At 38.8% G+C, this 288,358-nt stretch overlaps 22 protein-coding genes, 4 long non-coding RNA genes, 1 other non-coding gene and 5 pseudogenes across 37 annotated transcripts; 15 read left to right on the forward strand and 17 right to left on the reverse strand.

Annotated features, from left to right (window-relative positions):
* Positions 1 to 7,039: 7,039 nt before the first annotated feature.
* On the forward strand, positions 7,040 to 8,149 carry LOC112172617 (probable carboxylesterase 12). The gene has a single exon (XM_024310017.2). It carries the CDS (start codon positions 7,111 to 7,113, stop codon positions 8,053 to 8,055), a length of 945 nt encoding a protein of 314 aa, XP_024165785.1. The 5' UTR covers positions 7,040 to 7,110; the 3' UTR covers positions 8,056 to 8,149.
* An 8,798-nt stretch (positions 8,150 to 16,947) lies between these two features.
* On the forward strand, positions 16,948 to 18,150 carry LOC112172172 (probable carboxylesterase 12). The gene has a single exon (XM_024309412.2). The coding sequence runs from the start codon at positions 17,044 to 17,046 to the stop codon at positions 17,995 to 17,997; it is 954 nt and encodes a 317-aa protein (XP_024165180.1). The 5' UTR covers positions 16,948 to 17,043; the 3' UTR covers positions 17,998 to 18,150.
* A 23,333-nt stretch (positions 18,151 to 41,483) lies between these two features.
* LOC112170511 (probable carboxylesterase 12) lies at positions 41,484 to 42,747 on the forward strand. Its single transcript, XM_024307832.2, has one exon. The coding sequence runs from the start codon at positions 41,555 to 41,557 to the stop codon at positions 42,497 to 42,499; it is 945 nt and encodes a 314-aa protein (XP_024163600.1). The 5' UTR covers positions 41,484 to 41,554; the 3' UTR covers positions 42,500 to 42,747.
* Positions 42,748 to 50,389: 7,642 nt separating this feature from the next.
* LOC112170850 lies at positions 50,390 to 58,051 on the reverse strand (annotated as a pseudogene).
* A 1,132-nt stretch (positions 58,052 to 59,183) lies between these two features.
* Positions 59,184 to 60,440, forward strand: LOC112173621 (probable carboxylesterase 12). Its single transcript, XM_024311308.2, has one exon. The coding sequence runs from the start codon at positions 59,241 to 59,243 to the stop codon at positions 60,243 to 60,245; it is 1,005 nt and encodes a 334-aa protein (XP_024167076.1). The 5' UTR covers positions 59,184 to 59,240; the 3' UTR covers positions 60,246 to 60,440.
* Positions 60,441 to 66,140: 5,700 nt separating this feature from the next.
* LOC112173834 (probable carboxylesterase 12) lies at positions 66,141 to 67,462 on the reverse strand. Its single transcript, XM_024311522.2, has one exon. It carries the CDS (start codon positions 67,428 to 67,430, stop codon positions 66,303 to 66,305), a length of 1,128 nt encoding a protein of 375 aa, XP_024167290.1. The 5' UTR covers positions 67,431 to 67,462; the 3' UTR covers positions 66,141 to 66,302.
* A 1,265-nt stretch (positions 67,463 to 68,727) lies between these two features.
* Positions 68,728 to 70,192, reverse strand: LOC112173705 (annotated as a pseudogene).
* Positions 70,193 to 72,892: 2,700 nt separating this feature from the next.
* Positions 72,893 to 74,182, reverse strand: LOC112172331 (2-hydroxyisoflavanone dehydratase). Its single transcript, XM_024309627.2, has one exon. It carries the CDS (start codon positions 74,080 to 74,082, stop codon positions 73,174 to 73,176), a length of 909 nt encoding a protein of 302 aa, XP_024165395.1. The 5' UTR covers positions 74,083 to 74,182; the 3' UTR covers positions 72,893 to 73,173.
* Positions 74,183 to 77,465: 3,283 nt separating this feature from the next.
* Positions 77,466 to 78,396, reverse strand: LOC112170365 (annotated as a pseudogene).
* A 1,248-nt stretch (positions 78,397 to 79,644) lies between these two features.
* LOC112172623 (probable carboxylesterase 1) lies at positions 79,645 to 81,049 on the reverse strand. Its single transcript, XM_024310023.2, has one exon. The coding sequence runs from the start codon at positions 80,904 to 80,906 to the stop codon at positions 79,866 to 79,868; it is 1,041 nt and encodes a 346-aa protein (XP_024165791.1). The 5' UTR covers positions 80,907 to 81,049; the 3' UTR covers positions 79,645 to 79,865.
* A 5,441-nt stretch (positions 81,050 to 86,490) lies between these two features.
* Positions 86,491 to 87,856, reverse strand: LOC112173551 (2-hydroxyisoflavanone dehydratase). Its single transcript, XM_024311189.2, has one exon. The coding sequence runs from the start codon at positions 87,620 to 87,622 to the stop codon at positions 86,714 to 86,716; it is 909 nt and encodes a 302-aa protein (XP_024166957.1). The 5' UTR covers positions 87,623 to 87,856; the 3' UTR covers positions 86,491 to 86,713.
* A 4,706-nt stretch (positions 87,857 to 92,562) lies between these two features.
* On the reverse strand, positions 92,563 to 93,781 carry LOC112174047 (annotated as a pseudogene).
* Positions 93,782 to 95,800: 2,019 nt separating this feature from the next.
* LOC112171638 lies at positions 95,801 to 98,408 on the forward strand. Of its 4 annotated transcripts, none has more exons than XR_005802316.1 (5): positions 95,801 to 96,677; positions 97,343 to 97,459; positions 97,621 to 97,744; positions 97,823 to 97,918; positions 98,067 to 98,408. It is a non-coding gene; the product is annotated as an uncharacterized LOC112171638 (long non-coding RNA). The 4 variants fall into 4 exon arrangements; XR_005802315.1 differs by having other exon boundaries at positions 95,801 to 95,944; positions 96,486 to 96,677; positions 97,823 to 98,408; XR_002925129.2 differs by having other exon boundaries at positions 97,823 to 98,408.
* Positions 98,409 to 99,104: 696 nt separating this feature from the next.
* Positions 99,105 to 100,339, reverse strand: LOC112171637 (2-hydroxyisoflavanone dehydratase). The gene has a single exon (XM_024308794.2). It carries the CDS (start codon positions 100,123 to 100,125, stop codon positions 99,217 to 99,219), a length of 909 nt encoding a protein of 302 aa, XP_024164562.1. The 5' UTR covers positions 100,126 to 100,339; the 3' UTR covers positions 99,105 to 99,216.
* A 791-nt stretch (positions 100,340 to 101,130) lies between these two features.
* Positions 101,131 to 102,519, forward strand: LOC121050134. Its single transcript, XR_005802058.1, has 3 exons — positions 101,131 to 102,073; positions 102,164 to 102,232; positions 102,310 to 102,519. It is a non-coding gene; the product is annotated as an uncharacterized LOC121050134 (long non-coding RNA).
* A 4,177-nt stretch (positions 102,520 to 106,696) lies between these two features.
* Positions 106,697 to 107,958, reverse strand: LOC112173980 (annotated as a pseudogene).
* A 943-nt stretch (positions 107,959 to 108,901) lies between these two features.
* On the reverse strand, positions 108,902 to 110,076 carry LOC112172791 (2-hydroxyisoflavanone dehydratase). The gene has a single exon (XM_024310275.2). It carries the CDS (start codon positions 110,051 to 110,053, stop codon positions 109,121 to 109,123), a length of 933 nt encoding a protein of 310 aa, XP_024166043.1. The 5' UTR covers positions 110,054 to 110,076; the 3' UTR covers positions 108,902 to 109,120.
* Positions 110,077 to 125,563: 15,487 nt separating this feature from the next.
* Positions 125,564 to 126,793, forward strand: LOC112170851 (protein FAR1-RELATED SEQUENCE 5-like). The gene has a single exon (XM_024308136.1). It carries the CDS (start codon positions 125,564 to 125,566, stop codon positions 126,791 to 126,793), a length of 1,230 nt encoding a protein of 409 aa, XP_024163904.1.
* Positions 126,794 to 138,074: 11,281 nt separating this feature from the next.
* Positions 138,075 to 139,235, reverse strand: LOC112170852 (putative nuclease HARBI1). Its single transcript, XM_024308137.2, has one exon. It carries the CDS (start codon positions 139,233 to 139,235, stop codon positions 138,075 to 138,077), a length of 1,161 nt encoding a protein of 386 aa, XP_024163905.1.
* Positions 139,236 to 140,337: 1,102 nt separating this feature from the next.
* Positions 140,338 to 144,107, forward strand: LOC112170853 (probable disease resistance protein At4g27220). Its single transcript, XM_024312436.2, has 3 exons — positions 140,338 to 140,441; positions 140,711 to 143,656; positions 143,900 to 144,107. Exon 2 carries the CDS (start codon positions 140,716 to 140,718, stop codon positions 143,647 to 143,649), a length of 2,934 nt encoding a protein of 977 aa, XP_024168204.2. The 5' UTR covers positions 140,338 to 140,441; positions 140,711 to 140,715; the 3' UTR covers positions 143,650 to 143,656; positions 143,900 to 144,107.
* A 1,483-nt stretch (positions 144,108 to 145,590) lies between these two features.
* LOC121049944 lies at positions 145,591 to 147,219 on the forward strand (the record flags this gene model as incomplete). The annotated part of the gene is made up of 2 exons (XM_040508433.1): positions 145,591 to 145,887; positions 146,955 to 147,219. Coding segments are annotated over 2 exons (468 nt in total), but the record flags the coding sequence as incomplete, so codon positions are not given.
* Positions 147,220 to 161,412: 14,193 nt separating this feature from the next.
* On the reverse strand, positions 161,413 to 163,697 carry LOC121049726. Its single transcript, XR_005801168.1, has 4 exons — positions 163,589 to 163,697; positions 163,374 to 163,470; positions 162,312 to 162,595; positions 161,413 to 161,800 (listed from the first exon to the last, which is right to left on the reverse strand). It is a non-coding gene; the product is annotated as an uncharacterized LOC121049726 (long non-coding RNA).
* Positions 163,698 to 164,217: 520 nt separating this feature from the next.
* On the reverse strand, positions 164,218 to 166,187 carry LOC121049804. The gene is made up of 3 exons (XR_005801374.1): positions 166,095 to 166,187; positions 164,518 to 164,551; positions 164,218 to 164,435 (listed from the first exon to the last, which is right to left on the reverse strand). It is a non-coding gene; the product is annotated as an uncharacterized LOC121049804 (long non-coding RNA).
* A 284-nt stretch (positions 166,188 to 166,471) lies between these two features.
* On the forward strand, positions 166,472 to 170,291 carry LOC112173182 (probable disease resistance protein At1g61190). Of its 2 annotated transcripts, none has more exons than XM_024310761.2 (3): positions 166,472 to 166,661; positions 166,972 to 167,051; positions 167,160 to 170,291. In XM_024310761.2, the coding sequence occupies exon 3, from the start codon at positions 167,165 to 167,167 to the stop codon at positions 170,150 to 170,152; it is 2,988 nt and encodes a 995-aa protein (XP_024166529.1). In that variant the 5' UTR covers positions 166,472 to 166,661; positions 166,972 to 167,051; positions 167,160 to 167,164; the 3' UTR covers positions 170,153 to 170,291. The 2 variants fall into 2 exon arrangements, with proteins under 2 accessions (XP_024166529.1, XP_024166530.1); XM_024310762.2 differs by having other exon boundaries at positions 166,972 to 167,016.
* On the reverse strand, positions 170,210 to 171,411 carry LOC112173183 (probable carboxylesterase 12). Its single transcript, XM_024310763.2, has one exon. The coding sequence runs from the start codon at positions 171,271 to 171,273 to the stop codon at positions 170,359 to 170,361; it is 915 nt and encodes a 304-aa protein (XP_024166531.1). The 5' UTR covers positions 171,274 to 171,411; the 3' UTR covers positions 170,210 to 170,358.
* Positions 171,412 to 180,565: 9,154 nt separating this feature from the next.
* Positions 180,566 to 184,769, forward strand: LOC112173184. Of its 4 annotated transcripts, XM_040509254.1 has the most exons (9): positions 180,582 to 180,729; positions 180,934 to 181,118; positions 181,466 to 181,580; positions 181,811 to 181,879; positions 182,001 to 182,053; positions 182,543 to 182,631; positions 182,735 to 182,876; positions 183,244 to 183,619; positions 184,394 to 184,769. In XM_040509254.1, the coding sequence occupies exons 5-8, from the start codon at positions 182,008 to 182,010 to the stop codon at positions 183,528 to 183,530; spliced, it is 564 nt and encodes a 187-aa protein (XP_040365188.1). In that variant the 5' UTR covers positions 180,582 to 180,729; positions 180,934 to 181,118; positions 181,466 to 181,580; positions 181,811 to 181,879; positions 182,001 to 182,007; the 3' UTR covers positions 183,531 to 183,619; positions 184,394 to 184,769. The 4 variants fall into 4 exon arrangements, 3 of the variants coding, with proteins under 3 accessions (XP_040365188.1, XP_040365189.1, XP_024166533.1); XM_040509255.1 differs by lacking the exon at positions 184,394 to 184,769 and adding an exon at positions 183,992 to 184,381 and having other exon boundaries at positions 181,811 to 182,053; XR_005802076.1 differs by lacking the exon at positions 182,543 to 182,631 and having other exon boundaries at positions 180,566 to 180,729; positions 181,811 to 182,053.
* Positions 184,770 to 194,897: 10,128 nt separating this feature from the next.
* LOC112173446 lies at positions 194,898 to 196,477 on the forward strand. The gene is made up of 3 exons (XM_024311071.2): positions 194,898 to 195,218; positions 195,358 to 195,486; positions 195,861 to 196,477. The coding sequence occupies exons 1-3, from the start codon at positions 195,072 to 195,074 to the stop codon at positions 196,356 to 196,358; spliced, it is 774 nt and encodes a 257-aa protein (XP_024166839.1). The 5' UTR covers positions 194,898 to 195,071; the 3' UTR covers positions 196,359 to 196,477.
* Positions 196,478 to 204,669: 8,192 nt separating this feature from the next.
* On the forward strand, positions 204,670 to 205,781 carry LOC112170854. Its single transcript, XM_024308139.1, has 2 exons — positions 204,670 to 204,822; positions 205,248 to 205,781. The coding sequence occupies exons 1-2, from the start codon at positions 204,670 to 204,672 to the stop codon at positions 205,779 to 205,781; spliced, it is 687 nt and encodes a 228-aa protein (XP_024163907.1).
* Positions 205,782 to 209,011: 3,230 nt separating this feature from the next.
* LOC112174982 lies at positions 209,012 to 209,118 on the reverse strand. The gene has a single exon (XR_002926283.1). It is a non-coding gene; the product is annotated as a small nucleolar RNA R71 (small nucleolar RNA).
* A 17,108-nt stretch (positions 209,119 to 226,226) lies between these two features.
* On the forward strand, positions 226,227 to 229,270 carry LOC112172696. 3 transcript variants are annotated; one of them, XM_024310151.2, is made up of 4 exons: positions 226,229 to 226,298; positions 226,419 to 226,580; positions 227,506 to 227,586; positions 227,764 to 229,270. In XM_024310151.2, the coding sequence occupies exons 2-4, from the start codon at positions 226,449 to 226,451 to the stop codon at positions 228,202 to 228,204; spliced, it is 654 nt and encodes a 217-aa protein (XP_024165919.1). In that variant the 5' UTR covers positions 226,229 to 226,298; positions 226,419 to 226,448; the 3' UTR covers positions 228,205 to 229,270. The 3 variants fall into 3 exon arrangements, with proteins under 3 accessions (XP_024165918.1, XP_024165919.1, XP_040365126.1); XM_040509192.1 differs by having other exon boundaries at positions 226,232 to 226,298; positions 226,431 to 226,580; XM_024310150.2 differs by having other exon boundaries at positions 226,227 to 226,580.
* A 32,989-nt stretch (positions 229,271 to 262,259) lies between these two features.
* Positions 262,260 to 267,033, reverse strand: LOC112169865 (kinesin-like protein KIN-4C). Its single transcript, XM_024306929.2, is given in 10 exon segments — positions 262,260 to 262,748; positions 263,034 to 263,241; positions 263,243 to 263,469; positions 263,631 to 263,781; positions 263,901 to 263,963; positions 265,599 to 265,681; positions 266,063 to 266,094; positions 266,202 to 266,292; positions 266,668 to 266,754; positions 266,926 to 267,033. Coding segments are annotated over 9 exon segments (990 nt in total). The 5' UTR covers positions 266,731 to 266,754; positions 266,926 to 267,033; the 3' UTR covers positions 262,260 to 262,676.
* A 6,276-nt stretch (positions 267,034 to 273,309) lies between these two features.
* On the forward strand, positions 273,310 to 275,409 carry LOC121049872. Of its 2 annotated transcripts, none has more exons than XM_040508167.1 (3): positions 273,310 to 273,601; positions 274,487 to 274,658; positions 275,038 to 275,409. In XM_040508167.1, the coding sequence occupies exons 1-3, from the start codon at positions 273,483 to 273,485 to the stop codon at positions 275,047 to 275,049; spliced, it is 303 nt and encodes a 100-aa protein (XP_040364101.1). In that variant the 5' UTR covers positions 273,310 to 273,482; the 3' UTR covers positions 275,050 to 275,409. The 2 variants fall into 2 exon arrangements, 1 of the variants encoding a protein (XP_040364101.1); XR_005801495.1 differs by lacking the exon at positions 273,310 to 273,601 and having other exon boundaries at positions 274,339 to 274,658; positions 275,038 to 275,102; positions 275,265 to 275,409.
* The last annotated feature ends 12,949 nt before the right edge of the window (positions 275,410 to 288,358 follow it).

The following is a 288,358-nucleotide window of genomic DNA, read 5'->3' on the forward strand; positions in this document are numbered from 1 at the left end:
GCTCAAATACATGTCTCTTTGTTAGTGAATCCAATTCAACCTGGATCACATCTTTCCATTTAGGCCAGTCTGCTCTTCATTGACATTCTTCAACAGAACAAGGTTCGATATCATCGTGTTCTATAATTCTTTGAGCAATAGAATATGCAAACACATCATCAAGGATAATAGAATCTCGATTCAACATCTCATGTACACTAGTGTAATTCATGGAGATCTCCCTATTCCCTAGAATTGGTTCTAATATTGGAGCGTCCCCCAATGATGTCTCTTAGACATAACCATAATCCGAAATATCTTCATGAGACGGGTTATTTATGTCGATGATTAATGGATCTTTCTGTGCCAAACTCGCTTTCTTTCTCGGGCGAGAATCCATCGAACCTTTGGACCTCTCACGTTTCCTTGCTGGGAGCCCGACCTGAGCCACATTGCCATCACTTTTAGTGGTGGAGGCGCCATGCCCAATACCCCTAGGGTGGCGCCATGTCCATGATTTTTGGGGACATCAATCCTTGCAGGCATGTTTGCAGCAGGTATATGTGATCTTGTCACTTTAACGATATCAGAAAACGCATCAGGCATAGAGTCTGCTACATTCTGAAGATCGAGAATTCTCCGCACTTCAATTTCGAACTATGCGGTTTGGGGATCAAGATGAGACAAAGTGGGGACAGACCACGACAATTCTTCTCGTTCCTGTTGAACATTATTGTTCCTATCTCCCCCTAACGAAGGGAAGACTGTCTCATCAAAGTGACAATCCGCAAATCTAGTGGTAAATAGATCGCCTGTCAAGGGTTCTAAGTAGCGGATAATGGTTGGAGAGTCATATCCAACATAAATGCATAATCGTCTTTGAGGACTCATTTTGGTGCGCTGTGGCGGCACAATTGGCACATAAACTATACACCCAAATATGTGTAAGTGTGAGACATCAGGCTCATATTCAGTAACCATCTGGGACGCAAAAAAGGGTTGAGTGGCAGTAGGCCTCAGACGAATGAGCACAGCTGCATGCAATATTGCATAGCCCCAAGCAGAAACAGGGAGATTGGTGCGCATAACCAATGCTCTAGCGACCATTTGAAGTCTTTTAATGACAGCTTCTGCGAGACCATTCTGGATGTGAACATGAGGAGCAGGGTGTTCAACCTCAGTCCTAATGGACATGCAATAGTCATCAAATGTTTTTGATGTAAACTCTCCAGCATTGTCAAGACGAATTGACTTAATGGAATGATCAGGGTAGTGAGCCCTTAATTGAATGATTTGTGCTAGGAGTTTAGCAAATGCAGCATTTCTTGTGGATAATAGCATGACATGTGACCATCGTGTCGATGCATCAACCAACACCATAAAATATCTAAATGGTCCGCAAGTTGGTTAAATAGGTCCACAAATATCACCTTAGATTCTTTGTAAGAATGGAATATTTTCTTTAGTGTCATTTGCATAGGATGGTCTCGATCCTAATTTTGCTAAAGAGCCGGCTTTACAAAACGAAAGATGGGCTTTAGAAGCAACTAGGGAAGTATCCGGTTGAGCCATGAAGTCACAATTGACTTTAGAAGTAGAAAAAGGAACCAAGGAGGTATTGGTGGCATCAATACTATTTTTGGGCAGCAGGGGGTAGGTGGCGCCAGCCCTACCTTGGATCGAATTTTGGTTCTGACTTCTTTTCGTTTTGAAAAATGGATGTCCGTGTGAAGTCTTTAATATACGGATCATCATATATATCACGACCTGAGTGTCCCAAATGGTCATGCCAAAGCCTATATGTGTTAGAATCCCATAAGTCATCTCTCATGACATGGTTGGATTCAATAATTCGAATAGTGGTTGCATACAACCCATTAGATCGACACATAAATTTCTCTAATACTTGTTTATGTCTGTAGTCATTAGAGGTGATGCAAAGGAACTCTTGTTCATTCTCACAATGTGTTTCCACATGAAAACCATTGGCTCTTATATCTTTAAAACTCAATAGGGTTCTTCAAGCCCGAGGAGCATATAGAGCTTTGGTGACATTAATACTTGTGCCATTTGGCAACATTAATTGAGCTGGTCCTCGACCATGAATCAATTGTGATGGTCTAGCCATCATAGTCACAGAAGATCGACTAGGCGTCATCCATAGAAATAGTTGCCTATGTCGCAATATAGTATGTGTGGTGCTAGTATCAACAAGGCATTCCAACTCTCCAGGAAACATACTGAAAAATAATAAAGTTCGAAATTAAAACATGTCCATGACATCGAATAATAATACGATACTTTATTAATAAAGATAGCCAATGATTACATCAAAGGTCCCAAAAAGTCTAATCCAAAATAAAATCAAACGAAGACACATTGTAGTCACTCTATCCATTAGGTAACTCCAATCAAATATGACCAGGAAAGTAGAGAGAGATGTTGGTGGAGCGAGGCTCTCTTAAGTAACATTAATCTCAATGACTTTCCTAGACATCATATTTAATTGGGTGCACCACATAAGAAAGAGTTTAATACAATTGTCATTTATTGACTAAGGCATATTGCCATTACAAAAATTCTTGGAAAATAAAAGGACTAACCTAATCAAAGTCTGCGGCATCCTTGTGCACTACATCGTCAGCTTTGAAGTCCTCTATGGTGAGATGGATGTCTCCACCATTTTCTTCTTCTTCTGCAAGGTACACTTCTTGCTCCCTCAAGTCCTTATATGCCCTGTATCTTGAAGCTAGTTGCTCGCTTGCCTTGCATTGCTTGAACCAATTCTCACTTGATCCACATCGATGACACATGTCATTGTGGTTGCCTCCCTTTAACTGAGGTGCACGTTGTGGGCGTTCCCTAGGAGGGTTGGTGCCACCACCACGACCCATGGCGCCACGACCACCTCTCCCACGTGTGGCATTGCCACCACTTGTATCTGCACCAAACCTGCGGTTTCATTCCTTGTTAGGGCGGTTATATGGACCCATATGTCCCTCATATCCCTTATTCTTAGGGTTCCGCTCCTTGCGCCCTCTTTTGGGTGCATTATAATTCGCCTCATGAACGCTTTTACTTTCAATGGACCTTGAATTATAATTTCTCACGAGTATGTTATCATGTTTCTCATCTACAGATATGAGATTGATAAGCTGATGAAACCTCGTGATCCATCCAGCATTGACTTCAGTGCGGTATTGCTTTGATACCACGATGGCTGAAACGGGGAAGATGGAGAGAGTTTTCTCAATTAGCTCTTGCTCTGTGACAGGTTGTCCACAAAACCTCAACATGGACTGTAGGCGAAGAGTTTCTGAATTATATTCAACAACAGACTTGCAATCAGCAAAGCGCAAATTGTTCCATTGAACCTTCAAGTCAGGGAGGAGGGAATCTTGGACATTGCCAAAGCGCTTTTCTAGTGCTACCCATAGTTCTCTTGCATCCTTGATCGACATATACTTCAATCTGAGTGCCTTATCCATATGGCGTCGCATCAAGATAACTGCTTGAGCATGCTTTGTAGGTGTTCCCATGAACACATGATCCGGGTTAGGTGCCTGGATTATGGGTACTATCTTTGAAGTGAGGTGGTTCTCAACATCGGTTACCCAACTGTGGTAATCCGAGCCTGTTAAGTCAAGCATGGGAAAGTCGAGTCTAGGTTCATTCGACATCCTGAAAATAAGAAGAGAATATATATTAGTTTCGGAGCTAAACTTCCACGAAAACTAACATAATAAGATTTCCGAGCTATGCTACCAAGAAAACAATTTCCAAGAAAATCTCTTTTGGATTAGACCAAACAATAATGTTTTAATATGGTCACAATTTGATGCTTACAGACTCTCTTAGTCCGAGCATTATGAACACTCTTATTTCATACGAACACTCTTAATTAGTTCGTTAAGCGTGAATCCCCACAATTTCGCTTTATTAAATAATCAAACCCATGTTCGTATATTGAAAATCCTGCAGAAAATAAAGGAATTTAAAAGACAAGAAAGCAAGAACTTTAGTCTTTAAAACTTACTTATTGAAATTCGGAGCAGATTCGCTTCTAAATAGCTCCCACTTTGAATGGTGTACAGATCTCAAAATGACTCCAATAGGGCTGAAATTTGGAGGTCAGATAGATGAGGCAGAGACGAACAACTTTGATGAATGAAGGATTTTGATCTGAGGTCCCAATCAAGACGTTTCGGGGCGTGCAAACAGGCTAATCTGCATAAGAACGAGCGTGCTGCTGTGCTGCAGAGGCAGCAGGCGTGCGACGATGCTGCAGGGGCAGTAGGAGGCACACGGGTGCTCAAGGGCTGCAGGAGCAGCACACGGTATGGCTAGCAAGGGCTAGGAGCTTGCGGCAGTTTTTGGTGAAAGAAATTTCGGGTGTTAGGGGTTTTTTTTCTGGCTAGGGCTTAGGTTAGAGTATCGTGCTAATAACGTGTTGTAGAGAATTGGATAATTGTATTGTATTCATCTCACCATGAAGTTTATATAGGGTTACATCATGTATACAAAAGGCAATACATAATAGCTATAATAATCAATTGCACATTACAAGTATGTCAATCACATACATTACGAGTCTGTCAATCGCATACATTACGAGTCTGTCAATCGCATATATTAAGTAATACCTATTGCATGAATAGTCATTATCATTTACAACAGAAAGCAAGCAAACCAACAAAGAAAAACAAAAAGTAAATTAGAACTTATCGAGTAGACAGTACTAGGCCTGAAGCCTATGCATCAAAATCATAGGTTGCAGCAAACCGCTAATTAATTTTTTGTTATTCAGAATAATTTTTATAGAAAGTACTATTTATGCAAGATAACAGGATAGTTTTTCGATCTTTTGTGATCCATGTTCCATAGGCTTGTGTTTGATTTTGTTCCGAACGTCATCCCTGGCCTTCAATGTTTCAATGCTACGTTTTATGCCTCCAAATCATCAACTTTCTTCATATATAAACATTTGCAGCTTTTCCTTAATATCCGTTAGTAAGAAATCTACATCTCCCATGTTAAATGAAGTGTAACTTTGGAAAAGAGTGAATCAACCTCGTTTACAACCTGTTCAATGCGAAACTTGATCGATGTCGATCGCCAACTCCTTAATGGCAATCACAGTCTTGCATTGAGTTGATCTCCGCTTTCCCATCTTCCAAATTGTTTTCATAAGCTTCAAACAAGGAGTTAATCGCCCCATGAGGGCACAGCAAATCTAGCAATTACTGTAATTAATCCCGCCCTTAAAAGCAGATCCCCTAGCATTAGAATTATTAGCAACAGCTTCCATACCTTTTGCAATAAGTGAGTAATCCACCACAAGTGAAGTAACTGGACCAGAAGCAGAATCAGCTGCAACACGTATGATGTCCAATAACACTTTTACACTTCGGCACCTGCAAGGCTATAAAAAGTAAGCTCAGTAAGTACCCGCAGCCACACTAACATACACACCGTCTTTGATACTCTCAAGAAAGAACACGTTCATGCGCCTTTTAAATACCTTGCTTGTTCCACTTTCCAAAGTCTTGAACATCTCGTTAAACTGCGTGACCAAACATTGGAGCTAGCTTTTCGAGCAAGCTTTCAGCTGAATGAACGTCAACATGTCTGAGGATATCTTGAAATTTTTCAGTTTCTGTAAAATATATCACATCTTGCAGTGCTCGGGGTCTCAAAGTATTAATTGTTGAACCACGTAGTCCATTTATGAATGACTATCACGAGCGGACTTTACGAACTTACCCAAAGCTGAGCAAAAATCTAGCAGCTGCTGGCTATCATTGACGTAATTGTTCACAACGAGTAGAAAACTTTGTTTCCGCTCGTGCAATATTTCCTCATTGCAGGCAAGATTACAGTACCGGACTGCCTATTCAAGAAAGATACCAATATTGTGAAGTTATCTGGGACAACCTATCCAAAAACTATCCCTATTTAGTGTGTTGTTTACCGCGTCATTCAGATTAATTTATTATATATGCAATTTAACGCCTCCATACTCCCATGAGGCTTAGGATAAGGTTTGAACTTCGATCATATCGCACGGGCACAATGGGTTGATTCAAAAAATATTGAAGCTCAAAACAAGCTTCCAAAGGCAACTAATCGCAATATGGGCTACGAAACTACATTCCAATGATCTTTTTGGTAAGACTCCATACGGAGACAATAATATTCACTTAGCAATTGTGGGGAAGAGTTTTTATTCGTTTATCTTTAATTACTTACCGGATTTTCTTATTTTTCTTTTGGTCAAATTCATTAGGCAGGATTTGACGACAATTCCAAATAAAATGAGAACAGTGATTTCGAGGAAGATATTCCCTCCTTCCAGAAAATATGACTATCCACATGACCACACACATTGGAATATAAATTCACAGCTAGCTGGGCTCCATTTTCATAAGCTGATGAATTAAGTGCCTACCATATTTCACTAAATTCCTCTACTTATTAGTTCAACTGCTTGCTCATCCCTCTTTATTCTTTCTTTCTTTCGAACTATTCCAAGATGCATGAGGAAGAATATAAGGTAGATTGCAAAAAATGGGGTTTGTTATCACAAGGTATTGACTATCCCCGTTATTCTCCGAATGAACAGTTCGAGAGCGTCATGCATGATGCAAGTGATCAAGTCTTCAAAGACTGTCTAAAAACTCAAAACATGTTTTCAACCATGAAATTGTCTGTGCAATTTAATTCCAGAGTCACAGAAAATCCACCAACAAAAACCAAAAACGTAGCTATATATTAAGAGAGAACAAGCCCTCCGTTCTCATCCTTACATATCAGTTGTGCTCTGTTTATCAGGAAGAATATAAGGTAGATTGCAAAAAATGGGGTTTGTTATCACAAGGTATTGACTATCCCGTTATTCTCCGAATGAACAGTTCGAGAGCGTCATGCATGATGCAAGTGATCAAGTCTTCAAAGACTTGTCTAAAAACTCAAAACATGTTTTCAACCATGAAATTGTCTGTGCAATTTAATTCCAGAGTCACAGAAAATCCACCAACAAAAACCAAAAACGTAGCTATATATTAAGAGAGAACAAGCCCTCCGTTCTCATCCTTACATATCAGTTGTGCTCTGTTTATCATCTCTTCAACCATGAGCGATGAACTAGCCCATGATTTCTTTCCCATCATCAAAGTATACAAAGACGGTCGAGTCGACCGACTCTGGGGCACATCCACACTCCCTGCATCCATCGATCCCCAAACCAGTGTTCAATCCAAAGACGTCGTAATCTCAACCGCACCACCCGTCTCTGTAAGGCTTTACATTCCCAAATCCACCACAACCGAGTTAACCCGGAAGCTCCCTCTTCTGGTTTACTTTCACGGCGGTGGCTTCTGCAATGGAAGTGCTTTCTCTCCCACTTATCACAACTACCTCAACTCTTTAGTCTCTGAAGCCAATGTTGTAGCTGTTTCTGTTGACTATAGGTTGGTGCCGGAGCACCCTCTTCCGGCTGCCTATGAAGATTCATGGGCCACTCTCAAATGGGTGGAGTCCCATTTCGCAGGAAACGGCCCGGAAGAGTGGCTGAACCGGCATGCAAATTTGAACCGGGTTTTCTTTTCAGGTGATAGCGCTGGGGCTAACATAGCTCACCACATGGGTTTGAGAGTTGGGACTGAGAAGTTGGTGGGTTTTAAGCTGAATGGGATTGTTCTGGTGCATCCATACTTTTGGGGTGAAGAACCAATAGGGGGAGAGCTAGCTTTGGCTGAGGATCATACAAAGATGTTGGCTGCTTTGTGGAGGTTTTGTTACCCTTTGACTAGTGGATCCGATGACCCGGTTCTCAATCCGGGTAAGGATCCGAAGTTGGGGGAGTTGGGTTGTGAGAAAGTGTTGGTCTGCGTTGCGGAGAAGGATTCGTTGAAAGATAGGGGGTGGTATTACAGTGAGGTGTTGAAGAAGAGTGGATGGAATGGAGTAGTGGAGGTTATGGAAGCAAAGGAGGAGCAGCATGTGTTCCATTTGGTCAATCCTAGTTGTGACAATGCTGTGACCATGCTCAAGAAGTTAGTTTCTTTCATAAATTAGTTATTGTTTTCGATTCTGATAAGCAGCTACGTTAAACACTAAACACTTTCTTAATCAAAGTTAAATACAGTCATTCTACAGCCAATATGGTCCAGAACTTCAGATGACATGTTGGAAGCACATGCTAAAATTTGCCAGGACACTGCTTATAAGATTGCGGAGAATGTGCTAAATATAATACTAACAATCTACCAAAACTCACTGAAGAGACAAAAAAAAAAAAAAAAAAATTCTGATTCTAAGTCTATAAAAAGAAAAGTTAACCATCCTCAACTAAAAGCACCATAAGTCAACTAGATCAAATCACAATATCTCAAGGTTACAACAACTCAACGATCAGATATTTGAAAACCTATCCTAGTATTAAGACATAACTAGCTCTTCTCAGTTAACACAACATACCTTGAATTCCTCATATGTCAGTTTGGGAATAACTTTTGGATCACCTCCACTGTCCACACCATAGGTATTGTCTGGAAAAAGAGCCTGTAGTAAAAGTAAATCAAACAATTACTAACAGAAGCTAGAGGTATTCAATAAAAAGTACTATACAAATCGAGCAACATGACAACAAGGTGGTGGCACACTTAATAAGTCTTTAAGAGACTCGAATGGCCCTTCAATATTCAAGTAATATGATCATTAACTATAATATAAAGATCATTCTGTATCTTAGCAGATCAGCAACATAGGTGAATATTGGATACTAAGAGCACACACCCTAACAAAATCCAGAACTCATGAACCCTAATTATAGTAACATTAGTGTAGCCAGCACATGGTAAACTGGGAAAGCTTATCGGTTACATAAATCCAATTAGATATAACATTCAGCAACAACTTCCATAACTGTTGGAATAGTAAGCACAATCAGCTACATCAGTCAAGAAGAACAAAGGAATAAGAGATTTGAGATTTTCTGATATGATATTTACCTTCTCCAAGAATGGAGTATTTATACAAGATACTCCAAGACCTATTAGGAAACTAATTACAACAGAAATAATTTTAATAATACACAATATTCACATTAATCCTAATTATATGGCATGACTCACGCCAACACTCCCCCTCAAGTTGGTGCATACAAATCACGGATGCCCAACTTGTCAAGTGAGTCATAGAAGGCTTTACTCGAGAGAGCCTTTGTAAGAATATCGGCCAACTGTTCTTCAGTAGGAACGAAGGGAAACATAGTGATCTGTCCATCCAGCTTCTCTTTAATGAAGTGTCGATCTACCTCCACATGCTTCGTGCGATCATGCTGAACAGGATTGTGAGCAATTTCAATTACAGCCTTATTATCACAATAAAGCGGCATAGCCTTTTTCTGTTTGAATCCCAAATCCCTCAACAAATTTCTCAACCACAACATCTCACAAAGTCCTCGGGCCATCCCTCTATACTCTGCTTCTGCACTAGAACGAGCCACCACCTTCTGTTTCTTGCTCTTCCAAGTTACCACCTACAAATGTGAAGTAGCCCGAAGTAGACCTACGATCTGTAATATTACCTGCCCAGTCCGCGTCTGTGTACCCGGAAACATCCAAGTGACTGTGTTTTGAAAAGAGTAATCCCTTCCCTGGAGCAGACTTTAAATACCGCAAAATACAAAATACAGCATCCATATGAGTCTTACTGGGATAATGCATAAACTGACTCACCACACTAACTGCATAGGCTAAATCTGGTCTAGTGTGGGATAAATAAATCAACCGGCCAACTAACCTCTGGTATCTTGCTTTATTCGTAGGTACTTGATCCAAGTACTCTGCTAAACGATGGTTTTGCTCAATAGGAGTATCAACAGGTTGAAAGTCAAGCATACCTGTTTCTGCCAGCAAGTCAAGAATATACTTCCTCTGACTCAACACAATATACAATCCTTCCCACGAGCAACTTCAATTCCCAAGAAATATTTCAAATTACCCAAATCTTTCATCTCAAATTCTAAAGACAACTGACCTTGTAACCTTTGAATCTCCTCAAAGTCATCACTTGTCACAACCATGTCATCAACATAAATAATCAAGGCAGTCACTTTACCACATCGATGTTTAAGGAACAAGGTGTGATGTGAATTGCTCTGTCGGTACCCAATTTTCTTCATGAACTTGGTGAACCTGCCAAACCAAGCTATGGGAGACTAGTCAAACCATAAAGAGATTTTTTCAATCTGCACACCACCTGCTCTCCAGTAGAAGTACCATATCCAGGAGGCAAATCCATATAAACCTCTTCATGCAGATCACCATGCAAGAATGCATTCTGAACATCAAACTGTTGTAAAGGCCAATCAAGATTAGCAGCTAACGAAAGAAGTACCCGAATTGTGTTAATTTTCGCCACTGGTGCAAATGTCTCATCATAATCCACTCCATACTTCTGAGTATAGCCTTTAGCCACTAGTCTTGCCTTGTACCTGTCCACCGATCCATCTGAATTGTGTTTCACAGTATACACCCACCGACAACCAACTGTCTTCTTCCCGGGTGGTAATGACACTAGCTCCCACGTACAATTCTTCTCAAGAGCATCCATTTCGACTGTTATTGCTTGCATCCACTTCTCATCCCTCATTGCATCCTGCACTTTACTAGGGAGAGACACAGAAGATAATTGATTCACAAAGGCTACATACGGTTTAGACAGCCTATGGGTCGACACATAATTAGCAACGAGGTATTTAGCTTTTGCACTTAGAGTAGGTTCATAGTACTTCGGGGGTTGACCACGGGTGGAACGACTAGGCAGAGTTTTGGTGGGAACAATATCGGACACAGAAGAAGGAACACTAGCTGACACAAAAGGACTAGGCAGAGTTTTGGTGGGAACAATATCTGACACAGAAGATGGAACACTAGCTGACACAGAGGGAGTATTAGATAAAGAAGGATTAGAACATACCTCGGGTGACGAATGAGTAGGTGAGACCACTGAAGGAGAGGGAGAGACAGAAGAACTGTTCAAAAAGGCATTGACGACATCAGGAATATTTTCATCAGAAACAGAATCGGGAACTTCCTCTCCGGCCAACTGGTCAGATTGATCCGGTAGACTGGTCAGTAGCTGATTACCCAGATTCTCTTCTCCATTCGGTGGGCTGCTATCCTCTTTGTCAAGTTCCGTTCCCAAACACTCCAGCCTTGAGAACTCAGATGCCAGTCTCCCATCTTGCCCACAAAAAATAACAAGACTTCTCCCCCTGACGAGGAGTCACAGGAGGCAAAAAATAACATGCATCTTCACTGAACGTAACATCCATGGTGACATAAAACTTCTGGGATTGAGGATGATAACATTTGTAACCTTTCTGATGAGAACCATACCCCACAAACACACACTTAAGGGCTCTAGCATCCAACTTTGACCTTTAATTCTTATATAGATGAACATAAGCAATACAACCAAAGACACGAGCAGGAAGAGTATTAGAAGATGGAATAGAAACATAGTTAGACTGAACCTCAAGTGGGACACGACCTTGAAGAGGGACAAACGGAAGACGATTGATTAGATGAGAAGCACACAATACGGCCTCTCCCCAAAGACACTTAGGCATGTTCGCACTAAGTAGAAGAGACCGAGCCATGTCCAGAAGATGACGATTTTTCCGTTCAGACACCCCATTTTGCTCAGGTGTTTGTGAGCATAAAGTTTGATGTATTATGCCATGGTGTTGGAAATATTCATGAAAAGAATGATTGACAAACTCACCCCCATTATCGGAACGAAAGACCTTAACTTGAGCATTATATTGAGTACGAACAAGCTTATGGAATGCTGTAAAAGCAGAGAAAACATAATCTTTGGACTTAAGTAAAACCACCCAAGATAATCGAGTAAAGTCATCAATGAATAACACAAAATATCGCATTCCAGAAAGGGTAGAATGTTTAGAAGGACCCCATACATCTGAATGAATTAACTCAAAAGGCATAGTACTAGAATGAAAACTCGAAGGATAACTAGACCTATGACTCTTAGCCAAAGCACAAGTTTCACAATGCAGGTTAGACTCACTAACTCCCAGAAACAATGAAGACATGGACTTCTTCATAACTCCAAAAGATGGATGACCCAAACGCCTATGCCACAACCATAGCTCACTCAATCTATCAGAATTCAATGTCAGGGCCAAAGGCTGTTCCGGTGCTTGTGTTGGCTCTACGTACATGCAATCCAAGTGAAACAGCCTCCCCCTCAGGTCTCCCTTACCCATGATCACCGTGGTGCACAGATTTTGAAAAATAACATACATTGGATAAAATGTTACAGAGCATTTATTTTGTGACCCCAACTGGGATACAGACAAAAGATGATGAGACAATGAGGGTACATAAAGCACATTAAGCAATACTGAAGAACAAATTCGGGCAATATAAGGAACCCAAATTCGGACCCATGACAATTGTAGACGCAGTTGGAGAGAGACCCGCTCTGATACCAAGTCAAGAAGAACAAAGGAATAAGAAATTTGAGATTTTCTGATATGATATTTACCTTCTCCAAGAATGGAGTATTTATACAAGATACTCCAAGACCTATTAGGAAACTAATTACAACAGAAATAATCTTAATAATACACAATATTCACATTAATCCTAATTACATGGCATGACTCATGCCAACAACATCACGTATGGTGTCCGGTAACACTTCGGCACCTGCAAGGCTATAAAAAGTTAAGCACAGTACGTAAGCATACCCGCAGCCACACTAACATTAGTAACATACAGTCTTTGATATTCTCTAAACACGTTCATGCTCCTTTTGAATACCTTCTTTTTCCACTTTCCAGAGTCTTAAATATCTCGTTAAACTGCGTGACCAAACACTGGAGCTTTTCGAGCAAGCTTTCAGCTGAATCACCGTCAACATCCTCAGAGACCTTGAGATTTTTCAGTTTCTGTAAGATCATCTTGCAGTGCTCGGGTCTCAAAGTATTGTTGAACCACGTAGTCCATATATGAATGACTATCACGAGCTGACTTTATGAACTTACCCAAAGCTGAGCAAAAATCTAGCAGCTGCTGGCTATCATTGACGTAATTGTTCACAACGAGTAGAAAACTTTGTTCCCGTGCTATATTTCCTCATATATTGCAGGCAAGATCGCAGTCGCGTCCTGCCTAATTAAGAAAGAAGCCAATATCGTGAATTCTCCCAGATAACCTTTCAAAAAACTATCCCTGTTCATTCAGATTAATATATTATATATTCAACGTACCTATTATGGCGGCATTTATGCCTACAAGATTTAACGCCTCCATACTCCCATGAGGCTTAGGATAAGGTTTCAATTTCAACCATATATTATGCACCGGCGGCATCAATGGGTTGACTCAAAAAATATTTAGGCTCAACACATGTTTCCAAAGGCAACTAATAGCAACATGGGCTACGAAACTACATTCCAATGATCTATATTTGGTAAACTCCGTACAGAGACAATAATATTAACGTAGGGGGGTGTATTGTATATGAAATTAGTGGAACTTTTAAAGAAATCTATGGAATTTCAAAGTCTGGGTGTATTCAATATAGACTTTTAACAGTCTATGAAAGTCTTGACGTATTCAATTAGGATTTTTAAAGACTTCATGAATTCCACCAAAATTTAGGGGTATTCAATTAGGACTTTTAAAAATGAATAAAAGTACAGATGTATTCAAAATAGGGAGATTCTATTCATACCTCCAAAATTGGTATTTGTACCTCTCTCTCTTTTTCCAAATTATAGTTGACTTTGTCAACTCATGTCAAATTACTAATAAGGACACAAAAGAGGGAAAAAAAAAACTTTTTTTCTTTTGTAATTTTTTTTAACCCCACCCCACTCCTCCCCTCCCATGATGTCAGTGAGGTCTAAAACTGTGACATCCACGACATTGGTTATCCTAAATAACCAACAGGTCACAGCTCACAGAAAAAAAAAAAAAAAAGTGTATGTTCTTACCTTTACAAACAGTATGTTTTGATGAGGCAATTTGCAAAATTCTAAGCTGTGCATTACCTATTATATTGCTGCTTGCGCTTTTTTTCCAACTCAAAACAATTAGTAAATATGTGTCTCTCTCCAAGCTAAGCAGCATTATGTTGGACAGGCTTTGGAACACCATGACCACTTTCAGTACGGGGCATCTGTACGTAAATCATAATTAAGTGATGAAAACTTTGTATTCAAAAACTTTGTTTAATTAAAAAATTTGAGAATTGGGAGTAATATCTAAACATCTCAAATGGCAGTACACCAACGTGCTTATATATTCAATTAATTTAATGAAAGATACTGTATTGATTACCAACTGGAGATTTTTATTTTTTTTATATAATTGTATGAAGTGTAAAATAGGATTGTGAAATCTTCAAAAATTGAATGAGGTTCGACTACTGATTTTGGAGGTATGAATAGATCGTAAAAGAAGAAGTTTTTATTGATTTTATTGGATGATGGGCATTGTGGGAAAATTAGGGAGGTATAGATAGCAAATTTGTTATCTATAAAAAATAAGTTGGAGGTCTGTTAAGTTGGGAGGTCCAAATGCCAACTTTGGAGGTATGAATAGAAGCTCCTTTCAAAATATCATTCATACTTATGGAATTAGAAAATCATGGACTTTGTAGTGTTAACTATACATACCAAACTCCAATAATTTTCCAACCTCCGGACCAAAGATTTCAAAAAGTCTATCAAAGTTTCCTCTTCAAAAAAAAAAAAACAGTCTATCAAAATTCTTCTCTCTACGCACGAAGAAGTTTGTCTTTCATCATCTCTCTTTCTTAATTTTTTGTCTTTTCTCTAATCTTTTATGATATCAACCTTTTTTGATACCCAACATGTCCATTGTAGTTGTTGAATACTTGAATGTGATTTTTGTTTTTGTTTTTTTCAATTGTGATAGTTCGAACCCTAATAGCAATAAAAATGATTTATGAAACCCTAAAACTCAAATATTGTGGTCTAACCCTAATACCTTGAACCATACTAAATTTTATCTTATTAATTAATTAATCTCATTAATTTGAATTTATATTATGGTTCAAAAAAAGGTTGAACAATTGAATTTCAATTGATTGATTATAGATCAAGACATTGACCAATATTGCTACAATATATGTTAATATATGTTAATCGGCGAAAACAAAATTGATGAGAATAATTAACCATAAACATCAAGTGATCTATATTGTATATTTATGTTGTTGGGAGATTAGGAATGAGAACAAACTAGTTAGACAGACTCACAATCATTTATTTGAGTCAATTTCTATTAGGAGATACTGGAGCATTGAAGAGACAACAAGTTATTATTTTGTTTTGTGTTTGGGCTGCATTTGTTTTTTTTTTTTTTTAATATTTTGTACATCATAGGAATTTGTAAAAGTCATTCATAATAAATTATATAGATTTTCATGAATCAATAAAAGTCTGTTGCTAAAATCAATGGTTTTAAGAAATCCATAACAGTCTTTCAACTTTTTAAAGAGTCTGTGGATTTTTCAAAAAGTTTGTCATTTTAAAAAAGTCTGCACAAATCCAAATACAATACACACCCCCCTCAGGGGCCGAACTACCTTCCGGTTTGAAGGGGTCCGGACCCCACCCCCCCCACCCCCCCCCCGAGCTTTCTGACAGCCATGTAAATATATATGCATGTTATTAACCAACTTAAGTGAACAACCTTCCTTCATGTGCTAGACCCCCCTCCCTTAATCCCAAACCCAGGTGATGATGAATTGATTGATATATATATATATATATATATATATATATATATAAGTGTAATAAAATAACCAATAATAATAAGAATACACTAATATAAATCAATAACAGATTAATTAAAAATAAGTTTGCCTTTTTTTCATTCTTTGAATTGATTCTATTTTTTGAATGGGCAGTTATGTATGATTTTATTTCAAATTTATTGTTGACTTATGCATTATATTAAAAATGATTCTTAATTTATTTTTGGAGTTTTTATTTTTTTTTAACTCTATGTCTGGAGACCCCCCCCCCCCCCAATGTTTAAATCCTGGTTCCGCCCCTGACCCCCCTAGCGATTGTGGGGAAAATTTTTTATTTGTTTAACATTAATTACTTATCAGATTTTTTTTTTCGACGAGGCAAAATAAAACTACAACACAAAACCCCTAATACAAGCACAACCCAAATTATCAAAATGGAAGGCTTGACTAGCTAACAAAGGTAAAGAGTGGCTCCATGATTGAACTCCAAGATAATGACCACATTTGGCTATAGCATCCGCAAGAAAGTTTGCTTCATGTTTGACATGCTTGAATGTGACTTTCCCCACTCTATCATTCAAAATTCTAATATCCTGTAAAAGAGATTGTAACTTCCAAGGGGTTTGACAAGCACCTGAAATATTGTTCAGTAAAATTTTAGAGTCTCCCTCCACTTCTAGATTAGTAAAACCATTTAACCAAGCTGCGATTAATTTTTTTTCTTTTGGTCAAATTCATTAGGCAGGATTTGACGACAATTCCTTATAGAATGAGCACAGTGATTTCAAGGAAGATATTCCCTCCTTCCAGAAAAGATGACGATCCACATATTTTCTTAAGCTGATGAATTAAGTGCCTCCCATATTTCACTAAATTCCACTACGTACTAGTTCAACTGCTTGCTAATCCCTCTTTGAATTTTCTTTCGAATTCTTTCCAACTATTCCAAGATACATGCATGAGGAAGAATATAAGGTAGATTACAAAAAATGGGTTTCGTAATCACAAGGTATTGACTATCCCCGTTATTCTCCCAATGAACAGTTCGAGACTTCGAGAGCGTTATGCATGATGTAACATAAAAGTCTTTAATGACTTTCAAGTTTATGCAATTTAATTCCAGCGTTGAAGAAAATGCACCAACAAAAATCCAAAAACATACCTATATTTTAAGAGATAACAAGCCCTCCTTTCCCATCCATACATATCAGTTGTGCTCTGTTTATCATCTCTTCAACCATGAGCGATGAACTAGCCCATGATTTCTCTCCCATGATCAAAGTATACAAAGATGGTCGAATCGACCGACCCTGGGGAACAACAACAGTCCCTGCATCCATCGATCCCCAAACCGGTGTTCAATCCAAAGACGTCGTCATCTCAACCGCACCACCCGTCTCTGTAAGGCTTTACATTCCCAAATCCACCACAACCGAGTCAGCCGAGTCAACCCGGAAGCTCCCTCTTCTGGTTTACTTTCACGGCGGTGGCTTCTGCATTGGAAGTGCTTTCTCTCGCATATATCACAACTACTGCAACTCTTTAGTCTCTGAAGCCAACGTTGTTGCTGTTTCTGTTGACTATAGGTTGGTGCCGGAGCACCCTCTTCCGGCTGCCTATGAAGATTCATGGGCCGCTCTCAAATGGGTGGAGTCCCATTTCGCCGGAACCGGCCCGGAAGAGTGGCTGAACCGGCATGCAGATTTGAACCGGGTTTTCTTTTCAGGTGATAGCGCTGGGGCAAACATAGCTCACCACATGGGTTTGAGAGTTGGGTCTGAGAAGTTGGTGGGTTTTAAGCTGAATGGGATTGTTCTGGGGCATCCATACTTTTGGGGTGAAGAACCAATAGGCGGAGAGGTAGCTTTGGGCGAGAATCATAGAGAGCATTTGGCTGCTTTGTGGAGGTTTGCTTACCCTTTGACTAGTGGATCTGATGACCCGCTTTTTAATCCGGGTAAGGATCCGAAGTTGGGGGAGTTGGGTTGTGAGAAAGTGTTGGTCTGTGTTGCGGAGAAGGACGCGTTGAAAGATAGGGGGTGGTATTACAGTGAGGTGTTGAAGAAGAGTGGATGGAATGGAGTAGTAGAGGTTTTGGAAACAAAGGAGGAGCAGCATGTGTTCCATTTGATCAATCCTAGTTGTGACAATGCTGTGACCATGCTCAAGAAGATCGTTTCTTTCATGAATTAGTTTTGTTTTCGATACTGATTAGATTCTTGGTCTCTTCAGACTTCATCCATTTTTGAGCTCCAATGGTCTACTTAATTTTCTCTCACGCCTTCAACATTAAGGAAAATAAAGAGAAGGAAACGAAATGCACAATTTCGTTAAACTTTAGACACATGTTATTGACTTGCCAACTAAAGATGCAGACCACTGGTTATTGTTTTTAGGTTCAAAATTGATTATAAAAATATGCCAAACAAGTGTCTGCATTATGCATTTCTTTTTCTTTTGGATTATCTTGTGATTGTAGTCGAGATCTGAGGAAAATGAAGGAATAAATATATATATATATATATATATATATATATATATATATGGAAAAAAAATGCGAACCATACCTGACGTTCGTTATATTAGTAACTTTGGTACCTCAACTTAAAAAAATGTCAGATTGGTACCTGAAGTTCACTCCCCGACCCAACACAAGTACCTGGAGCCCATTTCACCATTACACTGCTAGCCACGTGGCAATTTTGGTTGGGTATTTCTGTCCATTTATGTATTCGAACCACTCAGTCTGGTCATACCAATTTTGTGGGCATTTTGAACCCTTTTTCACTCCAAATTTGGATGGAACGACTAAACCATCATTTGATTGACCAAAATGCATACAATCTTAGTACCTGAATTTTAGTCTGCTCAATAATCTGATAGCCCAAAAATGGCAAAGAAATGAAACAACACATAAGCTAAAAATTTGTCCACAACAACACATAATTTCATTCAAGAAGGCATGTCCATTGCTACAAAAGAGATGAAGTTAGGCATATGTCCCAAAAAGCCATATTCAACAACTTAAAATGCCAATGTTAGAAGGCACATAAACAACAAAAATGGCATGTATCACATATCATTTCAGAACCAGTCTAAAATAACTCTAAAAAGCCAAGCATTAACAACATAACCCGGTTCCTGCAAAAAACATCATGTACTCATTCATCTGAACTTGGTGGGCTTGGAGGTGCATTTTGAGGCTTGCGTTTCCTATGAGCTAGGGCTTTGAACCTCCTAGCTCTGAACTGGGGCTGGGATCCTCCTGCTTGGGCAGATGATGTAGTTTGGGACTGCTGGGTAGCCACATAATCCATTTGGGGCCCCTGGTCACTCTGAGATTGGGGCTGCATAAGGTCCGGGGGCTGGGAAGGCATAGGGTCAGCTGGCTGGGAAGGCAGGCTCAGGTTGGGGAGGAATATGCATAGGCTGAGGCTGGACATCTGCATTCTCAGCAAGTTGGGCTAGCTTGTACATTCTCAACAGGTGCCTACAATAACAAATAGTTTAGCAATGCCCCAACATTCCACAGCAATCAACACTTCCAACCATCTAATTCAAATTTCCAGAACACAAAATTATCCCTAAAGCATACCTGATTTCTCTTGAGACATGTCCTCTTATTGTGGCCTTTTTGATGGCAGATCCCACATTTTACCTGAGAGTAGTAGACCTTTGGTAACTTGGTTGTTCCAGGAGGTGGAGCCACCTCACCTAGAACCAAAAAAAAAGTTGTTGATATTAGTAACAGTAACAACCAACTGAACAAAAACTGGACAAGTAAAACACCTCACTTGGTTCTTTGGTCCTACTCATTTTAGGCCTGCCAGGTTGTCTTCTATACAAAGGAGGTGAAATCGGCCTATGAATCTTTTCCCACTCCTGCACTCTAGCAATTGGATGCATAATTGGGTCATAAGCCTTCATGTATGTCTCCTTGGTATAGCATGCATCTACAAAGTCATCAGGGGACATTCCTTTTCAGTAAATGGCTGCTATTGCATGGCCACATGGTAGGCCAAATATATCATATCTTCCACAAGTGTAGGACTTGGTATCCAAGGCCACTGAGTGTTGTGCAACCACCATACTCTGACATCCAACCCTTCTTCCTTGTACCTCATATCTCCATGGACTTGATGCAACTGGCCTATAATCATGGCTAAAGTCTGCACTCAACATCTTTTCCACTCTTGGCCCTACCTTACATTACCAATTAGGGCCAGAATTCCAGCTATTTGCTAACTTCACCATGGTTCATGTTCTGATTTCTTCCAAACATGCTAGTATAGGCTTCTTCCTTGCTGAAAAAAATGCTTTTGTTAAAGCTCTCACTGTGGTTGTTGAGAAGGAAGTCACATTTGAACTTTGCTTAGAAATGAGACTTTGAAGAGTGAATTGCAGGTCTGTCCATGCACCATTGCCATGCATTAACTGAGCTTTTCTTCAAATCTTCCTTTGCTTCAATGAAAGTGTTCATTGTACAGCTCCTTGCCACGGCTAAAGCTTTTGTTTCAACTCCAGCCCTACAATCAATGAACAATTAAACATGCTAAGTTAGAAGTCTGACATAAGCTGCAGAAAACAATTCAGAAGAAAAATAGTTCAAATAATACAACCTGTGTGTCCATCTCTCTTAAAGTTGTTTTGAAGATGTTTGACACAGTGCCTGTGTGCAGTATCTGGGAACAACTCTTTGATGACCTGCACCAGTCCCTTCTGCTTGTCACTCATGAAAGTGTAATGTCCACTGTGATGTATTTCTAGATCAGCCTTCAAAAAATTCAGAAACCATGTCCAAGTTTCCCTGCTTTCTGCTTTGACTATTGCCCAAGCTATAGGGTAAATCCCATTATTTCCATCAATGCCAACAGCAGAGAGCAGCTGACCCTTGTGGACTGTCTTCAAGTGACAGCCATCTAATCCTATGAATGGCCTGCATCCTTCCCTCCATCCCCTCTTCAGAGCTTCTATACATATGTAAATCTTCTTGAATCTAGTAACCTCTCCATCCAACTTAGTCTGAATCCAAACTGAGGTACCAGGGTTCCTTTTCTTGAGCTCATGAGCATAGCTTTCAAGCAAATTGTACTGGTCTTCATAAGTGCCTTGTGCTAGTTTCTTGGCCTTCATCCTTGTCCTATATCACATCTGGTATCCAACCTCCATCCCCAAATCCTTGTTGATGGCATACTGCATGCCTTTTCTAGACCAGTTGAGATCAATCATGAAGAATGCTTGATACTCTTCTGTTATGAAAGGAGCATGCATCTGGTACACCTTTTTCACCACTGTATTGCACTTGTGCTCAAGCTTTAATGTCTTAATGTAGATTGTGGGATTATCAAGATCAGTAGTTGTTGAGGCATAAACTTTCCAAGGACAACCTGGTTAAGTTATATACCTTGCACATATCTTGTCAATAAACATGAAGCACATCAGTTAATGAAGATGAAAAGAATTACAGTGGGGAGATTAAATGAAGAAGAAAACAGACCACAGTTCATAAATGTAGTTATTACTCACCTTGTGTCTGGTGTTGGTTGGGAATCTGACTTCCTTTTTTGTCAGAATAGAATGCTTCCTAATAGCATTTGAAAGGACCTGCCCCGATTTCCACCCTGAAATCAGAGGTGGCCATGTGGGGCGCACTTTAGGAATAACTCTACTGAAAATTCAGCAGAATCACCCCTAAAATGTACTACCTAAAACCTGTAGAAATAAATTTACACTTCTAAACAATCACCCTTAAACTCCTGGAGCCACCCTGCTCCCACAAACAAACAACTCCACAAATTAGAGTATCCAAAAATCCAAATATCTCAGTTTTACAACCACCTCATAGTTTACAATATTAATACAACAGTCCCATGGTTATCAGAGCAGTCTGAAGACAAAAGAAAAACAATATACAAAGTAGGTTAGCAAGTAACCTACGAAGGATAGATGGCAGCGGTAGTGCTAAGTCTCAACTCCTAAAGTCAAACAGCTTCACTGTGAACTGGGCATTTGAAACCAAAGGTCCCGGGGGGAAAGTAGATAAAAAATATGTTAGCGTGAGTGGACAAAAATAAGTAATTGTAAAGAAAAAAAGATTTTATACTTTCCCACGTTTAACGTTTATTCCTTTAAAAAACTCGATGGATGCAACAATTAAGGAAAATTATCCGAATGATGTTCAGCTCAAGAAAACTGACTAGCCCCGCTAGTCACAAACAACCAAGTTAAAAGAAAGATACTCCGATACTCAAGAAAAATAAGACCAGCTCCGCTGGTTAAACAAGATTGAACAAGTCCCTCTAGTCAAGTAACGATAGAGTATGGGGAAGAAGTCATCACCATACAAGTAAGGAAGCCTCCCAGGCTCGGGTCGGAGCCTTCCAGGCTCTTGAGCATCCCATGCTCTTTGCTCAACTCACCCACATACACATAGTAAGCGGGGAGGAGTACTAATAGGCTAGCTAGCAATAAAATATAACGACCGAGGTATGGTGGGTTAAAAACCATACGAAAACTGAAAACCAATAATACATCCCCAAAATCTAGCAAATAAAAGCTCGAGTACGATTCCCAACCGTACATGGGGAATGGCATGATAAATCACATGTATCAACGACATATCCCACACGCCAAAAGGATATTCTCAAATCCATCAACAAATGAATATTTTCCTCGAAAATTCCATTTTCGAAAGCCTTTCAAAAATCTCAAAATTGATGAATAAAATATAATGTTTAATTCCAGAAATCACCTCGGAAAATAATTAGTCGAAAATCAACATAAATCATAAATTCAAGTTCGAGCATAAAAAACTCATATTCGAAAATCATGATGGAAGAATCAATTGATAAACCAAACTATAATCCGAAACCAAAATAATATGCTCGACAAATATTATGATAATTAAATAAAGCATTAGTTCAAGAAATAACAACATGCATTATTACTTAAAATAAAAGTCCACTCACAGTATACGCTAACGTGGTACCCAAGCGTAAGGATCCTCATCGAGCGATGGGTCGGTACCTTGTCTTGTACACAATTATATTCCGTAAACAATAATTTGACAATTAAATACGAATCTAAAATGAAACCCGAAAACCCCTCGTAAATCAATATATCCATTTCTTTCTGGATTCAACCCAAAGTTCACCACTAATATCAATCCGTCAATTAAAGTATTCCATAGCGGAAACAAGGGAAATCTGAAGGTTGGATTCCCATAAATCGACATCTGAAACCCCAAACTTCGGAAATTCACAATCGATAACAAACTTCTCCAAATTCCACCAAAAACACATTTACAGATTCTACAACTCACAAGTAATTTATCTAGCTAAAAACAGAAGCCAAAAATCCTGCCATACACTCCTCCACGCGCCACCCACAGTGGCCCACGCGCCGCCGTCCAACACCACCTCTAACCACCAAATTTTACTAGCAGCTTCCGGTCAACAATCCAAACATCTTTCTCAACTACAAAAAATTCAGAAAATTTCCCGTCGTGATTTTTCCTTCCACACTTCAATCTGGGTTATGAAACTTGGACGGATCCAAGTACACTCCAAGGCACTTCTAAAGAACCTGGTTCATCGCCGGAGGTGGCCGGAGTTGGAAGAAAACGGCGTTGACCTCCAAATGCTACAATGAACTTCCACGGCTTGTATCTTCTTTTTCCAGCCACAACGCGATGATCCACCACCACAGACTTGTTGAGGAGGAGGAGACGAGTCGAACAGTGCTGGTGGCACGATCCTAGGTGGCTGGACGGCGAAGTTGTGACGGTGAACAGTGGAACAGAAAGAGATAGGGAGTTACCGGGTTGGTAGGTTCTGACCTACCCACAGTAATTTTTCAAATATATACAAAATTATCATGAACAGTAACTTTTGTATTTCGCTTATAAATTTCGCATACGAACTCCAATTTTTACATACCATATATGCACACGCTCAGTTTAACATCTTCTACGACTTTCATGTAGGAAGTTTTTCTCAAAACTGATCCAAACAAAAAGTCAACTTTTAAGGCCACTAAAAGTATGGAAGCAAGGTAAAAGGTTAAAATAATTGTCGTTTACCGTCTGAATGATTAGTAAATAGGTAAGTTGAGATAAGGGACATAACAACATTCTTGAAAACGCTTGAATTGGCAAACTCCATTCCTTACTCAAAGCTAAGGTTCTTCATGCCTTCATTTCCCTTAAACTCTCCCCCAGTTGGAATACCTTTTCCTGCACTTCACAGGAAACCTCCCTCTATCCTCACCCTCCTCATCTGAAGAGCCATGTAAACTACCCAATTTATCACTTTCATTCCCATCCTCCTATGAAATGTTTCCCTCAAAGCCCATATCATCCCATTCATTTACCCTAGATGGATCACCATCAACATTCTCGGCAAACTGCTGGTCATCACCCTCACTATCCAGCTTAATGTTAGAATCTCTAATCCTATCAAAGTTGGGGTCATCAGAATCGGTAGAACTTGAATCCCAATCTTCCTCTTGCAGGGGTCTGCTCCCACCATTTGATGTCCCTTCTTCTTGCCCAGAACATTGTCCCCCAGACCGTGTTGCATATCTAGGCTGAACAACCTTACTAGGCCTGCCTTTCTTTTTTCTTTGGTGCTGGAATGTCTTCATGTTGCACCTTATGTTTCCCTTTGTTTAAAGTTCTTTTTTTCCTTGATTGGCTCTAGAGGTGGCAAACTGGTCGGCCCGACCCATTTTAAGCGGGCCTAGTCGTGCTTCATGCCTGGCTCGTGCTGGCCCATTTACTTAAACATTAAGCCCAGTCCGGCCCATGGCCCGAGCCCATATCGTGTCGAGCCAATAAATGCGCCGTGCTCTTGCCTACCTATTATAAAGCACGATTTTGTAAAAGTAAAAATAGATTGGAAAATTGGTCTACTCATTTCATTTCATAACCCCTTTATATAGGGAGAGAATTACAATGGAAAGAACAATTACAATGATGACATTAACTACTGATTGGTTCGTAATCCATGCTGATTGATGTTAATCGGTAATCGCTTGATTCTCTCTCCGTCAATCACTTTGACAAAGGCACACAATATGTTTTTCCTTTAACACTCCCCCTTGTGCCAAGTCAAAGACGAAATGGTGCATGAGTTGTTGCCTCACTAAAAACCTTGCCAAGTAACAATAAAAACCCTGTGGGACAAAAATACACATTGGTCGAAGGAAAAGAGCACAACGCACCTTTTACATTTGAGTATGACATGTGTGTGTTTGACTCCCCCTGATGTCTACACCTTCCCCTGATACTTACATTAATCTAGGGAGCTTGGAAAGTCTTCGCATTTCTATGCTTTTCACATGTTTCTCAAATGTGTCCTTAGGCAATGATTTGGTGAACAAATCTGCCACATTCTCCTCAGACCTTACTTGATTCATTTGAATCTTGAGGAGAGTCTGTTGTTGCTGATTGTAGGACAACTTTGGTGATATGTGTTTTGTGTTATCACCCTTAATATAACCTAGCTTCATCTGTTTGATGCAAGCTGCATTGTGTTCGTAAATGCAAGTAGGCTCTTCAGTGGTAGAACTCAAACCACTAGTCCCTCGAATATGTGCAATGATAGTTCTTAACCATACACACTCAAGAACCGTCTCATGTAGAACAATGATCTCTGAGTGGTTCGAGGAGGTAGCCACAAAGGTTTGCTTGGTTGATCTCCAAGATATCACCGTGTTCCCATTGGTAAATACATAACCAGTTTGGGAACGATATGTGGGTCAGATACGTATCTAGCATCAGCAAAACTGACCAAAACGTCATTTGGCGTTTTAGTGTAGTGAGTGGCGTTTTCGCCATCAACATTTCCTTTAGGGATTGCAGTTCCATCTGCGGTCCCTCTTGTCTCTCTGTAGGGAAAGAACAGTCTCAAGTCAATGGTTCATTTTAGGTATCGAAAATATTCTTGATACCATTCCAGTGACGCTGCGTTGGCGCTGAGCTAAATCTAGCTAACAAGTTCACTGAGAATGCAACGTCTGGTCGAGTAAATTGGACTAAGTACAATAATGCGCCTATTGCACTTAGATAGGGAATTTCAGCTCCCAACACTTGTTCGTCATCTTCCTTTGGACGAAATGGATCTTTCCTTGTATCCAAACTTCGACCGATCATGGGAGTGCTAACAGGATGTGCTTTGTCCATGTTATATCGCCTGACTTTTGGACATATGCAGACTGGTGGATTAATATTCCACAAACTAGGTGTTCTAGTTCAAGACCTAGATAGAATCGAGTTTTCCCAAGATCCTTCATCTCAAATTCGGATTTCAAGTAGCTCGCGGTTTCTCTTATTTCATCAAGAGTACCAGTTATGACATATACTACTACAATTTGCAAATCCGGAACTTGTTTTCTTTATGAATACGAAGGGGCATAATTCACCGTTCTTATATCCCTTCCCAAATCAAGTAGTCACTTAGACGGGTATACCACATCCGTCTGGATTGTTTCAATCCGTAAAGTGAGCGTTTCAACTTAATTGCAAACGCACTCTATGGTTTAGAGTCACTTGACTTGGGTAATGTAAGGCCATTAGGCACTTTTCATATATATCTCTGAATCTAGATCCCCATAGAGATATGCAGTAACCACATTCATGAGCTGCATTTCCAGTCCTTCGGAAATTACTAAGCTAACTAAGTAGCGGAACGTTATAACATCCATTACGGGGGAGTATGTCTCCTCGAAGTCAATTCTAGGGCGTTGTGAGAAACCTTGCGCACAAGGCGAGCCTTGTACCTCAAGACTTCATTCTTCTCATTACGCTTTCTGACAAAGACTCATTTATGTCCTACAGGCTTTACACTTGGTGGGGTTAGCACTACCTAACCAAATACCTGTCTCTTTGTCAGAGAATCTAATTCTACCTGGATTGATTCTTTTCATTTAGGCCAATCTGCTCTTTGTTGACATTTTTCAACAGAGCGTGGTTCGATATCATCGTGCTTTAGGATTCCTTGAGCAACAGTATATATCATCAATGTGTATGGAAGATCTTTCTATCAACTCATACACACACTCGTAATCCTTTGAGATTTCTTTGTTCTCTGGAATCATTTTTAACATCGGAGCGTCCTCCAGTATTGATTCATGGACATAACTATAATCAGAGACAATCTCATGAGAGGGATTCTATACATTGATGATTGGTTTGTGCCTTACCCACCCTTTTCTTCCTTGGATGAATGTCAATCGAACCAAGTGACCTCCCCCTCTTCCTTGGGGAGCCACTGCCTCAACCTCACCTCCACTAAGTGCGGTTGTAGTGCCCCTATCTGCGGCATCGTGCCCCTTGTTAGGGACTTCTAACCTTGCAGGCACATTTGCAGCTGGTATATGTGATCTCGTCACTTTTACGATATCAGTAAATGCATCAGGCATCGAATCTGCTACGTTCTGAAGATCGATTATTCTTTTCACTTCACTTTCACTTTGTGAAGTGCGGGGATCAAGATGAGACATAGTGGGGACAAACCACGACAATTCCTGTCGTTCCTTTGGAAAATCCTTTTTCCTATCTCCCCCTAACGACGGGAAGACTGTCTCATCAAAGTGACAATCCGCAAATCTAGCGGTAGAGAGATCGCCTGTCAAGGGTTCCAAATAGTGGATAATTGTTGGGGATTCGTATCCAACATAAATACTTAATCGTCTCTGAGGACCCATTTTGGTGCGCTGTGGGGGCGCAATAGGCACATATACTGCTCAACCAAATATGCGTAAGTGTGAAGTGTCAGGCTCATATCCAGTTACCAACTGGTACGCAGAAAATGGTTGGCTAGCTGTGGGTCTTAAACGAATAAGTAAAGCTGCGTGCAATATTGCATAACCCCATGCAGATATAGGCAGGTTGGTGCGCATAACCAATGCCCTAGCCACCATCTGTAGCCTTTTGATGGTGGCTTCTGTGAGACCATTTTGTGTATACACATGGGGTACAGGATGCTCTACATCGATTCAAATAGATATGCAATAATCATCAAATGCTTTTGATGTAAACTCTCTAGCATTATCAAGCCGTATAGACTTGATAGGGTGATCAGGGTGGTGAGCCCTTAAATGTATAATCTGTGCTAGGAGTATTGCAGCATTTCTTGTGAACAATAAAACGACATGTGACCAGATTGTCGAAGTATCCACCAGAACCATAAAGTACTTGAATGGTCCGCATTCTGGATGGGTAGGTCCACAGACATCTCTTTGTATCCTTTGTAAGAATGGAATGTTTTGTTTTGTATCTTTAGCATAGGAAGGTCTTGATCCTGTTTTTGCTAAAGAGCAGGCTTTGCAAAACGAGTGATGTGCCTTTGAAATAGTCAATGAGGCATAATGGGAGGGAGGTAGTGCATCTGGTACTTCAGAAGGTAATGACTGCATTTGTGCAATACCAGAACTGACACCTTGCAGTGTGGCGGATTTTTCTCCCATTTTTCACTCGAAAGAAGGGAAGTCCGTGTGAGTTCTTGAAAAATACGGATCATCATGTCACGACCTCGGTGCCATAGGCGGTCATGCAAAAGCCTGCATGAGTCAGTGTCCCACATTTCATTGTTGGTGACAGTATAGGATTCAATGATCCGAATCGTAGTGAGGTACAGTCCACTAAATTGACTCATAAGTTTCTCTAAGATGTGTTTCCTTCCACAGTCATTAGATGTAATATCAAGGTATTCAGTTCCATTCTCACGGTGTGTTTTTACTGGATAATCGTTGGCACAAATAGCTTTGAAACATTAACAAGGTTCGATTAGCTCTTGGTGCATATAGAGCGTCTGTGACTTGAAATGTTGTGCCATTAGGCAGCAAAAATTTGGCAGTTCCTCACCATTTTATTAGTTTTTGATAATCCAATCATCGTAGTCACAGAAGAATTATAGGCTATTAGTTCAATGAATAATTGCCTATTTCTTAATATTGTGTGGGTAATCCCACTATCATCTAAGCACTCAAGTTCTCCTCCATTCATTCCTACAAATAAATGTGAGGTATTTAGAAAATATAACTCATATTCTTTAGAGTATTTCTATTTGCGTAGAATGGTATTCTTTTCATTCTAATAATTTTTTTTCTCTAGATGTATTGCTTTACATCTTTATAGTGCTATGTCGAACCATGTAAATATGTGTAGTAAATAAATTTGAATAAATTCAGTGCTTCAGAATAAAATTCAAAATTTATTAATAAGCCAACGATAATCAATTCAAGGTCTTGTTTAGAAATCTTATTCATCAATCCATGATTGAAAATAAACTTTAAGACTAAACAATAGTCTAATTAAAAATGAGGCATTATGCCTTCACAACTGTCTTTGGAAAATAAAATGAATAAAGCAGATCAGTCAAGATTGAGGGCATCCATTGACTTAGCAAGTTCCTCTTTGCCATTGGAGTCTGCAACTGTAAGGTTGACGTCTAGGTCATGACCTCCTTCTTCCATATAGTGAGCCACTTGTTCTTTAGACTCTCTATACCTCTTGTAATTGGCTGCTACTCTGTTGTTTGCTTGGCAGTTCTTATACCAATGCCCAATGAATCCACACCTATAGCATGGTTCATTGTCAATTCTTTCCTTTGGCATCTTGTTTCCATGATCCCCATGTCCCTTTCCATGTGGTGTATTGTTGCCACGTGGGTAGGGATCAGCACGTCTAAACCCCCTTGCATTGGAGTTATTTCCACCTTTCATTTTTCCATAATTAGCCTCGGGAATTTTCTTTGTCCCAGTGGGCCTGGCATTGTTATTCAAGAGAATCTTATTTTGTCTCTCAGCCACTTGCAGTAGGCTTATCAACTTATTGAAGGTTGTGATTCTTTTGTTGTCATAATCCAACTGATACTGGTTCGCTAGTATAAAAGCTGAATTAGGAAAGGTGGTAAGAGTCTTGTAGATCATATCATCTTCTGTGATTTCCCTTCCATAGAAATTGAGACGTGCCTTTAAGCGCAACATGTCCTTGTTGAAGTCATTGACATTTTTATAGTCAACAAGCGGATTCCATTCCACTGAACAGCCAGTCCTGGGAGCAAAGTATCGTGAATGTTCCCCAAACGTCCTTTAAGGGCATCCCACAGTGCTTTGGGTGTCTTCAACTGAAGGTACTCCCAGCGTAGGCTAGGATCAATATGTCGCCTCAGAAAAATTAAGGCATCTGCTTTCACCTTATTAGATAGTTCATCATCTTTGGGATCAGTAATGGTGGCAGTGTAGTCTTTTGCCACAAAGGCAGTTTCCATATCGGAAACCCAACGATGGTGCTCAAGTCCTTCTGAGTCCAAGATGTCAAACTCAGGTCGAGTTGGATCAGCCATCTACATAAAACAAGAGAGAAGATATAAATTACGCAGTCATAAAGACATCCACGTAAATTATTTTCCAAATATATGAATTAGATTTCAAGACCAAGATTCGTAATGGTCACATTTTTTTTAAATGCTATGTGAAAATACTTTATCACAGTAAGTGTGTGTATAATGCGCATGAATTTTCATTATCATGACAAAATGAAATTTTATATGTCGTATTACAAAAATAACTATAACACATTTAATAATAAATAAGACATAGCATATATAAAAATAAACTACATGACATGCTCAAATTGCACAAATATACAACAAAATATATGCGACATATAATAATAGCAATAATATATCATCCGTAAAATAAAATATAAACAATAGCATAATTAAAGGCATGCTTAGGAATAACTATATAAGCGTAAATAAAATTCACAAAACATGCTCACAAGTGCATAAATAATATATAACAAGATATATATGGCAAGTTCAAAATAACTATAAACTATAGCATAATTAAATAGCATGCTTAAACATAATTATTTAAAACATAAATAACAAGGCATGCTGTAAGAGGATTAATATTATCGAACAAAACATGCTTAATAACAAAATATAATAAAAGCATAAACAATAAAGTATAAAGCATGCTTTGTTAAAATCATAAAATAAAATAAGAAAACATACTTGATTTCGAGAAAATAAAACGATCCTAGCACACGCGCGTGTTGATACAGGCGTGCGTAGCGATGTTTTTGGGGGTGAGAAAAACTTGGCTGCTTCCTTTTTTTTTTTCAACAGTGGGCCTTGTTTTTTTTTTTTTTTTTCTGGGCTGCAAGCCTTTTTTCTTTTTTTTCTTATCTAGGCCGCAGGGCCTCTCTTTTTTTTTTTTTTTTTTTTTTTTTCTGTTCTGGGCCGCAAGGCCTGTTTTTTTTTTTTTTTTTTGGGATTGTTGGCCCTGGTCCTTTTCTTTGGGCCAGGTCACTTTTTTTTTTTCCGTTGCGTTTCTTCCTTTCTCCTTCTTCCTCCGTTGACAGAAACCCAGTTCTTTTTTTTTTTTTTTTTTTTTTTTTTTTTTTTTTTTTCTGGTTTACAAATGGTGCAGGTGGTTAGCGTAGGGATCTGCGACCGGTTGATCGAGTGAGCGACAAAGCCGGTTGATTGAGTGAGCCGTCGAGGTCGCCGGATTTCGATTTTGAGCTGAGTCAACGTTGCGGTCGAGATCGGGTCTGATGCGCGTTGCTGGGATCAGTGGATTACTAGAGGAGAGGTCGGTGTGGGCTGTGATGGAGGTCGGTTTGGACGAGGTCGTGCCGATGATTGTTGGGTTGCTGGAAGTGCAGGTGATCGATGCTAAGAGAGGAGGCCGGAGCCGTGCGCTGCAGGTGGGAGCCCGGACTCAAGTCTGGAGACTGAGGCAGGGTGTGCAGCACTGGACAGAGGCTGGGGGCGGTCTGGGTTGAGATTGAGATCTGAAGGTGAAGACTGGTGTAGGGGAGAGGACCGGTGAAGGCTGGCGGCGGGGCTCTAGCCCGATCTGGACTAAATTTTTTTTTTTTCGTTTTCGAAGGAAAGAAAATAGAAAACTAAGTTTTTTTTTTCTAGGGTTTTTTTTTTCTTTGACTATTGGCTCTGAGCGTGCTGATAACGTGTAAAAGTAAAAATAGATTGGAAAATTGGTCTACTCATTTCATTTCATAACCCCTTTATATAGGGAGAGAATTACAATGGAAAGAACAATTACAATGATGACATTAACTACTGATTGGTTCGTAATCCATGCTGATTGATGTTAATCGGTAATCGCTTGATTCTCTCTCCGTCAATCACTTTGACGAAGGCACACAATATGTTTTTCCTTTAACAGATTTTAAAATCTTCATTTGAATAAATAAAAAATAATTTTATTTAATTATTTAGAAAATTCAAATAAATTAAGTTCTACAATGTTTTTCTCAATCTTAGCTTTTTAAGATTAGTTTTCTAATAATTTTTTATATTACACTACAAGAAAGAAAGAAAGAAAGAAAGAAAGAAATAACTCAAAATATATTGCTTTTAGTATATTATTGTGAGATTAATCTTTATTAATATAATGAAGATTTGGTATCATATTATTCTTTCCTTCATTCTATAGTTGTATTATTATGAGATTAGTCTTTATTAATGATAGGAGCATAAAATGCTACAAATATAATGTGAAACCTTTATACTTTTCTTAGCTATTTCCTTTAAAAAGTCAATTTTAACTTTGTTTTCTTATTAAGTAGTTCGTGGAGTGATTCAAGAAAAATAAGAGCTTAAAGAGAGAAACAAAGCCATGGATCATGAAGTAATGATGAAAGGACCAAAATTGATCAACCTTTTGGCCAGAAATTACAAGGGAAGTCCACGGAATTTGTTGTGCAAAACAGTTGCTGCAAAGCAGAAACTGCAGTTTCAGAATCAGCTTTCTGGGAACGGTTTTGAGGAGCAATTATTGCACTCTTCCAAATGCAACTTTGCAGAAAGGGCTAGCGATCCTTGAAGACATGATGTTATACTTCAACAAGAGCCAAAGAACTGGTCATAAGTGTCAACGAGGCAGTGGGAAATCTAAGTCGAAGTATGCTTCCCGATAAGGCAGAAATTGTCAGCTTTTCACGAAGCTTTTTGGGAGATCTTTTCTGGCGATTTTCTTGGATTTCTTCCAGAAGGTTGTTGATCAATATAGAAGATGTGATGTCATAGAACACGTGGGAGTCAAGAACCATCCAGAAACTTGTCAAGACGAAGTTATTCCTTGTCCAAGAAGGAAGCTTCAGAGACAGAAATTGAATCATAGTCAAAACAGGGCATTTTGGCCGAGATTCTTCTTTGGACTGATTTCCAGGGTATTTTTGGAAGGTTATTTCTGCTGCAAATATTAAGGAGAGTCCTAGAATAATTCTACAAGATTACAACAAGATTACCAAGGCTTGAAAATCATTTAATTGTGCACCAATTAAAGGAATCCTCAAGCAACTAGGGGAGGTTTTCAAAGCATTGTTGAAGAAGGAAACTAGGGCTGCACTTCTCCTATATATATTGAGCTTCTGCACACGTTGAAGAGGACCACGCCTTTTCACCTTCTCTTCTATCTCTCTTTCTCATTCATCCGCCACCATATTTTTCTTCTTTTTCTCTATTTGTTTTATTTTGGTTTTTAAAATAATGTGTAACTAACTATCTTTTTGTTAGGGGCAAGGTTTGAAGCCCCAATTATGTAGAACATATGTTTGTTTAAATCTAGTTTCTTGATCTTTGGTGTGAATTGGTTGTTTATTTCTGCTTGATTGAAAGCTTTTATGTGTTTATGTTCTTTGGGTCGACACTTAGGATATATGCATGCAATTGGAGCTAGGTTTAGAAAATATTTCACCTAATCGTCTTGTTTTCTAATCCACAAGTATGCAAGGCTTTGGACAAAGGTTGATGTTTTAGACAACTAGAAGAGCATGCTAGGTAGGCGTTCCACACTAGACTGCAACTCTATAATCAATCGTTTCCATGAGATCTTAATGCTTCAAATATGTTGACACTATATGCGTTGTTGATAGGATAGCGTTCTATACTTTGATTGCATGTTTGATAGGCTTAGCTATTGTGCGTTCACGTAGACTAAGTAATTAGGGAAACATTAATAAGGGACATGATCTGCTCCGACTTGTTTCTTGGTTGATTTCTGTTCACACCTTAGTAATTGAAACTAGGTTAACTTAACATTGTTCGAAAATAATTGGTGGTGGATTTCCGAGTCTTTAACGTCTTCTCCATACTGTTTTTCAAACTCTAAAATCGTTTTTGTTTTCTTATTTTCCTTTTATTTTCGTAGGAACATAAAAACCCCAAATCTGTTTCAACTTAGGATTGCAACACACCCTTCTATCCCCATCTTGTCCTGCCATCTTTTTCCCTCTTTGACGTTTTTCTTTTTCTTAGTTTTGTTATTTGTTTTGTGCTTTAGTTAGTTTAGTTTAGTTTTATTATGTGTGAATTATAAAGTTACCCTCAATCCCCGGCTTGAACGATCCCTGCTTACTCTATATTGCTAACGACTACATCTTGCAGGGTTAAGTTGAGTGTCTATTTTGGGCGTATCAATTAATAAACATATATTTAATATTTAGAAAAAATACTTTATGTCAAAACAAGGATATAATGTTTTATTTCACTATTTTGATAACATAAAAGAAATAGCATTGGTAGAATTGTCATGAAATTTTAAATAAAAAAGTCTAATATTCAAATCTCATCATTGTGGTTTTTTAATATTTTTAAAAACAAAATGAAATTTTGTGTTTGTAACGGGCCGACCCACAAAATGTCATGCTCGGGCCGGCCCAATGGGCTAATATTCCTAGGCCCAACCCGACCCGTTATTCTAACGTGCTCAGGTAGTGCCGGGCCACTAACGGGCTTGGGCCGTGCCGGGCCGCTTTTAAGCGTGCCGGGCCCTTGCCGTGCTTGTGCTTAGCGGCCTGTTTGCCACCTCTAATTGGCTCTTAAGGCCTGGCCCGTCCACATTCCTTGGCCCATCACCAACCCTTGGTCCAATACAACCCCCCAGCCCATAATGGTTACCTGGAACAACATTATCCTCTGTAGTTTCATCTACAAATGGCCCATCATCATCCCCATCATCATTAATGGACCCTTCTTCTACATCATCAATCCACCAGTTTATGAAAGAAGTGTGATCTAAATCCTCATCATAATTATTGTCAAGCTCATCTGCCATGAACACCCTCTTTAGACTTTCACAAAGTATATACAGCTCCAGAAGCTTGGTCTTAGGGGAGACATACTTGTACATGTCCACTGTCTCACTATCATTCATCACTGGCAGATACCTGTACCTTCCTCACTACCCGGAATTCGAAACCAAAACTATATTGGAGGTGCCTGATATCCCATATCATAGCCCAATATTCGAAACCAAAACTATACTGTGAAACCTCCCTCCATGATACATCTTCATGGTGAACAAAGATGGATCTGCATTACACATTTCATAGTGTTTCAGTTCATGAAATTGCAAAACTGTAAATGTATTCATCCCATTCACTCCCTAATTTGTCAGTCTCTAATTTAAGATTTCACCAACCTAGGTTTAACACTTTCCCCTTTGACTACTATAAACCCCCAAAGCAGCTGGGATTTTAAATTCCCCACCAACCCAGCCATAAACCCTAAACCTAATTCATTTAACCTCCTCAACCACCTGATTCCGACATAAAATAGACAGAGAAATAAACAATTTCATAAAAAGACAAAAAAAAAAAAGGGGGAAAAACCACCCAAACCCTAGACAAAGCCACAAACCCACCACCATATCGACAATGACTCAACCATATAAAGACACAAAAAGCCTTAAAAAATCAATTCCAAAGTAAAAGTGACAAACTTTTTTTGGGGCGGGGTGGGGGGGGGGGGGGCATTTCATTTTACCTGGATATACGAGTGGCTCCCCATACACACGAAACTATCTCCAAGTTCTGTCCATGGAATAGAATCAAATCTTCCTCAGTCTTCCTTTCCTCTATAGTTTTAGTGATTTCTAAAGCGAATCTCTGTCTTAGTAGTGGATGAGATGCAGAGAGGGAAAGTACACATATCATTTGGAGAGAGAGGTTCAAAGTGATCCATTTTGGGTGAAACGGAACAGATAAGTGTAGGTTGCTCGTATGAATAGAGAGAAATACCCTTCCCATTTTGAAATCGAGCTAACGGCATAACGGCGAAATGGGCTTCAGGTACTTATGTTGGGTCAGAGAGTGAACCTCAGGTACCAATCTGACATTTTTTTAAGTTGAGGTACCAAAGTTACTAATGAAACGAACGTCGAGTATGGTTCGCATTTTTTTCCCTATATATATAACTTTTTTCTGCTAAGGAGATTTTTAGATATTAATATCTAAAGATTTCCTTCATAGACCCACTTTTGGATCGCATATCCACATCTCGCCTGTTCAGTTTTAGGTCCTAATATATAGATTACTTATGCAAATTTTCAGCTAAATTGATGATCGTTAAGATATCGAACTAGATTAAATCAATGAACGAACTGAATCTATCCAACTTGAACTGTTCGTGTTCATAATTGTAAATCGCAGTGCCTTAAAGATCATCAATTTGGCTAAAAATTTACATACATGATCTACTTATATATACATAAAAACTGAACGGTTGAGATGTGGATATGCGATCCAAAAGTGTACCATCAAGGAAATCCTAAGGACCTCCTTAGCAGAGAAGGATATATCTGTGTGTGTATTCTGCTTCATAGGCAACATAGCGAGTTAAAGATTCTTATCTTACAAGGACCCTCAATTCATATGTATAAATCATACTCCATGTCATGAGGACCTAAATCAAAACACTTTCATTCACACGGTACTTTCTTTCTCTTATTTATTTTTGTCAAGTAGTTTGAGTGAAGAAATTATGCAACATAATACCTATAAGATTTAACACCTTCGACCGCGTTAGTAACTTCATGTGTGATGACGAAAGTACTCCTGTGAGGCTTAGGAGGCCTCAATATTTTTTGAGAAACCCATTGAGCCTGGCCAGTATGATAATGGTCGAATCTCAATCTTTCAAAGGCAACTAATCACAATATCGGATATGGAACTGCAGTGTATTCCAGCGATCTATTTTTTCTTTTTTTGAGTTAAAAATGTTATCTATTATGCATTTCAGCAAGCAGTACTATACTGACTTGCTCATAGAGCTGTCAGTGGAAGTCATTACATAGAGCACACAACCCTAGCACACCCCTCACACAAGTATACTACTTAGTATACCCATAGCACACTCACCTTTTTTTATTAAGTGCAAAAACAAGAAATACCTTCTGAATTGAGAAGCCACATGTAATACCTTCTGAATTGAGACTTTATCTTTTGGGCTGTTTTGACTGGAGAGAAAATCAAAGGCCGAGGCTTGAAGCGATTATTGAAGGAGTGAGAGAGATGGTTAGGCATTGAGCGAAAGTGTGGGCGCCAGATATCCCAACAGCGGATGTAGTGCAAGAGCAAGTTTGGTTGTTTGACCGCAAGTGCAATGAAAAAGGGTGACGTTGACGCTCAGCCAAGAAGCTTTGTGAAGAATAGTGGATGCCAACGCTCCGTTAAGAAACTCTGTCACGACGCAGAGGCCTTGACACTCCTTCAAGAGTATCCGCCAAGAAGGTTGAAGCTCCGCCACAATTGAAGCTCCGTCAAGAAGACTGAAGCTCCGCCGAAGTTCCACCACAATTGAAGCTTGGCGGTGCTTTATATGACGACACAGTAGATGTAGAGAGTTTTTCGTCAAGTTGTATTGACGGTCGTCAACCTGTATTTGACGGAAGAGATGAAGCTTGGCGGATGGCCGATGATGCTTGACGGAGCTTGTTTGGCAATGCAACTTGGCGGTGCGCAGCTTAGCGGTTGACGTTGTTGCTTAGTAGTTGGACACAATTAAAGAAGACAGCTTGGTGCTTTGACGGGAGGTCGTCATCTTGGCTAGTTGTTGGCGGATGGTTCTTGTTGGCAATGCGACAAGAAGCAAAGCTGCAGTCTTGTGTTGGGTGTTGGAGCTTGTTATGCTTGTTCCGCCGATGTAAACATATGGCTAGTATCGGAGGCTCTTGACGTTTGTCGCTTGATGATGATCGATGATTTGGCATTGGAGCTGTTGGCTTGACAGAAGGATGCAGTGAAGGAGGTAGGGTGCCCAAAGTAAACGGGCACCGAAAGTTTTTTTTCTTTTTTTTTTCTTTGGCGTTGTCCAGTCCTTAAGAATTGGCCTTGACCATCGTTTAAGTTGACGTAGACCATCCTTTTGACTTGAAACCTTGCAAGCACTGGGAACAAGTTTAGGTTGAAAATTCTTTTTTGTTACCGCCAAGGATGGGATATTTTGTGTGTGTTTTACCGCCATAGATGAGATATATTTTTTCTTATGTTACTGCCAAGTGTGATACTTTAGAGCTGATGATAATTTAAAAAATATTGAGTGATGATCAAAGAAAATTGGTGCCCTGTGAGCCACGAAATTGTAACTCAAAGAAGAAATAAGAAAGTTCTGTTAAGCTGACTTAACGCGTGGTAAGTGACGAAGCCATTGTATCGGCTTCCTATAGATGGCGCCAATGTTAACGTTAGAAATTGAAAGCTTTAGTTAACGTTAGAGATGAAAGATAGAGTAAATAAGACACGAGAAATATAGTGGTTCGTCTCTCGCCTTAGCTGGAGACTACGTCCACTTTAATCTTGCACTATATGAGTTTGGGCCTTGTGGCCCAAATGGATTACAGAGTGTGTAATGGGTTGGTTTCTAAGTGGGAGGAGTGGTCCCTTTTATAAGGAAGGGAGCCACTCTCCTTTACATTTTCTTCAATGTGGGACAAGAAGTTCTTCTTCTAGTCTTCAAAGCATGTTGTGAAGGCATATTGTCATGATTGGGAAGTTGGTTTCCCGGCAAGCTCTTGTGCACTTCCGACTACCATGGTGTAGCTTGGACATCGGGCTACGGGATGCATATCGCGGTTGGGTCCCACCATGACTTGTGGGCTCTCAAAGAGGGTGTTACATATGTTTGGTGACATAGAGAATAAGCCATGCTAGTGGAGGTATCTATAGTGGTAATTCATGATTGATGGGCTAGGAGAGGAGTGAATGATCATGTTCACTTAGGGGGTGAATCCAAGAATTGGTCTTGTGAAAATGTGAAGTAATTATGGACAGGCTGATTTGGCTTTCTTGATCTAATTTCATTCCTAAGCTCAAGTTATAAAAGATAAAGGGAAATGACTTGATAGAGGTGGGGAAATTAGGTATCCATTACATAGCTCAAATTAGGTATAGCGAAACTCAATCCCTAAATTCTTCGCTGAGTAATCAACGAGGGTGGAACTTCAAATGAGCCATTATTGCATTACGTGATGAGTAATTCAAGATTTCTAAAGAGACAGACGAGATAGAGGCCGTGACACTTCAGTGATTGCGATGATTAGCAAAACTGTACCCAAACAAATGCATCTTCTTTCTTTTGAGGAAGTGAAATTTTGTTTTGCTATATTTTTAGACCAGATAAAAATAAATCAAGACAATAAAATAATTAATTAGATAGTGATTTTATTTTTCAGATTGCCTTCAACGCATTCCTTCATTGTTGATGCTACTTTGGATGACATTGCTATCACTACTAGGTCTAGGAATCTTGTAGCGTCTATTGCTACTTAATTAGTTTTCTTCTTGTTAGAAAAATAATTATTTTATTTTAGTGGTAAGTTTAGTTTAGAGGAATTCACTGATGGTAAAAAACTTTATAAGGTTCTTGATTCTGTTAACTATTTCTGTACAGTATTTGCGAAAATTCTTGATGACTTTATTGTCCAGTCCTCCTTAAGGAACAATAATGGTTCCTAACTACACTAGTATAACTTAATGACCACGCTTTGGGAACAAATCGTACTCCTATAGTATATCCTATTCATATAGCTCATGCTAACATTTATTCCTGTTGTGTTTATTTATTACGTTCTTACTTGCCATGAATTTAAGGAACTCAGCATATGTATATCTATTATTTGAGTTGAATATCGCCTTCACTCGATTTTTGGAGGGTTCTTGGTCGGCATTGCCCTCATCCACGGGTATTTTAATTCTCTTATTCAAAGCTTATTTTTGTCAAGTTGTTTGAGTGAAGAGGCTATGTTGATTTACCAATAAGATTTAAAGCCTCTAGCCACGTTAGCAATTTTACATGTCATGTGGGGCTTAGGATAAGATTTGAGCTTCGACAATTATTGCACTAGTTAGCCCCAATAGGTTGACTCATATATATTGATTGGAAAATGATTTGCGGCCTCAATCAGACCTAAGATTTGTGGCCTCAATTTTAGATGTCATGCTTTGTCATCTGTACACATCATCTATTTGTCAAATCATGTCATGTAATTCTTGAGAAAAATACTATCTTATCATTCCAAAATCTAATGACTCTAAATTATTTTGGTTTTTTTTTTTTTTTGAATAAATTTTGGCTTCTTCTAAAAAGAAACAAAATTTGGCTTTCTTTCATTTTTTTCTTTTCATTACACTCATGTTAGATTTAAACAACAATTTTTTTTTCTTTAATCAAGAATAGAAAAAGCTTCATGTACATAGACTTGCATGTAATTCAGTCAATAGACTTGCATGTACATTCGATTAATAGATTTGCAGAACACATGTATATGAATTCAACCTTTATTGGGTTCCTACAAATTTTGAAAATATAATGTGAAAAATGCATATTCATATGATTGTATATATTCTTTTGTTCATTGTTTTCTCTTTATGTAAGTAGAGTTTAAATGTTAGATCTGAATTTATTATTTTTTGTTTGTTTTTCTCTTATATTTAGATTGTAGATGTTAATTAATGGCTGCTCATTAAAGTGAAATTTTTTCTTACCTCTTAATTTAGACATGAGTATTTCTCAAATTCGATTTATTAATGATATTTTTTCTTTGGATGAAATTAATCAATATTTGAAAAGAAAAGTTAACGTATATTTCTTGACATATAATACAATATAGGAAAGCATTTAATTAAATGAAGAAAAATATTGATCAAAGAATCCGTAGATATATCTCTTAAATTAATACATAATTAATAGCTGATATTTTTTTTATCACCTGATTAAATTCATTAATGTAATTGATTCACCCACTAACATCTAAAAGGAAATGTAAAAGGGTAAATTTGGTGTTGCAATAGTATGATGTGACAAGATATATTATGTGGAATTGAAAATAAAATTTGTATTTACTTACATGGCATGACACCTAGGATTTGAGGCCACAAATTTTAGGCCTCATTGAGACCCCATATCATTTGAGGCTCAACACGAACTTCCAAATGATCTATTTGGTAAATCTCCATACCGAGACAAGAATATAAACTCGGCAATTGTGGGAAGACTTGCATTCATTTGTTTAGTTTTCCTTTACTACTTTAGCAGAGACTTAAGAAATCAAATCTGCATAGATATTTCAAGTAGGGAATATCTTCCTTCCAGAAACTTGGAAGCTAGCTGTGCTCTACTTTCGAAAGCTGATGAGATAACTTCCTCTCTTTTTCTAATCTAATTCTTACGATTTTTTTTTTCTAGTCGAGAAATCTTGCAGGCCAGTGACTACAAGGAAAGGTTCGAGAGCGTCACGCCGTCATGCATGATGTAAAAGGTGAAGTCTTTATATAGTGACTTGCATAAAGACTCAAAATGTATTCAATTTCCAAGAAAATCCACCAAGAAAAACCAACAACGTACACCCAATATTTTAAGAGAGAACAAGCCCTCCTTTCTCCTCCTCACATATCGGTTGTGCTCTGTTTATCGTCTCTTCCATAAATCTAACCATGAGCGACGAACTAGCCCATGATTTCTCTCCCATCATCAAAGTATACAAAGACGGTCGAATCGACCGCCTCCTAGGCACATCCACAGTCCCTGCATGCATTGATCCCCAAACCGGTGTTCAATCCAAAGACGTCGTCATCTCAACCGCACCACCCATCTCTGCAAGGCTTTATATTCCCAAATCCACCGCAACCGAGTCAGCCCAGAAGCTCCCTCTTCTGGTTTACTTTCACGGCGGTGGCTTTTGCGTTGAAAGCGCTTTCTCTCCCACTTATCACAACTACCTCAACTCTTTAGTCTCCGAGGCCAAAGTTGCAGCTGTTTCTGTTGAATATAGGCTGGCGCCGGAGGATCCACTCCCGGCTGCCTATGAAGATTCGTGGGCCGCACTCAAATGGGTGGAGTCCCATCTCGCAGGAAACGGCCCGGAAGACTGGCTGAACCGGTATGCAGATTTGAACCGGGTTTTCTTTTCAGGTGATAGTGCTGGGGCTAACATAGCTCACCACATGGGTTTGAGAGTTGGATCTGAGAAGTTGGTGGGTTTTAAGCTGAATGGGATTGTTCTGGTGCATCCCTACTTTTGGGGTGAAGAACCAATAGGGGGAGAAGTAGCTTTGGCCGAGAGTCTTAGAAAGATGGTGCCTGCTTTGTGGCGGTTTGCTTACCCTTTGACTAGTGGATCCGATGACCCGTTTTTTAATCCGGGTAAGGATCCGAAGTTGGGGGAGTTGGGTTGTGAGAAAGTTTTGGTCTGTGTTGCGGAGAAGGATGCGTTGAAAGATAGGGGGTGGTATTACAGTGAGGTGTTGAAGAAGAGTGGATGGAATGGAGTTGTGGAGGTATCAGAAGCGAAGGAGGAGCAGCATGTGTTCCATTTGTCCAATGCTACTTGTGACAATGCTGTGACCATGCTCAAGAAGATCGTTTCTTTCATGAATTAGTTTTGGTTTCGATTCTGGTTAGCTTGTTGGTCTCTTCTTCATATGTTCTGGTATTCTATGCCTGCTTGTACTACCGTACTATGTTTCTTGGATAATAATGATCCTAGTACAAGAGAATTCTATGCTTAAATTGTGAAAATGTGAAAGTAGCTCTTGACCGGCCGATCTGGCTTTCTTTATGTAATTCCTTCCTAAGCTCAAGTTATAAAAGAAAAAGGGGAAATGACTCGATTAAGATGGGGAAATTAGGTATCCATTACAAATTTACAATAGCTCAAATTATTAGGTACCATGAAACTATGCCCTAAATTTCTTCACCAAGTAATTAACGAGGTGGCTAATTACCCTTCATATGAGCCATTATTGCATTATGTGATGAGTAATTCTAGAGAGAGACGAGACACAGGTCGTGAGTCTGTGACACCCATGACCAAAATTGCGTCTGCGATGGTTAGTTTTTTTTTTTTTTTTTTTGAATCAAACCTCGCAAATGCGTGGAAAAAGATTTAATAAAAATAAAGGGAAATACAAGTAAGAGGTGAGGACATATCATACACCTCCCAGATGTAAAATACTACGGATGAGGAATGACAAACAGCATCCTGCCTTCCAAAACAAAAGAAATCATCTAAAACGGAGACCCAACTTATCCCTTAAACAAAATTGATTAACGAAGCTTGGAGATGAATCAAACCAAGTAAAGCCCGTACCTGAAGCGCCAAAATTGGCCAATGCATCAGCCACCTGGTTTCCTTCATGAAAAATATGTGAACAACGAAATTGCATCATTGAAATGCGATGGACACAATTTTTCCATGCCACCTATAATTGCCAAGGTACCATTTGAGGAGAGCGGAGAAAATTCAGAATTAGGGAAGAGTCAACTTCAAGCCAAATATGCTTCCAATCACGAACCCATGCAAGCTCAAGTGCCTTGATCACTGCCATAACCTCCACAGCAATGGAATAGGAATGTCAAGGGTTGATGAAAAAGCACCGACAACCTCCCCATGGAAATCACAAAAAACTCCACCATAACCTGAACAATCCTCCCCTCGCTTCCAAGCACCATCTGCGTTAACTTTGAACCAACCAATAATGGGTGGATGCCAATTCACCTCGTAAACTTTCGGGGCATAACGCGGCCTACAAGTAGCACCAAACCTCTTCAAGACACAAAGCTCCTGTATGTTGTTAAACATATGTCCAGTAGCTATGCGACTAGAAGCATAAACATGGCCATTAATTAACCTGCAAGCCATAGCAACATCTGGAGTAATGCCATCATATCTCACCTTATTCCTTATTTGCCAAATAAACCAAAGAGAGACACAGAAACAAGCAACCCATAATTCTCTCAACTGGGGGCTGCGACCAACCATTAAACCCAATGGAAATAGCTCATGTAATGAATTAGGAATGAAACCCAACTCAAATTTGTCCAACATATAAGACCATTTAGAGTCTGCGATGGTTAGCTTTACTATACCGAATCAAGTGCATCTTCTTCCTTTTGGGGGAGTGTGATTTTTTTTTTGTTATGTTTTTAGAGGAGATAAAAATAAATGAAGAAAGTAAAATAATCAATTAGATAGTGATTTCAGAGATATAGTGGCTGCTACATTTGATTAAGGATTTACACATTGAACTTCAAGAAGTTCCTACCTTGCACTGTGACAACATTTCAGCACTTGTCTCGGTGTGCTTTACTGCAAAGCTTAAATGCCTTAGAAGTGATGGAGGAGGAGAGTATATGAGCGCTCAATTCAGGACTTATTTAGCAGATAATGGAATCATTCATCAGTTTTCTTTCCCTTATACCCTAGAACAAAATGGTGTTTCAGAAAGGAAAAATAGACATGTGAGGGAAACTGCAGTAACTCTACTTCAAGCTGCCTCTCTACCATCACAATGCAATTTCTACATATTTGATAAACAGAATGCCTACTGCTGTTCTCAATATGTCTTCTCCCTTTGAAAGGTTGTATCAAACTCAGCCTACACTTGAACTACTCAGGGTCTTTGGTTGTGCTTGCTACCCTCTACTTACTCCTTACAAATCAAATAAACTTCAACCAAAAACAATGAGATGCATTTTTATGGGATTTGCTGCTGGCTACAAGGGATATATATGTTATAGTCCTGCTAACAAAAGATATATCATCTCAAGACATGTGTTTTTTGAGGAGACCTGCTTTCCTTATAGAGCTATACATATATAGCAAGCCTACACAACCTATATCATCTGCCTCACCTGCCCCACAGGCTACTGCCACTAGCTCCTATCTTACTCAGTCCAATACTCATTGTTCCTTGTCAACACATCACATACATAACTCAGGTCAGTCCTCTTTTTATGTACCACACACGGCTTGAAATGCATCAGATAGCTCTAGTTTACCTGATGATATATAAGCAGTGGATCCAGCTCAAGTAATTATGAGGACAATCAGTTATGCAATTTTGTTGATCATGAACCAGTCATTCATACTATTAATTCTAGTTCTGAGCTCTATCTAGCTTTTAGTCCTCATGCTCACACTGAAATACATTTTGAAGAAAATGATGGTCAATTAAATGTTAACTCCCAAGCTGGCAATGGTTCCATATCAGTTGTATTAGCATGCTTTCCTTCTAGACCTCTTTGTCAGGTGTCTGATGCAAATAGTTTGCATCCTGTGACTGGTCTTACTACAACTGATAATTAACACCCTATGTTAACAAGGAGCAAGAGAGGAATTGTCAAAAAGAAGTGTTTTTTGTCCATTATGTCATCATCAAGTACTGATCTAGTTGATCTTGAACCATGCTCTTACAACGAAGCATTACAAGTTCCAGTGTGGAAACAAGCCATGCAGGAGGAATATGATGCCTTAATGAAGCAACAAACTTGGACTCTCGTTCCACTCCCTCCAGGTAAAAATCTGGTTTCATGTAAATGGTTGTTCAAATTAAAGAGAAATGTAGACGGTTCTATTGCTAGGCACAAGGCAAGGGCTTGTTGCCAAAGGCTTTAGCCAAGAATATGGCATCGATTATGAAGAGACTTTCTCCCCTGTAGTTAGGCACACCACTGTTCAACTTATTCTTGCCTATGTTGCACATTTTGGTTGGCAACTTTATCAGATGGATGTAAAGAATGCTTTTCTACATGGCATACTAAATGAAGAAGTGTACATGTCTCAACCTGGTGGTTTTGAACACCCATCTGCATCTTCCTTAGTGTGCAAGTTGTACAAATCTCTCTATAGCTTAAAACAGGTACCAAGGGCCTGGAATGAAAGATTTACCAATTATCTTCCATCCATTGGCTTCTCTTCCTCTCTTGCAGATCCCAGCCTATTTGTGAAAATCACTGGAACCTCAAAGGTATATCTTCTGCTTTATGTTGATGATATCATTATTACAGGTAATAGTGAGCTTCTCATTGCAGAAGTTAAGTATGCTCTTCAACTTGAGTTTGACATGACAGACCTTGGCAAATTACATTTCTTTCTTGGTCTCGAGGTCAAGTATTTGACAAATGGTGGAATATTTGTTTCTCAACATAAATATGCAACTGATTTGGTGCACAAGGCAGGTCTTGATAACTGCACACTCATCTCACATCTTGCCATTCTGATGTAAAGCTCCTCAAAGACAAAGGAAAACCACTTGATCATCATGATGCTACTCACTTCCGAAGTATAGTTAGTTGTCTACAATATCTCACCTTTACAAGGCCTGATATTGCTTATAGTGTTAATTCTGTTTGTCAATTCATGCATAATCCTACTGAGGATCATTTGATTGTTGCAAAAAGAATACTAAGATATGTTAAAGGTAGCACTGATCATGGTCTTCCTTTTAGGAGGGGTACAGATGCTCATGTTAACAAGATAATTCGATTGCAAGCATATTGTGATGCAGATTGGGCCGGAGATCCAAATGACAAGAAGTCGACAACCGGGTTTGTTATACTACTTGATTCTGCACCCATTTCTTGGTGCAGTAAGAAGCAAACTGCTGTATCCAGGTCCTTACCTGAGGCTGAATACCGTAGCATGGCTGATACAACATCAGAGATACAGTGGTTGCTACATTTGATTAAGGATTTACACATTGAGCTTCAAGAAGTTCCTACCTTGCACTGTGACAACATTTTAGCACTTGCCTTAGCTACAAACCTAGTCTATCATTCTAAACTCAAGTACATCGAGGTCGATGTACACTTCACACCATAATTCAAGTCAAAGCGGGAACTATCAAATTGCGTTTTGTTACTTCAAATAAAGGAGCAGCTTGCTGATCTTTGCACTAAAGGACTTTGCTTACCACAACATCAAGGCTTTTGTGCCAGCTTAATGCTTGTATCCAAGCATGAAGCTGAGCAGGGGTGTTAAGATGACATATAGTGCTGCTCAAGTCCAAGTCTCATTTTGTTATAATTAGTAAGCAATTAGTTAATTAGTGCTAATTAGTTAATTAGTTTGTTAATTAGCATGGTTAGTTACGTTGTGCTCTACAGCTGTATGCCACGTGGTGCTCTCTCCTAAGTGTAGCTAGTACTATATATATCTCATTGTAACCTGTAACAGCTTAGCTTGGCTCATTTTTCATGTGAATATATTTTCATTTCTTGCTTTTTCTCTTAGCTTCCATAGTCTTCTTTCATGGCATCAAAACCTAGGTTCGATCGGGATTGAGATTTCAAGCTCGGCGTTCTTGCTCTCTTCTTGCTTCTTCAACCTCATCACTGTAAGGAGTTGAATTATCATACAAATTGCTTTCAATTTTAGATAAAAGTTGTTGATACATATCAAAGATTTAGATCTTGCTCAAAGGTGTGGACTTATAGGTTGATTCATAGTCTCGAAGCTTCAGATCTGTAACTACAGTACTCGTTTACTATAAATCCAAGTTTTCTTGCTATTTGTGAAGATTTTGAAGAATCTTGTGAGACTTTTTGTGCAAAAGAATAGATTGAAGCACTAAATCTGAGGAGTATTAGATAATAGTTGTTCATGTGAAGATTATCTTGTTGATTCATAGCTAGAAGAGATTGAAAATTATGTGTTCGAACAAATTAGATTGAAACCCTAATTCTGAGAATTTTGGATACTAGCTGATTCCTTGAGGTTTATCCTGTTGATTTGTAGCTACTGTGAAGATATTAAGCTCATTTTTTGTATGAGCCTTTAGATTGACATTACTCGTCACTCGTGTGAAGCAATCTCAGTACTTGAATCATGGCTACTTCTAGCTTAGCTACTTCTAGCTTAGCTACATCTAGCTCATCATGCTCTGTTCACTCTCACTCACACACTACTATGTATTTGCCTAATATTCTACTTGATGAAACAAACTATCCTACTTGGCTATTCCGAATGGAATTCTTCTTGAGAGGCCAGGACCTATTTGGTTATGAGGATGGAACCTGTGCTTGTCCTCCACAGTTTGTCCTTGCCACTGATGGTGTGACTAGCACTGTCTCCCTTGACTACATTAACTAGAAGACTTAGGATCAAAGTATCATCAATATGATTGGACAAACTTCGAAACCTGTTGCAATGACATGTGCTGTGGGAAGCAAGTCTGCTAGGCAACTTTGGGATAACCTGAGAGAGAAGTTTGCTACATCTAATTAGCAGAATATTCTACAACTAAAGGGAAATGATGATATTGAATCATATCTGGACAAAATCAAGGTGGCTAGAGATGCCCTTGAAATTGTTGGTGTCTCTGTTGATGATGAAAATGTTATAGTAACTGTCCTTAGAGGATTACCTGCTGAATTTGCAGCCATCAAAACTGTAATTAGAGCTCAATATTGCAGTGCAACTTTGGCCACTCACTGCAATGGTTGCCAAGAACAGTTCATCTACCACGAGTGATAGCTCTTCTACCATAACTCAATCCTTTGCAATGCAACCTCAACTTCATCAGAATATGTCAGTTGTACCATCTACCTCCACCATGGTTCAGCATCAGCCTCTATCTCAGATGCAAACTGTGCTGCATGCTCCAATCTCACCTCCTGGTTTTAACACATCATTAACAATTTCTACTCAAACCACCTATTCATCCATACCTGCCATTCCATATGGTTTTTCACCAATCAATGCCTATACTGTTACTGCACCTCTATTCCCTATCACTAGATTCTATGCTGGAAGGGGCAATGCAAGATTCAATAATGGTCAAGGAGGAAGAATGAACAACTTTGGTGCCAAAAATGGAGGTTTTGGTTTAAACAACTCAAGTTTCAATAACTCAGGGTTCAACAATGGTGGCAACTTTAATGCTGGAGCTAGAGGATTTGGGTTTAACAACAACAATACTAATTAGGGATTTAACAATGGCGGAGGCAGAACCAATGGTAATCCAATTGCATGCCAACTTTGTGGAAAGAATGGACATGGTGCCAGGACCTGCAGAACACTCTCTAACTATCCAGGATTCAATAATGGTCAGAATTTCAACAATAATGGGGCTGTCAATTCTGTGGCAGGATGAATCATACTGCAGATATATGTTATTACATAATTGGTTTTCCAAATCAACAGTAGCATCAGAATGAAGATAAAGAGGTCACTGCCATGCTTGCTGCAACCACCAATACACCCCAATTCTGACTTGCTGATACTGGTGCTACTAACCACATGACAAGCAATGCTCAAATACTCCACAACACTATGCCCTATACTGCTTCTGATTCTGTGTAAATTGGTAATGGATCTCAACTCAAAATAACTCATTTTGGTAACACCATGCTAGGTTCATTAAAGTTGAATAATGTTTTGTTAATACCTGAGCTTGCTGCACACTTATTAGCCATATGTCAATTGTGTAAACAAAATAATTGCCTAATGTGGTTTGATGAGTTTATGTGTGTGATTCAGGACAAAGTGTTGGGCAAAGTACTTTACAAAGGGCTGAGTAAGCAAGGGTTGTACCTTATACCTTTTGATCTGCCACTTCAATTGTCTGCTTCTTCAACACCACTTATAAACAAGGTGAAGACATCTGCATCTTCTTCAAACTGCTTACCTGCCAACTATATATACTGCTTATGTTGGAAAGCTTGTGAAACACTCCTTGTGTCATCAGAGGTTTGGTCACCCTTACAATGAAGTTGTTAGACACATGCTAAATAAGTGTAATCTCTTTAGTACTATAGGTTCTGAATCCACAGTTTGTGAACCATGTCTTCTAGGCAAGTTTCAGAAACTACCATTCTCTAGTTCACAATCTAGATGCTCAGTTCCATTTGAACTTGTACACTATGATGTATGGGGGCCTTCTCCCTATGTGTCAATTGATGGATTCAAATATTTTGTTTTGTTCATAGATGATTGTACCAGATTTACATGGATGTTTCCTATGAAAAATAAAAATGAAGTGTTCTCTTACTTCAAATCTTTGTGTGCTCTTGTCTTAACACAATTTACTGCAAAGATTAAATGCCTTAGAATTGATAGAGGAGGGGAGTATATGAGCACTCAATTCAGGACTTATTTAGCAGACAATGGAATCATTCATCAGGTTTCTTGCCCTTATACCCCAGAACAAAATGGTGTTTCAGAAAGGAAAAATAGACATGTGAGGGAAACTGCAGTAACTCTACTTCAAGCTGCCTCTCTACCATCACAATTCTGGTATATTTTAAAATGCCTTGCCTTTCTGATGAAGTTGATGCTATTTTGGATATGTTTGGACTTTAGGCCCCCATTGTATCCCAAAAAAAAAAAATCTTATTTTAGTAGTGAGTTTTTTTAAGATTGTAAATGTATATAATTATTCTTCATTATTGCTACAAACACAGTGAAGTTAGTTATTTTCTTATCAATTATCAAAGAAAGGGAGATATATAGATCAATATCTTAACATACAAGTACAACTCCAAGGTTGCTATAATTTACTATCACTATTATAAACTTTTTTGAACATAAGAACACCTAAGATAACTAAGACAAGAGCAGACGATGCATCTTGTCGAGAAAGCCAAAATTCAGTCCTTGTCAAGGGCTTTGTGACCTCAAATAACAAACTCTTAAACTTCTCTTTTAAATCATCTTGCGATCTAGTGTTATCATTCACTATATCTGCCTTACTCCTCTTTAAATCAAGTGACATCTGAGCATTTATCCTGTTTCGACCATCATCCTCACTTGTTCTGTCTCTCAACTTGATGTTAGATCAAATATGGACTTAACACATATCATCATAAAGTAATTAATAATTAGCTAAATGTCAAACCTAGTTTAACATGGATACAATCTGTAAATCAATACTAGTAACTTAATGAAGCAGTGTATCAATTCATTAAGGATAGTAATCCATTGCTTAGTCTACAAGAAAGGCTACAAGATTGTGATACATTAGGAATCTAACAATGAAACCTAAACCGACAAGGAATGCTTTAATGGGAAGCTTCCTGAGGTTTAAGTATATATATATATATATAGACACACACACACACACAGATGAATTGGTCCCTGATTACTACCTCGTTTTGTATATTGTTATGTCCATTGAGAAGCAAGTTGGTAAGTAACAGAAGACCATATTCAGTAATCGTGTTTGCAGCTGCAGAGATGGAATCCATGCCTATGATTGCTGAAGGTAAGCTTTAGTTCTTTTGTGATTGTTGTCAAAGCTTGTATGCATATGTTGTGAGCATGTATATGGTTTTTACAATTGGTATCAGAGCATAGGCTCACAAATATCAAAAATCATTTTAGGGTTTTGCAAAACAAACACACAAAAAAAAAAGGAAGGATTTTTGCTTTACGGGTCAAGTAACTGATCAGGTAATTGATCAAGTAACTGGTCAGGTAACTGATCAGGTTGACCAAGTAAGTAACTGACCAGGTAACTGACCAAGTAACTGGTCAGGTACCTGATCAAGGTAAGTTACTTAAGTCGATTGCTGCATCTGGTTAATTATCAAATTCACGCTTCCGCTTTGATTTTTAGCAGTAAATTGGGGAAAAAGCAAAAACAGGTTTTTCTGTGAAAATTGTTTTTGATTCATAGCATAATTATTAAATTTTTTGATTGTGCTCAAGAACCCTAGTAGCATTCCCGGCGTGAGTTAGGCTAGAGTAGATGGTGACCGGATGAAATTTATAATTTCATGATGATTGTTCTGTGGCTTCTTGGAGTCGAAACAATTTTGATTGTGCTTGAATATGCATGATGAATTGATTGCTTGTATGGCATTGTATCTGTGATTGTGTAAAACTATATGAAGAACAAAAAATCTCCTAGAAATTGTTTACACATTGTTAAAGTTGACAGATACAAGAGCTTATTTTCTTATAAGGATGAATCTGGATAGAATATAAAGAAAAAGAGCTCATATGTTTTGTGGTTTTCTGTTGGCATAAGTGATTATGATGCACAAAGCATTCTTCATTGATGTTGGCAGAAAACACTGATCAAGTAACTAACCAAGTAACTGGTCAGGTAACTGATAGAGTAACAAAACTGAAATTGTGTTTTGTGTTTTAAAACTATGCTTCAGTTTTATCTTCCAAAGAAGTGGTCAAGTATGGTTTTAGAATACAAAACAGTAGTATGCATGCTTGATGAAAATAAATACGGATACTTAGCAATTTTTCTTCTGTCTAAAGATGTGGATAAATTTCTTTGGATAACTTGTTTTCATTGAACATGGTATATTGATAAAGAACTCCAGGATGTTATGCTTCTGCTCAAAAGTGTTGCTTAACATTGTTTTTGTTATGGACTGACATGAATGCAAGTATGGTTTGTTTAGGTTTTCTATATGTTTTTGTTTAGGTTGCTTAAAGCTTAATAAAACACAGAAAACTTAAAGTTATTTTCTTTACAAACTGAGAACTCACATGAATTTTGTTTTGCTCCTTAGGTAACTCTTACATGAACTTGAACAGTGTCTTGATGTTAACTGGAACCAACTATAGAGCTTGGCTAGACTCTGTGGAAAATTATATGGGAATGGATGAGAACATAGACTATTGCTTTACTGAGGATAAGCCTGAAGAGTTGAATGAAAAGAGCACCAAGAAAGATACTGACCTTGACAAGAAGTGGCATAGATCCAATAGAATGGCTAAGAACCTCATTCGTACATCTATGTCTAAGACTGTCAAGGGAAGTATAGAAGAGCCTGAGCCAGCATCAGAAAGTGAAAAAGCAGAACCAGCTAGGCTAACCAAGGAGTTTCATGATTTGAAGTACATGGGTTCAGGGGGAGTTAGAGAGCATATTATGAAGTTGATCAATATAAATGGCAGACTCAGGGAGCTCTTGATGGGGGTTCGGGATGAGCAGGTAGTGCATTATGCACTACATTCCTTATCTAATAGTTTTAGTCATCTTAGAACCAGTTACAATTCTCAAAAGGGAAACTGGACTCTAGATGAACTTATATCCATCTGTGTGGATGAGGAAGCTAGGATCAAGGAAGAAAAGGAACCTGCTACAGCCATAAACCTTATAGAGAAGCCTAAAAGGAAAAAGGCATAGAACAAGCTCAAGCCTACCAAAGCCATAACTAAGAGTTCAACAGCTGCAGTGGCCAAGGAAAACAGGCATTTAGGTTCAAGTGCTACTTTTGCAAAAGAGTAGGACACATGAAAAAGGACTGCACTGGCTATAAAAATTGGTTAGCCAAAAAGGGTAAGATTTTTTCTAATACAGTTTTTTCCTTAGAAATTAATCTTATAAATGTTGAACCACAGTCTTGGTGGATAGATTCAGGCTCACCTATTCATATTACTAATTCCTTGCAGGGTTTCATAAGGAGGAGAATCCCAAAAAGTGATGAAGTGAACTTGTGTGTGGGCAATGGCATGAGAGTGGCAGTCAAGACTATTGGAACCTTAAAGCTCGATTTAGGATTAGGAAAATTATTAGTTCTGGACAATGTTTTTTATGTACCTTCCATGAGAAGGAATTTGGTTTCAGTTTCTCTTTTAGTAAAATCTGGTTGTAGACGTGTTATGGATAGTAATGGAATTATTATTTCTAAAAATTCTGTTCAAATTGGTTCTGGTGTTATTATGAATGATTATTTACAGTTAAATTGTTCAATGACTCAACAAGAAATTTTACTTGTTGAAAATAACACTAACAGTACTAGCACTTTAACAGGTGTTAAAAGAACCAAACAAAATGAAAAGTCTGCATTTTTATGGCATAGAAGCCATGTTTCAAAAGAGAGACTGAAAATTTTGGTGAAAAACAACATCCTAAATAAACTTGATTTTTCTGATCTAACAGACTGTGTGGAATGCTTTAAGGGAAAAATAACTAATACTAGAAAGAAGACTGCATATAGAAGCCAAAATCTATTAGAACTCATACACACTGATATATGTGGACCATTTAGGCATCAAACTATCTGTGGGAATGTGTATTTTATCACATTCATTGATGACTTTTCTAGATACAGTTATATTTATCTACTTTCAAAAGAGGCACAAGCACTGAAAGCCTTTCAAATCTTTAAGTCTGAGGTAGAAAATCAACTAGAAAAGAAAACCAAAACAGTAAGATCATATAGAGGTGGTGAGTTCTATGGCAAGTACACTGAATCCGGCCAACAAAAGGGTCTATTTGCCTTGTTTTTGAAAGATAATGGAATTAAAGCTCAAACACAACACCCTATAATCCATAATAGAATGGTGTTGCAGAGAGAAAGAATAGGACTCTTTTGAACATGGTTAGATGCATGATGTGTACAACTGGTTTACCTAAATTTTTATGGGGTGAGGTTTTAAAAACTGCAAATTATATTTGCAACAGGACACCTAGCAAAGCTATAGAAAAGACTGCTTTTGAGCTTTGGTGTGGCAGGAAACCTAGTCTTCATCACTGCCATGTTTGGGGATGTCATGCAGAAGCTAGGAATTATATTCCAAGCTTGAATAAACTTGACCCAAAAACTGTTAGTTGCTATTTTATAGGTTATCCAGATAAATCTAAAGGCTATAAATTATATTCTGCTCGTCATTCATTTAGAATTTTTGAAACACATCAAGTAAAGTTTCTAAGTGAAAAAGTTCACAATACAAACCTTGAGGATTTAACCTTAGATTTTGAGGAAATTGTGTCAGATGAGAATATAAGTGTAGCATTGCCTTTACAACAAGATGTAACTGATCAAGTCACTGGTCGAGTAGCTAACCAAGTAACTGATCAAGTAGCTGTATCTGGTCAAGTAACTGATCAAGTAAGTGGTCAAGTAACTGACCAAGTAACTGATCAAGTACCTGTAATTGACCAAGTAACTGGTCAAGTACCTGTAACTGGTCATGTAACTGACCACGTAACTGATCAAGTACCTGTAGCTCAACCTAATCCTGAACATCCTTAGCCTAGAAGATCACAGAGAGCAAGAAAACCAACTTATGAGGGGGAAGAGAGTGACTACATTGTTTATCTGCAAGAAGCAGAAATTGAAATGGACTGTGCAGAGGACAATGATCCAACTACATTTAATCAGGCCATTGAAAGTAGTGAATCTCATCAATTGCTGCTAGCCATGAAAGCAGAAATTAATTCCATGAGTCAAAATGCAATTTGGGAATTAGTTGAACCTGACCCTAATCAGAAACCTATAGGTTGTAAATGGGTTTTCAAAACCAAAAGAGATGCAAATGGCAATGTAGAGAGACAAAAAGCAAGATTAGTTGTCAAGGGTTTCACACAGAAGGAGGGCATTGACTTTACTGAGACTTTTTCTCCAGTTTCTACAAAAGACTCGTTTAGGGCTTTGGTGGCTCATTTTGATATGGAGCTGCACCAGATGGATGTTAAAACAGCTTTCTTGAATGGTGAACTAGATGAAGTGATTTATATAAGGCAGCCAGAAGGGTTTGTACAGGTTGGAAGTGAAAACTTAGTGTGTAACTTAAGAAAATCAATTTATGGTCTTAAACAAGCTTCTAGACAGTGGTACAAGAAATTTGATTATGTGATTTCTACTTTTGGATTTACAAAAATTCTTGTTGATGAGTGTGTTTATTGAAGACAGTTGGGAACAATTTTATTTTTCTGGTACTCTATGTGGATGATATACTTTTGGCTAGTAGTAACATTAAATTGCTTAAAGATACCAAGAGTTTTCTGTCAAGGAATTTTGACATGAAAGAGTTAGGAGAAGCATCCTATGTACTAGGTATTGAGATTAAAAAAGATAGGGCACAAAGACTACTTGGTTTGTCTCAACAGAATTATGTTACCAAAATTCTAAAGAAATTTGGTATGGAGAAGTGTGCAGCTGGAGAAGTCCCCATGTCCAAAGGAGATAAGCTAACTAAGAAGCAAAGTCCCAAAAGTGATGTTGAGAAAGAAAATATGGAGTCAAAGCTTTATGCTAGACTTGTAGGAAGTCTCATGTATGCACAAGTCTGCATTAGGCCAGACTTGTCTTTTGCAGTAGGGATTTTGTCAAGATTCCAGTCTAATCTAGGCCATGAGCATTGGGTAGCTGGGAAGAAAGTGTTGAGATACTTGCAGAGAACTAAAAGCCACATGCTAGTTTATAGGCAAGTGGAGGATCTGAAACTCATTGGATTCTCAAACTCGGATTTTGCAGGGAATTATCCAGACTCCAAGAAGTCGACTTGTGGATATTAATTCATGCTTGCAGGAGGTGCTATTACTTGGAAAACCATGAAGCAAAGTCTTGTTTCAACTTCTACTATGCAAGCCGAATTTATTGCAGTATATGAAACTATGTGTGAAGGACTTTGGATTATGAATTTTCTCATGCAGACCAAAGTATTGAGTCACATTGTGGCTGACACACTTGTGATTTATTGTGACAATGAGGCTGCAGTTTTCTTTAGCAAGAACAGTAAAAGGTCAAATAATTCCAAGCATATTGATCTAAAGTATTACAGTGTTAGAGAAAGAGTAAAGCATGGTGAAATAGCTGTTTTGAGTATTGACACAAATTCACAGCTAGCAGATCCTTTCACCAAGGCATTGTTAGTGGTTGCATTCCAGAAGCATACAGCAAGCATTGGAATTTTAGCTAATTTAGATGCTTAGGTTCAGTAGAGAGTTAGTCCAGTTGGAGCATTTAAAATTCTAAGGCTTTTTGAGTTCTTGTGTTTTAGTTGTGATCTTTTATTTTTTGTTCATCACAACTTATTTGTAATGACAGTTTTTATTATCAATAAAATTTTGAGGTATTTCCAGTTATGATTTTGCTACAGCTTTATTGTTTTGTTTTGGAAATTATCATCTTGTTTTGAATATCATACTTGCTATCAGATGACTTAAATCATGTATAGCATGATGTTAAGGTTCAAGCAATTAATAATTTTAAGTCATCAGTGTTCAGTAAATTTGCTTGAGTTTCTGGTTTTAGAAACATAAAGTAGGACCTAATATATGTTTATTTGTTGATACACATTAACATATATTGTATCACTTCTGGTTTGACATATGTGGATTGCAGGAGCTTGTGTTTGTGGTTTTGAAACTCTGCATTTTTTGTTAAAATGTATACTGTTTCTTGCTCTGCATAAGTAACTGTGATTTGACTATGTTGGAATGGATTTTCGATTTGAGTTTGTCATCTGGCCGCACTTTAGTAAGTTAAGTAGGTTTTGATGTTCTCTAGTGTAAATCATCGAGTATGATATGTGTGAGTCCAATGGGGAGATTATTAGATCAAATATGGACTTAACACATATCATCATAAAGTAATTGATGATTAGCTAAATGTCAAACCTAGTTTAACATGGATACTAACTGTAAATCAATACTAGTAACTTAATGAAGCAGTGTATCAATTCATTAAGGATAGTAATCCATTACTTAGTCTACAAGAAAGACTACAAGATTGTGATACATTAGGAATCTAACAATGAAACCTAAACTGACAAGGAATGCTTTAATGGAAAGCTTCTTGACGTTTAAGTCTCATATATATACAGATGAATTGGTCCCTGATTACTACCACGTTTTGCATATTGTTCTGTTTATTGAGAAGCAAGTTGGTGAGTAACAGAAGACCATATTCAGTGATCGTGTTTGCAGCTACAGAGATGGACTCCATGCCTATGATTGCTGAAGGTAAACTTTAGTTCTTTTGTGATTGTTGTCAAAACTTGTATGCATATGTTGTGAGCATGTATATGGTTTTTACACTTGAGTCTCTGGAGCTGTGTTTCAGGATCGACCCATACAACAATAATGGGCTTTCTCCATGTGTCCATCTTGGCCTCGAACAACAGAGGGATATCAAGAACAATAACCTTAAACCCCTTCAACCATAGCTTCAAACTATCCCAAAAGATTCAAGATGAGGAGCCAGCAGTCGGTTCAAAAGTTAATGCTTTTCGGGATTAGAGAATACAATTTGTTCTAGTTTAGGCCTATCAACCTTTCCATCAGGTAGCAAAATGCCCTGTCCAAATGCTGACTTTTTCCATCCACCAGTTCCCTTCTTCAATACATCACAAGCCACCAGATCGGCGTCAAGAACATGAATTTCATGGGCCATGAAGAGATTTGAGACAGTACTTTTCCCAGACGAAATCCACCCGTCAGTCCCCCTATCCTCATTCTTCTTAGGTTGTTTGTTTAAAAGAAACCAGTAAACAGCAAAAGGGCACCAATAGTTGTTCCGTCTGAGTAGTTCAACTATTTCAGTGGTGAGTTTAGTTCAGAGGAATTAGCTGGTGGTAGAAAACTTTACAGAGTTCTTGATTCTGGTGAATAATTCTGTTAGAGTATCTGCGGAAATTCTTGATGATTTTATTGTCCTCCTTGAGTAGTTGTTTATCGTGATACAAAGATGTACATGAACAATAATGATTCCTAACTACACCAGGGTTTTAGGAACAATAGGAATCCTAGTCATATAGCTCATGTTAACAACACGTACATATTATTTCTGTTGTAATTTATTGATTACGTTCTTGCTTGACATGAATATAGGCTCCAAGCATAATGAATCTGACTGCTCTCTTGTCATTAAAGTTGAAATATGTGTGCATTACTGATCATTAACTTCTTACATGATCTCTACTGGGACTGACTAAAGATCAGTACAATTAATTTTACTCCGATCAGGTGCTTTTGATCTGTTCATGAGGAATGGTTTTAGACTTTTAGCCTCTGTCTATTTCAGGTCTGCTGATCTGTGCCTCTCTATCTCTGTGTTTCTTTTCATGATAGAGCTACTACGTTCAAGAGAACTTTTTTTTTGTTGTTGCCAATTTATATGTATACGTCCACTGAATTCTGACTTTTTCATTTCGATAGGATCCAGAGAAAAGAAGAACAATTTCTGCTATTATTAGGTCTCCTTTGAATTATATTTAGACAAGGAAGTGTGTAGTGTGTACAGAAGCAAGAGAAGAATAATTCTATCATCGTATTCAGACATGATGTATATATTTTGGGTTTAGTGATCATCCTGTGACTAGAGTTCTTTATCTTTATGACAATAGCACATCTATTATTCTCTCTTAGATTTTGGCTAGGTTTTAGTCAACCTCTGGCTAATTAGCATTATCAACTTCTTAATAATCAGTATGGGAAGACTAACTCATTTGACTCGGTAAATGAAAGCAATGTATTTCCTTGTTAACTGATTGCCATAATTTTCTCTTACTCATTTACTTATTTGAATACCAAGGATCGAAATTATTCTAATGCCTAACTAGCTAGATTGTTTACACATATAAAGGGTCTATTTGAATCCAACAAATTAAACACATACATCTACTCAAAAACATTGCATAAGAAAATGCAGGCCTCGCTACATTGTCGTACTGAGATTATCATTCTCTTCTCTTCCACGAATCCAAACATGAGCGATGAGTTAGCCCATGACTTCTCTCCTCTCTTTAAAATCTACAAAGATGGTCGAATTGAGCGACTCATGGGCACAGATACAGTTCCTCCATCAGTTCATCCCCAAACTGGTGTCGAATCCAAACACGTCATGATTTCAAACGAAACAGGATTATATGCTAGGCTTTACATCCCCAAATCCACCACAACCTCTTCCACCAAACTCCCTCTTCTTGTTTACTTCCACGGCGGCGGCTTCTGTGTTGAAACTGCCTCTTCTCCTACGTACCACAACTACCTCAACTCCTTAGTAGCGGAAGCTAATGTTGTTGCTGTGTCTGTTGACTTTAGGAGAGTCCCAGAATACCCTCTGCCTGTTGCCTACAATGATTCCTGGGATGCTCTCAAATGGGTTGCTTCTCATTCTGATGGAAGTGGCTCTGAGGAGTGGCTAAATAACCATGCAGATTTGCAGAAACTGTTCTTCTCTGGTGATAGTTCTGGTGGTAATATAGCGCATAACATGGCTGTGAAAGTCGGCTCTGAGGGCTTGGTTGGTGTTAAGCTCATAGGGATTGTGCTGGTGCATCCCTTTCTTTGGGGGCAAGAACCAATTGGGGGAGAGTCAACTATGACTGCAGTTCAAAGAGAGTATCTGGATTCTATGTGGCGTTTTGTGTACCCTTTGACTAGCGGATCTGATGATCCGCTTCTCAATCCGGGTAAGGATCCGAAATTGGGTGGTTTGGGGTGTGAGAAAGTGTTGGTTTGTGTTGCTGAGAATGATACATTGAGACATAGAAACTGGTATTACAGTGAGGTCCTTAGAAAGAGTGGATGGAAAGGCGCTGTGGAGGTCTTGGAAGCAAAGGGGGAGGGCCATGTTTTCCATTTGTTCAATCCAACTTGTGACAGTGCTCAGGCCATGCTGAAAAAGATCACTTCTTTCATCAATTAGTGTCTGTTTAGCATTATCTGAATCCAGGCTAGCTTGAATTTCCATTGTTGTAATTTCTGTTCTCGTGCCTTGTGTGGCTACTTAAATTGCTGTGTTTTTGACGCAGTCGGATTGATAACTAGGTTTACCAGCAATAAACCTAAGCAAAAGATTCTGGAGTCCACCAGAGATAAAAGAGAATAATCTCAATTTAATTGATAAAAGATGAAAGATACGTTCTGCAGCCACTTGCGGCTGCATAAATAAGAGAAAAGTACCCTAGGGCGACTAACAACGAAACCCTAAGGCCCATGGATAAAAACGAAAACAACCCAAAATTAACTAAGAAAACCAAAAACGGGTAAAATAGAAAAATGCAGTTTTGAGGCCCTAAACGACCCCGAAAGCCCGAAAAAGGTCACAGGTCGTGGCAAAGCGACGAGTTTGATTTCTGGCGTGATTCCCTTTCCGGAAAGGTAAAGTGCGTCCCAATCGGACTCCGAAGGCCCATTTCACGTCTACTAGTCACTTTTCGGTTTCCACCTTTAGCACGATCCAATTGTTCTTGAAATTGGACCGCCATCTGTTCTACATCAGTCTCCTCCACCTCCGAAGAACTCGACCCCGAGTTCTCTTCAGGATAAAGAGCCTCATCTTCACGAAACTCATGCAGATCAGCAACATTGAAAGTGTTAGAAATGCCCATTGAATCTGGAAGTGCAACAACATAAGCATTATCATTGATCTTCTTCACCACCTTAAAAGGACCATATTTTCTGGGCTTCAACTTGTTATAGGTACCAACAGGGAATCTCTGCTTCCTCAGGAACACCATCACGTCATCACCTTCCTGGAACACTTTAACTCGCCGATGCTTGTCAGCTGCAGCTTTATACTTGGCATTAGTTTGTTCCAATTTGGCCTTAATTGATTCTCGAACAAACTGTACATCCTTGGCCATGCTTTCAACAGCAACACTAACACCAGGAACTTTAGGAAGCTTTACCAAATCCACCACATGTCGAGGAACAGCAGTATAAACTAAGGAGAATGGGGACTTCCCTGTTGCACTATGCACAGCACTGTTATAAGCAAACTCCACCTGTGGTAAAGCATAATCCCATTGTTTGGGCCTATCTCCACAAACACTCCGAACCATGTTACCCAAGGTTCTATTAGTAACCTCTGTCTGTCCATCAGTTTGAGGATGAGCTGTGCTGCTACGGTTCAAAGCTGTTCCAAACATCTTCCACAAGGTAATCCAGAAATGGCTAAGGAACTTGGTGTCTCTGTCAGATGTAATGGACTTGGGTACTCCATGCAAACGAACCACTTCTCTGAAGAATAGTTTAGCTATATTAGAAGCATCAGCAGTCTTCTTACATGCGATGAAATGCACCATCTTAGAGAACCTGTCAACTACCACAAACACTGAATCCACTCCCCTTTGGGTACGGGGTAATCCCAACACAAAATCCATAGCAAGGTCCTGCCAAATATCATCAGGAACAGGTAAAGGTAGATAAAGACCTGTGTTTTGAGACTGACCCTTAGAGACCTGGCAGGTGTAGCACTTTCTTACGATAGTTCCTGCATCCTTCTTCAACTGTGGCCAGAAATACCTCTCCTCAAGGCTAGCAATAGTTTTGTCTCGGCCCAAGTGCCCACTCAAACCCCCTCCATGCAGATCTCTAATCAGTTTTTCTCACAATGAAGAACTAGGGATACATAACCGATTGCCTTTGAATAAATACCCTTCATTCACATAAAAATCTGCAACTACATTATTGCTACTGCATTTGGTCCAGATCTCCTTAAAATCAGTATCTTCCTCATACAACTCCTTCAAGAGCTCAAACCCCACAATCTCCTGAGCTAAGGTGACCAGCAAGGAAGCCCTCCTACTCAAAGCATCTGCCACCCTATTAAGAGTACCAGATTTATGTTGAATCACAAAAGGAAATTTCTGCAGAAAACTCACCCACCTGGCATGCATCTTATTCACAGTTTTCTGACTATTAAGATACTTCAAGGCTTGATGATCCGTGAACAGTACAAATTCTCTCTGAATCAGGTAGTGCTCCCATTGCCTCAATGCTCAGAACACTGCATAAAATTCTTGATCATAAGTACTCCACTTCTGGCGAGCTTCACTCAGTTTTTCACTAAAGAATGCTACTGGTTTCTTCTCTTGTGACAATACAGCACCTACTCCCACGCCACTAGCATCACATTCAACCTCAAAAACCTTATCAAAATTAGGAAGAGCGAGAACTGGTGCAGTACAAAGCTTTTCCTTGATCAAGGCAAAACTCTTCTCTTGTTCCTCTCCCCACTGGAATTTGCCTTTCTTCAAACATTCAGTAATAGGGGCAGTAATGGTACTGAAATTCTTCACAAACCTCTTGTAGAAGGTAGCTAAACCATGAAAGCTCCGCACCTCAGAAGCTGTTTTTGGAGCTGGCCATTCTCTTATAGCCCGTACCTTCTCTTCATCAACCTGAATGCCTTCTTCTCCAACCACAAATCCCAGAAATAATAACTTGCTGGTGCAGAATGTACATTTTTTTAGGTTGATGTACAGTTTATTCTCCTGTAAAGCTACCAAAACCTACTTCAAGTGCACCATATGTTCTTCTTTGGTCCTGCTATATATCAGTATATCATCAAAATACACTACTACAAAGGAACCCATAAAAGGGCGAAGAACCTGGTTCATAAGCCTCATAAAAGTGCTGGGTGCATTAGACAATCCGAATGGCATAACCATCCACTCGTACAAGCCATCCTTGCTCTTAAAAGCTGTCTTCCATTCATCTCCTGGCTTGATTCGAATCTGGTGATATCCACTTCGAAGGTCTATCTTGGTAAACAATTTGGAACCCTCTAGCTCATCAAGCATGTCTTCCAAACGAGGAATAGGGAACCTGTACTTCACAGTTATCTTATTAATGGCCCTGCTATCAACACACATCCGCCATTGATTGCCCTTCTTAGGAACAAGGAGGACTGGAACTGCACAAGGACTCATACTTTCTCGAATGAACCCTTTTTTCAACAAGTCTTCAATCTACTCTCTCAAAATCTCATTCTCCTTGGGACTCATTCGGTAATGTGGCAGATTGGGCAAGCTAGCTCCAGGCACCAAATCAATCTGATGTTGAATGTCTCTCATAGGTGGCAGCTCGTTGGGCAACTCATCCGAGATCAGCTCTTCAAATTCCCCCAATATGTTCTGCACTTCCTTGGGGATCACCACTTCTTCCTTTTTTGCAGACAACAACCCCTTTATCACCACTGGACAGAAAACCTCAGATTCTTTAAAGGCCCTCTCCATCTCAAGTTCACTGCTAGACAAGGTTAGGAAACTCTCCACTTTCTTCACACCAGATTTCTCAAATTGACACACAGGAGCCATAGCAATTTTATGGTTATTCCACATAAACAACATCACATTGTCCCTGCCTTTATAAGTCACATCCACATCAAATTGCCAAGGTCGTCCAAACAAAATATGACAAGCATCCATATCAATAATGTCGCATAAAACTTCATCTTTATAATGTTTACCAATGGTTACCGGTACTTTGCAGGATTCAACTACTCGAACTTGTGGACCTTTCTTGACCCACCCGAGGGAACAAGGTGTCTCATGAGGTTGCGTAGGTAACTGCAAATATTCCACCAGTTTCTTGGCCACAAAATTTTCACAGCTTCCATTATCCACAATTAAATTGCACACTTTGTTATTAATGGAACAAAGTGACCTGAAAATATTGCGCTGCTGCCCTTCTTCTTTAGGACATAGTAGAACCCGCTGCAACACAATATTAATCTTCTCAGGAGATTCCTCCTCCGCAAACTCAGCCCCATCATAATCGCCATCTCTTCCAACTTCTTCTTCATCCTCATCATAATCATCTATAAGGGCAGTTTGTCTCCTCTCAGGACACACATTAGACCTATGCCCCGGCTTGTTGCATCGATAACAGATATCTGTTGTAGGTTTAGCATAGGGATTATTAAACCTCTGATTCGGGGCCCTATTTTGAGCACCACTAGAACTGTTAGAACTGCCCGCGCCTTTAAAAGGAGGATTAGAAGTTTTAAAAGCGTTTTCTGCTCTCTGCAGCGTGGTTGTACCCTTGGCAGTTGAGGCGTTAACCAAATCTATACTCCTTTGGTAGTTATACCTTTGGAAGGAAGAAGCTCGTGAAGGCTTCTCCATCAACTTTGCCTTCAATGCTAGGTTCGTAACTTCGGCCATAGTATGAACAGTTTGTAACCCAATTCTCTCCTGAATGGAAGGCTTCAGTCCACTGATATAGCGAGCCACCTTCTGGCCTTCAGTTTCCCCTAATTCATTACGCTCCGAGTAGCGTAAGAACTCAGCTGTATAATCATCCACCGTCCTAGTTCCTTGGACACATTCTATGTACAGCCTGTATAAAATCTGCTCATAATCATCTGGCAAGAACCTCTCCATCATCAACTGCTTCATTCTTCGCCATGTTCTAACACCCTGCTTCCACTACTTCTTTCGAGTGTTCTGCAATTTATCCCACCAAACTGCAGCAGTACTCTTCAATCTCCATGCAACATGCTTAACCTGCTTGTGTTTAGGAACTTCCATGATCTCAAAGAACCTGTCCACCTGAAGCTGCCAATCTAGATAATCTTCTACACCCAAGTTGCCCGAAAAGAAAGGAATTTCGGCCTTGACTCTGTAATCTTGGTCAGCTTGTCCTTGTGGTTCATATTGTACCATATCTTCTTCAGACTCAGATTCTGAAGTATGAACAACAACCTCTCTACGTGGAGCCCTAACTCGCTGGCCTCCTTCCCTGCCTCTATTCCGATCGTTGTTGTTGTGGTTGTTACTCTCTCCCAACAACCCACGAATTTCTCCAATTTGCTCGTCCACCCGATTGTTCATGGTGTTGATGGCAGCGGTAAACGCTACCGTGAGAGCTTCGATATCCGATTTTGTAACTTCACCCATTGCTACGAAGGCAAATAAAAGAGACAGGGAAGATCTGCTTTGATACCACCTGACGCAGTCGGATTGATAATTAGGTTTACCAGCAATAAACCTAAGCAAAAGATTCTGGAGTCCATCAGAGATAAAAGAGAATAATCTCAATTTAATTGATAAAAGATGAAAGATAAGTTCTGCAGCCGCATAAATAAGAGAAAAGTACCCTAGAGCGACTAACAACGAAACCCTAAGGCCCATGGATAAAAACGAAAACAACCCAAAATTAACTAAGAAAACCAAAAACGGGTAAAATAGAAAAATGCAGTTTTGAGGCCCTAAACGACCCCGAAAGCCCGAAAAAGGTCACAGGTCGTGGCAAAGCGACGAGTTTGATTTCTGGCGCGATTCCCTTTCCGGAAAGGTAAAGTGCGTCCCAATCGGACTCCGGAGGCCCATTTCACGTCTACTAGTCACTTTTCGGTTTCCACCTTTAGCACGATCCAATTGTTCTTGAAATTGGACCGCCATCTGTTCTACATCAGTTTTGTGCTACTATGTAACGTAAAACTGCTGTCTGAGTGTATAAAAATAACGATTCTAAATTCTGAATGCAATGGCTTTCGAAAGTAGATATGATGCATTGACTAGTTAGGGACAGACTTCGACTATGCTTATGTTTTTATTTCAAGGTCCCTTGATAAGTTTTCAAAAGATATTTGCGACTAGGTACTTTCTGGCCTGTTATGATCTGTCGATCGATTAGTAATCTCGTCAAGATTTCAAGGAAATATCATCAATCAAGCAACCTCCTATAGCTAGGTCAACCACTCATATACTAAACGAGGCTGAACACAATGTTTTTCAGTCCCCTAGATTGTCATTGCTCTAGTACTCACTGTCACTGCCATATGTAGTAATCAATGAAGCACCGAATAATATACATCACACAATTCTAGTGAAGAATGTAATAAATTATGATCCCAAAATGGGATGAGTTGAACAAAACAGCAATTCGATCAGTTTCAGTGTTTGCTTACAACAAAAGTTATTACAGACTGACCAGACATTACCTCATCAATGGAGAAACAAAGAACCCAATTTCAAGCATTGATCAAGGAAACAATCTCCTTCATCAGAGCCACAGCATTATCACAAGTCGGATTGTTCAAATGAAACACATGATCCTCCTCCTTGGACTCTACAACCTCCACACTCCCACTCCACTCACTTTTCTTCAACAGCTCACTGTAATGCCTCCCCCTATGCACCAACCCATCCTTCTCAGCAATACAAACCAGCACTCTCTCCGCCGCCAACTTCCCCAATTTCGGATCCTTACCCGGGTTTATCAACGGATCATCCGCCCCACTCGTGGTCGGAAAAGCAAACCTCCATATAGCTTCAGCCATCGCTCTATTTTCTGCCACAGTCGATTCAGCCCCAACTGGTTCTGACCCCCAAAAATAGGGATGCACCAAAGCAACCCCATTAAGCTTCACACCAACCAAACCCTCGGACCCAATTCTCAAACCCATTTGATGGGCTATATTAGCACCAGCACTATCACCACCCAAGAACACTCTCCCAAAGTCAGCATAGGTATTCAGCCACTCATCTGGTCCTTTTCCCTCAAAATGGGACCCGACCCATTTGAGCGCGGCCCATGAATCTTCAAACCCAATTGGGAGAGGGTTTTCTGGGGCCTTTCTATAAGCCACAGACACAGCAATCACGTTTGCCTTGGCAACCAAGGAAGTGACATAGCTGTTGTAATAGGCACAGAATGGTGACCCCATACAAAACCCACCTCCATGGTAGTAAACAAGGAGAGGAAGCTTTGTTGGGTTTTCAGTAATTTTGGCTTTGGGGATGTAGAGTCTAACAGTGAGCCCTGTTTCCTCTGAGATCACAGCGTCTTTGGTTTCGACACCGGTTTGGGGATCAAACGATGTTGGAACAAAGTCAGTATTGGCGAGGCGTTCAATTCGGCCGTCTTTGTAGATTTTGAGGAAGGGAGAGAAGTCTTTGTATACTTCAGTGCTTGGATTTGTATCCATGGCGGGGGAGGAGGAGGTCTGTGAGCGAGTAATAATGAAGGGCTTTCTGCGTGGAAAAGAGAGACGTGTCAATGAAGAAGAGGGGGGATTGGAATGGAGGTTTAGAGTGAAAGTCTGAGTTTTTGGTTTTGGACATAAAGACATGGAAAGGCCATAAAAACAAGTAGCCATATCTCGACTACTTCGCCTGCAGCCAACCAGCAATTGATAAAGGTCACAATAATATCTCCAATATTATCTCTCTAGATTCCTTTGCTAGCCATGTGATGAATGTGATTGTACATTTAGGTTTTAACATGACATGATAATACGATTCGAATTTAACACAAAATTAACAAATTTGAGTTAATTTTTGCTCGAGAAATATAAATCTGACTTTAAAAAATAGATTAATAATCAATACCAAATTAGTGTAAAAAATAAGCAACTCAATATCAAATTTTTAAAACGATAATCACGACACCAACTACTATCTCAATTTTCAACCACCGAGTTGTTTCTCTTTTGGATTTGGTTCAAGTAGACTTGAGTTAGATCAACCTAAATTTCATTAGAATTTTGGAGTTCACATTCCTCATTTGCGTGTGCTAAATCGCTCTTATAAGGAAAATCGAGTTAAGTTGGAGCAAATTGGAATTCAACTCGTGAGAATTACATCATGGCCTGTTTGTGACTGGTAAATTTGGTTAGTTCATGTTCGTTTTGCTTAATTCTCTCACAATCTTACCATTTTATTGTGTTAAAAGGTAATTTAGTTCAAGCTTTCTAATACATTGCTGTCCCTGTCACTTGTTTTCCTCATTTTTGGTGTGTTCTTCTGGTAACTGGTGATCGAGACAACAACCAGAAGTTGTAAGCTTTCAAAAGGTAGGTGAATATGATCGAACAAGAAAATCTCATGAGAAGCCAAACTCTTTTGTGACACAACTTGATGCACAGTCACAAGTTAACCACATATCGTTAGTGGTAACGAGTGGACCACCTCAGTTTTTGGTTTTCCATTGAATTATTGATCTAGTTTCCAACTTTCCATTAGAAAGGTGACAATGACATTGTGTCGTATTGTTTGTGTTTGTACCTGTTTAATAAGTGGTGCCTCATTATCTTTATTGGTTTTCATTTTTTTTTTCTTGAATAAATTGGGGATTTGATTTTGTAATTTGAACAATACAGATATTTCATTTAAGAGAAGTTACACTACATATTAGTTGATAATTCATTTAAATGGTTATTAACTGGAATATGGTAATTCCTTAGATTCGAAGAATTTGGTATAACAGATTTGACAATGGTCAGAACTCAGAAGTTGTGTTTTTGCTAACGAGTTTGATCGCCTTGGAAGCTGACTATGCCAAAGGATAGAGCTAGAGAAACATGAGTTTGGGTTTTGGAACTTTCGTTCTATTTTTTGTATCTATAACCTGAATTTGGGTTTAGCCTCCGGAGAAAGACAAAATCAGATGCGAGCCTCTTAGCGGCAGTTTCTTCATTAATCTCTTCGATAACTACTTCAACGATTACATAACTTCTCGCACCACAATTATTGCATGTCTCTTGACTAGGGTGTAGCATTGTTTTGTTTGGAACTTTATTCTAACATTGTGTTTCTGTAAAAAGTACGTTTTACCGTGGAATATGCTTTAGTTGCTAGAGATTTACTCCCCGTTAGGTTGAATAAGGCAAGACATACTGTTGCTATAACGGTTTAGGCTTTGATAGATGCAATGTCCTGACCTTGATCATGTGTGATTGTCTGATTGACTGATTGTAGCGATAAATGAACTGTCAAACAAGAGAGTTCTTCACATATTCAAACATCACCATGAAGATGGCGAAGGTAAGTTAATAGATACTTAGATAGCAAGCCACACACACTAATGCATGAAAATCACTAGTTTAAAATTACAGCTTGTTGCTTCGAAGAAGAGGATAGCTAGGTAAACGTAGCAAACTTACCCAGCACCACCTTAGTTTTGCTTGATGAAGGAACTAAACTTCTTGATCAAGTCCTGAGCTTTCTCTCCCTCAGGTTCTCTGCGCAAATGAAACACATGAAACACATCCTCATGCTCCACCACTTCAACACTCCCACCCCACTCACTCTTCTTCAGCTCATCGCAGTACCACTGCCCTACCTCTCTCAGATGATCCTTCTCCGCAAAAAAATATCAACACCCTCTCGCATCCAAGCTCGGCCAGATCCTCTGCCGGCGGCCTCAGCCTCCTGTCCTGCACCCCGCCGTTCTCCGGACACATGTACAGCCACATTTCGTCGTCCACGGCCGACCCACCAAAAAACGGATGCACCATAACCATTCCCGCGACTTTCACTCCGGGTAACCCGATTGACCCGACCCGAACTGCCAGGCTGTGGCAAATGTTGGCTCCGCCGCTGTCCCCGCCTAAGAAAACCCGGTTAAAGTCGGAGTACTGGTTCAGCCACGGGTCAGGTCCTGATCGGGTCGATTGGGACTGGACCCGTAGCAAGTATGGGTCGATCCGGGAACAGCCCGTATTCGACGGAGACGGCAATGGCGTTGGCTTGGACGGCTAAGGAGGTGAGGTGCTTGTGAAACATTGGAGAGAAAGCGGACTCCAAGCAGAACCCGCCTCCGTGGATGTAGAATAGGATGGGGAGTTTCTGGGTCGGGTCGTGGATCATGGGTAGGAAGATACGGGCAGAAACGGCGGGTTCGGGTGAAATGAGTGCGTCCTCGGATTCGACGCCGGTGAAGGAGTCGGTGGAAGGTGGGATCTTTTGGGTGTTGTGGAACTTTTCGACGCGACCATCTTTGTATTATTGTATACCTTGAAGAGGCGAAACTCGCGAGCGACTTCGTTGTTAGTTGACACCATTGGAGAAGGAAAGAGGATGCTTGAATGTTACCGGGCTCTCTTGTCTTGGACCGAAAGTAGATCTTAGTATTTCAAAAAGTTAAAAAGTCTTATAGCAAAAGAGAATTGATCATCTTTACTATGTTCACATTTTCTTTTGGGCATGCATAATCATTAAAGCACGGAAAGTCACCCACTTCTAACTGAAAGTGAGACCTAACGAATCTTTCCAGGATCAAACAAAAAATTGGAGCAGCGAGAATAGGGTCCCCAGGATCAAAGCCAGGAAATGACACCGTTGCAACTTGCAAAAGAAAAAAAGAAAACAAAGAGAAAACCTAAAGTAATTAGAAAAGCAGATTTTTCATTCCTAACATTCAACAAAGCAAAATAGACCATAAATATCAACAAGCTGCTAGCTGGCAACTAATACACGTCGAGTTCTAAGAGGTGACTATTGCAAAAACTAATAATCAAATATTCCTTCTACTATACTTTAAAATGCTGCGTTTTACACTCCCATAGCACAACCTGACTAGACTAGGGAACTCAACATAATGATTTATAAAAAGCGACTCCAAAAATTATGCTAGAGCAGGGACTCGGAAGATTATGCCGAAGTTCCAGGGTAATCCCGTCGCCGTTACAAGCTTCAGACAAAAGGACTTCAAACGAAATGATGAGGCTGTTCATGAACCATGATAGTTACTGTAATTCTGAATCTAGCTAACCAGAAGCTGCTGCACCCAAAGGAAAAGCCTCTGTGCCAAACATAATTAAATGGAGCAAGCTTGAAAGAAGTATCTAACTGGAGTACTGGACTAATTACGCTTCGCCAAGATTCTTTTTATACCTGCACACCAAGAGACGAAATGAGTTACTCATCTTCATATTGTGCACGAGAGGCAAATGAGTGTCTCTGAAATAAAAATATTAAAAAAAAAAAAAACAATAAAAATAAGCTTCGTGTGTGTACCCTTCTAAATCACACTTGTAAGCATTAGGAGAGCAGATCTTATAGAAGCAAAGCTAGCGCTTTGGAGCTTCCACAAGTTTTATACAAAATTAAATCCTGCACCATCTCTTTATGTTGAAAGAAACGCATGAAGCACAAAGCTCCACTCCGTAAAAGCTTAAGACTTGTAGCTGCGCCAAAATTTTGCAAATGACAAGAAATTCTCTTTGTTGTTCGGGCAACGCAAGCATGGTGATCAACATTTTCTCCTCACAACTTTCAGCTGACAAGCACAAAGCCCAGACGCTAGTAACGAAAATAATTCTATGAGACTAAGAGTCTAAGGCTCTTATATCTGCAGGGGAAGAACAAAATGTGAAAGTCCTCTAGCGCCCGTACTATATGCAGAAACTATGAAAGCAACAAAAAGAATTGCAGCAACCACTCTGAAGCTATGACCGGATTCAAGTGTCAACTTTGCGAGAACAAGAAAATTTTGTATTAATATACCCAGTAGCCACTTATCAAGCTTTGCTGAAACTCAAAACTCAAAAGAGAAGCTAGAGGCTACCAACGAGACATACTCCAAATTTGAAAACAGTCAAGCTCTGCGTGGCACCAAATTAAGTAGTCAATATGAACTTGTTTGTACATTTGAGGGAAGAGCGGTGGAGAAGTTGTCTCACCAAGAAAAGGGTGTTTGGTCAAATAGCTTAATGTGAGAAGGGAATTTGGAGCTCAACACCTTTGGAAATTGCATCATTATATCCAATTAAATATGAATAAAAATATAATTAATCATCATCTTTCAAATTGAAAGGGTACATGTTTTTATTTCTAATAGGTGTCTTTAAGAATTAGTTTGTCTCTCAAGGAGATAAGTGAATAGACATATTGGTTCACTTGGTTTTCTATATAAACCCATAGTCATATCTCCTTCAAAACAAATCACATCAAGATCATAGATCAAAGAGATCAAAAGAGATCAAGAGAATCAAATCAATGATTTCCTTCTCATTTCTTCTACAAGTCTTCATCGTGTCAAGAGATGAGTACAAAATATAATTTATGGTTCGCCAGAGTCTGAAATTACAGTACTTTTATTTTAGATCATCGATGGTTGTATTTTAAAAGATGGACGTACGACCACCGAACTGCAAGCACAAAGGTACTAATGATAAATGCATAATTACATAATAAGCATATTGTTTTTCTTTAATAAGTGCATTGCACCGCGTAATAGGCGTTACACTCCCCGCCAAACACGCTATATGCAATATTCTGGCATTAATCATGTGTGATTTTCAGATTGTAGCGATTCTTAGTCTATAAATTAATTCATTTCTTCGGGAAACAAAAAAAACCTGCATTTAAATGTTGAAATTAAAGTATAGGAGATCCGATTTAAAGTAAGTGTGTATTGCCTGCATTGGTTGTGGCTCAAACTATATTTTAAAACTGAGAATTTTATTAATAGATTTGAGAAGCTCTAAACCCTTGATCAAGTAAATTCAATGGACAAAATCCGAAACAAAGGCATTACCAAATGCCAGTCATTACCTGAATAAAATCAATTAAAAGGAAGAGCTTTCACCCGGTAATTAACAATGACTATTTAATGATTGGCCTAATCTCTTCGGTCAATGGATCTACAAACGGTTCTAAAAACAAAATGTACTAAAATTCATTTTAAGGGGTCGTATATATTCTTGCATTCCAGTTCGTACTCTGTTTCATACTCATTCTAAATTCCTCGTTTAATTTTCATATTTCAATCAGATTTGGATGTGTGAAATTTATCTCATCAGTAAACATTAACGGTAACGTCGTCACACTGATCAACTGCATAAATTAATTTCAATACCATGTTTTCATAAATCACTAACCACAATACCTGGATATACGGTTAAACAAGAGAGCAACTGATCTTGACATATTCAAACATCACCACGAAGATGTGGGAAGGTAATTTATTATATATAGCAAGCCACACACAGTGCACACTAATGGACGAAAATCACTAGGCCAGAACTTGAGCTTGTTGCTTTGAAGAAGAGGATAGGTAATTAGTAAATTTACCTTCTTTTATTTTCTGGTAATCATTACCTATCACCACCACCTTAATTAGTTTTGCTTGATGAACGAACCAAACTTCCTGATCAAGTCCAAAGCTTTCTCTCCCTCAGGTTCACTCAGCAAGTGAAACTCATGAAACTCGTCCTCATGCTCTACCACTTCAACACTCCCACCCCACTCACTCTTCTTCAGCTCATCATAGTACCACTGCCCTACCTCTCTCAGATGATCCTTCTCCGCAAAAAATATCAACATCCTCTCGCATCCAAGCTTTGCCAGATCCTCTGAAGGCGGCCTCAGCCTCCTGTCCTGCACCCCGCCGTTATCCGGACACATGTACAGCCACATTTCATCGTCCACAGCCAACCCACCAAAAAAGGGATGCACCATAACCATTCCCGCCACTTTCACTTCGGGTAACCCGTCTGATCCGACCCAAACAGCCAGGTTGTGGCACATATTGGCTCCGCCACTGTCGCCGCATAAGAAAACCCGGTCGAAGTCGGCGTACTGGTTCATCCACTGGTCGGGTCCGTCTCGGTTCGAGTGGGACTGGACCCATTTGAGGGCAGCCCAGGTATCGTCGTAGCAAGCGGGTATGGGCCGATCCGGAAACAGCCCGTATTCGACGGAGACGGCGATGGCGTTGGCTTCGGCGGCTAAGGAGGTGAGGTGCTTGTGGAACATGGGAGAGAAGGCGGACTCGAAGCAAAACCCACCGCCGTGGATGTAAAACAGGATGGGGAGTTTTTGGGTCGGGTCGTGGATCTTGGGTAAGAAGATGCGGGCAGAAACGGCGGGTTCTTGTGAAATGATGACGTCTTTGGATTGGACGCCAGTGACGGAGTCAGTGGAAGGTGGGACTTTCTGGGTGTTGTAGAATATTTCGACGCGGCCATCTTTGTAAGCCTTGAAGAAGCGAAACTCGTGGGCGACTTCGTTGTTAGTTGACTCCATTGGAGAAGGAAAGAGGAAGCTTGAAGAAGATGGTTAAAGTTACCGGGCTCTCTTCGACCGAAAATAATAGCGTACTAATAACATAGCTTTCAATAATCATCTTAAATTTTCATTTGGGAGCGGTCATAGTGGACCTTTTTATTATTATGGGTCGTGACCACTTACCCCATTTTAACTTAAAAATTGCCCACTTACTCCACCAAGAGTTTTTTGATCTCGTTTACCCAATCTAACTTATAGTGACAGTTTTGCCCCCTATTAAACTCTATCCTCTCAGACTCTCTCTCACACACACTCTCTCTCTCTACTGCGCCCCACCTCCGGCTTCGCTCTCTCTCTCTCTCTCTCTCTCTCCCTCTCTCTCTCTCTCTCTCTCTCTCTGTGCCATGGTTGCTCCGGCAGCTTCGGGCCACCACCTCCATCAAGTCTCCACCGCCATCAGAGAAGATAGGAGCACTGCATCCGGATTCGACCTCAACCTCCGAGCGCCGCCGTCACCCGAACAAACTCTCTCTCCCCCAGACTCTTTCTCTCTGCCATGGCTACTCCGGCACACCACCTTCGGATTTGGGACAACAATTCAATCGATCCGGCGGATTCTGGGCCATCTAGTCTCTGTTTCTCGATCCGGATCTTGGCCGGGTCTTAACTGGGGAACCCACGGCGACGAAGACGTACGGTGGTTGAGGTTGAGGTCGGTGGTCCGGTCCCATCAACCTTGTTTCGCCAACTCTTCCCATCTCAACGAAGACGATGACGATCCGACCAATCCTGCACCGGCCTCACACTCGGTGGGTGCCCAGAGCAATTTCTGGGTGCCCATATCACTTTTTTTTTTTTTTTGTATAAGGTGAGCTCCGAGAATGGGAAAGGAAAAAAAAAAGTGAACATGTACAATTGATCAATTGTGTCTTTAGTGTATTCATTTTGGTTCACTTGAGGGCAATAATATGAGTACTGGGGGGCAGTGATATAGTTACTAGGGGCAATAATATGATTACTGGGGGGCAATAATATGAGTATTAGGGGCAGTAATATAGTTACTGGGAGCAATAATATGATTACTGGGGGTCAATAATATGATCAATTGTGCCTGTAGTGTATTCATTTTGGTTTTGGGAGTTTATACAATTCACTGGAGGGCAATAATATGATTATTGGGAGACAATAATATGAGTATTGGGGGGCAATAATATGATTACTGGGGGGCAGTAATATGATTACTGGGGGCAATAATAGCCGGATTCCGGTCATCGGTCCCTGGATTTCGGTTACCGGTCGCCGGAATCCGGTCACCGTTTGCCTGAATCCGGTCACCGGTCGCCGGAATCTGATCACCGTTCGCCGGAGACCGCACCGACCACTGGTCACCGGAGCACAGCAAGGTGGAGGATGACTTCTCTCTCTAAGTGAGAAAGAAGGAGAGGGCAAAAAGTCTCAAAAAAAAAAGAAAAAAGAATTAATTGGGTAAAGGGGAAATAATCTCTTACAGTGTTTTGGGTAAATGAGGTTAAAAAACAGTTGGTGGAGCAAGTGGACAATTTTTAGCCTAAAATCGGGTAAATTATCATTTCCCCTTATTATTATAGGTTTGTTTGTTGTTGCCTTGTTGGTAGGATGCATCGTTTCGTTTTTGTGTGTCTAACGTTGAATGGTATATGATGTTATGTTTTTTTAACATCCTACTAACCTACTTTGTACTTTTAGTAGTGGGCAAGTTATGTTCATTTACAATTTTTTTTCTCCTTCTGTGTTTTATAAGTTCCATTACAAGTTCTCTTCCTCTTGTTCATAACTTGATGATCGATGAAATTACTTGATGTCATTGATCGATGAAATTCTTAGATCATTCATTTTGTAAGTTGCTCAATACGTGATATATATTTATCAGTTTCTTCATAAATTTAGTTGCTTTATATCAAATCGGCAAAGTTCATATTCAATAAGATATTGAGATCTTTTTAAAAAAACATGTCTGAAAAATAAATTTAAAAACTCTAAAATAGCACCTGACTTTTTTGAGTAGAAGGAGGTCAGCCATTTTTATTCAATATGGAAAAAACAATATTACACAGTGACCCACCCCTATGGTGGCCATCAGAAAGAGACACCGCTAAACGCAATATCACTCCACCTATTGAGTGAAGCTCAGGGAGGCGTAAACTAATAAGAAACTAACAATAAAATTTTTCTACAGAATCATCAGTAAACTTGCTGACAACCTCAAATCAATAATCCCAGCAATTCCTCTCAAGCATTGATTCCAATAAAAAATTAGGTACCTAGAACAAAATAGTCTTGGATCCCAAGTTTTTATAATAAATCCACGGGGATCCCAAATCTGAATCCAAAACCGAAAAAGCCCACATGTTGCAGTCCTAGTTAGCTCACTAGGGCTTGGGCCCAATTCTGGCAAACATAGCAAAGCCCAAATCCAATTAGGGTTTGCCCTTGCAGTCAACTCAACAAAGCTTGTGATCTTGTCGCAGCCGCACCTACCTGCCACCATACCTCCGGCCGTCCGGCACCGTGGATCCAGTGATATGGAGCAAGGGACCCTGACGCCCTTACCAATAGACGACCCAGATAAAGAGATGTCAACGACATCAACACCGGAAGCCACACAACCCTCGGAGACGTAAGACTTCGACCGCCCTGCATCTTCCCACAACTCCGGCAGCTGTGCATTTTCTCTACATCCCAATGCATTAGCAAGCGCCCTCGCCGCCATCCGTGGAGGATGGACTCCATCTAAACCCGATCCAATCTTGACTCAGTTGAAACGCTGAAAAGCCCGGGATCCAAAATCCTCCAACCACTAGCAATCATCAGATCAGTAGGCCACCGAACAAAATTCAACCTCAAATCACGAAGCGAAACAAATTGAGAAGGAGAGAAACCTCCCAATCTCGACTTCAAGGAGAAAAGCGAAAAAACGAGAAGGAGGGCCTAGACCGTCCTCAATAGTTGCGGCACCAAAGGAAGGGCCGGAATTTTTCCCCATCGGAGATGCCTAGCCATGGCAGGCTCAGAGAGAAATTTTTTTAGTCTTTTAGAAATAAATCTAATATCAATAGCAGCCAACTTGAATAACCCACAACTAGCATCAAGTAGTTGGTATTAACACTAAATAATAGAGCGATGCCAAACAAACTGTTTTAACAGCTTGTGCTCTAAGAAACCTTAAAAATGCATAGCCCTCTATAACAATTGCACAAATGATAAATTCACAATCACACAACAACCACATTAAATGAAGTATTACACAAGAAAGCTAATTTCTACTTATTCAAACATCATATGGAAGTTGGTAGGGCATGCCATCCATGAATGAACTCACTTATTGAAGATTACAACTTCCTGGAAGAAGAGGTGAGACTCACCTACTTTTGCTTTATAAAGCAACCAAATTTTTTGATCAAGTCCAGAGCTTTCTCACCATGAGGTTCACTCAGCAAGTGAACCTCATGGGCAACATCCTCATGCTCCACTAGCTCAACATTCCCTCCCCACTCACTCTTTTTCAAATCTTCATAATATCACTAGCCTACATGTCTCACATGGTCTTTCTGAGCAAAAAATATCAACACTCTCTCACACCCAATCCTGGCGAAATCCTCTGCAGGCAGTTTCAGCCTCAGCCTCCTGTCCTGCACCCCACCGTTCTCCGGATACATGTACAGCCACATTTCGTCATCCTCCTCCAACCCGCCAAATGGTGCACCCGTTCTAACAATTCCCACAACTTTGACCTCGAGTAACTCATTAGACCTGATCCGAATTGCCAGATGGTGACACATGTTGGCTCCACCGCTGTCCCCACCAAAGAAAAGTCAGTCAAACTCAACATACTGGTTCAACCATGGGTCAGGGCCATTGCGGGTGGAATGGGATACGACCCATTTGAGTGCGGCCCATGAGTCCTCGTAGCAAGCGGGTATGGGCCGCTCTGGGAACATCCCGTATTCGACCGAAATCGCAATTGCATTGGATTCATGGGCCAATGAGGTGAGGTGTTTGTGGAACATAAGCGAGAAGGAAAATTCGAGACAAAACCCGCCGCCATGGATCTAGAAGAGGACTGGGAGTTTTTGGGTTGGGTCATGGATCTAGAAGAGGACTGGGAGTTTTTGGGTTGGGTAAGATCCGGGCCGAAACTTCCGGTGAAATTACAACGTCTTTGGATTGGACACCGATAATGGAATAAGTAGAAGGTGGGATCTTTTGGGTCTTGTAAAATGTTTCAATTCGGCCATCATTGTATGCTCGGAAGAAGCGAAATTCATGAGCGATTTCATTGCTAATTGACCCCATTTGAAATGAAAGTGGAAGGTGATTGCTAGTGAAGGACAATGTAGCAAAAAGATTGGCCACCCTCTGCTTTTATATAGAAATTGGTCGCATTTTCTTGTTATCTAAGATTCGTTAGGTTAAGCTTAAACCTAGAATACACCAATTTGTTTCTAGATAATGGTTTTCTCATTTCTGACTTTCCTTTCTCAGATTCATATGCAAATTCTATATATGCCTACTTGCTAAATTCAGTTTGCCCCCTCTAACTTTGGGGCAAATATCAGTTTGGTCTCTGTCGCCATCCCACTTGGCCTCCGCCTCCGCTACCTCCTCTATCAACAAGCGCAAGCTCGCATCTAAGGACCATGCGCCTCATGATGAAAATTAGAAGTGCAGAGACCATCATGATTAAAAAAAAAATTCATGGACCAAACTGATGTTTGCCCCAAAGTTAGAGGGGGCAAACTGAATTTAGTCATTTTTCTAATTAATCTAACTTGCTTAGTTTTCTGGTAAGCATTTTATTGTAACTAATCCAACTCGTTTTGTTTTTTTGTTTGGTAAGTACTTCTAAACTAGAAGAATGCCATTTTAGGAATAGTTTAAACATCATATTATGATTATGAAGGGTTCATATGATACGTTAAACTAGAAATGCAGTAAGCTAGGCACGTCTAACTATGGTGCCTCGCTACCTGCAACCATTAACAACTGGACCAGTTTAGTTAGCAGTGCTTCTTTGCAAAGACTTCGAATTTGAATACTAGAAGTCGTTTTATATTAGCGTGCTGAATAGATTTATTAGTTTGTTTTTTTCGATGAAGGACTTATTTGTTTGTGGTATCTAGTAAAAAGACTTCTAATATGAATACTAGAAGTGGTTGCATCAGTTATTGTTATTGCAGTGTTGGAGTAGAAATTTCTTGGAAGTGTTGATATAAATTTTTTTTAAGTTATATTACTCAACCTTTAAACTTTAAGGTAGTGACAGTTGTGTAGTTATTTAATTATAAGATTGTTTGCAAATGTAGAATAGATCGAGTAAGTTAAAAGTTATACTCAACTCATTTACATGTTTTAAATAGTTTAATTTGAATTTAACATGGATGTCTTCTTTACTAAACGAGTTATATGGGTTGGTTGGGTCAGCAGTTTAATGAAGGGATGAAGTTCTTATGATCTTGGAGAAAACAGATTTAAACTTATGATCGCATTCATTACTATGATGAGAAACACCATTGAATTAATTAATTAATAAGTTCCAGTAAAGAAATGTAATCGTTCTATATTTGTCTCATTTATTAATTTGATAGAATTTAACACATTAACAAATTGAAACAACTTGAACACTTAAACCCGACTCGATCCAACCCGTCAACACCCTTAACCACTAACAAGAATGTTTGAAAATACTGGAAGTGTGGTAAATCCATAATTGAAAAATTCAAGCACCTCAAACTGGAGGAAGACAAGACATTGGACTGAATTGTTTACTGGTGCTTAATGAATGAAGCAAACCTCCTAATCAAAGCCACAGCTTTCTCATAGTTGAGATCCTCTAAATGGAAGCAATGATCCTCTCCTTCATTCTCTACAATCTCCACACTCCCTTTCCATCCACTCTTCTTCAATTCCTCCACATAATTCTTCCCCACACCATTCAAATGATCCTTCTCAGCAACAAACACCAACACCCTCTCACACCCAAGCCTTCTCAGATCCTCTACGCTAGGCCTCAACCTCCTATCCTGCAACCCATTGTTATCGCGACACATGTACAGCCACATGGCATCATCATCAGTCCCACCAAAATACGGATGCACCAGAACCGCCCCAACTAATTTCACTCCTGGTAAACCCAACAACCCGACCCGAGCCGCCAGATAATGCGAAATGTTTCCTCCGGCGCTGTCCCCGGCGACAGAGACCCGGTCAAAGTCGGCGTAATCGTTCAACCAGGGCTCGGGTCCGTTTCCGCTAATATGGGACGCCACCCAGTTGAGCGCGGCCCATGAATCGTCGTAGCAGGCCGGGATCGGGTGCTCCGGTGCCAGCCTGTACTCGACAGAGACGGCGATGACGTCAGCCTCGGAGGATAGAGTCCTGACGTAGTTGTGTATGTGAGGGGAGAATGCGGATTCGAAGGAGAAGCCGCCGCCGTGGACGTGGAAGAGGATGGGGAGTTTCCGGGTCGGGTCGCGGATCAAGGGGAGGAAGATGCGGGCGGAGATGGCGGGTTCGGAGGAGATGACGACGTCTTTGGATCGGACTCCGGTAATCGGGTCGTCGGAGGGTGGGATTTTGTGGGTTTGGTGGAATTTCTCGACCCGGCCGGATTCGTATACCCGGAAGAAGCGGAACTCGTGAGTGACGGTGTCGTTTTTGATGGGTTGTGTCGTTTGCGATGGATGATGATTCGATGAGGCTTGGAAACGAGTGTGGAGGCGGATTTGGAAGAAGGGTCTTGTTGGCTTTAGTGGTGAGGTGGTGCGGTGGAGGAAGTGAAAGAGAGGAAGACGAAGAGATTGCATCGGAGGAGCGACAGGGTTTAGGATTTGGATCTGTGTAATGCTGGTAGCTAAGTTACCTACGAGCTAAAAAACCTAAAAACAAAGAGAGTTCTCAAAGTAAAAAGTAAAAAACAGTGCTCGTAAATCTCCAGGTTCTGCAATCCATTTCCTTTTCTGGTAACTACTGCATGGTCTTCATTAATGTTTAAACATACGAGTCTCTACGATAAATGGTGGACTACCTTTCCCAAGTTTGAATTTTAAGTTCCATTTTTTACTTTTTGATCGGTTGGTACTAATATAGATGTGCTAACTGTCTTGTGAGCAGTGAAGTAGGCTATTAGGTTTGGTGATCAGGAGTTAGAGCAACTCTAAAAGTTTTTCTAAATTTTTGTATAATAGGGAAGCAAAAGTAAATGATTAGCATATTTTTCTTCTCCAACTCTAACAGATTCTCTATTTTACAGCAATCTCTAAAATCTCCATATTCTTCCTTAAAATTTTAGAGATTGCTGTAAATATAGGGAATTTGGTTTTCTCTTTCCTCACTTTCTCTAAAATAGGGATAGTTATAGAGAATCTGTTTGAGCAAAAGAGGTTCATTTTTCCCTAAATTAGAGAAAAATCAAAATATGAGAAAGCTGTTGGAGTTGCTCTTAGGAGTGGCAATTTTCATGAGCAAACTGAATAATTTAATTTTGGGTTTGTAGTAATTTACTTATATCAAAATTTGCGGCACCAAACTGTGTTAGTGTCGAATTGTGCCAACCTATTTAATGTAAAATTTAAAAGAACTGTCACATTTGATTATTTTTAAGCAACACCTGAACTTTAAATTAATAGGCCTTTATGTATAATCATGTTGGTTTCTGATGGAAATACTAAACTGGCTAACCAGAGTTTGAACACAATCATAAAAAATTTTAGTGACAGGACCCGCCCCGGATTTCACCTTGAAATCCAAAAGGCCCTGCGGCGCCCACCTCAGAAGAAATTCTACCAAAAATTTGGCGGAACTTCCTTTAAAAGTGGATTACCCAAAAACCTGTAGAAAGATATTTACACTTCTAAAATAATTCACCCTTAATCTTCTGGAACCACCCTGCTCCCCGTATCACAACATCTCCCATTTCACAAACAATTCTGAACTTAAGAATATTAATATCCTGGGTTATCAGAGCAATCTAATGTACAGGCGTACAAGATGATAAAATATAAAATAAAGGACCGATACTTTTATAATGCTAAAACTATGACAGCTATGCCTCAACCCCATGTACGCTCGACCTCAAGTTAAACTGGCCTGCAAACTAGGCATTTGAAACCGAAGGGCCTAGGGAAAAACATTTAAAATCCGTTAGAGTGAATGGACGAAAAATAAATAATTTCGAAAGAATAAGTAAAACTTAATGTTTTCCCAAGTTATTCTCTAAAACCTCGCATGCAGTAACAATATTGGAAATACTTTTAATTATCATCTTTATTGCAATCTTAATCACGTAAAAATAGAACATCTTGCAATCTCTTAAAATCTCCAATCCCTCATATACGTAATCACATTTCAAACATCCTGTTAAATTACTCGTCTCAAATCATATCTCAAAATGGACGATGACTAAAGGGGACTGCCGATTAGTCATCTCATGCCACCTGGAGAGGACGCCGACCAGTGACGCATCGGAGGGGACTGCCTACCGGATGAGGAGGTGATGGTTAGAGAGGACTGCCGACTAACCATAGGTAGTTAGAGGGGACTGCCGACTAACTACCTCATGTCATCTAGAGGGGACTGCCGACTAAATGACACATCGGAGGGGACTGCCGACCGGAATATCCTGGAAGGGACTGCCGACCAGAATATTGTCTGGAGGGGACTGCCACCCAGACTATTACCTGGAGGGGACTGCCGACCAGGTAAAGCATGCATGCGCTGACTTATTTACCTCCTCAATAAACTGGATTCAATCTCTTTAAGACAATTGCTTCCGGAAAGAACCCGATATTAATTCACTAAATCCTCAATAATTCATCGAAAGCATAACTCAGGAATATCTCGATAACTCAAACCTCAATATCTCAATAAATCCTCGAAAGCATAAATCCCATACTCGATAACTCAATAAATGCTTTCGGAAAGAATTCTCAATATAACTTCAAAGCTGATATTCGAAATCAATAGTTCTCATAATATTTTCTGAATCAGTCACTTCCCAAAAATCATTTCCCAACTCAATAACTCATAAATAATTAGCTTGAAAATCTATTGAAAGCCCTTGGGAAGGAAATCCACTAAAAATTCCGTAACTCATAGAGCATAATAAATCTCAAGAAATCAAGCTCATAAAATCATAATAGTCAATAATTCAGATAATAATTTAAACCTCAGTCAAAAATTAATAATATACTGTATGCACATTTAATTTAAAATAAATGTCCACTCACTGTACTATTTAGCTACCACACAAACAGTTTCCTTCGTCGAGCAGTAGCTCGGTACGTCGTCCTGTACACAATTATAATTCGTGAATAACAATCCGGAAATTAAATACCATTCCCACATCATATCCTCATAAATCACCTATCCACTTCTTCTTGGATTCAATCCAAACTTTACCACTATTACCAATTCATCGATTAAGTATTCCAAAGCGGAAACAAGGGAAAATACGAAGGTCGGATTCCCATAATCGACACCCATCTCACTAAACTTCAGAAATTCCTAATCCATAACAAATCACTCCAAAATCACGTTTACGAACTCTACAACAAATATAGGATTTAACTAGCTAAAAAAAAACATAATATAAATCACTGTTCATACACCGCACTATTCACGTCGCACTATTCATGCGGCGGCCAACTCCTCCTCCAGCCACCAAATTTCATCCACGGCACCATCTCAACATTTCCAATAACTTTCTAAACTGTGACAAAGTCAGAAAGTACCTTAAAGTGGCCGAACAATTAAGCACTCCGAAGTACAGTGAAATTTTCCAATTATGCTTTCTTCCTCCATGCTTCGATCTGGGTTATGAAACTTGGCGAGCATGAAGAGTGGCTCAAGGCGCTTCTAATGGACTTGGGTTTATGACCGAAGGTGGTAGGAAATCGGCGTTGACCAACAGTAAAAATGTTGGCTTCGATCTCCACATTTCCTGCCAAATCGCCGTAAACAACTCTCATATGCGTGTTAAGGAGGAGGACGTGTCTATCGATGCTCACAGCTCGCCATTTGGTGGCCTAGAGGTGGTGAAAGAGAGAGTTGTAGAAGAGAGACAGAGAGAGCACGGGGGAAGGAGAGAGAAAAGAAAGAAAAGTTCCCCGTCTACAGTAACTTTTCAAATTTATATCAATCTATCATAAACAGTAACTTTCATATTTCGCTTATAACTTTCGCATACGAACTCCAATTTTTACAAATCAAGTATGCACGCGCTCAGTTTAATGTCCTCTACGACTTCCATGAAGAAAAGTTTTTCAAATTTTGTCCTGAACAAGTAGCCAACTTTTAGGGCCCCCTAAAATATCGAAATGGAGCCAGAAAGTAAATGTAAATGTCGTTTATCCAACGAACGACTCATAAACTGGTAAATTTAAGTTCGGGACGTTACATTTAGAATATCAAAAATTACATTTGGTGATAATCTTGATACAGAGATATTTTACCAAAAACAATTAAATTTTATAAATCAAATCATTAGTAACGAGAGAGTTTCTAATGAGCACCACTATTTCATAAAGACTTTCTAATCAACAGTTTGAGAGATCAGCTTTTCGATTACATTAGAGGTATCCCAAATCAACGGTTAGATGTTTATGTATGCATGAGTATATCACTTATGAAAATTTTCTTCCAAATAGCTAATCGTTAAGATATCGAACTAGATCAAATCAATGGACAAACTAAATTTGTCAAACTTGAATCATTTATGTTTATAAATGATAAATCACAATTATGAATGTTATAACGATTTTCAATTTAGTTGAAAATTTATATAAATGATTTACCCATAAATATCCAAACATTTAACCGTTGATTTGTGACAATGTGATTAAAAAAGTGGGTCTCATAAGAAAATCCTCATTAAAAGCGCTCTCGTTAGTTACAACTATATTTTTTTTATGGTAAAAACTTCAATAAACAAACGATAGTATTATAACTTTACAACTGAAAAAATATAACAACTAGTCTGTCCATCAAACATTCAAACTGATGACCTTTCACCGAAAAATAACCTCTATATCAGAACAGCTAGTGGACAAGGTACTGGTCTATAACTATTTCTTTGGTTATAAGGTAATGCAAGAATCACTATCAATTAGTTGATAAAGCAATCAAATTTGTTGATCAGGTCGACAGCCGTCTCAGCATCGGGACAAGTGAAAGTCATAGGCCTCATCCTCATGCTCCACTACTTCAACAATCCCACTCCATTCACTCTTTTTAAGATCCTCAACATAACATTGACCTACATGTCACAAATCATCTTTTTTCAGCCAAAATATCAAACCCTCTCACACCGAGCCTTGCAAAATCCTCTGGAGGTGGTTCAGCCTCCTATCCTGCACCCCGCCAATCTCCGGACACATGTACAACCACATTCTGTCATCCTTCTCCGACCCACCAAAGAATGGGTGCATAATCATTCCCGCAACTTTAACTCTAAGTAACCCAATAGGTCCAACCCGAACCACTAGACTGTGACATATGTGCGCTCCATCACTGTCCTCTGTTGGAAAAGTTACCGTTTATAAACAAGTGTTTAAACACAGTAATTGTGTCAAATAGAAAGATTGATATTTTCTCTCGGCGCTCCAGTTTGACCTTCTTCAGTCTGGCTGTTTCTGTGGTTTTGTTCTGTAATTTTTGTTTATTTATAAAAAAAAAGATTGATATTTCAATTAACTTGTAATACAAGAAACACATATATATTCAATGAACCGGTTCTAGAATTAGAAGAGATAAGGAAACTAACAAGGTGAAGTGCCATTATTCATTGAGCTTCTCCAAGATGCACCCTTAATCTCTCAGTTATTTGAATGGGCATATTGAGGTTGATGTTCTAGTAGGGATCAATGCAGGTGTTTCAATTAAGGAACTGTCAAGTAACTTCCATATTCTTGTCTCAAAAGGATTAATATTGATAAACCATACCTTTTGCGTTTGAATTCATAAGCAGATTTGCATTTTATGTATCTTTTCGATTACAACTGATTTATATAATTCACATGTGTTAAAAAAAAAATGAAGTCCTAAACATCTTATCTCATGAACCACATAACAATGTAAAACATCTGGTTCATAAAGTTTTACATTCTTATTCAAAAAAAAAAAAAGTTTTACAATCTCCCTCTGAACAAGATATTTCACAGAATCATTTCGTGTAAACAAATTGTTTACTTAAGTGTGCTGTGTGCACCAGGATTTCATAACCACATTATGTAGCGAGTCCAATATCATATAGTCGTGTATATTATGTAGTGAGTCTACTACAATTCCTCGGCCAAGATCCCACAGTCCCTCGAGCAACTTACCTTGCTTGCCATGGAGAAGCGATTGGCATTCTTAGGGTTTTAACAAGAAATTAGTAGCACACAATACCAGTAAACAGTAAGATCTCGAATTTAAGTTCTCCATGAATAAACATAAGTTACCGATTGATTCCAAACTCGATCAAAAGTTTGAATCGATCCAAACTTCCTTTGGTTGCTATAAGTAGATGAGCCTGGGAAAGTATTATGTCCCCAAATCTCTCATAATCCTTATTATTTGTCAAGGAGAAACAAGACAGTAGTACATGTATAATGCTGACAACTCTGAAATCAACCTATGAATTAATGAAAGAACATACTGTCTTCACCAAATCCACAGCCTGCTCATCCTTTGTGTCATGCAAATGAAAGCAATGGTCCTTCCCCTTATTCTCCTTCATCTCCACACTCCCTTTCCACCCACTCTTCTTCAGCTCCTCCACATAACTCTTCCCCACTCCGTTCAAATGATCCAGCTCCGCCACAAACACCAGCACCTTCTCACACCCGAGCCGCCTCAGATCCTCCGCGGCCGGCTTCAGCCTCCTATCCTGCAACCCTTCATTCTCCTTGTTCATGTAAAGCCACATCTTATCATCATCGGTCCCGCCGAAGTAGGGATGCGATAGAATCGCCCCCACCACTTTCACTCCGGGTAACCCGACGGATCCGACCCGGGACACCAGAGTGTGTGTTATGTTCCCTCCCGCGCTTTCCCCGCCGATGAACACGCGGTTCAAGTCGGCGTACTCGTTTAGCCATTGATCCGACCCGGTTCCGTTCGCGTGAGCCGCGACCCATTGGAGAGCGGCCCAGGAGTCCTCGTAGCAAGCGGGTATGGGCCGGGTCGGGAAGAGTCCGTACTCGACCGAGACGGCGATGACGTCGGCGGAAGAGCAGATGGTGGAGACGTAGCCGTGGTATCTGGAGGAGAAGGCGGACTGCATGCAGAAGCCGCCGCCGTGGACGTAGAAGAGGAGGGGGAGTTTTCGGGTCGGGTCGGCGGATTTGGGGACGAAGATGCGGGCGGAGACTGGTGGGTCGGTGGAGATGGTGACGTCTTTGGAGCGGACGCCGGTGGTTAGGTCGTCGGCGGCTGGGATTTTGTCGAAGGATTGATGGGTTCGGTGGATGGTGCCGTCTTTGTGGACGCGGAAGAAGCGGAAGACGTGTTCGACGTCGGAGTGATCGCCGGCAGCGGCCATTGAAGAAATGGTAGAGAGAGTGGTGTTGGTGGTGGGTGAGTGATAGATGGAGAATGTTTTACTGGGTTAGTGTGGTGCGGATTTATGCGGAGATTCAACTACTAGTCTTTGGTTTTGGATTGAACTAATTTTCGTGGTAGTGTCTTTCCATGAGTTTTTGACACACTCGAAATGTAAGGTGTGATATGGAAGATCGAGGAAGTGGAATGGGAATATGTGCCTTTAGCGACAGGTGGTAGAGCGGCACAGCTTGGCTGTAGCCTCTAAGCTTCAACTATTTGTTTTGAGTTAGAGTTCGACTTGGCTTGATTAAGGCTTAGTTTGGGATTGCTGTGCTGTGAGAGAAAGCACTTCCGAACTTGCTGTGAGAGGAACCACTTCCAAACTTGTTGTGAGAAGAAGTAGCTGGGGTGTTTGGTAAACTGTTTTTAAAAGTGTTGTGAGGTCCAAAAGCAATTTCTAGGTGTTTGGTAAGTTGCAAGGCAAAAGTGCTTTGACTTGGTATAATTACCAAAATGGTCATACATGCTAAGATATGCTACTAAAATACATAATCTTGTTTTTTGATTATGTAACCATACCAAATAAAAAAAATTCTCATGTATTATTCTTGTACCCTTGATTGGACCGAATGAAAGATTTACTTTAAACTCTTCAATATGCATATTATGTTTTACTATTACACAAAATCTCATGTAGAATTTTTAGATTAATTTCCCGACCATAATTCAATGGGAACCATTACACAAAATATATTAAAGTCACTTGAAATTTGCAACTAAATGCTAAGTAGATGCATTCATTAGACTTTGTGCAATTGCATTTCTTAACACCTCCATTTCTTGTCTTCTTGGACCTTCTCCATCATGTTCATTATCCTCTATCTCTTCACTTGGTTTTCTAGATCCCTCAGTTTCAGTATTGGTGGATTTCTTCTTTCCCATCTAAAGACAAAACATGCTTAGTAGTAAACAAACAATGATATCTGACTTTGCTAAATTGCAAAGATGTTGACCACAATCTAAAGAGCTACTAGCCTTAATGGCTGTGTGAAGGTATGGCTGCCAAACAATGATGCGAAAAACTGATTTCACAATTACATAAGTATCCCAAATGAACTCCGAAAATGGTGTCACAAGTTTTATTGAAAAGATAAGAATGTCTACGTTCAGTTTGTGGTTGACTACACAAGTTTGAATAAAGGAAACTACTGATATGAAATGGAACAAGCAGCAACAGTGACAATTCGCAGAATTTCCTGATGCAGCTTCAACTTCGAAAAATCATAATTTAATCTAGAGAAATCCTTTTTATGAGATTCCAATTCTGAAATGATCTTTAAGATGTCCACTGAAACTTTCATGAAGACACCAACTACAAATACCCAGCCGAAATGTACAGTTTTTAGTAAAAATGAAACTGGGTCAAAAACAATTCGCAGAATTTCCTGATGCAGACCTTCAACTTCGAAAAATCATAATTTAATCTAGAGAAATCCTTTTTATGAGATTCAAATTCTGAAATGATCTTTAAGATGTCCACTGAAACTTTTATGAAGACACCAACTACAAATACCCAGCCGAAATGTACATTTTTTAGTAAAAATGAAACTGGGTCAAAAACAATTCACAGAATTTCCTGATGCAGACCTTCAACTTCGAAAATTCATAATTTAATCTAGAGAAATCCTTTTTATGAGATTCCAATTCTGAAATGATCTTCAAGATGTCCACTGAAACTTTTATGAAGACACCAACTACAAATACCCAGCCGAAATGTACAGTTTTTAGTAAAAATGAAACTGGGTCAAAAACAACAGAATGCAGAAACTAAAGCCAACTTGACAAGAACTAAGCTAAACATAAGAACACACACAATCACACATATATATCTATATCTATTTTGTTTGTTGTATACTTTATAGATGGCATCACTTAACTTTAAGTTAAGGTTAAGTCCAATAGATTATTTAAACACGAGGCAACAGAGCACAAACAAATTAACAAGTCACTTTCTAAAACCATAACAACCAGGTCATCACAGTAGACAAGCTGAACTGAGCAGCAACCTAATCTGAAATAAGGTTCTGCAACACCAACATCTACCACACAATTATCTCCCTCCACCAAACACACACCACAACCACCTCCAATTACATTTCAATATACATCTCTCTCTCTTTTGTTTCCTTTCTGTTTATTTCTTTCTTTCTATTCTATTGCAGCCCTTCTCTCTATCTCCCTCACTCTCACGTTCTTTCAGTATAGAACTTCTCTGTGTCTGAGACAGCAAAAATCATATCAAACCATCAATTTATTTCCTAGAATCTGGACATGAACCAAGGCATTGAGCAAACTCAAAAAAACAATAAAATGTCTATAGGAGAAATCAATTAAGAGCAAAAAATTCCAAAATACACATAAAACAGAAAAGACATATTGAACTAAACTTGATCCACACAATAATCGAAAACCAAGACCAATTGAAAATTTGAAATACAATGTTAGCAATAGATATGATTTTTAAACAACGGTTCTATATACTAATCAACGGTTCTATATACTAGTCAAAACAGCCAAATAGCTCCAAGAATCAGAAACACCAAAGCCCAGCAACTCATGTCCCAAAAAACATCCATGAGGAGTTGGGTTTTGAAGAGACAGAGAGATCGATCCGGGAATGCTTTGGGTTTGGGGCGTGTGGCGGAGGAGCGACGGAGTTGGGTTTTGAATCCTCTTGATAGATCGATCGATGGTTTGCTTTGGGTTTGAGGCGTGTGGCGGAGGAGCGACCGAATTGGGTTTTGAATCCTCTTGAGAGATCGATTTCTATAGAAACCGATGGTTTTGAGATCGATGGTTTTGAGGAAGAGGCTGGGAAGAGAGATGCTCTTAACGAAATCGATCGATGGTTTTGAGGAGGAGGCTGCCAGGCTAGGAAGAAAGATCTGGATCGATCAATGGTTTTGAGGAGGACGCTGGGAAGAGACGAAACCCTATAGAAAAGATGAGGACATAATAGGAAAAAGGAGAAACTTTCATTTAATCAATACTGTTCACTCCGTGTTTTGACAGAAGCAGCTTCCCAAAGCTGGTACTTGGGTGCTTCTCAATTTCAAATTCTAGGAGAAGCAAATTGGACCAAAAGCACTTCCTAAACAATTTACCAAACAACATAACATAACCCCAAAAGCAGAAGCAGGTCCAGAAGCAGCTCCAGAATCAATCCCAAACTGGGCCTAAATCTTTCTAGTTCGAGTTTGAGTCGGCTCATTTCAATAATGGAATAGTGAATTAGTGATCCAATGCATACACAAAGTCACAAGTGTGACAGAGACATGAATGGAAGATGCACAAGCTAAGATACTTCATGATCTCAACTTGAAAATTACATGAAATGATATCCAACGAGGTTGATAAGTACCTCACAAATAGATATGTCAATCTTTTAGTCAAAGGCTTTGATGTTTTACAATGGTGAAAGGTCAATTCATCTGTATATCCTACTCTTTTCAAGTTTGCAAAAGACATTTTTGCAATTCCTTGCTCTACTATGCCAAGTGAGAATGCATTTTAGTTTGAGAAAAATGGTCGATCCCTATAGGAGTTCATTGACTCCTCAAAAGGTTGAGGCACTAGTCTGCACTAGTGATTGGTTGAGAAACCAGAAACCATACCAACTCCTATCCCTCCGTCGCCCTCCCCAGACCCTCCGTCGCCCACCAGAAGGACGATCTCAGCTAGCACCGGCGTCGAACACTGTGCTCCAAGCTTCGAAACGAGGCCACCACCAATCATCAATGGAATTGCAACCGGATCCGATCGGATCCAGTCACACACCCATAAAGAGGATTCAGAGAGCATCTCAACCACAGGCCCATCCACTGCGAACCCCCTACCCGTGTAGATACCGCCTTTAACTGAAAGAAGGGTCGATTGTACCCTCTCAGCCTTCCATCCCGACCACCATAAACATCAAGCTCCTATCCGGCCACACTCAACGGACGCCGACGAGGCCAGAGGCCTGCACCAACGTCGTGGCGCAGCCGGACAAGAAAAAGCCAAACAAATAATAAGAGAGGCTAGGGTTTTAAATATATCACTTTGGTCACTCAACTTTAACTTTGTTATTCACTTTAATCACTCCATTAATTTTTGGGTTAATTGCTGTTTACCCAGAATTCACAAGTTTTTTGCCCACTTGCACCAACAAGTTTGTATTGTGCCCAATTACACAACTCTTTTGGGGAAAAGACCTATGAGGGTAGTCTTTTCTAAACTAGTGCCTAATATGTCATATGCTGACTTTTAGGTCCAACCCTTGCCTTTTTTTAGGAAATCTTGTTCAAACTCTTAACAAAAACAAATCTAGCCTTCAACATGCCCAAGTTTTTCACCTAACGGCTCCCTGCCTAGCGGTTACTTTAACAGGCGGAATCACTGCTGCTTGTTTCTATCCTAAGCTGAGGCAATTTTTCTTTGGAAAATAGAAGATTTAGACCTTAAAACTAGTATAGGAGTCAAGGTAGAGACAAATATACACATTTTAAACATCAAACATTAAAAATATAAAGACAAGGTGGATGAGCAATCTGGAATTATTTATTTAAACATAATTACAGACTAGAGAGGTATTCAGAGCCTCATTCTCAGGTAAACAGCCTGTTTAGCTCTCCATAAGAATGAGAACAGATACTTACTTGTCATGATAGCACACTACTTACTTGCCATGGGAAGCGATTGGCATTCTTAGGGTTTTAACATGAAATTAGTAGCATACAATACCAGTTAAAAGAAGTCAAAAAAGATATATCACTACTCGAATTTAAGTTCTCCATGAATAAACATAAGTTCAAGCTACCGATCGATTACAACTCGATCAGAAGTTTGAATCGATTCAAACATGCTTTGGATGCTAAAAGTAGACGTATGTCCCCAATCTCTTATAAATCCTTCTTATTTTGTCAAGGGGAAGAAAGACAGTATGTAGTACATATATAATGCGTACGACTCTGAAATCAACCTATGAATTAATGAAAGAACATACTGTCTTCACCAAATCCACAGCCTGCTCATCCTTTGGGTCATACAAATGAAAGCAATGGTCCTTCCCCTTATTCTCCTTCATCTCCACACTCCCTTTCCACCCACTCTTCTTCAGCTCCTCCACATAGCTTTTCCCCACTCCGTTAAAACGGTCCTTCTCCGCCACAACCACCAACACCTTCTCACACCCGAGCCGCCCCAGATCCTCCGCGGCCTGCTTCAACCTCCTATCCTGCAACCCTTCATTCTCCTTGTTCATGTACAGCCACATCTTATCATCGTCGGTCCCGCCGAAGTAGGGATGTGCCAGAATCGCCCCAACCACTTTCACTCCGGGTAACCCGACCAACCCGACCCGAGACACCAGAGTGTGTGTTATGTTCCCTCCCGCGCTGTCCCCACCGATAAACACGCGGTTCAAGTCGGCGTACTCATTTAGCCATTGATCCGACCTGGTTCTGTTCGCGTGAGCCGCGACCCATTGGAGAGCGGCCTAGGAGTCCTCGTAGCAAGCGGGTATGGGCCGGGTCGGGAAGAGTCCGTACTCGACCGAGACGACGATGACGTCGGCAGAGGAGCAGATGGTGGAGACGTAGCCGTGATAGGTGGAGGAGAAGGCGGACTGCAAACAGAAGCCGCCGCCGTGGATGTAGAAGAGGAGGGGGAGCTTTCGGGCCGGGTCGGCGGATTTGGGGACGAAGATGCGGGCGGAGACGGGTGGGTCGGTGGAGATGGTGACGTCTTTGGATCGGACGCCGGTGGTGAGGTCGTCGACGGCTGGGATTTTGTCGAAGGAGGGATGGGTTCGGTGGATGGTGCCGTCTTTGTGGACGCGGAAGAGGCGGAAGACGTGTTCAACGTCGGAGTGATCGCCGGCGGCGACCATGGCAGAAATCTCAGAGAGAGTGGTGTTGGTGGTGGGTGAGTGATTGGTTGAGAATGTTTTACTGGGTAAGTGTGGTGTGGATTTATGCGGAGATTTAAGTTGTGATATGGCAGATTGAAGCGGAATGGGAATATGTGGTTTTAGGGATAGGTGGTAGAGCGGCAGAGCTTGGCTCTAGCCTCTATTTATTTTGATTTTTGAGTTCGACGTGGCTTGATTTAATCTTTTCAAGTTCGAGTTTGAGCAGGCTCATTTCAATAATGGAATGGTGATCCAATGCTAGCACAATCACACTTGTGACAAAGGCATGACTAGAAGATGGACAAGCTGAGATACTTGCTGATCTCATGTAAAAAACAAGGCTTGAAAATGATCTTTCATGAAATGATATGTCGATCTTTTAATCAAAGGCTTTGATGTTTTGCAACGGTGGAGAGTCAATTCATCTGCATATCCTATTCTTTCGAAGCTTGTAAAAGACATTTTTGCAACTCCTTGCTCTACAGTGGCAAGTGTGAATACATTTTAGCTTGAGAACAAGGGTTGATCCCTTTAGGAGTCACTGACTCTCCAAATAATTGAGGTACTAGTCTGCATTAGTGATTGGTTGAGTGTTGAGCAACCTAATTTCTACTCAGAACCAACAAAGGAGGAGATGTCCTTGTATCGTAATCTAGAAGAAACTGCAGAAAGGTAATAATATGAAAATATTACCTTACTTGCATATTTTTATATTTTCATTAACTTATTACTATATTAATTTGACTGTTTTTTTTTTATTTTTTCATGATTTTTATTTTGAAGAAACTGATACGCTGAATTTGGAAGGTGCGAACTCTTCTACAACAACTGCTACTTGAAGATTTTGGATGCTGGAAACTATTGGTGTTGAAGATATAGCTGCTGTTTTTTTTTTTTTTTGTTAATTGATTGAAGTCATCAAATCACAAAGTGCTGCAAAGATGACTACACAAGCAGATTTTTGTTTATTTTTGTTAATTGATTCTAAGTTCTTTTACCTTTTAAATTTCTATTACATCAATGTCTTATTTATTCTGAATTGAAGAGCTTCTAAGAGTATTACAATTGAATGCATTGGCACTTGAAAGCTCATTTATCATTTGGTTTACAAACAGTAAATTTTTAGTTAATAGACTTAATGAATAAGTCGAGCGAACTGATATAATGAGTAGCATTTTGTTCCAGCCTGTTGTACTCGGTCACAGATATTGGGCTCAATTCGTGGAATGCTATATATGTGCCGTTCGGGTCTTGAAGAACATTTAATGAAATCTTTCTCTTCTCATAAAAAAATATGTGAGAGTAGAGAGATTATTCAGAGCACCGCCGTGCACTTGCACCAACATAAATAAATGGTTAGATTGCATTAAATACACTTTTTGTTTATTAAAAATAAAGTTGATAATAAATATCAAGGGTTGAGATTATTTTATAAGGATTGGGTCACTTACACCGTCGGTGCATAGAATAATTTCCAGTGAGAGTAATTTTGATGTATCATATTTGTTTTGATTTGGCTGAGGCGTCAGTCCCCATACAAGGTCTTATAATTTTGCCAAGACTTGTGTTTTTGGTAGATAGGCATCCCATAAATACGTCTTTAGCTCCCAAGAGTCGTGGATCATATATTACGAGCATGCAATGTGGTAACGAACACATTTCAATTTTTCTTGAACTGATGATGTAACCTTTCCGTCATTGGAAGAAAAAGAAACAAAATGCTGGAAAAAAACCATCTCTCTGCTAGTGTAGATTAATAAAAGAAGCAAATTTCTTGACCAAATCCGTAGTCTGCTCATCCTTGGGTTCAGCCAAGTGAAAGCAATGGTCTTTCCCCACAGTCTCCTTCACCTCCACACTACCACTCCACCCACTCTTCTTTATCTCCTCCACATACCTCTTCCCGCCACACTTCAAATGGTCCATCGATCTCCGCCAAAAACACCAACACCCTCTCACACCCAAGATGCCGAAGATCCTCTGTGGCCGGTACCAGACTCCTATCCTGCAACCCTTCATTCTCCTTATTCATGTACAGCCACATCTTATCATGAACAGTTCCACCAAAGTAGGGATGCACAAGTATTGCCCCGACCACTTTCGCTTCGGGTAACCCGACCGACCCGACCCGGGACATTAAAGTGTGTGCTGTGTTCCCGGTTCCCTCATTGATTTTGGTATTTCATTAGAAATGGGTCTAAATGATTTGCTTTTCTATTCTTCTAAGGACAGATCTAAGGCATGCATCACCAGTTCGATGGAGTTTGGTTCTATTAAGCATCATAGACATTTTTGCTCCTAGATTGCATCAACAGGTAATGGAGCACCTGGATGGAAACAACCACAGTCAGCTTTACAATGTCAAGAAGGGTAAGATTATGTAAAAATAAAATCTGCTAAATTTTGGTCATATTATTTTCAGCCTCCTTTCCAAAGTTTATGAGATCAAAATTTTTTGGTTTATACAATGACTCAGATCAATGCTTTTGTAATTGTTTTTATGAGATGAGGTGCATATATAGGAAAAGAATATGCTTTGAGAGGCAATGTTTTAATTGTCTGTGATAAAGTGGTTATGTGTGTCGGTAGGATGTGAGAATGAATTAATCCTCATGAAAATCAGTTCTAAGACTTTAGATCCGAAATGATGCAATAGAATGTTACTGTTTATATATGGCTAAACTGAACATTATGCATGAACTCAAAGTAGCCTCGATATCAGCACATGAAAGATTGTCGCACTATCATATAGATTTTATTGTAAAGGTATTCTGAGAAGAATTTGTATAGACTTGAACAGGAATTTGGTAAATTTAAATTTTGGTCTCTTATGATATGTTTGATAGATTTGCTTATATTTACCATGTGCTTTGCTTGCTCATATCAACTCAACCAATCAACTGGATTTTAGGACCTGAATGAGTGGCCTGTGCTTAAACCCCTTCCATCTTATGGTACAAGAATAGATGTAGCAGCTTGAAGGTACTCCACTTTCATATTTGGAACAAATCTCACTGATCTCATTGTTACAAGTACCTAGCTACTTAGTTTGAATTCTGCAACAAGTTCCAAGTTATCATAAGAAGAGGCAGAGAATAGAAAGGTATGATTCGATTTATACAACCAAATAATCACTCTTTCTTATTGCAGTAGTATCTACTTGACAATATTTCTGTAAATGCATAAACCAAGACTCAGGTTTTGGTTTCTGTAATGTATCAGTTTTTAGTTAATATAAAATACATATCAGAAACCACATTATTTCATCATATATTCATCTTTATATACTTCTTATTTCTCTGTTCTTTATGACGGTCTTGCCTATTCCATGACCTAAATGATGGCACATAAGATCTTAGTACGTCTGCTTGATTTTATTTTTATACATCTCATGTTTATACTTTCAGAACCTCAGTAGAATCTTAAATGCAAAGTAGATATCAGTTCATTGGGATTTAAGAATGCTTAACGGAGCCTAATGGAACTAAACTTTGAACTAAGTGAATTACTGTTATAATCTCCTGGACTAGAACAAAACTTTGAACCAGGAGGTAGATCGTTTAACTTCTCTTTGTTTTTTGATTGATTAAAATCAATATGTGCATCTCTGATCAATTAATAGCTCTGAATAGAAGTACTAATAGTGATCTATTTGAATCAAAAGTACTAATATTATTCCAGATATTGCAAATAAAACAATTGTGCTTGCATGCCTGTAGATAATTTTGTGTGTGGTGCTGATTTGTGAATAATTATTTATGCTGTTAGTGGGAAGAAAATCTATCCTTCTGACAATAAGTCATGATTGCCTCCAGTGCTATGGTCCTTAATTAATTATTGAAAGCATTGCACAAACAAATCGCAGTGTCTACAGCTGAGATACAGGTACATCCTTAAAAACTGTTTAGCAGATAGTTAAATGGTAAATCAAGGGTTGATGTGGTAGTAATTTTTTGTTGGTACATCCTTAAAAACTGTTTAGCAGATAGTTAAATGGTAAATCAAGGGTTGATGTGGTAGTAGTTTTCTGTTGGTACTCTTTTCAGAATGGTACTGACGTAGAGGTTTATGGATCACCAACTGAAAGAGGAATTCTACACTTGAGGAATTAAGATTCTATTCAATCTCGAGGATCAGAGCTCTTTCCAATGTTCAATCTATCCAGAAAAGGTAATCATCAATCATCTTCTCTTCCCTTTTGACCTTCATCACTGAAACAATAGCCATATCTCATAGAAATCATCGCAGTATTCTGCAGAGTCTCAAGCAACAGCATTTGACACAGTTTCAGATAACTACAACTTCAATACACTTCATGCAAGTGGCTTTCTATGGACTATCAGTGTGAGTATAATATATCCTATACATATTTTTCTCTTAATTACATACATTCAACAAATTTTTTCAAATATCAGTAACTAGAATTTGATGATCAACTATTTCACCTTGCAAGACCTCAACAACATTCTTATTCACATTATCTTCTCATTAGGTTTGATTTCAAGTTAATGATTCTGGTGGAGAAATTTGTGTAACGTGTTTTAATCATGCAGCCAAAAAATTCATGTATCTGACAAAAACAATATAAATATTCTGATATGTAATGTTATAAGATCACCTTACCTAAATTGTAAAGTTCGACAAAAACAATCAATGATCAAATCAATCCCGCAGCAAAGCGCGGACAACATTTCTAGTATATTCGATGAACCAGTTCTAGAATTAGAAGGGATAAGGAAATCTAACAAGGTGCAGTGCCATTATCCATTGAGCTTCTCCTAGATGCAACGTTAGTCTCTCAGTTGTTTGATGGGACAAAATATATGAGAGGATTGATATTCTAGTAGGGATCAATGCAAGCGTTTCAATCATTTTATACAAAAAAAAAAACAAAAAAAACAGTTAAGACAGTTCATTCCATCAATAAACTGTCAAGTAACTTACAAATTCTTGTCTCATAAGGATTAAAATTGATAACCATACTTTCTGAATTTGAATTCATAAGCGGATTTGCATTTTAGAAATCTTTTCAATTACAACTGATTTATATAATTGACGTGTTAAAAATGAAATCCTAAACATCTTATCTCATGAACTGTACAACAATGTAAAATATCTAGTTCATAAAGTTTTACATTCTCCCACTAAATTAGATATTTCACAGAATCAATTCATGTAAACAAGCTGTTTACTTAAGTTTGCACCAGGATTCCATGACCACATTATATAGTGAGTCTACTACAATATAGTTGTGTATATTATGCAGTGAGTCTACTCCAATGCCTCGGCCAAGATCCCAGAGTCCCTCGAGCAACTTACCTTGCTTGCCATGAAGAAGCGATTGGCATTCTTACTTCTTAGGGTTTTAACACGAAATTAGTAGCATACAATACCAGTTAGAAGAAGTCAAAAATGATCTATCACTACTCGAATTTAAGTTCTCCATGAATAAACATAAGTTCAAGTTACCGATCGATTACAACTCGATCAGAAGTTTGAATCGATTCAAACATGCTTTGGATGCTAAAAGTAGATGAGCATGAAGTAGTAGTATGTCCCCAATCTCTTATAAATCCTTCTTATTTTGTCAAGCGGAAGAAAGACAGTAGTACATATATAATGCTTACAACTCTGAAATCAATCTATGAATTAATGAAAGAACATACTGTCTTCAACAAATCCACAGCCTGTTCATCCTTGGGTTCTCCCAAATGAAAGCAATGGTCCTTCCCTTTATTCTCCTTCATCTCCACACTCCCTTTCCACCCACTCTTCTTCAGCTCTTCCACATAGCTCTTCCCCACTCCGTTCAAATGGTCCTTCTCCGCCACAAACACCAACACCTTCTCACACCCGAGCCGCCCCAGATCCTCTGCGGCCGGCTTCAACCTCCTATCCTGCAACCCTTCATTCTCCTTGTTTATATACAGCCACATCTTATCATCGTCGGTCCCGCCGAAGTAGGGATGCGCCAGAATCGCCCCCACCACTTTCACTCCGGGTAACCCGACCGACCCTACCCGGGACACCAGAGTGTGTGTTATGTTCCCTCCCGCGCTGTCCCCGCCGATGAACACGCGGTTCAAGTCGGCGTACTCGTTTAGCCATTGATCCGACCCGGTTCCGTTCGCGTGAGCCGCGACCCATTGGAGAGCGGCCCAGGAGTCCTCGTAGCAAGCGGGTATGGGCCGGGTCGGGAAGAGTCCGTACTCGACCGAGACGGCGATGACGTCGGCGGAAGAGCAGATGGTGGAGACGTAGCCGTGGTAGATGGAGGAGAAGGCGGACTGCATGCAGAAGCCGCCGCCGTGGACGTAGAAGAAGAGGGGGAGCTTTCGGGCCGGGTCGGCGGATTTGGGGACGAAGATGCGGGCGGAGACGGGTGGGTCGGTGGAGATGATGACGTCTTTGGATCGGACGCCGGTGGTGAGGTCGTCGACGGCTGGGATTTTGTCGAAGGAGGGATGGGTTCGGTGGATGGTGCCGTCTTTGTGGACGCGGAAGAAGCGGAAGACGTGTTCGACGTCGGAGTGATCGCCGGCGGCGGCCATGGCAGAAATCTCAGAGAGAGTGGTGTTGGTGGTGGGTGAGTGATTGGTTGAGAATGTTTTACTGGGTAAGTGTGGTGTGGATTTATGCGGAGATTCAACTACTTGTCTTTGGTGTTTTTGCTTCAACTAATTTTCTTGTACTGAACTAGCTGCCTTTCAATGAGTTTGTGACACTCGAAATGTAAGTTGTGATATGGCAGATTGACATGTGGTTTTAGGGACAGGTGGTAGAGCGGCAGTGCTTGGCTCTAGCCTCTATTTGTTTTGAGTTTGAGTTCGACGTGGCTTGATTTAATCTTTTCAAGTTCGAGTTTGAGTAGGCTCATTTCAATAATGGAATAGTGATCCAATGCAAACACAATCACACTTGTGACAAAGGCATGATTAGAAGATGGACGAGCTGACATACTTGCTGGTCTCATGTAAGAAAAAGACTTCGAAAATAAACTTTCATGAAATGATATCCCATGAGGTTGACATGTACCTCGCTGATGGATATGTCGATCTTTTAATCAAAGGCTTTGATGCTTTACAACGGTGGAGAGTCAATTTATCTGCATATCCTATTCTTTCGAAGCTTGCATGTGAGTCCCTGAAAATTTTAGTTAATTTCCGAAGGTAATTTTTCGCCATTAAATTTTTTTTTGTATAGTGATTTAAGTAAAGGAATTTATTTAGGAAATTATCTTGAGTGTCGAAACTACAATTCGAGCCATTTAAGTATAGTTGGGTTTGACAGACTAACGATTATTATCGAGACAAAGATTTGTCAAAGTTGGTCCGAAGAATTGGGCTTTATTGAAAATTTCATATTTCGGGCCTAGGATGGAGTCGAGAAATGACTAAAGACGTCATTGATGAAAAACGACTAATGAAACGAGCTCGAAAACCCGAACAAGGACAGCTAAAAGAATTTCGGTGGTTCATTGTAAGGGTGAAATCGTCATTTTACACACATAAGTATAAATAGGAGGTTAAAGAGTTGAAAAACCCTAAACTCTCTTCCTCTCCCTCTCGGCCGCGTCTTCTCTCTCTCCCCGACCTCTCTTTCTCGCACACTCTCTCTTCTTCTCTCTGCAACCACCGGAAAACACCATTTCCGGCCACCATCTCACCACACCGCCACCACCAATCAACGCAGCTTCTGAATCCGACCCAAACCCAAGAAAAATCTGAACCATGCATCAACCTCTCACTCTTCTTCTTTCCTCTGCCACCACCGGAGACTCCAGCTCCAGCCACCATCTTGCAACACCGCCGCCACCCTTCAAACTAGCACCCAAATCCAACCAAAACCTAGCCATTCCGCTGTCGATCGAAAGATCCTAACCACCGCATGCATGCCCGGAAACCTACGACGCCATGCCATCCGCGTTCACTGGTCTTCGAACCTTTTCCATAACCACTGCCGCCACCAACGGGTTCAGGGCAGGCTGTTCATCAACACTCCAAAGCCTCGTCGCCGACTCGACGCCGGAGAACTCCATATACGCCTTCGCCGGCGATCTGGGCTTCTACAAGGCTAGGGTTACGACCTCTGACCACGATTGAGTGAAGCCATCACCTTGAAGAAGCTTAGGACTGCACGAATCACCTTAACCCCTTAATCCCGACTTCTGATTCTGACCAGAACCACCGTAAGCGCTTCACGTGCCGCCGATGGCGCGTGAGATACTCCAGCTCCGCCGTGATCTTCACCGGCGTAATCCCTTCATTTGCTAAGATGTTCTCAAGTCTCATTCCTTGGGTAGTTGAACTTCAATTCCGATATAAGTAGGTTTCTAATCTTGGGTTTTCTGGACTTGGTTGAAACATGGACTTTTCAGATCAGATGGAAAGCTTCTGGTCTTGTTTTCAATTCTGTTTTAAAGAGATGAGGAAGAACTGATGAGGGCTATGAGGTGTAGCAGGTCATTGAGTTCATGACCTTGGCAAGAATCGAGATAGGGTAAGAATCCAATCCTTTTAGATTATGAATTCAAGCCTGTTAGTTATTGTGATTGATTAATTAAAAAGGTGTTCTGTGGTGGGGATGAAGACCGAAGTTTTGGATGAAGGACATTAGTCTGAGGCCACCACTGCGTCGAAGAGTTCTGTAAGATACCTGGTAAGGACATTCTGTAGTTTCTGTTTTGGATACAGAATTGGTGGTGGGTTGCTTATTGATTGTGTTTTATCTACTAGGGATCCGAAAGGTTAAAGGTGGTGGATTGCAGTCACGACAAATTAGCTTCTAGTTTGGGAGAGAAGATTGGTAAGGGCCTGATTTGGTGATCTTGGAATTGTTGTGGTTGAATTGAACAAAATTGTGAATTCATGGTGAATTAAGCATGTTGTAAGATGATTGGAAAATGGATTAAATGGAGGTTGAATTGAGGTGACTTTTTATTTTGAGTTAAATGCTTAAACAGTTTGGTAATTGAGATCAGATCAATTTTACTAAGTAAACTAGATGTTGTAATTGATGTTAATATTGAGAAGCAGTTGGTCAAGAAAATGGTGGATCCCTTATGATTTAAGTTATTCGATTAAAGTTAAGGAAATAATTACAATTAAAGTGTTTTCTTAGTTACCATATCCCGGAATGAACATAGTAAGCAAACTCATTGGGGAATGGTAAATTATCCTTTGTTTTTCTTATCGAAAGAATACTAAACAAAGAAAGGTTAAATGAGTTGAGCCGAACTATGCTTAATGGACACAAGTGTTAAGTTTGATCACCATATCCCAAATGATCAAATGATACATCATTTGGATTGTTTGGGAATGGGTAATAGATTTTATCTACTAAAAGAAATTCCTTCAAGCATAAGTTCTAGATCGTTGTTTTGACCAAAAGATAATTTGATGGACTTTAAGAAAATTAAATAAATGCTTTGGTTGCTCGGTTAGTTGAGTTATAACGACATTAAGTTACTCATTGATTCGATTTTATTATAAAGAGGACTAAATTCAGTTTACCCCCTCCAACTTAGGGGTAAACATCAAGTCAGTCCCTAAATTTTTTTTTTAATCAAGATCGTCCCTAAAGTTCTGTTTTTCATCATCCGCGTCCAAATCACAAAATTCTCTCCGATCATGACGTCACTTGCTGAGTTGGCCCCGACATGGGGCCCCACTTTTCAGTTTTTGGGCCTCACTTTAGATGAAATGTCGAAATTACCCTCCTCTACCCCATATTATTTTCCTCGTCTCTCTTCCTCGGTTCCTCCTCCTCCTCTTCTTCTTTTTCTTTTTCTTCTCACTTCGCCGTCTCCACCCATTCACGGAGCTCACAGTCCGCGTCGCCATCCCACTTGGCCTCCACCTCTACTACCTCCTCCATCCACAAGCGCAAGATCGCATCTAAGGACCACGTGCCTCCTTTCCCTCCCTCATCCTTCTCCGCTGCCATGCTCGACGACGCTCTGACCTCCAGCGACGACCTCGAAACCATCTCAGCACGCGGTAGCGGCCCTGATTCCGACTCATACAATCCATTCCTAAACTTCAAGTTCGAGTTTGTCTTCAGTGGAGACGACGTGGAGGAGGTGGGTTCCGGCGAGCTGGGCATGGGCCAGGCCGTGTTCGATGAGTAGGATTTTGTTGTCCAGGGTGGTGGTGTAGGCAGCCATGGTTGTAAAGCACAAGAAGACAAAGACGAAGATGATGAAGATGAAGGTCTCAGATTCGAGCAACCCCATTTGGCCTTCCACCGACGGGATACCGGCCTCAAAAACTCCCTCAATCAATTTTCCAAGGTAACCCATTTCTAAAGCTTTGATCTTTCTCTTCTGGGTTTCTTTCATTTTGGCTAAAGTTTCAATCTTTGGTTCTGGGCTTTTATTTTTTGTGTAGGTTTGCTCAACTATGGAATCTGGGTTCTGAATCAGATCACTAAGTATCAGAATTCTTATTTGTTTTGTGTTTCTGTTGGTGGAATATAGTTTCTAGGTGGTTTCTTAAGCACGGGTTTGTTTTTCGAAGTTTGTACCTTGAGTCCTTGACTGAATTGAAGGTGAAGTGAAATCTGGTTTTATGGTTTGGGTGGTGGGGGGATGCCTCTGGAGAGTATAGAGAGTGGGTTTGGGGAGATTGGGAGATGAGGGAGAGGAGAGAGTGTGTAGTCAAAGACTGGTTTTGATGGTGAAGAGATTGAGAGCGGGAAGTGAGGTAGGAGAGGAGGGTTGTGTTGCGCTCATGGTGGCAGTTGAGCGGAGCTGCGAAGGGATTTGTGTAACCCCAAAGGGGGTTGTGGGATGTAGGAGAGGTCGAGAGGAGGAGGGAGGAGAGAGGAGAGGATCAGAGGAGGGTAATTTCGACATTTCATCTAAAGTGAGGCCCAAAAACTGAAAAGTGGGGCCCCATGTCGGGGCCAACTCAGCAAGTGACGTCATGATCGGAGAGAATTTTGTGATTTGGACGCAGATGATGAAAAACAGAACTTTAGGGACGATCTTGATTAAAAAAAAAATTTAGGGACTGACTTGATGTTTACCCCTAAGTTGGAGGGGGTAAACTGAATTTAGTCCTTATAAAGAACTCGAGCGTGTGCACATGGATTTGGACAAATGATCGAAAGTCAGGAACAAACCCGAATGTGGACGAGCACTCCATATCCAGGTAGGGCGAGCTGTCCCTTCCTTGTTAGAGGCTTTTCTATATGTGGAATGCTCTAGTTTAATAATATGTTGCTTGCAAGTACATTTTTGGTTGTTCATTAGTCGATACCTCGTGATATCCGTGTTTCCATAACTGATAATTGCTTATTACGAAAACCGAGACTAGACTTGCATGTTGAGATACTGTAACCATCGTATGTTTGTATTTGTGACCTGAAAGTGAATGGGACCTAGATGCGTAGATTCCTAGGGATCCCACGGTGTCGATAACCGTGAACCTCCGGAGGGGGCTGTGCTCCTATGTTTGTCGAGGAAGAGTGAGTATCGACAGTGAACTAGTCATAGGAGACTCAGGGCCAGGAAATGGACACTTTTGCTACTTGTAGTCACAAGGACTACATAGTAGTTGGCCGGTTCTCGAAGGATGACGAACCGGGTCAGTCACAGATTTATTTTAGTTTAGCCGGCAGGTAAGTATCTCGGAGCTCCAAGTTGTGTGAATCATGATGCATATGTTTTATAAAAAAGAACAAATGTTTGTGATTGTACTCAATATTATGTAGTAAATATTTTCAAGTATATTGTTTTTCAAACCTAGCATGGTTGGGTCGGCACCTACTGGGCATGCGAGGACGAAAGCTCACCCCTACAACAGTGTGCAAATCTTGAGCATGTGGTCGAGGAGCGTACAAAGGAGGCACATGGCCCGGCTTGGTGCATTCTTCTTTAATTTTATCAAAAGAAGGTTTTGGTCCTTCGTCGGATTTTGAAGTCACTTATTTATTTTCTTTTTAATTGTTTCCTACTCGCTTATTTACAAAATTTCGGGAGACCCGCAACCCTGGGGCGCGTCTCTCATACTTGTATTTACTTAGTGATTTGTTATTTTTCAAATTGAGCTCCTATTGTAAGCCCAAATCCTTTAGCCCACTTTAAATTCCATTTTGAAAATATGTTGTTCAGTTGCTAGAATGATTCGTCCAAGAAATTTTTTTGTAAACCAACAACCTAAACTCAAAAGGCCTTGCGGTTTCGGGTTGATGAGCTATCGGGATGTCATTAGTGACATGTCGGTTCCTCATTGGTTTGGGGTCGCGGCGCTATGGGACCCCCTCTCGGGTCACCACATTGCAAAAGACATTTTTGCAACTCCTTGCTGTGGCAAGTGAGAATACATTTTAGCTTGAGAAAAACGGTTGATCCCTTTAGGAGTTCACTGACTCCCCAAATAGTTGAGACACTAGTCTGCACTAGTGATTGGTTGAGTGTTGAGCAACCTAATTTCTACTCAGAACCAACAAAGGAGGAGATGTCCTTGTATCGTAATCTAGAAGAAACTCAGAAAGGTAATAATATGAAAATATTACCTTACTTGCATATTTTATATTTTCATTAACTTATTACTATATTAACTTGACTGTTTTTTATTTTTTCGTGATTTTCATTTTGAAGAAACTGCTACGCTGAATTTGGAAGGTGCGAACTCTTCTACAACAACTGCTACTTGAAGATTTTGGATGCTGGAAACTATTGGTGTTGAAGATATAGCTGCTGTTTTTTTTTTGTTAATTGATTGAAGTCATCAAATCACAAAGTGCTGCAAAGATTTTTGTTTATTTTTGTTAATTGATTCTAAGTTCTTTTAACCTTTTGAATTTCTATTACATCAATTTCTTGTTTATTTTGAATTGAAGAGCTTCCAAGTGTACTTCAATTGAATGCATTGGCACTTGAAAGCTCATTTATCATTTGGTTTACAAACAGTAAATTTTTAGTTAATAGACTTGATGAATAAGTCGAGCGAACTGATATAATGAGTAGCATTTGTTCCAGTCTGTTGTACTTGGTCACAGATATTGGGCTCAATTCGTGGAATGCTATATATGTGCCGATCGGGTCTTGAAGAACATTTAATGAAATCTTTCTCTTCTCATAAAAAAATATGTGAGGGTAATTTTGATGTATCATATTTGTTTTGATTTGGCTCAGGCGTAAGTCCCCATACAAGGTCTTATAATTTTGCCAAGACTTGTGTTTTTGGTAGACAGGCATCCCATAAAGACGTCTTAAGCTCCCAAGAGTCGTGGATCATATATTACGAGCATGCAATGTGGTAACGAACACATTTCAATTTTTCTTGAACTGATGATGTAACCTTTCTGTCATTGGAAGAAAAAGAAACAAAATGCTGGATAAAAACCATCTCTATGCTAGTGTAGATTAATAAAAGAAGCAATTTTCTTGACCAAATCCATAGTCTGCTGATCCTTGGGTTCGGCCAAGTGAAAGCAATGGTCTTTCCCCACAGTCTCCTTCACCTCCACACTCCCACTCCACCCACTCTTCTTTAGCTCCTCCACATACCTCTTCCCGCCACCCTTCAAATGGTCCATCTCCGCCAAAAACACCAACACCCTCTCACACCCAAGATGCCGAAGATCCTGTGCGGCCGGTACCAACCTCCTATCCTGCAACCCTTCATTCTCCTTATTCATGTACAGCCACATCTTATCATCATCAGTCCCACCAAAGTAGGGATGCACCAGTATTGCCCCAACCACTTTCGCTCCTGGTAACCCGATTGACCCGACTCGGGACACCAAATTGTGCGCTATGTTCCCTCCAGCGCTATCCCCGCCGACGAAGACGCGGGTCAAGTCGGCGTAGTCGTTTATCCACGGCTCCGACCCGGTTTTGTCCGCATGTGTCGCGACCCATTTGTAGGGCGGCCCCGGAGTCGTCGTAGCAAGCGGGAATGGGCCGGGTCGGGAAGAGGCCGTACTCGACTGAGACGGCTATGACGTTGGCGGAAGCGGCGACGGTGGAGACGTAGTTGTGGTAGGTGGAGGAGCAGGGCGACTCGAAGCAGAAGCCGCCGCCGTGGAGGTAGAGGAGAAGGGGGAGCTTCCGGCTCGGGTCGGCGGAGTTGGGTAGGAAAATGCGGGCGGAGATGGGTGGGTCGGTTGAGATGGTGACGTCTTTGGATCGGATCTCGGTGGTCGGGTCGTCGGAGGGTGGGACTTTGTCAATGTGGGGATGGGTTCGGTGGATAGTGCCGTCTTTGTGGACGCGGAAGAAGCGAAACTCGAGTTCGACATCGGAGTGATCGGCGGCGGCGGCCATTGGAGAAATGGTAGAGAGTAGTGTTGGTGGTGAGTGATTGATTGAGAAGGTTTTACTAGGAGCGTGGTGTGGACTTGTGCGGAGATCTACCTAATTGTCTGTGTGTATTCGTGAGTGAACTAATTGTCTTTACATTGAACCAACTGTCTTTGTATGAGTTTTGGATCAAATGAAATGTAAGTTGTGATGAAACATTCATTTCGATTCTTCAAACAAGGATGAAGAGTGGCATGGTGGGCTTATAGTGGAGAAAGTAGCGATCGAAGGTAGAAGTACAAATGGTTATTGCTTGTGTATGGGACTCATGAATTGGAATATAAGCTAATGTGATCACTAAAAGACTAAAATTATCGTTAATTTAAGGTTAATCTTAAGGTTATGTTCCGGAGACAAATACATTTTACTAGAATCGGTTTCTTTTACTTTTCCTCCATCTCAGTTGTTGAGCTCGAGTTACATTGAGTTCCTAATTTTGATTATATATTAAGAAGCGAACTTCTATGAAAACTCGACGATTGTTTGAAAAATGTCATCCTGAATGTTCAACTTTTGCGGCCCTTGAGACTTTATCAAGTTGTGTAGCTCTCTTAAAAATATATGTTTAGAGATGCGGGTCTTATTTGTGTTATAAGTAACTAATATTGACTCCAAATTGTATTTTTCAAACTATTTTTAACAATATCTTCTGTTTTAATGAATTTCATTTTAAGATTAAACAAGAAAAGAAAAAAACTTCAGCAAGTTTCCAACTTGTGCTCTCTTGGAGGGTTAAGACTCGTTTAGTTTGAACCTGATTTTGAAATATGTTACTTGACAATCCCAAGAAAAATTCAAAATCTAATACATTATAAAAAAATATGGTGTTCTTTGATAAAATGAAGAAGAATGAACTGTTTTCGAGGGCATTACAACTTAGAACGAGTTATGAGAAATATTATATTCTCAACTTACAAAATCAACGGAAGACGAATTATGTAATTTCGTTTAGTCACATAATTTGGATGAAGAGGTCTAAAGAGACAAATTTAGACACAAAATGAAAAATTTCATCGTAATTATCGATCATAAATTATTTTTCCCTGCTTCTATTATCCCATGAACACTTCTTACAAAATGAAACAAGATTTTCTGTACATTTGTTAGTTATTGTTTTCTAATCTGTTTTCCTTCCGTGTTACATAACATATGCATACCTTCAAAACAAACAAACTTGATTGACATTTTCCCAATGAGTCTCTTAATTTGCTTTAACATGTTCAATACAAATTTGACTACCCTGCTTGATCGATGAAGGAGACCAACCTATTCATCAAATCCACAGCTTTCTCAGATTCAGGCTTCATCAGATGGAAGACATGCCTCTCCTCCTCATGCTCTACAATCTCCACCGTCCCTTTCCACCCACTTCCCTTCAAAGCCTCAACATAACAAGTCCCTCTCTCCCTCAAATGGTCTTTCCCGGCCACAAACACCAAAACCCTCTCACACTCTAGCTTTCTCAGATCCTCTACGGCCGGTTTCAGCCTCGGATCATCCAACCCGCCATTCTCCGGACACATGTACAGCCACATTTTATCATCTTCCGTACCACCAAAGTAAGGATGCACCAAAGCCACTCCTACTATCTTCACTCCGGGTAACCCAGTTGATCCGACCCGAGATATCATGTTGTGGGAAATATTCGCCCCCGCACTGTCACCCGCCAAAAAGACCCTACCCAAATCTGCATGGCTGTTCAGCCATGGATCAGGGCCATCCCTATTTGCATGGGAAGCCACCCATTTGAGCACCGCCCACGAGTCGTCGTAGCATGCGGGTATTGGGTGCTCCGGGGCAAGCCGGTAGTCGACGGAGACGGCGATGACGTTGGCTTCGACGACAAGGGAGGACACGTATTTGTGGTAACCCGAGTGGAAAGCGGAGGCTATTGAGAACCCGCCGCCGTGAATGTAAACCACGAGAGGGAGCTTCTTTTCCGGGTTGTTGGGTATTCGGGGCATGAAAACCCTGGCCGAGACAACCGGTTCGGAGGAGATGACGACATCTTTGGACCGGACACTGGAGTTCGGGTCATCACAGGGAGGGTGTTTCTCAGAAGGCATGAACCTCTCTACACGACCATCTTTGTAAACTTTGAAGAAGGGGAAGAATTGATGGGCTACATCATCAGTGATGATCGGTGGGGGTGGGGGTTCCATTTTCATGTGCAAGATACCTAAGGGAAAGCTAGCTTTGTATACATATATAAAGCCCCTACCTAAATTATGTGGGTTAAAGGAAAACCCTGCCTACCTAAATGTTGGTAAGCTTGTTGAAAACTTGAAATACAGATGAGAATCTTGCAAAATCCATTAATAAACCAACCACAAGTCTTCAAAAGTACTTTACGAATTGCAAGTACACAAGTCGCATGCAAAGACCTGTAGAATATGAAATACCAATAATACGATAAATACGTTTGAGGATAGGAAGGTACATAAATATGAAATGAAGAAGGTGGTTTAGTCTACTGAACGTAGTTCCTAAACTCTCTTTTTTCCCTTGTGGCACTATCATCTTGGACTTATTTGTTGTTAAAACGAAATGTACTATATGGACTATTTTTAAATTAGGTTTTGATTATAGATGAAAATTTAGTTAAAGATGTAATGTCGAATCAATCCTTCGCCATATATATATGCTTTTAACCACGCATTAAGTCAATTTTATCCATCTTTTCTTCATCCTGTTACATTGATAAGAAAGACCTTAATTTGTCTAATCTATTTGTCTCTTGCATCATAGTTTTTTATCTTCTTGTATAATTTACCAAGTAATTTTGAATGCATTTTCATTTAATTTTTTTTTAAATCTTTCATGAACGAGAAAATGAAAAGTGGGAAATGAGATTTGAAATTCAAAATAAATAATAAGAATATTGTGTTTCTATTATTATTAAACTCATGAGAGAGATAAATAATTTTTTTTCTCAATAATTTATTGTCTATAACACTCATTTTATATGAGGACACATAGGTCATTTAATAATAAAAAAATGAGGGAGCTTTAATGATTATATTAGAAGGTCCCAACTCCCAACTCCCAATAGAAACTTTCTGATAATAATAATAATAACAATAATAATAAAACTCTAAATAATGTCAAATTTTTAAGGATTAAATTCAATATACTCCTTCCAATTTTGGGTCAAACATAAGTTTGGTCTATGAATTTTTTTTTTTAATCACGATCATTCCTAAACTTTCAATTTTCATCATCTATGTCCAAATCTCAAATTTACTCAAATCGTGACGTCACAAGCTGACTTGGCACCACTTTTCAACCTTTAACCCTCACTTTGGATGAATTTCCTATACTAACCCTTGATGTCATTCTTAGACCTCTCTTTTTCTCCTATCTTTCTCTCACCTCGTTGATGACATGGTTATCAGACCATCACCAATCGCCACCGAGCCGATCGACTTAGCCTGCTCCGCGGTCTCGCTTGTTAAACTTAATGAGCAATTAATCCAAGATCAATTCACAATGGCATAAACACACTTAATATTAATCAACACATCATGAACCAAATAATATGATTTTCTGGACATACCTTCTTCATTGTTTGGAGCCATTTCAGTAGACGAGATAACAGCTACTAGTATTGATCTTCTCCTTGTAGGGGGCAGTTTGATCGGAGTTGTACGGCAGTGGATATTTATGGGTGAGGACCCAAAACTTTGCCCCTTTGTCTGAGTTAGCGAAGACTAGGCCCAACAAACTTCGAAGGATTAAAAATCCTAGGAAGGTTGCTGTTGTGTTCTTCCCCGCAGTTCCTATATATATGCATGGCAGTGAATTGATCATTTCAAAAGAGGCTTGGCAAGATGCGTGTGGCGTGGGAGCTAGAAAAGCATGAGTTTGAGAAGAAGAGGTTCCAGCAGTGTTGTATACTAGTTGAGGTTTGTGAGATAAGGGGGTTTGGATAGAAGGTGAGTTTGAAAGGATGGAAAACTATGGATGGATGTGGGAGAGAGAAAGCATGAGAGAAGAAGAGTGCTAGGGAGCTTGCTAGCACACTCCGTCCTGCTCACTTTGGTTAATAGCATTAGTTATTTATATGCAATTCCAGCAGCCAAAGGAATCTCGGTGGAAGGTCTTTACTGCTGGGTAAAGAGTTGGCTTGGGTTAAATGCATGTACTGGATTTTGCAATGTTTTGGTTTGTCAAGTTGTGTCTAGGGCTATGAGATTTTGGGCAGATTTTCTGCCATAATTTAGGCAGGATTTGCTGCTAGGATTGCAATCCCAAGATTTCTGCTGTGTTGCTGGGATTATGTGCTGCTGAGATTATGGGATTATGTTATGCGGCTAGGATCAAGAATCCTATGTTTAGCATTTACTATTTTATTTGTTTCTAAAGGATTTGGGCTCTCTCTCTTCTTCACTTACCCATATTAAGAGTTAGGCCGTTGGGCATGAATTTTGGTCCCAAGTCCAAAATTATCAACGAGCCTAAAACTAATAACGGGCCTCATGCAATTCCGTTACCTTCCACACCACACCTATTCTTGTAAGCCCCAAGTGCGTGAATGTAGCTTGGGTCCACGTGCGTGGCGTGATGTTTGCGAGTGTAATTTGCCTCGAAATATGAATTGGGCTTAAAGCATTAATTGGGCTTGTTAGCTTGAAATTTGGGTGTCAACATTAGCCCCCTTGATTATGTAGGTCGTGCAAGCATGTTACGGGCTACATAATCAAATCCGAAGACTCATTGCAGGATATATTGGCTTGAAAGATATGTTGGGTTGCAAATCCTCCGAATACGAGCTATGACTTATTCAGCTTGAAAAATAAATGCTTCTCATCATCGGACTCCCAGAAGGAAAGAGTCCAGCCTCCACTCACCTTTCTTTTAGGAACGTGGTCTTGGCCCGTGAAACTGATTATGCTTTTCTCATCTTTTTGTTCCACAAGACGTCTTTCTTCTCAAGAGTCAGACCCTCGACCTAAGGAAAGAAGACTCTTCTCCTTTCAAATTTCTTTGGCTTGAGAGACTCCATCTCCACTCCCTTACTCTTTTACAGAAAAAATCGAGTGTGTCGGGCCCATTGATAGAGCCGATTTGCGATTCCTTCTATGCTTGGTAAGCTTGGCTGACTGCATCCTCTTTTGCTCGGTGCGATAATCTCCATCCTCTATTATCTGTGTCCTTTTTCTTCTCTCTTTCTCTTCTCCTTCCTTTTTCTTGATTCGGTAACTGCTGTTATTGTAGCCTTATATTGGTTCACGCAATATCAACTTGCCAACGCGATTGCTTGTTGCTCAGTGATATTGCCGATTTGCTGCCGTGATTAATCTGTTGCATGTCGCGTGCTTTGTTCTGGCGTTATCAAATCTGCTGCTGTAATTGCTTGTCGCCTTAGCCATACTGGTTCGTTGCTGTGACTGACCTGCTACTGTTGTGATCAATTTTTGCTATCAGCATTGATTTGCTACCACGTGTTTTGGAAGGTACCCAACCTGTAAGTATTTCCTCCCATTCATAACACGTCCTGATTTTTTCTTTTACTGCCATGACAGCGACGGGATTGATACAGCAGGGTATTATTGGCTGTGTCTTCTCAGCTTGGGCTCAATGGCCTTAATTTTTTTTACTTAGTTCTTTACTTGATGCGTGATAATAGATTGATTTGGCATGAGTGGCTTGGACTATTTCTTCTCTGTATTATGCGTGGAGTTTTCTTTTTATTGCTGTAATTGCAATTAAACATGATGGAGCTTGCTGTTAGTCTATTTGGTTCATCATGTAAGTTGCCTCTATTAGCTTGGCTGGGCTATGTGGATTCAATAGTTTCAATTTTAGCTTAGTCCTTTGCTCGGTGTGTGATTATGGATTGGTTGAGGGTGGAGTAGCTTGGATTCTTTTCTTTTAGCATTATGCGTGGAGTTTTTACTGCTGTGATTGCAATGGAACATGATGTAGCTTGGTATCATATAGTTTAGTTCATCATGTAAATTGCGCCTGTTAGCTTGGATTGACCATGTTGGTTTTAGTTTTGCTTGGTTCCTTGCTTGGAGTGTGAACGACATGTAGCTTGGCGTGTAGTAGCTTTGGTAGCTTGAGCTTGTGGCCATCTTAAGCATTTTGATAGGGAATCACTATTAAAAAAGAATGAGCTTGATTGCTTGGCATGGCCCTCATATGTTCCATGGTAGATGCACGACCTTAAGAGAGGAGCGTGGCATGGCTTGTGTATGTATGTCTAATGTTTGTATGCTTACAATTACTTTTGCTTAGCATAAGCTTGTTTAAGTATTGGCGTGTTTCTCTTGCTCGTGTATCTGCTTGGCTTGACAAGGAGCTTGGCATGAGTATGAGCTTGGCATGAAGTATGAGTGGCATGAGCATGAGTTTGGCATTGTGTAGATGAATCTTTGATTATTCAAACATCATAAGAATTTTGACTCTTTCCGTTTTTTTTTTTTTTTTTTTAAATCATGATGCCTTGAATGGGCAGAAAGTGATTATAACTGATCCAGCAGTAGGGTGCTTGGAAGCCTTAAATTCTAGTTCGCATTTTCCAATGAATCAATAGACTATAGGCATGTGCTTTTCATCATGAATCATCTTTCACCAAGCCCCCACGTATACCTTACTTCGAGCAAAACCAATCTTTTGCACGTAGCACGGCAGTGATACAATACCACAAATATGCATGCATAAAGGCTGTCATGTTTGCTTGCAGGTCGTGATTCATGCTTGAGTTATATAATAGAGATTTAAGCTCAGGTCTAATTTGATATAGCTAGCATGTTCCGACTATAGTCTTATGTCGATTAATTACTTGTCGACTAATCACCGGCTTGGCATGGCTTGAAATTGTTGAATTAGGATTTAGTAGGAAATGCAGCAGCTGCATGAACTTCTGCTGGAATTGCTTTAGTACAAGCTTTAATGACATGTATGTATGCTCGGTTGATTATGATGGTGAGCTGTTTTGGCATAGAGGACATAAAGACAACGTGTAATGAAAAATGGTTAGAAGTGTTTACTTTCTTCATCTAAACAAAAATGAAGGGGAAGGACACTAGATGCTTGATTTTGATAATGGATAGAATTTAGTAAAGGAGGTGGATTAGGATACTGAAGGGAAGATGGTTCAGTGTTTGGTTTTGAGAGTATGCATGTATGCTTGATCGTCTGAAATCAGTAGCACATGGAAGCTTGAATCTTGAATAAGTGCTTGTTGATCTTTGAGTTTGAATGATACCTTGCTTGCTGAAATTCTTTGAATTGAATTGTTTTTCTTCTGTGGTCAGATAGACTTAGCATGCTAAAAGTTCAGTTTCTTTTTGGATGTATTTGGACGTCATCTTTATTCCCAGCAGTAAAATGGGTTGAGTTGTTGATCTCAGAACTTCAGGCCTGCAAGGTAGTGAATACCGTAATATTGGCGCTAGAACGGCTTAGAATATTTGAGTTATTTTGGGCATAATGGTTTTTTTTTTTTTTTCGAGCTCCTTTTAGCATGGCGGTGAGTGGTGACTTGCATGATTTACTAGCAACTTGATCATGAATAAGCAACGTTACAGTCTTGGCTTTGTTCCAGCAATGAACTTTCTTTTTCTCTTGAAGTTGTCAGGACATTTGAGCACCTCGAACAACTTAAATTGCTTGGGACATTGCTTGAGTTGCATGATGCTCAATCCATTGTGCTTGGTTGCTCCTGTCTTCATGCATGAATTCTTTTTTTGAATATAATGAATGTTGCGATTGAAGTTTCTTTTCACTTCTTCTGCATGCTTGAAAGACTTTATTTTCAAAATAAGATTGTAAATTTTGAATGTGTGTGCCTAATACGAATATGCATGAGATCCGTCAATAATATAGTAGTTCTTCTTTTCTTCAACTTGCTTGTTGCTGGTTGGTTTGGCGTATGGATCTGGAAAGGTGCTCTTGAGTGATGCAAATGGTAAAAGCCTGATTATAAGAGTGCCTATGCGTGATGTATTGATTGTAGTTTAAATCAGTACGCTTGAGCTATGCAATGAATTGAAATGGTATGACTGATTGTGCAGAGTGGATTTGTTTGTGGTGTTGTCAAGATTTGGATATCAATGTAATTTGGTGCTGGTTATGGTATGTAAAGGGAATGATTTTGCCTGATTTGAATATTTTTTGCTTTCAGATGGATTAGCTTGATGCATGAAAATGAGGCTAAAAAGTTTAGGATGGATGAGCTGCTGTTAAGGTAATCAACATGAACCAACTCATCAGCCCCCAAGTGCAGTAGCCTGATTAAAGGTATAAGATTTAACTTTTGCTTGCGTGTTCCCCGACAATGAATATCGCTTGAGAAGTGTGAGGGGCTTGTGCTTATGACCACTGCTGTGTGCTTGGGTTTTAGATTAGAAAACATATGCATGTTGCTTTTGTAAGAGTATTTCTCTCTAGAATTGTAGCTTCACATTTATGTTAGCTAGATATATAGATTGATATAGGTATAAGATATCTAGAATATCATTATTGCCTAGTATAAGCATCAACAATGAAGAGGTTATCTTTTATGCTTCCTGGTAAGGTTCAGTGAAAGGGTATGTTCAAATAGGCTTGAAATGCTCAAGAAGTTGCTAAACAATAGTAAGATTGTTTTGCATGTAGATTTAATGGTTGTAATGCTTGCAGGGGCGTTAATAAACTGCTCCCAGCAGTGATTGTAAATATCAAGAACAGAGATTAGCTTAATATATGTTGCAACAAGGGGGAAGCTAGCTGCTGGAATCATAGCCTAGTCCTCAGGTAAACGGTTCAACCTTGTAAGGACATGATGATTTGAGATAAAAGATAAATATTTTCAGGAAAGAGGTAGTGTCAGAGTGCAAGAGGAAGAGGGAAAAATGTGATTTCTTTAATGTTCAATAGCTAAATTTGGCCTTTTGAGGAGAAAAACAAAACTTACTTTCACTGATATCCTTTTCTGGTGTAAATCAGAGGTTCACAAAAGAGTAAGTAAGCATGAAATTGAATCCGGATTTTTCAAAAGTGAAGAACAAAAAAGTCTCTTCTTACTAAGCTTGTTTGCATCACTTTGACCTTTTGCTGCTGTTTTGCTTGACTGTATCTGGCGATGTTGTGACAACAAAAGTATGGATAGTTTCAAGAAAATTATCATCCTACCATGGAATAAGAGCATGATTTTTTTTTTCGAAGCATAGAGCACTGCTATGAAATGGGGGGAACCATGGTTAAATCACAGCATGTTTTTTGAAATTCATTAAGCAAAGCCCCCAAGTATTCTTGCATGATGCTTGAAAGAAAAAGGATAACTTTGAGTTTGAGTATACTGAGTTGATGGTATTGACACAAATAAGGACTGATATATATATATATATATATATATTTTTTTTTTTCATGTTGTTGGGAAGGTTTATGAAAAATCTGGTAAATAGGCTCGAAATGCCTGAAAAATGGCTAAACAAAGGTAAGGTAGTTTTGTGGCACTGATGGTTGTGATGCTTGCAGGATGTTTATATATTGCTCCCAGTAGTGGTAGTCAAGATTCAGCGTGACATATTTCAGCAAGGAAGAGGTTAGCTGCTGGAATTATGGCCTAATTTCCAGGCAGAAGGTTCAGACCGTACCAGATCTAGAAGAAATTCATCAACTGGTGATGAGGTTATTTGTGGTGGCTTATTTGGTTTTGTTGAAGCCTCAAGGTGAGATAGCATTTATAGATTGAGTAATAGAACTCTTAATTTGTTCACTCAATATTGAAGCTTGAATAATGAGTGAATAAATTTGATTTTGACAGCTTTCATGATTCCTGTAACAGAAACTCATGGATTAAAGTCTCATAGTCAATGCAATAAGCAACAAGCTTGAGTGGTAATGAGTATTTGCATGTTCATCAAGAGAGCTCCTCTTGATTGCATCTGATACATATTGCCAGTGATAAAGCATGACTGGTTTGAAGTGAGCATGGAAAATTTCTGGAGTAAAATGCTGCTGTTAAGGAAGCTAAGGTGGAAACACAGCCTAGTCCCCAGTGAAGTCGCCAAAATGTAGGGGGCAGTTTGATCGGAGTTGTACGGCAGTGGATATTCATGGGTAAGGACCCAAAACTTTGCCCCTTTGTCTGAGTTAGCGAAGACTAGGCCCAACAAACTTCGAAGGATTAAAAATCCTAGGAAGGTTGCTGTTGTGTTCTTCCCCGCAGTTCCTATATATATGCATGGCAGTGAATTGATCATTTCAAAAGAGGCTTGGTAAGATGTGTGTGGCGTGGGAGCTAGAAAAGCATGAGTTTGAGAAGAAGAGGTTCCAGCAGTGTTGTATACTGGTTGAGGTTTGTGAGATAAGGGGGTTTGGATAGAAGGTGAGTTTGAAAGGATGGAAAACTATGGATGGATGTGGGAGAGAGGAAGCATGAGAGAAGAAGAGTGCTAGGGAGCTTGCTAGCACACTCCGTCCTGCTCACTTTGGTTAATAGCATTAGCTATTTATATGCAATTCCAGCAGCCAAAGGAATCTCGGTGGAAGGTCTTTACTGCTGGGTAAAGAGTTGGCTTGGGTTAAATGCATGTACTGGATTTTGCAATGTTTTGGTTTGTCAAGTTGTGTCTAGGGCTATGAGATTTTGGGCAGATTTTCTGCCATAATTTAGGCAGGATTTGCTGCTAGGATTGCAATCCCAAGATTTCTGCTGTGTTGCTGGGATTATGTGCTGCTGGGATTATGGGATTATGTTATGCGGCTAGGATCAAGAATCCTATGTTTAGCATTTACTATTTTATTTGTTTCTAAAGGATTTGGGCTCTCTCTCTTCTTCACTTACCCATATTAAGAGTTAGGCCGTTGGGCATGAATTTTGGTCCCAAGTCCAAAATTATCAACGAGCCTAAAACTAATAACGGGCCTCATGCAATTCCGTTACCTTCCACACCACACCCATTCTTGTAAGCCCCAAGTGCGTGAATGTGGCTTGGGTCCACGTGCGTGGCGTGATGTTTGCGAGTGTAATTTGCCTCGAAATATGAATTGGACTTAAAGCATTAATTGGGCTTGTTAGCTGGAAATTTGGGTGTCAACACTCCTCAACTTAGAAAACAAGCTCCTATCTATGGGGCAGGACTTAATGCTTTGTAACAGAGAGAGCAGGGACCAACACTTCCTATATATATTGGTTATGGTCCTAAGAATTCTCCCATAAAAGTGTTTCTTAGAAACCAAGTCACCAACAACTAGAAAACCTAATGCAACACTAAGTCGAATTACAATGTAACCCAACTAATGGATTCTTAACCTATGAGCTTATATAATTAACTCAATAGGTTTCTAGGTTTTGTACTTAACATACAACTCCTATTTATGAACAAAATTCCAATCCAATTTGTAAACTGAATATAGATAATGATAGGTCCACTTTTATTCTAACATTCTCCCACTTGGACCATCATTGTCTATACAAACTGAATCAAGAAAATTTTCAGAAATAGCTGAAGTGTGCACTGAGATGTAGGCGTACCTTAAATCCATTCAATTATGTCAAAATGCATAACCATTGCAGAATCAAGAAATAGGCATGTTCAAATGAGCATACTCGTTCCAAACCACAAAGCAACAGTTTCTGCACTTCACATGAATTTAACTTAATGTGATGCAATCAAATAACATTATATATCAAATTGCAGTTGTTATTTGATAACAGTCCAACCTAAGTATTTTGAATATCAAAAACAACATGCAAACACAATTTCTTTACACACAGTGGATCAATGTTTGCTTCTTACTGAATATATGCATATATTACAATCCAACTGATGAACTGATAAAAGAACAACAACTAAAAATTTAACTGAAGAAAATAAAGCTGTCATAACTCGAACTGAAAATACCTCATTTTATTAAACCAAAGCATGAAGTACAAAGATTTCTGTTACACAACTAAAAACAGAAAATAAGAACTGAAACCAAATAAAACTAAACTGAAAACAATTTTCTCCAAAACATATTGCTCCCACTGAACTTAAGCATCTTCAAAACTCGACAGAATTCTCATGTTCCTGGAATGCTCCTTAAAAGCTACTACTGACAATGCTTTAGTAAATGGATCTGCTAGTTGATCACTTGTCTTGACTCCAGAAATCTCAACTTCACCATCTTTAACTCTCTTTCTGATACTATAAAATTTTAAATCTATATGCTTAGAGTTATTTGACCTCTTACTATTCTTACTGAAGAACACAGCAGCCTCATTATCACAAAACACCTTCAAACTTCCAGTAACGAGATCACTCAACACTTTAGTCTCCAAAATAAATTTCTGATCCACAATCCCTCACACACTCCTTCATATATAGCTATCAACTTTGCCTGCATAGTGGAAGTAGCTATCAATGATTGTTTCATTGTTTTCCAAACTACTGCACCACCTGCTAGCATATAAACATAGCCACAAGTTGACTTCATAGATGTGGGATAATTCCAAGCAAAATCAGAATCAGTAAAGCCAACTAATTCAAGCTTTTTCACACGTTTATACACAAGCATATGGTCCTTGGTCCTTTGCAGGTACCTTAGAACCTTCTTACCAGCTGTCCAATGCTCATGTCCAGGATTTTACTGAAATCTAGATAGCATACCTACTGCAAAAGACAAGTCTGGTCTTGTACAAACTTGTGCATACATCAAACTCCCTACTAGCCTAACATATGGTATTGACTCCATCTCAGTTTTCTCAATATCAGTTTTAGGACATTGATTTTTAGTTAGTTTATCTCCCTTAGACATTGGAACTTCACCATTAGCACAGGTTTCCATTCCAATTCTTTTCAGAATTTTTGAAATATAATTTTGTTGAGATAATCCCAACAATCCTTGCTTCCTATCTCTCTTAATCTCAATTCCTAGTACATATGATGCTTCTCCTAGATCCTTCATGTCAAAATTACTTGACAAGAAAGCTTTAGTATCTTTCAGCAATTTTACATTACTGCTAGCAAGAAGAATATCATCCACATACAGGATAAGAAAGATAAAATTATTTCCAACAACTTTAGGATAAACACACTCATCAACTAGATTTTAAGAAAATCGAAAAGATGAAACAACTGAGTCAAATTTCTTATACCACTGCCTGCTAGCTTGTTTGAGTCCATAAATGGATTTCTTAAGTCTACAGACCATATTTTCTTTCCCTGCCTCAATAAAACCATCAGGTTGTACCATGAAGATTTCTTCCTCTAGCTCCCTATTCAGGAAGGCTGTTTTTACATCCATTTGATGTAATACCATGTCATAATGAGCTACTAGAGCCATTATGATTCTAAATGAATCTTTAGTTGAAACAGGTGAGAAAGTTTCTGTAAAATCTATCGCTTCCTTCTGTGTGAAACGCTTAGCAACTAGTCTAGATTTATGTCTCTCTATGTTTCCACTGGCATCTCTTTTGGTTTTAAAAACCCACTTGCAGCCAATAGGTTTGTGATTTTGTTTTGGCTTAACTAGCTCCCAAACTCCATTCTAATACATAGAATCAAGTTCTGCAATCATAGCTTGAGTCCAAGCATCAGAATCTTTACAGTCAGTTGCTTGTCTAAAACTAGTGGGATCATTGTCATCAGTTAATACAGACTCGACTTCATTTAAATAAACTTCATAAATATCATCCTCGCCTCCAAACCTTGGTTTCCTTATTCTCTGTGATCTTCTAGGTACCACTACTTGATTTTGTTGTGGCTCAGGTTGAAGTTAAGGTTCAGGCTGAGGCTCAAGTTGTGGTCCAGTTTGAGGTTCAGTTGGAATTTCTTGTACTTGCTCCTGCTCTAAGTTTGGTTCAGCCATTTCAGAATCATGGTCACTAGCCTCTAAGACATTATCTATTGCATTTTGATCTTCGACAAGATTTTGGCTTTGAACTAATCCTGAACTTAATGAATTATTTTGAATGCTTGGCATTACTGCTATATTATCCACATGTTCTACAATTTCTTCAAAATTTGAAGACAAGTCCTCAAAATTTGTATTGCAGACACTTTCACCTAAAAATTTAACTTGATGAGTTTCAAAAACTCTGGGTGAATGGTGAGGTGAATAAAGTTTATAGCCTTTAGACTTTTCACAGTAACCAATAAAATGACAAGTTACAAACTTTGGATCAAGATTTCCTAAATTTGGATTATAATCCTTGCTTCAGCTTTACATCCCCAGACATGACAATGGTGTAAACTTGGTTGCCTACCACACCATAATTCAAATGGTGTTTTATCTACAGCTTTGCTTGGGGATATGTTGCAAAGGTAATTTGCAGTTCTTAAGGCTTCTCCCCAAAATATCTTTGGCAATCCTGAAGTACACATCATACTTCTTACCATGTTTAATAGAGTTCTATTTTTCCTCTCAGCTACCCCATTTTGTTGGGGATTATATGGTGTTGTATACTGAGCTTTTATGCCTACACTTTGCAGATATAATGTAAAGGGACCCTTTTGTTGTCCTTGCTCAGTATATTTGCCATAAAACTCTCCCCCCCTATCAGACCTCACAACCTTAATTTTCAAATCCAATTGATGTTCAACCTCAGTTTTGAAAATTTTAAAAGCCTCAAGTGATTGTGATTTTTCTGACAGTAAGTAAATGTAGCTATAACTGGAAAAATCGTCTATAAAAGTAATAAAGTAGATATTTCCACATATTGTCTTATGTCTAAATGGTCCACATATATCTGTATGGATTAATTCCAACAGTTTCTTACTTCTGTTGGCATTTTGCTTTCTTAAGTTTGTCATTTTTCCTTTATAACATTCAATACAATTCTCAAGATCATCGAAGTCTAATTCTGGAAGTTTTTTATTTTTCACAAGTACTTTCAATCTATCTTTTGATATGTGGCCAAGTCTCCTGTGCCACAAATATGCAGATTTTTCATTGTGTAGGGTTCTTTTGACACCAGTAATGGTGTTTATGCTTGATGTGTTACTGTTATTTTCAACAAGTAAAGTTTCTTGTTGACCTAATAAACAATTCAATCTAAAATAATCATTCACAATAACACCAGAACCAAAAATAGAATAATCTTTAAGTAAGAAATCAAGAGAATCCTTGAAAATTTGTATTCCATTTGAACCAATGTAAAAATTACATCCACTCTTAACCAAAAGACTAATTGAAAACAAATTCCTCTGAATTGAGGGAATATAATAAACACTATCTAAAACCAGAAAATTTCCTAATCCCAAATCTAGTCTTAAAGATCCTACTGCCTTGACTGCAATCCTCATTCCATTCCCTACGCAGATGTTAGCTTCATCACTTCTTGGCTTTCTCTTCCTTATGAATCCCTGCAAGGAATTCGTAATATGTAAAGGACTGCCACTATCTAACCAATAAGAATGAGGTTCCATGTTAACAAAATTAACTTCTAATGAAAAAGTTTCTAAATGATCAAATAAATCAATCTTACCCTTTTTCACAAGCCATGCCTTAAATCCTGTACAGTCCTTCTTCATGTGTCCTACTTTCTTACAAAAGTAGCACTTGAACTTAAATGACTTGTTGACTTTAGCTGCTGCAGTATTTCCTGATGGCTTAGCTATAGTTTTCTTAGGCTTGAATTTGTTTTGTTTCTTTGGATTTTCAACTAAATTGACAGAGGTGGAGGGCTGCTTCTCTTTCTTCATCCTGCTCTCCTCATCCACGCAGATTGCAATAAGCTCATTCAAGGTCCAGTTCTCCTTTTGTGCGTTGTAGCTAGTCCTCAGGGTGTTGAAGCTAGGTGGCAAGGAATCTAAGGCATTGTGAACTAGTTGGTCATCCTTAACCCCCATATCAAGATCCCTGAGCCTAGCATTCAACTCAGTAAGCTTCAAAATGTGCTGCCTAACTCCTCCACTACCAGTATATTTTAATTCATTCATCTCCTTATTGAGTCTTGCTGCCTCAGCCTTATTGCTTTCCTTGAATTTCTTAGCTATAGCACCCATATAATCAACTGCTAAGGTTGGTTCATCTACACTACCCCTCACAGTATCATACATGGTGGTCCTCATCACATTCTTAGCTCTATAATTAGCTCTATGCCAGTCTCTATAGTATTTCTTCTCATCAGTTGAGCTATTGGTATCTATTCCATAAGGCTCTATATCAGTGAAACATAAGTCCATGTTTTCATGCATCATGAGATAAAACTCTACACCACTCCTCCAAGCCTTAAAGTTGGATCCAGTAAGCATCTGGATATTATTCAAATTCATGTATGTGATTCCTAGGGAGCAAAAAACAAAAGAAAAGTGTAAGTTTTAGTTTTTAACAATTCTCAAAAAACAGGTTTTGTCAAGAAGTGTTCTGCATACATGTGTTAATTCTAAAGCAGTTCAGGTAAACACACAAGCAGAAAACAAACCATCTAACAAAACAAAACAGTACCAGAAGCAATTAATGCAATTTTTAGCCCCAATTCTGCAGGCAATATCAAGCATCACTTTTATAGCAGAAACATGATATTCTGTAGGTTCCTCAATCATTATGCCACAAACAGTGAATTCATATTATTCTAAAGACAATCAACATCTTTATGACAGAAGAAAAATCCCTAGAATCCAAAATTGAACTCAAAATGATGCATAATGTTGTTCCACTTTTAAACCATATAGCTCAAAACTTCTTTGGAAGACAATATACATATACAGTTTAAAAAACGAAAACACAAGTTTCTGATCTTTTCTTCATCCTAATGAATTTTGAATAATAAGCAGATAATCACTTTGTGCAACATATCCACTTAACCATTTAAATTCACAAACCATGAAAAATTTCCTTTCAATCTGCAACTTTTAGTATAACAAGTATGTACAGGGAGATCGACTTAATCACATGTCATATTATATCATCGCATATGACAAATTATAGAAATTTCACAACATATAAACAATCATATCAAAACATCAAGATATTCAAGTTCATGTTCATTCCGGAAACCATCGCATCACAAAAACAAATTCTGAAAATTAAGTTTCATCCGGTCACCATCTACTCTAGCTTAGGTGCACGCCGAGAATGCCTCTATTGTTCTTGCATATTACGATGATAAAAAAAATCCAAAATTTAAAAAACCCAAAATTTCCAGAAATTCTAACCTTGTTCTTCTTAATTTGCTGCAAAACTTTATCGCGGTAGCATGTGTTTTTATCCAAAACAGCAATCGATTAATTCAGCTTCTTAATCCGCAGAATTGGTGTGTTGAATTCCATAGAGGACATGAACGTCCCCTGCGCTTTCAATCCCGGATAGAACCCTAAATCCCCAAATCAAATATGACCGTTAGGATACAACGGTCATCTGCAGGGGTTCTGAATAATTGGATCCGGGTCAGGTTTCTGCGGGTTTGGACCGAAATTTTTTTCTAAACACTGGCCCACTCGTGGCCCTTTTCTTTAGCAAGGTTTAAAACAGAATTTTTGTAAGACTTCGGTGCGTTAATGCACCCATGTGTGATCTACGTGGCAAACAATTACTGGTACGCTTGGATAGTAGGCCCTGCAGGTGCAACTGGTTACCTGAAGATCCGGTCATCTGACCGTCTGGAGCATTTGAAATTAGAGACCAAGGTGACCGTTTTGCCCATCTCTCTCTGTTCTATCTCTTCCCCATCTCTCTCTGTTCTTTCTCTTCCCCATCTCTCTTTGGCTCGACTTCTCTGTCTCCCCTCATTTATCTGAGACTGAAGCATCAAATCGATGGACAACACAACAAAGGCTTGCAACAAGGAAGGGACTCGAGCTGATGAAACACAAACTGATGATGAAGTGTTCAACGATGTCCCAGACTACAGAAGATTGAAGGTTGAAGACGTGAAGGCTATGACGTTTAAGACAGTAGAGGACGCAGAGAGGTTCTATTCTGCATATTCCTTGGCACTTGGCTTTAGATTTAGGAAGGATACCAAAGGAGAGGCTAAAGGTACGATCCGGAGGAGACAATGGCTTTGCAACAAGCAAGGGACTAGAGCTAAAAAGTGGTTCGTACTGGACGGAATGGGTCGCACTCCTCGGAAAATTACAAGGGTAAATTACATGGCTAAGTTCAGGGTCAATTACAACGAGCTTGTAGGAGCTTATGTGGTGAAAGCCTTTGTTCCAGAGCATTCTCACGAGTTAGCAACTGGAAACCAGACTACCTTCATTCGTTCGCATCGAAATGTCAGCAAATCAGACTTGGCCCGTACAAATACAATATCTAAAGTGTCAATCAGACCTTGCCATGCGTATGAGTACATGGTGGAGCAGGCGGGGGGATATAAGACAGTGGGATTTACTGAGAAGGACCTATACAACAAGCTTGACCAACAACGGCGCACCACTTCCTTTGAGAGTGACTCCGAAGGCGCACTTGCCTACATGAACGCTCTGGCAGCACAAGACCCATACTTCTACTACAGGTTCAATGTAGATATAGAAGACTGGTTAGCAAACATGTTTTGGCGAGATGGGCATGAATTTATTGATTTTATGTGTTACGGGGATGTGCTGATCTTTGATAGCACATACAAAACCAATGTTTACAAAAAGCCATTGGTTTTGTTTATTGGGTCAAACAATCATCGGGGAAGTATTTTGTTTGGTGCTGCTCTTCTTGTCGATGAAACGGTGGAGACATACACTTGGCTGTTGTGTTCGTTTTTGGATGCAATGAATGGGAAGATGCTAATAGCTGTACTCACAGATGGAGATGAGGCCATGCGTAGTGCAATTGAAGACGTGATGCCACAAGCAAAGCACCGTCTTTGTGCTTGGCACCGTTACAGAAATGCCAACACTAATTTGAAGTGCAACGAAAAGTTGAAAGCTTTTAACAGGTGCATGAGAAAATTCCAAACTGTGGAGCAGTTTGAAGTAATGTGGCATGACATGGTGGAGAAATTCGATCTCCACAACAGTTTCTGGATCAACATGATGTATGAGAAATGAGACAAGTGGGCTCAAGCATTTTTCAGGAACCATTTTATGGCTGGCATGAGAAGCACGCAGAGGTGTGAGGGCATGAATAGGTTCATCAAAGACTCTATTGGAAGCGGCATGAAACTAGTCGAAGTCGTTCCGAGGATGGACCGAGCACTCATGAGATTAAGAAACAATCAAGTAAGGGATGACTTTAACACTATGAACTCAACCCCTGTTCTCGAAACTCACCTAAAAGACTTGGAGAATCATGCAGCTTCTATATACACATACGAGGTGTTTAAGTGGGTTAGGAAGGAGATCAAGAAGGAGAGCCAAGCCAAACTACAACAGGGACCAGAGTACTTTGAAGATGGGCACCGTGTTTACACAATATCAGCTTACAAGCGGCCTGATTTTGAGCACAAGGTAGTTTACTACCATGGGAAAAACACTGAAAGTGCAACAGACCCGATCATGGTATGTTCTTGTAACATGTTTCAGTATAGGGGAGTCCCATGTCTTCACATGTTCACAGTGATGAAACACGAACACATCAATGAGATTCCAAAGTCACTGCTTGTGAAGAGATGGTCGAAGTCTGCTAGAGATGTGTGTTCAATCAAATATCCGGAACAAGATATTTCCAAAGAAGCCCTGGAAGTTAGTAGGTATGGTGCTATGAGTGTTGATTGCAACCGAATGTGTTTTTATGCTTCCAAGTCGGAAGCAGGGTACAACATGTTGAAGAGAGAGATAAATAGACTGACAACAATAATGGAAGGGTTGTTGAGAGACTGTGAACAGGTTCAAAGTATAGCTACACCGAAGAGTAAAGGTTGTGTTTTAAGAGATCCTATCACCGCTAAGACCAAAGGCAGAGAAGCCAAAAGCGACAAAAAGTATGAGCCATCCAAACGACCGATTACTTTTAGTTATTGCAAAGGTCCTGGCCACAATACTCATACATGTGAAGATAGGAAGGAGAAAGAAGCTGAGAAGAGAGGCGGCAAAGAAGGTGAAAAGACAGGCGGCGAAGGAAGCAACACTCCTTGGAATGCAACACCTGCGAAAAGATCCATTCATTGTAGTAGATGCAAAGGTGCTGGGTACACATATCGTACATGTAAAAAGGTGACCTCATTTTGAAGTAGTGAGTAGAGATTGTGATAATGATCTTGTGCCAACCTTAGTGCTAGTTGCAGGACAAGTTCACCTGACATTTGCAGTGATTTTGTAGTAGTGTCAATCTTATATGTTATTGTATGGTCTACTAGTCAAAGTATTCATATCTCACAAATCGTGTAGCCATTTTCAAAAAAAAGGAACAGTTTCCCAGCTACTAGTTGTTATCACTTGGTCTACTTGTTAATCAATACAATTATGGAAATAGATGTAAACCACGTTACCTATCTGTTTTTGGAGCAAATACATATACGCACTTAAACTCAGTGGTCTACTTGTTTATCGTAACTGTATTGAAAAAAAAGGTAAATAATTTAATCTTTTGTGTATATCCTGTGGGGCAACAAACGTACCCAATCCCCCATTGACATGTAGAGTGATGTCGGCCAAAAGTAATGACCCTACCTACTAATTACTGTCGGTGGTCTACTTGGAAACTGATAGTGATCTTAGAAAAAAGGTAAACATCAGAGTTAGGTCTACTTGTAAGCTTAATAGTAAATTGGAAAATAAGTAAACATATATCAATTATGCTTTAGAGGTGGAGTTATCCTATTGTAATAAGGAAATCAATATACATCATCCCTACATCATATGACATTATGTAAGAGATGATGTAATAGCTAACTTGCATTGATTTATAATTCCAATATAGTAGTCCTACTTGTAAAGGGTTTGCCTCTAGGTGTCACAATGAATCTTCATTAACGTTGATCTATATGTCTCTTATAGTTTAGGATTATGGTTTAGGATCATAAAGCACAAGTATCCTCCTACTTGTAATGGGTTTGCCTCTAGAAGTCACATCTAACGATTCATTATGCTATGGTCCATTATTTTGTTCCTGACGGTTTTAGGATCATCAAGCAAAAGGAACCTCCTACTTGTAAAGGGTTTCGCCATACAGATTTAGGGTTTTTGGATCATCAAGCACAAGTAACCTCCTACTTGTAAAGGGTTTGCCCATAGAGATTTAAGGTTTTTGGATCATCAAGTACAAATAACCTCCTACTTGTAAAGGGTTTGCCCATAGAGATTTAGGGTTTTTGGATCATCATGAAGATTCATTATGTTGATCAATTTTATAGTCCATTATGGTTTAGGAATATGGTTTAGGATAATGTTGATCAATTACATAGTCCATTATAGGGTAGGATTTAGGGTTTAGGATCATCAAACACAAATGCATTTTTATGGTTTAGGGTGTAGGGTTTAGGGTTGACACTTGAAGGAAAACCCTAAATTGCCCAAAACCATAAATATCCACAAAGACCCTAGTCAGACCCTAGTCATCAAACCCATAAATATCCAAAACGCAACCCTTCCTGTTCAAGACGGCAAAACCAAGGCGGCAAAGCATATTGAAAATTTGAGGGTGCAAACCAAGGCGGCAAAGCATCGAAATTTGAAACCAAGGCGGAAAAACACCTTAAATCCCATCAAAACACCGATATAAATCACACTCCACCATTCTGCTCTGTTCTCTTCACACAATATAAATTGATTTCCACCCTCCTGCTCTGTTCTCTTCGCACTCCACTCTCTCATATTCTCTTCCATGGCAAAGGTTTCAGCTAACACTAACTCTCTCTGATCAGTGGCTCGATGGGAACGCCCAGAAACATCAAAACTGTTTTTTAGGAAGTCTGGAGGAAGGATAGAAAGCATTCATTTTAGTTTAAGGTCAAAGTAAGCTACTATTATTTCTTTATTTTGTTGACTGCTTTCATTTTGTGTCTCTCATAGCTGAGAATCATGTATATTAATCAACAACAAGAAGATGGTCTACTTGTATTGTTTAGTAGTTGGTATACTCACAATGAAACAAAGTAGTAAAGATTTGGAGGTTCAAATGAAGATGCACACCACCTGTTCGATTAAATGCTCAACTTCAAGATGTGGCTATTGCTTTGATGATTGCTCAACCTATTCGATAAACCTATTCGATAAATGTAATTGTTAAAAATTTCATGGTTGTTTTGACAGGTATTATTTGTCCTTTCACTGTGGTGTGCAAGATGTCTTCACTGGAAGAAACACCCCCCATTGTGAACTGGGATCAGAAGAAGCCTAGTTTCAATATTGCAGGTAGCCTTATGGTCCCCGCAATGGATGAAAAGCATAAGCATATCTCTGATGAATATGAGAAGGAACACAACTCAAAGCCAATACATGCGCACACATGTTCTGCTGTTGAAGAAGGATTTTGCATCCATATCGCCGATGTCACTAAAAGACCATGCGGCACATGCGCACACCTGTACAACGTCGGTCCAGACAACAAAAAGAGATGCAGTTGTATCTTATGCCACTGGGAAGAGGAACAAGATGGGAATGCCAATTCACCTCCCTCAGGTTATTGGTGGTGGCCTAGTGACTCTGAATTCTCTCCAGATATTGATGATTTTCACCAAGCAAGTGTTCTGTGGATGTGACTGTAGTCTCCTTAGATTGTTTTTGTAATCATTTTAATGTTAGAAGCTGAACTTCCATCATTTTGGCATTTCGTTTAAGCAATTCTAGCTGTATTCGCGTTATAATGTATGTAACTTTTGACCATTAACTAGTAACCTCATGATGTAGTTCCCTTTTATTAGGCTTCTCAATGGTGTCTACTTGCTTAATTGTGTTGTAGGGTGAAAATGAGTAACAAAAAAAATTACGTTCAGAAAACATGCAGTTCTATTTGAAGAAATCAGTTTGCCAGAAAAGTCTATTGGTTTATGTATCTCTACTACTTGCCTATTGAATTCTAGATTGAAAATGAGTAATTAGATTGAGAATGAGCAGACCTAATTGTGTAGACCTTTTTGAAGAAATCAGATTTCCAGAAGAGTCTACTGGCTAGAGGAAGAAGGTCTACACATTAGGGAAACAATTTAATGCTCGAAAGGTAAACACGTTCAGAAAACATGTATGTCTGTTAGAAGAAATCAGTTTGCCAGAAAAGTCTATGTATCTCCACTGCACCGCATCGATTTTCACGTTAACATGCTTTCCTTATGATGTAGTTCCCTTTTATTGGGCTCCTCAATGGTGTCTACTTGCCTAATGGTGTTGTGGAGTGAAAATGAGTAACCAAAAAAATTACGTTGTTTTGAGTTTCATATGTAGTTCAAGTACTTGTCCGAGCATCTTTGTCTCCCTAATTGTGTAGACCTTTTCGAAGAAATCAGTTTGCCAGAGGAGTCTACTGGCTTGAGAAAGGAGGTCTACTCATTGGGGAACAATGATATTGCTGGAAAGGTAAACACGTTCAGAAAACATGTAGATCTATTTGAAGAAGTTTGAAAAAGTTTTCCTCATATGTAAGTCTACTGGGCCAAGGATTCATGTGTAGAAAACATGTAGGTCTGTTTGTACAATGCATATGTAGGTCTACTTGTGAGCTTAATGGTAGATTGGAAAATAAGTAAATGACTTCAATGTTGCACAAGTCTTCCACAAAACCATAAAAACCTGCAAGTAAACTACATTGCCCATCGAATTGCAAGTACAGTAGGGTGTTACATTCTTAGCCTACAAGTGAACTAAACTAGATCCCAAAAACCTGCAAGTCTTCCACAAAACCAAAAAAAACCTGCAAGTAAACTACATTGCCTATCGAATTGCAAGTACAGTAGGGGTGTTACATTCTTAGCCTACAAGTGAACTGAACTACATCCCAGAAACCTGCAAGTCTTCCACAAAACCACAAAAACCTGCAAGTAAACTACATTCCAAAATCACAAAATCCTGCAACCTTCCCTCACCTGCTACGACGGACATTTGATGCCACACCCCTCTTGGATTGAGCTCTAGTGCGAGATGGTCGGACGATTGGGTTCTTCACGGTCCCTTTCTTCGGTGCTGCTTTAGTTTCCCTTTGTGCCGTCTTAGGTGTAGAACATATTGGTGGTGGCCGAGTTTTGATGGCTTCCTCGATCCATTTCCAGCACTCATTGAATTTGTTCCTTACCAATTCAATGGTTAAGTCCATGCGAACCTCTTCTGAGTTAAACTGCAGTGTTATTTGAATAAGTAATGTTAAGCTAAGCTATTACCAACATGTCACATGTCATTCAGATTCATACCTCATGCAGAAATGACAAACATACCTGATGCCACCACTCAGATCCATAACACTGCATGTGTTTGATCACATACACCCCACAGTCAGAACCGCCCTCTTGTTTAGGGCATTGAGCCGGCTCGAATACATGGAAGTCAGCAAACTTCTTCACAACATTCTTGACTTTGAACTCCACATGGTGGTAGATAATGTCTAGTGTTTGCAACTGTACAATTAGGAAAAAATAATGATAAGTACAAGGCTTATAGGGTTTTCAACACAAAAAGATTCAAATGCAAGAATATCATTTACAGCGGCTTTGCACAGATTCATTCGTCTCCTGTTACATTGTAAGCTATCCCACACTTCTCCTGTCTGATTATCAAGACGCATAACAAGGAGGTACCAATGATTGATGTCATGCATTGGTATGAAAATCTGTTGAAAATATGAATGTGAGAATGATGTGCGATCGAGAGAAAAACCAACAATTATTGCTAAACACAAAGAAAAACCTTTCCTTTACCTTCTCGCACTCAGGTATGCCATTCTCAGATCTCTTTACACCCAAACCCTTCGAAACTGCCCTTGCCGAATCTCCACACATGTCTCTGTCATTGTAACTTTTCATCTTCTGACAAAAGTATGTTATGAAGTAACAACATCTATTGCTTGGGAATCGTCCTAGAAATAGATAGTCACTAAAAAAATTGATAATATTATCTTCAACCATCCGTTAGGTTTAAGTGACCAAACTGCTTTTCGACTAGTGAAGAAATTTTCACTATCCACAATGGTCTCCTTCTCTTCAGCTGACACATCATAAACAAACCTGAGCACTCCTTTGTCAACCTCCTCCCGATCTCCCTTGACTTTGAAGTTACCAATCTTCTCTATGTTACTCTTGGTCGTGGGGTTGGCATCAACTTTCTTCATACTTTTCAGTGGCTGACTACAGATGTTGAGTCAGATAGGCAAATCAAGGAGGTCTTCTTTTTTGGTTGCAAGTCTTCCCCATGTACCTGTAACACCTACGTGAGATAGAAAGTAGTTGTGTGTTAGTAAACAGAATGGGAAAGTAGATGCATTCATTAACGGTGAATAGAGAAGGGATACATTGAAAAGTAACTTTATTAAAACCCACTCATGTCTTATTACAAGGTGCAACAAATGCACTGCACAAACGGAAACACCACAGCAACTATAAAGAAATGCAGTGAGTGCATTCCTTTATTGATCAACCACAAAGAAACACAACAATTATAAAGGAATGCACTAAATGCATTCCTTTATTATTGATCAACTAACAAGAAACACAACACTTCGTTTCATTCTCCATTCACTACTGCCCACAACTTCATAACTTCATACCTCCTATTGCTCTCCAGCTTTCTTTTTTTGAAACTTTCTTAGGGCTTACTTTTTCTGCTAAGCCATCAGTTTGAATGTTCTGATTGACATTCACATTTTGTGCAGTCAGAGTGTTCAGCATACTCAAGACTTTGTCCATCTTTCCCATCATATCATCTCTCAGATTGCACATATTATTTTCCAACCCATTCACTTTAGCAGCCAAGTCAGACATTTCTTTCTTAATCACCCCATATGCTTTGGCCTGATCTCCACTACCAACACGATCGCCAACCTTTGCCACAAAAACATTTTCATTCAGCAAACCACCTTGCTTGTTCACCCATTTGAGCAGTTTGCCCGTTTCATGGTCCCCCCAAGCCTCAACTGGGTACAAGGACTTGTCCACAATGGTCTTCCCATGTGAAACACAATCAAAATAGAACAGTTGCAGAAACAGGACACAACCGCTACAATAGGACTGAGAGTCTTTTTTGAAACTGACGATGGCCTCCATCAAACATTTGAATGAGTAATCAGCCCAGTTTAAAGAGCTAATCAGGCGAGCGTCCTTCAGGGCCAGCAGCCACTTCTTTGGTATCGTCAGTGAGGCAGATGGGCTAAGGATGGTGCTCATTGTGAAATGCACAAACAGGTGCTTAAACTTGTTGTCAACTTCTTCTGTATCCTTCAGGTAGTTCTGCACATCCCTTAAATTGATCTTCTTATCCTTCCCACACAAGGAGTTTATTATCGCCATCAACTCAGGGTGATCTAAAGTCGACCTCAGACCCAGCATTCTTCAACCCTATTACATTTTCAAAGTCACTTGCATCCATTTCAATCTTCTTTCCGTGCATAGTTATAGTACATGCATTGGGGTCTACGGAGTCCACAAGGACACACAACAAAGAGTGGTGAATTTTCCTTCCTGACATCTTCAACAACACATCAAATCCAATTGTTGAACAGGCTACCTTTTTCTCATCGCTAAAGTCTGTAACCAAAGATCTGAAGCGATCTGGAGAGCAACGGGTATCAATCTGAACTAACTCAAGCAACTCTTCCTCAGAAACTGATGATTGACCGCATCGATCAGTCACTACATTCTGTTCCTTCTCTTCAGCTGGAAGCTCTTTCCATTTTTGAGATATCTCAACTCGAAACTGAAACATAAGCAATTGGTTAAATTAGTAGCAATCCCAGTTAGTATTACATGTAATTGCAAAACGAGCATGTAATTTCATCCAATACTCACATCATGGTTTAGTTTTGGGGGATTGATTTTTTTGTGTTGAATGTTCATGCACTCAATCTAACAATGTCACATAACTTGAGTCATTCAGTCCAAAATTACCAATTAGATGGAAATTTGAATTCTTACAGGTAGTTCAAAAAGCTCATGGAACGACCGGAGGCTTTCTTCTTCATGATGAGCTTCTTTCGATCCTTCACCTCTTTGGCTTCGAGAGGTGAGGCAGACAACTCTAAATCCTCTGCTGCCTTCTCTTTTCGCTACCGCGTATCATTGGAAGGAGGTTTCTCCGCCTCAACCACCGGTTCATCGGAAGAAGGTTTTGGTGCCTCAATTACCGCTTCATCGGAAGTAGGTTTCAATTTAGGTACCTCAACCACCTCTTCAGTGCCGTTAATAGAAGCTTTCTTTGCGAACTCCAAAATTGAAGAATTTTGGTTCGAGACCTCAGAGACCGTCGCCGAAGCCGATACTTTAGAGGCGGCAATTAGAGTACTCTTTCGGCGGCCTCCATCGGAGATCGTTGTGGAGCTGCTCGGTTTAGGGGCCGCCATTCGAGAACTCTTTTTGTCACCTCCGGTGCCTTCTTTGTGTAGACCTTCGGTGGCATGTTTGGTCCGAGTGATTTCGGAGATGGAGAAAGAGAGAGAGGAACGAGAGAAGAATGACGGTTAGGGATGAGGGTTAGGGATTTGAGGGATTTCTTAGGGATTTCGGAGATGGGGGAAGAGAGTGAGAGGAACCAGAGAAGAGGGATTTCTGATTTAGGGTTTAGGAAGAGGATGTGCAGGGATTTCGGATGTGGAGAAAGGGAGAGAGAAACCAGAGATGGAGAACAATCGAGTTGTGAGAGCCTCTTGACGGAGAAGACGATGAAAGGAGTGAGTGGGCTCGACAGTTGAGGCGCTTGGGAAATTCAAATTCTCACAACCGGTGCAACTGGTTGGTACCGGTCACCAAATGGAATCTTTTTTAATGTATAGATGCGTTAACGCACTGAAGGGGATCCCTTGTTAGATAAGACTTTCGAGTCCACGTGTCGATTCATATACAACTCTACAGATTACCGATTAGATTTTTATCTACACAAATCACTTTTTATCTTTATTGAATCTTATTAAATTTTTTGATAGGATATTACATGCCACGTGTCATTTCGTAACTAGTTATATAGATTCATAAAATTTATTTCATAAAATTAAAGATTTCATAAAATCAAATTTATTCAAAAAAATAAATAAATAAAAGGAACTGTCGGCGGGTTGGAAAAACTCAAATTGAGTTTTGGATCAATTATGCAATCATGCAACTTGAAGCTTGAAGTGGGCCAGCTTTGGTGGTTTAAATGGTGGTCTATATTTAGACCAAGAAATGGACTTTAGACCACCATGGAGCATTTTTGTAATCGACCCAATTCATGATTGCAGATGGGTTTTGCTCAACCATGGTCTAAAATATGGACTTTGAACCTTCTATTAGGGCATCTCCAACGGCTGGAGTCATAAGCCATTTTGGCTTTGGCTTTTGTGGGGAGCATCTCCAACGGCTGAGCATGTGGAGCCATTTTCGTGATTGAGCCAAAAGCTGAGTCAAAATGACTCAACTTTGAAGAACGAAAGCCAAAGCTGGGAGGGAAGAGAAACGGTGGGCCCCGGCTGCATGTGCTGCAATTGCAGCTGAAGAAGATGACGCGCCAGAGGGAGAAGACAGAAGGGACTCGGGGAAGACGACAAAATAACTGCACAGCAGTGGCTGACGCGCGAGACACGTGCTGGAGATGCAGCCGACACTTGGGGCCCGGCTGTGCAGAACGGGCGGAAGTCTTCCAACGGTAAGAAATCTAACGGCCCATATTCAACTTCATTAATTCTATTTAAAATGAAAGGCCCAGATTAAATCTTTCTAAACATAAAAAGTTAATATATATATATACTGAATATCCAATCTGACGGTTCAAAAAATTTTATGGATTAAAATCAACGGTTAATAATAAAGTAAATGTGTTTTAAACCCAAAAAAAAATTGAAAAAATAAAAGAAAATTTTCTAAAAAACCAGAAAAATGTTTTTTGCCCATTGGAACAGTAACTTTAACAAATTCTATAAATACCAACCCTCTTCTTCATAATTTTTCACTCCAAAACATCTCCAATCTCCTCCAAACTTCATTCTTTTTCACCATTGTTCTTCATCTAGCTAGCTTTCAATTTTTTTAGAAGATGCCTAACCCAAGACAAGAGTGTTGGAAGGACGCCGAAGATATAGCCTTGTGCATAGCTGTAGTTACCGTTGGTGAAGACGGCTCTAAGGGTACTAGTCAAGAGAAAAAAAAATTGTGGGAGCGTATACATGAAGTATACGAGACTTGCAAGCCTGCCGGAGGAGTGGTTAGATTGGGAGGAGGGTGTGACGGTCGTTGGAAAAAGATTAGACCGGCATGCACTTGATGGCGTCAAGCTCTTAACAAAGCGGCACTTCTTCGAGGAAGTGGTGATAATGCCACCGACGAGGTAATCATCCTTATTCTTGACGTTTAATTTTACCGTTATTTTAGCATATTATGTATATTGACTTTCGTATAAATATATATAGTACATGATTAATATCTTCTTATTTATAGGAATTACAAGCTAAGTCAATATATCACACCTTAGCTAAAGGAGAGGAGTTTACATTTCAACATTGTTGGCCAATATTAAAGGATACAAAAAAGTTTAGCAATCCTCCAGGCATGAATGTCGGTAGCTCAAGTTTTCCTACCTCTATCAACTTAGAGGACGACAGCAGCCCAAGCTCTTCAAATGTGCATGCACGCCACCCAGGTGAAAAAGCTCAGAAGGCTGCTAAGAAAAAATCCAGGCAAGACGAAACAGGTGAACTCTTATTGCAAATGCAAAGGATTGCAGACCAAGGAGAGCGCGATCTCGAATACAAGCTGCGACTTAAGGAGGAGACTAGATTAGCTGAGCAGCACGCGCATGATGCTCGCACAATGATAGTGGATCCGTCAATTTTCACACCAAAAAAAAGGAGTTATTGGGAGAGGAAGCAAGCACAGATTATTGAGAGGGAGGAACAAAGCTCTAGTGCTGGTGCATTTCGTCAACCCTCCTTTTCTCCTGAAGAAAATACACCACATAGTGAAGATGACTCTAACTTGGACCTCTATGTGCCAGTTCAAGAGACTCAATGGATGAGGAGAAATTAGAAATATTTTATTGGTTGTACTTTTTACTTATGTTTTTCAATTATGAAATAAAATTGTTGCTTTATTTTATAGTTAACAAATAAAACAAAAACTTGTTTTTATCTCACTTTTATTCATAACAATAAAACACACTACATTACAAAAGCATAAACACACTAATAATAAAATAAAACCACACAACATTATAAAGCATAAACACACAAACAATCAAACCACACAATGGCCACATTGCCAATTATTGAAAGCGTGAAATTACAATCTCTTCAACTGCGGTTCCGCTTTGCTTGCAGCTTCATGTTCCAGAGGTGATTAACCAAATCTCCTTGAAGGACTCTATGCACAATTGGGCATCTAACCCCCTGGTAACGGGTCATGAACTCCTCAAGTTCAGGACGGTTGCGCTCAACCTCATGATCATCCTCATACCTCTCATATATTTGTGCTTTCCTTGGTCTGGTGGGGATATCATCGAGGTCAATAGACGAATCTTCATCTTCTTCACTCTCATCATCGACAATCATGTTGTGCAAAATAATGCATGTCATCATGATGTATTGGAGATCCTCTCTATCCCATCCACTGGCAGGTCCTCTTACTATTGTAAAACGAGCTTGAAGAATGCCAAAAGCCCTCTCCACGTCTTTTCTGTATGACTCCTGCATCTTTGTAAAATGAGCTTGCTCTGGCATAATTGGATTTCTAATTGCTTTCACAAAAGATCCCCATTTAGGGTAGATCCCATCGACTAGGTAGTAGCATTGTCCATATTCTCTAGCACCTACATGGTACGAAACTCGAGGAGCCTCACCTGTGCATATTTCATTGAATAATGGAGACATTCCAAGTACATTAATATCATTAAGGGAACCTGGAAGTCCGAAATAGGCGTGCCAAATCCAAGCATCGTATGATGCGACCGCCTCCAGAATGATTGTGGGTTTTCCCTTATAACCAGTGAAGTGCCCTTGCCATGAGGTTGGGCAGTTTTTCCACTGCCAATGCATACAATCGAGACTTCCCACCATTCCGGGGAACCCCCTTTTGCCGGCAACATCAAGCAACCGCTGCAAATCTGCCGGAGTTGGTCGACGAAGGTAATGATCGTGGTACACATTCCAGATTGCTCTAGTAAAGTGCGACAAGATCTCCAAAGCTGTAGATTCAGCTACGTCTAGAAACTCATCACACAGGTCGGCCGGAAGCCCGTAAGCAAGCATCCTCATAGCACAAGTCAGCTTTTGTTCGGTAGACAAACCAATTCTACCGGATGCATCATCAGTTTGCACGAAGTACGGATCGTGGTTGACGACATCATGCATCATTTGGTCAAACACATGAGGTCGCATTCTGTACCTTCTGCAAAATACATCGCCCTGGAACCTGCACGGCGAAGTGAAGTATAGAGCTTTCAGTCGTCGATCCATAGCTTCTCGATCTCTTGCGATGTATTGGCGCCCGGGCTGTGAACCACCCCACTGTGATTCTTCCTCTTGGATCCTCAAGATATGAGAGGAAGCTGCCTACATCACTAGGGCTTTTTGACGATTTCTTGTAATGGCATCTTCTTCCTCTTGCATTAGCAATTTCCGGAACCTATTCATTGCAACAAGGAACCAAAAATATAAAATGAAAAGGAAGTTCAGAATTTCTAAGCTTCTGAAATGAGAAGAGATGTGTTTGTGAATTGGTGAGCTATGATGGAGTGAATGACTCCGTATTTATGGAGGGTTGGAAAAGGATATCTGAAGATAGGATACGACACGTGGCAGATAAAAATCAAAAACGTAATCTAACCAGCCTTTCAACGACTGACACGTGGCACTAAAATCGGTAATAAAGTTGAGATAGAAAATCTTATCTTATCACGTGGTAAATAAAATCTCAACCGAGATAGAGATAAGATATCGGATCCGAATAGCATTGACACGTGGCACGAATATATAGATTCCCAAAAATAAAAAAACGAAAGTAATTTTTTTAATCAATTAATGACGATAAATTATATAACATAATTATGTATGATGTATAAATTCATATTGTAGTTAATTAATTCTCTAAAATGATTAATTTAATAAATGACTTTGGCTTTTGACTAAACATGGTTGGAGATGGAAAAATTGAATGAATAGTGATGACACTAGACATAGCCTTAGAGATGCTCTTAGACATGGGGAGTCAATTTTTGTATATGGCTTTGGCTTATGACTAAATGGTTGGAGATGCTCTTAGACATAGCCTTAGAGAATATAAGGGAGATTTAAGAACAATAAAAATTGAAAAAACAAATGAAAAGACTAATAATAAGCCAAAAGATAGTGCTTTACTAGAAGAGAATCAGAGATTGATCGGCGAGCCTCAGCTTTGAACTTGACTCGTGGATCTCGCTCTGGCTTTACCTGTACGGCTGTACTAGAGTCCTTTTCTTGTTGATAAAATTAATTTTTTATCTTCTTTTTTTTTTTTTATTAAAAAATAGAACTTAGAAATTGATGACACTATGACAGTATATTGTTATGAGTCATCTAATAGGTTTCCTCTTTCTTCTCCCTGTCTCACAAAAAAAGTAGAAAACTCTATGCTGCTTGTTGACCTTTGTCTTTGCTTCTCTGCTTCATCTATTTGATTTCCTGGTACGCAATCCTTTTCTTTTCTATCTCTGAAGAATGTTCAAAATTTAGCTTCATCCTAACTTGCTCTATTTTTCTTGGATATATAATTCATTAAAATATATTTGAGCTTTAAAGAGAGCAATTGAAATGCTCATTTTATATATTTATTTCGCAGTGATAGCTTGCTATTAAGCTTAGTGAGTAAAGAAAAATTGGATCAAATAAACAGTTGTAATGTCTTGCTGTTTCTGAACTTTCAATTTCATATGATGCTTTCCTACTTGTTTTAGAAAATATGGAGTTGGCTGCAGCCATTGCCGGCATTTTGAGTTGTGCATGTCCAAAAAATGTTATACAAGAAACAACAGGGCAGCATTGCAAGTATCTTCATTACAATGCAAAAGCAAAGATAGATGAGTTGAGGTCGAAAATGGAGGAATTAAGAGCACTTGTGGCGGATGTAAAAAGAAAACTGGAGGATACATGTCTCCAAGAAGGAAAGGAACCCACAGAACAGGTGAAGTTGTGGTTGAGACATGTTCAAAGCTTTGATAATGAAAAGCTGAATAAGCTACTATGTTGGGAAGAGGAAAGATGTTTATGTGGGTGTCTTCCAGATTATTGCTCTCGAATGAAGTTGGGGAAACTTATCGAAAGGAGGATTCAGAAGGTGGATGAGCTTCTCAGAAGAGGACAGTTTCAAGATGATGCATTGGCTCACTTGTTGTTAGAGAATATAAAGATGCTTCCTATGACAGTAGCGGTGGGTCATGAAACAACTAAAAGAAAGTTGGAAGAGATATGGGAGCATTTAATGGCAGGTTATGAAGTGCAAAGAATTGGTGTTTATGGAATGGGTGGGGTTGGAAAGACAACAATTCTGAAAGAAATAAATAACAGACTCAAAAAAGAGATGACAGAAGGGATGATCACTTGCTTTGACAATGTTGTTTGGGTCACAATACCAAAGGAGTCCAACCCCGAGAAATTGCAAATGGCGATTGCCAAAGCTGTGAGGTTGAATCTCCCTGAAGACTGGAATATGATGGACAAGGCAGCAGAGTTGCTGAAATCATTACAACGAAGGAAGAGGCTTTTGCTAATTTTTGATGATGTATGGACACCATTTTCATTGGAAGATATTGGGATTCCTGCACCTACCAGGGCCAATGGCTGCAAGCTCATATTAACTACTAGATCATTAAAGGTGTGTCGAGGCATGGAGACAAACAAAGAAGTGGAGGTAAAAGTGCTTTCTGAGGAAGAATCTTGGACCCTTTTCACTGATAAAGTTGGTTCTGTTGTGTTACAAAATCCCGAAATTAAAATTATTGCAAGGGAAATAGCAAAAGAATTTGGTGGTCTTCCACTAGCCATTATCACAGTTGGAAGAGCCTTGAGAAAAGTAAGTAATGAAATTGAGTGGCAAAATGCATTGACAGCCTTAAGATGTTCTGCAGCTAATGTGGAAGGCATGGAAGAGCTGGTGTATTCTCGTTTGAGATTCAGTTATGAAAGATTAAAGGATGACACTACTCGATCATGTTTTCTGTATTGTGCATTGTATCCTGAAGATCATCAAATTGAAGCCAAAGAGCTGATAGAATATTGGATGTGGGAGGGTTTGCTTGGATGTGGGGGAAGGATAGAGGCCAATATATGGAAGGGAGAAATGATTTTGGCTGATCTTAAAGATTCTTGCCTGCTGGACAATGTTGATGTAGATGGCGGTGTTGAATGTGTCAAAATGCATGACTTAATAAGGGATATGGCTATTGGTATTACAAGTATGAGTCCTCGATTCATCATTAGTGCTGGGATTGGAGTAGAAAAGGCATCACTTGGGGAGGAGGGGATTGAAGATGTTGAGAGGATTTCAATGATGTATAATGAATTGAAATGCCTTCCTAGCCAACCATTGTGTTCCAAGCTCTCCTCTTTGCTGCTGCAGTATAGCTCTATGGCCAATGATATCTCGCATCGTTTCTTCTGCCACATGCCCAAGCTCAGAGTACTTGATCTGTCTTTCACTGGAATTCTTTGTATACCTGACTCCATTGCTGAGCTAAGCAATTTGCGTGCACTGCTATTGCGTAGTTGTTGGAACCTAAGTAGTCTTCCTTCTCTAGTAACACTCGAGGCATTGTGGGTTTTGGATCTTTCATATACTCACATCACAGAATTGCCTCTAGGTATGGAAAAGTTACGCCAGCTTAGGCGCCTCAATCTTTCTTATACTAAATTGGACAGTTTTCCGAAAGGACTGTTAACCACTCTCAATCTGCTAGAAGAATTGCTCCTATATCGTTGTAAGTGTGAATTTGGTTTACAGTTTGTTGATGAACTCATCACCTCAAGAAATATTGTTGTTCTTGAAGTCGAATTCTCAACCTCCAGAGTGTTTGATACGTATTCAAGATCAGGGCATTGGAATCTTCTGCGGAGTTTTAGATCCGGCATATGCTCATATGGCGATGACTTGGGAAAGAACAGTATAGACTACATTGGAAATTTTTTTCTCAGTGGTACTCCTGTTTTGCTCCCTGATCGCACCTATGAACTGCGACTCCTCCACTGCTATGATGTTGATCGATTGTCAAGGTGCTTGTCAGAATCAATGAAGTTGAAAAAATGTGTTATAACACACTGCGATCAAATGGAGAGTATAATAATGACTGGGGAGAACAACTTAAGCTGTCTAAATACGTTAGAGCTTGGTTTCCTACAAAACTTTAAGAGTCTCTACAAGGGTGTCATGCCCTCAGGAGCTCTTGGTGCCCTCAAGATACTGCAAATCAGTTATTGTAACTCTTTAGAGAGCTTACTCAACCCAAGGCTGATTGAACACCTCAGAAACCTCGAAGAACTTTCTGTTGAACATTGTCCAAAATTGGAGGTGGTGATAGAGGAGGAGCAGTCGATCCACAATGCTGAAGTCAGGCTTTCAAGATTGAAGAGCTTAAAGTTGTGTGATTTAAGGGAACTGGAGAGCATTTATAGTGAAGAAGTTATTTGCATATCTCTATGCACCATCACTATTGAGGGATGCAATAAACTGAGGAGACTTCCTTTTAGGATTTCCATAGATGAAGGATATCAGCAAAGACAACCATCAATCACTCCCCCCATAAGAAAAATTAAAACCGAGCAAGTGTGGTGGGATTCAGTGGAGTTGGCTAATCCCATTGTAAAGACCTTCCTTCAACATAGGCTGGAGTTGCCTAGCTAGAGTAGAGGTGACTTTCTTCTCATTACTTCCAGGTTATCTTTCAAATCATGTTGATGTTATAACTTTTTACAAGTTGATAGTATTCCAACCATACTAAGAGAGCTAGGTTTAATTTGCCTTGCTTCAGGAACAGCTACAAATACTAAAAGGATTTTTATGTTCTGCACTTCTGGCATTTTTTCTTCCGTTCTTATGTAGTTAATAATCATTTTATTTCTGTGTCCGTGACTCTCATTTTCCTTGTTTCCAGGAGCTGATTCGGATAATGGGATGGCTGATGGCACTAATACAAGCATTTAGAAACCTAGTTAATCAGTAATGGATTGAAAGTCCAATGTACGTGACAAATTCAGTTCATCTTACAAACTGGTCAGTGGAGTACGTCACCATATTAGCGATGCCAACATGTATTAATTAGAAAGGGATTATCCTTCAATTGGTCTTTTCTACTAGATCAAATCAAGTAGTAACCATGAACATGAAAGTTAATAAACTATTATTTGAACTTAAACACAGTAAAGTAGCTATAATTAGCTTGTTGAGTACTTTAGTTTTACATTGTTACAAGTGAACAATGGACAAACCTTAATTATAACGAACTGAAGCTCTAGCACTCTCAATAGAAAGAGCGAAAACATATTCATGCAGGTCTGATTGCTTTGACATGATGTTTAATGTTGATTCTTTATCAAATTATCAACATGTCATTGAGATCTTGTAGGAACAGTAGAGAACTCACTAATTTTTATCTATTATAAAACATAACACTCACAACAGTACGTAGCATAATCCTGTAGAAATTGGGAGAGCTTCATAATCCCACATAACACTAAATACATACAGATGACATACGTGAAACGATACAATACGAAATGGAAAGTAACCATAAGCGTGAGTACCATAAGTCTTGGCTACAAGACTTTAAAGATCACAAATGAGGTCAAACTGATCTTACAGTTGGTTGATAGCTTCAGTTGTTCAATATGTGAATAACAATTTTGTTTTCTTTTAAGAACTGAAATTGGCAGAGACTGCCCAGCTTGACTTGTTTAGCTACTGGAAAAGCGCCCCACCCTATAGTCATGAAGACCATGTCACGGTAACGGGAAAGCTTCACTTTGTACCATTTTGTTCCCTCGGAGTTTCTCAGGAAAATGACTGTCACAGTTTCCTGAAGAAATTTTCCGCATAGAACGGTTTGGGCATGTACTGCGTAACCAACACACAATCAACACAGAACCAACCAGAGCAAAAGAAATTCACATAAACATTCAGAAGACTTTAATTTATTCACAAATTAGTTGTCTGGCTTGCTTACCACTTGACTTAGCCTGTGGATTTTGCTTGTAAAGAATTGAACAGTTCACCAGATTCTTGGTAATCTTCTTCCACTTCTCTAACCTCTTTGAGTACATCAAATTCATTATTCGGAATGTGCTTACCTGCAGCTTCACATTCAAAATAAACATAGCAGAATCAGAGAGAGCCACAAGGTACATGGGTATTCCAAATTTCCAATTACCCGAGTCTTTACAAGTGACAGGGTATTTTGTTGGTCTACCACGAAGCCTCCCAGTACTCTCAAATAGGGGTGGGCATAAATGACCGAAAGCCCGAAAGACCGGAAGAAACCGATCCGGACCGGCCGGTTCGGGTCGGGTTTTAGAGGGAAAATAAGTGATTTCGGGCCGGTTCGGTCCCTATACAGAGTGTGCCGGTTCGGTTCCGGTTTTTATCTTGCGTGACTGCTTGGCCGGTTCGGTCCATGTACTCAACAAAACGGTCCGGTCCCGGTTCATAACTTGCGGTGACTGCGTGGACCGAAAAAACTGACCTTGTATACGTGTCTTTCAATTATTGGTTAGTTTTCGAAGTCCATTGTGTTAGTATGGACATGACCACATGTGATTAGTAAGTAAACCTAAACTCTAAATTTCTAAAATCCCAAATCGTTTTTCCTCAGTTCCTACTCGGCTACTCTCTGCGAATGCGACTCAGCTCTCTGGGTCTTCCACTCTTCCTCACCTCTGCGGACTGCGGCTCTGCCTCTCAGCTCTCAGCTCTCAGCTCTCACAATCGGTGGTCTTGATTGGCGACTCCGGCGTCGGCAAGTCCAATCTCCTCTCCAGGTTCACCAAGAACGAGTTCAACCGCGAGTCCAAGTCCACCATTGCTGTCGAGTTCGCTGGCCAAATCGGTCATCAAGGCCCAGATTTAGGACACTGCTGGCCAAGAAAGGTACTACTGCTTTGTCCTTCTCTCTAATCCCTTTTTGTTTTTTGCGTTGGTTAATTAGCTGAAATGCTTGCAGATCTGGATGTTCATGGGGGTTTTGGTTGGGGTTTATGAGTTTGTTTTCGAAATATTTAAGATCTGATAGATTTGAGCCTGGTTTATATAGTGAATTTGCAGATATGAGTCTATACTGTGTGATAGTGGTAGCTAGCAAAACCAAAGCATAAACTGTTTATGTTTGAATATCAGGCAGTGTGTATAATTGGACAAACAATGATTAGATCATGACTGTGACCCAGAAATTTAAGATGGGGGGTATTCAGCCAAGTCCTTCTTCTGGATAATATTGATAACGAAATTAGGTTGCTTTTTGGTTCACTTCTAGAAGTAGAGACTTCAAGTTTGTGGATGGTTTGTAGATGTAAATAATATTATATATATATATATATATATATATATATATATGTGTGTGTGTGTGTGTGTATGTGTGTGTGTGTATAATTATATATTAAATCAGAGTTCCTGTCCAAGAGATGACATCCCCAGGTAAAGAAAAATTGGTCAAAAACAAATGCCAATTACAAGCTTAAAAACAAGAACATACTGCAATATCCTTTCAAGTTTATTGTTCATCTGACTTTATATAGTTCATGGCCTATGGGCTTGGTTGGTTTCTTTTTTAGTTTCTGGAATCGTTTTGGAATAGTGAGGCTCTCTACTGCTTGTAACTATGAAATTATTATTTCTGAAGATTTTGGTGTAGATCGAGTGTATTTGATATGTGTTGCGTGTTCTGTTTGGTGTCATTGTAGTAGATGATGTATGTATATATATTCTCGATCTCTCCTTTATTCTTGAAATGTCGTTTTCAGTCTTGGACATGTTGAGGTAGTTCCCTCTGAAGCATTGTGTTCTGATTCTGTATTTTGAAAGTAGATTCTGTTCTGTTCGGCTTTATATTTTGAAAGCATTGTATTAATCTCATTATGATGGTGATAATGATGAAATTGTTGTTGTTGGGAATGATGCAAATGATGTAATACAATGTCTTTTTAAACTGAAATGTGTAGGGAAAAAAATTTGAAGACGGAGGACTGGAGGAGCAGATGCATGGCATTGAGCATGGCAGCATGGAACTGATGGAAGTTTGGTTGTTCACTTGTTGTCTTGTTGAAACATTGTTTTGGTTTTTAATTTGTTATGTTGTTAAGACAATATGTGTTGGTGAACTTGTTGTGTAACTGTGTTGTTGATTGAAATCATTGAATGGTTATTTGCAGCCTTGCTGCTAGTGCAGATTGCACTTTGCAGAATGGTTTATTGGTTTTATTTTCAGCATTGCAGCCTTGTTGCTAGTTCATAGAATCATATTGCATTACTCTTTATACTCTTTAAACAGAAGCAGGTCAAGAAGCAAAATGCAGCAGTGCTGCAAAGATTGACTGGAACCGAAAACCCGAAAAACGGGTCGGTTTTGTCACGGTCCGGGTTTATCCCGGTCCCTGTTATCTGCAACAACGGTCCCGACCCGAATTAAGACTGCCGGTCCCGGTTCCTGTAAAACAATTACCGGTCCGGGTTTTGGCCGGTCCCCATTCTCTGCATCTGCAAGTTCGGTCCGGGTTTAGCTTTGCCGGTTCCGGTCCCGGTCCCTGTAAAAGTAGTGCCGGTCTGGGACCGTGCCCAGCCCTACTCTCAAAAGTAGTTTTTATTGGTGTAACAGAAGGCCTCGTAGTACTTTTAGAAGTAGGTTTTGTTGGTCTACCACGAGGCATTTGAGTACTCGAAGTGGATTTTTCTATAGTGCTATTGCAATCTACTTCCTATTCTTTAACCTCTTTGAGCTTGTCAGCTTCACATAGGAAGTATCACAGACAAGAACATAATCATGAGTTGTATGAGATCCAGTAGTGATAATGTATATAGCAACATCTAACTAAATACTGACATACCTGAATTGCCTGTGCTAAATTTTCTTGGTCTCCACGAGGCCTTTAAGTACTCCTAGATGAGGTTGTGTTTTGATGTCAGGGACATCCATTCTTTCACACACCCGTTCTTGTCGAACACCTTTACACTGAAACGCAATTTTCCATGGTATATATGTGAACACCAAAAACTCTGTCACCCAAGCAGCAGACATCTCTCAGAAACCCCTGCCATCCATCTTTCAAATACACATCTCCTCTAGATTTTCTCACTTCAACATTCCATGAACACTCAGAGGATCACTTCAATTTCAGTGTCGCCTTTTTAGACAGTTTGTTCACAATGTGCTTCTGGAGGAATCTTGGTGGGATTCTCTTCAAGACACATAAAAAAGAAAGGAGAAACCAGTATTACAGATAATGCAATTCATGAAGAAGTGAAGGATGCTTATAACATTGTAAACCAAACAGCTGCAGAACATCAACAAAATTTAAGAAAATGCACGAAAATTGATTACCAAATGCTCAGTGCAGTAGCCAGGTAGAATAATCTTGAAGAAGCTACGCTTTTTCTTCTCAACACCATTCCTGGGTATCCTCGCCATTTCTTTTCCTATATCAAACTAGATGACAATTTGTTTAGAAAAAAAGAAAAAGAAAAAAAGAATAGATACGAAGGGGAAGCTCCAATCCAGAGCACAAACAAATTAGCAATCTTCCATGAAATCAACCTAAGAGATATGTTGTAACCACATCCATAAGCTACATGTTAAGTTTTTGGAAAACTACTGTTATGTCCCGGATCTCAAGTTACCGGTTTACTAGTCTTCCGGACGGTAAACGATATTTATTTTTACTTTCGACTCTGTTTCGAACTTTTAGGGGCCCTAAAAGATGACTTTTTGTTCAGGTCAAAATTTGAGAAATTCTTCACGAAAGTCGTAGAGGACGTTAAACCGAATGCGTGCATTTGTGGTTCTTAAAAATCGGAGTTCGTACGTGAAAATTATAAGCGAAATACTAAAGTTTCTGTTTGGAGGTAAATTCTATAAACTTGAAAAGTCATTGTGGTAGGTCAGAACCTACCCAGGAAACTCTCTCTCTCTCTCTCTCTCTCTCTCCTTCCCGCGTTTTCTCTCTCCCCGACCCCGTCGGTTTTGGCCGTCGGTTTCTCCTCCGTCCGGCGACGGATTTGGACACCGCCGGTGGATATGGAACCATCTCGTCTTCCTCTTCCTCCCTGTGGCAGCGATGTATGATGATAATGGCGGTAGATGGTGCAGCAAGCACGATTTTCCGGCGAGCTAGTTTGTGGTTTTCCTGTCAATTCGTGATTTTCGGCCATTTTAGGCGGCGCCACTGTCTGGGCTTTGTTTCCCCTTCCTCCACGGTCCTAACCCACCAACTTTCTTGCTTCAATTTAGCCGGAGGAATGAGAATCGAAGTTTTGAGCAAATTTTGGAGATTTTGGATTTGAGGTAAATTCGAGTACTTAGACTTGAAATTGAGCTTTGTCACAGATATGAAAGATGTTTAGAATGTTGAGATGATCATGCTCTTAAAATTTGGTGGCCGGAATCAGAGTTGGAATTGGCGGCATGTGGGGCCCACATGAAGCAGCTTGTGGCGGCGCGTGAGGGCTCGTCCGGCCGTTTCTGGCAGCTTATTTTGGTTTGTTGGGTAGTACATGTTGTTATGGTTGTATATAAGTTTGGTTGAAATCAGAGGAGGCTTGGGTATTAATTGGAATTTTCGAAGTTTTGGAAGGTTCAGCTTTTGATTTGGGAAGATCTGACTGTTGGATCGATCCTATTTTCTGATATGTTGTTATAATTACTGAGTGGATATAACGTATGAAGTTTGGGCTCGTTCAATATTAATTTCGAGCATCCAATGATTTATTGGTTTTAGGGTTTTGAAATTATTATCATAAAGTTAGTTTCGATTCTTGAGAAATAATTATTTATAATATCAAATTGTTCAGGACGATGTGTAGATTCAGTTTGAGGAGGAAATTGTTGGACCGACGTTGTAACGTAAATCTGTGAGTGGACATTTATTTTAAATTAATGATTCATGCAGTATTATATTTTAAATATTAAATTATCGTGTTGATTTATTGACTTATTTATAAGTTATCGAGATTTTCTTGGCATTATATTTCCGACGAGTTATTTATGAGTTATCGAGAATTCTTGATGCCAAGTTTTTCGAATATCAATTTATATTTATGATTACGAGATGATTTCCCTTCTGAGGGCTTTCAAGCTATTTAAATTATGAGTTTTTGAGTTATTGAAAAACGGTTTTTCGGAGTGGTTGATTAAGAATATTATATTAAATTATGCTTTCGAGATTTAAGTTGATGAGTTACGAAGTTGATTTTGAGTTTCATTCCCGAAAGCATCCATTTATTAAACGAGTATTTTGAGTGCCTAGTTGTTGAAAGAATAATGTAGATTCATATGTTACGATTATAATAATCAAGAATTTGAGTAAGACTGATTTCTCAGTATTGTATGAAATGATTATTTCTATTTTAAGGAGATTGATTCCAGTTTATTGAGGAAGTAAATAATTCAGCGCATGCATGCATTACCTGGTCGGCAGTCCCCTCCGGGTAATAGTCTGGTCGGCAGTCCCCCCAAGTAATAGTTTGGTCGGCAATCCCCTTCAGACAATATTTTGGTCGGCAGTCCCTTCCAGAATATTCCGGTCTGCAGTTCCCTCTGATGGGTCATTTGGTCGGCAGCCCCCTCCAGATGGCATGAGGTAGTTAGTCGGCTGTCCCCTCTAACTACCTATGGTTTGTCGGAAGTCCTCTCTAACCATCACCTCCTCGTCCGGTCGGCAGTCCCCTCCGATGCGTCCTTAGTCGGCAGTTCCCTCTAGTCATTGCCCATTTTAAGAGATGGACATTTTAAAGAGTTTTCGAGACGCTTTACTATACGTGTTTGAGATTTCAAGAGTTTTGAGATAAGACCTATAATATGATTTGAGTTATCAAGTTATTCTGGAGATTTTGAATGATTTTAAGGTGTTTTTCTTATGAGCATTTTAGTGAGTTTCTGAGAAAGTTTCCGAGATGACTTGATTTAAAAGTATTTTATCGAATTATACTGCGTGCCGGATTTTAAGAGTTTAAAATTGGGAAAGCATTAAATCTGATATTTGTTTTCCTTTGAGATTAGTTATTTTTCGTCCACTCACTCTAATGTTTTTAAATGCTTTTCCCCTAGGCCCTTCAGTTTCCAATGCCCAGCTTGCAGGATAGATTAGTTGAGGTCATGTGTATATGGAGTTCAGGCATAGCCGTTATTACTTCCGCATTGTAGGACTTATCGATCCTTATCTTTCTAGTTTAGTTTCTTGTATATTAGATTACTCTGATCACCTAGTAGCTAAATGTTCTTAAGTTGAGACTTGTGTTGTGGTGGAGTTGTTGAGAATTGGGGAGCAGGATGGCTCTAGGAGAATAAGGATGGATTTTTAGAAGTGTAATTGTCTTTTTCAGGTTTTTGGGTAGTCCATTATTATGAGAAGTTCCGCCAAATTGTTGGTAGAATTTCTTCTAAGATGGGCCCCGCATGGCCACTTGGAATTTTATGGTGAAAGCCGGGGTGGGTCCTGTCAACTACCAAACTGACAAGGTAGCGGAATGTTATGACGTCCATTACAGGAGAATATGTCTCATCGTAGTCGATTCCAGGGCGTTGTGAGAAACCTTGGACCACAAGGCGGGCTTTATATCTAACAACCTCATTTTTCTCATTAGAGAAAGTTCAGCGGTTTCGTTTTGACCGGGCACCACATGGGATTTCTGAGGTGGTGACCAGCCATTGTGAAAAACACTCCTCCACCGGTTGTTAATTAACCAGCCAAAAGTTGGCTTTTGATGACCCAGTCCAAGAAAAAAGCCAACAGAGTGACTAATTTCTTGACCGAGCATGCCCGGCTGCCAACTCGGCCCAGCATGCATGTGAGGTGACTTCAGCGACCGACAAGCATAGAGTGACGCGGAGGAGACGACGCGTGGAGGGGACGCACGAATGAGGCGCTAGACTGCAATTGCTGACCGCGTGTGTTGACTACTTTTGTCGCCTAGCGACAAGCATTGGGCGGAAGACTTGGACGCGTGGAAGGTAGCTGTTGGGTGAACAGGAAATTTGATTGCAACGGTCAAGTAATCTTAGCCGTCTGTTTCAATTAACTTGCAGATCTGACGGCAACCAATTAATATGTATATATATTAAATCAAACGGTAACAAAAAAAATTCTAAAAATTTCTCTATAAATACCTAGCATTTTCTTTACATTTCACACCAAAAAAATTAGAGTTCATAGTTACACCTTCCTGCTCTTCATATAGCTCTCATGATCCAAATTTTTCATTATCCAATATGGCCAAACAAAGGGGAAACACACGTCCAGTGGCCGGACACATGGGAGATCAAAGTGAAGATGATAATACCGAAGAGAAAAGGAGATGGACGGATGAGGAAGATGTTCAATTGTACAAGTCTTGGAAAGCTGTAAGCCAATGTCCGGCTGTGGGCACAAATCAGAAAAAAAAAAAAAAAAAAAAAAAAAAAAAGACTTATGGTTGCGCGTGAAGCGACACTTTGACGCAAATTGGCCCAAGAGCCGATCAACCCAATCTTTGCAGGGAAGGTGGAAAATTTTGAAGGTTGAACTCTTTGAGTGGCATTGTGCATTAAGGCAAGCGAAAAATTGGTACAAGAGCGGTTCGAATGCGGTTGATGAGGTATGTATTTGTTGATAAATCATTTAATTTGTTGATACATTATAGTAAAATATGTCTTGATAAATAATGTAGTAATTATAATATCATTTTAATTGTAGTAATTGCTTTTCGTTACAATTAAGATAATTAGTTGATAAATAATGATGTAATTACAACGATGTTTATATTTGTATTTATTGATTTTTATTGTAAAACGGTGAGATACATTCTTATTAAAATTATGACCTTTAGTTTTTTTTTATAAATCATTTAATTTTTTGATACATTATAGTAAAATATGTCTTGATAAATAATAATGTAGTAATTATAATATCATTTTAATTGTAGTAATTGTTTTCCTTTATAATTAAAATAATTAGTTGATAAATAATGATGTAATAACAACGATGTTTATATTTGTACTTATTGATTTTTATTGTCAAACGGTGAGATACTTTCTTATTAAAATTATGACCTTTATAATAGATGACCCTCCATAATAGCGTTTATATTTGTACTAATTGCATTTGTTATTAATTTTTGTAATTACGTAGCAAGATGAAGCACAGAAATTGTGGCATAACGGGATGAAGAAAAAAGGGAAGACCAAAAGACACCTGTTTCAGAGTTTTGATAGTTACGCTGTTGTGGAGGGCTTTGCACAATTTAAAGACATCCCTAGCCATACATCCGGAGGAACATCAAATGAAGGAAATCAACATATGCGCACACAACCAATTCCTGGAAATTCTCCCATCAACTTGGACATGGATGTAGCTGAGGTAATTGCAGGTGAAACTGCAGATCCTAATGTGAGGCCTCAAGGAAGGAAGGCTGCAAAAGAAGTAACACGGAAAGGAAAGAAGGCAGCGAAAGATCAAAGTCCTTTGTCAAGCACTCTCGAGAGTATAGCGAACAACCAAATAGAGGCAACCGCGGGCAAGAAAAAAGTCGATGACGAATTCGCTCGAAGTCTCCAAGAGGAAGAGAAAAGAAGAGCATGTATCCTCTTGCAAATCGAAATGAGAAAAGAGCAACTCCTATTTCAAGAAAGCCAAGATCGAATTAAAGAGAGGGAAGAGCGAAATAAAGAGAGGGAAGAGCGAAATAAAGAGAGGGAAGAGCGTATTATGGAGATTGATACAAGTAAAATGACGCTAAATAAAAAGCGTTATTGGTCAAGAAAACAAAAGAAGATAGCGGAGAAAGAAGATCTTGACGAGCAGCCGCCACCTTCTATGGGTGGATACTATCCGCAACCCAATTTTGGTGGTGCATTCTCACATCCAAATTTTGGTGGTGCATACCCACAACCTCCTTACCTCGGTGCATACCCACAACCACCTTACCCCCCAGTGCATACCCACAACCACCTTGCCCCGATGGATTCCCACAACCTCTCTTAACCGGTGGATTCCCACCACCTCCCTTCACCGGTGGATTCCCACAACCCCCTTACCCCGGTGGATATTATCCGCAATCACCTTACCCTGGGGGATATCCTACACAACCACAATTTTCACCTTTCTCTACGGGTGATTCCACCAACCCTAACCCTAATGATAACCCTTCAAACGCAAATTGGATTCCTAGAGAGGATGAGGATTATGATTATGATTTGAATAATTAGGTGATTATGCATGTTGTTAATTGTATTGTACTTATTCCTAGTTTTTCATTTATGTAAGCATAAATTTTATGAAATAAAAGTTGTGTTTGAAAATTTCTCTTATTAAAGCACACACCCTATATTCAAAATAGTAAATTGCATAAATCTCCATTATTATCATCTATTTACATCAAATATATTCTAATTTTAAAATTTTAAAAATAAAAAAATAATGAACAGTGGAAAATAAGTGAACAGTACAAATGAGCAGTTAAAACACTAAATGAACAGTGGAAATGAATAGTGAAATTGATGAACAGTCTTAACCGGTCAAGAAAAACAACGGGTGTAAACCCATGTCCAGTGGCAGTGAACAGTATCTTGACTGGTCGAATTCTTGACTTCTCAACCTTGACATTTCTTGACTACGGGTGAACTTGCTCTTATGCTTTCTAACAAAGACCCATTTATGGCCAACAGGCTTTACACTTGGGGGTGTCAGCATTACCGAACCAAATACCTGCCTTTTTTCTAATGAATCCAATTCAGCCTGGATCGCATCTTTCTATTTAGGCCAATCTGCTCTTCGTTGACATCCTTCAACAGAGCGAGGTTCAATATCATCATGTTCTATAATTTCTTGAGCAACAGAACTTGCAAAGGCATCATCAAGGATAATAGAATCTCTATTCAATGTCTCATGTACACTAGTGTAATTCATGGAGATCTCTCTATTCTCTAGAATTGGTTCTGACATTGGAGTGTCCCCCAATGATGTCTCTTGGACATAACCATAATCCGGAATATTCTCATGAGAATGATTATTTGTATCGATGATTAATGGATTATTTTGTGCCAAACTCGCTTTGTTTTTTGGGCGAGAATCCATCAAACATATCGGCCTCCTGCGCTTCCTTGCAGGAGCCCTGGCGTGAGCCACAACGCCATCACCATGTGTGATGTTGGCGCCATGCTCAATCCCTCTTGGGGTGGCATCATGTCCTATCTTTGTAGGGACATCAATCATTGCAAGCACGTTTGCAGCAGGTATATGTGATCTCATCACTTTAGCGATATCATTAAACGCATCAGGCATCGAATCTGCTATGTTCTAAAGATCGAGAATTCTCTGCACTTCAATGTTGGACTGTGCGGTTCAGGGATCAAGATGAGACAAAGTGGGGACAGACTACGACAATTCTTGTCGTTTCGGTTGAACATTAGTGTTCTTATCTCCCCCTGACGATGGGAAGATTGTCTCATCAAAGTGACAATCTGCAAATCTAGTGGTAAAGAGATCGCCTATCAAGGGTTCTAAATAGCGGATATTGGTTGGAGAATCATATCCAACATAAATGCCTAATCGTCTTTGAGGACCCATTTTGGTGCGCTATGGCAGCGCAATTGGCACATAAACTGCACACCCAAATATGCGGAAGTGTGAGACATCAGGCTCATACCCAGTAACCATTTGGGTGGCAGAAAAAGGCTGAGTGGTAGTGGGCCTCAGACGAATAAGCACAGCTGCATGCAGTATTGGATAGCCCCAAGCAGAAACGGGGAGATTGTTGCGCATAACCAATGCTCTAGCAACCATTTGAAGTCGTTTAATGGCAGCTTCTATGAGACTATTCTGGGTGTGAACATGAGGAACTGGATGTTCTACTTTAAACCCAATGGACATGCAATAATCATCAAATGTTTTTTATGTAAACTCCCCAGCATTGTCAAGACATATTAACTTAATAGGATGATCAGGGTGGTGAGCCCTTAACTTAATAATTTGTGCTAGGAGTTTAGAAAATGCAGTGTTCCTTGTGGAAAAGAGGTGGACATGTGACCAACGTATCGATGCATCAACGAACACCATAAAATATCTAAATGGTCCGCAAGGTGGTTGAATAGGTCCACAAATATCACCTTGGATTCTTTGTAAGAAGGAAATATTTTCTTTAATGTCCTTTGCATAGGATGGTCTCAATCCTAATTTTGCTAAAGAGCATGCTTTGTAGAAAGAAAGATGGGCTGTAGAAGCAACCAATGAGGATTTTGGTTGAGCCATGAAGTCACAATTGACTTGAGAAGTAGAAGAAGGGGTCAAAGATGCATGTGTGGCGTCAAAGCCATATTTAGGCCGCAGGGGGTAGGCGGCGCCGGCTATTACCGGCCGGTGTTGGACAGTGGCGGCACTGTGAGGCCCAGGTGCATCTTCCTGAATCAATTGTTGATTCTTACTTCTTTTCATTCTGAAGAAAGGATGTCCGTGTGAAGTCTTTAATATACAGATCATCATATCACGATCTGGGTGTCCCAAACGGTCATGCCAAAACCTATATGTGTCGGAATCCCATAAGTCATTTCTCATCACTTGGTTAGATTCAATGATTCGAATATTGGTTGCATACAACCCACTGGAACGATACATAAATTTCACGACCTGGGTGTCCCAAACGGTCATGCCAAAACCTATGTGTGTCGGAATCCCCCAGCGCCTAGGCTATACTTCTACCTCGGTTAGACCTAAATACCAGTCTATTTTTCTTTGGGATGCTAGAAATTCTACTTGTTTTGATGGGAGTCGCTTAGCTGCTGATTACTTGATTCACTCTATCAAGCAACAAATTCGAGAGTTGATTCTTGGGGTTTTAGAATTATGCGTAACTCAGTAGATGAGCTTTGTATTTGTAGTGCTCTTGGAATCAGCGGTAGAGCCTCAAGAACACATAAAATTCGTGAGGTAAATTGGCATGCTCCTTGTACTTTTCAGTTAAAGGTTAATACAGATGGTGCTGCTCATGGGAGGCCAGGCCTCGCGAGCTATGGAGGTATTTTCCATGATCACTTGGGCAATTGTATGGGTTGTTTTGCTGGTTTCATGGGTTTCACAAATGGTCACTCAACTATGACTTATTCGACACTTTGGTCACTGAAGTTTCAAATATATCACTTTGGTCACTCAACTATTACATTGTCAATCACTTAAGTCACCCAAAGAGTATTTTTTATAATTTTTTTTAATGAAAAAAATTAACAAAGTGACTTAAGTGATTGACAATGTAATAGTTGAGTGACCAAAGTGATATATTTGAAACTTCAGTGACCAAAGTGTCGAATGAGTCATAGTTGAGTGACCATTTGTGGAATTCTCCCTTAATTGTAATCAATTTTATTATTGATGTCAAAAAAATTGGGAAAAGAAAAATGTGATTTATATCACACGTGGGAGCCCATGTTTTCTTCCTCAAAACAATCCCAACAAAGAAAACAAAGAAGAGCACGTGGAGTGCTTCTGAAAGTGAAAAAAAATAGTATAAAAATATATATTAAAAACTTGATATTAATATAATACTAATACTATATATATATATATATATATATATATAAACTTTTTGGTGAAAATGTGAGTGGGGCATAAGACCCACTGGGCCACTGCCTCCCTCCGCCTCTGGCTATATTCATCAGTTTGTAACTATTTTAGCTCAGTGCTCACTTTGAATACTTTATTTCATTTTGTCACTTTGAGTACTTTATTTTCATTTTGTTCTCAGAGAGGTTTTGGTTCTTGTCTCCCTCTCTCTTCTTGTGATTTCTTTTCTTTTATTAATAAAATAAAATAGAGGGATGGGCGGTGGGTTCCCGGTTGCAATGGCCCCCTTTTTTTTTTGAGATTGTGGGTGATTTTTTTCGAGATTGTGGGTGAGTACAAGTCACCACAAATCAGCTGTTGCAGAGGAAGTAATATCGCATAATCTTCTATTTAATTTAAGAAAAAAAAAATCTACATGACGCCCTGTTGGATAATTAATGGTTATTTGGTTGGATAATGTTGGAGATAAGATTGGTGTTCCCAGCTAGTCAGAGGGGGTGTGCAATATTTGTCCTCAATTAATGGCTCGTAGAATCCTGCATGATAGACTGATAGTCAAACTAATACTACTCCCCAGTTCTGTTATTCGTAAACTATGTCAAACTTGCTTATGAGTTATGACCAGACATGGTACTCGCGCTTTGCTGTGGGATTTGTTGTTGGTAATAATCTATAATAATGAAAGATATAATTGAAAATGACTTTATTCTTGATTAAACTGTTAAAATACCGTATATATATATTACATTAATTGGAATAGCATTTGTGTGAAAGAGACGCAAACTGTTGTCGATTGAACTGCTCCAGAAAGTACTTCCATATCATCTGATCCCTCGAAGCCTTTGATATGTATCCCTCAGGACACACTCAGCTTCCTGTTTTAGCTGTCCCAACAGTTGCATCCAGTGGCATTACCATTATCTCACCTGGTGGCAACTCCTTCTTGAATTCAACTTCCTTAAACTTGATTTGGCAAACCAATGTCAGTAACTGCTCTTTCTCATCTGTAATGTCAGTACCAATGTCAGTATGGAAGAAAGCAATTTCCTTATCAGTCAAACTTGATTTGGCAAACCAATGTCAGTATCAGCCATATCTGAAAGAAAACAAAGAACATCCAGACCATCAACCCAACAAAATGGAAAAGGTAGGAGAAAAAAAGAATCTGAGAAAATACAGAAGTCTCATCATCAATCCACTCGACACATGCTGCAATTATGAGCAGACTAACTACACACTCTTTCAAAATCTAATGTGGTTGGACTTGTGCACACACCTAGTTCACTCAGCTAGAACCACAACTCTAAATAGTTTGTGCAGCTCTTAATCACCAAATAACCCATTAAACAACATAAAATTTAGTAGATCTTTTGCTATTAATTTAGATTAAATGTCACACTTCTCTGTACACTTCCATTGGCCCTCAACAATACTTTTCACATTCCATCTGATGATCTGAACTATCTAATTGAAGAAACTAAGAGCAATATAAAGGTTTATAACATAAACATACATAACAATACTTATTTCAAAGAAAACAACAATAACTGGGTAACTCACACAATGCTAAGCAACCAAAGGCCCAAAATAACTCCCAAAAGGCATGCCCAATTCAAATTGAAATGCAAACAATAATCAACCATGACCACAATAGAACATATAGAGTTGTTCAAAGTAATCCAAAAGCAAAGTAGAAATCTTAAAAAGAGGATACCAATTAGCAGAGACTAAGAACTGACTTACAAAATATATCTTGGGATGGCTGATCATAGAAAATTTGAAAGGGTACTACAAAGTGCTTAGTGGCCAAGAAGAAGCTTTCGCTTAATGTCTCGATGTATCACCTTTGGTTCAATGACCTTCTGTAAATAAGCAAGGCTGCAAAAAGTATATCTTGTTAGATAAGAACAACACCTTGGCCTCAAAGGAAAAGTGAGATATCTATGGTGACGCATACCTCCATGAAGTCAATGCTCCAAGTTTCCATTGTTGATATACAGGCAGTATATCTGAGATAAATATTTTGCTCTCGAGTCTCGTAGCAAGTATGCACAATTATATATCAGGAGTATGGGAAAACAAATGTACCCATTGAAACCCACAAATACGTATACACAACGTCATTTTCAAATTCTAACTTTAAACGGTTTCACTTTTCCTAACAATACATCAGACAGAATACTTTTCATAAGTTGGAGGGCAGAACATTGCAGGAAGCCATCAAATGGGTATCACTTAGCTAGTATCATATTATAGGGAGAAAGTGCTTGACACCTCCAAGTAATCATCCTAATAACTGCTTTCTAATTGTTTTGACCAAAACTCAGTTACCCAAGTTGCATCTCTCTCAAGTTTATATTGAAATATCACATTATAATTGGTTTTCGACAACTATTATTGCAAGCCGATGAGTGTGAAATGCAGTACCTTCTGAAGAACATGTAGCTTTTCCCATTTGGATTGCAGTACCTTCTGAAGTACATGCAGCTTTTCCCATTTGGGCAAAATGGCAGCACTACAAAACAACATTAAATTACAGAACTTTCAATCAAAATTTGGTCTTTAAGCCCATAAACTACACGGTAATACCCTTCAATTACCAGACTCTAGTAAAGCTTCAATCTTTATAATCAACATATAATTAACACAAAAGGTACTGGGAATCATTAACTTCTATAATTAACACAGTACCTGCTAAAATGATTGAAGCTTTTCCCGATAATTATTGAAGCTTTTCCCAATAATTAACATATAATTACACAGTACCTGCTAAAATTCTATTCTTTTCTTCAAAGTCTCCAAATAACATATAATTAACATCATTTGAAAGATGGAAAGAAAAGGATCAGTGATGAAGCTAAGTAAAGTGGAAATCTGATCACATTTAGTCACATCATTATAACTATTCACCATTTTTAGCACAAACTATCAAAATATTGATTTCCTATTTACTAAAAAACTTACGTCATTGTTTGGTTTAGCTGTGCAATTGATTTGATAGGAATATTGGGAGAAAATCATAAATTAATTTCATGATTTTCATCATCTATATTTGCATGGATCCATTCACGTGCAATTGTCATGACTGAAACAGAAAGAAGAAGACTTTGAGCAATTCAAAGGTAAGGCATGCCTATGCATATTGCAGATTAAAGTCTGAGACCTGCAATTGAAGGTTTAACATCCTTTTTTTCAGGAATTCAAGATGTGGAATTTATATAATGGGTTCAAACCAGGTGGGTCTTCTCTGGCCCATGCTTTTGGTTTAGTTTGGATTCTTAGATAACTTGCCGGAATTGATCAGAAAAAATGCGTTTGGGCACTAGTACAATGGCCAGCAATGTCTAAGTGAGTTATCATCTTTCATATTTTGATCATTATTTCTTTTCATGTTTTATAATCCTCTTATATAAACTTTGTTTCCTTTTACCAGAATTATTGTTTAGTTGTGAATGAATCTGAATCCATTGTCTTTTCGTTCAAACATCTTTATAGTGTTCAATTAACTTACACTACTACAATTATGGCTAATAGCCACATACAACATGTGTGACAAAAATGGGCCAAAGGCCACATATGTGTGTGTCTATAACCCATTGCCACATTGCAGCCACTTTTATTTGGGTCAGTGCCCTGTAGGCCAGTTGCTTTCTCTTGTGTAGTCACGTTTATATAAGTACGTGGGTTAGAATGAGTTTATAATAATGGTGGGCCATGCCTTATATACCCGTGCGTCAAACAATTAATATTTAATTGCTTTTTTTATTTAACTACACCATCAGTTAAACTGGTGGGCCCCTGCATTTAATTGCCATAAATTAAATGTAACGAAAATTTTACTGCCAGCTACCCCATTACATTTATTCCATTCAATTCAATGTAAAGAAATTTTTAATGCCATTGGACTAAAGGATTAAAACATTACATCATTCAATACTTCATATTACATTAAAGCAATCCCAGATAATATGATACTTAAGTAATTAGGAGACAGAACCTAAATAATGAAACTTGCCTATGAAGCTAAACTGTTGTGGCCAGAGTTTGTTTCTTCATTTCCTCCCTAGGTTTATCTTCCTGTTCTTGGCTCTCCTTCAAATCGTTTCATTATCAGCCTCATGTTGTTCTCTCATTGCTTGTACCTCCAAATGAACACCTCTTTCCTCCACTAGTATTCCAGGATCTAGGTCAGGTATAACTCCACTACAGCCCCCATTGCCAATTAATAAGAGAATATTTGGGAAGCATGATTGGATTGAGTAATGTACCTAGCCAACAGAGTAAATGAAGATTTCAAATGGCGTCCAAATAGCTGATGCAGATAAATGTGAGGCACAAAATACAAAGTGATACATGCACACAAATCCAATCAGACAATTCAAATAAACAGATGAGTATAACTATAGAACTACAACTCAATTCCAACCTTCCCAGATCACATTCAAATCCAATCACACAATTCAAATAAACAGATGAGTATAACTATATAACTACAACAAAATTCCAGCCTTCCCAACTCAATTCCCAGGTCTAACTCCCACTTTGAATGAGATTAAACCGATGCCCAACAGAAAACATGACATAGCAAATAAATGAACAAGAGATTAGTCACGGAATTCATTCAAAGGCATTTTGTCTTAACAATAAAAAAATATTATATATATGACATAGCAAATAAATGAACAAGAGATTAGTCACGGGATTCATTCAAAGGCATTTTGTCTTAACAATAAAAAAATATTATATATATATATATATATATAAAAGACAGAAGCATACCTCATAACCATGTGTTCAGACCTTGACCTTTTCTTCAAGGCTCGCTGCCTTCCCAAGATCATCATCCAACTTCTTCCTCACATTCTCAAACTCATTCTGCAGAGCCCCAAGTTTCTTCTCATTTCCAGCAATACTTGATGCACCATAAGCATTGCGCTAAGAGAAAAAAACATGAGATCATTCACGCATGTCTTTTGTATTTCAACAAATTCATCGAGGGATTTATCGTCATGTCCCATTGCAACACGAAGATACTGAACCTCCTCCTTTAGCATCGAATCAGCCTGCTCAAATGGTCATCATGGAAAATTTAGAGATATGCCAGGGACCATCTGTCATGTTATTGCTTTGAACGTAAAGTTTCACTTGTGGAAGTGTAAAGTTTAGCTGATAGCCTAATATAATCATGTAATTTCTCAAAGCTCTGATAATGAGACTATGAATAAATTATGACATTAGGCATGAGCTATGTACTTCAATGTTTTCCCAAGGTTAAATCATGCACATCTACCGGTATAAATCACATGCAATAACTAGATTCAATTCACTCACAATTGATCCAAAAGTCACACCAACAGCTACTATCTTTTTGAGAAAATTGTGGAATGGTAAATTGTTCTATGCTTAGTTCATCAACAACAACTCGATTGGTGAAACTAAGAGACATATGAAGACCAACAAGAGATAGTAAATGAAATTGCAAGGTTTGACCAAATGGAAAAGATCATAACTTGAAACAGAGAGAAAGTGAGATATTTGTGCTCAACCCACCAATTTTCCGTCGGCTTAAAAAACCCTTCGCTGATTTTTCACAAATTAAAGGTGAGACTCAAATTGAGAAACAAACCAATAGATAAAATCCATCAACCTAAATAAAAGCCGAGTCTTTACTGACTTGAAGACCCTAGCAAGCAAAATTTAATCAATAAACCATAACTGGAAAACCCAACAAGACAACAATATTCGCCAAATTCTTCTCTTACATATGACGAATAGAACCATAAAAGAAAATAAAAATAATTTGGTAGCAACTAGTCTCAAGATCTGAAATCAAAATGGTACCTGATTGTTTTGTCGCTGGAGCTTTTCCATGGTCGATGGCTTCTTTCACCACGAGGTGATTCACAGGCTCCTTGTCGTGCTCAAACGTCTTCGATACCTTAATGCAAAGAAAAACCACAATCGCATCACAAATCACAATCCCCAATTCGAAAATAAAAGTTGGGTTAGATAGACCAGAGTTAAATCTGATAGGGGGATCGGGATCTAGTCCTTACGATTCAGTCGATCTAGGTTAATCGGTCATGGTGAATATGGAGAGAGTAGGAAGAACAGAGAGAGAGACTGGAATGTCTGAGAGAGGCTGAGAGCAGAAGTCGAATGATCGAGATGGATGTTTTCTAATTATATTTTTTTTTTTAAGTATTAATAAACCTATTCGTGACATGAAGGGAAAAAAATATATTAAAATTCTGTAAAAATTGGGGCCCACACAAAAGAAAACCTAAACAAGTATTAAATAGTTGATTACCCACGCTTTGGGCTCATACGTGGATAATATAGACACCAACATGTTATAGAGCGGTGGATATCAGCTCCATATCCACACTTAATAAATTTCGTGGGAATACGTGTGTGGCTGTTGCCCACATCTGTTGTGGTGTTAGCATAGTAGCTTTTGGTGTTGTCATGAAATGGTTATTTTATGATTAACAAAGTCATCTTCCTCAAACGAAACAAATTGCAACATGTTCCAGGAAGAAACAAAATTTTTAACTGATGAATTTCTTTTCTCAAGTTTCTACATTTTGTGATCTGTATCTACATCTTTTAGATATACTGCTTTCTTTTGTCTGTTTATTTTCTAAAAGTTTATGCTTCGTTTTAGCCTAATAATCAAGAACAGTTAATATAAAATGCTTCATTTATGCATTACCTTAAAGCCTTCACATCCTTTAAAAAAACACAACAAATCCCGCAACAAAGCGCGGGTACCATTTCAGCAAAACACAACAAAAACGCAAACCTAGAAATCTAACCAAATCAAACCTTTAAATTCTGGAATCTTACCAATTTCAATCCCTTTTCTTCTTTCCCGGATATTCTAGTGAACAAAATTTAGAACTGCGAAAGACAACCAAACAAAAAATAAAGCCAAAAGAGAACAAAAACGCAAATCCAAAAATCTAACCAAACCAAAACTAACCTCTTTTCTCTGTTTCCAGTCCAAATCTCTCCCCCTTTAATATGTACAATCTGCAAATTAAAAACAACAGACATCAAAAATTGATCATTGAGTTTGACCTTGAATAATAGTGAATATCAATTATCATAACAAATTCTCAAAGATATGAACAATCAAACAAACTGCCTCTGGAAGCAGAGAGGAAAAAAAAAACACATTCTATATTTTTTAGATAATATAATAATCATTATGGAACCCGAGCAAAAACAACTTCCTACATATTCTATATTTGAAATAAGAAGCATTATGATCCATTCTTCAGTCATTCTTCAGTCGTATTCATACATCAGTTGCTAACTATAAAGCATATACAACTTATAATGAATCTTTCGCGTCAACACAATCCTTTTCCCTCATAATCTTCAAAAAAAATTGGATCTTGGAACCGTTGGATATTCGTATAATTGTGAAAAGACCATTCAAAAGGAGATCCGTGAGGATTCGACAGTTGGATCGTCGTATAATTTTGTGAGGATGTTTCTAAAGGCGATCTGGGACAATCCAACCGTTGGATCTTCATATAATTGTGCAAAGATGATTCAAAAGGCGATCCGTGAGGATCCGACCGTTGGATCGTCATATAATTTTGTGAGGATGATTCTAAGGGCGATCAGGGACGATCCAACAATTGGATCTTCGTATAATTTTGAAAGGATGAACTTAAGGGCGATCCGTGAGGATCTGACCGTTGGATCATGCTATTAATCGGTAAAGATGATCATCTAGGTGATCTGTGAGGATCTGACCGTTGGATAGTCGTATAATTTTGAGAGGATGAACCTAAGGGCGATCCGTGAGGATCTGACCGTTGGATCATCGTATAAATAGTTAAAGATGATCCTCTAGGTGATCCGACCGTTGGATCTTCGTATAATTTTGAGAGGATGAACCTAAGGGCGATCCGTGAGGATCCGACAGTTGGATCATCGTATAAATCGGTAAAGATGATCCTCTAGGTAATCTGTGAGGGTCCGACTGTTGGATCGTCGTATAATTGTGATTTGTGAATTATTTTTTGTCAAAAAAGGAAAGGAAAAAAATCTAAAAAGATAGAAAATAAAAAATTCAAAATAGAAAACCAAAAACGTTCATATAGAGAAAATGGCAAATGAGGGGTTATATACATAAGTCTTAATTGGTTTTAGTTGCTTTGATAAAAAGTTATATATATATATATATATATATATATGTATATATATATATATATATATATATATATGTTTATGGGTTCCAACGGAAAACCCGCAAATCTGCTGGGTTTGGCCCGCGAAACCCGTTAAGTTAATGGGTTCTTACCGGGTCGGCCCGTTAAGAACCCACACCGTACCCGCACTATACCTGCACGTTGCCAGTCCTATAACCGAAGAACATCCAAATCCTACCAAGAAAAGAAACCCAACTCTTCTCTTGCTTTTGCTGAAAACTACTTAGATTGGTTCTTGAACAGGAAAAACCCAAAACTGTGATGTATGATGATGGAAAAGCTGAGAGACCGACAAAAAAGTGAATCAGACAAATTCGAACCCATCGTAGAATACCTGGGATGATCAGTTCACTCAATTTCTGTTCGAATCGAGCATCAACTTCTTCCCGTCTCCCTCTTCTTTAGTCTCAAGCTCTTTCTTTCTCTCGCGCTATTTCTCTCTCAAACTAAAGCTCTCAGTCTCGCTCTCTATTTTTCTCTCTCGCTATCTCTCGATCATTCTAAAGTTATCCACACACACACAAAAAAAAAAAAGAAGCCCAAATACCAACTCTCTTTGGCAGCCTGAAAATTGTCGTAGAAAATCAAGGGCAGAACTGTCACTCCACTGTTACATGATCAGTTGTGAACAGTTAACTCATCTTTCATATGTAGTATAATTTGAAATTCCAAATCCTTCAGCTGTCCCTCAAAAACACCTATGACCTACCATTGACTTGGCTTATCCTTTGTCACCTGTTCACGCTCTTAGCTCTGCTTTTGCTAACGTGTATTCCCTTATAGGAAGACCGATCTCACAAAAATTCGCTCTCATCCCTTTGCTGCTTGTTGACCTTTAGCTTGCTTCTACTTCATCAAATTTGATCTAAAGTCTCGAGGAGATATCATCAAAGTAATCCAGGTATCAGCTTTCGATCTTGGCTGCAGCTAATTATCTAGGTTGTTTATATTTTGGCTTCCATTTGATGTATAGCAGATCTGATTTGCAATCGTTTTTTCTATTTGTTCTTAATTCTCTATATGGATGGGTAAAACTTCTAGCTTACATGACAATTTGAACTTCAAAAGACGCATTTGAGTTCTCACATGTCCACCAGCACCAGTCATTTTTTCGTTATTCTCTGCTTCCTTTTACTGAGGATTCAAAACGTCTTGATCGACTAGTAAACACTCTTTCTTTATTAAATAATGAAGCATTTTAACTGGTTTAGGGATGTTGTGGCGAATCATGGCAGCAACTCAATAAGTTTCATCAGGTGGGATTTACCTCTCGCTTTCATTACCTCTTTCTGTAAGTGGACTTCATTTCATCTGATGCTTCATTTCCACATATATTTAATGAACTTGTACTTCTCTGGATTTATATCTTTAACGGTTTAAATTTTCCACGTGTTTTCAGATACTATGGATCCTGGAACCGCAGCTACCATCTTGAGCTGTTTATGTCCCATAAACGTTTTACAAGAAACAACAGCGCAGCGTTGCAGCTATCTTAACAAGAATCCAAAAGAGAAGATAGAAGAATTGAGATCAAAAATCGAAGAATTAAGGGCACTCTTTGAAGATGTGAATAGAAAACTAAAGCATGCATGTATTCAAGAAAGGAAAGCTCCCACAGCTCAAGTGAAACTGTGGTTGGAAAATGTTCAAAAGTTTGACAATAACGAGCGGCGCGATCTACTTTCCCAGGAAGAGAAGAGATGCTTATGTAGATATCTTCCAAATTATGCCTCTCGCAGAAAGTTGGGGAAACTTGTTGAAAAGACTATTAAGATGGTTGATGAGCTTCTTAGGAAGGGACAGTTAATTAAAGATGATTCATTGACTTATTTGCTGGTAGAGAACGTAAAGGCGCTTCCAACGACAGTAATAGTGAGCAATGAATCAACTAAAAGAACGATAGGAGAAATCTGGCGCCATCTGACAGCAGACCATGAAGTGAAAAAGATTGGTGTTTACGGCATCGGTGGCGTTGGAAAAACAACAATTATGAAAGAAATAAATAACCAACTCAAAAGAGAGATGGAGGAAAAGAAGATCACTTGTTTTGACAATGTGATCTGGATCACAATGCCTAAGAGTTCAAATTCCGAAAAATTGCAGAAGACCATTGCAAAATCTGTGAGCTTGCATCTCCTTGATCATTGGGATACAATGGAAAACGCAGCAGCCTTACTGGAAGCCTTAACACGGAGGAAGAAACTTTTGCTGATTTTTGATGATGTTTGGACTGGATTTTCTTTAGAAAATGTTGGAATTCCTGAACCAACCGGAGAAAATGGCTGCAAGTTCATATTAACTACTAGATCGTTAAGGGTGTGCCGAGCCATGGAGACAGACAAAGAAGTGGAGGTAAAGATGCTTTCTGAGGATGAAACATGGAGCCTTTTCAGTGAAAAAGTTGGTTCTACTGTTCTGCAGAAAACAGAAATTTATGTTCTTGCAAGGAAAGTAGCAAAAGAATTTGGTGGTCTTCCACTAGCCATTGTCACAGTCGGAAGAGCCTTGAGAAAAGTAGAGAACGAAATGGGGTGGCAGAATGCATTGACTGCATTAAGAGAGTCTGCAGCTAATGTGGAAGGCATGGAAGAGATGGTGTTTTCATGTTTGAGATTCAGTTATGAAAGATTAGATGATAACATTGTCCGATCATGTTTCCTATATTGTGCCTTGTATCCTGAAGGTCATCATATTGAAGCAAAAGAGTTAATTGAAAATTGGTTGTGGGAGGGTTTGCTCGGTGATGTAGGAAGACTACAAGCTAATATATGGAAGGGACAAATGATTTTGGCTAATCTTAAGGATTCTTGTCTGCTAGATCATGTTAACGCAGAGAGTGGCATTGAATGTGTCAAAATGCACGACTTAATTAGGGACATGGCAATTGATATTACAAGAAAAAGTAGTCATGTTTGCCTTATCAGAGCTGGGATTGCAGTAGAAAGGATCCAAATTCAAAGTGAGGAGATTGAAGACGTGAAGAGGATATCCATGATGTATAATGATTTGATATGTCTTCCTAAGAATCTATCTTGTCCCAAGTTATCCTCTTTGCTGCTGCAGTATTGCTCCGCGGACAAAGTAACTGATCTTTGTTTTACCGGAATGCAGAATCTTAAAGTACTTGACTTGTCTTTCACTGGAATTTCCTGTCTGTCTGAGTCCATTGCCAACTTGAGGAATTTGCGTGCCTTGCTATTGCGTAGTTGTTGGAACCTAACAAGGCTGCCTTCTCTAGAATTGCTCGAGGCTCTGTGGGATTTGGATCTATCTTATACTCCCATCAGAAGCTTGCCATTAGGAATGGAAATGTTACATCACCTTAAGCGCCTGAATCTTTCTTATACAGAATTGGACTCGTTTCCAGAAGGACTATTAACCACTCTCAATTTTCTAGAAGAATTGCTTTTGTTTGGTTCTCAATGTGCGTTTGGATTAGAACTTGTCAATGAACTCATCGCCTGCATAAACATCGTTGTTCTTGAAGTGCAATTCCAGGGCTCAGAAGTGTTTAATATTTATACAAGATCCGGGCATTGGAATAATCTACAGAGTTTCAGATTTGACATATGCTCATTCTTTTACCACAATATTGGAGCAATAAGGAAGCACGTTGAAAGGAGCAAGAGTATAACCTGCATAGGAAGTTTCTTTGTGAATGGTACTCGTCTTTTGCTCCCTGATTGCACTTCTGAGCTGCAACTCAGGCGCTGCAATGATGTTGATATATTGTCAAGATGCTTATCAGATTCCATCCAGTTGAAAAAATGTGCTGTCAGATACTGTAATCAAATGGAGAGTATAGTAACGACTGCGGAGAACAACTTGAACAGTCTAAATTCGTTAAAGCTGTATTCTCTAACAAATCTGAAGATGCTCTGCAGGGGTGTTGTCCCTCTAGGAACTTTCGGTGACCTTATGATCTTGCAAATCAGTTGTTGTCATTCTATTGAGACTCTATTCACTGTAACGCTGATTGAACAGCTCGGAAACCTTGAAGAACTCACTATCAGATATTGTTTAAGATTGAAGGTGCTGATACAGGAAGAAGGGTCAATCCAGAGAGCTGAAGTCAGCCTTCCAAGACTTAAGAATCTGGAATTGTATACGTTGTTGGAACTGGAGAGCATTTATAGTGAAGACATGATTTGCAATTCTTTGAGCACAATTACTGTTCAGAAATGTCCAGGTCTAAAGAAGCTACCTATCACCATATCGACAGGTCAAGGAGATCCACAGCGACAACCATCAACCACTCCACCAATCAAAGAAATCATAGCAGAGAGATGGTGGTGGGATTCAGTAGTATTGGCTAATCCCGATGCAAAAACCATCCTCTGGCCTAGACTGGTAGAGCCTACAATGATGTACTTGGAACTGGATGAACTCTGAACACTTCCAGGTTACCATATAAATTATGTCTACGTTAAAAAGTTGTTTGATCAATGCTATTAGAACCTCAATCATTATGGTATGTAATGGTGATCGTACATAACAAAGTAAATACAGAAAATAAGTTACAATCTGCTCATATCAACTAGTATGGACAGACCTTATTATGATTTCATATCCTACACAACACACACATTTCTAATAGCTTACTCCTGATTCATGAAAGCAGCTACCTTCTTCACCAAGCTCACAGCCTTCTCACAGCTCGGATCGAACAAATGAAACACATGATCTTCTCCTTCAGTCTCCTCAATCTCCACCACTCCACCCCACCCACTCTTCTTCAACGCCTCATAATAACTCCATCCCCTGTCCTTCAGAAAATCCTTCTCCGCCACAAACACCAACACTCTCCCAGCTCCCAAGCTCCCCAGTTTCGGATCCTTTCCAGGGTACACTTTCAGATCCTCCGACCCGCCGCCCGTCGGATATATCACCTCCAACAACTTATCCGGCCTCTCATTCCGAAAAAACGGATGAAACAAAACAACCCCCGCAATATTAACCCCACTAACTCCCTCCACTCCACTCTGACGCACCACGTGGTGCGCCAGAGTGGCACCGGCGCTGTCTCCGGCCACGAACACGCGGTTAAAGTCCGCGTGTTCGTTCAGCCAGGCTTCCGGCCCGTTGCCACTCGAATGGGCCGCGACCCATTCAAATGCGGCCCAGGAATCTTCAAAAGCGGCGGGAAGGGGGTGCTCCGGGGCGCGGCGGTAGTGGATGGATAAAGCGACGACTTTTGCTTTGGCAGTGAGGGAGTTGAGGTGGGTGTGGTAGATAGGGGAGTATGGGGACTCGATGACGAAGCCGCCGCCGTGGATGTAGAGGAGGAAAGGGAGTTTCCGGGTCGGGTCGGAGAGTTTGGGGAGGTAGATGCGGGCAGCGAGTCCGGACTCGGGTGAGAGGACGATGTCTTTGGATTGGACTCCGGTAGTCGGGTCGGTAGAAGGCGGGACGGTTTCGGTGCCCTTAAGTCGTTCAGCGCGTCCGTCTTTGTAGAGTCGGAAGAGGGGAGGGAATTCGAAGGCTATTTGGTCGTTTGGGGTTGCTGGGTCCATTTTCGATGAGAAAGTGCAGAACTGGGTTGGAATTGACTGGATTTTATGGGTTTGAGAGAGAGAGAGAGTGAATCTCGACCTTTAATGTTGAGACTTGAGAGTCGTTTAACCACTCTTTACTTTTGGCCGAAAAGAAATACTTGGATTCTCCAATCTCTCTCGTTCTAGAAAAGTTGTAATATTTCTCGCTCATTTAACAAGAATTTTGTAGTTTATTCAAAAAAAAAAAAAAAAAATTTTGCAGTTGAGTGTGGTTTGATTTATTAATTTCTTCTGCATGTACATGTATTTTTCTTTTCAGAAAAAAAAAATGATAAAAATAGTTATTGCAGAGAGAGGCTAGTGGGAGAGAAAAGTGGAATATGTGGGATTTATTTTATTTATTTTTTATAATAAAAAAATAATTTGCAATTGTCATAATGACCCTTGTGATTTAATTAATTCTCAGAGTATTTTAATGTTTTAGGGTCATTTTTGTCAAAAATTTTGATTTTGGCTAACAAAGCCTCTTCTCTTAATAATAGTATAGATAACTTAGCTATGCTGAAATGAAATGAAAGATAGGCGAAATTAAATGAAGCAAAATTATTTATGAGTTAGGTTACATTGTGTCTACTCAGTTCTAGAAGCTGCATTCTATATGCAATATATGTACAAACCATTAACTCACCACAAAATGGTAGATGTGATTTCATTACAAAAGATTGTCATGTAGGTGGAGGCAATCTCCCCACTTTGAGTATCTGACAACTTCACATGCTTTGCTCTTTCCATTTCACCGTTGCATTATCTTGCTTGTAGGAAGAAAAATCATCAAGTCCCTTAATGATGGTTATATGCTTTGTATACATTTTAATTTCTCTACAAGTTAGAGATGGTAGCTGGCCAAAATTTATTTCCTCACATAAATGTCGAAATGGTAGTTGTAGATTACTATTGCTGTGTAATTACGACAAAAGAGATTAAAGTTCTTTTGTAACTTCAACACTCTATAACTCTATGCTACTCCATCCTTCCAACAAATCACAACTTTAATTATGAATTTACTGCTAACTAAACCATTAAAAAAGTAACTTACCTTTTTCAAAAAAAAAAAAAAAATAACTTACCTTCAACCCCATGTTGGGAGAGAGCAATGAGCACCGAGCTAAACAAGAAGAAAAAGAAAAGTAGAGGATGAATAATTTAAGCATTAAAGAAGCAAAAGGGCAATGCGATTATTTTCATATGAAAGGAGGCAAAAGGCTGAAAAATATGCATTAACATCTAGAAGCTCTCCCATGTGATGCTCTTCTCCAGAAGAAAAAAAGGCAAAATCTTTAGTCCACCGCCTCCCTTTGTACTTATGAATAGATTGTGATACTCAAAAGCTTTAAGTGGTCTTTTTTTTTCCCCCTCCATTTCTATGTTCAAAAACCAACTTGAATCAAACCTCAAGTTGTTTCACACTTGACAAACCTAAATCATATATAAGAATTGATTAAAAGTTTCTATAATCTTACTAACAGGTTGATATCCAATCAAGTAGAATACTCTACCAATTCCAGAGCCTAAAAAATCAAATTGAAATTCTGAAACTTGAAAACCTACATTACCTATTTTCATGTGAATATTAAATCCTCATATGAAACTCCTCCAAGTAGTACCACACATTACACAGTTCTTCAGTGGCTACCTTCACTACTAGAAAACAGGGCTAAAGGGACACATATGCTAGGCACAGATGAGCTATGTGTCCCCAAAACTGATAAAAAGGCACAGATCTGCTCATGCGTGCCTATTGAAAAATTAAGGGATACATAAGACTCATAAGTGTCCCCATTCCCACAATGTAGACCACTTCATACGAATACATCCTTTGTTTTTTTAGAATGCCTGCGAATATGTCCTTGTATACCTAATTTCATATCACATAAACACACACACAATTCCCCCACTCTCTCTCTCTCTCTCTCTCTCTCTCTCTCTCTCTCTCTCTCTCTCTCTCTCTCTCTCTCTCTCAGATCTGCCCATACCCTCTCCAGAAAAGACCGACTGTAGTCCTGGTGGCGGCCACCATGACTCCTCCAAATTCGTATCACCACCGATGGTAGTTGCCCTCTCTCGCTCTGTCAATTTCTTTTGAAACTAGAACACTCATATGGAGACTTGTCCCCAAAGTGTCTCAATTTGCCATATCTTTATCGAATCATTGTCCCACTCTGTTCTTCTGGTTTATCAAAGCATTTCGGTAGGGTATTTGGTGCTGGGCAATGGCTATGGTTAAGAATGAAAGAGATTGCTCCGGCGCCATCGACCACTTCAGGTACTTCAATCTCTTCCTCAATTATTGTTTGTGTGAAATTGAAGGTCTGGGTTTCAATTTAATTTTCAAAGGTAGGTAGTTTGTGCATTGAAATGACTAATTGGTGATTTTAGGGTTTTTAATTGAGTAAAATTAATTCTCATGTTTAATGGGTTTACTGGGTTTGAATTATTGATGAAAATTTTGAATTAGAATTGAGAGTTTAGGACATTTCAGTGCAAACTTTTGCTTCAGTTCTTCGAAAGTTTGATATCTCTTCTTTGTGCCCACCAACTCTATATTTAAGTTTATCAGTGTTTCTTTGATGTAGTTCACTGAAAGTAATAGTTGCCTTGTTCATATATAATTGGACTTGTCCGAGTAGAATACTTATTTTAGCTCCAAATTTGGGTTCTATTATCAATTCTCAGTTCATACATTGTTTCCTATGAGGTTTGGAAATGGTTTTGGATGGATATTTGTGTTTTCAATACTATTGTGAATTTGAAATGTGAGTTCAATACAATGAAATTTGAATGTTGAATAAAGCTTTGTTAGGATGTGATGAGAATTAATTAGGAAAGGCAAGTCCTAGTTGGACTTGGTTAGTCTTCCTAATTGGACATGGTTGATGTCAAAGTTTATTCCTATCAAGAATAGGATCTTTTCTCAAGTACAAGAAGGTTTGATTTGCCTACTACCAATTGGATTATAATTGGGGTGCCTATATCTAGCAATGTTCTAAAACTCGGCCGCCCAGGCGCTGGGTGGTGGCTCTCCGACTCGAGGAATGGGAAATCGGTAGGGTTGGGCGGGCAAGAGTTAGGCGGTCGCCTCGGCGGCCTAAGCGGGCGATTAGGCACTGGGCGGCCGAGTAGTTAGGCGCTAGGCGAGCTGTTTAGGCCGGTTACGAATAACAACAAACCTGAGAAATCTAACTTTACAGATCAAACCCATTCACTCCGGATTCAAATTCCCATTGGAAACTAGATTCATCGTCGCAAAACCTGAGAAATCCAACTTTACAGATCAAACCCATTATGATCGTAAAACTGAGGGAGCGATGGAGAAAACTATAGCTTTTCAGGCTTGACAAAAAGTGTGAAAGGGGAAGAGAGAGAGGATTGGAGCTCACCTTGAATAAATTACAGCGTGTTTGTGCACGATAATCTATTGGAGCCAGAAGACAAGAGAATAAGAGAGAAATGGATAGGGAACTAGATTGATCTGTCGAGTTTAATTGACGATGCTATAGCTCCCGTGGGTTCTCCAGATTTTCTTTTTCTGGGTGTCTAAAGTAGTTTGTTGAGTATTTGTGTTCAACTTGAATAGGAAACCCATCAAGTCATATGGTTGACTGGCATTGGAAATAGGAATAAAATACATCCTTATAAAATTCTTATTATTCTTATCTTAAATTATAGTTAAGTCTTTATTTATCTTCCAAAACAAAGAGACACATCTTAAATTAAGTCTATATATATATATAGTTATATATTATTTTTTATATTTTATATGCTATAAAAATAAATTAAAGATTTAAAAAATTAAAACCACCTAGGCGCCGCCTAGGCACCCGCCTAGGCGTCTGGGCGGTAGTCCCCTGGCCATCGCCTGACTAGCTCCTAGCGATTTTTCGAACCTTGATATATAGAGGGCATGGGTAGTAAACCAAGGCATGGTCGGTGCATGCGATCATCGACAAGAGAGTGTATATCTCTTGGGTAAGGGAGCAGAGATTTCAAGAGTGAATACAGCTCTTGGGTGAGAGTGAGTTCTTGGGAAATTCTATGAGTGTGGGTGTACTAGGGATATGGTGATTTAGCTCAATTGTATCTTGTACTGTAATTATTCTCATAGTGAAGAACATGTATCTCTTGGGAGGACGTAGGCATAGATTTATGCTGAACCTCGTTAAATCTCGGTGTTTTCTTGTCTCTTGTCTTGTGGTTTGTTTACTTTTCTGTCGATCTACTCTGTGAGCCTTAATGGGAGGGATTCTAATTTCCTTTACAAGTGGTATCAGAGCCGAAGGTTCGGCTGGGACACCTCATCATTCAAGGTGGAGTCAGTTAGATGGTTAAGGTGTTAACTCAAAAGTGCATTAGGTGGCGCCAGCTCGGGGAAATTTTTTAGCAACGTGGAGTAGGTCAGAAACTCAAGCAAGTCCTAATCAAAGGTAGTCGATAGGTGGTGCGAGCCAGACTCACGAAAAATCCTAATCAAAGGTAGAGTTGCAAGAGACCAGGATATGACTCAAGGGAATGATAGTTGGTAAGAGTGTATATCCCACCAAGGTGGTTCGTGGTGTCAACGATCATGTTTGTTCGTCGTTCATGGTATTCGTTCGCTGAAGGTTTGCATGTTGATCGTGGTCGCTCGTCATGGCTTCAGGTATTGCCTCATAGTTTGAGGTGGAGTAGTTTGACAGAAAAGGAAGTTTCACTCTTTGGTTTTAAGTGAGTGAAAGATATCCTAGTTCAACGGGGCTTAGTAAAGTGTTGAAGGGAAAGCATGTGAAACCGGAGAAGACAATGGATAATGCACAGAAAACTGTTGGGGATTAATTTAGTGATCATAGCAGGTCTAAATCCAGAGGCAAGGATGCTACAAGTGTTGTGACTAGGGTCATATGAAGTGAAAGGCTTGGATGGCATTGCTGTAGCAGATACCAATTTTCATATGGAGATGCTCTCACAATCTCCATAAGTGAAACATGTTCTTTGACTGGATATTAGATTTGGGATTAGCGTACTTTGGGTGGTGTGACGATGTCCCAAAGTTACAGAGGAATTTGATATTCAGGAACTAGTTGGTTTCCAAGGGCTATAAGTGTTTATAGAAGGTGGAGCCGAAAAAATCACACATGGTGGTACGGTCCTCATACAAGGAGAACAGTGTGGTAGGTATCATCTGGTATGTCAGACCTCAATGGATAATGGGAAATAGGAGTGCACATAGGTGAGTCTTGTTTGCGGGTACAACATTACAGTAGAGATGTCGTTGACAAGTTTCTGAGTTCAGATGATGGTGAGAAGGAAATCCTGCTAGGGAAGGGGTTGTTTTGAGGTCCCTCTTCAGAGTCAGATGTTGATTGTTGACTCGGTGCAATTATAAATAGGATTGGCCATTACGAATCAGGGAGGACCATAATTGATTCAGGCTATGTGTTGCTGGTACAAAAAAGATTGTGCAAGGTAATTTTGCATGGCATTCTCATCAAGGTGGAGATTGTTAGGATGTGATGAGAATTAATTAGGAAAGGCAAGTCCTAGTTGAACTTGGTTAGTCTTCCTAATTGGACATGGTTGATGTCAAAGTTTATTCCTATCAGAAATAGGATCTTTTCTCCTGTACAAGAAGGTTTAGTTTTCCTACTACCAATTGGATTATAATTGAGGTGTCTATATATAGAGGGCATGGGTAGTAAACCAAGGAATGGTCGATGCATGTGATCATCGACAAGAGAGTGTATATCTCTTGGATAAGAGAGCAGAGATTTCAAGAGTGAATACAGCTCGTGGGTGAGAGCGAGTTCTTGGGAAATTCTATGAGTGTGGGTGTACAAGGGTTATGGGTTTGGGTTATGGTGATTTAGCTCAATTGTATCTTGTACTGTAATTATTCTCATAGTGAAAAACATGTATCTCTCGGGAGGACGTAGGCATAGATTTATGCTGAACCTCGTTAAATCTCGGTGTTCTCTTATCATTTGTCTTGTGGTTTGTTTACTTTTCTATCAGTTTACTCTATGAGCCTTGACGGGAGGGATTCTAATTTCCTTAACAAGCTTCGGTAATGTCTTTTATGATTCAGATTAGGTTGTCAACAAGTTTCTCTGTCTTAAGTTTGAGGCATATCAGTTGTTGAGCTGGTTTCTTTTCTCATTTATGTTTGTGATTTGATCAGATTCATATTCAGTAATGCTTTTGAAGAACTAGGGTTCATGACAAGGATATAATCTGAATCTTTGTTTTCTATGTTTTGTAATCATTTCTTGAACCTTAAACTTTTGTGATTGTCTGTGTTTGGACTGATAAGGAAATTGTAAAAGCAGATAGAAGACTATAACTTCTTGCTGCTAAAATATCAAATGTGTCCTTCTTTAAGGCAGATTACTGCTACAAGTATTTTAGTTTTTGTTGGGTTTTGCTCACAAGTTGCAAGGTGATTTCTTTTCTCTTGGTTAAGCCTAGGGAGGTGTTAATGGTGATCCTCATACTTTAAATCTTAAATTCAGTAGTGTATTTATTGGTTAGCTATAAGTCCATAAGATGTTCTAAAGAGTTTCAGAGCTTGATTTTGATGTTGAAATTTAGGAGTAATACAAATAGTATGTGTGTGGAATCATAGGTGTTATTTTGATTTCCATCTGCAGTAAAATCAACCCTTTCATTGACCCAGTTTGATATTTAGGAGCAGTACAAATAGTAAGTTTATGGAATGATAGATGTTACTTCGATTTGCTACAGATAGAAAACCAACCCTTTCATTGACCCTTTGTGTTTTGTCAAATGATAGATAATGTTAGTTTATAAAGAATGTCACTGACATGAATTATTTTTCCTGCCTATAGAAACATAATGAAATGCTTACTTTATTTACAATCATGTACTTGATACAATTTTATGATGGGCAGAGATTGTTAAATATCCAGACCAAATTCAAAGTGTATTTATGAATGGTATTTTGGTTTCCCCTAAACACCATCAACATGATACTGATCTCTTGTAGAGTAAAAGTATGAAGCTTACATGTTTCTCTTATTCGCAGGTTTTAGTATTGACTATGTTAGATTCAGAATGAATCATTTTAGCAGTAGCATATTTAATTACTTATGTCATCAAGTATAAAGTTAAAAATTGTTGTAAGAAACTGTCATTGCTTTTTGGTACAATCTTCTGAACAAATTTGACAGCATGGTATAATGAGTTGAGATACACTACTATAAAGTGTCTTCTGATCCCATTGCAAACTATTGATTGAAAAGTGTATTCATAGCTGCCTTCTGATCCTTTTACACCTTAAGGTGTCATGTTTAATTTACTCATTCTTGCTGCACTTACAATGAGTTTTATTTTAAACAGAAATGTTAAAGCATGCCTTTAGTTTTTACATAGCTTTGTTCACCCATTCTCTTCATGATAAGTAGTTATGGGTTACATTTTGTGGCTGATTGTATAACATCATGGATTCGCAGGAATTTGCAAACTAAGGGAAGGTAATGGATCGCTGCACTTTCTGGCGATTGATTCACATCAAACCAAAAAAAAATGGTAGTGGTACCCTGCCAATTAATGACAAAGTAGAAAAAATCTGTGTAAGTGTTGTGATATTCGCTGTATCTTTGTATACATGGCTACTTGTATGGTGCCAATTATTTTCTTCAATTAGCTTACTTTAAATTAGTTTCTGATTTTGCTGTAGTTGGAATTGGATAAGCTTGAGCAAAGGGAGCACCTAAATGGTAGGGGAACTTACTTCGGACTTATGAATGAATTGTTCGATGAGCAATTTGGACCAAAGACAGGAAATGCAGTTCGAGGGTATGGACTTGGAGTAGAGTGGGTTGATGTTCCTGGAATACAAACTGCAAAGCTAGCAGTTTCTCACGATGTATATTGAGACTCGTATTCACAATCCCTTGCATAGTATATTAAGTGGTGGACCTGATAGCATTAAGAAGCTAATAGCAGCACTTACTAATATTATAGAGAAGCAACCTCAACCAATCCAAGAAGTGCAATCAACTCTAATGGAAGGGTATGTGTCTTTACTTGGACACTAGGATAAGAAACTGTAGGAAGTTTCACTATGCCAAAATCCTCATCACACTACACTTTTAGACAACGAAAAAAGAATTCCGTTGTGTGTTGACGAAAACAGCTTCACACAACACGTTTAATGAGATTTAGTTGTATAAATAGGTCAAAAATCAATTTTTTTTGGGTGCAAGATTATTGTACAACAGTAATAAGGTTTTGTCTATTGTTTGAATGAAAAAAAATTTTCCCTCTCACCTTGCTCAAATTTGGGTCGAAATTTGAACTGACCTTGTACAACAGTATAGTTGTATCTGTTGTATGAGAGTAAGTTGCAAAATAACATACAACACATTTTTTGTTTTCCGTTGTGCAAGTTTGGAAGAAAATCAGATGTACTCCAAAATGAGAGTGATTAGCCGCAAAAAGACCAATTTTTGGGTGAAATGCTGGTACACGATTGTAAGCTCCTACAACGGAGTGATCTATTTTTGTTGTGTGAATGCGAGATGGCGATCCTAGGCGGGAGAAGTGAGTTTGTATGTGATTCGTACTAGGCTGGAGATTTGCTTGTTAGGTCCCTAAGTTTCAAGTATAGACCATCAGACAACCAAAATTGATTTATGTGTTGTCTGAATTGATTATACAAAGTAAAAAAACTAAACTTAGTGCTCCTCTGTCTACCACATTGTCTCCCACTTAGCCAGTCTTCGGGAAAAGCCGTAAAGCCTATCTTCTTCTAGCTTCTGAAAGCGGAACCCGTCTTCTTCTCTTAAAGAATCAAACCCATCTTCTTCTTGAAACCCATCTTCTTCTAGATACATTTCAGCCAAAAAAACTTCCACACTTCCCTTCTCTCTGATTTCACTCCCCTCTCTGCAGTTCTTTGAGTCGCAACCCTACCCCTCTTTGAGTCGCAAACCCTAACCCCAATATTTCCCTCCATTCTCCAATTTCCCTCCCATCCAGGCAACAAGAGGAGGCAAATTGAAAATTTAAAAGTTGCATTCAGACAACACATAAGTGAAAAACCATGGTCTGATGCCTTGTACGTGCATCCATCAACTAATGGCTTATCTAGCCGTGTGTCCTGGACCACTACACATTCCGACCAACTTGGAAAAAAAAAAAAAAAGCCTACAAAATCATTCACTTCACAACTACCAGCCCTAGACACACTGACTCCAAAACTTCACGGTCAGACTCAGACCCCGACTCTATCTTTCCAAAACTCCACTGAGACTACCAGCCCGACCCCAACACTTTCCGACACTGAAGCCCTCGACCCTAAATCCTCCTCCTCCGAAGCCCTCGACCTTAAATCCACCGCCTCTGAAGCCCTCAAGCCTTGAACCCCAACTCTCTGGTACCAATCTAAAGCCCTAAATCCGAGATTTGTCTTCGAATCTGGTAAGCCCTAAAATTTGGGGGTTTCTGGTTTCTCGTCTTCTCGTCCTCATTATGCACGAGTTTCGATTTCACAAATCACAAATCACGGTCTTGATTTCTAATTCTTCACTTTTGATTCCTGATTTTGATTAACCGGAGGATTTCGGGTTCTTCACAAATCACAAATGACACTTTTGATTTCGGGTTCTTCACTTTTTATTTCAGAGTTTTGATTAACTGGAAGGTTTCGGGTTCTTCACTTTTGGGAAGATGGAGTATTGTGGTGGAGATGTTCTCAGCTCCGCCCCCGATATCTTAGAAGCAGGAGTATGGGAAGATGGAGATTGTGGTGGAGCAGAATTCGAGGATGTAAGCCAGGCTCCCAAAGGCTCTGTTAAGAAGTTTAGAATGTAAGCTTCGTTTTCTTCTTCTATCTTTGTTCGTTTTGGTCCACGAATTCTTGGTCAAAATTCATTCCCCATTCAGTGGCCAACTTCCCAGAATTTAGTCCCAATTCGAGTTGATTTCGAAGTCGAAGGCCAGAGGTTTAAAGACGCCTTCACTTGGAACCGATCTGCTAAATGTTTCATTCTTTATGTGTTTCTCTTTATCTTCTGTGTTTTATTTTTATTTTATTTATTTATTTTGGGTTTGAGAAGCTTTTGAGTTTATGGTGATTGATGACAGACCCTGATGGAGAGATTGCGAAGTTTGCTTTTTTATTCTTATTTTTATTTTTTTTTCTTTTTGTTCCCAGCTGTTTCCAGAATATGTGTTGGTACATAGAATATTGGACGACAGACTCCACCCGATGACCTGGATATTGATAGTTGGCTAGATATCAATGACCTAGCCGACATCTATGCAATTGGGTATGTATATTTGACCCCTTTACTTACTAACCTGAAGATTCACTGATTTTGAATTCATGGACCCTATTCTGTATCTCATGATCTAATATCCCATTCAGTTTCTTGCTTTAATAAATGCTATTGAATAACCTGAATCATACCTATCATATTCTCCTCAATATTTTTTGTGCTTTTTCTCCCTTCTTTATTTTCTTGTACCACTTTGATTTGTATTGTAATGTGTTGTTCAGATTGAACTATTTTTCTTAGCACTGCTGGTGTTGAAGACAAAGCTGATCATGTTTCATCAGCACTCATAGGTAAGGTTGGGTGTTCAACTCCAAGTAATCTGTTTATGATATGTTAGTCTTTGTTCACTTTATGGATTATTCTTCTTCTGCTGGATTTCATGTTGATTTGATGCTTCAAAATCTGGAAAAGGAAACTGATGATGTGGATGCTCAAATCGGTGATCGCTACCAACTACTTGACAGGTGAATTGTTATTTTAGATCTTGCTTCCTCTTTGGCTTGTTTTTCCCCATCTTTTATGGGCCGTGTGCCATCTTGCCATCAACATGGAAATCCTATTATCTATTAGATGGAAGCAAATATCTTTGGTTCAAATATAGTCCATCACTCCCTTGTGTACATTAGCTAATACTGGATTTATGCCAGATTTATAATATTGGCTGTGCATATGCCAAAGTGAGCCAGAAATGGGACCACATGCATACATCCTACAGTTATGGTAGTTAGTGATCTAAGTTCTTGCTCTTGAGGTAGATTGGCAAAAAAAATAAATCTGAATCCATTTCAGTATTTCACTTCTCAGTAGGATTCTCTTTTTTAATCTCAAGAATTTGTTTGTTTAAAAAGTTTCGATTTTTTTTGGCTGTCTCGGGAGAAACCCAGTTGCTAATTCAATGTTTGAATGCATGTTTAATTAAGGGAATCTTTTTTTGTTTAATTAATTTGGTTCAGCTGTTGAGTACACTCCGGATCATATTAGGAAAATAGAGGAATCAGTTCGGATTCGAAAGTTAGCCGAACCTGTAGAGCTTATTAGATTGGTAAGCAAAAAAAGATTCAAGTCTGATATGTTTTGATTGAAGCTGTAGAGGGATTTGCTGGAATGTTGATTTTGATGAAGGGAGTGTTTGTTATGACTTTTAGGTGAAGCAATTTAAGAAGGAGCTTTCCGCTGAGCGTTCACTAGGGTTTGAATTGCCAGAGTCTTTGAAACTGAAGCCAACCAATGAGATAATTGACGAGTTGAAGAATTTGCCTCTCAAGGCAAATGTCAGTGAGCAAAGAGGTTAGTGCGCCCTCAATTTGAGTTTTTTTTAGCCTGCCTCGCTTTTCCTTTTGAGATTCATGCAAATTTCTACTTAGTATGAACTATGCAGCATTGTCCATCATTGAAATGAATATGAGTATGAATTTACATTTTCATATTTGTCGGGTTTTACACTCTTGTATCAAACTAGATCTAAGTGTTGATGAGAAACTCATAGGAAGTGGTTGTTTTCATCAGTTCCTTTTCTTCCCCTGCCTCCCGCCCCTTTTGCGTACATTCACAGAAGTATAGGTCATGATACTTATCTGCCAATTTTGAGATATGTGTTCCTTTTTTGCCACAAACTTACTATAGTATTAATGTGTATAATCTTTTCCTCTTGAAGATGAAGTTTTGCCCGGCAGGCCTCTTCCACCTGAATGGCACGCTGAACTTCATACAGATTATGATGGTGCTGCTGTAAGATGGGGCCTTAACCACCACAAAGAAAGTGCAGCTGACTGTTGTCAGGCTTGCTTAGTTCAAGCAAAACGTGCCAAGCCTAATGAAAAGAAATGTAATGTATGGGTTTACTGTCCTGCAGAAGATGGTTGCCATTCTCCAGATATCTATGAGCATAGACTTGGAAAGTGCTGGCTGAAAACTGAGCTCAAAGTCGTGGACTTTCACTGATCCACTATACAGATACTTCTATTCTTGAAAGTTTGATTTAGCCATGGATAAACTCACTGATGCAGAAGCTGCTAGGATCCTTCTTTGAGGTTCTCTTTTCATATCCCAGTTTTTACTTACCAAATGTCTACTGTGCATATTGGCTTGAATTCAAGAATCATTGATTGATTTATTGTCTTGTGTTTTAGGTTTAGTTTATTTGCTGCGTTGTCTTGGTACTAGACATAAAGTCTGATATTGTACTCTTATACTCTTTCTATATTGCTTCTATCTCTTTCTTTTTCTTTTATATTTTGTTTTGTTCTTTTTTTGTTTTCCTTAAGTTTCTGCACCACATCATCCATATGAGTCCATGTATGTTTCCTTCTACAGGAGTAAAGTGTTTGAAAATCCATTAATTATATAGATTGTTTAAAGAAACTTCTATAATTCAGATGACATGATATGTTTTTTTCTCCTAGGTGGATGCTGTACCAGATCTTATAGGGCAAATTCATAGGAAAACTGCAAGATTACTCCACCATATTAATGGGTAGTTAGTAAATCTTGTTGAGTAGAAACCTATGTATGTGTCTGCATTGCATGAAACAATGTCTCTGCCTTACGTTGCCCCCATGTTAATGGTTATATGTTAAGTTGTAATTTCTTCTCAGCAACTCAAGTGCTTGTACTATTTTAGTTGCTCCCTGATGACTCTCTTAGTTTCACTGTCATGAGCTTTCATTTGTGCTTGTACTATTCAACATATATAGCTATAAATATAGTCACTTGATCGACTCAATTTCTCATAACTTTGTTATTATGTCCATGCCTCATTCACCAAAGTGATTAACTAATCCTTTTGATATAATAAACTGATTCAGTGGGAGAGAAGAGGCAGCAGACAATACACCCAAGCAGATATTGATCAAGTGCGAAATGGGTGGGGGAAGTCTGTTGTCAACACATATGTGCATGAGTTATGAAGTAGCGCGCTTGTTGCTGGTACATTTTTGATAAGGAAAGCATCTTTTTTGTTGCTGGTACATTGTTATGCACAATGTGGCATGTTTTGGAACAATAGATATGTGTATCAACTTTTTGATGTCCCATTTTTGGAACAATACATATATGTGTATTAGCTTTTTGATGTCCCAAGTAGATGGGCATGCACTAGAATGCTTTTCTTGTTTAAAATGTTGGCTTCTTTGATCGGGAAATACACCTCTTTGCTTTTGAAGTTTAAAGTATTGGTTAGATTACTCATTTGATGGTTTCCAATATTCGTGTTTGATGAAGTACTGTTCATTTGGTAAATATTGAGCAAATGAATGCATAATCTAATTCAGGAATGGGATGTTCAAATGATCACACAACAGAATAGATATAATGACGACTGCCTGTTGTCTGAATGTCCAAAAATAGGGCAGAAACTGATTGCAATCATGCATATCACACATCGGTTTTTAACAAATCAGTGTCTTCTAATTTCTACTCACACAACAGAAGCAACAAAACTCAGTTGTCCTAAACCTTAATCATACAACAGAAGCAATTGAACTCTGTTGTCCAAAAACTAACTCATACAACAGAAGCATCTAAACTCTGTTGTCCCAAATGTAAATCATACAACAGATATAGTCCAAGCACTGAAGTTTGAGAATCAATCAGACAACACAAAAAATAAAAATGTGTTGTCTGATATGCTTAACATACAACAACTTGAAACCAAGCACTGTTGTCTGAAGGAAGCGCTTCAACTGCTGCGCAGCTGCGCATGGCATCTGCCGAGCCATCTGTCGAGCCATCACACAACAGTTATACCACATACCCATTGCCTGTTTGTTTATCAGACAACTGTGTTCCACCGTTGTCTGAATTTTCAACAGACAACGGCTCGCTCTACAACGGTGGCACTCCAAATCAGACAACAGTTTCTGTCTGTCGTATGATACTTTTTTTGGCATAGTGTTTGCTTTTAGAGCATATTGCTGGTATCTATGATTCATCTCATAATTTCACATTACAGTGCATTTTGGTTCATTTTATTGTCAATATTGGAGATGAATTATATATATTTTTGGGTAATGGCTTTTGCCATATTAGATATAGCAATACTAGCTTGGGTTAGGGCAGAGATGAACTGAATCATGTAATTAATATGGTCTGAGAGAACAATTTGTATATTGCTCTTGAATGAATGAAATCTGTGTAGGAAAGCTAATATTTGGATTCATGTTGAAAAGTTGGTTGAACTTACAAAAGTGAATGTGTATTGTATGACACTGTAGGTATGCTCTTATTGGAGATATAGACACAAAAGTTGCTTCTGTCCCCATTTGAAATAATAAGTATTTGTATTTATGTAAAACATGGAATACAGGGACCCACTAGAATATATGTTTGTATAGATGAACAGTGCTAGCATGTATTATTCAATTTGTATTTGGATGAGTTTACAATAGGTATCAAAAGGCACACATGGGATGTGTTCCCTTAGGCCCTTTTTCTAGTAGTGCTTCCCTAAAGAATTTGCAGTTCACCTAAACCACTATGCATATGCTAAACTGAACACCAGAGCATTACAGGGAGGGGGTGGACTAAAGCTTTCTCATATGCCTATGCAGTAGAAATTCACGCAAGCATGAAGGATTATTTCCCTAAATTTGCACATTTACCAAAAATGGTGTTAGATTATACAAAAGTTCAAGTTGTCTCATGTGAATACACAAATCTATCTTCAATCATTTACCGATCATGCAAATAGAGTCTTTGATAATTGCACAAATATTTACATAATCATGTAATTAATCTTGTAACAAATGATAGTTATTTTGACATATTTAGCATGGTGTCTCCAAGTTTCAAGGCTTTGATCTGGTATCATATAATTGAAAAGCTCAAACTAAATAAAACATTTGGCTTCTGATACCTTTGTGAGAAATGACTTGAACTTTGGGAATTTTGAGGGGTCCATGAGTTCCTGGAACACCATTTTTTCCATCATGAATCCAAGACATCTGGGCAACACGAATAAAACAAAGTAAACATTCAAGTTTGGTAGAGGTATCGATAAAACTTTTTCTTCAATATCTCTTGTTATCTTCAAATCATACCTAGTATCATAAGCAATCATCTTTAGTCTATCCATGTTACTTGAGCGCTTGTAAGTGCTCCTTCCACAATCAGTCAATATTGTTTAAAACTAAGAACCATTCAGCATCCTTCATCAAGCCCCGTGCCTGGCTTTTGTTGATAGTTTGATGCACAGAAGAAATATATTATCAAGCCTACTTTGTAGACCAGTCATTGGCTCATTGCAAAATACAGTAGTCACTGTCACAAACATATCACTTTAAATGCTCTGACATCTGATAGTACCAAATTATCTTAAAACCTTATCATACTAACCCTTTTTTGCAAATATGCTTGACGACCTTGAAGATAGAGGCAGTCCTGGAAATCTTCATAACTTGAACATTCGCTCCTCAACTCATCCAGTGTCAAATCATTCAAAAGACAACAACATCTAAAGCCACAACAATAATTTTTCAGTGAAAAAAAAAAAAATTATGAGCTAAAGTAAAGGAAGAGATCCATTGTATTACATATATAACAAACATCAAGGCAACCTTGATCAAACAAAAGCACAACTTCCGTACCTCAATCACTTTGTTTTAGTACTGCTTTCTTCCTCCTTCAATTCCCAAAAACTCCAAATTTATCTACACTACATAGCTTCTCCATGCTCACAAACTCTTCAATCAAACACATGTACATCATGTCCCAATAGAAATCACAGGGCGAAAGAGAAAGAGAGACTGCATCGGTTTCCAGTCTTCATTCTTGCTAGCATAGGAAGGCATCTGACACTGAAGCAAATCGTTTAAGTTATCAATACCATACTGATGAATTAAAAAAAGTGAGCAGAAATGGATTTACCTTTCGAGGTAATCCCGGAAGAATGAGAGCGAAGGATAGGTGAGAATGGAGGGTTTCCCATTTTTGTTAGTGAGAGGGAGAGTCGAGCCCTCCCTATCATTGTCTCCACCTTTCTTCGGATCATGCACAGGCTGCCACGACCTCCCCACCTCTCTCTAGATCAAACATGCATGCGCTGCCATGACAGAAGCAGGGTTGCAGATAGGTCAAGAGGACATTCCCGTAAAAGCGCACGCAGGGTAACCAATTGAAAAATTAGAGAGAGTGCAGGGTAACCAATTGTTCCTAAGCTATAGTAGCACAAACCTTCCTTTAGTATAGTTATAATTTGGATTAATTTCAGTTTACCCCCCTGAGGTTTAGGGGTGTCATCATGTCATCCCCTCAACTCTCAATTTAGAATTTTTATCCCCCAAACTTTCCAATTTCAGTCAATCATGTCCAATTTCTTAGATTCCGTCCAAACTGGATGTTAATTCTGACGATCTAACCCACTTTGAGGGCTAAAATGGTTATTTCAAGACAAAAAAAAACTCATATGTGTCCTTTAAAGGCTTCAAAGTGGGTTAGATCGTCAGAATTAACGTCCAATTTGGACGGAATCTGAGAAATTGGACATGACTGACTGAAATTGGAAAGTTCGGGGGGTAAAAATTCAAAACTGAGAGTCGAAGGTGACATGATGACACCCTCAAACCTCAGGGGGGTAAATTGAAATTAATTCTTATAATTTTCATTCATTACATGTCACTTGTGATCTATTATCTTTATATAAATATGAATATATGATATTAAATACTTTTAAAAGAGAATATTTTATGGGTGCGGTTATTGCTACCCTACTATTTTCTTAGTTCACCCTACAAACATTTGAATTATTGAAAAACTATATTACACAAGTGCAAAATGACTAATAAATAGACTAATTTTCTAAAATTCAAATTTGTAAGGAAAACTAAATACATACCCAATTAATTAAATATAAAGACTATTTAATTTCTTATTGGATAACATTAATCTGTTAGATTCAATATGAAACATAAATTTATAACTCAAGTATACTATCTTAAATGTTAGATAAATGTTATGAAATAAAATCATAAAACTGACTTGGTGGATTGTTGCCAGTATCCATTGGTGATATGCTGTTGTTATCTATTTGATATTTTCTTAGATACACACTATATCTCTCTTTATTACTTGATGGGACAAACTCAATGAAAGTGTCTTTTTGTTCTAGTAGGGATCAAATACAAATTCCATTCTATTTATAAAGCTGTTGAACACAGCAGTTCCTTCCATCAAGGAACTGTCAAAATAACTTTCTATCCTAATAAATTTGTCTGGATAACCACACATTTGAATTTCAAATTCTTTAACAGATATTCTAATATATAAACTAAACTCGATTACTTAATAAGTTTATATATATTGGTTAATGTATTTATATTTGAATTCAAAACAACTTATTTACATTAACTGATGCATACAATATATAATAGCTAGTTCATATCTATTGTTGTGCAATAGGTATGATCTCACATAATCTTCATCTTCTCCACCCAAATTTGAATTTATAACCATTTTTTTTAGGGGAAATGATCATTTACCCAATTTTGGGGTTAATTAACCCTATTTACCCAAACACTCTAAGAGATTGCCCACTTACCCTAATACTCTAAGAGATTCTTTCCCTAATACCCAATTAATTATTTTTTTATTCCTTTTTATTTATTTTTGGGACATTTTTGCGGTCTCCTTCTTTGTTACTTAGAGAGAGAAGTCATCGGAGACCTTGCCTGCGGACTCAGTTGATCAAACTCCGGCGACCGGTGACAGGATTCTAGAGACTGGTCACTGGAATCCCGAATCCGGCTACAGGACTGGTGACCGGATTCTGGCTTCTGATTTTATTGCCCCCCCCCCCCCCCCCATAATACCCTGTAATCATATTATTGCCCCCAATAATCATATTATTGCCCCAATAATCATATTATTACCCTCCAATAATGAGGGTGAGGGTTGAGATTACCTAATAGATACTGTGTCACTCATCAGACTACCGATGCATACAAGAATTTTCTAGAGGGGTTAAAAAGCAATCAAAAGAACCTCAAAGAGTCAAATACGACTCTTCTCCCATAAAAGCACATGTCGTAATTCCCCATTCAGTGGTGACCAAAACCTCTCACACAATCACACACACACACACTGCTTAGTCGTCTGGTATCTCCTTAGCCCATCCCATTCTCCACTTCCCATACCACTGGAAAACACCAACTCCAAGTTTGAGCCCTTCAAAACCCAAAAACTCCTCTTCACTCTCGACCCCTCTCTCTCTCTCAAATCTCTCTCTCTCTCTCTCTCTCTCTCTCTCTCTCTCTCTCTCTCTCTCTCTCTCTCTCTCTCCCCCCTCCCTCTCTCTCTCTCTCTGGCGTGCCAGAGACCGAGACGACTCCTTGCTCCCATTTAGGACACCATCTACGTCGTCGTCTCTGATTGTGATTTCAGATGAGCTCGACGGGTTCCTATTCGACCCGAATTCCTACATCAGGACCAGCGCCTCCCAGAGCTTCCAGAATGAGGGTTTGTTGACCGATACTAGCGCGAGTAGCTGCGACTGGGATGGTGGGCTAGAGGTTGATGAAGATTGAGCCTGTGATGTGCTTGTCGGTGCCGGTCTCGGAGAAGAAGGTGTTGAATGTGTCATCGCTCGGCATCTGGCCGTTTGGCTGGAGAGAGAGAGAGAGAGAGAGAGAGAGAGAGAGAGAGAGAGAGAGAGAGAGAGAGAGAGAGAGAGAGAGTCTGAGACGAGTTGAGAGAAAGGGAGAGAGAAATCGGTGAGGAGGAGGAGAGAGAGAGATGAGTGTAATTTATTAATTAAAATGAGGGCAATACTGTCTATAGATGTTAGATTGGTTAAATGGAGTTAAAAAACTCTTAGTGGAGTAAGTAGACAATTTTTAGGCTAAAATTAGGTAAGCGGTCACGACCCCTTTTTTATCACCTTTTTGCCTCCTAATTTTAATTCCTTATTCAATTCACAAAATCATTGCTATCCCTTTGTGAACACTGAAGGTAAAAATGTAAAACACAAAAAAAAAAAAAAAAAAAAAACAACTTCTCATTCATTGCTCATAGTTGTTAACTTACTAATATTTTGACATGGATTGAAATAGACGAACATTGACACTGAAAGAAAAAATTAAAAAAAAGGAAGTAAATCAGATTGTAATTTTATTATGCAACTTTTATGAGAGTTTCTATTCATACCTCCAATATTGGTATTTGGACCTCTCTCTTTTTCCAAATAATAGTTGACTTTGTCAACTCATGTCAAATTACCAATAAAGACATAAATAAGGAAAAAAAATCTCTACGAACAATAATACTCTTCAACTTGGGGGAAATTTTCTCTTCCAATGTAAACGCTAAAATATATATCGCCAAAAATTATTTAACGTTGTAATCAAAATTTTCAGAATTTGACTTTGTCCTCGTAAAGTGATAGACTTCTTTACTCAAATAGCTGACAATTTACAAGATTTATCACTGCGCTATAAAAAAATAAAAGGAGAGAAAATGGGAAATACAAAGACAGCTCAGTTGATGAAGCCTTACTCATTCTGAATGCAAACAAACATGTGAACGAGCGGCTACAAAAAGTAGTACTCCAGCACATTTATATGATAAACGCAGTAATGGGTAGTTGTCCACAAGATCTTCTCGCACATCGTCAGAGCAATTTTATGTGGAACTATTCTATAGATATGATGAAAAATTCAACCCTATGATATAAATCTATATAGAATGCACTAGACTCATGGTTGATTATTGTAATTTCCTCCACTATCCCTTACATATCTAAAACAAAAGAACCATGTTCATTTCAAGTTGCTATTGAATCAGTTTAGGGACAATGACACCTAAATGCAATGAAAATAATACTTGGAAAATATATTTGTATGAGATGATGAGCAAACATGGTATTGTTGCCTACGGTAACCAAGAGTTGACAATTCATTGAAAAAGTGCTAGCACCTCTGTAACTCGTATATGGAGGATGAACTTCAAAAAAAAAAAAAAAATTGCTGCAATTCCAATTCTTCAAAAATTAAAGGAGGTCCAACAAATGATTTTTGAAAGTATGAATAGAATCTAAAAAAAAAAGAGGCTTTTATTGATTTTATTGGACGATGAGCATTATAGGAAGATTAGAGATGTGTAGATAGCAAAATGGTTGTTGGTAAAAGTAAGTTGGAGGTCTATTAAGTGGGAAGGTCCAAATGCCAAATTTGGAGGTATGAATAGAAGCTCCCTTAATTATATACTTCAACCTAGACAAAGGATATAAAAAAAGAAAACCCTAAGCACCGCCACTAAGCCATCGAGTGCACCATCACCCCAACCACCATGTGGCAAGGAATCATTCTTGTTTGGAACTGTCGTGGTATTACAAACAAGGAAACTCAGAGAGCTTTGATAGATATGGTACAAGCTAAACGACCTTCTCTCATCTTTCTGTCAGAAACCCTAGTGCAGCAGTTATTGATACCATCACTGCACGCATAGGCTTCGCCGAAAATATCTGTGTTGAAAAGTAGCCTAATATAGTATACGCAACAATTTTTTTTATTTTATTCTTTATATGAAGAGCACAATTAGTAAAATCTCACCCACATTTTTGCACCATGCTTCCAAAATCTCAGGACCGGCCCTGCTCTCAAGAATCTAGTTTGAATCAAAAGAGAGATAATATTTCGTGTACTTATTGAAGATTAAACATTACTTAATATAACAAAGAAAGCTAAATATTTTGACATCTTTTAATTATTTTCTTACATGGCTAATTTGTATTTCAAAATTTAAAGTGTAATATTACCACTAATCAACGAAACTAAAAATTGATACTCGAGATATTTCTAGAAGCTAATTTTTCTTGGTAAGAGCATTGAACTTGATTTCATTCTTGAAAAATATGAGATGCGTGGAAATACATTATTTAAAATTTCAAAAACATGGTTCTTCTGTATGCATGATTCTACAACACGAGACGGATATTATTTTCATAACAAAAATTTTAGAGTTAGGAGGCTCAAACATGTACTGAATCTATGTCATAAAAAAAAACATGTACTCAACCTACAGATTTTCAAAGCAATAACCAAGTACACCATGTCAATTATGTTGGAGAGGAAATGTCACACATTAAAAAAGTGACAAATAAAATATAATTTATAAATAAGTGGATCACACCCACTTGAACTGAGGCATTTTGTGATTAAAACTCAACACCTATCAGGTGGTTAAGTTGGGATAAAATCGGTACAATGATGGGTCACAGACCACACTTGTCGCTGTTTAACATGGTATTAGAGTGAGTCTCTTTCAAATTGGGTCTCCAATTATCATGGGCCCGAATTCGGGTTCCTTATATTATCATCAGAAAATTTCGATTGGATTGTTACCACGTGTCTGATGTGGGCCTTGGATTGTTATATTGATCAAGTTGCCGATATGAGACTTGTGTTCGAATTCCAATGGGGGAATTGGATTGTTAATTGATTTCAAATGCAGAACTAGAGTTAGGTTACATGTGACCGAGCGTGTTGGAGAGGAAAGATCCCACATTAAATAGTGACAAATAAAATATAACTTATAAGTTGGTGAATTACACCCAATTGAATCGAGGCCTTTATTTGTGATTAAAACCCGACACCTATCAAGTGGTTAAGTTGGGACAATATTGGTACAATGGTGGGTCATGGGCCATGCTTGTCGTTGTTTAACAAATTACATGTCTACACATTACTCTAGTACAATAGTTTTAAAAATCTGGACTTTGATTCGGTCAATGTCAACTTACCCAAGTCAGTGGCTTGTTCTGGCACAGTTCCCAAATAAGTTCAAAGGAGTTGATCTTTACCATAGGCAGTGGCGAGCTAGAATTTTAAGCTGACGGGGGCAGAAAAAAATAATAAGAAGCGGCTCTATTGCGAGCCGCATTAATGCGGGCCAAATGAGGATTTTCAATCGAAAGCGTTAAATTCAAGAAACGGCTTACATTTTAGACCTAGTGAAGAAATTTTTTGGTCTCATCTGCTTCCACCCTTTAACGCTTATCTCTATGCTATGCAAGTATTGTCATAAGACTCATTACCATCTCCGATTCAATACCTCTACAACTTTTAGCTAGTTTGGAATGACAGACATGGTCTTCTCTAGGTTCCAAATCTCACATACCCAAGAACCTAAATACTTGGATCTGTGGCTTTTATGCTAATCAATAGAGCTCCTACTCAGAGCGATGAGTCAATTTCCACACACGATAACCAAATTGACTTTCCTTGATACAAATTTTGGTCAATACTACACTAATTAGCACATTACAGTAAGATCTTGGATTAAAATTGTTGCTGCAAATATCTTGGATAAAAATTTGGATTAAGATTCTATGCTAATTCCATGACCATAACTAATTGACAGAGCTTTTAGATTTTTCTTGTATAATTAGAGATGATTTAATCTCCATAACAATAAAGAAGAAGAAGATTTGATTTCCTAAAGCCCAGAAGTGGGTGTGGAGGTCTGGACTTTGGAGGAGAGAGAGCAGCACGTTGGAGAAGAAGAAGTATAGTCACTTTGTTAATTTTTTTTATTAAAAAAAAAATATTTGCCATAATATTAATAATATTTTCTTCCAATCAATTGTGAAAAATTGAGAAATCTGTATTAGAATGATTGAGAGAAGTGATTAAAGTGAGATAAAATGCCCCTTGGGTGACTAAAGTGATTGTTAGAGTTAAAGTTGAGTGACCAAAGTGATATATTTGAAAGTTGAGTGACCAAAGTGTCAAATGAGTCATAGTTGAGTGACTGTTTGTAGAATTCTCTCTATAATTTTTTTTTCCACAAATATCAATTGGGGCACATGACCCAGTTAGTCCCTTCTTCGCTCCGCCCCGGACCTGTTCACCATGACTTGCACAACATCGGGATCCTTTTTTATTTTTTTTGGTCTGAGAACAACATCAGAGTCTAGAGAAGAGGAAAAGATATCCAAAAAGAGCTATCTATCATCTTTGAAGATCAGCTCAATAACCCACAACACCTAAACAGCGTCTCTGATGGTTTGATGGGATTTACCTCCTTTGTTTATCATTTCAGACTATACTAATAGTTAGTTAAGTCTTCTTCAATTTCGTTTTCACATACATGTATGGGATGGTTAAAATACCAAGTTTTTTTTGGGGTTTGGATGCAGAGGGCACTAGTGCAGGGACCCCAACTCTTTTTAAAGTTTATCAATATTGTCACTTTTTCAATAGGGTTCAACGTCACAATCAAGCTTTTGGACAATTGTCTGGGAAGCATTTACCTGAACCCAAGCAGTAGGTACCTGGAAACTAAAAATGTCACTAAAAAATCCCCATTTCCCACCACTATTCATGTTTTCTAGAACAAAATAGAATTATGGGATAATTTCCTTCCAGCTCTCTGCATCTTTCCTCTTGGTTTCCGCTTCTTTCCTTTTCCCAAAGAGTTCACGCGGCAATGCCAAATGTATAGAAGGCAGACAAAAGAAAGTTCAATTATGGTTAGCAAATTAACAAGCCGAATATGGAGAGCCAAGAAGCTTGTGTGATTGAGATCCGACCTTCTATTTCTTCAAAGAGGGCTTTGGAGAATTGGAGGAAGCTATCTGCTGGCCTCAAGAAGCCCAACAAGCGACAGTTTCTCTTCAACCCTGCGGCTCGCGCCCTTTGGGTCAGCACCTGTGTTCCTCTCCAAATCCATCTTGACTCTTGAGTCTCTTCACATTACATTAATTACGTTTCGAATTTCGATTTACGAGGCTCAAATTTGCCATTGCCCCTTATATGTATAGTGCGTTTGCCTATTGTAGATTAAGGAGCAGGAGGAACACTTTCAGACCGTATTGCAATTTGTGAATGCTCGCCAGGATCGGTTGTCTAACAGCAGGTTGTCTTTGCTTGGCAGTAGTTCCGGTGACGAGTCAAGGCACACAACAAAGGTGCATAGTCATCTAAACTCGTAACGTCAACTATGTTTAACAAGTATAGATTGAGACTAATGAATTCTTACTTTCGAAAAGTATTTTGCACTTTAAGTTCAACATCATTGTATTTTTATTATTAGACACTTGTACAAAAGTAGTGCAAGCCAATTTTCTAAGAATGCTAGTAGTGTGACCATTTTACCTTTTTTTTTTTTTCTTGTATACTCTTCTGTTACTTTTGAAAGAAACGTAGAAATATGAATAAAAATGACGATGTTGCCAATTGAGTGATTGACTCTTTCCAAAGAGGATGTCCATTTTTACAGAAACTCCATTACTCGTCTTCAGAAGAAATTATAATTTACCAAGGATTTCATATCTTACTGTAGGCTACTTCAACAGTATGGGTCATTTTACTCACCAACCTCGGCCTAGAGACATTATCGGCCGTCTTTGATCAAATTGCCTCTCCAAGCAAGCCTGACTATGCACTATTCGGAATGGTGTTGGGGATTTTAGCTGTGCTAATTTGCATCTTGGAGCTCATTCACAAGGGCAAAAAGGAAGGAGTTGAGCTGAAAAGATGGGGAAAGTTGTGCTGGTTTTATTATCCACCTCCTAATGAATCACTTTTTGGTACTTTCCCAGATATTTGTGGATTAGTCATTGCCATCTCACAGTATATTTGCTCCACTGTTCAGTATGTTTATCTGTGCAGGCATGCTAATAACCCCATCAAACTATCCGTTTTGCCGGCCATCTTTCTTATTTGTTTGGCTGGTTCAAAACTAATTAGGAACAGAAGCTACACCACAAATGAGACCTTTAAACATACTACTCATCATATTACAAAGATTAATTTTTGTAGATTTTGGCATTCAGTTTAGATTTAGTTTAAACCCGAATTTAATAAGTTTTAGTTTGTACCATAGTTTTAATTTGCTTGCACGTATTAATATTACTAGCAAGATCGCCCGCGCGTTGCTGCGGGGTTGACTATTTTGAATGAAATGGAGAAAAAGTGTTGATTGAAGTGAAGCAGATGTTTGGACTTCATATTGAATCAACTTCTCTATTGAGACTTTCCGGGAAGATCCAAAGGCTTTAGTATTGGACTTCTCTATTGAGATTTTCCTGGAAGATCCAAAGCCTTTGGTATTATAAGCGCAAGTACCCTTCATCAACGAAGGAGAAATTGTTACAACAGCCAACTTGGCATGAAGAATAGTCCAAGAAACTAAGGAGAAATTGTAGAAAATCAATGATACGGCATCAAAATGACTACTAAATTACTACTAAACTCAATACATAATTATGTGAATAAACAATATGAAACATAATTATAATATATTTATGAATGAGCATAATTATAATGCAGATCTTATCAAGGTTTCAATTGTTCCTCCTGCGATCAATTGTATTAAGGAACTTTTTAATTAAACATAAACACAACAAAGTCACTATCTGCTTTCAACTTTCATCAGAATTGGAATCCAAATTCTGAAATTAGACAATTAAATTCAATCACAAAGAGAGAAACACACCAAGATCACCTTTGATCAAATCCTACTTCTTCCTATTTTAAGCAGATCCAGAATACGTTCATTATCTTTCACTCTCTGTCTTCACGCAAAAGAACAAAGATGAAATCTCACTTACTTTTGCTAACATATCTGCCATGCAAGCTGCTTTTAAGAATAGAAATGCAAGAAAGGATCTATGAATTCAATTGAACATATAAAAAAAAATAGTATGAAAATAACAACGAAGCAAACAAATCTTGAAATTATACCAGCTAACATTGCAATAAACTCAAAAACACTGTGGTCCAACACTCAATTTAATAACCCAACAGACAAACCTTATCATAAATAAACAATTTCAATCACAAACTCTAATACATTACTAAATCGTCTTCCTAACTTTACTTTAACATGCATCCATGTAAACCATTATTTCTCTTCCTAATCTGTCTGAGAATTCATAAAGAGTTTACACCTTTTGACAAAAGTTTAGATTCATCATGTGCACACATCAATCCACTCTAATTGCTATTCAAATTTTCCCACACACTTTTCAGAAGTCGTTTTCCTTATTCAATCAATCATATTAGCGAACTTTTTAATTAAGCATAAACATAGCAAACTCACTATCTGAATTCAACTTTCAATCACAAACAGAAAGAGAAACTCACCAAGATCACATTGAACAACTTGCCTTCATCAGCCTTGATGAAATCCTAGTTCTTCGTCTTCCACTCTTTGTCCCCACGCTATAGAAAGAGAAACAACAAAAATATATCAACTCATTCGCACATAATGCAAACCTAAACTATCAAATCTTCAAAACAACACAGAGGTCTTTCCTCTGTTCCTTCTTTCACCCTCCAAGAATACAGCAGAAAGCTCTTTCTTTTCGATTACGATCCAACTGACTCAGTCCCAAATCTCACACTTGTGTTGTGAATACAAAAGTTGAAGAAAACCACTTCGATTTGACTCAGTCCCAAATCTTAATGCTGCCAATACCAAAAACTGACGGACAATAGCTTCACATTTATGATGGTGAAATCTACCTACTGTTGTGACTACCCTATAACAGAAATTGCATCCCCACCATCAAAAAGCAAATATCTAATGTGAGGGATTGATGCAAGGAGAACCAAAATCCAAACAGAGCAAGAATCAAAAACCACATGCATTAAGATATCGAATTCAAATTCAGAATTCGTATGAATTCAACCCAGAACTCTAAATTTCCAAACTTTCTAAGAAAGTGATGTAAAATTAAGGGAAGACAATGAAAATACAAAACAAAACAATTCACTTGAACATTCAAATTCCCACAAATTTGGTATATTTCAATGAGCAGAGCATTGAACAGTCAAATACCCAGATTCATGCTCTTCCAGTCCCCTTGTCCCTCATCTCGTCTCCTCTCTTTTGTTGTGTGTCAAAAAAATCCCAGAAAGTAGAAAATCCACTTGACCAAATCAGCTTCCCTTACCACTGGCAGACAATTTCACCAGAAATTAGAGCCAATTTGATGGTGTTTTTTTTTAGGCGGCCTCGATTAAGCAGCATGCATGGATGATATAACTCCCGGAAGTTGTTGGCTGGGTGAGTGGAGGTGGAGTTCAGTTGTTGATTTCTCTTTCATTGTTCTCTCTTGGTGGAGCAAGGAAACAGAGCCATGCGGAAAGCCTCGGACGCCAATGAAGACGTACACCTGTCGGGACAATCAGGTAAAAAGTCAAAGAGAATGCAGTGGCAAAACGGGCAGGTCAATGTAGTACTATTCATTCAACAGTACCATTCTCATTTTACTTTTATATATGTATAATGACCATCGTCTTGGGTTGATATCGTAACGTGGTTCGGCTTTAATGATCATCAATGATTTGTATCTTGATCCTCCAAAAAGCCCAAATCACCACTCTGCTCTAGTTTGGGTTCCCATGAATGTACACACAGTCACACGCATCATTTACTCGAGGATTATTTTTTTTTCTTCGTACCTTTTCCCAACAAGGTAAATGGCCTAAGCCCAAAATCACCACATGCCATTGTTTCCAATTTCCTGTGCCGATGACCATTCTGAACAAGCATACTTTTTTCCAAAATAGGGTTATTGACTTATTGTGAAGATTTCTTGTTTTGATTTCCTCATCTTTATTTTGTCAATCGATACTCGTCAAACTTAGAACAAGAAATTCATGCAACTCGATAGTCATGCAAATGGATTGCTTTGTGATTCTAAAATTTTACTTCTATTCGAACCTCGTTCACTCTTTAAATACATCCAATTATTGTTACTTGAGTTGTTCATTTCTTAAAAGCCAGATTGTTACTTGTGTCCACTACCTAAAGAGGGATTCTCAACCATCGATAATGGAAATATATTCAATTTTAAAAAGGGTGGTTATAGTTGAACCTCCAAATTTGATGCGTGGAACTTCTTTTTTTTTTTCAATTATCAATAACATTTGTCAACTCATATGAAAATACAAATAAGGACAATGAGAAGGAGGAAAAAAAAAATGATTCTTACCTCCCTCATTAATATAACATTCAATTTTCTTTTGGACAATCACATTAATATAACATTCAAATTTTTTGGAATTTCCTTATATTACTTATATAATTTTATAATTTACCTAACAATTAAACGAAAATAATTAATTTCTATATATGGCCCTATCATTTAATAAAAAAGTAAATTCAAACAATATGATTTGAATTTTCCTTAAACAACTAAATTTATTGAATACTTTTATGTAGCTATCACTACTACAGAAATTGAAATAAATGACAGGTAAAAACTGTCGTCTGATATGGAGGCTAACTGTCGTATATCGAGGAGCCGTCTAATGAAAGTCGATTGTAGGGAACCGTCGTATGAAGGGATCGACAACATGGCGGTAGCATGCCAGCAGCCTGTCGACAACATTAGCTATTGTGTGACTGTTCTTCAGACAACAGACAACTTTAGCAGCTGTTGTGTGATTTTGATTCAAAAGTCGCTTTATTTTATGGTCATTGTGTGAATAAAATTCACACAACGCTCTTTACAAAGCATCCGTTATCTGTTTTGAATTCATACGACAGTTTTTATTTTGTATTTTTGTGAATATTGTGTTCATACAACAGTTTTTTTTTTTTGTGATTATTGTTGTCCTAATAGAATGATTCAATGTATTATATATGCTGGAATTGGAATAAAAAATGACCAAATTAACAATAACTGATCAATATATAGAGGAAATTGTTATCCACATCATGAACCAAATTGGATTGTGCAAAGGTAGTCTTTTATCCACAAAAGAAGTACATCTAATAGTACTCTCTTAGCAATATACCTCTAGAAATCTACTTAAAGAGTCTAGCTTTGCAAGCTTTGCCGCTCTCATGACATCATTGGAGTCTAGCTTTCAAGCTTCCAAGCACTAATATGAATAGGCCTTTTAGGAGCTTTTTGCTATCGTTTTGTAGTTCCAGGTGCATCTGGATCAACAGTCTAACTTTCCAAGCTTTGCTACTCATCTAAGACTACCAACACCTATTGTATACAAAACAAAGATAAATAATTTAGTTCAGCATTTTAGAGTCTTTGATTTACTAAAGCATTTAAGGGAATCTCTCATTTTGAGATATCACAGAATTACCTAGTCTAGTACTCACTACTCAGATAGCAAAAGTATCACAAGCCTCTCAAGATGCTACTCCTACTATTCTACAATACATGAACCTCTAGTTTGATGTTGTTGAACTATCCAATCACAAATTTATCATTTTCTACCTTCATCCCTTTATCCTTTCCTTAGAAACACCTAAAAAGTGTTTAAAATTTACAAATATATACATGCATCTATACACATTTACATAGATAACTAGATGTCATATTCTTCATTCTTTTTTATAAAGATACAGAGTTGACAGTCGACTTGCGTATGAGTTGCTATTCCTCTCATTTGAGTCCTAATTCCTTGTAAGTTAGCTATCTATTGCCTAAGCCTGATTAGCTGCCTAGCTAGAATTTTAGTTGCCGCCTAGGCTTAATCATATACAAACCAACTACGTATGACAAAATGCAATTTTTGGCCATTGAGTATTCCTGGACTGATGATAATAATCGAATACAACACAGAACATACCTCATTTCCTGTTTTAGCAGTTCTCTTTATCTCAACAACTTTCTGACAGGACAGTAAAATATATTCAATCTAAAGGCAATTAAACTAAAACAATGTTAACCAAGTAAGAGTGTCTACTGCAAGCTCTAAGTAAGAGTGTCTACTGCAAGCTCTTGGCATACTTCTAATTGCAATGCTCCAATTTTCTTCTTTATCCCTGTGGCAAAATGGGGAAGGAAAAGTAAATACGAGGATCAAAATGATGCCAGCACATACCCATTTGTTCTGATAGAGCACTATCATAAAGCCAATTAAACAATCTGCAATGCAATATCCAATATGTATTGTGGTCTTGTCATTACAACCCTCCAATTCATATAGTCTAATTCTTTTGTTAGAAAAGTCTTCTGCAAGGAGATAGTCTACAAGTATAATTTACTATAATCTGAATCTAGAAGCATGTTTGCTCCATCAAGACGAAGAAGTTATTTCAATAAAATTTATGAAAGCAAGTTGTATATACAAGACGAGAAGTTAATGGAAAATTAGATTCCTTTCTCTGGCCAACTCTAAATAAAACAAAGGGTAGTTGAAGTTAGAAATCAATCCAGCTGGGTATGACAATATTGGTTCATACAAGACAATAGGAATTGGCTCATTTTGTGAACTAATGTATCAATCAAGCTATAACTACAAATCTTTAAGGCAATTTGGTTCACACCTGCCACTGCCCCACTTGTAGGTAACAAATTAAGAAAGCAGAATACTAATGCTAACAGTGAGAAATAAAACAGAGATTAACACCAATAGAGCAAATCAAAGAATCAAACTCACAGTATAAACTCTACTTCAAACCATGTTCACTATCATGTGGATCATAACTAGGAATCATATTTGGAAAAACAGGAAACACAAAGCTAACAAAGGAAGGAAAACTACAATCATAGTTACCATTTTTCTGGTCGCCAAACAACCTCTAAGGACTTAAAAAGCATCAAATTTATAAGCAATTGCGAGCGAAATTTTAAGAGAAACAAACAGAACATGATCTTTAGTTGTTCTTTGCATCATGATGGAATAGCAGCCTCTTCTCTAATCTCACACAGAAAGACAACTTTATGCATATAAGAAGTAATGTAAGGCTTAAGAAAATACAATTAGCTGTGAAGGAACAAGTTCTTGGCTTCTTTTGGCAGCTTGCATTTGGACATAGTACTCCTTGAACTCAACCGGGAAATTTCTACCATGATCTACCATGTCCTCTTCATCACACTGCAAAAGAAAATAGTTTTCTTATAGGCCAGTATCACTTAAATAACCGGTTTCAACAACCATACACACAAATGGATCTATTCTAATTGTGCTCAGAATCCCCGAAATCAACCCCATTTCCGTAGATTCCGATCACAACCTCCCTGAAACCAATCAATCCCTGACTTGATGCATATACTCTCACAAGCGTACGAATCGTGTCAAGATAGGGAAGTATTAAGCCCAAAATTATCGTACCACGAGGATTAGTGGCTAACCCACAATCCTTGAGTAGTCGGAACCAAAGTCACTAAGCAAATAAAGGAAATAAAACAAATAAAAAAACTAATCTAAGGCACCAAGCCTTAGCAATGCTTGGCTTTGGTTTTCACCAAAGCCTAATCAAAACTAAGAACCTAGTGGTGGATATGCATAAATGAGTAGAATAGTTCAATGTTTGTGAGTTGATTTTAACTTAACAAAAAGTAATGAAATGTAAAGCAATAAAAGTAAAAATGAAATGGAAACAATAAAAATGAGAATATCGGGTGTTAGGGAGGCTCCTTCACCAAATCTCATGTGTTGGAAGCTAATCTAATGTATATGCAAATTTTCTACTTTTGGCGATAGTCGTATCCAATGCGGTTTAAGGCTCAAGGACTGAAATTCTCTTTCATGGTATTCTTACTCCGGTTCAAGGGCCGTAGGAACTCACTTGACATGAATTAGAGCCAGTTCAAGGGTCCCTAATTCACAACAAGAGGCCTAGAGATCGAGGAATTAGACTACTAAGTGATATGCCTGCGCAATCACGCAATGGGTGTAAATCACTATGCTTATAACCCCTAGAATAAGAAATTGAAGGTTTCTAACTTAGGAATTAGAGGGGGTCAAGCCTCTAACTTCGTCCTAGACATGCTCAAAATACACACCCCTAGAGTTGACTAGGCTCCTAGACATACATTTTAACCCAACAAAAATTCATATAAGCATCCATCATATGAAAATTGTATCATTATATTAAATTAAACATCTTTTACACAAAATTTGGGCTAGGACACTCAACCCTAACCCATAACAAGGAAATTACTCACAACTCATAGTCATAGACATCAAAATTACAAAATTCAAATAGAAAAGAGTAGAGAAGTGTAGGAGAAAACAAAGATAGCCATAAATAGCTAAAAAGCTAGCATGACTAGCCTTCAATTACAGCTCCCACAATTACCCAAATATTGAATCTTATAGAGGTTGAGCCCCTTGATGGATCCTTGAAGCTTTGTGTGAGTAGTCCTTCAAATCTCAAAATAAAATAGAAAGAAAAGAAAAAAATGGTGGAGAAGGATGAGGAAGAGAGCAGCCCTTTTATTTTTTGGTGCGGCTACTGTTGGTGTTAGCTCCCTTAGAGTAAGTCCACCTGTTGGGGGTAAATGTCAAGGTCGAAAAGTCAAGGGGTCGACCAGTCAAGAAACTATTTACTACCACTGGACATGGGTTTCCACCAGTTCATTTTCTTGACCAGTCAGATTTACTGTTCATTGAATTTTTTTTTTTTTGTGTGGAAAATTGAAATAGATTTTATGTAAATAGATGGTAATAATGGAGATTTAAGGATTATTAATATCATAATTGTGATTGCTATAGCTTTTCAGAAAAGGAACGACGCTAGGAAGAGAACTCGTAGGTTCGCCACGACATGTGGGATTTTTGGGCTTTCGGGATCGTTTTGGGCCTCAAACTTGCAATTTACTATTTTTATAATATTTTCGGTGGACAAATTATGAGCCACCTATAGTTACCGACAATATTTCTTGAAATGAGTGAAGCCACCACCGACAATTATTTTGAAATGCTTGAAACAACCACCGACATGTTTGAATGGACCAGATCATTTGCATACTATTCAATCTAACAGTTATTGTCAATGTAATCTTATCTAAGATTTCTGATCAGATTACGTCGAACCAGGAGTGGACATGTTTCCTTATCTTTTGATCACGTTTTATGTGAAAATTGTAAATAAATAGAGAAAGAGGCAGCACACCATTCACACACAATTTGATATTGGCAAATCTCCTTCTTTTTCATATCTCCAGATCCAACACATTTCCTCTCCTTCCCTCATTTCAATGAAGAGATTGTGGGGTAAGTATCGACAGTCTCGAGATGAAGATCATGAAGAGATGTGTACGACTAATGCCCTTGTGATCGCAGCAGTCGTTGAAGCTAAATCTTCCTCTCAAACATGACGAGGGGGTTCTCGACAGGGGTATGCACCGAATGAGGAGCGATTTAGGGAATCAAGAGTGAAAAACATGATGGAAGATTACTTTGTGGAATGTCCAGTTTTCAGTAATGAGGAATTTCAGACACGTTACAGGATGAGTTACAATGTTTTCAACTGCATCTTCAGTGACCTTTGTCGCTATGACTGGTACTTTGTCCAGAAATCAGATGCTGCTAAGCAAGTCAGACTACTTCCCCAGTAGAAGCTGACACGTTCCTTAAGAATGCTTGCTTACGGTGCTCGGGCAGATCAATGCGCTGAGTATTGTCGGATGGCGAAATCTACCTCCATCAAGGCTCTGAAACGATTTACAAGAAGAATCGTTAATCTGTACTCGGTAGAATACCTCCGAGCTCCTACTTCGGCTGACCTCAGAAGACTTCTCGCCAAAGCTGAGAGAAGAGGTTTTCCTGGGATGATTGGAAGCATCGACTGCATGCACTGGCAATGGAAGAATTGTCCAATGGGCTGGAGAATACAGTGGTTGAAAACGTCATCCTCGAAGCAGTCGCATCTTATGACACATGCATATGGCATGCCTTCTTTAGAATGCCTGGATCATGCAACGACCTCAACGTGTTTGCTAAGTCCCTATTGTTTGACTAGCTCACCGCTGGTCGAGCCCCTCAGATCCAATTTCAAGTGAATAATAAAATTCACAATTTAGACTACTATCTCACTTATGGTATCTATCCTACATGGGCGACTTTCGTGAAATCAATTCCAAGGCCTACACAACCCAAGGATCTGAAGTTTTCCCAGGCTCAAGAGGGGTACAGGAAGGATGTGGAAAGATGTTTCGGCATTTTACAATCGCGCTGTAGTATTGTTCGAGAAGCGGCTCATGGGTGGGATAGAGAAGACCTTCGATACATCATGTTAACTTGTATTATATTACACAACATGATAATCAAGGATGAAAGACCAGATGACAGCGATGAGCATTTAGAGTCCGATGAAGAAGAGGATAACAATATGAGGCACAGGTTGGCTACTATTTGGGAAGGACCGACCGATGATGACTTTGATCCTGTTGGTAGAGATGGTTATTATTTCAACGGATTCATGGATCAATTTGATGCCATTAGATGTGCAAACAGTCACTCAAACCTTCAAGAATATCTGATAGAGCATTTCTAGAACATTCAACGCAACATGGAGATCTAGACTGGTATAGGTTTTTATGAATAATTGGCTAATATCTATGTCTTTTTTTTTATGTTTGTGTGCTTTGAATTTGGCTTGTATTATGTTTTGGGAAGTTTGTGTGATTTTAATTTGGCTAATGTCTATGTTTTTTATGTCAGTGTGATTTTAATTTGGTTTGTATTATGTTTTTTGTGTGCTATGATTTTAAAATAAGGTGCGTGCATTAATAAGAGGAATTTTCAAATACAACTTTTTTTTCATAAAATTTATGCTTACATAAATGAAAAACTAGGAATAAGTACAAAACAATTACACAACATGCATAATCATGATTACACGCATTTTTATGCATGTAATTGTATCCAAAACACTAGAAATATGCTAATACTTGAGCCAATTATAATGTAGTTAATCCAATTTTATTTGTTGTGTAGGAAATAAGCGGAATTGCGAAAATCGGGAGAAAATGGTACAAAATTGGAACAAATTGAGGTTTCCGAGAAAATGACGAAATAGTCAATGCGGGTCAACATGGTCAACGCCATCAAGGGAGTGGATTCAAATTGTCTCTGATAATATATGCGGAAGTGTATTGAGAAGAGAGAAGAAGAAAGCAAAAAGAAGGAAGAAGAAAAGAAAAAAAGAAAAGACAAGAAAAAGAGAAAAGAAAAGAAAAAAGGAAAAAAAAAAGACTTTGATGACGTCAGCATCAGAATACTCCCCCCCTACGTGCACTCTTCACCTTTTCTCTTTCCTTTTCTTTTTATTTTCTCTCATTTTTCATTTTCTTCCTATCATTTCTTGCCACATGGCCCTTATCCCTATTCACTTCCTTTTTGCAGCCACACCACCGAGACCACATATATTCATCCCATCATTCTCTCTCCCTAACCCCTTCTGCCACACACACCCATTTTTTCATACCCCATTACCCTCTCTCTCTCTCTCTTCTTCTCCAACAAACCACACTCCACCACACCACCATCCATACCCACTTTATATTTTCTTTTAATCTTCACTACTCTACATCAAATCCTAATCAATTTCTCAAGGGATTTCAAGGAGCATCAATATTTGAGATTGGGTAAAAGTGGGAAATCATAAATCAAGGCTTGTCATACTTGCTCCATAGCAATTTGTGACCTGTTCTTGTTGCTTCTCATTCCTCTTCACCTTTTTCTCTTTAATTGATGTATATTTTTGTTGATTTATTGATGGGTTGTGAGTAGTCTATTTAGGAAGCTAGGGTTTGAGCCCTAGCATAGATTTAATGTAATAAATATGTTTTGATTTAATGGCTTTCAATTTCGTGTTTGACATATGTTCTATTCTATAATATTTGGCTTAGATGCATGCTTAGGAGCTTGATTAACTCTTGAATGTGTAGATAAGCATGTCTAGAAAAATTAGGGGATCTAATCACTTCTCTAATTTATGGCTAGGACACTTGTTTAGAACATGGTTAGCTATAATACCAATTTCGATTGCCGTATTGGCTAGCTTGGGAACCTTGATTCTAGGACTCTTTGCCTTTTGGTGCAACTAGAAGCCCTAACAAGGCTCTAGATTGTCCCAATTGAGTTTCTACAACCCTTGATCCGGAGTAGAAATACCCTTTAAGGAATCTATTGACTCATGAGCCTTGAAAAGCCTTGGGTACGGTTCTTGATGCCATTATGAATTGAATAACCATTATCGGAGCATATTTATGCATTAAATTTGGCTAGGAGGATACTGTAGTGACCTAATTTCCATTTCTTGATTAATTTCTATTATCTTTATTTTTAATTTTAATTTTAATTTTCAATTGTTAATTTTATTTTCTTCGCAATTAAAAAAATCAAATTTCACAAACCACTTTCATTGTCCATACCATTTGGTTGTGAGTTTCCGCATTTATTTGTGGTTCTCTTGACTAATTTTAGGCTTGGTTGTTCCGAGCGGGCCATGTAAATAGCTTGGTGCTATTTTTCTAGGTTTTGTTTGTTAAATTGTTGCTGACTTAGTAATCGGCATAACCAAGGATTAAAGTTAGCTTTTCAATCCCCGTGGTACGATAATTTCGGGTTCAAATATTTCCCACTTCTTTGATGACCGTGCCCTTATTGCGCGTAAGTTGCATTTAAGCACTCAAATCAAATGGCGCCGTTGCCGGGGATTAAAATGTAATAGCTTTAATCCCTTGGTTTTTGGTTGTTAGGTCACTTGCATTATTTTCTTAGTTTTAGTTAATTTTTTCTTTGTTTGTTTAAATTAAAAAAAAAAAAAAAACTGTTTCTTTATTTTTTACTTTTCTTATTTAGATTATTTCCTACTTGTGTGTTTGTTTGTTGAGACATTGTGATTATTTCTATCGAAGTGACGGGCCTTGTATTACTTCGTAGTACATGTAAGACATGAGCATCGATAGTGATCATCACTTGCCTTGACTTGTTTGCTAGCTTTTTATTAGGTTTCCTACTTAGTCGTTAATTTCTTGAGTTGTTGGTTTTCATCATTTCTTTGCTTTTGTTATTTTATTTTCTTGTTTAATTGTTGTCTTACTTTCTCTTCTTAACCCCTCTCATTCATTGAAAAAAAAAATGAAATTTGATTCTCATTGCCTATTTTGTGAATTTTTAAGTACTCATTACGTGGTCTCATTTTTGTTCCAAGGTGTATGAACGAAGCATCTTCTTCCTATCAACCGATCACTCTTAGAAGCGGAAGGATATTGAGTGAGGATACTAGAGGGAGACCAAGAAGGAGGATCCGAAGGCCATTAGTGACCGAGAATGCTCCACCTTGAGGTCTTGATCAAGAGAGATTACCTCTAAGATATTCACAAGGAGAAGTCAACATGAGAGACGCACGAAATCCTCCTCAAGGCAAGACCATGCCCGTACACTAATCCCGCAATTGTTGATCACCCTTCTTGCATTGTACTCCCTCCATGTGAGCATCACTTTGAGATCAAGCCAACTACCTTGAGCATTCTACCCACATTTAATGGCATGGCTTTGGAAAACCCTTATAACCACATTGAGGAGTTTGAGCAAGTGTGTACTACCGTTCAACCTAATGGTCTCACTTCTAATGGTTTGAAGCTTAGATTATTTCCTTTCACACTCAAGAACCATGCAAGAAAGTGGTTGAGCAAGTTGCCTCCTAGATCAATACGTACATGGGTTGAGATGCAAGAAACTTTCTTAGGAAAGTACTATCCTCCTTCAAGAACTTCCAATGTTAGAGATGAGCTAATTGCATTTAGACAACACCCTCAAGAGAGTTTTCATGAGTGTTGGGAGCGCTTTAAGGATCTTGAGATGTCATGTCCTCACCATGGGTTAGAGAAGTGGTTTCTTGTGGACAAGTTCTATAGAGGATTGATGGCCCACCAAAGACAAAGAGTTGACACTTCTAGTGGTGGAACTATTGCAAGCAAGCTTCCCGATGCCGCTTGGGACACATATGAAGAACTTTCACTTAATTCCCTTCATTGATGATCATGATGCAAGGAGACAACAAGTGCATAATAAGGAGAGTACACCTAGCCGAGGTGGTATCTATGAGGTTCAAGGAACATCATCCGGGCGTTCTATGCATGAGTTCAAGAGGCTAGAAAGCAAGATTGACCAATTTCTAAACCAAGTGAACTGGAATCCTCCTCAAGCCCAAGTCAAGATGGCAACTTCTACATCATGTTTGCTTTGTGAGTGTCTAGCACATTCCACTCAAGAGTGTCACTTATCATCCAAGTTTCTGGACTTTATTGAAGAACAAGTGAACCAAGTGGGTAATTTTGTGCCAAGGAACCAAAGAAATGATCCTTACTTTAATACTTATAACCCCAGTTGGAGGAATCATCCCAATTTTTCTTAGAGAGACCAAGGAGGTTCATCTAGTGTGTTTCAAGGTGGAAAGCAAAGCTTTAGAGGTGGCCAAGGTCAAGACTCATCAAATATTGCTAATTATGGCAATGCACACCAAGGAAGCACTCATTTTTCACAATATGGTCAACATGGACAGCAAGCATATGAGTCTAATTCCAGTCAAGGATTTCATGGTCAAAACACCCCTCCCGGGTTTACACAAGGTGTTGGCTATAGTGGTAGCAAGTTTCAAGGAAATCCTAGCTCATTTCAAGGCGCCCACCAAGGCGAGAACTACAATTCCCCTCCTATTCTTCAAGGCATTCCTATTCAAGCTCCAAATGAACCAAAGAAGCCTAATTTTGAAGATTTGATGGGAGAGTTTCTCAAGGTTCAAACTTCTACTAATGCGGTTACCAAGCAAAGCATCTCTTCACTAGTTCAAGGGTATCAAACTTTACAACAAAGCATGGCTAGATTAGAGGTACAAGTGGGCCAAATGGCCACCAACATGAGTGAGAGACCAAAAGGAGCCTTACCTTCACAACCGGAGACAAACCCAAGAGGAAAACTCCATGAATGCAATGCCGTCACCACACTACGTTCGGGAAAGGTATATGATAATCATGTTTACATGCCCACATCTTCTAGTTTCCGTACAAATCCTTTATTTGATGACGATGTTGATTTGCATTCATATGGGGCCAAAAAGGAAGAAAATGTACCTCTTAGCCATGTTGTTGATGATCAATTACATAAGCATCATGATTCTTTATATTACAAGGAGGATAGGACCAGAAGGGAAGAAAATGTACCTTTCGGTAAATATGGAGTGGGTGATGTGACTTTGAATGCTAAAGGAAGAAATAAGGGGGTGGATAAGGTAGCCGGAGGGGAAGAAAATGTACCCTCCGGGGAAGCTATTCTTGGTAAAGGTTATAGTTTCTTGTCCTTTGAGAACAATGCAAGCAAATATGGGTTGATTGATAGTGGCAAGGAAAGAGTTTTATTGAGAAAGAAGACTTCTAGGGATGAGGATGTCTCGGACCCTAAATTAGATGGTGAGGCCATGAAGGCTAGGGACCCATCTAAGGCCGATAACACCTCTAGGAAGGTTCTTGATGACATTAGACCCACCACTCATGAGTTTGAGCCATCTACTTCTAGAGAAAATGAGGGGAGGAATAAGGAGGAAGATTTACATATGCATGGTAGCTCTAGGGATAGGAGTTGTCCGGTCTACTCATCACTAGGCGAGGCTTTGAGGGCTAAGAACCCTAGTGGGACTGTGACTACCCTTAGGGGCACTACCGGAAGTCTCACATTTGATCCACCTCTTGATTTGAATGCACCGGAGCCACCACTTCCTTATCCTAATGCCGCAAGAAGAGATAACTCAAGGAGGGGTAAGAAGAAGAGTGGCTTGATGAGGGAGATACAAGAAATATTTAAGAAAGTGGATGTCAATATTCCATTGATGGCATGGACCTCATTCATCAAGTGCCGGTGTATGCTCAATTTCTCAAGAGCTTGTGCATGAATAAAAAGAAATTTAAAGCTGATGAGACATTTGAGTTGAAGGAGGAAGTAAGTGCAATTGTCCAACGAAGACTACCACCAAAAATGCAAGATCCGGGGAGCTTTACCATAGGGTGTACCATAGGAGAGAAAGTGTTTGAAGGAGCTCTCATGGACTTAGGGGCGAGTGTCAATTTGATGCCCTTGGCTATATATCGGAAGCTACAAATTGGTGAGTTGAAGCCCATATCGATTAGATTGCAATTAGCGGATCGTAGCACAAGGCGTCTGGTGGGAGTTGTAGAGGATGTGCTAGTGAGAGTAAATAAGTTTATTCTACCGGCGGACTTTGTAGTGTTGGATATGGGTGAAAACCCCTATCTTGACAATGAGTTACCTATCATTCTAGGCCGACCACTTATGGCAACGGCGGGTGTGAAGATCAATGTATTGAAGGGTACCATTAGACTCAAGGTGTTAGGTGACAAAGTGAAGATCAAAGTATGCAATCCATTCTATCTGCCAGACATTATGAAGGAGGTATTCTCTATTGATTTGGTGAAGGGTAATGAAGCCAAGAGTGAGCGGATCTTTGGACCTTTGAATCCTTCTAAGCCTACAATCCGTGCACAAGATCATTTCTCACCTATTTGGGGCTATGACCATGAACCACCATTGAAGCATGATGATGTAGTTCCTACTTCTACTTTGGAGCCTACTATTAAGCTTGACAAGCAAACAACCCCTACTCTTGAGACTTATGAGCAACACAAGAAGAAAAGTTCACCATTGAGTGAAGCACAAGAGGAGTCCATCAAGAAATTAAGGGAGACTTGCGGAGTTGTGAAGAAGAAGGAAATTCCAAAGAGGTATGATTGGCCTCCACCTCCAAGCTACAAGCTCGCTTCTTCAATTGCTAGATGTTTTGGAAATGATGGTGAGGCTAGCACAATTGTTGTGGGTGGTAAGAAGACATCCTTTGAGCCACCTTGAGGAAGAAAAGTGAAGAAGACCAGCTTGGGGTCTTTAAAAACAAGCGCTTCTAGGGATGCAACCCTAGGTGGTTTTGAAATTTACTTGTTCATTTTGCCTCAATAAGGCTTTTTCTAGTCATTTTTGGGTGGATGGGAGGTGTCCGGAGTTGGAAATGTGAAGGAGAATTAATTTGGTAGTGAGCAGTTTCTGTCCTGAAAGTTTAGTGACTTTGTGTGACTATAGCTTCCATTATACCTGTTATTTTGAGTTGAAATTTTCTGAAGCTATTCTCCTATATGTCTACTATTCTGTACCAAAATTTGAGCTACTTTCAGTCACCGGAGGTCCTGTTATTTGATGGTGAGGGTCAGAACAGAAATAGCTACTGTAGAGTGACTTTGAGAAGCTACACCTTCTACATCCCAAGCAATTTGGAGCTAAAAATTTTCAAAGATGTATCTTCACATGTCCTCTATATACGGAAGAAACAGTTTTTGATTTGAACCTTCTTATCTTCAGATATAGTGTTCAAAGTAACAGAGGTCAGAAACAGGGCACAGCAGAAACTGCAGAACAGATCAGTGAGTTTGGAGGCCAACGATTTTTGATTCATAATTGATTTTCAAGTGAAATTTTAAATGAAGGTAGCTTCATGAGTCTAGTTTTATATCCAGTTGGTCTTACCCTCTTTGCACCTCTGGAGCTTCATACATTTCTGTTTTGGTGACTGAGGGTCAGCAGAAAACTTCATGACAGATTGGCAAGTTTGACCAACTTTAATTTTCATTTCAATTGGAGATAGGTGGCTCACTTTATATGGATAGAAAGCTATCTAAGTGTACTTTCCATTCCAAGTGGTCTCACTTATTTATCTCTTTCTGAGTATGAGATATGGGTATTTGAATACAGAAACATCATTGCTGGAAGTTTTCTGCACTCACTAGTTTGTGTTCACTCGGGGTGGTTGGACTTCTTGCACTTCAACTCTTCAATGGAGGCCATTTTAGGGCTGTTGTGAGGTGTGTTGGAGGTGATCAAGCCCATGTACTTAATGGAGGATCTTGTCCTTATTCTTTGGTGGCTAATTATGACGCATTGCTCTTGGACACTACATATTTTTCAATGGAGTTGATCTTTTCATGAGCACCTTCAGCTAGTATGGAGCATACTTAAAGGAAGTCAAGGTCTTGTACCTTGAGGTTGGTGTCTCATATTTGTCTTCTCCAAAGGTCATGAGCAATGGAGGTCTACAAAGGGGGTTTTCCTTAACTTTTCTCCGCATTTAGATTTCTATTTTCATAGTTAATCTGTGTGCCTTCGCCCGAACTTCACTCTCATGCCTAAATCCGACACGGATTTTAGCTTTCGAGCTCACTTTACAACATTGAGGACAATGTTGGTTTTAAGTGTGGGGGTGAGGGCTCGGGCGACTAAAAAAAAAATATTAGCTTTATGTAATTATATTTTAGTGGTTAATGCCTTTTCCAACCCCAATGACGAGCTATGGACTTAACTTGTTATGATTGTGGATAGATTAAGCATGATCTAGGACTATGAATTTGTTTTGTAATTGAGTGCATATGTGATCTATGCTTGACTATATGTGTGCACATAGCCTATGGTTAGGTTGGTTCATCATAATTAGAGAAGCATATAGATGATTTGATTGACTTACATGCCTTATTTGTGAGCTTTTGAGCCTAATATCTATAGTGTGTGCATCGTTCTTCACTTATTCTTTCATGTGTGTACAATTTTATGACATTGCGTATCTAGAACTTGCTTGAGACCTCCTGAGGCTACTTTTAGCTTGCGACATGATAGAAAGGATCGAGGCATTATGACTATATACTACCATGGCCAAAGAAACATGTGCCCAATGATATTTACCACTAGATTGCCACTTTGAGCCTAATTATATATTTAGCCTTTTTGTTCATTTGCACCACAAATTCCTACCTAGCCTATACACTTTTATCCTACCCTTCCATGGTAGTTGGTGAAGCGATTCGAGAGAATGACTTTATGATTGAGTGCTTCAAAAGAAAATAAAAAGTCAAAAGTGCGAGGTTACAAAAGAATAAGTGTGGGGGTGAGTGATTTGTATAGAAAAGAAAGAATTCTAAAAAAAAAAAAAAAGTTGTGAAAATAAAAAGAAAGTTGAAGGAAAAAAAGGAAAAGGAAAAGAAAAGAAGAAAAAAATAGTAGTAAGTTGTGTGAAAAAAAGAAAAAAGAAAAGAAAGAGTATTACATAGTATAGTGTGGGTTGTATATTGAGATTAGAGTTAGTGACTTAGCACTCGAAATCAAAAGTCTTTAATCTCTACAAGAGAGAGTTGCTTCATTGATTTCTATGGACTGTTTATTTCCTTATCCTTCATTTCTATTAACCACTTACCCTTAGCCCCATTACAACCAAATAAAAGACCTCTTAATCTTGAAAGTTGTGAGCTACCTAGCGGAGATGAGATCAAAGAGCAAGCATATGGCAGCGCATGTTGTGAAATTGCTTTTGAGTAAAACACATATAGCCCATAAACACTTGAGCGGTAATATTTAGTGAACCTATGTGAGTTTAGTGGGTTATGTCGGGTCCTCTATATAACTATTTGATTGTGGTGGATTGATTTGACAAATGGATATCACATGCATATACTTGAGCATCTATTACATGTGCATTTTAATTGTCTTACAAATTCAAAAATCTTATGTTGTACTTCCATCTACTTCATGGTCATATACATAATTAGTTCTCCGAGGGTTATGGTTGGAAAAAGCTAATACTTCACTATCTTATGTTTATGAGTTATTAGATTTTCGGATTACATTTCATTTAGTTAATTTGCTTGAGGACAACCAAAGTTCAAGTGTGGGGGTGTGATTACACGCATTTTTATGCATGTAATTGTATCCAAAACACTAGAAATATGCTAATACTTGAGCCAATTATAATGTAGTTAATCCAATTTTATTTGTTGTGTAGGAAATAAGCAGAATTGTGGAAATTGGGAGAAAATGGTACAAAATTGGAACAAATTGAGGTTTCCGAGAAATGATGAAATAGTCAATGCGGGTCAACATGGTCAATGCCATCAAGGGAGTGGATTCCAATTATCTCTGATAATATATGCGGAAGTGTATTGAGAAGAGAGAAGAAGAAAGCAAAAAGAAGGAAGAACAAAAGACAAGAAAAAGAGAAAAGAAAAGAAAAAGGGAAAAAAAAAAAAAAAGACTTTGCTGACATCATGATGATATCAGCATCAGAATACTCCCCCCCCCCCCCCCCCACGTGCACTCTTCACATTTTCTCTTTCCTTTTCTTTTTATTTTCTCTCCTTTTTCCTTTTCTTCCTATCACTTCTTGCCACATGGCCCTTATCCCTATTCACTTCCTTTTTGCAGCCACACCACCGAGACCACATATATTCATCCCATCATTCTCTCTCCCTAACCCCTTCTACCGCACACACCCATTTTTTCATACCACATTACCCTCTCTCTCTCTCTCTCTCTCTCTCTCTCTTCTTCTCCAACAGGCCACACTCCACCACACCACCATCCATACCCACTTTATATTTTCTTTTAATCTTCAGTACTCTACATCAAATCCTAATCAATTTCTCAAGGGATTTCAAGGAGCATCAATATTTGAGATTGGGTAAAAGTGGGAAATCATAAATCAAGGCTTGTCACACTTGCTCCATAGCAATTTGTGACTTGTTCTTGTTGCTTCTCACTCCTCTTCACATTTTTCTCTTTAATTGATGTATATTTTTGTTGATTTATTGATGGGTTGTGAGTAGTCTATTTAGGAAGCTAGGGTTTGAGCCCTAGCATAGATTTAATGTAATAAATATGTTTTGATTTAATGGCTTTCAATTTCGTGTTTGACATATGTTCTATTCTATAATATTTGGCTTAGATGCATGCTTAGGAGCTTGATTAACTCTTGAATGTGTAGATGAGCATGTCCAGAAAAATTAGGGGACCTAATCACTTCTCTAATTTATGGCTAGGACACTTGTTTAGAATATGGTTTGCTATAATACCAATTTCGATTGCCGTATTGGCTAGCTTGGGAACCTTGATTCTTGGACCCTTCGGCTTTTGGTGCAACTAGAGGCCCTAACAAGGCTCTAGATTGTCCCAATTGAGTTTCTACGACCCTTGATCCGGAGTAGGAATACCCTTTAAGGAATCTATTGACCCATGAGCCTTGAAAAGCCTTGGGTACGGTTCTTGATGCCATTATGAATTGAATAACCATTATCGGAGCATATTTATGCATTAAATTTGGCTAGGAGGATACTCTAGTGACCTAATTTCTATTTCTTGATTAGTTTCTATTATCTTTATTTTTAATTTTAATTTTAATTTTCAATTGTTAATTTTATTTTCTTCGCAATTAAAAAAATCAAATTTCACAAACCACTTTCATTGTCCATACCATTTGGTTGTGAGTTTCCGCATTTATTTGTGGTTCCTTGACTAATTTTAGGCTTGGTTGTTCCGAGCCGGGCATGTAAATAGCTTGGTGCTATTTTTCTAGGTTTTGTTTGTTAAATTGTTGCTGACTTAGTATTCGGCATAACCAAGGATTAAAGTTAGCTTTTCAATCCCCGTGGTACGATAATTTCGGGTTCAAATATTTCCCACTTCTTTGATGACCGTGCCCTTATTGCGCGTTAGTTGCATTTAAGCACTCAAATCAAATCACCTAATTATTCAAATTGTGATCCTCATCCTCTCTAAGAATCCAATTTGTGTTTGAAGGGTCATCATTAGGGTTAGGGTTGATGGAATCACCCGTAGAGAAAGGTGAAAATTATGGTTGAGTAGAATATCTCCCAGGGTAAGGTGGTTGCAGATAGTATTCACCGGGGTAAGGAGGTTGTGAGAATCCACTAGTGAAGGAAGGTTGTGGGAATCCACCGGGCTAAGGTGGTTGTGGGTATGCACCGGGGTAAGGAGGTTGTGGGAATGGACCACTAAAATTTGGTTGTGGGAATACACCACTGAAATTGGATTGCAGATAGTATCCACCCATAGAATGTGGCATCTGCTCGCCAAGGTCTTCTCTTTCCACTATCTTCTTTTGCTTTCTTAACCAATAACGCTTTTTAGTTGGCGTCATCTGACTTGTATCCATCTCCATAATACGCTCTTCCCTTAGAATGTGGCATCTGCTCGCCAAGGTCTTCTCTTCCCTTTCTTTAATTCGCTCTTCCCTCTCTTGTAATTAGAATGCCTCTTTTAGCATATCCATTTGCAATCGGATACAAGCTCGTTGATTTTCCTCTTGGAGACTTCAAGCAAATTCCTCATCGAGTTTGTTCTTGCCAGCTGTTGCATGTTTTTGGATGCTTGCTATACTCTCGACAGCAGTTGACAAGGGACTTTGATCCTTTGATCCTTTGCTACCTTGTTTCCTTTCCAAATTGCTTCTTTCGCAGCCTTCCTTCCTTGAGGCCTCGCATTAGGATCTGCAGTTTCACTGGCAATTACCTCATCTACATCCATGTCCAAGTTGATGGGAGAATTTTCAGCAATTGGTTGTGTGTGCGTATGTTGACTTCCTTCATTTGATGTTCCTTCGGATCTATGGCTAGGGATGTCTTTAAATTGTGCAAAGCCCTCCACAACATCCTAACAATCAAAACTCTAAAAATTGTGTCTTTTGGTCCTCCCTTTTCTCTTCATCTCGGCATGCCACAATTTATGTGCTTCATCAAGCTAGGTAATTAAAAAAAAAGAATAAAAAATGCAATTAGTACAAATATAAACGCCATTATGAAGGGTCATTCATCTATTATAAAGGTCATAATTTTAATAACAAAGTATCTCACCGTTTTACAATAAAAATCAATAAGTAAAATATAAACATTGTTGTAATTACATCATTATTTATCAACTAATTATTTTAATTATAACGAAAAACAATTACTACAATTAGAATGATATTATAATTACTACATTATTTATCAAGTAATATTTAACTATAATGTATCAACAAATTAAATGATTTATCATCAAATACATACCTCATCAACTGCATTCGAACCGCTCTTGTACCAATTACGAGCTTGCCTTAATGCATAATGCCACTCAAAGAGTTCAACCTTCAAAATTTTCCACCTTTCCTGCAAAGAGGAAGACGATTGGCCATTTCCTCTCCAATTTGTGACAAAGTGTCGCTTCATGCGCTTCCATAGGTCCTTTTATTTATTTATTTGTGCCCACAGCCAGATCTTGGCTTACAGCTTTCCAAGACTTGCACAATTGAACATCTTCTTCATCCGTCCATCTCTTCCCGGATTCGGTATTATCATCTTCACTTTGATCTCTCTCTTGTCTGGCCACTGGACGTGTGTTTCCCCTTTGTTTGACCATATTGGATATAAACAAATTTGGATGACGAGAGCTATATGAAGAGGAGGAAGGTGTAACTATGAAATCTAATTTTTTGGGAGTGAGATGTAAAAAAAATGGTAGCTATTTATAGAGAAATTTTTATAATTTTTTTTCTTACCGTTTGTTAACGTTACAACACTATACATACATATTAATTCCTAAACCGTCAGATCTCAACATTAATTGAAACCAACGGCCTAGATTAAAGGACCGTTGTTTTCAAATTTTCTGAAGGAACAACGAATAGATCCCATGCGTCCCCCAACGGCCCACTTATTGTCGCTAGGCGACAAACTACTGCTATATATAGACGTACTCGGCTCGCTGGCGCTTCCTCATTCGTCCGTGTCCTCCATGTCTCCTCTCTTCCGCGTATCTCTCTGCGCGTCAGTGGCTGACGTCAGCCACAATTTCTTCTAGGCCGAGATAGCCGCCAGTCAGTTTGGGTTAAGATTTTAGTCACGGGCTTGGCTTTTTTTTTTTTTGGACGTGGTCATGAAAAGCTAAAGCTTGGCTGGTCACTCTTGGGCCAGTGGAGGCATGCTTTTGCTTCTTGTCGGTCACCACCTCATTAATCCTTGCTGGAGGCCGGTCAAAACAAGACTTAGGGAAAGGGAATGATATATAATGAGCTGTGTGTTTGAAGAGAGAGAGAGAGTAGGAAAGGGATAAGAAAGAGGCAGCTGGCAGCACGTGAGAGGAGGAGAGGAAAAATGCTGATTCATTTGTAGGAGAGAAAGGAATTAATGGGATTTGGGAATATAAAAGCCCAAATAATAGGAGTGAGCCACTTGTAGAGCTTTTGTGTGTGATAAGTAGCAAAGAAGAAGAGACAAGGCATGCAACGTTATGTCCTAATTTCTATGGTTAATTAAAGAATGGTTATTGTTTAATGGACAAAATACTGTTTACTCCTTATACTTATAGGGTCTCGACGTTTCAGTCCCGGATGTTTCAATTTCACCTAAAAAGTCCCTGAACTTTCCAATTTCACCTAAAAAGTCCCTGCCGTCAATTTTCCGTTAAAAAGTCTGTTATCTTGCTGAGGTGGCACTATTTCAACAGTAAAATGACTATTTTACCCTTACTGACCCCAAAAAAAAAATTTACTCTTTTTTCTCTTTTTTTTTAATTTGTTCTTTTTTATTACTACTTTTTTCTCTATTTTTTTAATTTGTTCTTTTTTATTCCTACTTTTTTTTAACTCTTTTTTTTTTTTAATTTGTTCTTCTTTTTTTTCCTACTCTTTTTTCTCTATTTTTTTAATTTGTTCTCTTTTTTTTTTCCTACTCTTTTTTCTCTCTTTTTTAACTCTCTTTTCTCTTTTTTTTATTTGTTCTCGCTGTTTTTTTTAACACTATTTTCTCTTTTTTTATTTATTTGTTTGCTCTCTTTATATATATATATATATATATATATATTTCTCTCTCTTTTCTATTTAGCTCTTCTTCCTCTTCCTCCTTTCTGCTCTTTGGCCTTATTTTCCTCCTCCCTGATCGCAGCTCCAGTTTTCGGCCACGCTTGGAAGCCGGAATGGTCGGGTTCTCTTCCCTTCAGATTCCGGCCCCTTCGTGGTGTCGGAGCTATATCAGAAGCTTTCTCTCGACGTCAATAACGTTTCTTTTGTGTTGGTTTGCTGAGATGATGAGCCAATAGAGATTCAAAGAGGATAAGATATTTGAGTTTTCCTGCGAGTTTCCATGTTTTGGTCTATTTGGCAGTTTCTTATCGTAACTTTAGAGAGAAATGTTTGAACTGTTTTGGCACCGAAGAAAGGGAGGTGGAATGTGAATTGATTTGATTTGGGTGTGCTCCGATTTGGTTTGGAACTGCTGTATGGATAGGGGTGATTAGGAGAGGTGGTGATGCTTGCTAGCATGACGGGGATGATGGATGGACGGTGGAATGGTCAACACTTGCTTGGAACGGCGGGCACGCCAACGGTGATTAGGAGAGGTGGTGATGCTCGCCGAAAACTGGAGCTGCGATCAGGGAGGAGGAAAAGAAGGCTGAAGAGTAGAGAGGGAGGGAGAGGAAGAAGAGGTAAACAAAAAGAGAAAGAAATAAAAAAAAAACAAAAGAGAGAGAACAAATAAATAAAAAAGAGGAAAAAAGTTTTTTAAAAAAAAGAGTAAAAAGAGTTAAAAAAAAAGAGAAAAGAGGGTTAAAAAAAAAAGAGAACAAATAAATAAAAAAGAGAAAAGAGAGTTAAAAAAAAAAGAGTAAAAAAAAAGAGTAGGCAAAAAAAAAAAGAGTAGGGAAAAAAAAGAGAGAACAAATTAAAAAAATAGAGAAAAAAGAGTTAAAAAAGAAAAAAAAAGTGTAAATTTTTTTTTGGGGGTCAATAAGGGTAAAATAGTCAGTTTACTGTTGAAATAGTGTCACGTCAGCAAGATAACAGATTTTTTAACGGAAAATTGACGGCAGGGACTTTTTAGATGAAATTGGAAAGTTCAGGGACTTTTTAGGTGAAATTGAAACATAAGGGACTGAAACGTCGAGACCCTATAAGTATAGAGAGTAAACAGTTTTTTGTCCTTGTTTTATTAAGTCGTGCCAGTGCTCTTGCTTAATTAATTAAGTAATTAATTCCATGATTAATTATCTTAATTGATTAAGTTGCAATTCTTTTTCTAACTTCAACTTTTATATCCTACGGCACTCTTGCATATTCGGATTCTCCTCCTTTACTGGCATTGACTATGGTTGACCGTCATCGTCAATTTCATCTCTTCGTCGAAAACTCTGATTTGCTCCACTTTTGTACAATTTTCTCTCGTTTCCATAACTCCGCTTATTTTCTACACAATAAATAAAAATGAATTAATTACATAATAATTGACTCGAGGATTAGCTTAATTATACTATTTTAGATATAATTACACGTGTAAAAATGCGCGAAATCAATCCCCACAAAATCCAAAATGCAAATTCAAGACGAATTGAAGAAAACCAAACCCTAAAGATCAAATTTTGAAACTGAACAGATTATGAGAAATCTAAAATTGAGAGAAAGATGAAGTAGATACCTGGTCGGAGACCACGGAGAGTACCTCAGTTTCGAGGAATTGAGCCAAGCTCTCGTCCTCTGATATCGTCATGCTAGTGGGCAGTGGCCGGAGATTGAACAACTTGTAAAGCTCTTCAAAGCTAAGGCCACTAGCATGCTCCAAAATCTTAAACGTTTCACCGGCATATTTCGGATCCACCACCACTATGTGCTTGAACGCCTCTACCTGGAAATTCTTCTTCTTCTGGTTACTCATCGATTCTCCAGTTTAATTCCCCCGATTTGAAAAATCTCACAAAACCTAGGTGTCAATCTTGGCCTGAAATCCAAGGCCTTCTCCTCTAGCTAGTCGTAATTGATAACCCAGTGGAGGAATTCACCTTGTAGGGCAGACTATTGAAGTAGATCTAGGTGGCTGGGATCTTATTCCCGTCGGCGGTGTAGTAACCATGGGTCAAGTGACCGCCGGAAGGGAACTCATGATGCGGTCGTGGGGCTGGAACATGGCGGTGTAGTAGTGGTTCTCGGGCATGCCCTTAGATCGACAGAGAGGATGACAACCGCTTGGATTATGGTCGGTGATGGCCTTGAGGGGCAGGTATCGGAGATGGTGAGGGAGAACAGGCTCTGCCATGGCGATGTCAAGCCGTCAGTTGGTTAGAGAGACTGGTTTTGGTTTGAAGGTGAGGTGCGAGGGAAGAGTGAGGATTTGGGAGAGTGAAGTTTTGGTTTTGGGAAGACGCTATCAAGAGAGTGAGGAGCTTTGGGTTTTGGTCTTGGGACTGTGTCGAGAGAGAGTGAGGCGCTGTCGACAGAGTGAGGAACAAACTTTGGGACCGTGGGTTATTTTCTTAAAGTGTTGGGATTTCATGCCCGACCTATATCAATTTGGACAAGCCCTATCAATTTAGACAATGACTCACATAATAAAATTTTATAAAAATATGGTATGAATGCAGCCATTTTAAATTTGAAATTTGTCTCCTATCAATATGACTTCCCTCTTTGGGGAGTTGGAGAAAAATGATGTGGGAAATCTTCCTCCTTTCTGCCAAACATATTAATCAGACCACAGTTTTATTGTTTCTCGTCATATGATTAATTCATGTTGGGGGAAAATTTGGGGTTTGAGATGGGGTCTGGCACCACTTACATGGTGGGAAACTTGCCGCTCAATTTTTTTAGGGTCATACAAAGGTTCTGTCCTTAAATGTCATCAGAACTAATTAATAATTCCATATCAGACGACGGATTTTATAAAAATGACGTCCAAAAAAATAAAAATCAATCAGATGGCGGAAAACTACAAAGCTTCGTCTAAAAGGCGTCGTCTGATTCAATTTTTGTAGTAGTGTATTACTAATTATTTTGACAACCAAAGTCTTTTCTACAACCATCCATATTGAGGGAAAAAATAAAACCTATGATTTGGATTAAAAGTAAAATCCTTATAATTGTCTACTTGTCAGTCCCTCCAAGAATCACTTTTTTGGTTCTATCACTGAAAGTACATAAAAAATGTAGGCAACTCCCCTCATAAAAATTTTTGTGGTTGAATTGATAGAGATTAAAATAAACAACAAATTATTGAAAATATAGATTTAATCGTTTAAAGGTGTTTTGGTAAAATTAAGGAGGTGTACTTAATTAGCTTTTTAAGTATTCAAAAAAGTAAATTGGAGGTTTAGTAAGTTGGAGAGGGTGTCAAACAATACCCCTATGATGATTTTGTTTTATTGTCGTTGGGTTGGCTGACAGAATTCTCAAAAGCAAATGCTACTGGACAGCAACCAAGAGTACAACGTCAAGGATGGGTAGCACCTGTGCAGGGTTGGTTCAAATGTAATACTGATGGAGCCTTCTTATCGCAGACTGGCAGAGGAGGTGGTGGCTTAATTTTCCATGATGAAATGGGCCACTTCAAGGCTGCAACTACCAAACCAATTAGGCACCTCACTTCTCCCTTCCACACGGAGTTGTTTGCATTGTGTTGACACCCAAATTTCCACAAGTTCAAATTTAACGAGTGAAAGGTAAAGGGGATGAGTCATCAACCTCGTAACCTAATTGGGCCTTCGAGCAAGCCCATTTCACGTCAAAAGGAAGCTCTCTATTTAGCAAGCTATACGAGAAGCCCAAATTCTCAAACGATTAACATGCATTTTCAAAGAAGCCAACACGCTTATTTACCATGAGATATGCGTAGTCCCAAGCTACGTTCGGGGCTTATACGGAGGGATGTGTTGTGGAAGGTAATGGATTCTGTGAGGCCTCTTGTTAAGATAAGGCCCATCGACAATTTTGGGCTTGGGGACCAAAATTCATGCTTGAGGGGCTAAAATCTTAACAAAGGCTAGTAGAGAGATGAATGCAGGCCCAGCAAAACTTAAAGCCCACTAGAGTTATTTCCTTACCCAACGTCCATTATAATAGCCTTTAGCCCAAAGCCCGTTGAAACCATCTTCTTCCCTAAACTAGAAATATCGTGTTATCAAAGTTGTTGCTGGGATTAGTGCTTCACCATTTCTGGCAAGAATCCGTGGAGAAGCTTTCTGATTCATATACCCAGCAATCCCATTTCAATTTCCAATAGCCCTCAAACTATGTGATTACAATTTACAATAGCAGAAAATAAGGGATTATAATCCCTCAAAAATCACAGCAGCACAAAATCTGGGATTGCCACAGTCCTATACCTATACCACCTACCTTCACTCTCATAGCCAGAGCAAGTTTTCACTCTTTTGGTTTCATGGGGAAAACAAAAACTGAAGGCTTTAGAATGATCCCACCAAAATTGAGAATACCCCTTTAAAACCCCGGGTTCTTAGCACGAATCTTCCCCGCCTATCTCCGCTATAAAAAAATGGGTTCACTGCCGTTGGAACCCAAGCCACAACAACCGAGAAATATCAAGCAAGAGATCAAGCTCTATCTTTGAACCTATAGCCATTAATTCCTCCCAATCAACCTTAAACCAAAACCCAAAAATCATGCCATTGCTGGAACTCTCTCTCTCTCAGCTAAACTCTCAGACATCTAGCTCCCACACTATATCTACCTATAAGTTCTGATCTCTTGAAATTAACTCCAATCGCTGCTGTTATCATCTAGTCCAATTGTTGCTGTTATCATCTAGCGGGTTGCAACGAAGTTGTTCTCAAGTCCAATCTTTGAACAATTTTGGGCCTAGTCTCGATTAATCAAGAGGATCTTGCTGCAAAAGGTCCAAAACACAAAAATCACCCTCACACACTGCATGAAGGAGTAAAGATGGCTGAATTCTTACACTATGAGCGGGTTGTCTTTGAAACAGATTGTCTAGTCTTGGCTCAGGCCATGCACCAAGAAGAAGAAGACTTTTCTATGGTGAGTTTTCTTTTAGAAGATGTCAAGAACAGTATCAGAAGACATGTTGATTACAAAGTAGCTTATGCTCCTCGTGAAGCAAATAAAATAGCTCATAATTTAGCTAATCAAGCACTATGTAATAGTGATAGCCAAACTTGGTTTGGCATTGCTCCCGAAAGTATAAGGGATGTCATTCTAAACATTCTAAACGAGTGTACTCGTTAATTGTTTCAATAATATTCCTTTTCAAAAAAAAAAAAAAGTTAGAGAGATCCAAATATCAAATATGAAGATCCAACTAGAACCATCATTTTGAAAAGTCTCTAGTTTCTAGTAAAACTAATAAATGCACACTCTTGGCATTAGCAACAGTCCTACACAGCTTTTAATTGTTGTTATACATATAAATAGATAAATAATTACCTTCGCAACTCAATGAGTAATACGGTTGATTTTCTTTGAAACTCTAAAAGTCTGCTTCATTCTTTGACGATGTAGTGTTAGCTCAGTGATTAGAGCACCCACTACATATGTACGAAGTCATGAGTTCAAGTCACCATGGGGGTAGGAGTGAAATCTTTTTATCCTATTTAAAAAGAAGGAAGAAGAAAAAAAGAAAAATAAATAAATAAATAAAAATAAAAAATAAAAGTCTGCTTCATACTTTGAGTGAAGAGGCTCAAACGGTGTGGGTTGTTATTAGAGTTCATTCGACTAACGTAATATAAGTCTCTTCAATTTTATTAGTCTCTCTACTTTTGACTATTTATCTATCATGCGGGTAAACCTTTGTCAAAGATTATTGTCCTTCTATGTTTTTTGTTGTTGTTGTTGTTGGATAAATGGACAAATAAGTCACAGAGCTACTTGTCTACTTGGAAGTGTAGGTGAGAAAAGTAGCAACCGGACAAGATCAACGTTTTGTTGTGGAAGACTAGTTAGCTTGGAAATTTTTTTTTTCTTCTTCTTCAATATGTTCGTCTTTATGCAGTCGCACATTCACTCAGGACGGTTTGCCACCTCTACTCTAGTTGCAAGGAACTTCCAAATTCCAATCATACAAAGCAAAGAAACTTCTACATTAAATACCCTAATTATTATACAAAGGAACTTCCAGAAAAGAGCAAGGAAACTTCAAGGGAAGTATACTAGAACTTCCCAAACAAAAACCATTCACGCGTCTTACGCACGCGTCTTAACGTAAGACGCGTTCTAGCGTAGGACGCGTGAATGATTTTTGCTTGGGAAGACGCGTCCTACGTTAGGACGCGTCCAATCTCATATAAAAGTAGTTCACGATCATTTCTTAATAACAAGTTTTTCTTGTCCGTTCTTCAGTGGCTTTGAAGTTTGAACCCTGCATCAATATTTCTTTTCACTATCGATATACAAGTACGGAGTAACTAGTATGCTTTATGATTTAATTTCTGCTTTATCATGATTCAATTTCCATCAAAGCAAATGGAGCCTTATATATATCCTCCCTATGCTTTATGTGTCGTGAATTTGTAGAATCAACTGTAGGTAAACTGAACTACTATTATGGAGGCCCCTTACAGTTCAGTCTCCAGTGAGTCTCATTCGATTACAATTGGTTCCGGTTCTGGTATTTGTAATGAGCTAACGCCCAGCGCACCCTTTCCTGAGTATGCTTCCAACAGGCTTAGAACAAAGGTACGTAGCTTTCAAGACTCACTGCTCGTCTGCTCCATTATGACTATGACAGGCATAGAACAATGAACCTAGCTATCCTTTCCTTCTACTGTTAATTCAACTTATCTTGATAATCTTCTCTTCCTCTGTACAACCATGCTTACCATTTCCCAAAACCCAGATTGCAGTTCAACAAACTTTAAATTAAGCTTTGAATATATATGAATTTCAATGAAGGGAACTTAAACCCAAATGAAATCAAATTGTAGAGTTAAGAGAATGCAGAGGAATCAGCAATACAGACTACTAAGATGAAAGCGATACTGGAAGAAACAATACAAAAACAAAATAAACGCAGATACAAAAGAACCCAGCAACTGGGCGAGAAAGCCTCAGGTCTGCACATCACCTATAAGGTTGGATTACCCATCACCTGCAATAAATAGATTACCCAAACTGAAAGCTACAGTATCCATCATCTGCAAGGCAACAACCCACTTCAATCTGATGCGTTCATTGTGACCTTAGCTTGAAGCTTCAAGTTCTCCACCTCAAATTAATTTCCACCATGTAGATATTTGGGGATCCTTCATCCTTGACAATTTCGAATCTGGTTTCATACTTATCCTCGAACCTTTTGATTTTTGAATGGATAACATTTCAATCCCCAAACATTCTGTTTGGTAAGAAAAGAAAGTAAAAGAAGTCGCGAAAGTAGCAATCAAATTGAACATTATTCTCGAGCCAAATTCGACGTTAGTATTTTGCGTTTTTTTTGTTTTTGGTCTGACAATTTGATCTTAATCAAGAAAGAGAAATCTATATTTTCAATTTTCATTTTTAAAGATGAGTTAATAGAGTTAGATGTTTTTAAATACATGATATTTGTCAGACTTTTATTCGAGAACAGGGTTGGTATGAGAGAAACAATTAATAAATATTGCAGGAGGAGACACAGATTGACCCGTCGATAATGTCGGGTTTACAGAATCAGGTAGATGCCTCTGAGACAAGGCACAAGACAAAGGTATTACTCCGACTCTATTGATCTTGCCGCTGTGACCTACTACTAATTAGCCGAACGCCGATATTGTTCTTTGCTTTGCTACGTATTTTACCACTAATTGCGCATGTCTACCAAAACTGTTGGAAGAAAAAATTGATAGACTAGCACAGTTGATCTCGTGTTACCACAATTTTGTAGGTTACTTCAGCAGAGTGGAAATTTATACTTGCTGGCGTTTGCCTAGAGGTTTTATCTATTGCTTTTGATCAAGTTGCTTCCCCAACCAAAGGCGGCTATGCACTATTAGGTCTATTTTTCGTTTTTGCTGCTCTAGTCCTCAGCCTCTGGGAACTCATTCACCAGTATAGAAAGGAAAGAGCCAAATCCAGGAGAGTTGGAGTTCGGCGGTTTCATGATCATCGACGATCAAAAAATCCACGATCATTTTATGCAGTTTTGGGTAGTAGTTCCATCATATATGGATTAGTTTTTGGCATCACTCAGTGTATTTGCTCGATTGTTCAGTGTGTTTTCTTCCTTCGCCACGGGGATAATCCTATAAAAGCATCACTTTCGCCTGCCGTCTTTCTTATTTGTATGGCAATTAAAAAATTTATTTGCCCATATGCTGGTGAATAAGATCAAGCCAAGTGGATTTTCTGAGGTCCCATTTCTTTAAGGTGCCAACAAGAAAACACACACACGCTTTCTCTTGAAACAGTACGTTAGAGAGAGAACAGATCTGAAACCCGTTTTCCCTCCCCCTCCTCTCTAGCTCAGATCTAGATCCCTCTGGATCCAGATCGAAGGTTTAAGAGTTGGGGGCGGCTCCTCTGTCCGGGCTCTGTCCCTGCTTTCCCCTTTTTCCTGTGTTTTAGTTCTCTGGTTTTAGCTCAGCTCTTCCATTCAGTTTGAATCTTCCAACAATGTGGCCAAGATCCTTACTGCTCTCCTTCCATGGTCATCCCTACACCTCCCTCACCTTTGTTTTTCTTTTCCTCTTTGTTTGGTTTCTTGGTGAGATCGTTTCTCTTGGTGAATGGGTGCAAACTTTCTCTTTTCCTTCTCCGTTGGCAGCTTTCCCCCTTTTGGGACAAGGAAGAATACTTGGCTGCTAGCTCGTTCCGAGTCTCTTTCACGGAGCACTTCGGCGGGAACCTCGACGACGAGAACTCAGGTTGAGCTTCTCGGTTCGACCTCCTTCTGGGAGACCTTCTGTCGATTTACGTTTATGGGGGTACAGAGATGGAGATCTAGATTTGCTTACCAGAGATCTTCGGAGGCTCGATTTCGACAAATGAATCATTCTTGCAGATTTTGGTTGCTGCCTTGCTCCGTTGCTGTCGGCAGAGTTGGGCGGCGGTTGGTTCTTGATTCGACTTGGTGGACATGGACTGGGCTCGGTTTTTGGCCTATGTGTTGGGCCTCGGTTTGTTACTCTACGTTTCCTAGTTTTAGGGCTGCTTTTGTAACTCCCTCGGGAGCTTGTCCTTTATGGACCTTGTACCCTTTATGGGCTGTTGCCTTTTAATGCATTGTTCCTACTTAATCAGAAAAAAAAGCTAAGTGGCTTACTTTTTGCAGAGAAAGAGGAACCTATGAGACGCGGAGCTAGCTATAGGTTTCCGTATTTAAGGGCCAGTTCTTTCTTGTACATTCGTCTTTTAATTTGATTTAATCTTAGTATTGCCTCCTTATTTGTGTCCACAATTATGTCATTAATTATTTAATTATATGTATCCCTGATTGATTTCTATCAGTCTCGCGCATCTCTTCTTTTTTTGTTCTTTTCGTATATCGAAAGTTCGAAACTGTCAAGTAGCAAAAATGAGGAGTAACTATTGTAGCTACTTAACATGCGAGCCTACCATTGCAACACTCCAATTATTTTTTCAATCGTTGCTTGTGTTAGTGTTGCTTTTTAATTTTTGAAGATGCGAAAAATAATAATAATAATAAAATGCATTGCTTCTGTTGGTGACAAATGTACTTTTGTCCTAGACCAAGATGATTTTAGAGTTCACGATACCACTATCAATTTTGAGCAGACAAAAGGGGGAAAAAAACTAGCTTAGAGCAAGTTCACCCGTTGTCAAGAAAAGGCAAAGTCGAGAAGTCAAGAATTCGACTGGTCAAGTTACTATTCATTGTCACTGGACATAGGTTTACACCCGTTGTTTTTCTTGCCCGGTCAACACTGTTCACCTTTTCACTGTTCACCCAAAATTTACTGTTCACCAGTGGGTTTCACTGTTTATTTTTACAGTTCCTCACATTAATTGGTCAGTGCTCTTCACAGCCTCTCACCAGTGCGTCTCTCTCTTGCTGGCCCATGTGATGTCAGCCACGATCAGTGGCAGGCAGAGGTGGCAGCAGGCCAAGCCTGGGCAAAGAAAAAGGCAGCTGCTTGACATTTTTCTTGCCCTTGGTCAAACAAAGGCAAAAGCTGCCCAGGCAAAACAGAGCCGGTGGAGGGGAAAAATAGAGCTTGCCCAGTCAAAATCATGGAATGCTGAGGTGGTGCCCGGGCAAAAGAGCACCGGTGCACTTGCTCTTATAGGGTGTGGAATGCGATCTTAAGGTCATTGGTTTGATTTTCGTGCCAAGGTCAGATTATGAGGAACTGGCAAATAAAGCAGTACACTATGCTCAAGGGCTTCCATTAGCACTTGTGCTTTTGGGTTCACTTCTTTGTGGTAAACATTTGGATCAATGGCAAACTGTCTTATCAGTGTTAGATAATAAGAAAAGAGTTTCTAACAAGAAGATTTTACAGGATCTGAAAATAACTTATATTGCATTAGAATCGTTGGCAAACTATGGTACTACTTCCACAGCCTTGGTTTGGTGGGATTTGACTCCTCCATTCATACTATCATCATGTAATAGTGACCATTTAGGTCTTCCACAGTTTCGCATACGCTAGTTTCTTGTGTGTTTGATATTTACTAGAGAGGCTTTGGCTTAGTCCCCCTCTCCATGTATCTCTTTTAAGTTCTTTAAATAAATTTTGAGGCGTTAAGGAGGTTCATTGCCTTTCTTAACCCTCTATTCAGCCAAAAAGAAAGAATGGAAAACTGTGTTGGGTGTATTAGATAGCTATAAAAGAGTTCCTAGCATAAAGATTAAAGATCTCAGAATAACTTATAATGCACTAGAAGATCCGGTGATTGAAGAACTCATGCAAAAGCCTCTTTTAAACATTGAAGAAACTCGTATTTGGATTAGGCCTGGGATCGGTTTTTTTTTTGACATTTTTTTCAGGAACCGGAACCGGAACCGACTTTGTTTTTCCGGTTCGGTGTTGTCACAGTTCTTACCAGAACCGAGTTGGAACCGGAACCGTTTTGTTCGGTTCGGTTACTGCTTCTAAACGGTTCCTGTACACAACAATTCAATAGCAAAGTTGTCCAGTTTTTGCCACATTCTGTTCTGCAGTTTTTCCAGGTTCTCCATCAAAGAACACATCAACTCATCACTTGAATAACTTCATTAATCATTAAAGCATAATGCAGAAATTTACTACACAATCAAATGATTCAATCAAAACATTAAAAATTTGCTGTCAAATGAATCAAGTAAACAAAACTTCAAAAGTTCTAATCAATATCACTTCAACAATTCTACATTAATCTTGCACAAAGTCACATTACAGTCTTGAATCAAACAACATTACAATCTTGAATCAAAGTCCAAGTCACAAATGCCCTGAAATATTGAAAATGCTACAATGATGAATGAACTGATGAAGTTATGAAAACTAAAAAGAATGAACTAATGAAGGGTTCAAATCACAGTCTTGCATAAATGACAAATGCCACATTAATCATAAATTAGCAGAATAGAAAGTTCATGGAAAAACTAATTAAACTGAGATTGCTTGTCCTTGATTCCTTGCAGCCTTGCATACAACACAGTTTCATTATTGTTCCAAGTTCCAAGACACAAATGCCACAATGCATTCTGCCATTCTTGATAATCTGCAAACCAACATGTTAAATGAATCAAATCAGTCGAATCTTCATCAAGCATTCAAGCCAACAAATCACAGCCAAATCTTCATCAAGCATTCACGCCAACAAATCACAGCAAATCTTCATCAAGACAAACCTGAATAGGTCGGGGGCTAGGTCAGTTTGATCGAAACTGATTGCCTGAATAGGCAAACCTGAGTTTTTGGGTTTATTGAAATGGCCAAATGGGGGTACTGGGCTGCACATTAGAAGTGATCCATATGTAAGCAGGCTAAGGCGCTAAGCAGCCTAAGCTCCCAAACTCCGGTTCTGCCGGTTCCTACAATTAACAAAAACTAAGAACTGAAACAGAGCCGTTATAGGAAAACCGGTTCGGTGCTTAAAAAAAACACTCTTTCAAATTATTAAACCGAACCGAACTGCCTTTTTCCGGTTCGGACCGGGTCGGTTCCACGGTTCCCGGTTTAAAGATCTCAGGCCTAATTTGGATGCATGACATGATTGAAGAAATGGGTGAAGAGCCTCAAAAGTCAAAACTATAGAATGGTAAGTGAGTTTGTGTGTGTGTGTGTGTATTTTCAGCTAGATATGTTGAAATTTTAATCTAATGCATTAGCAATTCATTTTGTAGGCCACTTATTCAACCGCATGGATCTTTTTACTCACCAATGTTGGTCTAGAGATTTCTTCAGCTATGTTTGATCAATTTTCCTTCCCAAGTAATAAGCCCCATTTTGCACTAATTAGCATGGTGTTGGCTATTTTGGCTGTGATCATTTCCATCTGGGAGCTCATTCACAAGGGTATAAAGGAAAGAGTGAAATATAGGAGGCAACTGGGAATGTTTGGGTGGTTTTATTCACGTTCCGGTAACAAAATCTTTGGTAGTGTGCCTGACATGTGTGGTTTACTTGGTGGCATCTCTCAGTGGGTTTACTCAACAGTTCAGTATGTTTGCTTCCTTCGGCACATTGAGAATCCTTAAATATGAAAATATACCTTTGGCCTATCATATTCCTCCTATGCTTGGGTGCTTCAAGGTTACATTGGAACCAAAGAAACATGACCAAAAAATCAAAAAAGTAGAGCTGTTTATTCCCCTATATGAACTTCACCAGGTTCCTGTATATTGAAGATTTGTTAATCTGGCAGGCATCTCTGAGCCGGATGCACATTTATTTTATGGGAAAAATTCACCAACGGTGTCTGGACACTTAAGGGACTTTCAGAATGATACCTGAACTTACAAAGTTATCAATGTGATACCTGGACTCATTTTTTCGTATCAATGTCGTACCTATGACCAATTTCCGTAACGGCTCCGTGACGGAAATTGGTCGTAGGTATCACATTGATACGAAAAAATGAGTCCAGGTATCACATTGATAACTTTGTAAGTTCAGGTATCATTCTGAAAGTCCCTAAGTGTCCAGACACCGTTGGTGAATTTTTCCCAATTTTGCACGTGAGTCACTTAATGAAGACAAAATGACCGATTTACCCTCAAATTCTTTCTTTCTTTTCTTTTCTTTTTTTCTTTATTCTTCTTTCTTTCTTTCTTTCTTTCATTCTTCTTCTTCTTTTCTAGTTTCTTCTTCCCCTGATTTGAATCATCAAGATTCAAATCATCTTGCTCGTCCGATTCCCACCGCCGCTGCGTCTTAATCCACCTTCATGCACCACAGATGTTTCTGGTTCCCCCAACTTCAAATCCTATAGCAAATTGAAATTGTGCATTGAGGCTTCACCGCACACTCCGAGTTCATCCCCGCCGCCGTCGCCAATGACTTGACCACAACAACCTCCACCACCGCACAACAACGTCATCCTCCGCTGCTTCTCGATTGGGTTTGGGGATAAGGACTGCTTCTTCCTCCACCGCTAGCGAAATCGTGGAGGCTCAAGGCCACATTCTAAGGGCCACCGGTCGGAAGGACAGCCACAACAAGGTTTGCACCACCAAAGGCCCCAGGGATCACAGTATCAGGCTCGTCGCCCACACTGCCATTCAATTCTACGACATGCAGGACCGGCTTGGATACGACCAGCCTAGCAAGGTCGTCGATTGGCCGCGCAGGACACGCAGAACGTGAGCCTCAATTTCTCGATGGTGGAGGCTCCGAGTCCTTTGTTTACTAATCGGCGAGGCACAATGGTGGGTAGCAGCGGAGTGGCGAAGCTGGTGAATAAGAACAGCTCAAATTTTCTACAGGTGAGGATGGTGTTGAGGCCGAAGTTGTTAATCTTTGTCTGCTTAAAATTGCCTCTGATCGAAGTTGGGCTAGAGGCCGAAGTTGTCGGCTAAACTGATGAAGTTGCAGGTGAGGATGGTGTGGAGGTGGTGTTGCATGTCGGGAAGAAGGAGAGGATGGAGGGGTGTGATTGGAGCTGTGATTTGAGAGTGCAGGGCTGGCGGGGTCTGAGTTTCTGATCAATGGTGTATAAAAGGGGGTCGGAGGAGAGAACGAGAGTGGTGGTGGTCAAGTCATTGGCGGCGGCGGCGGGGATGAACTCGGAGTGAACGGTGAAGCCTCAATCCACAATTTCAATTTGCTATAGGATTTGAAGTTAGGGGAACCATAAACATCTGTGGTGCATGAAGGTGGATTGAGACGCAGCGGCGGTGTTTGATCGGCAATCGGCGGTGGGAATTGGACGAGCAAGATGATTTGAATCTTGATGATTCAAATCAGGGGAAGAAGAAACCAGAAAAGAAGAAGAAGAAGAAAGAAAGAAAGAAAGAAGAATAAAGAAAAGAAAGAAAGAATTTGAGGGTAAATCGGTCATTTTGTCTTCATTAAGTGACTCACATGCAAAATTGGGAAAAATTCACCAACGGTATCTGGACACTTAGGGACTTTCAGAATGATACCTGAACTTACAAAGTTATCAATGTGATATCTGGACTTATTTTTTCGTATCAATGTGATACCTACGGCCAATTTCCGTCACGGAGCCGTTACGGAAATTGGTCGTAGGTACGATGTTGATACGAAAAAATGAGTCCAGGTATCACATTGATAACTTTGTAAGTTCAGGTATCATTCTGAAAGTCCCCTAAGTGTCCAGACACCGTTGGTGAATTTTTCCCTTTATTTTATGTGCCAAAATTGTTTGTTGTGAGTTTATGCTCAATGTCGACTTTTCTTCTTTTCCAATGTTCAATTATAACTACGTTTGCAAGCTGATGATATCTAGCTAATCGCTATACATGCATGCGCATGATCGATGTTTATGCTTGCAAGAAGCAAACAGGAATCAGGATGCAGTTTTTTTTTCCCTCCCAACACACCACCCCCACCCCCCTTCTGTGTTGACTTGGTTTAAACTCGCATCAGAAATTCATGTTCACTTGGCCCAAAGACAGCCAGTAATTATCTGTACCATTATACCAAGGAGAACCCTAAACCAGTCAGCTCTCCACACCCCAAACTTACCACCACCATGTCAGGGATGAAACCACCCTGGTCATCCCAAGTCATGGAACGCCTACTCGCCTAGCCATGCTTTTTAGCCAATAACAGGGACTAAAAGTCTAAAACTGTCACGCCCCCAAATCCAAGGCCAATATTGTACTGAAATATGGCTCGTGAATTTGTGACGTGAGTCAAAACAAATAAAATTTTCTTCTTGAATAAATCAACAGGAAGTAAAAGAAATTATAAACATGTTTGAATAGTACTTTTATTAGAAAACAAATATCGGTAATATATTTACAAAACCAAAGTTAAGCAAAATTCGAATCAGTACAGGTATTCACTAGAAATAGTAGTAGAAAAATATTATTTTATCTAGTAGGTTCATCCCGTTTCCCCAAGCATCTACTCAATACCTGAAAACAAGAAGGTGTAGCATCATGAGCAATACAAGCCCAGTAAGTACACAACTTACATTCTTATATTAATGTGTCTTATAAGAAATCAAAACTGAACAACCAATTAAAATGTACCAAGAACCATTTAAGTTCATACAAATTCTTAAATATGTATATATACACACACAATACATACACACACATATACAAATATATTCATTCGTGTGAATGGTTTATGAGACTGGTAATAAATCACTTAATCACACCTCCTTATTGAACCAACAAATATTGCAGCATTAATATGTGAAATAAACTTTAAGCAATACATGCTTGATTCTCTTTTCACTTAGCACCATAACATATTGATAATATATATCGCAGACAGATATTTGATCAAAATAATATAAGTACACTTCTCTTTTTAGTGAATTTTCGGATTAACTGGTAACAAATCACAAATCCACGTGTTAGGGACCGACGTACTATTCCCAAAACACGGGACAACCAGGTTGACTGGTATCAAATCACAAATCCACGTACTAGGGACCGACGTACTATTCCCAAAGTACGGGTAAGCCGCAGCATACCAAAGACACAACTAAGGCATGTATACTCAAAGTAAGCACACTTCCTAAGAGCATAATAGTGCATTATCTGAAGGGACTAGAGCCCACAGCTTAATCTCCACATAACACCAAAACACATTTACCAGTAATTCACTTAAGCATGGGGTAGTAGATAACACTCAGCTTCACAATTCTACTTCTCAGACATGATCAAATTCACAACATACAATCTTTATGAATTATAGATCGAAATATATGTATATGCACACACACATATAGATACATATACTTAGGAATAATCTCATATGAAAACATGTATAACATAATTGTATATCACACATAAGTAAATTCACTAGAAAACAACATAATTAAAAAGAAGCTTATACATAATTGAAATCAAGTAAAATAGATAATAATAAAGTACAAACATTAAATAAGTAACTATAAACAATTTAACAAAATTAAATTATAGTTAGTATAAACATAAAAAGAAGCTTATACATAATTGAAATCAAGTAAAATAGGTAATAATAAAGCACAAGCATTAAATAAGTAACTATAAACAATTTAACAAAATTAAATTATAGTTAGTATTTCAGTCCTTATGTCCAAATTCATTGAAGTTCATCAACCATGTTCATGTTTCTCCGATTAGAGTCATCAAACTTCAAGATGTGTTATGTTGTCCATCACAAGTCCGAATTAGTCAAATGAGTACACCGTTTCAAAGAGTTTTTCACAAGGAATGCAATGGAATAAGTCATTTAGTCCAGATCAGAGTGATATAGTCCAGAAATGGTGAAGAACCATAACAGTGCAGAAACCGATATTTTTGATACTGTCCTTTGATGTCTAAGTAATTACGTACAGTATAAAATTACCATTAATTCTCAAACTTTCCAGATCACAAGTAGAGGTTCTAAGCTTCAAATTGATATAAAGTTTGTAGAAAATGGATAAGAAATGAGGGAGATATGAATTTTTGAAGTTGTGATGGCTGTATGAGATTTCCAGCAAGTTTAAAAGTTGGAAACTTTGATTAGCCATAACTTCTTCATTTCTTAACCTTTTTTAGTGATTCAAAAGCCTAAATTGAAGAACTTTTGATGAGGAATTTAATAATGTAAATATTTTTGACAAAACAGATTTTATTATATACGAAAATACTGGTTTGCAGTAAAGCAGATCCTTTTCCATCTTATCATTGATTATGTAGTTTGATAAATCTTAAAGACAAAAGAACATAAAAATGTATTCATGTACTTACTTAAGAAACTCAGGGGTGAGGTGAAGATTTTGGTCTTGAATTCAAGCTTGGACTTCTTTAAGAAAAACAAAGGGAGCTTCTAAAGAGAAGAAAGGATGAAGGATTTGTGTGGGAACTTGAGTTTTCTCTACAACTAAGGAGGCTTCAAATCAGTTTTGCACTTGATTTTTAAGCTTGTAGGAAATATGATAGAGATCATATGCTTAAATAGGCTAGAATTAAGCATAAAATAAGTAAGTGGCTAATTATTATAAGGTGAGTGACTAATTACTATTTAGGTTAAATGATTAAAATGATAAGATAAAATTAAAAAAAAATAAAAAGAAAGAAAGCATAAATCCACTTGCTAAATATATATATATATATATATATATATATATATGTATGTTCACATACACATCCATATGCACATTTACCCAATTAATAAGTAAAGAACTTTAGTAAAAAAAAATTACAATAATTAGTACTAAAATGACATGCATCACAAAAATAACATAGATGAGAGTCTTGAGCTCAATAACAAAGATTTTTCAAATATAGTTAATAATATAGTGTTCTATAGTTGGCACTAATTTTCGGGTTATTACAAAAACCGCCCACCAAAGGGCAAAGATTATTTGAGAACAGTACCCCAATGACATTGAAAACCAAGTCGCAGTTGCCGTCAACCAAGGAAATCACGCACCCCAATTAGGATGCCAACGCTTCTACAGAGTACCAAACCACCAAAACCGTGCATGAAACTCCGACCAAACCCCAACCCGAATCCCTTAAACATACGTAGATAAGAACCGAAGAGCACCAACACCACGAGAAAACCAATGAGTTACGGAGGAGCCACGCAAGAGTTCAGGGTCAGCAGAGCCGGGCGACAGAACTTCAGGGCCCTAAATTTGATTTTTGCACTCATATATGAAAAAAGAGGGTCCTCAAATATAAGATGCTCTAACTTCCCTTCCATTTGATGACATTAGGTTTAGGGAAAAATGCATAGACAGTGTCTGGAGACTCTAAGTACTGTCAAAATGATACCCGGACTTTTAAACGTATCAATGTGATACCTGGACTTATAATTTGTTGTCAACATTGTATCTTGTCAGCTTTCTGTCACGGCTCTTTCAGTTCGATTCACGTGTGACGCTCGTGACCCCCAAAAAGAGGGCTAAATGACTTATGTGCCCTCCAATTGCTTTATAAGACCAGACCAACATCTTTTTCCTGCAAAAAACACTATGTTGACCAATGAACTTGATTTATTCCCTCCAGTTTTGACTAACCTATATTGCTTCCCTCCAAAATATGTTGACCTAGTTGACCATCACATGTTTCACATATGCTCAACCAAACAAAACAGTACCATATGAAGTCCTGCAAATCTGGGTTTATAACTCCATCCAATTAAAAAAGAAATTTAAAACAAGAAGGGCCAATAACCATAATAGACATTACTCCATAAACCAACATACTTTGTTCATCAAATAATCCAAAATTTCCAGAAAAGAGAGCAATTTAACAAAAGGCCTAATATCATTTCAAAAACAGTGTCAATGTTCAATACATTACGCCTACGTACAAACATGTAACAAAAACTTGTGGGCATATCCGATTCAGTTTGGCTTTTCTGCGGTGCCTTTCTTGCTACAGGGTTTTGGCTGGTTTGAGTTGGAGGTTCATGGATGGTTTGTGAACTAAAGCCCTTGTATGGGCAGCTTGGTTTCCCTCCATGGTCTTCATCTTCTTCCAAGCCTTCCTAGACTTGATGATTTGTTCCTTCAAGGTGCCATTACCATTTGAACTTGGAACTTTTGGTGCCAACATATCCAACAGAACATAACCATAACCAATTAACACACTTATGCAACCATAAGCAACATAACCAGAACAAGCCACCAAACAAACCAACTCATACAGATCACAAACTCAAAGCATTAACCATCCCTTAACTTTTACCAAAAACCATAAATGCACAGATCAGATAAAATGAAAAACAAATATCAAGTGTCAACAACATATGTCTGCATATTACAATGGAAAAATCAACAAACCTGTTGCCTTTGTCTTTTCTTAGTTTGCTGGGGTGCATTGGAACTCCCTTCCCCCTGAAATGAAAAAAATAAGTTAATGTTAACTTTCTGAAATAGTATTTGCACACTTAAGACCAAAAACAAACCAAGTACACTGTAGCGACTTACTCCTTGTTGTGCAGCTGCTACTTTTTTGGCCTTTGTGCTTGGGCAACCCAACCTGTTATGGCCTTTTTTGAAGCAGACTTGTCATGTCATCTTGGCATCTTTGATTTATCAATTGGGGCTGGTGGAGGCTGCTTCTTCTCATCAGTTCCTTGGTTCTCTTCATTTTTGGTCTGCCAGCTTGCTTCTTGTATAGGGGAGGTGTTATAAGGTAGTCCACTTGGTCCCAATCATCCTCACCAACAATAGGATGAATAATGGGATTATAGGATTCCATATAAGTACTTGATATCAAGTAATCATAAAAAAAAAGAGCAGGTTCTGCCTTTTTGCTTCTAATGGCACAAATGGCATGGACGCAAGGTATTCCACTAATCTGCCACCTCTTACATGTGCAAATGTGAAGCCTTAGGTCCACTGCATGCTTACTGCCATTATCTCCCCCTCCAGTTATTTGGAACTCAAATTCACCACAGTGATAAGCTCTATGTACTGCTATATGTAATGCCCATCATTCATCATTTTGGCCTTTGCTCTCCCTCTTGCAATTTTTTGCATGATTACATCAAGATTGAATTTCTTTTGGATATGGACGTATGGTTTTGCATCCCCTTCTTGTACTTCCTTGGCTATTTTGTGGTATATTAGATGATGACTCTCTGTAAGATGAGTACACTTATGCTCAGGTTTCAATGTCTTGATGACAAGAATGCTTGTACCAAGTTCTACAATGTTGCTAGCATGCATACAACCAAAATGGGTAGCCCAACTGACATTTAACCTCAATCTTGTTTCTGCTATTCTTTTGAAACCACAATCCTCTTCTGGTCACCAAACCACACTTTCTAACTACTTCCTAAAGTACCTCAGACTTTGCAAAAACATGGCCAACCACAAACTTTGGGTTCTTCAAATCTACCCTTCTATTCCAAGACTTCAACTTAATTCCTCTCCAAGTGGGGAAGGGAAGTGGATTACCTTCTTCATCTTCTTCACTTCTAGAACCATTCAAACTCTCAAGCTCCTCTGTCCCTCCACCATTATCATTGCATTCCCCTCTGAAGCCCATTTCTTCAAACTCTTGGATATATTGGACACATTTTCTTCAAACTGGACATCATCTTCTTTATCAATAGGATCGTAGTCTGAGCAATGTAAAAATCAGAACCTCCTGAACTTGAGTCCCTGTCCTCTTCAAAATCATATACCTTCTCCCCTTTGCTTCTGGTCTTGTACCTTGCCTCATTTGTTTGCCTTCCCTTCTTTTTGGATGCAACTCCTCCAGCAACCTTCTTGCCTTTCTTTTTTAATGCAGCTGCTTCAGCAACCTTCTTGCCCTTCACAGTCTTACTGAATCTCTTATTCTTGTTCCCCTGTTTCCCACCTACATCTCTTCTTGGTTCAACATTTTCTTGAATAAGTTCAGCTGCTTCTTCACACTCCTAAGTTGGTTCGGCTGCTTCTTGAACTGGTTCAGTCCTTGCTCCAACTGCTTTTTGAACTGGTTCAGGCCTCCATTCAACTGCTTCCTGAACTGGTTCAGACCTTACTTCAGCTGCTTGTTCAGTTGGGTGAGCTTCAGCTTTAATTGGCCTTAACTCTCCCTGTTCTTGGACTACTTCTGCAACTTCAACCTTAGTTAGTTCAAATTGAGATGCTTGAGCAGCTTTCAAACTTGACTGTGATGGTAGATCTATTTCTTTAGCTGGCCCTTCATAAAACTTCAATTTCTTACCCTCCCACGTCCTCTTTACTACATGTTTCTCTCTAGGGATCCTAATAAAGGTGTTGTAAAATCCACTAAATACCCCCACAGACCCTCCTCCTTGCTCATTATTACCATTCTGCCCCTGCCCCATGTGACTTCTATCTCCTTAACTAGCAAACAAATCGGGCACCAAGTCACTAAGACCATTAAAGGTGCTTTGACTTACATGTTGCTCCTTCACCCTGCCATCCACATCACTATCTGAGTCTAAATTGATGACACCATCAACCCTTTCCATGGGCTAACTTCCTTTACCAATCACATTAACTCTACTAGAACCAGAAGCCCCCACACTTGGCCTATTTAGCTTATGTAGTACCTCGGAAATTCGTTATTATTTTATGAGGTTTTTCCAGAATTTAATTAGTGGTTATTGGACTATTTCGTGTCTCGTGAATGGAACGGAAGTGTTTCAGGCGAATAATTATTCAAGAAACTTCATTTTAGGGGGGGGGGGGGGGGGGGGGGGGGGCGCAAGGATTGACTTTTTATTCGTTGAGTTTTTATTTGTTGGGTTTCTCTAAAAACTTCATTCATGAAAGTCGTAGAGCGCGTCGATACAAGTTCGTAGACATGCGGAACACAGAATTCGGAGTTTGTATGAAGAAGTTATGGCCATTGGAAAAAGTTTTCATTTTGGTTATATAGGAAAATTTCTGGAAAATATCAGAATTTCCCTTTTTGGAAATATTTTCTCTCTCCTCGAGCCCGCGCACAGCTCTCCCTTCTCCGGCTTCGTTCTCCACTATCCAGCCACCATAGGACGTCAAACAAAGTGGGTTTTCTTCGCCTCGATCTCCTCTACAAGTCGGTGGAAGAAATTCACCAAGATTCGAGCTGTGGAAGGAGAATCATCGACGAGAAGAAGCCGCGGCAGAGCTGAAATCGTCTTGATCGGAGTCGGCGACTCTGGCCACCATAGCCAGTGTTTCTTTAGGGGTTTTGTATCCCAGAGGCTAGGGAAGGTTTCTCCCAAGGTGGGTTGCAGCGATTTCACTTGTGGAGGACGAATCGAAACGTTGAAGATCTAGGGTTCAATCGGCTCCGATTTGTTCTAAGGTAAAATTCGATCGATTGGCTTATAATTTGACTTTGGTGTAGTTATGAAAGTTGTAATTAGAGTTGAGATGAAGAACTTTTGTGTTGGAAGTTTTGTCAAATTCCAACTTTGAGTTGGAGGCGGCGCCGCCACCATAGTGGTGTTTTCCGACGGTTTCCGGCCACCTCAGGGATAGTTTTTATTCATGATTTTGATCTACTCGTCGATACGAGCATTTCGATATACAACACTTAATTTTTGGAGATTGTATGAGTATGTTAGGGTTTTTACAGTTTCAAACCGTTTGATTATTTGATCCGTGAGGATTCGAGTGTTCGATCTACTTGTGGTTTTGACATATCAATCGTAGAAGTATTCCGGAGACTTTCGGTGGTCTCAGATGTGGTTTCGCCTTGATTGGCGTCACTTTTGTGGTTTTAGTTCAAAACGGGGGTTCGGACTTTAATCACTTTGTGATTCGTGCACTGAATCGAGACCGTATGTGTTTAGGTACTTGACAGGCTTATGTTGAGCGGATTGCGGTGATTTGTGCTTGTTTTGGTTAGTGTGTGAAGACGCAGCATGATTCAGAGGTGAGTAAATCTCACAATATTAGTTATGAGCATAATTACCATATTGTCTTGGAGTTACTAGGTTAACTATGACTATTGTTGGTATTAGTGGCATCCCTAAGTGGATGACTACGTGTGTGTGTGTGTGTGTGTATTTACGTGAAATATATATGTACTGGTGCAATTGTTGTGATATGGGCAGCATTGGACATATTGAGTTCATTATCGTTGAAATCAGTGTGATGATTGTCATGTAAAGCTTGTGTAGGAATATCTGTGTAATGAATCATTGAAATCAGTGTGATGAATATTGTGATGAGTGTCATGTAAAGCTAGTGTAGGAATATCTATGTAATGAATCTTTAAAATCAAATGTGATAAATATTGTGATGATTTTCATGTAAAGCTTGTGTAAGAATATATGTGTAATGAATCACTGACATCAGTGTGATGAATCTTTGTGATGATTTCTATCTGTGTGATGATCAGTTGGACAATTGCTATTTGTGTGATGACCAGCGGAATCTGTGTGATGACTGGTAGAATTTGTGCGATGATCAGTGTGATGACTACTCGGTAGCGGAGTTGGATTGTTATTAAGTTAACAATGATTGAGAGGACTGCTGTGATGGTCGGAGCTACCTATGGATGTCAAAGTGTGGGGTTACGATAGCTACTATGACTTGAATTGCTTGACTTAATGTGACTACTGAACTAAACTATATGCAGGGGTTACCATGAATTGTTTCACTTGTTTGAATTGTGATTGCCTTGTTTTCTTCTTGATTTTATTGATTGATGGTTTGATTTATCTTAAAGGCCATAGTGGTGACGAATTGTACTATGTGGTGAGGATAGGAAGGTGATTCATTGATTTTTCACCTTTGATGTCATGTTGATGACAAAGGCTTCTAGTGGATAGGGAATGAGTATGAGTTTGAAATTCACCTTAGTGCATTAGAATGGTATCAAACATTACTTGAGGAAGACTTGTTTGATTGAAATTTGTGTAATTGGACGCTAGGTTGAGAATTTGAGCATGAGGTTGTAGTCACGAATTGACTTATGTAAGCATGATATGGAAAGAGATGAAATTGATGGTTGTAGGTGTGAGTTATGTGCATATCATTGTTTAGGTTGAGATGACTTAAGAATGTATTTCTGCTTTGTAGTTTTGAGTTTAGTCATACAAGCTTTCACAAGCTTACCGGGTTTGTTGTGTGGCAACCCGGTACACTATTCAATGGTGTAGGGGTTAATCCTACAGGTCAGGATAATCGTGGCTGAAACTGAGGTAGTGTGCTAGCAGCTTTACGGTAGAAAGCCAATTTTGTGACTTTACCGTTATTAAGACTTCCGCTTGTAGTAAGCTCTAAGGAGCATTTACTTATTATTTTGTTATGACAATTTAATTTGTAAACTTGTGTAATATTTGACTCTGCGGAGCGAGTCTGTATTGACATAGTGGATTTAGGGCATCAGTATGTACTTGGTTTAAAAGGAAAACGTTTTCCAGATATTTTGTATTGATGGCTGAATCATCACGCATATATAATTATGGAATTATATATTGATTTTTAATTCTGTATAAAAATCGGGGCGTGACAGTTTGGTATTAGAGCGTAAGGTACATATTTGGTGATAATCAGTACTACTCGAGTGATGTCCCATCTGCAGCGGATCCCCATCTGATGCTCTTCAATATATTGATATAATCATTGGGTATGTAGGAGTGTTAGTTGTGAGTTTAAGTGTAGAATCGTCAGAGCATTGGTGTGCTCTGTTACTGAAGTTGTGAACTTAAGTGTAGGTTCTTTGAGTTGCAGTCCTTTGAGGAATGGGAACCTTTGGATTGAACTCTGGTGTTGTGCTAAGGATTGTTTTCATGGAAAACATGTATCCTTCCATATGGGCGTAGTTGTTTGATTGTTGAAGTCATGGTGTTTGACTTATACTTGCGTTTGAAGATTTTGCAAGTATTAACCAAGTGTGCTATGCTCCTTAGGTGACGGATTCACAATGAGGAAGAGCTAGGGGTCGAGGTAGACCCAGAGGCAGGGATAGAGCCCGAGGTAGGGCAAGATTCCTCATGTTGAGGAGATTTTTGAGGATGAGGTGAAGGCATCACAAGTTGTGTAGCCTGCTCCACCTATTGTGGAAGTTGTGGATGCCACTCGTTTGTTGAAGTTGGCAAAGGAGATTTCGAGGCTGGGAGTAGTCTTTTTCAAGGGAGGTACGGATCACATGTTGGCAGATCAATGGATCGAGAACATGAAGAACTACTTCGAGATGGTTATCTGTGACGACATGGAGAAGAGAAAGATAGCCTCGTATATGCTTCAGGACAATGCACGGGTGTGGTGGAATTGTACATAGAGAGTTATGGATGTGTCCACCATGACTTGGGATGAGATTGTGGAACTCTTCAGGAAGAAGTACTTTCCGCCTTCAGTGAGGGAGCAATTGGAAAGGGAATTCATCTCACTAGTCTAAGGGGCTATGAGTGTGAGGGATTATGAGGCAAAATTCTCAAGGCTGTATCGCTTTATGAGACAGATGGATGCTGAGAGTTTGGCTATGAAGTTTCAGCGATGGCTAAATGCTTTGATTAGGCGTGATGTCGTTGTTCGGGAACTGAAGACATTGGAACTCATTTTGGCTAAGGCTTTGGCCATTGAGCAGGAGAACCAGACTTTCCAGGAACAGGAGTCGGCTGAGAAGAGCTCCCAAAGGAAGGGAAAGGCAATTGCTGAGAGCAGTGAAGGAACAGACAATCAGGGTGGGTCCTGGAAAAGGCGGAGGACTCATCAGCAGGCGCCAGATAGAGTGGCAGGTGGCACCCTTAATATGTTATAACTGCAAGGAAGTGGGCCATATGGCGAGGCAGTGTTTGAAGCCGAAACCTAGGTCATGCTATAATTGCGAGCAAGTAGGGCATTTGGCCAATGAGTGTATCCGGCCTCAGGGTATGAGACAGAGGAATCAGCAGAGGCAACATCCTCAGGGACATGCGAAGGTGGTTGCTATTGGCCAGCAAAACGCAGGGGTGCAAGGTACCTTATCTGCTTGAAATTAATCTTGTGTGGGTGAAGTGTGATAGTAGAGTACTGTATCTCTTTGTGACAATGTAGTAATGGGTTTGCCTAACGTCTATAGTTAGACTTTTGTGTGTAGTATTCTTTTTTTTTTTTTTTTTTTTTTTTTTTTTGGAGGGGGGGGTGATGGTTGTGCATTATGTATTGCGTGTTGCATATTTCACTTTTGTGGTAGTTGAAATTCCTTGCAACCCTGAGTGTGTGCGCAATACCATGTGATGATTTATGTGTGGGTTGATTTAGGCTAAACCTTATTCTAAATGTGTTTTGAGGCGGTAGGACACTGTGTGTAATGATGCATGCGCCATTGCTATTATGGTAGAACTTGCTGTGTGAAAGTTGGTTTTGTGAAAGGAATTATGTATTGAAGATTGAGCTGAAGTGATGTTGTCATTTCAATTCTAGGAATGCTAGTGTAGCATTATCAATGTGTTGATACAGACACTGTTTGATGACAGGATTCTGAATTCTTGTGTAGTCTGTGTGAAATGCTATAGTTAGCAAATTTTTGTGTAGTGCACAGGAAAGAGATTCATGAAATATTTGAATTACCACAAACTGGAGTGGTAGAGTGTACCAGGGTGGTGATACTGGATAAGGTACCCATATCTATGATTGGGCAAGACAGGTGGTACTTTGAGATGTGGAGACTGTTCCTAAATGCATGTGGATCACTCAAAGTGCGAGTGCGACCATTGTTGGTGGTTGAATTTCATTCTGTATGATTGACTAGATCGATGACGTGTGGAGGCTTCATGGTGAGAGAAATTCTTGTTGGGGATCAAGAATTGGTTTTGAGGATGTTTTATCCGTACTTGCAGGTGTGTGGTACGTTTAAATTTCGGAACGAAATTTCTTTAAGGAGGGTAGAATGTAGTACCCCAGAAATTCATTATTATTTTCTGAGGTTTTTCCGGAATTTAATTAGTGGTTATTGGACGATTTCGTGGCTCATGGATGGAGTGGAAGTGTTTCGGGCGAATAATTATTCAGGAAACGTCATTTTAGGGGGGGCACAAGGGTTGACTTTTTATTCGTTGGGTTTCTCTAAAAACGTTCTTCATGAAAGTCATAGACCGCGTCCATACGAGTTTGTGGACATCTGGAACGTGAAATTTGGAGTTCGTATGAAAAAGTTATGGTCATTGGAAAAAGTTTCCATTTTGGTTATATATGAAAATTTTTGAAAAATATAAGAATTTCCCTTTTTGGAAATATTTTCTCTCTCCTCTCTCCCCGAGCCCTCGCGCAGCTCTCCCTTCGCCGGCTTCATTCTCCATTGTTCGGCCACCATAGGACGACAAACAAAGTGAGTTTTCTTCACCTCGATCTCATATACAAGTCTATGGAAGAAATTCACCAAGATTAAAGCTGTGGAAGGAGAATCAACGACGAGAAGAAAGGTTCAAAACATCCCTCTCAGTAACCGCCACTCTAATCTACCACCACCCAGACGAAGTCAGATCAATGCATCAATCCGCCACCGCCGCTCACCCAGCGACCACCGGAATTGGTTTAAGAACGAAGCCAAACACGATCAGAAAGCCTCCGAACCAGAAGCTTCTCGCCACCCACACGATCGACGCTGAGTACCCGCCCCGCGTAGCCGCTCCACCATCACCACCCTACCTGAGGGTAGTGCGTCGCTAGCTGTCGATACCTAGGTTTTGAAAACCTAGGCCGCTCTGAGAAGCTCGGAGACGCCTCTTGGAAAATGTAGACAAGCTCTGAATTTGAATTTTTATGTATACCTAATTGATTGCTTTGTTGAATGATAAATCGATCAACATCTAAACACATCAATCAAAATTCAACGAGCATATTGAATATGAATGCTTCTTTCAACTACTAATCACTTTTAAAAGTGATATATTTCTTAGGCCATCGATTGTTCAAAACAGGATCGATGCACCTTAATTTCTTGGCATTTTCTGAGCTTCTTCATTTTCAGAAGTTAGTTGCTAATGACGCAGTTTAACCTAACTGTTAGATAATCGTAGACATTCAAAAGATTGGAGAGCTAGCCAATGGAATAAGATCAAAACCGATGGAGAGCTCTAGGAAGAAGTTAAAGGCTACGGATAACTGGAAGTATCTATCTGTTGTTGTCATGATCCCTACGACTGTCAGGGTCCGTATATCTTATATATATATTCCTTTTCAATTTTTTGTTAGTGTAAGGATCTTGTATTTCTGACGAAGATTTAGAAACAACTTATCGGAGTAAGATTAACAGGTTTTAGCAAAATCTGGTAACAAGCCTTTGCCTTTTTTGTTTGTAATTTTTCATGACGTAGAAAAGGTTGCATTCGTTTCAGAAACTTATGCATGACAATACCGGTACTAGTTACCGTCACAATTCCGGCAACTAGCATATACATGTCATTAGGTCCGATATGGACAATAACAACTCTGATGAGGAAATGGTAAGTAGGGATCAGAACTAAACACCATATTGTTAAACCACAGATTTCATAAGTATGAGCTTAAATATAGTTTGTTACTAAATTCTTTAATAGGATAAAAATCAAAATGGTTCATGATCTTTTTCCTCAGTTTCCTCAGCTTAAGCATTTTTAATACAACTTTTCCTTGGATAAAGTGAGCCCCCGATGCGGCAAGCAATAGGAAGAAGAAGAACTTCATTAAGGGACTGTTTGGCGAGTCAGGAAGCTTGTATACTGAGGATGAGGATCTAGAGCATATAGTTCTTGATTATTTTTCAAGATTGTTTACTTCTTTGATTGTCTCCGAGTCAGTTGGAGGAGGTGGTCGGTGAACTGCCTAGGGTGATCTCGGAGGAGACTAATAGGCAACTCACAAGGGTGATTGGTGAGGAGGAAGTTTTTGCTGCCCTGAGACAAATGCATCCTTTGAAATCTCCGAGTCCTTCTCCAGGGTTTTATCAACATTTCTGGAAAATAGTTGGCTGTGATGTTGTGGTTGCGGTACGAGCTTTTATCGGGAATGAGTAGTTGCTCCGGAAAATTAATCGATCGCACCAGTGTGACGTTGATCCCTAAGGTGAAGTCCCCTAATCAATGTCCCAACTCCAGCCTATAAGCTTGTGTAATGTTTTATATAAGATTGACTCCAAGGTTCTCACAAACCGCTCAAGCCTCTCCTACCTAAGTTGGTTAGTCCCTTTCAAAGTGCAGTTATCCCAGGAAGGATGATTTCTGATAATTCGTTGGTGGCTTTTGAGATTTCACATTTTTTTGAAGAATCGGAGGAAGGGAAAGAAAGGGTATGCGGCTCTGAAACTTGACTTAAGTAAAGCCTATGATCGTGTTCAGTGGAGGTTTTTGGAGGTAGTTTTGGCTCAGTTTGGTTTCTGCACGCTGTGGATAATGCGTTGCATCCAAACGGTGTCTTATCAGTTTGTTTTGAATGGGGTGCCGCGTGGTAGAATAGTCCCTGAGAGAGGTTTGAGACAAGGAGATAGTATTTCTCCTTATCTTTTCCTCCTCTGTGCGGAGGTCTTGTCCAAACTTATATCAAATGCTAAATCGTAGGAATCGATCCATGGAATCCGGGTATGTCGCAATGCTCCCACTGTGAGTCATTTGTTTTTCGCTGATGACTTGTTTATTTTCTTTAAAGCTGAGTTTGATGAATGTCTTGAGTTGAAAGAGATTTTCTCTAGTTATGAATGAGCATCTAGGCAGTGTATCAACTTTGAGAAAAGTTGTATCTCTTTTAGTAAGAATGTCCCAGCTCGGTTGAGGCAGGATTATATTGCATCTGTGTTGGGCGTAGCTCGAGTTGAGAAGCATGATAAATATCTGGGCCTCCTTACTGAGTTGAGCTATTCCAAGACAGAGGAGTTTAGTTTCCTTACTGAGCGCATTAGCAAGCGAGTACAAGGATGGAGGGAAAAGACTCTCAGTGTTGCGGGTAAAGAAGTATTGATTAAAGCGGTTGTGCAGTCTATCCCTAGCTATGTGATGAATTGCTTTGAACTCCCTAAATAGCTGTGTAATGAAATGCACCGCTTAATGGCCAATTTCTGGTGGGGAGATTCCTTGGAGGGTAAGAAGATTCATTGGGCTGCCTGGGAAAAGTTATGCATGCCAAAGGCAGAGAGAGGTCTAGGGTTCCGGCATATGCACACCTTCAATTTGGCATTACTTGCCAAGCAAGGTTGGCGACTCGTCCAGCGTCCCCAGTCTCTTGTGGCGCGTTTGTTCAAAGCAAAGTACTATCCCACAACTGATTTCATGGGAGCGACGATGCAGAAAGGAATTTCTTACACCTGGAGAAGCATTCTGGCGGGTAGGGATTTGCTCCGAAATGGGATACGGTATCAGGTGGGACGCGGTGATAATATTAAGGTTTGGGATGATCCTTGGCTTCCCATGCCTCCGAAGTTCCGTCCCTTCTCGCTACCCATGGATGGAACAGAAGATTGGCGGGTGTGTGATTTGATTGATCATGATGCGCACGACTGGATTGAGGACGTAGTGGTGGAGTTGTTCATGCCAGAGGAAGCAGATCTGATTCTGAAAATTCCAATTAGCCTAAGGGAACCGGATGACCGCTATATTTGGCACTTTGATAAGAGGGGCCGCTTCTCTATTCGGAGTTGTTACCATGCTGCTCGTAAGGCCCCGGATAGCGTCTGCCCGGCTGTGGCTTCTTCTTCCAGGGGTAATGTGCTTGGGAAGTATTGGACGAAGATTTGGAGTGCTCATGTTCCACCAAAGGTACGTTGTTTTGTTTGGAAGCTAGTGAAGGGTTTTTTACCTACCAGGAGAAACCTTTTACTTAAACATGTGCCTATCGATGAGCCTTGGTGTGTGTTCTGTGCTAAACACGTGGAGGACGAGCTTCATTTGTTCAAGAATTGTAAACGGGTGGCTTCTTTGTGGTTGAGCTGCCCTCTAGCTTTAAACAGTTTTGAACATCCTGCTTGTTCTTTTGGGGAGTGGATGATCGAGATTATGGATGCGCTCTCTGGTGGTCAGAGAGTGTTGTGGTTGGTTCTGCTATGGGCTATATGGAAGGCAAGGAATGATGTGGTTTGGAAAAAAGATTCCTTTGATGCCTGGAGAACGGTAGATTGGGCAGTAAGGTGGTTTGGGGATTATAAGGCTGCTAATGCAGTTGTGCGTCAGAAGGAAAGGCGGCCTCAAGTGTTTTGGAGATTCCCACCTAGTGGATGTCTGAAAGTTAATGTGGATGGGGCTTTTCAACTTGGAGATGGTACAGGTGGTATTGGTGTGGTAGTGAGGGATGGGCAGGGGATGTGTGTGGCTGCACTGGCTAGACAGTTTCCACGTGCTGCCTCTGCAATACACATGGAAGTAGAAGCATTACGGGCTGGTCTTCTTATTTTGAGAAGGTTGGGATGACATCGAAATAGAGTGTGATTGTTCAGTCCTTGCGGCGGCAATTGCGCATACAGATGAAGATTTCTCTAGGTGGGTCGACTAGTAGAGGATTGCAAGTCTTATCTGAGGGAGTTCAGTTCGATATTAGTGCGACACATCTATCGTGAAGCAAATAGCGTGGCTAATAGATTAGCACAGCTTGCTAGATGTTCTTATATTGATGAGTTTTGGTTAGCTGAGAGTCCTGCTATTATTCAGGATCTGATCTACGAGAATTTTTGTCATGCTTCTAATGTTGCCCGGAGTATAGGTTGTTTGTCCCCTCTGTGGCCTAATGATGTTTCTATTCATGCTGAATAATATTGTGTAGGGGTCTTCCCCTACCTTCCCCTAAAAAAAAAAAAAGTGAGCCCCCGGTGCAATACCCGATATGGTTGGAGGAATCTCTGGAAGTATTTTTTCTGTTGGTGACGTTTTGGGTTATGCTCTGTTACATCTGTGATCTCTTCGACAAGGATACAAAGGAAAAGCTTGTATGGAGTAGGAGTGGAAGGTTGTGGTACTATTTTGGATTAGTTAGTGCCATCTCTGTGTGCATCTACTCGATCGACTGTTCAGTATGCTATCTTCCATCTGCTTGAGGATGAGAAAAGATTAGACCCCTTACTCTACATTTTTTTATCTCTGTTTGTTACTTTGTTCGACTGTAGACTATCACGTACGTAATTCTGACGCTAATGGGGTGGTACATCATAGAAAAGGTATGGGTCAAAACTCTTGACCAACGCTTTCTTAGACACCATCACTTTATGCCAATCCATAAGCTTTTGAACTACTTTAATAGCTAAGCAGATTACACTTCAATTCTTTCTATCTAGGTTCGTTCAATGGATGATATGTTTGTCAATATTGACGTATTTGTGGTTTGCCAGCTTTCAAAGATTAGTTATAATTCGGAATGATTTATATTCAAGAAAATTAAGTTTGTGTTCTTATCTGGTTGGCATTTGCATCCATTTAGGTTGGGTAGAAACTGCTGATTATTTAAATGAACTGGAAAAAGCGGGGGGCTCCCATAGTCCCATGGTTGTTCCATCTACATATATTTTTTTCATTTTGGGTTATAGTGGTTCAAGTGTAAGAATAAGTGCTATAGTGAAAGGCCATGCTGCTGCTGCCATGGTTCTGACACATGATGCACATCCGGAAGAATTAGTATTACATTTTTCTTGGTTTGATAAATTCGGTTTTCATTTTTGATTTTCTACTCTGCTAACTATATATTTGCAAGTGAACCGGTAAGTTCTTTTCACATTTTTGAAAAGTGGTCTTGTGCCAATAATATTTGACTCTTGACATTCATGCTTGCATGTATGCATGTGAATTATACCAAGCAATTAGCTGAATTACATCAACAAACGTGCAGACATAAGCTAGCATTCAAAATTCTAAAAGACAGTTTCTTGCAATCCAAATAGAATTTCAGCTTGTTTTTTCAATCAATGAATGAGAAGATTGTAAGTAGTGGAGAGGAAATAGAACGAAGGTGTCTAGCGTATACAGAATAGTAGTGATAGATTTTGAAACAAATAAAAAATTACAAACAGTTTTAATCATCTGAAAGCCATTGAAACACATAGGTTGACATGATCCAAATAGAATTTCAGCTTGTTTTTTCAATCAATGAATGAGAAGATTGTAAGTAGTGGAGAGGAAATAGAACGAAGGTGTCTAGCGTATACAGAATAGTAGTGATAGATTTTGAAACACAAAAAAAAAAAAGGGTTTTTTGTCTATTTACCCTCTTTTTAGAAATTTTTTTCCCACATACCCCATTAAGTTTTTTTAATTCTCTCTTACCCAAAACACTTTAAGGAGGTCTTCCCTAATACCCCATTAAGATTTTTTTGTTTTTTAATATCATTTTACCCTCACCCCTTTGTTACTTAGAGAGAGAGAGAGAGAGAGAATGGAACAGAGAAAAATCATGGGAGACTTCGCCGGAGCCCCATCATAGGCCGCCGGATTCCTGTCACCTGCTGCCACGCATCGGAATTTGTTAAAAATCTCACCGAAATTTTTTTTTGCCTCCAATAGACATCTATTGCCCCCTAATAGACATCTATTGCCCCCAAATAGACGACTATCAGTCATGTATTGCCCCCCAATAGACAACTATCAACCATGTATTGTCCCCCAGTAGACGTCTATTGCCCGCCATTAGGACTTTCAGTTGTCAGAATGAGAACTAATCTCCCTAAATTTAGACAAATAAAACTTTGATTACAGAATAAAAAACAAAGAGATTACATCAATTCAAAACGTCTATTGTCCCCCAATAGCCGTCTATTGCCCTCTAATAGAACTTTTGGTATCCGGAATGGGAACTAATTTTCCTAAAATTAGATAAAAAATTTTGATTAGAAAAAAAATGAAGTGATTATATCAATTTAAAAACGTCTATTGCCTTCCAATAGACGTCTATTGGGGTAATAGACGTCTGTTAGGCAATACATATGGAATAATAATAAGGCAATACAGATTGGAATAATAAGGAATTAATAGTAGCATGTGATCCATAACCAAAGAGCTACAACATTGCTGCACATTGACAAATAAACTCCATGCAACCCCTTCATTCCGTCGATAGTAGAGTACTAGCTTCAAAGAGTACAGAAACTCCCACAAAAATTAATGGCCCTAACTTCAAAGAGTACAGCAAACTTGGTTGCCGAGAGTGCATAATATTGACAACGTGAGAAATTATTCAGAGCACCGCCGTGCACTTGCACGGGTCACTTACACCGTCGGTGCATAGAATAATTTCCATGACAACATATATATTCTTTTCTCTCATTTGATAATGTACAAACAAAATCACCAAGTCACCACCACTACTGTACACCCTTGTTTAGTTGTTTCGATAACACCACCATGCTCAAAAAATAATTAGAGCTCGTATATCAATATCCAAGTAGGCACATGCTGATTCAAACTAAGCGTCAAAAACCCAGAAATCACAGAAGAACCCAAACCTTTGCCTTTGCTTTGGATATGAGCTCGTACCCGTCCCATGAAGCACGAGGCTCATCCAAGGTCAATCGATCCGGATCCAAATCCATATAGCCCGATCTCAGGCCCAATGGTACTCTCCGACCTCCGATTGGGTCTCACGCCTCTCTTCTCCGCTCCGATTGACCAAACTGGTTAGTGACTGGATCGGCCTGGTCTCGATCGATCGAAACCGGAGCACGCAGATGTTTGAATGCCGTGGAAGGCGAGGAGACCGGCGAGATGGAGATCACGACGTTCGTGGGATCGTCGGAATCTGCAAGAGAGAGAGAGAGAGATGAGATGAGGGTGTTGCGTGTAGTAGTTATTTAATTAGGCTGAGGGTAAACTTGTTATTTTATATTTAAAATGGGGTGAGTGGAAACAAAAATGTGTTGGTGGTGTAAGTGAAAATTCATTGGCTCAATTTTGTGCATTGGTTGAAGGTCCCAAAAAAAAACTACAAACAGTTAGAGCCAGACCTGACATGAGGCTTGTGAGTCGGCCGTCTCAGGCTCAGTGTCTCGTCAAACCTAATTATTTTTGTGGGAGATATTTAAAAAAAAAATTATTAAGTAAATCAAATGTATGTTTTTTTACTAAACAATAAGATTGGTTTAGTTAGAAAGTTGCATTCCCTTCTTTTATGTTATTCTTAGCCTAGGTTCGAATCCCCTTTTTAGTTGTGTATTTATTTTTCTTTTCAATTTTTTTATTTTTGTAAATATTTTTTTTTTCCTATAAAAAATGTAGGCACATTTTTATTTTTCACATCAAGCCTCAAAATGTCAAGTCCGAGCCTGCAAACAGTTTTAATCATCTGAAAGCCATTGAAACATATAGGTTGACATGATCATTGTCATAATTATAGCGCTCAACTCTATCGATAAGTTGTGTTGCATGCGTGACCATAATTGTCTTGTCTAAAAGACAACATACATTCCTAAAGGAGCTCCTCACTTTTTCTCCACCAAATACGAAGCGTAGATTATTCATTGTGCATAACCAAAAAACCAGTGAATGATCATGACATACGCATTACTAAGGTCTCCCGGTCACAAAATTGATGGCCTAAACTTATAGAAGAGGAAATTGAAAACAAAATTAAAGGTTGACTAGGTTGCCAATATTTAAGTTCTCTAATAACCCAAGTAAAATGAGAGAATTTAAATTTGAAACATTTAGCAGTTTGCTCAAATATGTTATCTTTGTTATGCAGAAGCTCAAACAAGTACACGAAGTATTGACAAAATAAGAAGAGTAAAACAAAAATCCATTGGACAAATTATTTGATGTGGTTCACCCTAAATTCAAATGGACTACATCCATAGACGGTAAGCGAGGAAATTAAGGCAATATCTAAAGGGGAGATTACAAAGACAACAAGTAAGTTTCTTGCTCTGTTTGTTTGCCTTGAGCCCTTGACGATCATAGGACAATGGGGAATTTCTAGCCCACTGCTGTTGTGTGTTGTAGTATAATGGCTATATCATGTAAATAGATACTTGAGTGTATAGATATAGGTATGAAGACTTGTGTGGCATAAAGCATGTGGGGAAGCAACAAGCATGGCAGCAACCACCATTGCAGTCACCATGGGGAGTTGCAGCTGTAATTAATGTAGCCACAACAATGGACTTATTCCTATAGCATTCGCACTATCTTGTACTCCTATATAAACCCTCCTTTGAGAGAAGAATAACACACAATCTACTCCATTCTCTGCATCTAAACTCCCTCCCTCTCTCTGTTAATTTATGTTCATTCTACAACACGTTATCAGCACGAGCTCCTAGCTCTTGCTAGCCATACCGTGCGCTGCCCCTGCGCTCGTTCCTGTGCAGATCAGTCTGCTTGCACGCCCCGAAACATCTTGTTCAGGACCTCTGATCAAAATCATTTATTCATCAAAGTTGTTCATCTCTGTCTCTTCTATCTAACCTCCAAATTTCAGCCTTGTTGGAGTCCTTTTGAGACCTGTACACTATTCGAAGTGGGAGCTGTTCAGCACGATCTTTCCTGTGCATATCAGCCTGCTTGCAATCTGAGAAACGTCTTTTTCGGGACCTCTAATCAAAATCCTTTCTTCATCAAAGTTGTTCATCTCTGTCTCTTCTATCTGACCTCCAAATTTTAGCCCTGTTGGAGTCGTTTTGAGACCTGTACACCATTTGAAGTGGAATCTGTTCAGAAGAGAATTTGCTCCGAATTTCAACAAGTTTTAAAGATTAAAGTTCCCGTTTTTGAGTTTTTATTCCTTTCTCTTTTTTTTTTCTCGGGGACTTGCAATCAAAAAGCGGAATTATAGGAATTCACGCTAAACGAACTAAGAGCGTTCGTAATCAATGAACTAAGAGTGTTCATAATATTCGGACTAAGAGCGTCCACAAGCATCAATTTATGACCATATTAAACATCATTGTTTCGGTCTAATCTAAATATTCTTGGAAATTGATGTCTTGGTAGCATAGCTCCGAAATCTTATTATTTTAGTTTTCGTGGAAGTTTAAACTCCGAAACTAATATATCTTCTCTTCTTATCTTCAGGATGTCGAATGAACCAAGACTCGACTTTCCCATGCTTGACTCAACAGGCTCGGAATACCATAGCTGGATAACTGACGTTGAGAACCATCTCACTTCAAAAGGGATATTACCCATAATCCAAGCACCTAACCAGGGTCTTGTGTTCCAACGAACACCTACAAAGCCTGCTCAAGCACTTATCTTGATGCGACGCCACATGGATAAATCACTCAGATTGGAGTACATGTCGATCAAGAATGCAAGAGACCTATGGGTAGCTCTAGAAGAGCGCTTTGGCAATATCCAAGATTCCCTCCTCCCTAACTTGAAGGTTCAATGGAACAATATACGCTTCGCCGACTTCAAGTCTGTTGCTGAATATAATTCAGAAGTTCTTCGCCTCAAATCCATGTTGAGGTTTTGTGAACAACCTCTCACAGAACAAGAGCTAATTGAGAAGACTCTCTCCACCTTCCCTGTCGCAGCACTTTTGCTATCAAAGCAATATCGTACTGAAGTCAATGCTGGACGAATTACGAGGTTTAATCAGCTCATCAATGTTATGTCTGTAGCTGAAAAACATGACAACATCCTCGTGAAGAATTATAATTCAAGGCCCATTGGAACTAAGAGCGTTCATGAGGCGAATTATAATGCACCCAAAAGAGGGCGCAAAGAGCGGTACCCTAATAATAGGGGACATGTGTACCCTAAAAAAAAGGGGGACATGAGGGACGTATGGGTCCATATAACCGCCCCAATAAGGAAGGAAACCGCAACTTTAGAGCAGGCACACGTGATGGCAACGCCACACGTGGGAGAGGTGGATATGGCAACACCAGCCGTCGAGGTAGCACCATGGGCCGTGGAGGTAGCACCATGAGCCGTGGAGGTAGCACCATGAACCGTGGTAGTACCTCCAACCCTCCTAGGGAATATCCACAACGTGCACGAAGTGCACCTCAAATAAAGGGAGGTAACCACAATGACATGTGTCATCGATATGGATCGATTGAGCATTGGTTCAAGCAATGCAATGCAAGTGCCCAACTAGCTGCACGCTACAAGGAGTATAGGGACTTGAGGGAGCAAGAAATCTACCTTGCCGAAGAAGAAGATGGTGAAGATGTCAATCTCACCATTGAGGACTTCAAAGCTGAAAATGAAGTGCACAAGGATGTCGCAGACTTTGATTAGAATAGTCCTTTTTATTTTCCAAGAACGGCAATGTGCCTTAGTCAATAAATGACAATTGTATTAACTCTTTCTCATGTAGCGCATCCAATGAAGTATGATGTCTAGGAAAGTAATTGAGATAGTGGTACTTAAGAGAGCCTCGCTCCACCAACATCTCTCTCTACTTCCCTGGTCATATTTTATTGGAGTTACCAAACGGATTGAGTGACTACAACTTGTCTAAGTTTGATTTTATTTTGGAATAGACTTTGGAAACTTTGATGTAATCATTGGCTATTTTCCTTATTAATAAAGTGTCACATTATTATTCAATGTCATGGACATGTGTTAAATTCCGAACTTTATTATCTTTCAGAATGTTTCCCGGAGAGTTGGAATGCCTTCTTGATAGTGGCACCACACATACTATATTGCGACATAGGAAACTATTTTTATGGATGACGCCTAGTCGATCTTCAGTGACTACGATGGCAGGACCATCACAATTAATTCATGGTCGAGGACCAGCTCAATTTATGTTGCCAAATGGCACAAATATTAATGTCACCGAAGCTCTATATGCTCCAAGAGCTGGAAGAACCCTATTGAGTTTTAAAGATATAAGAGCCAATAGTTTTCATGTGGAAACACATTGTGAGAATGGACAAGAGTTCCTTTGCATCACCTCTAATGACTACGGAAATAAACGAGTATTAGAGAAACTTATGTGTCGCTCTAGTGGATTGTATGCAACCACTATTAGAGTCATTGAATCCAACCATGTCATGAAAGATAATTTATGGGATTCTGACACATATAGGCTTTGGCACGACCGTTTGGGACATCCAGGTCGTGATATGATGATCTGTATATTAAAGACTTCACACGGACATCCATTCTTCAAAACAAAAAGAAGTACGAACCAAAGATTGGTCCAAGGAGTTGCTTCTAAAGCCTATCATTCGTTTTGCAAAGCTTGCTCTTTAGCGAAGGTAGGATCAAGACCATCCTATGCAAAGGACACTAAAGAAAATATACCATTCTTGCAAAGAATCCAAGGTGATATTTGTGGACCTATCCAACCAACTTGCGGACCATTTAGATATTTTATGGTGTTGGTTGATGCATCGACACGTTGGTCACATGTCATGCTCTTGTCCACAAGAAATGCTGCATTTGCTAAACTCCTAGCACAAATCATTAAGTTAAGGGCTCACCACCCTGATCATCCTATTAAGTCAATTCGTCTTGACAATGCTGGAGAGTTTACATCAAAAATTTTTGATGATTATTGCATGTCCATTGGGATTGAGGTTGAACACCCTGTCCCTCATGTTCACACCCAAAATGGTCTCGCAGAAGCTGCCATTAAAAGACATCAAATGGTTGCTAGAGCATTGGTTGTGCGCACCAATCTCCCTATTTCTATTTGGGGCTATGCAATATTGCATGCAACTGTGCTTATTCGCCTGAGGCCCACTGCCACTCAACCATTTTCTGCGTCCCAGATGGTGACTGGGTATGAGCCTGATGTCTCACACTTACGCATATTTGGATGTGCAGTCTATGTGCCAATTGCGCCGCCACAGCGCACCAAAATGGGTCCTCAAAGACGATTAGGCATTTATGTTGGATATGACTCTCCAACCATTATCCGCTACTTAGAACCCTTGACAGGTGATCTATTTACCGCTAGATTTGCGGATTGTCACTTTGATGAGACAGTCTTCCCGTCGTTAGGGGGAGATAAGAACACTAATGTTCAACAGGAACAACAGGAATTGTCGTGGTCTGTCCCCACTTTGTCTCATCTTGATCACCGAACCGCACAGTCTGAAATTGAAGTGCGAAGAATTCTCGATCTTCAGAACGTAGCAGATTCGATGCCTGATGCGTTTTCTGATATCGCTAAAGTGACAAGATCACATATACCTGCTGCAAACGTGCCTGCAAGGATTGATGTCCCTAAAAATCATGGACATGGCGCCACCCCTAGGGGTATTGGGCATGGCGCCGCCACCACTAAAGGTGATGGCAATGTGGCTCAGGCCGGGCTCCCTGCAAGGAAACGAGGGAGGCCCAAAGGTTCGATGGATTCTCGCCCAAGAAAGAAAGCAAGTTTGGCACGAAGAGATCCATTAATCATCGATATAAATAAACCGTCTCATGAAGATATTCCGGATTATGGTTATGTCCAAGAGACATCATTGGGGGACGCTCCAATGTCAAAACCAATTCCAGAGAATAGAGAGATCTCCATGAATTACACTAGTGTACATGAGACGTTAAATAGAGATTCTATTATCCTTGATGATGTGTTTGCATACTCTATTGCTCAAAGAATTATAGAACACGATGATATCGAACCTCGCTCCGGTGAAGAATGTCAACGAAGAGCAGATTGGCCTAAATGGAAAGATGCGATCCAGGCTGAATTGGATTCACTAACAAAGAGACAGGTATTTGGGTCTATAATGCTGACACCCCCAAATATAAAGCCTGTTGGCCATAAATGGGTCTTTGTTAGAAAGCATAATGAGAAAAATGAGGTTGTTAGATATAAAGCTCGCCTTGTGGCGCAAGGTTTCTCACAACGCCCTGGAATCGATTACGAGGAGACATATTCTCCTGTAATGGACGTTATAACGTTCCGCTACCTTGTCAGTTTGGTAGTTTCCGAAAAACTTGACATGCAGCTTATGGATGTGGTTACAGCATATCTCTATAGGGATCTAGATTCAGAGATATATATGAAGGTTCCAGATGAACTTCAATTACCCAAATCAAGTGGCTCTAAACCACGGAGCGCGTTTTCAATAAGATTAAGACGCTCACTATATGGATTGAAACAATCCGGACGGATGTGGTATAACCGTCTAAGTGACTACTTGATTGGGAAGGGATATGTTAACAATGAAATATGCCCATGCGTGTTCATTAAAAGGACAAGTTCCGGATTTGCAATTGTAGCAGTTTATGTCGATGACATGAACCTAATTGGAACTCTAGATGAGTTAAAGGAAACTGCTAAATACTTGAAATCCGAATTTGAGATGAAAGATCTTGGGAAAACACGGTTTTGTCTCGGAATAGAACTCGAGCACCGTAGTGATGGGATTATGATCCACCAGTCAGCGTATACTCAAAAATTACTAAGGCACTTTAATGAAGATAAAGCAAAGCCTGTAAGTACTCCCATGATCGGCCGTAGTCTTGAGCCCGGAAAAGATCCGTTTCGTCCAAAGGATGAGGACGAAGATTTATTAGAGGCTGAAATGCCCTATCTAAGTGCAATAGGCGCATTATTGTACTTAGCTCAATGCACAAGACCGGATATCTCATTCGCAGTGAATTTGTTAGCTCGACATAGTTCAGCGCCAACACGCCGTCATTGGGTTGGTATAAAGACAATCTTTCGATACTTGAGAGGTACGATTGATATGGGATTGTTTTATTCCTACAGAGGGAAAAGAAAAGACGGAAGTATGGAATCGGACCCCACAAGGCAAAACGCCACCTTCCGTAATGTAGACGCCGGCGGTGCCATCCATGGTGACCGACGTTCTCCTCCTCCCCTCCATCAAAATAACGGTGATGCTTTGATGGGTTTTGCTGATGCAGGATATCTCTCTGACCCTCACAAAGGTCGCTCCCAAACGGGTTATGTCTTTACCATGGGAAGCACCGCGATATCTTGGAGGTCTACAAAACAGACCCTTGTTGCTACTTCCTCAAATCATGCAGAGATTATCGCTCTACATGAAGCTGTGCGTGAATGCATATGGCTAAGGTCTGTAATTAGACATATTCGAGGAACTTGTGGTTTGAAGTCTACCACAAATGAACCTACATGCATTTACGAGGATAATGCAGCTTGTATTGAGCAAATGAAATTAGGTTTCATCAAGGGCGACAATACCGAGCATATATCGCCTAAATTCTTCTACAGTCAGCAACAACAAGCACTTCTAAATATTGAAGTAAATCAAATCCGATCAGAGGACAATGTAGCGGACTTATTTACTAAGTCGTTACCAAAATCCCCTTTTGAGAAACATGTGAAGAGCATCGGATTGATAAAGTTATCCGAACTCCCATGATTATATTTTCAGGGGGAGTTGAAATCAAGGGGAGTATCCAGAAACATACTCCACACTCAACGCGCGTTGTGCTCTTTTTCTCCTTCGACCAAGGTTGTTTTTTCCCACAGGGTTTTTATTACTTGGCAAGGTTTTTAATGAGGCAACTTAGAAGAGCACGGCCTAGGCAACACTATTGACATGAAATATCCAAGGGGGAGTGTTGTAGTATAATGGCTATATCATGTAAATAGATACTTGAGTGTATAGATATAGGTATGAAGACTTGTGTGGCATAAAGCATGTGGGGAAGCAACAAACATGGCAGCAACCACCATTGCAGTCACCATGGGGAGTTGCAGCTGTAATTAATGTAGCCACAACAATGGACTTATTCCTATAGCATTCGCACTATCTTGTACTCCTATATAAACCCTCCTTTGAGAGAAGAATAACACACAATCTACTCCATTCTCTGCATCTAAACTCCCTCCCTCTCTCTGTTAATTTATGTTCATTCTACAACATTGTGTGAATACTTTCTCAATCAATTCACTACCCAAAAGGGACATTTACTCGCAAAGGACCAACCTAATTTTATTTGCCATTTCCTTCTGCTTCCTTTAGGCCTTCCATATTTACTGGCACTGAGGAAATTGGGTCTACAGTAACAAGCTGAATCGCTGGCTTTCTCCCTTTTTTTGTGGGCCAGGTTTTGCAGCATTTGTACTCACCTGTAAGATTTAGAACTATGGGTTAGAGCAAGGAAGAAAAGGATAATGAACCCCAGCAAGCATAAAGTAGCTATTAGGGGTCAGAGGTACGTTAAAGCAAAAATTCAGAAAGATTTTCAAATAGGAACCGAGAGAGATCCCAGCCAGATAATATTAGTAAGAACACCATTAGAGAGCAGGTAGCAAAGTACTTAATAGAGAACATTAAGTTAATCTATCAGATACTACAAAATTCTAAGCTTCCTAAGAATATAAAGTGGAACTCGAAAAGGTAATGAAGCATACCAATATGTTCCCAATTTCAGTCAACGGTTTCTTTCTTGCTCCAAAATTCCCTTCTGTTTCAGCAGCCTTCTGAACTGGTGTACTCTGAAGTAGCATTGCACCTTCAGAAGCCTCTATGCTACTCTTCACTGTTTCACCGGTGTTTGAACTATTCAGAACGCCATTAGAAATCTCGGATAGTGGCGAGTCACTCGACTTGATTGGGACTGCTTGCTGCACTTAATGCTGCACAGCCACATGAGGCACCACAGCTTCCACCCTTGGATCGACATTTGCATTTCATCGTCTTGCACAAGGAATTCTTACTATATGAGCACCAAACTGGAGATGCAGTTTTAGATGTTACAACTGTGGAATTTTCTTATGCAGATGGACTGATGTCCTCCACTAAATTGTAACTACTCCCAACAGATGCAGTATGCTGACTCCTAACGTCCTGATTAGCAGACAACATAACAGGGAGGCTTAGAATAACTCATAAAGAAAATCATGTAGTACTCTGAAAATCTAACTAAATCGTTCCTCATGCCACTACAATTCAGGCTCCAATTGAAGATGAGTTAGTTCAAAGCATGGCCAAAATTCAACTCCACTAACCTGCGACTTCCCATGATCAAGCTCAGCCTTGTGCAATCTTAATTGTTCAACCATACTACTGACGCTGACTACTTGAGCCTTCAGGTCAGACAGTTCTGTTATATCTAAATCCTTCTCGAAGCTGTCAACCTCTTTCTCCTGGAATGAGCACCTTAAGATGGAAATAGGGGCACAAGTCAGAAAACATATGCATAGAATGGTCACATACTACCATTAAGAACAAGTTTACAGCAAACTTGCAGGAACAAAGTTCATACAATAGCTTCTCACCTTGACTTTTCTTGTTGCAGTGCGTCTACTTCATCTTTAAGCTTTTCAGCCTCCTTAGCCATCCTAAACATTCCAAAATGAGAGATGATCTTAATTAGCAAGAAATCTCAAGCAGAACCATTAAAGTGTCCTCTTAAGACTTTAGAACCAATCACAGCCAAATAACTCCTACTACATTCATACATAAAAGTTGATATCACACTAGAATACTTTTAAGTTTTTTTTTTTTTACTGGAAAATTTCATTATGGAACAAGCCCAAAGAGCCCATAAAACAAGGCCCAAAGCACAAACTAACATAACAAAGAGTTGTATCTCTCCTCCTAGTTCGACACTGAACCTGGAAGCAGAGAGTAACAGACAAAGAATCAAACAAAAACAAACAAGCATCTCAATTTTCAAAAACTTCATTTGAACAATGCATTCTTGAACTATAGAATCAAAACCTACAAACCCCATCTATGCAATGTCATAACCTAGTTAATTCTCATCAAGTGATTCTCACTTATAAATGTCTCGGCCATCCTAGTCATTCCAAAATGAGACATGCATTTCTTAATAACCAAGAAATGTTCAGCAGACTGCAGCACCATTCAAATGAACTCTAAACTTCATGTAACAGATCACAACATATTAACTACTAGATGCTAAAGCCATGCATAAAGGTTCATGTAACAATAGAATACTTCAAGGTCTTTTGAAGACAAAAATTTTAACAAAAACAAAAACAAACAAAAGTAATTGATATCATATTTTCAAAAACTTCATTTGAACAACGCATCTCCGGAATGTCAAACCTATAAACCTATAGACAATGCATCTCTGGAATGACAAAACCTAGTCTATTCATCCAGTCAATTTTAGAATATGAATGATATTGATGCCTCAAAAAAGGGGAATCTAAGTTTGATCTTTCGTGCAGTGAGATAACTGAAACAAATAGCAAGCCAAGTGTAAGCTTCTGTTGATATTTGAAAGTTGTTTCACATGAAGAAAAAATCAACAGCATCCATGAATGTAATCCATTCATACCTTAGAATGTTACTGGTCCCATTAACCATAGTTCCCTGCTTTATAAAAATGGCACCTGAGTTCTTTTTGCGTAGAAAACCTGAGAGATTCATCTGCTGATAGACTCTTCCTAAATTTGGGCTTTAGATTTTTTTACACCTAAAAGATATTTTTAGTTCTAGGAATCTTGTTAATCCCACTGTGCCTAGTCTCCCTAAAACCATATAAGTTAAATGTGAAAGTACAAGTCAGGAAGTGACCATATGTACTAAGTTTCCAGAAGCAGTGATGACATCTATGCCTATAACTTTCTTCATAACCAGACACGATATGTTTTGGTGATTAATTGCAATCAGAAAAGATAAAATTTTCAAGAAAACAGTTTGGTGTTAACCACGCTACTCAGCAGCTGCACAGATCGGAAAGACTGCACATCCAAAGTATCAACCGACACAGTCCTCTTTAACCCAATTAAACTTTAAAATTAAATGAATCAGATGATAATTACTGCTTTCATTTTGGTAAACACAAGTGCCAGATATTAAAAATTTATTTTCTTGTTTTAATTAAACAAGACCCGTACTGATCCAAACCAAGAACTAAAGTACTAAACCCTTCAAACAATTGCATAGCTGAAGAGTACTAGACTAATTAGAGAAACATGGAAGAAAACAACAATTAGACTCACTCTTCTATTTGACGTTCATATACAGCACATAGCTCATTCAACTGCTCTGTGACTTCAGCCTCATGGTCAATTTCCTGCATCAGCTGTATGAAATGGTTTGTATAACAAATTATTAAAAACTAAAATAAAATCAATGGAAGAATGTAACTCTATAAAGAAAATATAATTATACAAAAGTGCTCTTGCCGCTTTTCCAGTTTATAATAGATCTTTTAGCACCCTTAAGAAAAGATTTCTATTAATGTGTTTGAGCCCAAAACAGTAATATTGTCTAAGATTGAAATCACATGTTCTCATAAAAAGTGGAAGTCAAGAACTATACCAAAAGAAAATTACATAAAAATGCAAGACAACAAATATATTCACTAATATTTTACCCATAGGCATTTATACCATGTATGAGTGTATGGAACAAACGTATCAAAACACACACAAATGTTAACCACAGTTCAGTTGTGAAGTACCTGAGTTGCTGTATTATTCCCATTTTTGCCACCTACATTTGTTTAACCAGAAAATGAGGGAATAACATCATTTATCATGTAAGCAACAGAGTAATTTATCAGGAAGCAAAAGCCAACCTCAGCAAGTACGTTTTCTGACCTCTTTTTAGCAACAAAGCCTTGCAAGATTCTAAGCGCCGCCTCAGCTGTTTAGTAGCCACAGATGCTTCTTCAGTCTTTCTATGCAAAACCTGATGCAGAAGGACCAAATGTCAGAGTAATACTGTAGATGAATCTCAGATAGAAAACATTTCATTCAGTAACTGTATCTATAGCATCTTAATCTTAATGGAAACATATACTCAAAGTCTTCAGCTATGCAAATGTGGAACAAAAATACAATAATGCGGTTTCATAGCTTTGCATGTCAATATGGACACAATCAAGATAGATTTACAGGTCATTTCTTAGTCCTACTTACACAATGCTACTGATTCGAGATGTCTGAACCATAGTTGATACTGTTCATTTGGATAAGATGATAAACCGGCCAAACTACTCATCCCTTATTCCCAAATTTATAGCCCTCATCCCTTATCACACAATTGACCAGTAAAGACGTATACCTGAAGAAGTTGCTTGTCCAACAAAGCTTTCTGCAATCGGAACTGCCCAGATTCTAGTTTCATCTTCCATTGCGTTTGAATTTGAACCTAAACATCACAAATTTTGTTAATAGGCGTGGAAGCACAAAACTTTAACTATTTTATCAGATACAGACATGCAATACTATCATGAAACAAACCCTCACAACATCACAGCATCAAACAAACCCACATCAAGAAATTCAAAGCAGAGAAGCCAACGAAGACAATTGCTCTCACCCTGAGTGCGTCTTGTTCATAGGCGTGGCTCGAAGGAATCCAGTGAAGCCTATAGAGCCTGCTAGAAGCACCAGCACCAACCCTGACTGCAATTAGACTAGGGATGAGTGTTTGGATGAGGGAAAAAATGATGGAATTTAATTTAAAATGAGGATTTCATAATTTCTAAAAATTAATTCCCTCGTTTGGTATTATTAGATTGGAAATTTTAAATTTCTCTGTGGAAAAAAAAAATGAAGAAATTCATTATTTAAATTCCTCAATTCAATTTCCACCAAAATAGATGTCATTTACGAATTTCTTTGCAGTATTTAATTTTTATTTCCAAAACAAGACGTTTTTCTATTTTATCTTTTTATTTGTTTACTTTTTTAATTTATTACACATTTCAAATCCTAAATAGATGCAACCAAACAATAGAAATTGTAATTACTGGACTTTTAGATTGATGGAGTTAAAGATTCCGTCATTTATAAATTCCTACGGATTTTATAATTTTCTCATCCAAACGCACCGTAAAGAGAAATTGAAAGAAAGACAAGGACCTATACCTGATAGAGAAAGCTTTTGCCCAGAAACAACGACATGTTGTGTAATGTCGTCCAGCTCTTCGACTCTGACCGCCACGTCAGCGTCCACGTCCTCAATCGCGACCGTCAGTTGGGACACGTATCCCCACAACATCTCGGCGATGTCGCTCTTCCGCTGTTTCACCGTTTCGGATTCGTCGTCGTTCCTGGACCACGCGCCGGTCGCCAAGCCCTCGAGATCAGAATTCGCCGCTGTGCTAGTTGACCGAACGTTGCCAAAGCCAAGAAAGTCTTCGTCGAAAGCCACATTGTACTGTTCGTCGGAGTCCATGGCTGGCTGTTGCGACCAGTTCAAGATATTACTAAAATATAAAAATTGAAAGAGAAAAAATAAAAAACGATAATCATAGAAAGAAATAGAAGAGAGGCGGAGGGAGAGAGAGAGGGGAAGAGAGAAGCGGATGGGGAGAAAGGGGGGAAGAGAGAAAGTTTAGAAGCAGAGGAAGGCTCTGTATGCAAGAGCCCCTGCAAGTCCAATGCAAGCGATCACAGAGATAGTGATCTTCACGTTCTTCATCGAGTTCTGCACGCCACGAACAGCGGTACGAGCGGCTCTTGAACATTCAACCTTTGCCCAAATCCTGCGAAGCTTCCTTGCATTTCTTGCCAAACTTTTCCACTGATGCCTATTTTGCTTCCGATTAGGTCGAAATGTGGCAGCCTTGGCCAAACTGTTCAGGAACATCAAGAAGGCCCCCATTGATTGTGTGTGTGATAGAGAGAGAAAGGAGAGGGAAAGAGGAAAGGAGAGGGAAGGGGGTTTGGGTTTTGAGAGGGAAAGTGGAGAGCAAGAGCGAGAGAGGGAATAGAGAAATGAAATGGGTCGGGTTTTATAGGGAGTGAGATTGTGTTAATTAGGGGATGTGACGGTTACAATAACTCGCGCTGAATTTTTATGGCACGTTTACTTACTTGGAATGAAAAATAATTATGAACCAGAGACAACTGGAATGGGAGAAGAAAGGAAGCGGTATTGATTCCGGATGAGTTGATTCCTAAATTCATCTCCCCCCTTCATAATCAAATTACTGAGTATTCAGAAATCGATTCCTTATAAGGATGTGAGACCTACACCCATTCTGATTCCTTCATGTGTTAGTAAACGCATGAATACTTTTACCTGGAATCATTCCGATTCCTTTATGTGTTAATAACGTAGGAATAGTTTTACCCCGTAATCATTCCCTCCCATTCCAAGTAAACGTGCCACTAGTATCTTCAGTGATACCTTAACTTAAATTTTTTTTTAAATGCTTGTCGTTCTTCCGTTCAATTTCCGTCACAGACCAATTAACTTGACCATATGTGACACATCAATGAGAGTAAAAAAATTGATTTCCCCTAAATTTCTTTGCTAACACTAGGCCAAAAATTGAATCAGACAACACATATCAGACGACATCAAACATTTTAACTGTCGTCTGATTATATCAGACGACAGAAATCAGAAGACAGCAAGAAATTTTCTGTCGTCTAAATTTTTGAATTCGACTACAGTTGTTACATTGCTGTTGTGCAATTGTAAATCAGACAATGATTGTTTTTTCTGATGTTGTCTGAATCAATTAATTCAGACAACAGTTATTACATTGATATTGTTGAAGGTTGATTATCACAATAGTTGAAAAAAGATGTCGTCTGATTGTTTTTAATCACACAACAGTTATTACTTCTCTGTTGTGGAATTGCGAGTAATACAATGGTTGAAAAAGATGTTATCTGATTGTTTTCATTCACACAACAATTTTTAGTTGTCTGTTGTGCCACTCTTTTTCAAACAATGTACTTGAATTGATGTTGTCTAAGTTTTAGGGTTCAATAATTTGGCGCCCAGTTAATTGACTTTAACACCTAGCCAAATTTTCAATTTTCACTTCCCACCGTTCGACCAAAACCCGAGCTTGCACCTCTCTCTCTCTCTCTCTCTCTCTCTCTCTCTCTCTCTCTCTCTCTCTCTCTCTCTCTCTCTCTCTCTCTCTCTCATGAATCCTCAGCTATCACTACTGGATCTCAATATACTCACTATTCTCAGCCCTCAATCCTCAGCCATCAGCTTCTCTCAGATGGATTGCATCCAATCCAAGATCTAGAACAAAGAAGCCGTCCCGCGATACAAGGATCGGAAGCCGTCTTGTACAAGTCCACCTGCCCAATTTGGCTTCAATCTTGGCTGTTGTAGGGCCTCCATTTGATTCTCTCCCTCATCCACCCCGGAACATAAAAGATTAAGTTCCGCAAATTCCTCCATCGCCGAGAACGATCAAACAACTTCATCTTTACGGTCATTCCTCTCTTTTCTCTTTTAATTTTTCAATTTTTGAGTTCGTATTTCTTTCATTTTTGATTAATCGCAGATTTTCTCCTTCTATTTTTGTTTTCTCTATGCCTCCTTCTCTTATTATTGTGTTAATTTGTGGGTTCAGGTATCACAGATTCATCAAGAAAGGCCATATTCATGATGAGTAGGTATGGATTGAATGTAACAAAACAGGAGAAGAAGGACTCCGAAAAGAGAGAGGTATGCTTTACACTATTTCCGTGAGACATGTCAATTTTTGCTAATTATGGTTTATGATACTGCATTGTTGAGCTTATATATAGATTGATTGGAGATAAAATTCATTGAACACTCATTAAAGTCAAACGTTTATTGCATAATTTGGTAACAAAGGGGTTTAATCACTTGCTTTGGTAGGTGATATGGGAATTAGGGATTTGTACAAGTAAATGAGAGGAGGAATATGTTGATCACTTGGGGCTTGGAGCATCCTTTTTTCTCTTTCATGTCTAGGCATGAGTGTGCATATTTATGGGGTCTACTCATTCAATTCTCAAAATGCTGTGAAGCTGGCATGGAATATAATGTTGATGTAGGGATATTGAAGAGCATAACAATTATGTTGATCTGGTCTATCTAATCTAAGAGAAAGATCAACATTTTTTTAGAGGAAATCTTTCAGGTGTTATGTGGACTTTTTGTACTTGAATTGGTTGGATGAAACACAACTGTCTCATTCGTTTCATTTTACAATGATTTATATTTGTGACATGCTGAATCTCTTTGTGACTATATATGTAATGTTTGCTCTTACATATTACATAAATAACATTTAGGCTAGTGGTGAAGAGCAAAGGGGCATGAAAGTTTTTTTTAAAAAAAGATAGTTTCAACAAGGGTCAGTAGCTAGCTTCCCGATTTCGCCACCCCACTTACTGTCCTAAACTCTTGGGGTCCATCTGACTTTCATTCTAGGAATATATGTACTACTATTGTGCATTAGATACTTATGCTTCTAATACAAGCCTGCTTCTTCTTATGGCATAACATTGCAATATCATGGAGTCTTTAACATCATTCTTCATTCTTGCATTCTTGGATTTGGTGGTGTTTGTAATACCCCAAAACCTTAGCGTAAATTCTTTTACATAGATAAGTTGGTATAGTACTTGTGGAACTTTAGTTTGTACCAAACTAGTCTTTTGTTTTTAGAAGATGGTCCAAAATTGCACGTGCTTCCCACCTCTAATAGAATGAGAGGGAATTTATAACTCCATTGTTCAGTCCCTTGTGTGTATTTTGCTGTCTAGAAAAAGAAAAATAGAACCACACTTCTCAACCCGTTCTATTCTACAAAAGCTCAATTCAGAGAAAGATCTTCTCTTTCTTCTTCATTCCAGTAACCTTATGCTTCTTAGAGCTGGTATATCCTTAGATTTCTTTCATACATGGCTTTGAGGAACTAAAAGTTTCCATTCTCCATTGTACCATATTGACAAGGTAATGTTTCTATCGGTTGTACCTTGTCCTTGTCAATACGAATTCAATTGCTTGAGTTGTTGAACCTTGATTATAGTTGTTTGTTTAAGTAATTTCATTTACACTTTGGTTGGACTGTTGGAAAAAGAGAGAAATAACTTTGCATGTTGGTTCCTAATGCATGCCCAGCAAGTGTTTGTTAAAATTCCCCAACTGGCTTAAGCTCAACACTAGGGAGGAGTTGCTTAGGATCTGTTTTTTTTTTTTTTTGGTTGAGACTTAATGAACTATCTTTGTTTTGGATAAGCAAAAGGAGGAGGACAAATTGGAGCAAGTTGCCGTGCCCCTTGATACTACAAAAACCACTTGATAAACTTGAGGTAGGGAAGAAAATTGGTTTTCAAGCTACCGGAGTTTGTAGCTTTGAAAACAAAGTGATAAAATGATTTTTGTTAAGTTCAACACCATTCTTTCCTATGATTTCATTGACCACTTGGAACTGCATGTTTTCTCTGTTTTGTTACCAACTAAACAGAGACTGTTTTGTTTAAGGTCCTTATTGACAATGCTTGTCTTGCTTCTTTGTCCGATGAAATTTCTGCATGTTTTGTTTTTCAGTTTTCAAACTTACATGTAATAACTTAATACTTCTTTGAGCTTAAAAATTGAAATCTAGTAAAGTTTGGTTTAACAAAAGGGAAGTGGTGAGTATGTAGCTGGTTGAGAAATTGTGAAAGCTCGGGCACAATGACCCGTGAGCTTTGAGTTGTTATGGGCATGCACAATGACCCAATTCCCCGAGGAAGCCCCTTGTGAGGGCGTGAATGCGATGAGTTATTATAGTATGATAAGGTATGCTACATTCCCTTCCAATTGTTGACTCTTACGAAATGACTTGTGTTTTGTTTTGGTAAGTCAGAAAGTTATTACTCGAGGAATGTTTGTTTCAGCCTTGATGTAACATTTGTGGTTTAAGAACTTGTTGAGTTTAGATTGAATTTATGTTTTGATCGAGTTTCTTCCAATGAAGTTTCAAAAAGGCCATATACGGATTTTTCTACACATTTTAAAAACCCCTACTGGGCATCGTTTATGCTCATCCATTTTTCCCCTCAAATTTCAGGTGGTGGTTAGTCGGTTTGTTTCACTACTAGAATAAGTGAATCACACGACACTTATCAGACAACACATTGAATTTTTCTGTCGTCTGAGTTCATCAGATGACAGATTTGTTAAACCAGTCGTTTGTTCTCTTCTTATCCAACACATGGTCATAAAGATGGAATGTAATGAAATTGCAAAAATCCAGACAACAGCAACAACAACATCTGTTGTCTGAAAAGCCCCCAAAAAAAAATTGGCTAAAAAAATTAGGTCAATCTCGCACAAACCTTTAGCTCCAGCCTCTTTCCTTTCCCGCACAAACCTCTCACTCTCACTCAGCCTTGCTTAGTTCAACCCCTGCTCCCTCATTCTCATTCGATGACTTAAGGCTCAAATCTTAGTCATAATCGTCGTCGTCCCTCGACTGCGAATCCGAACACTATTCTTGTTCCACAAGGAAGATGTGGACTAGCTCAGACAGACAAGGCGAGATGTCGTCACCGGATTGCTCATTCCAACTGCTGACGTAGCTCTCCCGTCCGATCTCTCATTAAAGTTCTACCAGTTCGGCGGTGCTATGGATTCGGAAGACTTACCGTTACGCCGACCTCCTCACCTCTTCACAGAGATGGAAACAGCAAAACCCACCACCAGTTCAACGGTGCTCTGGATTCGGAAGACTTATCGTTCGACGACTCATCGAAAGGCTTGCACACTCTTCCAAGTAACCAATCCTTTGCTCTGATTCAGATCCTTGTTCTGTAAATTTATGGAAATTTGAGTTCATTTTTTATTCGAGTTCGTTGATTCAGGACCTTTGTCTTCGACTTTCGCTTCCAATTCGGTTCTGAGGGCTTTCGTCTTTGTGTTGCTTATCAGGTAGCTCTCTATAGCTTCCGAAATTTTATGTCTCTCTCTCTGCTCAACTCTCAGTGTACTATATATGGATTTTGGTTGGATGATTTTGGGTTTGCTTAATATGGGCGTAGTGTGATAGTTCTTGTTGCAATTTACTTGGTTTGTCTGGTTGTCAAGAACATTTGGAGAAAGAAATTTGGTATTTTCAGTTATGCTTCATGATTTGAGTAAAGAAATGAATTCTGGAAATGACAATTTTTGGTTGGGTTGAAGTCCTACAGAAGCAACAAGAGATGAGGCAGGTTGAGTTGTTTGCAAAGGAGGGAGACTGGCAGAGTTTAAGGCCATGCAAGCTCAAGCTGAAACCATGATTTTCCCCATTGCTTTTCCTTTGCATTAATTTCATGTTCTCTGGGTCAATGTTGATGGGTGCTTTGTGTAGGTTTGACTGACTATTAATTTGACTTGTTTGATAAAATGATCAGCTTTTGACATTTTCCCTTTTGCTTTGCCATGCAGGTTATATCCTAAGATAGGAATTGTGACGTTTGTATATTGTTTTCAGCTCATAGTTTTAAAGAGCTCTCTCTCTCTCTCTCTCTCTCTCTCTCTCTCTCTCTCTCTCTCTCTCTCATTTTGTTTATTGTTGTGTCATTATTGTCTTAAATTTAGTCCTTGTTGTCAACATAAATTTAGTCCTGATTTGTCTTCCAAAAAAGTTATAAAACATTTGGTAGCGAGTTATTAATTTAGGATGGAACAACAGAGATTAATTTGATTTACTGAATCTTGCTTTGGAAGTATCTAATTAATGGTGATAGTCCTGGTAGTGGTATTAAATCTGTAAAAGATGATGTAGGATGTGGTGATGATGATGGTAATGATCATAAGGGTACTGATATTGATACTGTAAAAGATGGTGTAGAATATGTTGATGATAACAATGATGATTATAGGAGTAGGCAGACATATACATTTGATCAAATTCTATATATTTTTCTCAAGAATATTTTTGTTAGATATGTTGTTAGACCTGTGTTTGCAGTTTTTGGTAATAGGAAACATGTGGATTTGTTCAAATTGTTCTGTGTTGTGAGACATAAAGGTGGGTATGATTCAGTTTCGAAGAAGAGGTTGTGGTGTTTTGTGTCCAAAGAATTGGACTTGGATGATTATGACTGTTTTGTCCACTGCATAATTGTATGTTAATATGTTTTGTCCTCTGACCAGTTTCTGATCATTTTATATGTAGGACCTTAGGAAATGGGGAGACTGAAAGTCATGGAACTTATTTAGAGGTTTGTTGTTGGATGGGACAGAGCAGAAGGACAATGGTGATGGACTGGTTCATTTGTAATCTGACCAAAATGAGAAGATTGAATATAGTTTACCATATACCAAAGATGCATCTACAATGCATTCAGGTACTGGAACTTGCAGTAGTAATGATGATGACAATGTTTGTAATGATAATCAAAATAATACCTTGATCTGATGAGTAGCTTTCTTTGCGAAAATGATTGATTTTTTTTTTTTTTAAGTACTGAAGTGAATAGAATGTTTGCTAATGTATAATACATGAAAAGTCAGAAAATTGTATATATTGGTTTCATACAATTACTCCAAGAAATGCTATATCAATTGCTATTTAGGCCACCAAGTTGCAGGCTTACACACAAAGTATGTTGTTCACAGTAACTAATGAGCATATTTTGTCACTAATTGGTTTCATTCTTTTAATTTTGTAATTAGCCAATTTCATATTGTGATTTAGCTGCTAACATTTGGACAATTTATATGAAGGCTAATGATTAGTTACGAAGTTCGTTCGAGGATAATGGTGTACTGCAATGTGCTATTGATGAAGAGTAAGTCTTCAGTAACGATGGCTGAAATTTTATAGGATCATGCCTTCCCTGACTTCATATAAATTGAGCTATTAATTACTAGACAATAGAGCTATTATTTTTACTTCACCTATATACAAAAACAATGTCATTCTAACGTTTTCTTTCTGCTGTACATTTCAGAATGAACTGGTATGATGCAGAGTGAAAACAGCCAAATTTGTGAAAATAGCAGGATTCTATAATGCCTCCAAGGCACATAAGCCGTCCAAGACTTCTGATACACCAAGTTTCACACTATCTTTTGTTTCTATTTTTCCAGGTTTCTGTGCTCTGTTTCCTTTGAATTAATTAGTATAGCAAATGATCTCCAAATTCCCTAAAAATTTACCAGTATCTAGTTTAGTGTGTTACTTTAGTGTGTATAACATTTCATTGAAATCGGAGTAGTTTAGTTTAGGTTTTTATTCTCATTTTGGTTTCTGGTCTCAGTCATAGTTAATCTTGCTCTTAATCTTGAACTTGCTCTTTACGAAAAGTCAGAAAAAACATTGCTCTTTACATCTCTCATATGATACCCTCTTTCCATTGAACTTAGCTATATATGTCGTGTGAATATTAAACAGACAATAGTTTTTAACTGTCGTCTAAATGAGGTCAATCAGACAACATGCTACTAGACAACAACAACTTTTTCATTCAGACGACAGTTATTGAACTGTCATCTAATTAACTTTGTGGTATAGTGTTTGAAGTTGGAATTGCTCTACTTACTACTAGACTTTGTTAGAAGAGCAAGATATTTTGGTGAGCTGTAGGCTAATTCAAATTAGATGGTTAGATGTATTTTGTTGTAGATAACGTAGCATGTTAGTCATTTTGGAGTATACATCTAACCAGATTGCAGCTGGTGTAGTTTAATTACTACATGGGATATGAAAACCCAAATGGGGTTGTAATGCTTCTTGTATTTTCTTTGTATCCCTTTGTTTACCCTCCAACGTAGAAGCAATTCGTTTAGTTTGTAAGCTGGTTCTTTTTGTTGTTCATCTCTTGTTCACTCTTAAAACAAACCAACTTCAAAATCAAAATTTCACATTGTGGTTAAAACAGCTTTGCTGAATTTTCTGAGAAAGCTGCTGATTTGTGAACTTGAGCCTTGTGTTGCCCTACTTACTGTTCTCCAAAGGACATGAAATTTTGATATGTTTCTGTTCTGCTAGTTAATAAGTGATCTGGAAAGCTTCGTCGTATTACAATGTATAGTGAATCTTTGGTGATCTTTCTCTTAAGTCTAGTCTGCTATTGGAAATTCCTGAATTTTCTGTGTACCCCTGATTTTCTATTGAGATTTGAACTTCCACTTGAATTATTTAACCTCTGTGTTTTGTGTATATTGAACCATACATCCCAATGCTCATTTCGGAACTGATTTCTTGCCATTTGGACTTACAATGAATTTTTGGCGAATTTTCTAAGTTGACTTTGCTGCTGCAATATTTTTCTAAAACCTGACAGTTCAGTCTATCTACATCCATGTTTTCCCTTACATATCAAACTCCGATTTGCTTGAAAATTTAGTATGTCTTTCTTTAATATGGTTACTTTTAGTGTGGAAAGTTTCAAGTTCATTGCTGCAGAAATGAAGTTTTAGTAAATCTTCAAAGTTAAGCTGTTCATGCTTTAACTCTCTAGTCCACTTACGTCTCCCTTTCGTTATAAATCTATTGAATCAGCTTTCAGTTCTCCATCTACATTTTTCAAGATCAGATAATGTATTTTGTTGCTTGATTAACATATAGTTTCACTTGGTTTTTTTTTTTTTTTTTTTAAGTTACTTACATCATGTGTTCAGTCATCCACAACCAGCTTTTGGTTTGTCTGAAGACCTTGAACTTGCTCTTGAAGCAAAGAAGTTACAAGTACAACATGGGAATAACACTGAATGCCTTTTCAAGATAAAACAATACTGCTTGAATATGCTTCCCTTATGATTCTGAAGCTTTTGTCTCATAGTTCTATTCATAATTTGTTATTAAAGACTATTCATCCTAGCAGGCTTGCTGTATGTATTGGATGCTATATATAAGTTTGTGGTTCTGAGTTATTGGATAGTTTTCCGAACACTAAGAGCAAATCAATTTGTTTCAGTGGAAGAAAAGAGGGACAGCAACATATACCCAGCAACACATTGATGAAGTCGGAAACGAGTAGGCAAAATTTGTTATTAAAACATATATGTAAGCAGTAGTATCGCATCTAGTTAGTGGTTGGTGACTTATTTTGGTAACCTTGATTTTACAAGATAGACAATATTATTACTTGCTAGATTGAGGTTACTTTTGGTTAGGATTGCCGGATTTGATCGTATCTGGATATAACTATGTACTTTTGGAAATGTTTTGGATTGACAATGTAAGAAACAGATGTAATTGATATATGACAACGTTTTATTTTGGATTTGTTTGGGATAAGATTAAACATTCAAATTTGCAACAATTGTGCAAAGATAACTGTAGTTTCCAAAGGTATCACACAACAAAAGGGTTTACAAAACTATTGTCTGAGGTCCACTTACGTATCACACCTAGAAACAACAAATAATACATGTTGTCTGAATTAAATTCAGACAACAGAAATAACAAATTAACATTGTGTGATCTCCATTCCGGTAACATGTATAATAAAGTTACTGTCGTCTGATATTGAAATCAGACAACAGATATAACAATAATATGTTGACTAAGATTCATAAACCACAACTAAATATAATAAAAACTGTGGTCTGAGTTCCTTTTAGACGACATATCCCATCAGTGGACTGTTATACCTTATGCAAATCCTATAACACAAACAAATTACTAACTGTTGTCTGAGTTCCTATCAGACGATAGATTCCTAAATCTTCTGATGTTTTATTTGCATAAGACACAACTAAAACAACAATGATGCTTGTTGGAGATTCATTTCAGATAACAGTGTCATTATAACTGTGTGGTGTGAAATTATTTCAGACATCATGTAGTTGTGTTGCTGTTGTCTGAGATTCATCACACACAACACAGTTTTCCTAAAACAGTTGGAGTACTATAATATTTCTCAACAGTCAATAAATGAACTGTTGTGTGAGTTTGTAACAGACAATAGTTTAAACTAATTATTTTCATTTGGAAATATTCAAAGTCCATCTCAAATCAAACAAATCAAAGTATGTGTTTAATAGTCCATCTCTCAAATCAAAGTCCATCTCAAAGTACTTCATACTTTAAGGCTAAGATTGTATCGACCTTGGTCTTATACACATTTTCTCTTACTTGAGAACCCTCGTTACGTCACACTCCCTGGTTTGGGGTGTGACAGTGTTCCAAGTGCTGCCTGAAGTGGCATGCTTTAGTTGGACTGTTGGAGGCAATTTACATACTAAAGAATCAATTACTTGGTGGTTTTACATCTATAAATGAGAGGAGGAGGTTGTTGATCAATTGGGAACTAGCAGTCTTTTTTGCTCATCATGTCTTGTGTATGTGTGTATAGGGTTTTACTCTATTCAGTTTCGGAAATGCAAGCAAGTTTGTTTGTATAGGGAATACCAGAGTATTGTAGGCATAATTGACTACATTGAAGCAGAACCAATTTTTTCTTTGGTCGATTTGATTAGACAGAACTAATCTGATACAGTTATTTGGTTATTCTCTGGTGACTTCTCTTTGTACTTGTTGGCCTTCAACTTTTATACTTTTTCCAATTAAATTTGGCCACCAGTAAACCATTGCTCCTGTTTTGTTGTCTGTTATGTAATTTTCCCTTGATTAGATACATAAATTCCCAGTTTGTAGTTGCAGATTTTTGTTTAATGGCAGAATCAAAAGCTGGGATGTTTGTGTTACTTTTCCTTAGGTTTGCATTTTCCTTTATGCATGTCCCTTGTTTATATTATATGCATTCTATACAGCTTTTACTACTTGTGATGTTGTAGTTATGGTTCTGAGCTGGGTGCTATTCCCCGTAGCCAGTTATCTGTTGGTTATTTTGTCTTTCGTATGAAAGAAGTAATAAGTGAGTACATACTTTGGTGTAGCAAGTATACAGTTGCTTTAGTTCTCCCTTTGTTTATTTTCAACATTTTGTTACTGAGGCTATTAAACCTTTTTGAATAATAATAGTAGACATTTTTAATCAAATAACTGAGGTATATGCTTTTTGATGTAGGGCTTTCCGAAGGTCAACAAAAGGATGTACTTAAAGCTGCTGGTGCATTGTTTTCATTTGCAAGGTTTAGGCAGGGTTAATGTGCATCACATTTATGTACAAGTATAAGTTTATGGTTAGGGTTAATGTTGGGATGGAATGACTGTTGGATATAAGGATGAATGTATCAAATCCTTTACATAAATGAATGTGTTTTGGATGTGTTGTCATTTGAATTCCATACGTGCAGAATGTAGATCTTTTGAATGTATGTTGACCGTTCCATTCCATCTAAAAACTATTGTCCCATAATTGATTATAAAAAAATGCCTAACAAAAACTGTTGTATGAGCCATCTAATTATAATACTATAAGGACTAAAAGAACAAGAAAGCCATTGTCCAGCAAAATAACAAACAACAGATTTTTGAAGAAACCTGTAGTATCAATAATGGATAGATAATGGGATTTGCAGCTACATGTTGTCTGATCCAGCCTTCAGATAACAGCTTGCATATAATCCCCTAGTGTCTGACCAGCCTTCAGACAACAGCATGCATATAAGACTTTATTGTCTTACCAAACATTGAGACAACAGCAAGCATATAAGTTGTTATTGTTCTTTCTGGTGTTCAGACGACAGCCACGTTAATCTCTGCTCTTGTGCAAAAAATCTCAGACAACAGTTTCGTGGTATTGTCTGATTAAGTATCAGATGGCATTGAGATAGACAACAGCAGCCCCCCTATTCAGACTACAGTGAAAAACTGTCGTCTAATTGAATTATTGGCCTAGTAAGAAAGTAAGAAGAGACCTACTACTTCTTCCCTCCAAAACATGCATATGAATTTGAACGATGTAGGAGATTTATTCCCTCCAAATCAACATTTTTCCTTACAAATTACATTGACCAAGTTGACCAAGACTTTTCACTTCAGATGGGTACAAAATGCAATCTAAATCAAATAGAGTACCATATCAAAGACAAATCTGCATGTTTAACTCTATGGGAACGAAAATCAAAACTGAAAAACATCAAAGGCAAATAAGATTGCATACATTCATTGCAACATAAACCAACAAATTGATCACAACAATTTCCACAAAAAATCCGCATATAGCTAACTGTGCTCGTGGAATGGGAATTGTAAATACAGCCAGGGATACACCAGAAACAAGACGCAATGAGAATATATATGTCTGAATCTGATTTTAAGTCACTTTCTTCAAATCTTGCCTCAATGGAAATAAGAACTCAATATAGCGATAACATTAATCAATTTCATTCCCATTATCCTCTTCATGAAATGAGTTTAAAAATTCTGTTCTATGCAATTGGATCAAACTCACAAGGTGACAACATATATGGTCTTTTTTATAATTCTTCATGCCAATTGAATTCGTATATATGTTTTATACATGAATTACCATATTAGGTTTTTCTACAATATCCGATATATGGATTACATGCAAGAAGAGATCAACAAACATACAATAACCATGTGATGCATTAGATGACCAAAATCAATATCTAAATTCATGTACTTGGGAGCAGTATTGTTTATATGTACTAAATGCAAACAGTCCAACCAGCTAGACAGAACCAAATTGTAATATGTCATATTAATAGTACTTCATATGTATGTTTTAGAATGTATTTTTTTTTTATATTGATTTTTTGAAATTTCTATTATACTTGTCATTGGCGGAGGCAGGTGAGGTTGAGTGGGGGTAGTGGCCCCTAGTGAGTTTTTTGTTTTTGGGAAACAGCTTCATTTTTGCCCCCACATACTCATGAATCCATAATCATGATATAACCTATGTTGTGTAATCTTAACAAAAGAAAAAGAAACCGCTATCCCACAACAACTAAACAAAGGATGAGGTTGAAGGTTCCCATAAACAGGAGGTTAAGTGCATAAACATGTGTCTTCTTTTGCGACATTTTATTTCCAAACATATTCATTCATGTAATCTTTACTTGAATGGTTCAAGAACTTGTGGCTGCTCAACAACTTTCTGGGTTTTCTGTCTTTGTGTGATCCCTGATCGGTTTTGTTGATTTTTTCTTATCTGGGTTTTCTTTGCTGCTGGATTTCATTAAGGGATCAATGAATGGTGAATTTGGAATCCTGCTATTTTCTATAAAAGGAATAATGGGTCTGTTTTAAGTTTGGTGATCAATAATGTTGATTTGGGTTCTTTTTGGATCTAACATCTTTGTTGTTTGATGTGGGGGAAGTCTGGTTGAATTTGACTTTGTCAGGTTAGACATTGGTTATATAATTGGATTGAATGAAACTTTCAATCCTGTTTTGATGTTCAAAAGGCTACAATTTTATTGTGTTTCATTAGGATTTCATATGATTGGTGGAAAAGACTTCAATATATTTCATAATCAATTTAGTGTTGGGTTGACTATATTAGAATTGTATGTAGATTAATGGAGCTAGCTGATGAGCTGCAAATCTCCATTGGGAGAGGTAATAGACTGAGAGCGACAACCTTTTTTTTTTTCTTTCCCTGCCCCCACCCACATAAATTTCTCCCTCCGCCATTGATACTTGTTCATTCTTTTCTATTCACAAGGTAGGTTTTGGTATTAACCCTAAACCCTAAACATTAGTTTAACAACCAACTTAATCACTTATCCAAACTAAATGCTATAATCTATTACAAATGTACAATCCTAGAGACGTTACACTCTAAATAGGTTTATTATAAGTTTTTTTTTTCTTTCCTTTATAATAGAGTCGACCGAAATTTTTGTAATAGAACTAATGTGTACAAGTGGAAGCTAAAAAGCTACTGATACATAGAGGAGTAGAACCACACTAAGACACATCAAGAGTAGATGAGAGTGAGCATGCTAATTATGAGCAACAGTGATAGAGCCTCTAAAAATGAGAAGAGAGAAACAAGAAAGAGAAACTAAAAAGAACCAACATCTTCATAAACTCGACCTAAAGGTAAATGATCACCATTCTCAGAATTAATGGCAACAACAAACCTTTGACAATCCGATTCCAATGTAAAGGAAAATAGATTATGTTGAACCGTAAGTGAGACAGTAGCACGACAGGCTATGGCTTCCACAGTTTCCGAATTAGGAGCTAAGATCAATTTCACACACACTCCCCTCACTATATCACCTTAAGAGTCCTTTACAACTACACCAAACCTACCAATTTTGGAACCCTAATGATAGGCCCCATCGCAGTTAGCTAGCTTTGAGCCAACCATGTTGAGGTAGAACCCAAGAGCACAACCTTCTCCTAATACTGCATTGCTTGGGCTCTAAGATAGATTGATAGAGCATGAAGAAAGAGGGAATTTGAAAGCTCGACTGACTAATGGAGACAGACTTATAGGACGAAACCCGAAGATTATGATCTTTCCACACAAACCAGCATTTTTCTTTGATAAATTCTCTAAATAAAGAACTAACCAGTCAATCATTGACATACATGAATTAGCCACCTATTGTAACACCACATGTAGCTCTAAAAAAGGGAGAATTATTTCCAGCACCATAAGGCAGTCCTGAGAGACATGAGAGATTGACTCAGCAATAGGCAAAATAGAGGAACAAACTTTCCACCTATGAACCTTCACTTTACCCAAAATCTTAGCAAACTAAATATGCTTCTAAAAAATAGACAAGTCATTAGTGGAAGTAGAAGGGGAATCACTAGGATCGAAGAGCCTCAAAAGCAAGTTGGTAAGCACTTTTGGTATAAAATTGACACTTAGCATCTAAATGCCAAATCAATCAATTACACACATCTCGCTGACTCAAGGTAATAGAAAGAACAATTGTAGCATTATTTGCTTTAGAAAAATTGGCAAACCAAATCTGAGTTCGAAGACATATTAGGTAACAAGAAATCACATAGCCTATATGGAGCATTTGTAGTCCAAAAGTTAGGACTGAAAGAATGAGGTTTGAGCAACCAAGGATCATCCCACACATACATTCCCAACGTAGCAACCATACTCCCTTCTTCAACGTTGCCTTAGCTGCAAAAATGCCCCTCCAACAAGCAGAATATGATGAAGTAAGATCAGAAGACAAAAAATATTCACTCTCAGAAAAATACCTTCTTTTATAAAGTTGGGCGAGCGAACAATGGGATGCCGAGTCGACCTCCAACCATTTATGGCGTGAGCATACAAATCCCCAAAACCCTTTCCTCCCTCCTCTTTAGGTTTACAAAGAAGATCCCAATACAACCAATGGATTTTTCAGTTATCATCCCAAGTCAACTATAACACTAATACTAATTGATACCAATGATAAATCTAATTGATAGACAAAATAAATCATAATGAAGTTAATTGATACAGCTCATGTCAACAGAGGACATGTGCTTCCCATCATGTTTAGGCTCTACAAGTCGATCAAAAGTGTCATAATTTCAGATTATGCTGATGTTGGAACTTGATAGAAGCATAATTATGCGATGTTTATAACATTAATCTCTATACTTTGTTTGTTAGTTTAGTGTATTTTCTAGTTATTTACTTTGTTTATTTGTTTTACAGGTATCTTGTATAAATCTGCCTGTGCAGATCAGTCAAATTCGACAGATCACTGAGACCATCTCAGGATAAACCAGATGTTGATCTTTATATTGATGGAAAGCCTAGGATGTCTAGTTTCTAGATCTTTTTACGGCTTGTCAATGTCATTTTTCTATAAGAAGTTATGGTCGATTTAGTACAAGAAGGTCAAGCTGCACATGAATCTAAAGTTGGACGGGAGTTTATGTTTCGAGGCACAAATCACACCTGGAAACCTGAGGCCGAGTTTGTGCTTCATATTCTAACTTAATATGGACAAATGATATGATGTGAATGGTTGGAATAAGTCATCAAGTTCAAGAGCCAATAGGAAAGCTCCACCTAAGCATGCTAACCCTAATTCTTTTAGGTTTTGGATTTCCTACACAACAAGAAAGATGAAGGTAACATCTAAGCATATAAAAGGAGATCAATATGTAGCAGTTTGCTCTCTCTCTTCCTTCCTTTTCGTTATTTTATGTTTTTGATTCCAACTATGTGTAGCTAATTTTTCAGTAGTTAGGGGACAGTTGAAGCCCCTAAACATGATCCATAAACATGCTTTGACATTCAATTTATTTTCCAATTAATAAAGTTGAGGTTTTGTTTATCTTGTTTCTCATTAATGAATTCTATTTTTGTATTCTTTGGAGGCCTACTTAGTATGCATGCTAGGGTTCTAATACTTTGATTGTTTGATGCCTAGATCGATAGTTCGATTCCTCAAATTGTCTAGAGAAGTAATTGGTAGTTTTCACTAGCAAGTAAACGAAACCCTAGGTTTAGCAGGCTCTAAGTTATTTGCGATGCCTAGTGATTGCTCAAATTCTTTTCAAACTTAATGATATCTGCATGTTTAATCTAATAAATGTACCTTTAGGTTGCCTTACTTGGGAATTGTCTAGGTGTAGAGCACTTCCTGCCTAGCGTACAAAGTAAGAAAGGGTAATAGGTTGTGTTCAAGTGTATCGAGCCAACCTGAGTGTCTTCAACTAAGTTAATTGGTGGTAATTAAATTAGACAAAGTGTATTGTGCGTGATTGTTGGGGGTGGATACTTTCTTTCTAGCTAGTTTCATTATCTTGATCTCTACCATTCTCAAATCAGTTTTACTTTATTTTACGTTATGTTCTCTGTTTTTACGTATTTATTTAAAGGATTAAATTATGTTTAGACCCTGTAATTTGTTCTTCTCATCGTTTCAGTCCCTGACATTCTAATTTAATCTAAAAACTCTCTGACCTCACAATTTCCCTCCAATAGGTCCCTCCCACGTCAAATTAAGAGTTTGCCTTAGGTGAAATGTCCAATATACCCCTTTGTTATTTCTTTTTCTTTTTTCCTTTTTAATTTATTTTTTTCCTTTTTTCTTTTTTCTTTTTCCTTTTTAATTTCTTTTTTCCTTTTTTATTTTTTATTTTTCCTTTTTAATTTCTTTTTTGTTTTTTCCTTTTTTCTTTTTCCTTTTTAATGACCATCATATCCTGTTGCATCGGTAGCGCCACGTCGGCGAACCAATCCAGATCGACCCGAAACCCCAATTCTTGTTCTCCACGCCGGCGGCCCTTTTTTTTTCTTTTTTCTTTTTTCTTTTTCCTTTTTAATTTCTTTTTTCCTTTTCATTTTTTATTTTTCTTTTTTCCAGTTTAATTTCTTTTTTCCTTTTTCTTTTCTTTTTTCTTTTTCCTTTTTAATGACCATCGTATCCTGCTGCATCGGTAGCGCCACATCGACGAACCAATCCAGATCGACCCGAAACCCCAATTATTGTTCTCCACGCCGGCCGCCATTTTTCTTTTCCGTCACTAGTCTTCTTCTTCACTTCTAGTTTTGGTCAACTTGGCCATCAAAAACCATCATTTCAACCATACCCAAAATCCAAATCACCATTTTGAGCAAGACCCAAAAACCTCAGGGTCTGAAAAAATGGTAGTTTTCAGTGAAAAGTTTCCAAATTGAGGCTTGATGTGGAGAGAGAAAGTGAGATTTGAGTGGAAGAGAGAGAAGTAGGCTGTGAAAACAAGAGCGGAGTGGTTTAGCGGTGAATTACCGAGCTGACATAAATATTGAAGATCTCAGAATAACTTCTAATGCAATAGAAGATTCGGTGTTTGAAGAACTCATGAAAAAGCCTCCAGCTTTAAAATATTGAAGAAACTCGTATTTGGATGCATGACATGATTGAACAAATGGGTAAGAGCCTCACAACTATAGAATGGTAAGACCGTAAGAGTGAGTGACGCAGTCGGAAGTAACGAGATTTACAAGCAATAAACCTAAAATAAAGATTCTGGAGCTCACCAGAGATAAAAGAGAAAACTCTCAATTTTGATTGATAAAAGGATAAAAGATGGTTCTGCAGCCGTTTAATGTTGCTTAAATATGGGAAAAGAAACCCTAAGGCGACTAACAATGAAACCCTAAAGCCCACGGATTAAAACAAAACAAATCCAAAATAAACTAGAAAACCTAAAATAAAAAGAATGTAAAACTAGCCTAAAAATATTAAATCACGAATCGGATAATTAAGACGATACATTTTGGCCTAAATCTGATAGGGCTCACTAAAGTGAGTCTTGAAGATCTCGTCGTTCCCATTCTGGAAAGGTATTATGCGTCTCAAACGGACATTTTTGCCAAAAGTTAGTCAAATATGATTCAAAATCAAGACCTGACTTTTCGCATGAGAAACCCGAAAAGTCCAAAACCAAATCTTCTTGAATATTCCAGCGGCTAGTAACCTGATTACGCGTGAGTTACCTATTTCCCAATCACTTTTCTTGATTCTACGCCGCTTCTTTACTTTTATGATTTTTCGGCTAAACTGGGTCAATTCTCGTCCTACACCATTCTCCTCCACTATGAAAGAACTCGCCCTCGAGTTCCTCTTGAACAAAGGACAAGAATAGGGAGACAAAAGACCTGAGAAAAAATTAGACAATTGAACCTGTAGATTATTGGCAAGATCTTCTGCATACTCTGATGGCACAATCATGAACCTAACGCCAAAGATGAGTTTGTCATATGCATTTTGGCTTTCATAGGCAACCTTAGTATATTCTTCTCAACTCTCAAGGTTGCATTCTTGAATGACATCTGGTTCTGAATGGTTTATTTCAGGCTCCAAAACTTCTTCATTATTAATAACCATGTCAAACAAGCAATTTCATATTTAATCTCTTCTTCATCATGGATGATTTCTTGTGGGGCTTCTTCTGTTGAAAATTTTTCTATCTTCTCTTCAGTTAAACTATTACTCTCAATGGGCAAAACAAACTCTTTGGACTTTAACTTCTTCTCAAAAATCTTAGGAGGATAATTCTTGAAACAAAAATCTCTAGGCATAAATTTTTCGCTAAGAAGACCTTTCATCTTGAGCCATGTCCGAACACGCTTTTTTCCTTGCCTCTGACGAGAGCTCTGAAGTTGATCCCACCAATAAGCAGCATCTTTCTTCAGCTTCTGAGAATCCATCTTAGCTTGCTTGTGTTCTGGAACCTCCATGATCTCAAAGAATCTATCCCCTTTAACCTGCCAATCCAGAAAATCCTCCACGTTCACATGACCAGAAAAATAAGGAATATCAACCTTGATTCTGAGATCTTGGGATTCATGATCAACATCAGCTCCACCACCATGTGGAGCCCTAGCATGTTGTCATTTCCCGCCTCTATTACAATTGTTGTTGTTCCTTCCTTCTAACAGCCTACGACATTCTGCCATTTGAGCGTTGATGGCTGCCATTTGAGCGTTCATGACAGCGGTCATCTGAGCGGTAAGGGCATCCAAGTCCGCTCTTGTAATTGAAGCATATTCATCAACCATTGCTACAAAGGTAAATAAAGAGACATGAAAGACCTGCTTTGATACCACCTGACACAATCGGAAGTAACGAGGTTTACAAGCAATAAACCTAAAATAAAGATTCTGGAGTCCACCAGAGATAAAAGAGAAAACTCTCAAGTTTGATTGATAAAAGGATAAAAGATAGTTCTGCAGCCGTTTAAGGTTGCTTATATATGGGAAAAGAAACCCTAGGGTGACTAACAATGAAACCCTAAAGCCCACGGATTAAAACAAAACAAATCCAAAATAAACTAGAAAACCTAAAATAAAAAGAATGTAAAACTAGCCTAAAAATATTAAATCACGAATCGGATAATTAAGACGATACATTTTGGCCTAAATCTAATAGGGCTCACTAAAGTAAGTCTTGAATATCTTGTTGTTCCCATTCTGGAAAGGTATCATGCGTCTCAAACAGACATTCTGGCCAAAAGTTAGTCAAATATGATTCAAAATCAAAACCTGACTTTTTGCATGAGAAACCCGAAAAGTCCAAAACCAAATCTTCTTGAATATTCCAGCGGCTAGTAACCTGATTACGCGTGAGTTACCTATATCCCAATCACTTTTCTTGATTCTACGCCGCTTCTTTACTTTTATGGTTTTTCGGCTAAACTAGGTCCATTCTCGTCCTACATCAATGAGTGTGTGTGTGTGTGTGTTTTCTGCTAGACATGTTG

This window comes from Rosa chinensis, chromosome 6, assembly GCF_002994745.2.
Source record: "Rosa chinensis cultivar Old Blush chromosome 6, RchiOBHm-V2, whole genome shotgun sequence".
Taxonomy (NCBI): Eukaryota; Viridiplantae; Streptophyta; class Magnoliopsida; order Rosales; family Rosaceae; genus Rosa; species Rosa chinensis.

Excerpts from the sequence above, each read along its gene's own strand:
- LOC112172617 (XM_024310017.2), top strand. The coding sequence starts at position 7,111 with ATGAGCGATGAACTAGCCCATGATTTCTTTCCCATCATCAAAGTATAC.
- LOC112172172 (XM_024309412.2), top strand. The coding sequence starts at position 17,044 with ATGAGCGATGAACTAGCCCATGATTTCTCTCCCATGATCAAAGTATAC.
- LOC112170511 (XM_024307832.2), top strand. The coding sequence starts at position 41,555 with ATGAGCGACGAACTAGCCCATGATTTCTCTCCCATCATCAAAGTATAC.
- LOC112173621 (XM_024311308.2), top strand. The coding sequence starts at position 59,241 with ATGCAGGCCTCGCTACATTGTCGTACTGAGATTATCATTCTCTTCTCT.
- LOC112173834 (XM_024311522.2), bottom strand. The coding sequence starts at position 67,430 with ATGGCTACTTGTTTTTATGGCCTTTCCATGTCTTTATGTCCAAAACCA.
- LOC112172331 (XM_024309627.2), bottom strand. The coding sequence starts at position 74,082 with ATGGAGTCAACTAACAACGAAGTCGCCCACGAGTTTCGCTTCTTCAAG.
- LOC112172623 (XM_024310023.2), bottom strand. The coding sequence starts at position 80,906 with ATGCAATCTCTTCGTCTTCCTCTCTTTCACTTCCTCCACCGCACCACC.
- LOC112173551 (XM_024311189.2), bottom strand. The coding sequence starts at position 87,622 with ATGGCCGCTGCCGGCGATCACTCCGACGTCGAACACGTCTTCCGCTTC.
- LOC112171637 (XM_024308794.2), bottom strand. The coding sequence starts at position 100,125 with ATGGCCGCCGCCGGCGATCACTCCGACGTCGAACACGTCTTCCGCTTC.
- LOC112172791 (XM_024310275.2), bottom strand. The coding sequence starts at position 110,053 with ATGAAAATGGAACCCCCACCCCCACCGATCATCACTGATGATGTAGCC.
- LOC112170851 (XM_024308136.1), top strand. The coding sequence starts at position 125,564 with ATGGACAACACAACAAAGGCTTGCAACAAGGAAGGGACTCGAGCTGAT.
- LOC112170852 (XM_024308137.2), bottom strand. The coding sequence starts at position 139,235 with ATGGATCGACGACTGAAAGCTCTATACTTCACTTCGCCGTGCAGGTTC.
- LOC112170853 (XM_024312436.2), top strand. The coding sequence starts at position 140,716 with ATGGAGTTGGCTGCAGCCATTGCCGGCATTTTGAGTTGTGCATGTCCA.
- LOC112173182 (XM_024310761.2), top strand. The coding sequence starts at position 167,165 with ATGGATCCTGGAACCGCAGCTACCATCTTGAGCTGTTTATGTCCCATA.
- LOC112173183 (XM_024310763.2), bottom strand. The coding sequence starts at position 171,273 with ATGGACCCAGCAACCCCAAACGACCAAATAGCCTTCGAATTCCCTCCC.
- LOC112173184 (XM_040509254.1), top strand. The coding sequence starts at position 182,008 with ATGATGTGGATGCTCAAATCGGTGATCGCTACCAACTACTTGACAG. Across the intron at positions 182,054-182,542 it reads CGCTACCAACTACTTGACAG|CTGTTGAGTACACTCCGGAT; the intron begins GTGAATTGTTAT and ends AATTTGGTTCAG. Across the intron at positions 182,877-183,243 it reads AAATGTCAGTGAGCAAAGAG|ATGAAGTTTTGCCCGGCAGG; the intron begins GTTAGTGCGCCC and ends TTCCTCTTGAAG.
- LOC112173446 (XM_024311071.2), top strand. The coding sequence starts at position 195,072 with ATGGAGAGCCAAGAAGCTTGTGTGATTGAGATCCGACCTTCTATTTCT. Across the intron at positions 195,219-195,357 it reads CTGCGGCTCGCGCCCTTTGG|ATTAAGGAGCAGGAGGAACA; the intron begins GTCAGCACCTGT and ends TGCCTATTGTAG. Across the intron at positions 195,487-195,860 it reads AGTCAAGGCACACAACAAAG|GCTACTTCAACAGTATGGGT; the intron begins GTGCATAGTCAT and ends ATCTTACTGTAG.
- LOC112170854 (XM_024308139.1), top strand. The coding sequence starts at position 204,670 with ATGATGGAAGATTACTTTGTGGAATGTCCAGTTTTCAGTAATGAGGAA. Across the intron at positions 204,823-205,247 it reads AATCAGATGCTGCTAAGCAA|CTCACCGCTGGTCGAGCCCC; the intron begins GTCAGACTACTT and ends TTGTTTGACTAG.
- LOC112172696 (XM_024310150.2), top strand. The coding sequence starts at position 226,449 with ATGGAGGCCCCTTACAGTTCAGTCTCCAGTGAGTCTCATTCGATTACA. Across the intron at positions 226,581-227,505 it reads CCAACAGGCTTAGAACAAAG|GAGGAGACACAGATTGACCC; the intron begins GTACGTAGCTTT and ends TAAATATTGCAG. Across the intron at positions 227,587-227,763 it reads AGACAAGGCACAAGACAAAG|GTTACTTCAGCAGAGTGGAA; the intron begins GTATTACTCCGA and ends ACAATTTTGTAG.
- LOC121049872 (XM_040508167.1), top strand. The coding sequence starts at position 273,483 with ATGACAATTTTTGGTTGGGTTGAAGTCCTACAGAAGCAACAAGAGATG. Across the intron at positions 273,602-274,486 it reads TGCAAGCTCAAGCTGAAACC|GACCTTAGGAAATGGGGAGA; the intron begins ATGATTTTCCCC and ends TTTTATATGTAG.